This window comes from Eschrichtius robustus, chromosome 9 (genome assembly GCF_028021215.1).
Source record: "Eschrichtius robustus isolate mEscRob2 chromosome 9, mEscRob2.pri, whole genome shotgun sequence".
NCBI lineage: Eukaryota > Metazoa > Chordata > Mammalia > Artiodactyla > Eschrichtiidae > Eschrichtius > Eschrichtius robustus.
Window position 1 is genome coordinate 114,181,629 of NC_090832.1, and position 246,228 is coordinate 114,427,856.

At 39.3% G+C, this 246,228-nt stretch overlaps 1 protein-coding gene across 2 annotated transcripts; it reads right to left on the reverse strand.

The window, feature by feature from the left end:
• Nucleotides 1–49,420: 49,420 nt before the first annotated feature.
• On the reverse strand, nt 49,421–163,809 carry LMBRD1 (LMBR1 domain containing 1). 2 transcript variants are annotated; one of them, XM_068551562.1, is made up of 16 exons: nt 163,546–163,809; nt 155,681–155,857; nt 148,224–148,284; nt 124,292–124,389; nt 122,190–122,257; nt 112,154–112,242; nt 109,650–109,723; nt 100,487–100,612; nt 95,811–95,963; nt 79,402–79,466; nt 78,949–79,051; nt 78,291–78,395; nt 76,483–76,632; nt 75,041–75,119; nt 50,080–50,171; nt 49,421–49,941 (listed from the first exon to the last, which is right to left on the reverse strand). In XM_068551562.1, exons 1-16 carry the CDS (start codon nt 163,615–163,617, stop codon nt 49,825–49,827), a joined length of 1,629 nt encoding a protein of 542 aa, XP_068407663.1. In that variant the 5' UTR covers nt 163,618–163,809; the 3' UTR covers nt 49,421–49,824. The 2 variants fall into 2 exon arrangements, with proteins under 2 accessions (XP_068407663.1, XP_068407664.1); XM_068551563.1 differs by lacking the exon at nt 163,546–163,809 and adding an exon at nt 163,309–163,382.
• Between the last annotated feature and the right edge of the window lie 82,419 nt (nt 163,810–246,228).

The window sequence follows — 246,228 nt, forward strand, 5'->3', positions numbered from 1 at the left end:
CCTAGGTCGTTCATGACCATTTTTTGTTTGTTTTTTAGATTCCAAATATATGTGTTAGCATACCGTATTTGTTTTTCTCTTTCTGACTTACTTCACTCTGCATGACAGACTCTAGGTCCATCCACCTCACTACAAATAACTCAATTTCATTTCTTTTTATGACAGAGTAATATTCCATTGTATATATGTGCCACATCTTCTTTATCCATTCATCTGTCAATGGACACTTAGGTTGCTTCCATGTCCTGGCTATTGTAAATAGAGCTGCAATGAACATTGTGCTACATGACTCTTATTGAATTATGCTTTTCTCAGGGTATGTGCCCAGTAGTGGGATTGCTGGGTCGTATGGTAGTTCTAGTTTTAGTTTTTTAAGGAAACTCTATACTGTTCTCCATAGTGGCTGTATCAATTTACATTCCCACCAACAGTGCAAGAGGGTTCCCTTTTCTCCACACCCTCTCCAGCATTTATTCTTTGTAGATTTTTTGATGATGGCCATTCTGACTGGTGTTAGATGATATTTCACTGTAGTTTTGATTGGCATTTCTCTAATGATTAATGACACTGAGCATTCTTTCATGTGTTTGTTGGCAATCTGTATATCTTCTTTGGAGAAATGTCTATTCAGGTCTTCTGCCCATTTTTGGATGGGGTTGTTTTTTTTTTTGATATTGAGCTGCATGAGCTGCTTCTGATCTGATCTTTATGATTTCTTTTCTTCTGCTAACTTTGGGATTTTTTTGTTCTTCTTTCTCTAATTGCTTTAGATGTAAGGTTAGGTTGTTTATTTGAGATGTTTCTTATTTCTTAAGGTAGGATTGTATTGCTATAAATTTCCCTCTTAGAACTGCTTTTGCTGCATCTCATAGGTTTTGGTTCATCGTGTTTTCATTGTCATTTGTTTCTAGGTAATTTTTGATTTCCTTTTTGATTTCTTCATTGATCTCTTGGTTATTAAGTAGTGTATTGTTTAGCCTCCATGTGTTTGTATTTGTTACAGATTTTTTCCTGTAATTGTTATCTAGTCTCATAGTGTTGTGGTTGGAAAAGATACTTGATACAATTTCAATTTTCTTAAATTTACCAAGGCTTGATTTGTGACCCAAGATATGATCTATCCTGGAGAATGTTCCATGAGCACTTGAGAACAAAGTGTATTCTGTTGTTTTTGGGTGGAATGTCCTATAAATATCAATTAAGTCCATCTTGTTTAATGTATCATTTAAAGCTTGTGTTTCCTTATTTATTTTCATTTTGGATGATCTGTCCATTGGTGAAAGTAGGGTGTTAAAGTCCCCCTACAATGATTGTGTTACTGTCGATTTCCCCTTTTATGGCTGTTAGCATTTGCCTTATGTATTGAGGTGCTCCTGTGTTGGGTGCATAAATATTTACAATTGTTATATCTTCTTCTTGGATTGATCTCTTGATCATCATGCAGTGTCCTTCTTTGTCTCTTGTAATAGTCTTTGTTTTAAAGTCTATTTTGTCTGGTATGAGAATTGCTACTCCAGCTTTCTTTTGATTTCCATTTGCATGGAATATCTTTTTCCAGCCCCTCACTTTCAGTCTGTATGTGTCCCTACGTCTGAAGTGGGTCTCCCGTAGACAGCATATATATGGGTCTTGTTTTTGTATTCATTCAGCCAGTCTATGTCTTTTGGTTGGAGCATTTAATCCATTTACATTTAAGGTAATTATCGATATGTATGTTCCTATTAACATTTTCTTAATTGTTTTTGGTTTGTTATTGTAGGTCCTTTCCTTCTCTTGTGTTTCCTGCCTACAGAAGTTCCTTTAGCATTTGTTGTAAAGCTGGTTTGTTTGTGCTGAATTCTCTTAGCTTTTGCTTCTCTGTAAAAGTTTTAATTTCTCCATCAAATCTGAATGAGATCCTTGCCGGGTAGAGTAATCTTGGTTGTAGGTTTTTCCCCTTCATCACTTTAAGTATGTCCTGCCACTCCTTTCTGGCTTGCAGAGTTTCTGCTGAAAGATCAGCTGTTAACCTTATGGTGATTCCCTTGTATGTTATTTGTTGTTTTTCCCTTGCAGCTTTTAATATTGTTTCTCTGTATTTAATTTTTGATAGCTAGCTTAATATGTGTCTTGGCATGTTTCTCCTTGGATTTATCCTGTATGACACTCTCTGTGCTTCCTGGACTTGATTAACTATTTCCTTTCCCATATTAGGGAAGTTTTCAACTATAATCTCTTCAAATATTTTCTCAAGCCCTTTCTTTTTCTCTTCTTCTTCTGGGACCCCTATAATTTGAATGTTGGTGCACTTAATGTTTTCCCAGAGGTCTCTGAGACTTTCCTCAATTCTTTTCATTCTTTTTTCTTTATTCTGCTCTGTAGTAGTTATTTCCACCATTTTATCTTCCAGGTCACTTATCCGTTCTTCTGTCTCAGTTATTCTGCTATTGATCCCTTCTAGAGAATTTTTAATTTTATTTATTGTATTGTTCCTCACTGTTTGTTTGCTCTTTAGTTCTTCTAGGTCCCTGTTAAACGTTTCTTGTATTTTCTCCATTCTATTTCCAAGATTTTGTATCATCTTTACTGTCATTATTCTGAATTCTTTTTCAGGTAGACTGCCTATTTCCTCTTCATTTGTTAGGTCTGGTGGGTTTTTACCTTGCTCCTTCATCTGCTGTGTGTTTCTTTGTCTTCTCATTTTGCTTAACTTACTGTCTTTGGGGTCTCCTCTTTGCAGGCTGCAGGTTCGTAGTTCCCGTTGTTTTTGGTATCTGTCCCCAGTGGCTAAGGTTGGTTCAGTGGGTTGTGTGGGCTTCCTGGTGGAGGGGACTAGTGCCTGTGTTCTGGTGGATGAGGCTGGATCTTGTCTTTCTGGTAGGCAGGTCCACGTCTTGTGGGTGTTTTGGGGTGTCTGTGGCCTTATTATGATTTTAGGCAGCCTCTCTTCTAATGGGTCGGGTGTGTTCCTGTCTTCCTAGTTGTTTGGCTTAGGGTGTCCAGCACTGTAGCTTGCTGGTCGTTTAGTGGAGCTGGGTCTTGGCATTGAGATGGAGATCTCTGGGAGATTTTCACCATTTGATGTTACATGGAGCTGGGAGGTCTCTTGTGGACCAATGTCATGAACTTGGCTCTCCCACCTCAAAGGCAAAGCCCTGACGCCTGGCTCAAGCACCAAGAACTTTTCATCCACACAGCTCATAATAAAGGAGAGAAAAGAAAGAAAGAAAGAAAGAAAGAAAGAAAGAAAGAAAGAAAGAAAGAAAGAAAGAAAGAAAGAAGATAAAATAAAAAAGTTATTAAAATAAAAAATAAAAAATAATTATTAAAAAAAATTTTTTTAAATAGTTAAAAAAAAAAGAAAGAAGAGAGCAACCAAACCAAAAAACAAATCCACCAGTGATAACAAGCGCTAAAAACTATACTAAAAAAAAAAAAAAAAAAAAAAGACGGACAGACCGAACCCTAGGGCAAATGGTAAAAGCAAAGCTATACAGACAAAAATCACACACAGAAGCATACACATACACACTCACAGAAAGAGAAAAAGGGAAAAATATATATATATCATTGTTCCCAAAGTCCACCTCCTCAATTTGGGATGACTCGTTGTCTATTCAGGTATTCCACAAATGCAGGTACATCAAGTTGATTGTGGAGATTTAATCCACTGCTCCTGAGGCTGCTGGGAGAGATTTCCCTTTCTCTTCTTTGTTCGCACAGCTCCTGGGGTTCAGCTTTGGCTTTGGCACTGCCTCTGCATGTAGGTCGCCTGAGGGCATCTGTTCTTCGCTCAGACAGGACGGGGTTAAAGGAGCAGCTGCTTCAGGGGCTCTGGCTCACTCAGGACGGGGGGAGGGAGGGATACGGATGCGGGGCGAGCCTGCGGCGGCAGAGGCTGGCGTGACGTTGCAGCAGCCTGAGGTGCACAATGTGTTCTCCCGGGGAAGTTGTCCCCAGATCACGGGAGCCTGGCAGTGGCGGGCTGCACAGGCTCCCGGGAGGGGCGGTGTGGAGAGTGACCTGTGCTTGCACACAGGCTTCTTGGTGGCAGCAGCAGCAGCCTTAGCGTCTCATGCCCGTCTCTGGGGTCCGCGCTGATCGCCGCGGCTCGCGCCAGTCTCTGGAGCTCGTTTAGGCGGCGCTCTGAATCCCCTCTCCTCAAGCACCAGGAAACAGAGGCAAGAAAAAGTCTCTTGCCTCTTCAGCAGCTCCAGACCTTTTCCCGGACTCCCCCCACTGGCTAGCTGTGGCGCACTAGCCCCTTCAGGCTGTGTTCACGCCGCCAACCCCAGTCCTCTCCCTGAGATCCGACCGAAGCCCGAGCCTCAGCTCCCAGCCCCGCCCACCCCAGCGGGTGAGCAGACAAGCCTCTCGGGCTGGTGAGTGCTGGTCGGCACCGATCCTCTGTGTGGGAATCTCTCCGCTTTGCCCTCCGCACCCCTGTGGCTGCGCTCTCCTCCGTGGCTCCGAAGCTTCCCCCCTCTGCTACCCACAGTCTCCGCCCATGAAGGGCCTTCCTAGTGTGTGGAAACCTTTCCTCCTTCACGGCTCCCTCCCACTGGTGCAGGTCCCATCCCTATTCTTTTGTCTCTGTTTTTTCTTTTTTCTTTTGCCCTACCCAGGTACGTGGGGAGTTTCTTGCCTTTTGGGAGGTCTGAGGTCTTCTGCCAGCGTTCACTGGGTGTTCTGTAGGAGTTGTTCCACAGGTAGATGTATTTCTGATGTATTTGTGGGGAGGAAGGTGATCTCCATGTCTTACTCTTCCGTCTTCTTGAAGCTCCTCCCATATTTGTGTTTTTCACAGTTATTTTCTTGTAGTTGACTTCTACTCTCATGGCATAATTTTCGTAAAAGATTCTTTGTATGATTTCAGTTTTCCTAAATTTACCAAGGCTCGCTTTGTGGCCCAGCATGTGGTCAGTCCTGGAGAACGTTCCATGTGCACTTGAAAAGAATGTGTATTCTGCTGCTTTTGGATGGAATGCTATATAAATATATAAGTTAAGTCCATTTGGTCTAATGGGTCACTTAAGACCTGTGTTTCCTTATTGATTTTCTGTCTGAATTGTCTGTCCTTTGATGTAAGCGTGGTGTTAAAGCCCTCCACTATTACTGTGTTACTGTTGATTTCTCCTTTTATATAGGTTAATATTTGCCTTATATATCGAGACACTCCTATGCTGGGTGCATATATATTTACAATTGTTATATCTTCTTCTTGGATTGATCCCTTGATCATTATATAGTGTCCTTCTTTGTCCCTTGTAACAGTCTTTATTTTAAAGTCTATTTCATCTGATATAAGTATTGTTACTCCAGCTTTCCTTTGATTTCCATTTGCATGGAATACATTTTTTCATCCCCTCACTTTCAGTCTGTATGTGTCTCTAGATCTGAAGTGGGTTTCTTGTAGGCAGCATGTATACAGGTCTTGTTTTTTTATCCTTTCAGCCACTCTGTGTCTTTTGGCTGGTACATTTAATCCATTTACATTTAAGGTAATTATAGGTGTGTGCTCTTATTGCCATTTTGTTACTTGTTTTGAATTTGTTTTTTGTCTTTTTTCCCCCCTTATTCTTTTGTTCTCTTCTCTGTGATTTGATGACTATCTGTAGTGATATGTTTGGATTCTTTTTTGTGTGTATAACTATTATAGATTTTTTGGTTTGTGGTTATCATGAGGTTTTTGTATAACAGTCTATATATACACATGCCTATTTTAAGTTGCTGATCTCTTAATTTCATGTGCGTTTTAAATACCCTGCATCTGTACCTTCCTCCCCTCATGATTACTGTTTATGATATCATATTTTGCATCTAATTGTTTTGTATATCCCTTAATTGCTTATTGTGGATACGGATGATTTTACTACTTTTGTCTTTTAACCTCCCTCCTATCTTTGTGTGTGGATGATTTCCTACATTTCTGTATGTTTACCTTTGCTGGTGATTTTTCATTTCATAATTTTCTTGTTTCTAGTTGTGGTCTTTTCTATTTCACCTAAATGTGGCCTTTTCTTTTTTGCCTGGAACAGTTCCTTTAACCTGTGTTGTAAAGCTGGTTTGGTGGTGCTCAATTCTTTAAGCTTTTGCTTGTCTGTAAAGCTTTTGATTTCTCTATCAAATCTGAAAGAAAGCCTTGCTGGGTAGAGTATTCTTGGTTGCAGGTTTTCCCTTTGCTTCACTTTAAATATATCATGCCATTCCCTTCTGGCTTTCAGAGTTTCTGCTGAAAAACCAGCTGATAGCCTTATGGGAGTTCCCTTGTATGTTATTTGTTGCTTTTCCCCTGCTGCTTTTAGTGTTCTCTCTTTATCTTTAATTTGTCATTTTGATTATAATGTGTCTTGTTGTGTTCCTCTTTGGGTTAATCCTGTTTGGGACCCTGTGCTTCATGAACTTGGGTGACTGTTTCCTTTCCCAGATTTGAGAAATTTTCAGCTATTATCTGTTTAAGTATTTTCTCAGGCCCTTTCTCTCTCTCTTCTCCTTCCGGGACCCTTATAATGCAATTATCCATGTGTTTGATGTTGTCCCAGAGGTTTCTTAAATTGTCTTCATTTCTTTTTACTCTTTTTTCTTTTTTGTGTTCAGTGGCAGTATGAACTACTCTGTCTTCCAGCTCACTGATCCTTTTTTCTGTATTGTTTAGACTACTTTGATTCCTTATAGTGTATTTTTTGTTTCAGCTATTGTATTCTTCATTTCTGTTTGTTTGTTCTTTATGTTTTCTAACTCTTTGCTAAAAACTTCTAACTTCTCACTCTGTGCATCCATTCTCTTCCCAAGTTCTTTTATCGTCTTTACAAACATTACTCTGAACTCTTTCTCAGATAGATTGCCTCTCTCCACATCACTTAGTTCTTCTTCTGGGGTTTTACCTTGTTCTTTTGTCTGAAACATATTGCTCTGTTGTTTCATTTTGTCTAAGTTGCTATTCGTATTTTTTTTTTTCAATTTATTTTTATTTGTTTATTTTGGCTGCATTGGGTCTTCGTTGCTGCACGTGGGCTTTCTCTAGTTGTGGCGAGTGGGGGCTACTTTTCATTGCAGTGCACGGGCTTCTCACTGCGGTCGTTTCTCTTGTTGTGGAGCATGGGCTCTAGGCATGTGGGCTTCAGTAGTTGTGGCACACGGGCTCAGTAGTTGTGGCTTGCAGGCTCTAGAGCGCAGGCTCAGTAGTTGTGGTGCACGGGCTTAGTTGCTCCGTGGCATGTGGGATCTTCCTGGACCAGGGCTCGAACCCGTGTCCCCTGCATTGGCAGGTGGATTCTTAACCACTGCACCACCAGGGAAGCCCTGTATTTTTACATATGTGGTAGGTTAGTTACATTTCTCGAGCTTGGAGATGTGGCTCTCTGTAGGAGGCATCCTATGCATCCCAGCAGTGTACCCCCCCACCCACCGTCGTCACCCAAGCTATATGCTCTAGGGGTTCCCCCTAAAAGGGCCGTGTGGGTCCTTCTATTTTGGTGGGCTGACTATGTAGAGGGTTTGGTAGGCTTGGTTGGCCCCTAATCTGGTTGGTTGCCAGGCCCTAACTTGTGCAGATGCTGCTGGCTGCTTTTTAGTACGGCCTGATCACAAGGCAGCTGGTTGCAGAATCCTATGTGGTCCTGGGGCTCGTGCTGGCTCACTAGTGGGTGGAGTCAGGGTCCCAAAGACTCCAGAGTTCTTGCCTGCCCACTGGCGGGCAGAAGCCAGATCCTCACAGGCAGAACTCATTCCTGGAGTCTGGCTGCAGGGACCAGGGATCCCAGAGCTCATTTCAGATCATTGGTGGGAGGAGTCGATTCCTGACACAGTTGGATATGAGGTCTGCAGTGTCCCAAGCCTTACATTTGCCTGCTAGTGGTAGGGCCTGGACCTAGCTAGTCCCAGGGTAAGGTCTGGTTGGCTGTTGCTGGACTCTGTCCACAGGATGTGGGATCATAGTTTTCTGGCTTTTGGTTTCTGCCCCCTGGTGGATGAAGCTGAGTCTTGTCCCTCTGGGGGCAGGGCCATGTGTAGGGACGTGTCTAGAGTTGGCTGTGGGCTCATGAAGTCTTTAGGCAGCTTATCTGCTGATGGGTTGGAATGTGTCCCATCCGGTTAGTTGTTTGGCCTGAGGCATCCCAGCAGTGGAGTTTCAGACTTTTGGGTGGAACCAGGTCTTGGCGTTAACGAGCCAAGATGGTAGCCGCCAGCAGCAGCGTTCATGTGTTTGAATGTTCCCAAATATTGCTGCCACCAGTGTCTGTGTCCCAAGGGTGAGCCACAGCTGCCCCCACTTCTCCAGGAGACTCTCCAAGACGAGCAGGTAGGTCTGGTCCAGGCTCCTATCAAATTATTGCTTTTGCCCTGGGTCTTGGTGTGCATGAGATTTTTGTATGTGCCCTTTAAGAGTGAAGTCTCTATTTCCCCCAGTCCTGTAGGGCTCCTGCCATTAAGCTCTGCTGGCCTTCAAAGCCAGCTGTTCTGGGGTCTTGTCTTCCCAGTGCCAGAACCCCAGGCTGGGGAGGCTGATATGGGGATCAGAATTCTCACTCCTATCAGAGAACCTTTGCAATATAATTATTCTCCAGTGTGTGGGTTGCCCACTGGGGGATATGGGATCTGATTATATTGTGAGTCTGCTCCTCCTACCTGTCTCATTTTGGTTCCTTTTTTACGTCTTTAGCTGTAGAAGATCTTTTCTGGTAGGTTCCAGTTTTTTTCATGGATGGTTGTTCTGCAAATAGTTGTGATTTTGGTGTGTTCCTGAGAGGAGGTGAGATCAGGGTCTTTCTACTCCACCATCTTAGCTGCTTTCTCTAAATTACATAAAACACTGTCCCTTGAGATGTGTCTTCTAAAGATGTTTCCTCAAAATGATAATCCCATGGCTGCATAATGAGAAATAAGTGATGCTACAGACTTAGAAAACAAACTTACGGTTACCAGGGGGGAAGGGTGGGGAGAAGGGATAGATTGGGAGTTTAGGATTGACATGTACCCATTGCTGTATTTAAAATGGATAACCAACAAGGACCTACTGTAGAGCACAGGGAACTCTGCTCAGTATTCTGTAACAACCTAAATGGGAAAAGAGTTCGAAAAAGAATAGATACATGTATATGTATACCTGAATCACTTTGCTGTACACCTGAAACAAACACAACATTGTTAATCAACTATACTCCAGTATAAAATAAAAAGTTAAAGAAAAGAAAAAGAAGTGATGCCGTTGTCAACTGCAGTCAAGAAAGGTTGAAAATTTTACATCACTCTATTGAAAGATCACAGTACACATGGGAATACAAAGGGTCCTGAAATTCCTCCCATTGATCAAGCTAACACTGCGTGAGGCCCATGCTGAGCTCCTTAAATGATCTTACATGATCCTCAGAACAATCCAGTGCCACAGGTGATGATTATCTCCAGTTAGAGTTCAGGAAATTGAGGCTTAGAGAAGTCAAGCAAGTTGCCCAGGTCCCAAGGTCATTATATTGATGTGAAATCATCTTTCCCTCTGAACCCCAATTAACTCAAAAGCAAGCACATTTTGGAAAATGTTGCCCAGAAGAGATGGGTTTTCTACGCCCAAAGCCACTCACTTCTCCTTCTCTGTGCTGACTCCTAACTCCAAATAGGGGGAAGTGCTCCTGTTTCGGCGTCTTTGTTTTGGTGGCAGCATGAAGCAGGCATGAACTAACTACCAACTCAAATCTTAAACCCCTAACCCCTCAAAAGGTGATATAAATGTCAACTTGGCTTTTCCCCCTCTCTAGTAACACTTCTAGGCTCAGACTCTTTCTAATTTTATAGAGGCTCACCACTTTGGATGCACCCATGTTTAGCAATTAGAATAAAAGGTACATTAAATTGGTCCACACTTGCATTTTTTTAGCAAACTACACACATAAAAAGAATTGCCGCTTCTGGAAATGACCAGACCCTATGTTCAAAGAGGAAAATTAATGAATTCTCTCTTTATAGGCAAAGTATAGTAAGGCCAAGCAAGACTACCCAAATATACACTTTCATCTGCAGCTGAGTAATTAGATAACAATAAACTCTGTCCTAAGTCACCACTCTAAAGCCCAGCTGAAGCTACCAGCCGGCCAATGAGTCTGTTCTAGAGGAAAGGGTGGATGTGTGTGCATGTACTAATACACAATAGAAAATAAAACCCCGATGGAAAATGAAAAATGCTAATGACTCAGAAAAGCAGATAAGAGCCTTATGATGAAAGAGACATAAGGAAAAATGTAGTTTTCTCTAAACTGTTGTGAAAATCAGACAGCAGCTGCTCGGCAAATGGTAAAACTTGGGTATAGAGGAAACAATGTGATACTAAGCTTTTAATCTCTATCCTCTTTTTTGTTCAGAATACATCAAAATAAGACTTTGTCTTAGATTATAGGAGAGTAGCTTTTTGAAGCTTTTGGAAAAGTATTAAAACTTGACTGTCACACAGCTCATTAAATGGGAGGCTCTTAACTCTAGACAACAGAATAACTTTTCATATTGGAACCTGTTATTTTTATTAAGGAACCATGGTCTTACATTTTAAATCTAAAGTAAAAAAATGTGTCCTATATAATAAAAATGAATTTTGTGTTTTTCTGGAAGTAGTTTTTTCACTGTAATTATACAGAATTAAAAGTACTTACTGTTTGCATAATTGAAAATTTTACAAAGAAAATTGAGTCAAACTGTAGGCTGACATTTTAAAATAAGTGTTATATACAAATTGCAAGTGGAGTAACAGGTACTTTTGTATTTATTGAGCTATTGTACTGGGGGCAGGAAATGTATCTGTGTGTCAAAAAAAAAGTGCCACACACATTTTCATTTCTGTAGATATAATAAATACTGAGCATGTTTACACCAAAGTTTCATTTGTATTTCACATTTTTTGGTTTCCTAAAATTTCTCAATTTACCCACTTTAGATTATATTTGATACCTTGACTAAATCAACATTTGGTCCTAGTTTGGAAGTTCAGGTGTTTTCAATATTGATAGAATTAATTCCATTTGTAGGTCATTCATTTATTTTGGCTTTTCCTTTCATTCTCTGACTTCAAGGCTTGTTTAATCCTCTTTCCTCTCCCACGTGAGCACACATATTTCTTGGCCTTGGTGGTTACAGCCCTCGTTGACCATTTTACCTATTGCCATCAATTTATGCCGGGTGGTTTCTTGGGTTTATCCAGTGAAAGCACAATACTCTAGTCCCTGAATAGATTCCTGAAAAACCCAAACTTAGAGGATAGGGAAGTTTAAGACATTAGAGTTCAGGAGACTGATGCTGGAAGTGAATTCAGGAAAACCCTCTAAACGCTTATGTCAACTAAAAAGGCAAAACAGACATTTTACACAAATTAACAATAGTTCTATACCATTGACATTTCATTTACCATCTATTGTTGGATCCTGATCTTCTATTCTTTCGGTGAGATGTTAAGTCAAAAGGTATTTTAGGCAGCTGCTGCAGTGTGGACGTATATACACACCCACACATATCAGAACCTGTTGGCATGTTTTTTTAGTTGATATGCTTTTATGATTGAGAAAAAAATGGATAAAACCTAGGTCAGTGTGCATCACTGATCTCTGGGAATAACATTCTACAATGGCTCCTAGACTGCTAGAAAGCTAGTGGATTTAGTGCTATGCTTGATGAGTAGCATTTGCAAACGCCTAAGTAAAGGAGACAAAGAAAAGACAGCTTCCATCTCCCTGCGGGGAATATGGAAGAATGCTCCAGAAGGCCCTGCTCCTTCCAGCTGTGGATGGAAAAAGAGACCATGGACATGAGTTTCCTGGGAGTTCTACTTAACTTAGATGACATCATCATCCTCATCAGGATCTTGGAAGAGCCTGAAAATTCTCTCCTCAAGGCACTGGACTTCCTTGGATTTGTCCCATGACAGATGTCCATTCTGTTGGGCCTCAAGCAAAATTTGCAGGGCATTAGAAAGTTAACAACAAGAAATGAGCTTCGATTCTGAAAAGATGGAGCCCAATCCATTAATGATAGATAATTAAAGGTGGTCTTGCAGCCAGTGTTATGCAGGAGGACATTAATAAGAAAAATGACACCTCAAACCAGGACCTCAGAATCAAAGACTTAGGATATGTTCAGCTTAAAGTCCTATAACTGTAGTCACTGACCCAGCCAACCAATATTTTATATCATTTTAGGTTAGTTCTGAGAGCTTAGAGTCTATGTCATGTCAGGACACTGAAATAAAGAGGAAGCTTATCATAAAACCCAACACTTACTGAATGTCAGGCATTCTTCTGAGCATTTTACACATTAGCTTATTTAAGTTATTTAATCCTCATGACAAATCTCTCTGATCCCATTTTACCTGTAAGGCAATTGATACATTCAATTACACAAATAGTAAGTGAAGGAACCAGCATTCAGCCCCAGTTGTCCAGCTCCAGGGCCCAGGCTTTTAATCAGGATACTTTGCTTCTCTAGCTTTTGCCAGATACCGGTCATCTGAGAGTTCCTGGCTTTCACTGGTAACTTGAGTAAGTGGTGCTGTGCTAGACCTTTCTTAGCTCCTCCAGATCCACCTCACCTTGCTTTATGCCTCTGCAGACTCCCCTGCTGCCCTGGTCCAGCCTGGGTTCACCAGGAGAGGTACCAGCAGGTGATCCGAGGGCAGTAGAAGAAGGTAAGGAACTGTCCCACATCCAGCCTCCTTGCCAGGTCACTGCCCACTGACTGCATCTTCCTCTGTGTCTTCATGTCTAAGGGTGGTAATGCTTCACGTGTTTATCAGTCCCCAAGACACTTCTCCATCCCTTGTTTCTTCCCTTCTCTTCTGCCCCCACTTTGTAAAGAGTCCCTTTATTAAACCATTCTCATCAGGTTCCTGCAGAAACCTGGACAGTTACAGGTACCTTTCAATAAGCATGCCAACTGCTGATTTCCCTTTCTACTTATCATTTATGGGGCATGATATGGAGGCATGGCACCAAAGATTCAAACTTGTGTTCACCAAAGGGTCGCTGGGCTGTCAGAGTCATTTGGGTCCCCGGAGGCATAATGCCTTGCCCTGTATAAGGTGTTTCCATTTGTTCACTTATTCATTTATTCATTCAAAAATATTTACTGAGCACTTACTATGTGCTAGGCATTGTGACAGGTGCTGGAGATGCAGCTGTAATAGGATAGATTGGGGCCCTACTCTCATGAAGCTTACAATTTAGTGGGCAGAAACAAAAAATAATCAAGCCAACATAATAACTGTGATAACTGCTCTGAAGACAATAAATCAGTATAGTGGTAGAGAGAGCACCTGCTGGGTGAAGGGATGCTACTTTCAATAGGCTGGTCAGAGAAGCCTCTTTGAATCCTACCTGATGGGAGGGACCTAGTTGTGAGAAGAACTGGAGAGAGAGCATTTCAAGCAAAAGGGATTGCAAGTACAAAGACCAGGAAGGAATGACGTTTTCAAGGAAAGGAAAGAAAGCGATGGTAAGGAATGAAGTGGGAGAAGTGGGGAGGAGCAAAATCACCCAGGGTTTTCTAATTCTATAGTAGCTATCAAGTCTATAAGAAAAGTCTGAGGTTCTCCTGCCACCAGTTTTTTGTTTTGCTTTGTTTCTTTCTGGCTGCGTTGGGTCTTTGTTGCTGCGCGCGGGCTTTCTCTAGTTGTGGTGCGCAGGCTTCTCATTGCGGTGGCTTCTCTTGTTGCAGAGCACAGGGTCTAGGCTCACGGGCTTCAGTAGTTGTGACACATGGGCTCAGTAGTTGTGGCACGCGGGCTCAGTAATTGTCGCTCACGACCTCTAGAGGGCAGGCTCAGTAGTTGTGGTGCACGGGCTTAGTTGCTTTGCGACATGTGGGATCTTCCCAGACCAGGGATTGAGCCTGTGTCCCCTGCATTGGCAGGTGAATTCTTAACTGTTGTGCCACCAGTGAAGTCCTGCCATCAATTTTACACAGGAGGTTAGTGGAAGAAATCCCCCTCGGAAGAACCCAGCTAAGGGGAGTGATCCAAGGGAGATCCTGAGGACTCTGGGCAGGAAGAATCAGTGCTTTTTTCAAAGGCAGCAAAGATATTGTTTCTAGCTTCTTATAGACCAGACTGATGATGCGGATTTGGAGGACAAGAGCAATGGTTTCCCCCAAGAGTATCACTCCATGGTCCTGAGAGTTTAATATAGGGCTTTGGGCATTTTGAAGGCAGAGAAAACCCTACAACTCATATGTTTTTCATCTTTTTAAAAGAATTTTGGATCTAAGATAGGCCAGAATCCAAATTTGAGAGAAGATGCATCCTGAGAGAGATTTTTTTCTGTGTCTAGTCCTATATCCAAATCTGCAGTGCCTTTCTGATTAGATGTCTCAGCTGTGAATTCACTTCTCCTGTCCCCAAACTCAGTATCCAAGATGCAGAGATGCGGAAATGCAGTGACTTCCAACTGACCAGGAAGAGGGGAGATTTCAGGCTATAACTCTGGTCAAGAGAAATAAAGATGTTGCAAAAACTGAAAATGGTTGGCCAAATCTTAATGAGCTCAGAAACTGGAAATGGTGATTTGAAAGCAAAAGCAAGTGGTCAAGGGCTAAAAGGGCCTGTGAGAGTTCTGTTACAGGCACTGATTTTAATTCATTTACTGACATCTTTAGGGGGTGGAGAGGGCTTGTTCTAGTGGTCACATGTATGGTACCTCTGGGCAATGGACAAGCCGCAGATGATTGGGGTAACTTTTTATATGTTTGGGATATTTTGGGAGTTATTTCTCAGGGGTCCTCTCCAAACCACATAGGTATGTATCTTAGCTGTCTCCATTATGATGACCTACCAGTGCTGTTAAATCTCAACTCAGTCCTAATAGGACCTCCAGTTTCCTTTCTTTTGCCAAGACTTTGTTCGAGAAGTCTTTTTTCCTCTCTGCCCTTTGCTTCACTTCCATTTTCTATTCACAAATTTTCATTCCTCCTTTTCAATTCATTCCCAAAGTGTGATGAACAACAGCCAATACTGTTAAAGAAAGGGCATAATTTAAGGAAGCTGCACATACTGGAATTTTGTATAGGAAAACCCACTCCTGTGAGGAAGGTAATTTTTAGCTCCTTATAAATTATAAGGTCAAACTTCCTCTAACAGACCTTCTTCCCCATTAATTCCGTGTTTAAGGATTCCTCAGTTTTGTGTAGTCTTGCCGTCCCATCTAAGCTGCCCTCTTCAGTGTACTTAAGTGCCAGAGGTTTCTTAATAACTTGTTGACACTTGATGTCTGTGATATTGTGCACATCAATTTTGATGGGGCCCATTTGCTTGGGCCTAATGCAGTGACTCGCAAGACAAGCTCCCCTGGGGTTGAGACAGGAGAGCCTCTCTAGACATTGTTATTAATGAACAGGCTATCAATCACTTCCTTCCCATTCAGAGGTTTGTCACTCTTCATTACTCAGCTCTTCAGACATTTCTTGCTATTTTTCCCTTGCTTTTCATCACATCACATGCCTGTCATGCCTGCCCAACTAGGTGATCTGCTTTTTGTTCTTAGCAGGTAGTGGAGCTTAGTAGATTTTGTGAACCTGTATTTCACTGCTTATATAATCTTTCTGGAAGGAAGGAGAGAGGAATCTAAATACCAAAATTGGATCTTGGTTAAAAACTTATTTAAATGAATTATTGGAATGTTGTTTATAAGTACAAACACAACTAAAAAGGGCTTGATAACCTTTGAATTACTTTGTTGAAAATTGCTCACTCTGAAGTTTTGATCCCTTTATTCATCGTTGAAGTATACCTAAGAGATTATAAATGCAAACAGCAAAGATGTCATTTTGAACTATGCTGAACTATTTTTATCAGAATGGTTTGACAGCAGAAGGTAGGGCCTAAGCTACGTTATAAACCAACCATGATTGGGAACAGTAGATAAATATTTTCTTTTCTTTATATATTTAGCCAAAGTGAATTTTCACATGTGGAGTTTATTTCCATAGCAAGAACGAAGACCAGATCATTAATCTCATTTCATATAAGTCACTGGACAGGAACACGCAACCCTGATTAATTAAGTTTCTTTTTAGCTCCAAGCTAAACACTTCAAAACAGCGTAGTTTTAATGAACAAATGGAATATTCCTCAAGTGTTATCAGACAAGCAGGAAATCTAATAAAATAAACCCATATCTGCTTTGAAGAGATGTCAGGTAAGTGGATATTTTGCAGGTTCTGAGCAGTTTTTATTCATGGTAACTTGCGAACATCTACTGAGAACAATCTAGTTTCCAAAATAAGTTAATCCCCATATTTTGAAGAAGAGTTTTAGAATGTAGAATTAAAGTAATAATAATAAAAATAGAACTTGTTGGAAATCACAGGATGCTAATTGTGATGTGGGAAACTGACCCTACCTTATGAGAAGTTGGGCAATTTGAGGGATAGGCAACAAAAAGAATACAGTATTGTTTCTTCAAGTAGCAAATATTCCTTTCAAACACATTGGACTGTTAATATAAGCTCACAGATTTGTCATGTTATGCCGGTGTGTATTTCTCAAAGGCAAATAAGCAAGCAAACAAACAAAAACTATAGATAGCTACATCTCAATTCACATGTATATGTATATATATATAAAAAACAAATAAACTGCCAGATATTTCTCCAGCAAAGATGGGTTTATTTGGGATCAGCAAGAATTGCAATTCAGGGTCTGCAACCATGGTGAGCCACTTGCAAGTCCCCTCATGGCAAGGGAAAAAGAACACCTTTATAGAGGGAAAGGAAGGTGGGAGGGCTGGAATAAACAAAGAGTCCACGGCATTTCATTGGCTGAGTCCTTGCCAGGAAAGAAGAGGAGTCTTTCTCCTTCCTTCTGGGCTCTGTCATCTTCACAGGGTGTGAGAGCAACCCCTGCTGGTCTCCAGACTCTATTTCATGAGGTTTCTGTTTGTTTGTTTGTTTGTTTGTTTATGAAATAGTTCACACATAGATCATTTTCAGCAGAAACACAAAGCCCCACAGGTTAAATTCAAGATAGGGTGAGTAAACAGAAGAAAAATAATCTGGATCACTGAAAAATTTTGTAGCACTAAAATGGAACAAAACTGTGAGAGCTCAGAGATAAACATAACCCCAAATTAGATGTGCTGCAAGAAGATTTTAGAAAAGAGATAAAATCTATTCTCAAAGAGATAAAAAAGGACAGGACATCTATTAAAGAAGGACAGTCCAGAATAAAATAAAAAACAAAATGAAATCTGCAGTAGACCAAATAAAATCACTGCTGGAAGCAGACAAGAGCTCGTTATTATGGGAAGCTGCTGTGTGATGGAAAGAGTGTGAGATTTGGAGTCTGAGGATCTGGGATTAAAACTTCTTTGGTGATTTACTCGCTATGTGATCATGAGAAAATCACTCACCCTCTCTGAGCAAAAGTTTCTTCATATGTAAAAAGAGGTTAATGGTACATTCTAGGCTAGTCAGAAACATCCCATTTACAACCCTGGGGAATATAATGTAAACGGTGCCCCTGGACTTACATATTACAGCATGCTAAATGTCTGCAATAAAATAATGTCACTGCATCTATTCCTAGCACATGGTAGGCAGTTCATACATGTTAATTTTACCTAAAATCATAGCAAAGCAGACCTCATGACAAAATGCTGAATCAGCAAGGTAGACAATGAAAGTGACAACCATATCCTGGTCACCAAAGGTGTAAATGTTAATATTAAAACATCTGCAAAAAGATGACAATCAGGGATAATAGAGCTAACCTACAAATGACAGCATTTTCCAAAGAAGAACACAGGATGAATGCATGTGGACATTGGTATTTAAAAAATGTAAATTAAGAAGAAGTTCCAAACATAAGTAAAATAGTAATTAAGCTTAGGAATAGGCATCACCGTGCCTCAGGTTTTAAAAAATAATTGGCTACATGTAAAATAATTTTTCAGGGACTTCCCTGGCAGTCCAGCAGTTAAGAATCTGTGCTTCCACTGCAGGGGGCACAGGTTCGATCCCTGGTCGGGGAACTAAGATCTCACATGCCACACAGTGCGGCCAAAAAAAAAAGAAAAAAAACTGTAAAAAAAATAATAGTAATTTAGCAAGCATGCAGTTTGAAAAGTGTTATACTAAAGGGATAGAAAATAAAAATTCAGAGAAATATTTTTCCCCTGTGGATGAACCCAGGCCAGGACAAAAGAGTTACATCTGAAGAAATCTCACTTATAAAGAGTCAAAAAGAATGAATCAAGGTGTTGCTTGTGTGGGAAGTCACCAAAATGACATTCCCAGATATGCAAATATATTAACCTTTTTAGAGGAGTCAGATGAAGACATACTCCAGAACACTAGATATGAAAATAAATTTTTGAATAGAGATGACACCATTAAAAAACTTAAAATTAGTGCTGATATATGTTAAATTTAATGGAAAAATGGAACATATGAAGTATATTCCAAAGGATTAAAAAATACCCAGGACCCTGGGATTCCAGGAAGATAACAACCTTCTTTTCCAGCGTCAATTTCAATCATTCAGCCCCATTTGACCCAAATCGCTGTTGGTGCTGACAGGAAACCAAATCCAAGTAAAGCCGTGGGCTCCGTGAAAGACATAAGGTGAGGTTAACCCCCTGGGACTGGGTCAGCACCTGGAGACCAGCACCGGGAAGCCCAGGCTGAGGATCACAGCCAGGCTGTTATGAATCTCCGGGGGAAAGGAGTGAGCATGTGTAGACATCTTGCCCCTGAGGAGACCAAGAAGGAGCTGGAATAATGGTCAGGTGCTCCTTGGCCTGCAGCCTGGGAGAGAAGAAAGAGACCAGAAAGCAGGGAGGCTTCCTCCAGGTGTCTCGGTTAAGAGACTGACAGCCTGTCTGCTTCTGCACAGTTGGACCAGGTGGAGACAGATGTATGCCCCACCACCAGAGGAATTCCCAGAGAGCTAGCAAAGAAAAATAACATCACATAGGGCCCAGCAGCCAGAAGGAGAAATAAATCAGTCAGGACAGAATGCTCAACAGCAAAGGAGGCACATGACAAAATGAATAAAACAATAATAGGCACATGTAAGGATACTCAAGAGTGCAAGGAATAGTTTCTGGAGTTACCAAGAAACCACATTTTTTTCAACTAAATATTTTAGTAGGAGAACTGAAAGAGAGGCTAATAGTTGTGATACTTGAATTACAGGCATGGACAATCAATGCAAGAAATATCTCAAACCACAGTTTAAAATAAAAGAAGATGGTGTATTGATTTCCTATTGCTGCTCGAACAAATTACCTCATACCCAGTGGCTTAAAACAACACAGATTCATTATCCTGTGGTTCCAGACATCACAAGCCTAAACTAGGTCTTTGGCGCTGCTTTTCTTCAGAAGGCTCTGGGGGGTGGGTTTCCTTCCTTTTCCAGATTCTAGAGTCACGTGCACTCCTTGGCTCATGGCCCCTTGCTCTGCCTTCGAAGTCAGCAGCCGAGCTTCCTCTCTCCGCTCTGACATCCTGCTTCCATGTAAAAAGGAAAAGCCCTATAAAAGGACCCTTGTGGTTACCTCGGCCCACCAGGATCATCCAGGATAATCTCCCGATGTTGAGATCCTTAATTATATCTGCAAGGTAACATATCCACAGGTTCCAGGGATTAGGAGGTGGACATCTTTGAGGGGCGGCATTGTCCAGAGTACCCCAAGTAGAATGATGGAAAAAATAAGAGTTGGATGATAGAGCCAGGATACGTCACATGAAAATCACAGTCATTTCCAGTAAGAGAAAAAAGAACACATGGAGCATAAACATTTGCTTAAACATGTACTAGGAAAAGAATTACCTAAAGTGAAGAAATCTTGAACCTGGAGCTTTAAGTGACTTCATGAGTTCAGGCAGGATTAGTGGGAAAAGAGACATCTAGGCATTCTCTGATATAATTTTCAGGCTCTTAGGACAAAGGGAAAAAATCAAACCTTTAAACAAAATAGCAAGTTATTTAGATAAAAGAAGACTCAGGGGCTTCCCTGGTGGCACAGTGGTTGAGAATCCGCCTGCCAATGCAGGGAACATGGGCTCGGGCCCTGGTCTGGGAAGATCCCACATGCCGCGGAGCAACTAAGCCCGTGAGCCACAACTACTGAGCTTGCGCGTCTGGAGCCTGTGCTCTGCAACAAGAGAGGCCGCAACAGTGGGAGGCAAGCGCACCGCAATGAAGAATGGGCCCTGCTCGCCGCAACTACAGAAAGCCCTCGCACAGAAACGAAGACCCAACACAGCCAAAATAAATAAATTAATTAATTTTTTAAAAAAAATAGAAGACTTATGTTAATATTGGACTTCTCATATATAACACTGGTCATAGAAGAACGCAGTGGAATAAATCTAGACTCTGAGAGCCCACACCTTTCCTGTCACCAGTGTTGCTGATGAAAATCTAACGATAAACTGAGACTTATTTTTCCCAGATAAACTATGGGAGACTAATGGGAGAAAAGTATTGCAATCCAAGAATCCTATACCCAGCCAAAAATGATTCACCAGCAAGCCAGAAAGATACTTATATATATGCAAAACTTTAGAGAGCATATCACATACCCCAACTGAGAGAAATACTCTAGAAAGGACTTTATGCAAAGTAAAAAACGGAGCAAAACAGAGCCCTCAAAATGGGTGTCCCTGAGGAAGAAAGAAATAACGGAGAACATGGATAAGTCTGAATGGCTTTATCTCTTAGACCTTCTGAAAAAATGCTTTTATTTTTATTTATTTATTTATTTATTAAAATTTGAACAGCACTTTTTTTTTTTAATTTATTATTTTTGGCTGTGTTGGGTCTTCGTTGTTGTGCATGGGCTTTCTCTAGTTGCGGCGAGCAGGGGCTACTCTTCGTGGCGGTGCGCGGGCTTCTCATTGCGGTGGCTTCCCTTGTTGTGGAGCATGGGCTCTAGGCACGTGGGCTTCAGTAGTTGTAGCACAGGGGCTCAGTAGTTATGGCTTGCAGGCTCTAGAGCGCAGGCACAGTAGTTGTGGCGCGTGGGCTTAGTTGCTCCGCGGCATGTGGGATCTTCCCAGACCAGGGCTCAAATCCGTGTCCCCTGTGTTGACAGGCAGATTCTTAACCACTGCGCCACCAGGGAAGCCCAAAAATGCTTTTAAATATGTCATGTTAGTATATTATATGTTGTACATATGACATTAAATCATATAATATTATTATTAATGTTAAGGTTATTTAAACGTTAAATAAGTACCCTAAAACAAAGTCATTTCTGAAAAGGAAATTCAATGGAAATTTTAATTATGATCTAGAACTAAAATACTAAATTAATTCAGCAAAACCTAAGAATTCATACAGTGGAAAGGACACAGGAAAGTAAAAATTTTCTAGATGTACCATGTAGTTGGGAGTGAGGTAGACAGACAAGAGAGGAAGAAAGTTAAGATGTTGTAAAGGTCTCATCTAATAAGAGTTGGGAGCAGGGAGAGATAGAACAAATGGGTGGGAAAATAGAACATCTTTTTTAAAAATTTTTATTCAAGTATATTTGATTTACAATGTTGCAGGTGTACAGCAAAGTGATTCAGATATATATATATATTATATATATATATATATATATATATACACACACATATATATATTATATATATATACACATATATATATTATATATATATACACATATATATATTATATATATATATACACACACACATATATATATATGTTTTTTCAGATTCTTTTCCATTATAGGTTATTACAAGATATTGAAGATAGTTCTCTGTGCTATACTGTAGGTTCTTGCTGTTTATTTTATATATAGTAGTTTGTATCTGCTAATCCCAAACTTCTAATTTACACCCCCATCCTTTCCCCTTTGGTAACCATAAGGTTATTTTCTATGTCTGTGAGTCTCTTTCTGTTTTGTAAATAAGTTCATTTGTGTCATATTTTAGATTCCACATATAAGCAATGTCATATGGTATTTGTCTTTCTCTTCCTGACTTACTTCACTTAGTCTGATAATCTCTAGGTCCATCCATGTTGCTGCAAATTGCATTATTTCATTCTTTTTATTTTCTTCTTTTATCTTTTCAAAAAACCAAGTTTCTTTTAGTTTCATTGATCTTTTCTTTGTCTCTGTTTCATTTATTTCTGATCTGATCTTTATGATTTCTTTCCTTCTATTAACTTTGGGTTTCATTTATTCTTCTTTCTCCAGTTGCTTTAGGTGTAAGGTTAGGTTGTTTGAGATTTTTCTTATTTCCTGAGGTAAGATTGTATGGCTATAAAATTCCTTCTTAGAACTGCTTTTGCTGCATCCCGTAGGTTTTGGATTGTCCTGTTTTCATTTTCATTGATTGCTAGGTATTTTTTGATTTCCTCTTTGATTATTTCAGAGATCCATTGGTTGCTTAGTAGCATATTGTTTAGCCTCCACATGTTTGTGTTTTTTGCAGTTTTTTTCTTATAGTTGATTTTTAGTCTCATAGTGTTATGGTCAGAAAAGATGCTTGATATGATTTCAGTTTTCTTGAATTTACTGAGGCTCACTTTGTGGCCCAGCATATGATCTATCCTGGAGAATGTTCCATGTGCACTTGAAAAGAATGTGTATTCTGCTGTTTTCAGATGGAATGCTCTCTCTATATGTTAATTAAGTCCATTTGGTCTAATGTGTCACTTAAGACCTGTGTTTCCTTATTTATTTTCTGAATGGATGATCTGTCCATTGATGTAAATGGGGTGTTAAAGTCCCCCACTATAATTGTGTTACTGTTGATGTCTCCTTCTATGGCTGTTAGCATTTGCCTTATGTATTGAGGTGCTCCTATGTTGGGTGAATATATATTTACAATTGTTGTATCTTCTTGGATTGATCCCATGATCATTATGTAGCTTCCTTCTTTGTCTCTTGTAACAGTCTTTATTTTAAAGTCTATTTTTTCTGATATGAGTATTGCTACTCCAGTCTTCTTTTGATTTACATTTGCATGGAATATCTTTTTCCATCCTCTCACATCAGTCTGTATGTGTCTCTAGATCTGAAGTGGGTCTCTTGTAGGCAGCATATATACAGGTCTTGTTTTTTAATCCATTCAACTGGTCTGTGTCTTCTGCTTGGAGAATTTAGTCCATTTACATTTAAGGTAATTATCCACATGTATGTTCTTATTGCTATTTTGTTAATTGTTTTGGATTCATTTTTGTAGGTCTTTTTTTTCCTTTTCTTCTTTTGTTCTCTTCTCTTGTGACTTGATGACTATCTGTAGTGTTATGTTTGGATTCCTTTTTCTTTCTGTGTATATATCTAATATCGATTTTTGGTTTCAGTTGACTGAGTTTTTGTATAGCAGTCTATACATATATGTAATTATTTTAAGAGGCTGATCTATTCATTCTTAATTTTATTTATTTATTTATTTATTTATTTATGGCTGTGCCATGTGGCTTGTGGGATCTTATTTTCCTGACCAGGGATTGAACCCAGGCCCCCAGCAGTGAAAGCGCTGAGTCCTAAGCACTGGACTGCCAGGGAATTACCCTGATCTCTTAATTTTAAATGCATTTTAGATATCCTGCATTTATACTCTCTTCCCCTCATGATATCATTTTTTACATCTTATTGTTTTGTGTATCCCTTAACTGCTTATTGTAGATACAGATGATTTTACTACTTTCATCTTTTATCCGCTCTACTAGTTTTGTGTATGGATGATTTCCTACCTTTATTGTGTATTTGCCTTTACTGGTGAACTTTTCCATTTCGTAATTTTTAAATTTCTAGTTGTGGTCTTTTCTTTTTTGTCCAGAGGTATTCCTTTAGCACTTGTTGTAAAGCTGGTTGGTGGTGCTGAATTCTTTTAGCTTTTGCTTGTCTCTAAAACTTTTGATTTCTCCATTAAATCTGAACAAGAGCCTTGCTGGGTAGAGTATTCTTGGTTGTAGTTTTTTCTCTTTCATCACTTTAAATATATCATGCCACTCCCTTCTGGCCTACAGAGTTTCTGCTGAAAAAATAATTGATAGCCTTATGGCAGGTCCAGAAAATAGCTGACAGCTTTATGGGAGTTCCTTTGTACATTATTTTTTGCTCTTCACTTGCTGCTTTTAGTATTCTCTCTTATTTAAATTTTGTCATTTTGATTACAATGTATCTTGGTGTGTTCTTCTTTGGGCTAATCCTGCATGGGACTCTGCCTTTCCTGGACTTGAGTGATGGTTTTCTTTCCCAGGTTTTGGGAGTTTTCAGCTATTAACTCTGCAAATATTTTCTCAGGCCCTTTCTCTTTCTTTTCTCCTTTTGGGACCCCTATAATGCAAATATTAGTGCAACAGATGTTGTCCCAGAGGTCTCTTAAACTGTCCTCATTTCTTTTTATTTATTTTTTTTCTGTTTAGCAGGAGTGATTTCCACTACTCTGTCTTCCAGCTCACTGATCTGTTCTTCTGCCTCAATTTGTCTACTATTGATTCCTTCTAGTGTATGTTTCTTTTTGGTTATTACATTCTTCATTTCTATTTGTTTGTTCTTTATATTTTCTAACTCTTTGTTTAAAACATCTAACTTCTTGCTCTGTGCATCCATCCTCCACCTTTGAACATCTTTATAAAAATTGCTCTGAACTCTTTTTCAGTTAGATGGCGTATCTCCACATCACTTGGTTTGTTTCTCAGGTTTTATCTGGTTCCTTTTTCTGTAACATATTCCTCTGCTGCCTCAGTTTTTTGGGGTTGGTTTTTTTTTTTTTTTTTTGGTACTTTTATGTATGTGGTAGGTTAGTTGTGTTCCTGACCTTTGGGGAAGTGGCTGTCTGTAGGAGGCATCCTGTTGTCCTGGCAGTGCACTCCCCTCTCATCACCCGAGGTTCTAGGGCTCTAAGGGTTCCCCCTAAGAGGGCTACATGTGTCCTTCTATTGTGGTGGGCTACATGGGCAGTCTTGTCAGCTTGGTTTGTCCCTAGCCCAGTTGGTTGCCAGGCCCTGCCTGGTACAGATGCTGCTGTTTAGTGGGGCCTGGTCACAAGGTAGCTGGTTGCAGAATCCTAGGGGATCCCTGTGGCTACTGCTGGTTCACTAGTGGGCAGCGTCATGGTCCTGAAGACGCTGGAGCTGTTGCCCACCACTGGCATGTGCAGCTAGATCCTGGGGTTAATGCCAGACTGCAGTCAGGCAGAGCTGGTTCCTGAATGCATACATATAACCAAATCGCTTTGCTGTACACCTGAAACTAACACAACATTGTAAATCATCTATACTTCAATTTAAAAAAAATTTTTTTAAAAAGAGATCAGAGACAGAAAAAAAGTGGGTAAAGAAAAATGGTAAACATATGGATAAATCTAAATACCTATTAATATAAAACAGTAAATAGTAAATAACAATAATAAAAAACAATAATATAATGTCCACTTTGTAGAATTTTTTTAAAAAGGATATAGCTAGATTGCCTGTCAACATTTGAATGTAATCTACAAACAGATGGGGCAACTAGAGCTGAAGTATTCTAAGGTACTTGATGTTTATGACAGAGGTTGACAAACTACGTCCTTTGGCTGAAAACTCATTTGCCTCCTATTTTCTTTTATTTTGGAAAATAGAAGTTTATTCTCTCCAATTTGGAGGCTAGAAATCCAAAATCAAGGAGTTGGCAGGGCCCCATTTCCTCTAAAGTTTCTAGGAAAGTATTCTTTCTTGTCTCTTCTTAGATTCTGACGATTGCCAGCAATTCTTGGTGGTCCTTGGTTTATAGCTGCATCAGTCCAATTTCTGCCTCTGTCTTCATGTGGTCATCTTCCCTCTGTGGACCTGCTTGTGTCTTCTTGGCCTGCTTACAGGGACAACAGTCATTAGATTTTTGTGTTAGTTTCAGGTGTACAGCAAAGTGATTTGGTTATATGTATACATTCAGGAACCAGCTCTGCCTGACTGCAGTCTGGCACTAACCCCAGGATCTAGTCCAGTATAACTTCATCTTAACTTGATTACATCTGCAAACACTATTTCCGAATAAAGTCATATTCACAAATACCAGGAGTTAGGACTACATCATACCTTTTTGTGGGACAAAGTTCAACTCACAACAGTCTATGGCTTAATATTCCACCCTCTGAGCCCTTGGCACTGGAGGAGCCCCATCCCCCCACTCTGGACCCTTGGTGACAACTCAGCATCAATTTTTACAAAGTTTTCTTGGAACACTGCTACATCTATTTCTTTATGTATTGTCTATGGCTGTTTTATGCTACAATGACAGAGTTGTATTTGCAAAAACCCCGAAGGTTAGAACATTTATTGTCTGATTCTTTATAAAAAAAGTTTACCAATCCCTGGTTGAAGGGAAGCATAAGGATATTGACTATATTTAGACTTCAGATTCCCAGAATATGAACTAAAATAATTGAAATAGAGATTATAATTCCCAATGCAATAGAGCCTGACTAAGCCAAAAGAAGGAAAGAAAGGAGAGAAAGAGTGAAGGGAGGGATGAAGAAAAAAGAAATAACAACAAAAAATCAGGTTAAATAAAAACCTCTATAAAATATGCAGGAAAAATCCATATTATGAATAATTGGGTATACTTAAATGAACTGAAATTTTAATTAAAAGAGACATATTGTCAGACAATATTAAGAAATAAGCTAAAAATCCAGCCACATGCAGATTATAAAGGATAGAGAAAGTTTGAAGTAAATGAATAAAAAAGACATACTAGAAAATTACCAATCAAAAAAGGTTTATAAATCCAAATTAATTAATATTAGATGAAATAAATTTCAAAAAAAACTTCGTTTTAACAATGTTAACATGTGTTATTTTCATACAAATTAAACTTTATATATCATAAGCCCATCAACTAAAGAGATTCTAGAAAAAATATTCTAGAATTAATAAGAATTTAATTTTAAAAGCTGAATACTAGGTAAACATTAAAAAGATCAATAAGTTTTTAAGATTTCTAGACACAAGTGTCTAGAAATAGAAACAGGAAATTTTTAAATATATCAAGCTATAAATCTACTATAATATTGCAATATGGAATGAGTAGAGGTAATCTAAAATTGATTGGGTTCCAGAAATATATCTTAGTGTATATGATAATTAACATGATAATTTTAGATTATAACTTAGTGGGAAAACAATGAATTAGTTAATAAGCTGCTGCTATTCTGAGTATTCATTTGGAATAAAATAAAAATTTAATCTTTCTCTTATACAAGAATCCAAAACTAAATTTCAAATATATTAAAGATTTCAATGTACAGAAAATTAAGTATCAACAGAAAATATAAGATATGTACAAACTAGTGTTTAGGGAATATATTTTAAAATCAAGGTCTAGAAGTTTTTATGAAATTGTGTATAAGTCAGGATCCAGTTAGGAAAGCAAGAAATGCATTAATTGTTTCAGCAGAGGGAATTTAGTATAAAAATTTTGTACACATTATTGGAGAGCTTAGTGGGCAAGAAGAAGACGCTGAGATTACCCAGAGATAGTAACTGCAGAAGCAGCATGAACATACACACACACACACACACACACACACACACACACACACACACACACCCCTACTCCAAGGCTGGGAGAACAGAGAGAAAAGGTTGGGGTTATAAAGCCTAGGAGCTCAGGGGGCCTACGAGCCTGGGTCACAGACCCTACGTGAAGCTAGCTGCAAGGAGAAAAGAAATTTACAGAGTCTCAGCTCTAGCATTTGGAATGACTTTGGAGCTTAAAAACAAAATGTTTAATAACTGGCACAGATAGATTTCATTGACTACATAAACCTTAAATGCTTTGGATGGCAAAGAGATCATAAACATAGTCAATAGGCAAACAATAGAACTGGAATAAGGACAAAGCCATCATATTCGTGGCTATCTATCAAACTGCAAAAAAAAGAGCCCCTGAACAGAATGGGTTTTTTTACAAGGGTGTATGTGTTTGTACTGGCAGAGGGAAAGAGAGAGAAAAAAATAATTCCCATCAATCTGAGAATAATTGATTAAATGTATTTACACATCATGGAATAGATTTGCTTATAAAACTGGTCCAGGTTCTTATAATAGTGGACTAACAGGTAACTGGAGTAGCCCTCTGTCAAGGGCTGGGGAGAATCTGAGATTTTACTCTGCTTGAAGCTAACAAGTTAGTCTATCACAGTTTCACACATGCTGACACAAGAAACCAGACCCCCAGGACAAAAACAAAGGCCTTTATTTCTCATGGCACAACAGAGCACCTATCTCTATATTCCAAGGTGGTTTTCTATTCAAACATCAGTATAAAGATTGGGACAAAAGCTGCCATACAATGTTTAGAAACATGCCCTTCAACACCCTCCTGCATATAAAAATTATAAATTCTGTACAAAATTGTAAATATTTTTTTAAAAAACTATTTAAAGGCAGTAGAGAGTGACCAAAAACAGGCAAAAATTGGAAGGAAATCAAGCCTTGGAAGAACGGATGTCCATGGGGGACCCACTTTCAGATAGCTTTTGCCCTGAGGCCCTCTTCAGCCCACAAGAAGCAGAGCCACTAAACCTCAGGCAGAAAACATCTTATTGGCTTGAGGTGTCAAAGGACAGAATTTGGGGCTGTCATAGTGGATGGAAATTGAGAGGAAAAGCCCTGAAAAGAGGGAGTCATTCACTGGGAGAAGCCCCAAAATCTGTGGGGGAAAAAAAGAAGCTTCTTTTAAATCACTGGCTGACCTCTAAGTTGCATTTGCATACAGGAAACCCCAAAGGCAATAAAAAGAAAGTAAAGACATTCATATTGGAAGAGAAGAAATAAAACTGTCTTTGCAGATGGAAGCTACAAAAAAATATCTTGGAACAATTAAGTGGGTTAAATAAGGTTGAAGAATTGAAGGCCAATATAAAACATCAGTTGTATAGCAATGAACCATTAGAAACTGCAATTAAACAAAAAAATACCATTTACAATAGCATGAACATATGAAATATTTAGGGATAAACGTGTCAGGAGTTGTATAAGACTTGTACTCTGAAAACTACAAAACATCGTTGAGAAAAATTAAAGACCTAAATAAATGGAGAGAGATTACTGGGTTCATGGTTTAAAAGACCTAGTATTTTTAAGATAGCAATTGACCTCAAATTAATTTGTAGATTCAGTACAAGCTCATCAAAATCCCAGCAGATATTTTTGTAGAAATTGATGTCAATTATAAAATATTTATGGAAAAACAAAGGACCAAAAATGTTTTTAAAAGAGGATCAAAGTGAAGAACTTACAGTACCTTACTTCAAGATTATTATAGAGTAATTAAGACAGGGTAGTTTTGGCAAAAAATGGAGAAATAGTTCAATAGAAAAGAATAGAGAATACAGAAATACATCCAAGCATTCAAAGGACAACTGATCTTTTGCAAAGATGCAAAGGCAAGTTTGTGGCAATAGGATAACCTTTTTAACAAATGGTGCTGGAACAATTGAATATCCATATGCAAAATAAGGGACCTCAATCCATACCTTGTACCATATGTAAAAATTAACTGGAAATGGATCATAAACTTGAATGTAACATCTCAAGTCATAAAACCCTTACAAGAAAACGTAGGAGAAATCTTGTGAAATTTGTTTAGACAAAGATTTCTTAGATATGACACAAAACATAAAAGAACAGTCCTATAAATGAGATTTCACCAAAATGAAGAAGCACTGCTGATTACAAGACACTGATAAGAAAATGAAAAGTCAAGCCACAGCCTGGGGGAAAATATTTGTCAATTACATAAAGGACACATATCTAGAATATGTAAAGAACTCTCAGATGGCAAATAAAGACATAAAAAGTTGCATCATTAGTCATTAGGGAAAAAAAATGAAAATCGCCATCCAAGTATTAAAAATAGCTAAAACTGGAAAAGACTGACCACACCAAGTGCTGGTGAGAAAGCAGAAGCAACTGGAGCTGTCCTGTGCCGCCCGTGAGAATGAAAGTGGTGCAGCCACTTTGGAAAACAGGTTGATTGCTCTTAAAAAGTTAAAGACACTACCGAATGGCCCTGCCATTCCACCACCAGCTGGAACTGAATGAAATGGCCACATACGTCCAAGTCAAATGAATCCGCTTACCCACACAAAGACTTGTACGCAAATGTTCCTAGCAGTCTTATCAATGATAGGCAAAAATCAGACATGAAAGCACCACTAGGAACTTTCCAAGGAGATGGAAATGTTTCATGTCTTAATTGGGGTGTTGGTTACAGGAGTGTGTATATTTATCAAGGCATTAAATTATACGCTTAAGTTTGGTGCATTTCACAGAACGAACCTTTTATTTTAAAAATAATTATAAACTTAAGAATAAACAAAGAAAAAGTTGTTTAAAAAGGAAATAAATCAGAGATATGTCAGATGATTTGTTGAGATCTGTACAACAAATAAGGACATAAGGAAAGCAAGACATAGAAACAGATGTATACTATCTCTTGTGAAGCAAAGGTTTTAAAAAATCCTGTAGATTCATATAATTATTTAAATGTGGTATAAACATATGATTATATAAGCTTGGAAAAATATAGGAGTGTACCGGGTTATCAGGTTTTTAATGTGGTGAGTAATTATATGGTTCACAGATTGCAGAGGTAGGGAAAGGTATAAGAAAGAGATGAAAGAGGAGAGAGAATCCAGAAAGAGAGAGAGCGAGAGGGAGAGAAACTCTGAGAATTCACTAACTTGAGATCAGTACATTCGTATGATCACATGTATGCATTTACTATACATGGACGGGGCTGCTACAGAGCCCACCCCAAGGAGGAACATTTCACATGAGTGGTTATATAAGGCAGCAGAACTTCATATAGTTGTACACATGTAAAAAAAAATTTTAAAGACCTAGAAAAAAAAGAAATGAAATAAAATAAGGAGCCATTACTTCCATAATGATCCAATCCAATAAATTTTTAGTAGGAAGAGACTCCTAGTGGAAAGTATTTGTTTCTTACCTAACAATGAGGTATTTAAAATTTTATTTATGCCTTCTGAATTGGATCTCAATCTCCTAAAATATATCTTAAGCTTTTCTGATTCTTAGGCCTAAATATGATGCCTACCCAGAAATACAATAAAATGTCTCCATTTTCTTCATAGTGAAATGATGAGGTTAAGTTGGATTCAGAGCTTGAGTTTAAGGTAGTTTGTATGGAACCAATAGCCACAGTTGTTTTGTTTATTTTTTTAATTGAAGTAATAGTCGGTTTATTGCAGCAAAGTGATTCAGTTATACATACATATACATTCTTTTTTAAAAATATTCTTTTCCATTATGGTTTATCATAGGATATTGAATATAGTTCTCTATGCTATACAGTAGGAACTTGTTTACCTAGTCTATATATAAAAGCTTACATCCTCTAACCCCAAACTCCCACTCCATCCCTCCCCCAACCCCCTCCCCCTTGGCAACCACCAGTCTGTTCTCTATGTCCGTGATTCTGTTTCTGTTTTTTTTTTTTTTAGTGTTTTTTGTTTGTTTGTTTGTTTCTGTTTTATAGATAGGTTCACTTGCGTCATATTTTAGATTCCGCATATAAAGCCATGGTTGTTTTGGAAAAGTAATGAAATGAAAGACTCAGCCTTTGTTCATAAAAAGGAATAAACATATTACATGTAGAGTATACATCTGCATACATAGGAAATATAAAATAATCTGCTAGAAGAGCTATTAGAATTAGAGAATTCGTCTAACATATAAGGCTCTCCTAGTGATCTGAGCACCTCTCCCTCCCATTTCTTCTCTGGCGGCCTCGATCAGGCAGGGCAGTCAAACTGGTCTAGGTGGAAGGTGCATCCAAGGTGGCATGATCACCAATGGAGCAGGCACAGGGATTGCTATCTTTCTTTAGATTGAAGTCGAGCTGATGTACAAGGTTGTGTTAGTTTCTGCTGTACAGCAGAGTGATTCAGTTACACACATATATACATATCCTTTTTCATGTTCTTTTCCATTATCGTTTATTGCAGGATATTGAGTATAGTTCCCTGTGCTATACAGCAGGGCTTTGTTGTTTATCAGTTTTATATATAGTAGTGTGTATCAGCTAACCCCAAACTCCTAATTTATCCCTCTCCCCAACTACCTCTTTGGTAACCATAAGTTTCTTTTCTACATCTGTGAGTCTATTTCTGGTAAGTTCATTTGTGTCCTGTTTTAGATTCCACATGTAAGGGATATCACATGGTATTTATCTTTCTCTGTCTGACTTACTTCACTTAATATAATCTCTAGGTCCATTCATGTTTTTGCAAATTTCATCTTTTTTATGGCTGAGTAATATTCCATTGTGTATATGCAGCACATCTTCTTTATCCATTCCTCTGTTGATGGACATTTAGGTTGCTTCCATGTCTGGACTATTGTAAATAGTGCTGCAGTGGTGCTGCACCCATTGGGGTGCGTGTATCTTTTCCAATAAGAGTTTTTCTCTTTTCCAGTTATATGCTCAGGAGTGGGATTGCTGGATCATATGACAACTCTATTTTTAGTTTTTTAAGGAACCTCCATACTGTTCTCCATAGTGGCTGCACCAATTTACATTCCCACCAACAGTGCAAGAGGGTTCCCTTTTCTCCACACCCTCTGCAGCATTTGTTATTTCTAGACTTTTTGACGATGGCCACTCTGACTGGAATGAGGTGACACCTCATTGCAGTTTGTTTTTTTTTAATTTTTATTTATTTATTTATTTATGGCTGTGTTGGGTCTTCGTTTCTGTGCGAGGGCTTTCTCCAGTTGCGGCGAGCGGGGGCCACTCTTCATCGCGGTGCACGGGCCTCTCACTATCACGGCCTCTCCTGTTGCGGAGCACAGGCTCCAGACGCGCAGGCTCAGTAATTGTGGCTCACGGGCCTAGTTGCTCCGCAGCATGTGGGATCTTCCCAGACCAGGACTCGAACCCGTGTCCCCTGCATTGGCAGACAGATTCTCAACCACTGCGCCGCCAGGGAAGCCCCCTCATTGCAGCTTTGATTCACATCGCTCTAATAAGGAATTGTTATCTTGATGCTTAAGACAGCTGAGGTACAAGAGGTGGTTTGAGGCCTTGTCTTCCTGTTATGAAACCAAAACTTGGGTCCACTGACCCACGTGCAGTAAAGCCAATCTGCTGACCCCGGGTTGTGGTGAAGGAAAATGCAGCGTTTCTTGTATGGCACCAGACAAGGAGTCCAGCGAAGCTAATGCTCAAAAAGGCTGAACTCCCCGATGGGTTTCAGGGAAGCCTTTTTAAAGGCCAGGCGAGGGAGGGGCGTCCCAGGGTGTGAGATCAGTTTGTGAACAGTCCTCTGGTTGGTTGATGGTGGCAACAGGGTGGTGTCACAGGGGTTAACGTTACCAATCCTCAGGCTCCGGTAGGTCTGGGGGCTACGTGCTCATGGTCATCGAGTAGTTAATTTCTTGTGTTTAGTGGGGGTCTGTAAAACAGCTCAGGAATGCGTATCAGACACTGTTATCTGGGTACTTCAGGGAGGAGTTACAGCAGCAGATATGGGGGGAGGGTCTGTCCCGCGAGGCCTGAAGTGTCCTGTTCCATACCTTCCTCTGGGACTCAGGCAGGTCAGAGTTCCTGTGGTTCTCAGAGCGGGCACAGGATGCAATGCGGGGCTGAATTTTCTTGCTTGCTACCTCTGGTCTTATGAGGGCTTGTTGGATCATAACAGCCTCGGCTGAGGGGGAGCTAAGGGCAGGAACTGCATGGTGGGCTTAACGGCCCCCTTTCCTCCCCTGCTGGTAGAGAGTCTCTCTCTCTCTCTCCCAGAACTGGCAGTGATTGGTCAGCTCATTCACCACTGACCCACAAGGACAGACACTGCTGACAAGTATGGAGAGTCCAAAACAACCTGAACGTCGAGGGGACGTAACATGAGCAGGCAAGCAAAGCAAAATCAGAATACACTTAAGGGGGCATGTCACCCGAAAAAGGAAGGCCGAATGGATCCTGTGGTGCAGAACATTCCCTTTGAGGAAAAAGTGAGGACACAAAAGAATTAAAAATAAATCTTAAAGAGATGACACTAGAGCACAGAAATAGACTTTCTGGAAAAAATACGTGTACATAATTTAATTAAATGATTTTAATATATTTGCCCTATGATCATTTAATTAAAATCATATAATTATTATGTAACACATATGTATAATAAGTAGTTAAAATTTCAATGGACAAACTAAAAAAAGAAGATGGTCACAGCTGAGAACAGGGTTACCAACCTGGAAAATAAAAAATGGTCCAGAATACAGAGGAAAAACCCAGAGAGCCGGAGGGGACAGAGGGACAAAGGGGAAGACGGCTCAGGCGCCATGGGGGTAAACCATCTCCACCCGAGTTCCCTTCTCCGTCACTTCTCCTGTGACGCTGCTTCTCTGGTCTGGGGGCCAAACGTTAAGGAGCATGAATCTGGAGGAGCCAGAGTCCCCAAAAGCTGCTACAAAGCTGCTCTTCTGCCTTGTCCACCTAACTCAGTTCTCATAACAGAAACTTCACAAAAAATCCATATGTAAAAAGTAAACGTTTAAAGATTTTTAAATCGAGTAAAATCATAACTAATTTCACCATACCAACCAGACCTTACACTTTTTCCAAAAGGGAGAACACAGTACAAGAAATCCGACATGAAAGAGTATTATCCAAGTGGGCAAGATTCTATTACTTTTTAAGTCAAACACACAACCTGAGGCTGATATGTCCACCAGGCATATCTCCCTGAACAGCTTAAAACAAACTTTCAAAGACTCGTGTCTATAGTGAATTTCTGAAAACTAAGATATATTTTCCCCAATGACCCTTTTCACTTTGAACTGGAGATGCTTTCCTTTCAAAACTGTTGTTTCCAAGTCTTAATAAGAATGAAAATATAAGATTGAACACTTAAGTAAAAAGTATGTTTTTGAAAAATGGATTTGAGTAATACTTTGGGCATTATTTATAATAAAGCACAAACGACGCTGAACCCAAATCACAAAGACTTGGGGCTTGAGGAACAAGAGAGAGAGAAACACGGAGGTCCCAGCACTGTTTGTAAGTTCTACAGGTAAAGGACAGAGCAGCTTGCTCCCCTCTGGTATGAAACAATCCATTTGTAGTCTGTAAATGTTTATTTTCAAGATCCTAACATCATAAATCAAAGCCCAGCGTTAATATTTCCTAATCCTTTACTTTTGACAGGGTGTTTACCTAAAGCTTTTGTACTTAAAAGGATCCTCACACCTTCAATTTATTTGTAAAAATCCTGATTTCTTCCATGCTTCATTACCAGTTAAGTGGAATAGCTACAGTTGATATTCTGCCCAGGAAAAAAAAAAAAAGATCAGGAGTACCAATTACCAGCTTGTTGGGTACGGCTGGGAGTAAAAAGAGAGATCTACACACGTGGTTCCCAAGGTGGGTTCTAGAATGCCTGTTGATTGCTAGAAAATGCCATCCAGTGACTCACAAGCAGATAAAGAAATTTTTTGGAGCAAAGGTCATAAATTATGTATGGAGAAGTTGCCCAAGGATTTTGGAAACAATGTTTACAGCCACCAACCCAAGGTGGACGGGAGCCTTGGTGATGAGGGCTGTTGATATTTTTGGCCTCACACACTCTGTCAGAGTCGTACAATCTGCTTTTCTGAAAGTTCCTGAGTAAGCCCATTTATGAAATGAGACTTCCTCGAAGGTGTGAGAGGATTCTGTCTTGCAGGCTGTATTTGTCTTTGTAATCTCAGCATCTCCTGGAGTCTGGCACGCGGTAAACGTTCACAACATGTTTCTGATTGAAAGCGCGCTGCGTTTGTTAAGTCACCATGACTCATAATAATTGCTGCTCTCAGGCAAATAATGTCAAAGGAATGCCGCTATAAATGTAAAGAGAGATTTATCTTGAAATGTTAACGTAGCCACAGCTAGATTACCTCCTCAGTATCTCTTAATTGCAGGTTGAGTAAGAGACTGCCTAAGTAAAATGTCCCTACACTCTCAGAAATTATATAACACTTAAAACAATTGCAAAAGTTTCTTTTCACAGAAAACGTCTGCTGTGCCTTAATGCCTAGACATTCCCAACAGTGATGATTTTATCCAGGGAGGTGAGGGAACGTGGCTGGATGCAATCAAGTAGCAAGCCATTATCCCAACTACGAAGACAGAGAGATGGTTGGAAGACTTAGTTCTGTTGGCAGGAACACCAGTGTACAAAGTAGAAGCAACTACCTTTCACTGAATGTCTACTACAAGCCAAGTGTCACCCTAGGTACTTAGTTGAGCTCTTTGGGTTGTTGTGTAAATGGTCACACACACCTGGGAAGTCCTGGAGGGGGAGGTACTGAGGCTACAGCCAGGGCATGCCCCCTTGACGCCACTCTTTCTTTTATGGGGTCTTCTGGAAATTTCTATAGAGTTTAATTTATTTTTCTTTCCTCTAATGATTCTAAAAGTGTTTAATCTTATAAATATACAATACTTATATCTCTATTTCAAAAGGACAGTCAGGACAAAAATGTAACTTTGAAGTTGCTGTGACTTTTATGGAGTGAGAGCAAAGCTTGGCTTTTGTTTGGTTTTTGATTACTTCATTTAAAAAATGTGTGGTAGAGAGACACGTTCACATCTAGGTTTAAAACGTGCTGAATTGTTGAGATGCGTTTTTCAATATTGTTTTAATATATGTTGGAGGAAAGTCTGGCTCTTTTGCATGTGAACAACTTGGATCAGGGAAGAATGTGCAACAGCTATAAAGAAATTCAGGAGAAGGAGAGAATTGACTGGGTCTTAGAAAAAAGTGAGAAATTGCTTTTACTGAGTAGAAAAGTGGAGTCATGCTGGGAAATGTGGAGCCTCCATGGTCAAGATTTCTTCTTTTTCTGTCAAACCAAAGGGAAGAGAAAGATAGCTCTGAAAGAGAGAAATGCACAATTCTCTGAGGAAATTACTTCAACAACTAAATAGGGAGAGGCCGAGGTAACAGACAGCTACCGCGTCCAGAAGGGCTCCTGGGGGTCATTTGTCTTTGAGAGTGTGAAACTGTATTTTACACTAAAAATTGGCACCTGAAGTAGTGTAGATGAAAAATTAGAGGTTCCATTTTTAAAGCTTTAGGAGAAAGACGTAAGGCTGAGAAGAGTTAAAGGTAAAACAGAAAATTAATTCATTAAATTCTGGTAGTTATATGCCTTTAAATTTTGCCATACTAACTTGCCCTGATCATAATATACTATGTAATTTTAATTCCAACTATTTTTAAAAAATCATCGAATGGAAAAGTTCCTTGGATAGGAGTGTCAGGAGGGGGAAATTTCCCCCTCTACCTCTCTTAAATTCTTATGGCTGGACTAAGAATAAAATTGTCACAAGACAGATTAACAGGAGAAAAAACAATTTAATTTTGTGTGCACGGGAGATCATAAAATGACGCTCAGAGACTGACCAAAAGCAGGCAGCTTTTATACTTTTTAGACAAAGAAGCAATAAACTTGGGAGGAATTGACAGGATAAAGAAACTTAGGCTTTGGGTGCTTAATTAGTGAAGAATCTAAACAGAGTGTGGGCTTGGGGTACTAAATTGAAGCACCAAGGTTTCTTTATACAGGCTTCTCAGCCCAAATTCCCGGTCCCTGGTGACGAGTGTCCCTCTACTTCCAGATGCAGGAAGCGTACTTTTCACATGAGAGATTTATTTCCTGTTTTCAGGGAGACAAACGGAGAGTCAGTGTCCTTTTTGCATTGGCCATTTCTTAAGTAAATTTAATTCAAAATAATCAGTATACCATTGAGGCACATTTTAGGGCAGCCTGCCCTGGGCCCCAACAGGGGCTATGCTTTATACATCTTTGTAGGTCTCCACTTCCGCTCAGTCAGCCCACAGGAATAGTTGTGAAATGAATGGGGAGAGAAACCTGTGTTTTCAGTTTACTCCTCTGGGAAGCTTATCCATTTGAACTCTAGGGACAGAATCCACTGCCAAGGGCCAAACTCAGAAGCCTTCTTGGAGCACGTATTTGTAAATGCGTGACGCTATTGGATTGGAAGTGTGGCCACCTGGAGAATATACACCCCACGCAAAGCACTCAAATCCATTTTGGTTTGAAACCATGTGCCTTGCTAAGGCTTGTATGTATGTAGACTGGTCCTTGGTGATAATTGGCTGAGTGCCTACTATGTTCTGAGTGCTTTGATAACAGGGTAGGCAATGCGAGCCCATTTTACAGATGAAGAAGTAGGCTCACAGAAGTAAAATTAACTTGCCTAAATTCACCCAGCTACTAAGCACCTCAGGTCAGATTTTGATCTAGGTCTTTCTTCTCTTTTTACTTTTATCACACTGCTGATGGAAGCAAGCTTGGTGGAGGTGTATGAGGAAACAGAATCTTAGGTAATAAATTGCAAATTCTAGCCTCTAAAGTGACAAATGTTTCACTTAATTTTACTTTGTTTTTGAGTTCCACAATGATGGTACGTGTACAATTTTTATTCACTCTGAAAGAGAAAAAAGCTTTACAAATGTTATTTTTTGAATTCACAATGTTCCCAGGAGGAACTGAAGAGAAATTCTCCACTCTGTACATTTAAGTAAACAGAAACACAAAAACCTAGAAGACAAAGAGTGTACTGTAGTCTTTTCCTAGCCACCCAGCAAGGGAGCCTGTGAGGAAGGAGAAACACAATGGCTGTGCTTCATAATTAGTGCTCTGACTATAACTCACCGCTCCTTTGCTTGAAGTAATTGGGATGTTTCACTCTTGCATTTCATTATTTGGAGTTTTGAAATACAATTTGAGAAAATGAAGTCTCTAAACAGAAAAAACAAAGACATTAATAGCCATGATTTACATTACAAAAGTTTACATCTCAAGGATATTTCCTCTAGGGTTTCTTACACTCTGAGCTCTCATAATACGGTTAAATGTTTGTTTTTGAATTTACTAGGCACCTAAACTAGAGGTGGGATTACAAGAATATTTCTTAAATATAAAGTTTTTGGAGCCCTGATTATTAAAGAGCATTATTAAATAAAGGAAAGCACCTTGGAAATAACAACAAAAATAGCTAATAAATATTGAGAATTTATCACCTAACAGACACTAAACTAAGCATTTTATACTGATTTTGTGTCTCCGGTAATCCCATGGAGGGGATAATATTATTATTCCAATTTTACAAATGAGGAAACTTGTGACACAGAGAGGAATAATCACTAGTAGAGTTGGCCCTCCGTATCCAAGGGTCTCACATCCACAGATTCAACCAACCAGGGGTTAAAAATGTTCAGAAAGAAAATATTCCAGAAAGTTCCAAAGAAGCAAACCTTGAATTTCCAATGCACTAGCAACTGTTTACATAGCATTTACATTGTATTAGGTATTATAAGTAATCCAGAGATGACTTAAAGGAAATGGAAGGGTGTGGGTAGGTTATATGCAAACACTCCACCATTTTACACATGGGACTTGAACATCCACAAATTTTGGTATCCACTGGGGGTGTCCTGGATCCAATCCCCTGCAGATACCAAGGGACAACTGTATTCACAATTTTCAACTCTGGAGTCACATTTATAATTCCCTTTGACCAAAAGAGAGAAATAGGACACAAATATTGGAAGTGGAAGGTAGCGTAGACATAATTTTGTCCATAATTTCTCCCACTGGGCTCCAAATGAGAAGATACAGGACAAACAAATCCTTGATCAAATAAATTCAGAGATCACTGCATATTGTATTTATCATTTCTCTAGGTCAGTTACAACCCCTGAATTGCTTGAATTCTTTTACAAGTTCATACCACCCTTAAACTGAAAATAAAAGTTATGTTTAATCATGAAAAAACTATGAAACAACATGCTAAAAGCATTTGAAGAAAGTTCTTTTTCATATAGTTTACCAGTCCCCCTTCTGTAGTTTTATAAATTTTATGTCATTAGCCAACCTTTCTTTGTTTAGTAAAACTTTTTACCTTTAGCAAAATGATTTTTTTTTTTATTGAAGTATATAGTTGACTTACAATGTTGTGTTAGTTTCAGGTGTACAGCAAAGTAATTCAGTTAAACATATGCATATATTTTTTCGGATTCTTTTCCATTATTGGTTATTACAAGATACTGAATATAGCTCCCTGTGCTATATAGTAGGACCTTGTTGTTTACCTATATTATATATAGTAGTGTGAATCTGTTAATCCCAAACTCCTAATTTATCTCCTCCCCCTCTTGTTATCCTCTTTGGTAACCGTAAGTTTGCTTTCTATGTCTGTGATAAAATTTCTGTTTTATAAATTTGTTCATTTATATCATTTTTTTTAGATTCCACATATGTTATATCATATGATATTTGTCTTTGCCTGATTTCCTTCACTTAATGTGATAATCTCTAAGTCCATCCATGTTGCTGCAAATTGCATTATTTTATTCTTTTTTAGGGCTGAATAATATTCCATTGTATATACGTACCACATCTTCTTAATCCATTCATCTGTCTATGGACACTTGGGTTGCTTCCTTGTCTTGGCTATTGTAAATAATGCTGCTATGAACACTGGGGTGCCTGTATCTTTTCAAATTAGAGTTTTCTCCAGAATATGTCCAGGAGTGGGAGTGCTGGATCATAGGCTAACTCTATTTTTAGTTTTTTTAAGTAACTTACATACCGTTCTCCATAGTGGCTGCACCAATTACATTCCCACCAACAGTGTGGTAGAGTTCCTTTTTCTCCACATCCTCTGCAGCATTTATTATTTCTGTATTTTTTAATGATGGACATTCTGACTGGTGTGAGGTGATGCCTCATGGTAGTTTTGATTTGCATTTCTCTAATAGTAAGTGATATTGAGCATCTTTTCATGTGCCTGTTGGCCATCAGTGTGTATTCTTTGGGCAAATGTATATTTAGGCCTTCTGTCCATTTTTTGATTGGGTTGTTTTTTTGATATTAAGCTGTATGAGATATTTATATATATTGGAAATTAATCCCTTGTTTGTAGCATGATTTGCAAATATTTTCTCCCATTCTGTGGGTTGTCTTTTTGTTTTGTTTATGGTTTCCTTTGCTGTGCAAAAGTTTTTAGGTTTAATTAGGTCCCATTTCCTTATTTTTGCTTTTATTTTCATTACTCTAGGAGATGGATCCAGAAAAATATTGTTGCAGTTTATGTCAAAGGGTGTTCTGCCTCTAGCAGTTTTACAGTATCCAGTCTTACAGACCTAAGTCTTTAATCCATGTTGAGTTTATTTTTCTGTATGGTGTTAGAGAATGTTGTAATTTCATGTTTTTACATGAAGCTGTCCAGTTTTCCCAGCACCATTACTGAAGAGACTGTCTTTTCTCCATTGTATATTCTTGCCTCCTTTGTCATAGATTAATTGACCATAAGTGTGTGGGTTTATTTCTGGGCTTCCTATCCTGTTCCATTATCTATGTGTCTGTTTGTGCCAGTACCATACAGTTTTGATGACTGTAGCTTTATACTGTAGTCTGAAGTCAGCAAGCATGATTCCTCCAGCTCTGTTCTTCTTTCTCAAGATTGTTTTGGTGATTTGGGGTTTTTTGTGTTTCCATACAAATGAAAAAATTTTTTGTTCTAGTTCTGTGAAAAATGCCATTGGTAATTTGATGGGGATTGCATTGAATCTGTAGACTGCCTTGGGTATTATAGTCATCTTAATAATATTGATTCTTCTAATCCAAGAACATGTTACATCAAACCATCTGTTTGTGTCATCTTCAAATTCTTTCATCAGTGTCTTATAGTTTTTGGAGTACAGGTCTTTTGCCTCGTTAGGTAGGTTTATTACTAGCTATTTTATTCTTTTTCATGAGACGGTAAATGGGATTTTTTCCTTAATTTCTCTTTCTGATAACAGAAATTGGCAGTTTATACAAATGCCACAGACTTCTGTATCTTAATTTTGTATCCAGTAACTTTAACAAGTTCATTGATGAGCTCTAGTATTTATCTGGTGGTGTCTTTAGGATTTTCTATGTATTGCATCACGTCATCTGCAAACAGTGACAGTTTTTACTTTTTCTTTTCCAATTTGGATTCCTTTTATTTCTTTTTCTTGTCTGATTGCTGTGGCTAGGACTTCCAAAACCATGTTGAATAAAAGTGGTGAGTGTGGGCTTCCCTGGTGGCGCAGTGGTTGAGAATCTGCCTGCTAATGCAGGGGACACGGGTTCGAGCCCTGGTCTGGGAAGATCCCACATGCCGCGGAGCAACTAGGCCCATGAGCCACAACTACTGAGCCTGCGCGTCTGGAGCCTGTGCTCCGCAACAAGAGAGGCCACGACAGTGAGAGGCCCGCGCACTGCGATGAAGAGTGGCCCCCGCTTGCCGCAACTAGAGAAAGCCCTAGACAGAAACGAAGACCCAACATAGCAATCAATCAATCAATCAATCAATCAATCAATAAATCTTTAAAAAAAAAAAAAAGAGGTGAGTGTGGGCATCCTGTCTTGTTCCGGATTTTAGCAAGAAGGCTTTCAGCTTTTCACCACTGAGTATTATGTTGGCTGTGGGTTTGTCATAAATAGCTTTTATTATGTTGAGATATGTTCCCTCTATGCCTACTTTGGTAAGAGTTTCTATCATGAATGGATGTTGAATTTTATCAAATACTTTTTCTGCATCTATTGAGATGATCATGTGTTTTTTGTCTTTTCTTTTGTTGATGTGGTGTATCACATTGATTGAATTGCATATGTTGAATCATCCTTGTGACCCTGGGATGAATTCAACTTGCTCGTGGTATATGATCTCTTTTATGTGTTGTTGGATTCAGTTTACTAATATTTTGTTGAGAATTTTTGCATCTACATTCATCAAAGATATTGGCCTGTAATTTTCTTTTTTGGTAGTGTTTTTGTCTGGTTTTAGTGTCAGGGTGATGGTGGCTTCATAGAATGTCTTTGGGAGTGTTCCTTCCTCCTCAATCTTTTGGAAGAGTTTGAGAAGGATTGGTATAAGTTCTTCTTTATATTTTTGGTAGGATTGGTCTGTGAAGCCATCTGGTCCTGGACTTTTGTTTGTAGGCATTTGATTTTTTGTTTGTTTGCTTTTGTTTTTTGGGGTTTTTTTTACAGATTCTATTTCACTTCTAGTTATCGGTCTGTTCAAATTACTTTTTTTTTTTTCTTTATTCAGTTTTGGTGGAGCATTTGTTTCTAGAAACTTGTCCATTTCTTGTAGGTTGTCTAAGTTGTTGGCATATAATTGTTCATAGTCTTCTCTTTTGGTTTTTGGTATTTTTGTGGTATCAGTCGTTATTTCTCCTCTTTCATTCTTATTTTGTTTATTTGGGTCTTGTCGCTTTTCTCTTGGTGAGCCTGGCCAGAGGTTGTTGATTTTGTTTACCCTTTCAGAGAACCAGATCTGGATTTTACTGATTTTTTTCTATTAAAAAAAAAATCTGTTTATTTCTTCTCTGATTGTTATTATTTCCTTCCTTCTGATTTTAGGTTTTGTTTGTTCTTCTTTTTCTAATTCTTTTAGGTGGTAGGTTAGTTTGTTTATTTGAGGTTTATCGTGTTGCTTGAAAAAGGCCTGTATGGCTATGAACTTCCCTCTAAGAACTACTTTTGCTGCATCCCATAGATTTTGTATGGTTGTTTTCATTGCCATTAGTCTCAAGGTATTTTTAAATTTCCTCTTTGATTTCATCGTTTACCCATTGGTTTTTTAGTAGCATATTGTTTAGACTCCTTGTAATTGTTTTTTTTCTCATTTCTTTCTCTGTCATTGATTTCTAGTTTCATGCAATTGTGGTCAGAAAAGATGCTTGAAATAATTTCTATCCTCTTAAATTTGTTGAGGCTTGTTTTGTGCTCTGTTATGTGGTCAATCTTAGATAATGTTCTATGTACACTTGAAGAGAATGTGTATTCTGTTTTGGGGGGATGTAATGTGCTGAAAATATCAACTAAGTCTAGCTGTTCTATTAGATAATTTAGGATCTCTGTTGCTTTATTGATTTTGTCTAGAAGATCTGTCAATTGATGTGAGTGGGGTGTTAAAGTCTCCTACTATTATTGTATTCCCGTCAATTTCTTTATGTCTGTTAGCGTTTGTTTTATGTATTTGGGTGCATATTAATAAGTGTAATATCCTCTTCTTCTATTGACCCTGTTATCATTATATATTGTCCTTCTTTATCTTTATGGACTTTGTTTTAAAGTCTATTTTGTCTGATATGAGTATTGTGACCCCCGCTTTCTTGTCATTTCCATTTGCATGAAAGATCTTTTTCTATTCTGATACTTTCAACCTATGTGTGTCCTTTGCCCTAAAGTGGGTCTCATGTAGGCAGCATATTGTAGGCTCTTGTTTTTTTATCTGTCACTCTATGACTTTTGATTGGAACATTCAGTCCACTGACATTTAAAGTAATTATTGTATTTATTGTATATGTATTTATTGCCATTTTAAACCTCGTTTTCCAGTTGACTTTGTATTTCTTCTTCCTTTCTTTTTCTTTTTGTTATTCCTATTGTAGTTTGATGATTTTCTTCTGTATAATGCTTGTTTTTTCTTCTTTTTGATTTTTGTGATTCTATTGTATGCCTTTGATTTCTGATTACTGTTTTTCAAGTATGTTAAGCCCTTCTTGTATCTACTTGCTTTAGACTGGTAGTCATATAGGCTCAAACACATTCTAAAAAAAAATGTACATGTTCTTACTCTCCTCCCCCACATTTTATGATTTAGACGTCCTCTTTTACAACATCTTCATGTTTATCCTGCTGCTGTTCATTGCGGATATCATCACTTTTGCAAAAATGTTTTTATTTTTTATTTTTTAATCTGTGTACTGGCTTATTTGATTTACTTTCCAATTGTGATTTTTCTCTTTGCTATAGATTCTTGCTTCTTTTTTATTTAGAAAAGACTTTTCAAGATTTTTTTTAGGATAGGTTTAGTATTGTTGTATTCTTTTAGTTTTTGCTTGTCTGAGAAATTCTTTGTCTCTTCTTCTATTCTAAATGATACTCTTGCTGGGTAGAGTATCCTAGGTTGCAGATTTTTCCCTTTCAGGACTCTGAATATATCTTGCCACTCCCTTCTGGCCTGCAAAGTTTCTGTAGAGAAATCAGCTGGTAGCCTTCTAGGGGTTTCCTTGCAATTAACTCTGTTTTTCTCTTTCTGCCTTTAGAATCCTCTCTTCATCTTTAAACTTTTGCCATTTTGATTACAGTATGTCTTGGTGTTTGGGACCCTCTGTACGCCTCGTACTTGGACATGTTTCCTTCTTTAGGTTTGGGAAGTTTTCAGCCATAATGTCTTCAAATACATTTTTGAACCCCTTTTCTCTTTCTTCTCCTATTGGGATCCCTATTATGTGTAGATTGGCTCACTTTATATTATCCCATAGGTCTCTTATATTGCTTTCATTTTTTTTTTCCATTTGTCTTTCTGTTATTTTGATTGGATGATTTCCATTATTCTATCTTCCAGATCACTTATTCGTTTTTCTGCATTATTCAATCTGCTATTCATTGCCTTTAGCTCAGCTTTTGTGTTGGAAATGAGTTTTCTAATTTTTCTAGGCTCCTCTTTATAGTTTCTAGTTCCTTTTTACAGTAATTCGCATTTCTATCGATAATTTTTTTTTTTTTTTTTTTTTTTGGCCACACCACATGGCTTGTGGGATCTTAGATCCCTGAATTGAACCTGGGCCCTCAGCAGTGAAAGCATGCAGAGTCCTAACCACTGGACCGCCAGGGAATTCCCTCAATAAACTTTAATTCCTTCTGTATTTTCACTATGGTGGTGTCTGAAGAGGTCTGTTTCATTGTTTGTTCTTTCAGGGGAACTCTCTTGATCTTTTAATTGGGAGTGGTTCCTCTGCTTCTTCATTTTACTTGTATTTCTCTGATTCTATGAGTTTAGGAGAAACAGTTATCTACTGTGTTCTTGGAGGGTTGTTTTTATGAGGGAGCATCCCTTTGTAGCCTGTGTGGTTTTAATATTTTTGGTGTGAGGGCTGTTTTTTGTATGGATGCCTGCCATGTCTTTCTTCAGTGTGTGCTGGCCGTTATCCCCTTGATAGGGGGTGTGACTGGTGTTGTGGTGACCAGAGCCTGCACGGGATGTTGAGCGGGGCCTCCTCTTTGCTCTGTGGCTGTCACTGCCCTATTGTGGGGCAGGGTCTGCTCCCTCGTTGTTGGAGTAGAAGCCCCCAGATCCGTTTCTGAGCTGTGGAGTGAATAGGTGGGACTGGAGCATGCCCACTGGGAGATGAGCCACTGAGTATTCCTCTGCTGGAGTTGTCCACCAGGGAGTGCGCTCTGTGGCGTCACCTGAAACCCATTGTGAGGGCTCCCAACGATGCTATTGTTGGCACTGCCCTCGGCCCTGGCTCAACTGTGGGAATGCTGGCAATCGTCCCTGGTGTCCCTCAGGTGCTCTGTTCACAAAGCCACCAGTGCAGATCCACTGAAGTCAGGTACCAGGACCGCAGCAGTCATGCACTTGGACCCACCATGGGAACTATGGAGGCAGCCCAGACCCTGGCCCTGCCTCTGCGTGCATGTGCCGACAGAGCCCACAGCTGCTAAGGCCAGAACTGACCCAGCTGCGGGAGTACCCATCATCCACTTGGAAGTCCTGTAGGCGCTGAGCTTACAAAGCTGGTGGTGGTGGCTTAAATCTGCAGATCACATGGCTGTGAGGGGAGGGCTCAGATATCATCCCGGCTTCCTAAGTCATGCGGCCCCTGGGGATCAGCTCTCATTTCAACCCCGCCTCTGCATGTGGGCAATCTGCTGGCACTTACGAGCTCCCAGAGCTTGTAGAGGTGGCACCGAGCCAGTTGAGAGCACACCAAGAAAGAGGCTGCTAGGGAGGCCCCGCCCCTCCCTTCCCTCACGCACGTTAACAGTGGGGTTTCAATGGCAGCACCAGGACCACTGTGAGCACACAAAGAGTGAGGTTGCTGTGGAGGCCCAGCCTTTCCCTTCATGCACCACTCAATGAAGGCGTTTCACTTCTATGGCAGACCCAGGCCTCTTCCATGTACACCCCTGGTTGCAGCCATACCACCCTCCAGCCCCTTCAAGCTGTCTCCGCACAGCCAACACCAGCCCTCTCCCTGGGTCTGTCCTCTAAAGTCCGAGTTTAGCACCCGGACTCACACCCAGCAGCGAACACGTCTCAGGCTGGTGTGTGCAGGGCAATGGCGTGGACCATCTATGCAGCTCTCTTTCTGTTCTGCCTGCTGCCAACTTGCTGCTGCACTCTCCTCCAAGCCTCTGAAGCTCCCTTTCTGTCCTGGCTGATCTCTCTGTCAGTGAAGGGGCTTTCCAGGATGTGGGAACTTCTGCTCTTTCACAGCTCCCACCTAGGGGCGCAGGTCCCATCCCAATTTCTTTTTTCTTTCGTCCTACCCAGTTACGTGGAGATCTTTCTTGCAATTTTGGGTGTCTGAGATATTCTGCCACCGTTCAGTAGGTATTCTGTGAGAACTGTCCACATGTATGAGTATCTTTGATGTATTTGTGGTAGGAGGTGAACTCCACGTCCTTCTATTCCAGCATCTTGATTCTTCTCCCATAAAGCTTTGAATTAGCAAATTCGCCTGCCAACTGAGTGCTTTCCAAGTGCAGGGAGCTGCTCTGGCACCAGGGTCGAAGTTGAATGACCAGATATGTGTTCAAGGACTTGCAGCCCAGAGGAAGCAGTTACCCTGAAGGTAACAGTCATAACACACTGTACAGGGAGCCCTGTGAGCAGGGAAAAGACAGCACCTAACTGTGCCTAGGAGACTGGGGGGGGGGGTAACTGACCAGATAACGTCACGGCTGAGATCTGAAGAGTAAGGATTCTCTTAGGAGACAAGAGGAAGGGAAGTGTGTCATAGGCAGAAGGGACAGTTCAGCAGAGTGGGGAGGTGAGAAATCAGAGCCGTTTGGATAATGGTGAGACATCTGTGGGGATGGCAGTGAAAACTGGATAGGTAGGTAGGACACACACCAGAACAGTCTCAGATGTCACATGAAAGCTATGAATTTCATTCTGAAATAACGGAAAGCTTTTCACAGCAAAGAAATGTCATCATCTGATTTGTGTTTTCACTGTCGAGGAAAGATTGAAAGGAGCTGAGACTCGGCAGAAAGCCCAGTGAGGAAATTAAGAAGCAGTGTGTGTTAGAAGGCTTGGGCTGCTATAACAAAATACCACAGGCTGGGGGCGCATAAACAACTGAAGCCTGTTTTCTCACAGTTCTGGAGGCTGGAAGTCCACGATCAAGGTGCCGGCAGGGTCGGGTTCTCCAGAGGCCTCTCTCCTTGGCCTGCAGGTCCTCATGTGGGCTTTTCTCTATGCACACACATCCTCGATGTCTCCTCCTCTTCTTATAAGGGCACCCGTCATACTGGATCAGGGCGCCAGCTAATTACCTCTTTAAAGGCCCAATCTCCAGATACAGTCACAGAGTCTCAGTTACTACGGGTTAGGACTTCAATACGGAAATTTTTCTGTGGTGGCAGGGGGGAACACAACTCAGTCCGTAACATAGTAAGAATGGAGAAAAGGGAAAATGGAAGGACAGCTAAGCAGAGATCAACATGGCCTGATTAGTGATGGGCCAGGTACACATAGGAGATAAGGAGGTCTGCTTGAGTTTTGGTTTTGGCAACCAGGAATGTGCTGGTGCCATCTGTCAAAAAAATGAATAAAGAAGGAGGCTTGGTATGACCAGAAAAACGAGGAGTTCAATTATCAACATGCTGCAATTGAAGTAGTAATTTCTAGTTAACAGGTAAGTAAAAGTTTGGAAACTGAGGGTATATTGTCCAAAAAGAAAATGTGAAGTAAAAACAGAAGGGAATGGAATCTTGGTGAATAACATCAAAGGTGCCAAACATGAAGGGTGTGGAGGTCTATCTAGAGAGACAAAGAATGAGAGCAAAGTGACACAAAAATTAAGAGAGAGACGAACTGAATGGGAGATGGTTGTTAATTCCTAAGTCTTTTTCAGAAACTTAATGGTATTCTACTTCAAGGATCATAATATGTGCTTTTCTTGAGTTCTAATTTCCTTGTGTTAGTAAACTAGGATCTCAGTATCCAGAATGCCTTCGAAATACCCTATCGATAGTATATAGCTTTCCCTATATCTTTTGCAAATTCTAAATCTTTAGAATGAGAAAATATCTTTAAAGCTAAAATATGATGTCATATATCTTAAACTGATCAGTACACTGAGTTTTTTCAGGATTACTTATTCTTGACAATATTCCCATTTATGTTGGAATACAACTTTCGAGGTTATTTACAACAATGTATATGCCTTAAATACTGTAGAGGTGATAAGATATCTAATGGACTAATGTATGAACAATATAATACATCTTGGCACACCAAGCAGCCTGAAATCTGTTCATGAAATCTATTTCAATGGTGCTAGAGATTTAATGTAGAAAATAGAAAACAAGCTGCATAGCGGAATAACATTTATTTATCAGCTATACTGTGAATATTACTTTTCAACAATCAGATATAGACACCTGAAAATTCCACAGTACTCTAGAGACCCAAAGGCACAGATACAAGTGATTTATTATGTTTTTAAAAAGTGACCAAAGGGAATATTAATTCTGGAGGATTTTTAATCAATTCAACACTATTATACACTAGAGGAAAAAAAAATTTCCACAAACATTCCCTCACAAGGCCGGTACTTTTATATTTACATAGTATTATTATAGCAATTTAAAATGTTAATCTATGATACAATAATGTTACTTCAGAAAACATAAAAAATATAGTTTTTTTTTTAATAGCCATGCTCCCATTTTTGATGAAAGCTAGTCAGTTCATCCTAATGTTAGTTTGACACTTTACAAATGCACAAGAGATGCAGAGTCAGCTTAGTGAACCTGTACAACAGAGGCCGTCAGACAGAGTAGACAGAGGGCTCCTCATCACTCAGGTCTGAGTCATCCTCATCTACCCCTTCAATGACCGACTTCTTCCCTTTACAGCAGGAGACAATCAACCCAATCACAAACACCTGCAAATGTAAACAAGCTGTATGTTATTTCTCAAACCTGAAGTCATCCAGAAAGCACCGAATTTAAAACCCAATAGCATTGCTGTGACACAAACAGGCCACTAATGGTCACAGCATCCCTGGGACACCTGTACTTACCCCAAGAAAGGCCCAGTTACCAAAGTAGTAGGCGGCACTAAAGAACCAGAACTTGTGAAGGAACAGGTAGGTCCGGGTGACAGTACACTGATCTATAAAAGCAAATAAAGGACTAGGGTGAGGTAGTTTCTCTTGAAATAGACTATTAATACTTGACCTAAAAGGTTATTAACCAAGACTAATAATCAGTGTTAGAGACAGGATTGAAATCTAGGCCTATCTCCAAAGCCCACTCTTTCAACCACCTTAGTATAGTTTAAATTATCAACTAATATGACATATTTTTAAAAGTGAATGCCACCAATGTAACCCAGCTCTTAGGTATAAAAAATTATATTGGCTAGTTCAGTGTAATTGAAATAGAAAAAGCATTTTAACCTGGCATGCCAGACACATCCTAAAACAAAACAGACAAAGTTTTCCTGATGAAGAATGAAGAAAAGAAATGAAGAAAGTAATCAGATGTGGTTAGCATTCTTTTCTAAGAATCCAACTGAGAGGTTTTTTTGAGCTTTTTTTTCTCTTTAAGAATGCTATTGAAAAAATGGCCACTGCTTATAAAGAAATACAGAAAAATCATTATTTACTGAATTGCTTACTGTCTGAATTTTAGACAGCATTATAGCTTGAATTTAAAAAGAAATCACTTACTTTTCTCCTTCAAAAAAAAAAAAAAGTAACTTTTAAAGAGAAATTGGCAGACTGGTTACTTGATACTTGTGTGAGACTCTGTACTATTTTATCCAAATACATTGTTTCCATTAGTTTACAAAGTCCTTTATACATATATCTAGTAAAGGAAGTCTAAGGAAATACTTGTTTATGAAAACCACTTGTCCCATGGATTTCTGAAAAGTAGCATTAGGTTCTATTTTATCCCAACCCTCCCCTCCCTTCCCCTACAGTTCAGCATGTCCTTCCGGACGGCTCAATGCCCAGCTGGACAGACAGCCTCTGCTTCTGGCAGGAAAACATGCCATTTCACAGAGAAGCACCTTCCCCTCGCAAGCAGGACAGCAATTTAATGCGGATCCTCTGATCCCCACGGGCCCCCTTCGTACTCCCCGTTCTCTTTCTCAGCACCAAAGGCTAAGAGGAATATTCCAAGCTTCCTAAGAAAAACCAGAAAGGTATCGAGCATCAGGGGAGGAACAAATGTTTCTCTCCTGTCCTACAGTCCCCGGCCCCCCAGATCACGCCCCTGCCCCAGATCACGGCCCCCCAACCCCAGATCACGGCCTCACACCAGGCGCCAGAGCTCAGGCAGCAGAGACGCCTCCCTGCAGGAAAGCCACTGGTCAGCCACTCTGCCCCACAGCGAATTCTCCCCTCGATCACAGAAGGTGCTTCACAGTAATATCACGTACTCAATTTGCCACTTTTTCCACTGGATTGGCCTGAATATTCCACAGTACCCATCAGAATACCTGACATTCATATTCAGTATGACTGCTGAAAAACTAAACTTTTAAAAAAGAGGGTATTTTACTGTAAAATCATATTGCTAAATAATACATTTTCTAATTTCTTTTGACTAAAATCTGAGAAGATGCCAAGGATGTCCAAACAAGATGCTCTGAATATGCCTCGAAAATGAAAGTATAACTTAAATGTCCAGCACGACAAAGCAAGTCCTGGCCCTGGTCTTGACGGACTTGGCGTCAGGTATCATTTGGTCACTTCTCTGCCATGTGAACGGGTAAGTCTGAAGCACGAGACTCTGCTTGTCACCACACTTCCTGATAGGGTCATCCTGAAGACCAAGCGAGGGTTGCAAAGTGGCAGTTAACGTCCATTTTCTTCTTCAAGATGTACCAAGACCATGATAAAGAATACAATTTTCAAGAGCTTCTCAAATGGTGCCAATAAAAACTCATCTTAAGATTTTAGAAGATTATGTGCACACTAGTAGTGAGGAAAATACTCGCTTAGGTATTGGTATCACGACTACTCTGTACATGTTCATTATTCTTCTGTCTCTGCAGTCAAAACAGATACAAATGAATTTGGTGAAATTTAAATGTGTATAATTCAGTAGAAGGATACCTGCTGCACAGTAATATACCTTTAAATAAAAATAACCAATCTGAAATGAAGAACGGAACGGGCTGTAAAAAATGCCTGTTCACAGTTATTTTAAAAACGTCAACAGTATCTTTCATGGCTTAAGCATTACATGAGTTCTACTGTACAAGTACAAACCTGTTTTTTTTTAAATAAATTTATTTATTCATTTATTTATTTTTGGCTGTGCTGGGTCTTCGTTGCTGCGCACGGGCTTTCTCTAGTTGTGGTGAGCAGGGGCTGCTCTTCTTTGCGATGTGCAGGCTTCTCATTGCGGTGGCTTCTCTTGTTGCAGAGCATGAGCTCTAGGTGCGCAGGCTTCAGTAGTTGTGGCACGTGGGCTCAGTAGTTGTGGCTCCTGGGCTCTAGAGCGCAGGCTCAGTAGTTGTGACGCACGGGCTTAGCTGCTCCGCGGCATGTGGGATCTTCCCAGACCAGAGCTCAAACCCGCGTCCCCTGCATTGGCAGGCGGATTCTTAACCACTGTGCCACCAGGGAAGCCCACAAACCTGTTTTTAAAAAGCTATTCAACCTTCTCAACATTGCTAATGCTCTAACCTTAAAAAGTAAAAAGTTCAATTAAACTGTTAGGTATGGAAACTCCTTTAAGAAAGAATGCACCTAAAAAAAAGTTCAATTAAACTGTTATTAGTAAACTCTAAATTAATTAGATTTACTATTACTCTTAATTGTCCAAGATAGTAAAATATAAAACAACTGCTTTCTATTACTTTATCTTTTTCATAAAATGATAGTAATTTAAGGGGTACAGCAGAAAATATTAGAGATAGAAAATTGAGATTTGGTTCTTGAGTCTGCCACTTATATTTACTGTGAGATTCTGGAATCATTTAACTTCTAAGTATCAGTTTCTTTCTAAGTGTCACTGAGATAATATCTACTTCTGATGGATAGTGATAAGATAAACTGAACTTCTGAGAATTAAATTAGAGAGAATTCTACATGTGCTTAAAAAAAAAAAAAAAAAAAAAAAGGTTGATGTTTTAGGAGACAGCATGCTTAAGCAAGGATCTGTAAAAAGTGGCTGAGAAGTTTTACAAAATCACCTGGGCTGGCTTCAGAGTGGATTCCAAAGAACTGAGAAACCTTACACCTAGTTAACTTCAGCGTACTGTCCTAGCTGAACTTTTATCAACACAATCAAAATGTCGCCTAGAAAAAGAACTTCGACAGTAAGAGACTTTCTGGATCTCAAGCAAAACCCAAGAAAAATATGCTCTGATCAATATTTAATTTTCTGGTCTGCACGGCAACCTCACTGGACAACGGACACAATACATAAGGCTTTCTCAGCTGGATGATACCAGCCCATGTCAGTGAGGCCCTCTCCTGACTCCAAGCCCATCTAGAAACTATGTGACTATAAACTTGGTTTTCCAGATTCCTTCCTCCATTGAGAATTCACTAGCCCTGAGCCTCTAGTTTCTTTAATGGTTATACTTCCTATGGTAAATTAATAAACTGCCATCTGGCTAAAACTTTAGTTTCCTCTCCACTTATCTGGAGCCAAATACAGATGCTGGAGATCAAGCAGGATTCTTAAATAATAATTCTATCTCATCACTCTAACTTCAATATTGCTCTGCCCATTTGATGGGTAGAATTAAATCGAATGAGACTATCAACACAGTTATTATTTGTCAAGCGAAAGATTATAAGTTTATAGTACTTAACCATGAAGGACTATTTTAACTTGTTGAACACAAAGCCTTCTGGTTCAAGAGGGCAGACTGAGCACAGTCATTTGTTCCCTGTCCTGTCTCCCAGGACCTCATGAAAGTTATGGAGCAGGAATAAAGCCAGGAGCAAACTTTAACAGGGAAGAGAACCGGAGGCAGGTCACCCGGTGATGGGAGACCTCAGCAGTATTCTGGAGGGTGAAGCCACATTCAAAAGGTCTCCAGTAAAGCAGCTGGTTCCCTTCTCATTTACTTTAAAATGTAACTTAAGGATCAAGAAACCCCAGTCATAGAGTCCCCAGTGATGAGGCTTCCCAGGTTCCTGATACTTGAATACAAGCTAGCATAAATATGAATGAATCACCAGATATATACAGAAAACGATCAGCACGAGGGGAAAGAACAAGATAAAGAGAAATGCTCCAAGATGAACTGAACTGTAATTGACTTAAAGGAAACGATTGAGAAAAATGTTTAGTATCTTCACATATTGGCAAAGACATTACATCCATAAAACAAAGATGCTTGAAAAAGAAAAATGGGACACATAAAGTACCTCAAGGAAAGTACAAATTTGTTACATGAAATAAAAAATTCAGGGTATACTTTGAAGATAAAGCTGAACGCATATCCAAGAATCTAGAGCAAAATGGTAGGCTGAAAATACGAAATACGAGAGGAGACAGATGATGAATTGAAGATATCCAGCAACTAATGAACAAGAGCTCCCCAAGGGGAAAATGGAGAAAACAGAAACTATCAAATTAACTTCAAAAGAAGAAATAGACTGGCACTGGATTTCTCACCAGTCAAAAATGAAACACAAGTGGTGCAATGCCTTTAAAGTTCTAAAAGAAATGAAGTCTTCTGTAGAATTCTAAGCACAAACCCATCAATTCTATCAATTGTGAGGATATAATACTTTTCAGATATACATTTTGCACAAAGCATTTCTTTTCTTTAACTCTAGGTAAACTGAGAGCTTTGGGAAGGAAATCAAGAAAGAAGATATGGTTTCTAATGCATCAGAAGTCCAATGAACAGAAATTATAACATTAAAGCTAAACACCACAATTAGAAAGCAATTAATCCAAAGAAAAGGGGTCAGTAGGTACTTAGAAAGAAGTAAATACAATGGGTTTCCTCCAACAGGTAAAGTGAGCAAGAAGCGACAAGACACTAGGTAGATATCAATCTTATGTTACTTTAAGAACTTTTTTAACAAGAGAAAGAAAAAAAGGAACAAATTTTAAAAGTGGTTCAATTCTACAAATGCTGCTTGAACAAGGCAGAAAAATATACTCATATATATCTATATGTTTTCTTATCCTCAAGGAGCTTACATGTTCCTATAAAAGGGTAGGACAGAGATAAGATACATAAATGATGATAGATTAAGACAGAGTGAGGTCATGTCATCAGAAGTATAAATGCTATGGGGATTCAAATGAAAAAAAGAGAAACGGCACACGTGTTTGGAGATTCAAAAAAGAAGGTCAGGTTTGAAAGAAACCTTGTAAGATGGCCAGGATTCTGACTGACAAAGATGGGAGGAGATGGGTAGAAATTGGCTGTGACATTCCAAGAACAAACAGTTGAAAAGCAAAGACGGAAAAGATGGCCACGTTCAGGAAGTGTATGAAAAAAGGCTGGAAACATGCAGGACGGGTTAGAGAGTGGAATCCTTCAGTCCTCGGCTGAATTTATCAGATGGTACAGGGCAGCACTTAAGGTTCCTGGTGGAGGAATGACATTGTCAGAGGATTTTAGAACAGCGGTTTCCACAGTGTGGTTTCCAGACCAAAACCGTCAGAAAATTCTAGGGTCCCTCCTCAGATCCACTGAATCAGAAATTTTGCGATGTATTTCGCAAGCCTCCCAAGTGATCCTGATGCACACGAAACTTCGATAACCACTGTTTCAGAACAATTAGGCTACCAGCACTGTGCAGTGTGGATCAGAGTGGAGCACTAGTTAAAAGGCTCAGCAATTCATCTGACATGTCATTTAGGTGAGATGTGAGGGTCACTATGGCAACAGACTCTGCATCCCTTAGCAACTGATTAGCTGAAGAGAAAGTGAATGAAGAGAACTGTGCATTGAAGAATGATGGTAGTAAAAGAAAGAGTGAAGTCAGGACATACGGTCCAAGACCTTATCTGATAGCTTGTACTTCCCCAATAATTATTCATTTTAAACATTTTTATAAAAGCACATTACCAAAATAAGAAGGCTCTGTATATTATTTTCATATGGTTGATAAGTCTCATTTAGGACTACCCGTAGATTAAGCTAACACACTAACATCTTAATTTCGCTTTCTTCCTTGACCTTGCACACCACACCGCAACTACACACGTGCTTTCAGCCATAAGGGAAACCTAATGAAAAAATGTGCGGTAACCAACGGCAGACTGAGAAGTTATTAGGTTTCTTATTAGTTCTCAGTTTATGATGGAATACCAAGAACAAAACAGAAAGTCAAACAGGTTCAAAGGAAAAAAAAGGACAGCCTTGAAAGTTGCATAGATTTTAAAAGACAATTATTCTAGATATTATCAAATACAGAGTATAAAATATTAAGCAATGTTTTCTAATTAAAACTCTAAAAACACAGACATAACCCCTTTCTCTCTCATATGCTATACTCGACTCCTCAGCAAATCCCACTGCCTCTACCTTCAAAATCTATCCAGAATCTGACCACTTCCTGCCACTTCCACTACCACCATCAGCTCTGCCTTGGATTCCTGCAAAAGTTCTCTCAACTTCCCTTTGCCCTTGGTTTATTATGGTCTATCTCAGGGGCTGGTAAACTTTACCCCAAAAGGATACATTTAGACTGTTCCTTGTTTTTGCAAGTTTTGCTGGAACATGGCCACGGCATCCGTGACGTACCGTGTACTGCAGCTTCTGTGCTGCAGTGGCAGAGCTAAGCAGTGTGGACCCTACTGTAGGTCCCACAGAGCCTAAAAGATTGACTATCCAGTCCTTTAGAGAAAAAGGTTGCCAGGCCCTGGTCTACATATCACATCAAGTCATCTGCTCACAACCTTCTAGGACTTTCCATCTGAGCGTGAAACCTGAAGTCCTTTACCTTGATGATTTGCCCTTCCTCTTACTCTTCCAGGCTCCCCTCCCCCTCCCCACTCTGCACCTGCTGTCACCTTGGTCTGCAGGGCTTCTCCTCAGGAATCTCACTTCCTGAAGGTCGTTTTGCCCAGATGTCAGCTTCTCAGTAAGGATTTCCTTTCCACTCTACTCTACTCAGCATTTCAAACCGTCCCTCCTTCTGTGCACCGCTTACCCTCCTTTGTCACTTTATTTTTCTCCATAATGCTTACTGCCTGACATACTTATTTATCTCCTTCTACTAAGTAAGCTCCATGGGGACAGGAACATTTGAGCTTTGTTCACTGTTGTGTCACTAGTACCTGGAATAGTGCCTGGCACATACTAGATATCAATATAAACATTTGTTACATGAAAAAGCAAGGAAGAATGGATAAGAAAAACTAAATGATCATATGGAATCCTGGAAATTAAGACATTTATAAATTTATTTTAGAATTTCAAGACACACAGGCTTTGATTCTCAGTACTAGAAAAAATATGTCAATATCTTCCAAAGGTGTTCAAATTGCAAAGGCTGTTCTTATTGTTGCATTCCTCAAATAAATAGGATAACTTTCTAAATAGGGCTATCAAAATTATCACAATTCTAGGCGACCTTTCTCCTCATCATTAGACTAAACCTAACTGTCCTTAACTTTCCCATCCCCACCTCCAAATTTGCAGAGTATAAGACAAAAAGACCATATAGTGTTTTGTTTTAAAGGCCCCATGTGCTTGAGTCTGAGGGAAAGGATTACATATATTCTCCTGAAGTGGATCTTCTTGTTACAAAATTCCAGAAAGCTATAATTAATTAGCTTCACTTAACATGGGGTAGGAGGTATTAAATTTAAAGTCCATATTCAAACCTGTCTTTTAAATCCACACAGAAAGAGTCTGGTACCATTTTCATTTCAAATTACATTTATGGACCACCCACTTGGGCACACAGCACCACAGGAGACATTAACAAATACTGTCATCACAAAGCATCAGTGTCCCTTTTTAACCTCAGGCCACACAGCTAAGTTTCTAACGAAATCCCTTGACCAGCTTCATTTTCAGCCTCTTAAAATTGGCTTTCCTTAAAATGAGCTTTTTATTTATAACTGTATACCAAACATCAAGTGTAAACTAGTGGAGTAACTCCTTTAATAAAACTAGTTTTAAACAGAAGTCTCTCCTGCAAAATACATTTTTCAATTTTAAAAAAAATTTTTTATTTTATCTTTTATTTTTTAATTTTGCTTACAGGCGAAAGTATTGGTAGGTAAAAAAAAAACAATCACCTGAATCCACTGTTAGTGATTATGTAAGTACTTGAGCACCACTGCTTAGTTACCTTGACTTATAAAATCTCCTGGAAACTCAGAAGTTCAAGTAGAAAGAAACATTTCATATTCTGGGAAAAAGATGTTACCAAGAATTCGAGAATTACATTTTTTCAGGGAATTCCCTGGCGGTCTAGTGGTTAGGACTCCGCGCTTTCGCTGCTGAGGGTGCGGGTTCACTCCCTGGTTGGGGAACTAAGATCCCACAAAGCCGTGAGGCATGGCCAAAAGAAAAAAAAAGAAATACATTTTTTCAAAGTCTCAGTAACTACCCTCCCCACTGCTACCTTTCAACAAACTGGAAGGAAATAAGTCTTCTCTATAATCCATAGCTACTGGGCAGACGCATGCCACTATCTGGTCTCTCGCTGTTTTCATCCTTTAAAAAGGCTTAACGGTGTTTTTTCTTTAGTTAGAGAATAAAAGCTATTTATCAACAACAACAAAAAACAGTGAATATTTATTTCTTTATTCCACATCTTGTTTCCCGGAGGTACAGCCCGACTTTATATATACATATATATACACATTTTTTTCTTATTGAAGTAGAGTTGATTCACAAAGTTGTGTTAATTACTGCTGTACAGCAAAGTGATTCAGTTATGCATATATATACATTCCTTTCTTACATTCTTTTCTATTATGGTTTATCACAGGTTTTTGAATGTAGTTCCCTGTGCTGTACAGTAGGACCTTGTTGTTTAGCCATCCTCTGTGTAATAGTTTGCATCTGCTCACCCCAAACTCCCACTCCATCCCTCCCACAACCCCCTCCCCTTGGCAACCACAGGTCTGTTCTCTAGTCTGTTTCTGTTTCACAGATAAGTTCATTTGTGTCATAGTTTAGATTCCACATGTAAGTGATATCATATGGTATTTGTCTTGCTATTTCTGACTTATCCTCACACGGTATGATAATCTCTAGGTCCATCCATGTTGCTGCAAATGGCATTATTTCATTCTTTTTTTTATGGCTGAGTAATATCCCATTGTATATATGTACCACATCTTCTTTATCCATTCATCTGTCGATGGACATTTAGATTGTTTCCATGTCTTGGCTATTGTACATAGTGCTGCTATGAACATAGGGGTGCATGTATCTTTCTAAATTATAGTTTTATCTGAATATATGCCCAGGAGTGGGATTGCTGGATCATATGGTAATTCTATTTTTAGTTTTCTGAGGAACCTCCATACTGCTCTCCATAGTGGCTGCACCAGTTTACATTCCCACCAACAGTGTAGGAGGGTTCCCTTTTCTCCACATGCCCTCCAGCATTTGTTATTTGTAGACTTTTTAATGATGGTCATTCTGACCCATGTGAGGTGGAACCTCCTTGTAGTTTTGATTTGCATTTCTCTAGTAATTAGCAACACTGAGCATCTTTTCATGGCCGGTATGTCTTCTTTGGAGAAATGTCTGTTTAGCTCTTCTGCCCATTTTTCAATTGGGCTGTTTTTTGTTGCTGTTGTTGAATTCTATGAGCTGTTTGTATATGTTGGAAATTAATCTCTTGTTGGTCGCATCATTTGCAAATATTTTCTCCCATTCTGTAGGTTGTCTTTTCGTTTTGTCTATGGTTTCCTTTGTTGAGCAAAAGCTTGTAAGTTTGATTAGGTCCCATTTGTTTATTTTTGTTTTTATTTCTACTGCCTTAGGAGACTGACCTAAGAAAACACTGGTACAATTTATGCCAGAGAATGTTTTGCCTATGATCTCTTCTAGGAGTTACATGGTGTCATGTCTTATGTTCAAGTATTTAAGCCATTTTGAGTTTGTGTGTGACGTGAGGGAATGTTCTAACTTCACTGATTTACATGCAGCTGTCCAGCTTTCCCGACACCACTTGCTGAACAGACTGTCTTTTCTCCATTGTATGTTCCTGCTAAAAACTAACTGATTGTAGGCGTGGTGGGTTTATTTCTGGGCTCTCTATTCTGCTCCAATGATCCATATTGTTTTTGTGCCAATACCACGTCATTTTGATTATTGTAGCTTTGTAGTATTGTCTGAAGTCTGGGAGGGTTACACCTCCTGCTTTGTTCTCTCTCTTCAGGATTGCTTTGGCAATTCTGGGTCTTTTATGGCTCCATATAAATTTTAGGATTATTTGTTTTAGTTATGTGAAAAATGTCATGGGTAATTTGATAGGGATTGCATTAAATCTGTAGATTTCTTTGGGTAGTATGTCCATTTTATCATTATTAATTCTGCCAATCCAACAGCATGGGATATCTTTCCATTTCTTTGAATCATCTGCAGTTTCCTTTATTAATGTTTTATGGTTTTCAGCACATAAGTCTTTTACCTCCTTGGTCAGGTCTTCCTAAGTATTTTACTTTTTTGGCTGTGATTTTTAAGGTATTGTTTTTTTACATTCCCTTTCTGATATTTCATTGTTAGTGTAAAGAAATGCAACCTATTTCTGTATGTTAATATTGTATCCTGCTACCTTGCTAAATTCATTTGTCAGTTCTAGTTGTTTTTGTGTGGAGTCTCTAGGGTTTTCTAAATATAGTATCGCGTCATCTGCATACAATGACAACTATTACCTCTTACCTACCAATGTGGAATACTTTTCTTTTTCTTGTATGATTGCTGTGGCTAGGACTTCCAATACTATGTTGAATAGAAGAGGTGAGAGTGGGCATACTGGTCTTGTGCCAATTTTAGTGGGAAGGCTTTCAGCTTTTCACTGTTGAGCATTATTTTGGCTGTGAGTTTGTCATAAATAGTTTTTATTAGGCTGAGATATGTTCCCTCTATACCCACTTTGGTAAAAGTTTTTTTATCATGAATGGATGTTGAATTTCTTTTCCTGCATCTACTGAGATGTTCATGTAGTTTCATCTTTTGTTTATGTGGTGTACCACCATTGATTGATCTAAGTATGCTGAACCATCCTTGTGAACTTTCAGCCTGACTTTTACACTGTTTATGCACAAAAGCATAAAACAGGAGATAATATATACATTCTTCCATCTATCATCAAAAATATGGTGAATATTTTTCTGTCAAAACATATAGAGCTGTATCATTACACTGTATGTAACGTTATTTCAAGTATCCTCATTGATGGGTAAATACCCAAGTTGTTTCTTTTTGTTTGCTATTTCTTATCTAAACTTGGTGGGACGTGGAAACTGGTTAGTATTGGAGGAGCAAGAAAATGCAAATATGATTTCAAGATTTCCCTCTGAGCAAACAGTTTAGGGCACACAAAAGGCAGAGGACAACTCCTGCTACCCTATGAGATGAGGACGACAGATGGAAACTAAGTGGAAGAGGGAAGGAAAGGAGTTCAACCTTGGAATTGAGGTTTGAGGGGTTGGCAGGACATTCATTTTGGTATAGATAAACCAGATAGTGGTTAGAAGATAGGAATGGAAATCTAAGATTCTGAATTTAATGATTAAATTATTAATACCCCTTAAATTATCCAGCATAACTAGGCTTATTTATTGTCAACTGTCAAGTCTCCAAAACATGACTTAGAAAACCTCATTGATCTAGTAAAGCTACATTTATTAGACTAACTGCAGTGAGGGAGATCAAGAAGGGCAAAGGCAAAGGGTATTTATAAGGTTTAAGGGGCTGGGCTGGACCACTTTAATCAAGGTCTTAGACACGGTGGGGAACAGGCTAGAATTGGGCTACGTTTATGACATAGGTTTTGGGTTGGTGGATGCAGTGAAATGAGAAATCCCGAAGCAAGTCTTCTTGGGCAGTTAATCTTGGTAAGTAAGCTATTGGAGTTGTTTCACAGTAGGAGTTGTCAACAACTTGTGTTTGTCCTTGGCGGTACTTAACGCAGGGGCAGGGCAATGCGTCTGCACCCAGAATTGTTGAGCATTAGCAACACAATGTTGGTGTCAGTTCCCCACACCTTATGGGATTAAAAAGCTTTTCAAACTTACAGAGCAGCATTTGGGAATGGTTTAGACTTTAGTCTAGTATGAATTGTTAACAAGAGAGTGCCCTGGAATGGATAAGATGCTAGAGTTGGAGTACATATGGAAAATATCCAGGAAGAAGGCACTAGGTTTCTGACACTATCATAAGAAGTGACTTTGACTAGAAAATCCTCCTGTTTCGCTCACAGCTTTCTGAGCAAATGCTTAACATAAGAAAGTGTAAAAATTGCTCTATCTTTAAAAATAGGTGAGAAATTTATAGAAATATCTTAAATTGTTTAAGTAAGTTGGATTATATAACCAAACATAGAATACCATCTTTGCATTTAAATTGGTGGGTTATTTAAATATATGAAAAAATTCTTCAACAAGTTTTCAAGTATTATGTGCCTTTAGAGGTTTAATTTCTGAAGAGTTTTTATTATGTTCTTTGTGGATGTAAACTGTCCTTTTGCAGAGCCTCAAAAGGAGTAGATTCTGTAAACCTAGTCAAAGAATGACTCATTTTCCACAGCTGAATATTCCTATAGTTAAACCAAGGTTTATTTGATGCTAGAAATTTATACCAGAAATGACAGGAAAATGTGAGAGACAAATTATTTTGTAGCAGATTCAAAACTGAAAGTAAACACAAAAGATCAACTCACTTGCACAAGAAGGTATACTTTTTAATCTAAATTGCTTAGGGAATTACCAGATAGCATACACTGTATTCACTAATTCTTATGTTCAAAATCTGTTCTGTCATTTTGTGGGGCAAAATTCATCTTGTTGAACCACTGGGCCTATCAATTTAAATTTTTTGGAATTTAAGAAAAATAATATATAGAAGTGTAAATTTTTAAAAGGAAATAAGTAATATATAATTATATAAATAATTTAATTATAATACCCCCAAAATGGTAATTAGAAGTGGTTATCTTTAGTAATTCCATATCGTGGCCTGCACTTGGAACTGTCAGTTTTTAAAATAGTAGCCATCTGGTGGTGTACAGTGGTTCTCATGTGTTTTTTTCCCCTCCCTTTTATCATTTTCTCAAAATATATACACTTATGTTTTCTGAACCATATATCATGTGATTTAACCTCTTAACAACAGAGCACTTTTTAATAGCCGGATGTTCTCTTACATAACCAGAGAACAGCTATTAAATTTCGGAATTTTAATTATGATTCTATTTTTTAAAATGTGCTCTACAGTCCATTCTTCGACATGTCATTTATCCCAGTGTATTTTTCACAGTGCATTTACCCTCTAGTGCAAGATCCAATCCAGGACCACGTATTACATTGCGTTCTGGTGTCCCTTTACTACCCTGAATCTGTGAATTCCTCAGACTCTGGTCTCTGACGACACTGACAGTTCTGAAGCACACAGCCAGTTCCTTTATACCATGTTTGTCAGTCGTCAGTCTGGGTTTGTCTCCTGTTTCCTCGGGATCTGATTCTTGTTCCCCGTTCTTCCCAGGGTGTCACATCCTGAGGCACAGGCTGCGCTGCCCCTGGATGATGTTAATTTTGTTCACCCGGGACGGCGTGTGCCCATCTTCCTCTGAGATGTGCTATGACAGCTACTACTTTTCCTCTTACAGCTAACAAACGGTAAGTGGAGACGTCTCATTGTGGTTTTAATCTGCAGTTTTCTAAACTGAGTTTAATTTCAATTACTGTATCTTCATTTTTAAACCTTGTAGTTGGTTCATTTACAAATCTGCTAGGGTTTCATTCATTCTTTAATACTTTGTTGTTCCCTGCCGATATTTTGATCTGGTCTTATTCCTTTCATCACAGTTAGCTGTTCCATAATCTGTGTTGGTAATTCCAATATCAGGGCTTTACAAGTCTCTTTCTGCTGTCTGCTATTTCTTCTAGCTCTCTTACATGGTGTTTTGATTTCTTGCGTGCTTGTATGTTTGACTCTGATGTCTTCACTTGCACTCCTCTGTGGGAATTCCGTGAAGCCAAGAATTATGGTACTTTCCTCTAGGGAGGATTAAATTTACTTGCACCATGTGCCTACCGCACTGCCAGAAATTGCAATGAAACAAATTCACTCTGGTGATGTGCATTTGGCCTGCAAATCTGCAAAGAGCTAGTCTGCGGCTACAATTTCTTAGGAATGTGATTCCTTCCTTCCTGTTCTTGGCACTAAGGCCAACTTTGCTTTCGGTTTTCTGCAAGTAACATGTTTAACTTTCTTTGTGGTTCACCCTCACACGATGATGCCATCCTTGGGAGAGGGAGGAGCTTAGCTTTGTAAGAGGCTGCATTTCCTATGAGATGCCAGCCACTCACGTGGGCCCTAGACCTGCACTGTCGAATATAATAGCCACTGGTAACATGGCTGAGACTGAAACTAGGGAACTGAATTTCTAATTGTATTTAATTTTAATTAATTTAAACTAAAAACTGAAGCAGTGTAAAATATTTTTTCATTAAACAACTTTAGTGCTTTGGTAGAACTATACTTCACTTTAACCAATAAACGTTCTCATTTAGATAATGAAAATTTAGTGTTTGAATTAAGATGTTCCGTAAGTATAAAACACACACCAGGTTTTGAGGACTTAGTATGAAAAAGGATATAATGTATGACACAGAGAAGGCTCTTGGACACCTCCCGTGTTTACCTGGGACGAAGCCAGACAGCAGCCCTCTATGCTCTGTCTCTCCTTCACGAAAGATCTGCTAAGCTGTTTGTTCCCACTGATCAATCAGAACAAGAGGCTTGTTGATTTGACCTAAGTAACCTTTAGTTAGATTTCCCTCCTTCACCAGGCCCCCAGAGGGCCTCCTTCTGCCCTACCCTCAGCCTGAGCCAGCAGACAGCCCCTCCTAAGCAAGCCCTCCTGGCTGACCTCAGGAAAAACATCCCATGGTCATCCCACTCTTCCAGCTGGTTCCTTCTAGCCTTGCTTACTCCTCCCTAGAAAAGAAAAGCCCTCTCCTGCCTGGCGTCTGAAACGCCTGCAAGCATCTCACGGTCAGCTCCTCTTTCTGCAGCATCCCCTCTTCCTACTGTAATAATCTGTTTAAATATGGCTCTCCTTTTGATTGCTTGAAATGGTTGATCACTCTTCCCTTGGCTTACAGGAAACTACCGTCACCTAATCTTCCTTCTTCTTAGTTCTCTGTTGCTGGTTGCTCTTCTTTCAACGGGACGGCCACAGAGCTCCACCCTCGCACCTCTTCTCTGTTTGAGTTCACCCTCTAGGTGATCTCACATCCAACCTCACAGCTTTCCTTCCCACCTGCCCCAGCCAACCCGGCATAAACTTCTCCAGATCTCCAGGCCCGACTCAACTGCCAACTCAAGATCTGTACTTGGATGTTCAACAAAGGACTCAACCCAAAATACTCAAACCAGAACCCCATGTTCTCCCTCACTGCATGAATGAGGGAAACAGATCTGTGGAATTAAGAATATACTCACTTTGCAAAAAGAGTCAAGAGGCATCAGCCCAACAGCAAGCTCCTGAATGTACTTCCGTATGGTATCATATTAAAACTTAGATTCATATACAACTTTCAGCAATACCCTCATGCTTTCAGTCCGCGTGCCACTTATATGTGGGACTGTTAAGGCTATTTAGAAAGCATGGTAAAAATCCCAAACAAAAAACAAATTCAGAAAGGAATTTTCTTCACAGTTAAATCTTTTCACTTAATTTCTCTAATACTTCAGCCCACACTACCCTAACTGAAACTGCATTCTCAAAGGTTTAAGATTGGCTAGTTGGTGAATATCTCTCTGAAGCATCCACACGAATGATCTCTGCACACAGCAGTACCTTGGATCCTGTAATGCTTTTAGTATTCTGTTCATCTCTCATTGTCCAGACTCATGTTTCCTTCTCAAATAACCTAGGTTTAAGCTCTTTGACCTCTGATTTTCTTTTATATTGTCTGTGACTTTGATTTCCTCATGACTTCAAATGACTGTCTCCATTATACTAAAAAAGCAGTAACACCCTTTTGTTTTTAAAATTAAAGGACAGATGATGCAAACAAAACACAAAAATGTGAAATGTAGAAAAAAGAGACTTGGAATCCAGACACTTGCATTATAGTCCCAAGTCTCATACTATCAACTTTTAACTTATCTCTTAGGGCCTTAGTATCTGTATCTGCAGAAAAGGGGTATTAAACCAGTTAGATGGCTTCACTAAAGTTCCCTTTTTTTGCTTTAACATTCTAGTTTATATTTTTAAAATTGTTTACAACTTAAGTGTCTCTTTGTAGCCTGTATTTCCATTTCTATACTTCTAACACAGAAAATGAGGGGGAAAAGATTCTCTTATCTCTAACTGACATAATATCTTAGATAAAAGTTTGCAGAAGGACAGGTACTTGAGGTTCTGAGAAAACAAGTCAACCCACTTTTATCATTGGCAAAAGCAAAACAGCTTGGTAAACACGTTTTATTTATAGAGAATGTATTTTGAGTCACTCCTTGATAATGGGCTTGTTTACTCCAGAACTTAGTGTTCAACTACTTTCTAAAGTAAGATATCAATGCACATTTTACTTTATTAATTTTACTCTAACATTATCTTTAGTTATTCAAAATAATTCTTACTTTTCCCTTTGTACTTAGTATAATTTTAACCCTGCTTTAGCCCTTTAATTTTAAATCAGTTTTTTGTAATTCACGCAGTTTAAAGTTTAACACATCAGTTTCTATTTTAGCATCATCAGCTAACTTGAGTCATCTTAACCATTTGTCCTAGTAAAATTATATCCTAAAGCTAAAATCTAAAGCCATAGATCGTTCAATGATTTTTTAAGGCTGGCTATGTATATTAACAAATATACTTAACCAGAATAATCCACAAAACTCCAGTTTGATTTATACAGATCATCCCATTTCCAGTTGCTTTAATGTCCAAATAAGACAACACAAGTTTACTCCAAGGAATGATAAAGTAATAAATAGGATGGCAGAAATAAGACTTTGGGTTCATAGATTTTTAAAAATGATCATTTGGAAATATATTATCTTGCTTCATCCCTCACTGTACTCCCCAAATACTCAATGCTCCTGCCACAATTTATTTTTTCTGTAAGATGCCAAGTAGATTTGTTTTTATGCCTTGTTAATGCAGGTTCCTTCTCTGCTTGGAATAGCCTCCAGTTTTTTTTTTGTTTGTTCATTTGGATTTAACTTATGCTTTGGGGCCCAGTTAAAAAGTTACACTGCAGAGAAAACCATTAGCCCCTTTTGCCTTCCCATAGCATTTTGTCTGTAATTTCATTATAGCTTGCCATTTACTTTTCTATTACAATTATTTATTTTCATATCCAAATCCATTAGGTCGTTTGCTTTCCAAAGGCAGGGGCTGTGGTATATGTGTCTCCTCTGATGCCTTCTCTCCTTCCCAGAATCTACCCCAGTACTCTCTTCTGTTTGTCCACAAAGGGACACGGATCATTCATCTTCCTATTTGGGCTCAAATATTTCTGTATATTTATATTGCTCTTCATAATTCTGTGTCTGTTTTAACTATTTTATTCACACCAACATATAAGTTGTCTGTGTACTAATGCTTATTAGATTAAGCAGCAATTAAAGAACGTGAAACTAAGAATGTAAATAAAAGTCCTTTTGTCATATTAGCATATAAAATTTAAAACTTGATTTCTAATTTGCTCAGCTGACTCACTTTGGACTTATAAACAATGCATTACCTGTAAGGATAAGTTAAGTAATATTGTTGTTTTAAGGTAACTTTGTGAACATAGTATGATAGGCATTCTTTATAAATCTGCTAAATCATCCTATTGTTTAAGGGATCATTTTAAACACAAAAAACCTTAACAAATAGTTAAGTATTAGATGACTTAACCTTAACAAATAGTTAAGCATTAGATGACTCTCAAACATTGTAACATTTAATAAATGCCAGACCACCACATATATGAATGCAAGATTACTTAAGAAAAACAAGTCTATAAAATGCACTTAATAATGGTAAGAGATCAATATATGTATTTTTAGAAATCACTGCTTTAACATCTTTTAAGGAGATTACCTTTCCTCAAAAATAATTTTAAGTATAACACTCTAAATTATAATTTTTGTTTCATAATCTAAAAATCATTCTCCAAAATTCTGTTACTTGCAAAAGGTACATAATGAAGGTGACATCAAGTACCTTATGGGGTATTTATATTACAGTATTATCTACTCTAGTCAATGTGCCCACTAAAAGGTCACAAGTAATAGTGTTGCGTTTCTTCTCTGCATGCTGACATTTCCTAGCGTGCAGTAAATGGATTCTGCACCATCGCTCTGTCACCACACTTACCACCCCATCCCCATCCCTATGCGTCAAATCTCACGTTCTAACCTGCTCCTTCATCTTTCTCCATCATTTCAGAAAACTTTTAACATTTAAAACTCAATAATTTTCATCTCCTTATATATGAATTAGTAGGATTAATATTTTCTTTATGAGCAGCAAGTCCCCAAAGCCATCTTAATTTTGAATCTGGGGGAGGAGAGTTCTCTTAGAGCCCCTCATCACTTTTATTTAAAGTATTCTCTTAAAAAATCTACCCTGCCACCCCAAATTCAATGGTCATATTTCTACCATCCTCTTCCAAGTATGCACAGGCAAATTTGACTTTAGAGATTAGCTGGAGAACCAAAAAAATACCGGGAAAAATAAAGCCATTAAACTTAAAGGGTATGTTTTTGTACTGCAAAGTAACATTTCAAAGAATAAGTCAACTAAAATGTTTTACAAAAATATTCGACAGTTCAAAGAAGGTCATTTTAGCCAGTGGTTCCCAACCTTTTTGGCACCAAGGACCGGTTTCGTGGAAGACAATTTTTCCATGGACAGGGGGTGGGGGGGATGGTTTGGGGCTGATTCAAGCGCATTACATTTATTGTGCACTTTATTTCTATTACTACATTATAATATATAATGAAATACTTATACAACGCACCATAACGCAGAATCAGCGGGAGCCCTGAGCTTGTTTTCCTGCAACTAGATGGTCCCATCTGGGGGGGATGGGAGACAGTGACCCCCGACGTGTGTTGCTTTTGTCCAGTCTACTCCGTAATCTCGTTTTGGTTGCTGTCATTGCAGAAAACTCTGCTTCACAAAGATGGGATGTTGGAAACGGAAGCAAGCTTTTCAGTGCTTTTGTGGCCATCTCAGGACATTCTGCCTTGACTTTAATCCAGAACGCATGGAGATTTGAAGTTGTCTCACACATCCTTTTTTTTTTTTTTTTTCCACACATACTTTTAAGGCCACCGTCATTTGCCATCTCAAGCAGTGGATCCTCTTCTAATACAGACAAAGTCGATTCACCTGGCTTATTCACAAATGGGTAATGGATCCATTCCTTCCCAGTTCAGGGGTCCTTTGTGGTTGGGAAGTGATGCTCAAACTCTTTTGAAAGCTGAGATAGGTGATCATGCATCAGCTGGGAGAAAGAAGGCCCTGGCTCCGTCTCTTTCAAAATCTCTGCTAATGTTGGAAACATGTCAAAAATCCCAATGTTCGCTTGTCGCCCCCCCACAATTCCAGTTTGGCTTTGAATGAAGCCACTTTATCTGCCAACTTGAACACAGTGGTTGTTCTACCCTGAAGTGACAGATTGAGTTCGTTGAGCAGGTTGAATATATGCCACACAAGTAAGCAAGTTTTGCAACCCATTCTGTGTCACTGAAACGTGCTGCCAGTGGTGACTGTTTTTCTAAAAGAAATCTCTGGAGCAGCTCTCATAACTCAGAAACTCTGGCCAGTGATCTACGTTTAGAAAGCCATCTCACTTCTGCGTATCAGAGAAGACGTGAGTGCTCTGCGTCCATCTCCTCACAGAGAGCTGTGCAAAGAGACGTGAGTTCAGGGCATGTACTTTAACGTGGTTGATAATTCTAATCACATCCTGCAAAACGTTAAGTTCAGGTGACATTTTTCGGCTAGCCAGCATTTCTCTCTGGATGACACAGTGCGTGGACCCGCATTCAGAAGCGACCTCTTTGACCCAAGTAGTGAAACCAGAAAGCCGTCCAGTCACGGCAGCCGCTCCGTCCGTGCATATACGGACACAAAATGACCAGTTCAGTTTTCCTGATATGTAATCATTCAAAGACTTGACTAGTTCTGCAGCTGTGGTGTTGGTTGGCAACAAAAGTGCACATAACACACCCTCATGCACATCCTCCTGAAAAATATATGGCACAAAAACAAGCATTGTTGCCTTGTCGTCAACATCGGTGGACTCGTCAACCTGGACTGTGTACCACGGTGACTCATTAATCCTCTTAACAATTGTGCCTCACTATCCTCTGCTATTTCATCAATTTGTCCAGTTATGGTGCTAGCCGAAAGAGAAACACGTGCCACCTTTTAAACTGCAGCCTCTCCAGAAGTTCACGACAAATGTCCTCAGCAGCAGGCAGGATCGACTCCGCACCAACAGTAAAGGGCTTCTTAGCTTTAGCAATGTGGTTAGCCACTAAGAATGATGCTCTCAGTGCAGACACATTTGAGGAAGTGGTGGCCTTCAATAATGGCTTTTCTTCGTGTTCATGTTTTTTTCTTTTGAAAAACTCCAAAGGCTTGTCTTTTAATGCAGCGTGCTTGGTCTCCATGTGGCAAAGCAGTTTTGAAGGTTTCATGGCTTTGTTGGATAGCTGGTCACCACATATTATACAAAGCAGGCTTGGAGAATGTGAATCACCTGTTGCAATGAACCCGTAACTTAAGTAGGACTCTTGGTATTTTCTTTTAAATGCAGCTTTCTTTTTGTTGGCAGTCTTAAGAGTCTTCTGTCTCATCACTGGGTCTTTCCCCCTTTTCAAAGAAGCTCTCCAGCAACGTTTGTTTTTTACTCATTTTGCCTAGGGTTATCTTGTGGGCTTACCAAAAACTGTGACTGAGACAAGGGCGCAGTGCAGGAAAGAGGCATGGATGGAAGTGGTAAATAAAATAATGGGCAGGCCAGGCACAGACTAAAATAAGTGTCGGATTCTGACTTAAAGCCTGCCACCAGACGCAGCTTAGTTGTCACTTGCCACTCACTGGTAGGGTTTTGATATGAGTCTGCAAGCAATTGATTTATTATGGTCTCTGTGCAGTCAAACCTCTCTGCTAATGATAATCTGTATTTGCAGCCACTCCTCAGTGCCTGCATCACCGCCTCAGCTCCACCTCAGATCATCAGGCATTAGATTCTCATAAGGAACACGCAACCTAGATCCCTCGCATGCACGGTTCACAGTAGGGTTTTCGCTCCTATGAGAATCTAATGCCGCCGCTGGTCTGACAGGAGGTGGAGCTCAGGTGGTAATGCGAGCCATGGGGAGTGGCTGTAAATACAGATGAAGCTTTGCTCCGCTTGCCTGCCCCTCACCTTCTGCTGTGCGGCCTGGTTACTAACAGGCCACGAACCGATACCAGTCCGTGGCCTGGGGGCTAGGGACCCCTGATTTAAGCCACTATAAATTAGATTAGACTGAAAAAGAAAAATACTGAATGTGATTCATAAAAAAGTTATGGCCAAGGGTATGATTTAACTAAACTTACTGATCTATAACATAAAAATTCACTCAGTTCAGCAATATAAGGGCATTTTAAAGCCCTTTACCAGTGCAACTTAATTTTGAAATTTTGATGTTTTTCTGCTAAGGTTTCAATACTACTATAAGAATTTAAGAAACAGAACCTATTTTAGATCTTCAAGATCAGTGCCCTCTTAAAAAAAAATTACATATCAACTCAACAGTAATTTTTCATTCTACTTTCACTGAGCTAAATATGACAACGCAAAGCATTTCAACTATCAACCCTACTGTGACGTGTGTATGTATCTTTCAAAGTAAAAAATCTGGGACTAAACTCATTACAAAAGTAGAGCTGGAAAATCAAGTCATATTTATTTATAATAGAAACCTATAACAGAATCTAAAGAAAAAATGGTGCTGATGAACCTAGGGGCAGGACAGGAATAAAGATGCAGACGTGGAGAATGGACTTGAGGACACAGGGAGGGGGAAGGGTAAGCTGGGACGAAGTGAGAGAGTGGCATGGACTTATATATACTACCAAACGTAAAATAGGTAGCTCATGATAAGCAGCCTCATAGCACAGGGTGTTCAGCTCGGTGCTTTGTGACCACCTGGAGGGGTGGGATAGGGAGGGTGGGAGGGAGACACCAGAGGGAGGAGATATGGGGATGTATGTATATGTACAGCTGATTCACTTTGTTGTAGAGCGGAAACTAACACACCATTGTAAAGCAATTATACTCCAATAAAGATGTTAAAAAAAATAGAAACCTTTTACTACTATTTCTTCTTCATGTCTGTTTTCCCATCTCATCTCTTGATTTATTCTTTTCTCCCAGGTTTAGTCTCTTCCCTTCTTTCCCTTACACCCTGGACTCTGAGGTAGGTCTCCTCATTCTCTCGCTCTCAGCTTGTCCTTGGCTTTCCATTCTACTTCAGTCCTTCCACCCACCTTCCCAGACAGCCTAGGCAATGATGGAGAATGGTACCAGCTGTACAGATTTGTTCAACAAAAATACAGACAGATAATTTCGTCTCTGGCCCTTGACATATTTATCTATCACGAACTTATCTTCAGTCAGATCCTTCTTCTGTTCACCGATCAAAACTTTTGCCACTTTCTTCAGTTCGGTGCCCAATGGCCCACACAATTCTCAGCAGATGACTGAACTTAAACTTCACAGCAAAATGAGACGATCATATAGAACTTCCTGTTCACCCTAAGAAATTACTATCTGAGTCCATACTGTTGCCTCCTTCCTTGCTCTAGAGAAAGAGGTATCCCTCCTTCTATCTAAAGCATTCAGTCTTTGATGTTCTAAATACCATCTCCTCCAGAACTGGACGGTACTGGCCCATCATTCATCCCTTCTGATATTTCTCTTCAACTTTTCCTGCTCCATTAATTCCATTCCATCATCCCTGAAGTCTCTCCTCATTTAAAAAGAAAAAAAAAAAAATTCTCCCCTGACCCTGCACACGCCTTCTCTAGTTTCCATCCAATCCCTCTCAATCTCCACAAATAATTTCTGTGAAGAATATAAACTCAGTCACGGCTTTATATCTCTTTTTATTCACTGCACTTAGCTTTCGCCGCCACCGCCTCTGTGCAGTCCCCTTCCCCACACCTCCTTCACCCGCCGGCCCCTGGATAGCCATCCTCCTCCGAGCCCCGGTCTCCACGCTCCTCACTCTCTACCTTCTGAGTTCATTACATAAATATCCAAGTGCCCACGAAATCTCCACCTCAAGGTCTGTGAGACATCTCAAGTTAACTAATCATTTCTTACATTTCTTCTCTAATCTTAGTATCCATTTTTAACTCAGCTTGGTGATACCAAAATTTACCCCATTACTCAGTAACTGGAGGGCCATTCTAGAATATTCTGTTGCCTTGCCACTGCTTCAGACCCAAGCAAGCAGAAATCCTCTTGCTTCTCTCTTCATCTCACACCCTCCAGACCACTGTTTACTCCAGGCTCTCACCATCTCTCCCGCATGACTGCACACAGCCCCTGCCGGCAGCCTCTCCCAGCCGATTTCTACGCTCTGCTCTCAACTTCTCCAACCCGTTCTCTCTGTTATAATAAAGTTACTGAAAACAAACCAGACCACAGTTTCAACTTCCTTGCTTAGAACTCTTCCAAGGCCTTCCGGGGCCTGAGTCCTAACTCTGCAATCCCATTTTCTCCCTCCCTCTAACCCACACCCCTCCAGAATTAGAACAACAAAACAATAACAGTGCTTTACATTCGCTGGAACACAAAACTTTACAGTTTAAGCGAACTTCGTTTGAGCATTTTGTTCCTCTGCCTAGAACAGCCACCCCTTGATGCACAGACCAGGTAAATTCTTCATTCACACCTTGAGAGGCAGCTCTTCTCTCCCTTTTCTGAAGCCCTGCTTTCTGAAGACCACCACCCCCCAGTGATCTCCACGGAGAGCTCCTTACTTCTTCCGCTGGGCTACCCTGGACTCTGTACCTATTCCTGTTACTCTACCACATTCCAGAGTTGACCCTGGTAAAAAACTCCAAATTTATCTTCTCCATAACGGTACCCCTGAATGATTTATCAAGAAATATACTATATTTGACATATGACTTTACCCTGAAATAAAAGCATTTTGAAGACAAAAGTAGAAAAAATTTTTGCGAATCCTGAAAGAATCGACTTAGAATCCTTAATCAGGACAGCATACTATAATATTCAAAGGGAAAAAACCCCTCATCTTAGCACACAGAAAACAGAAAAAAAAGACTGTCTCAAAATTCACAGAGGTTAAGAGCACAGGATCTCAGAGCTTTTGTCAGAATACACACGAAATACTTAGCACAGTGTCTGAAACACAATTACATGTTCTTAATAGTTCATCACTGTCATAATTAACATTATTATTATTAACTAAAGTAACGAGAGTTGGACGGATCAAAAGTCGTTCTAGGTCATAGGTACTTTTGGTCTCAGTCCTAAAAATTGCAGATACCACCAAAACTCTCCTGAAATTTTTAAGAACAATGAAAAAAGACATTTAGAATGTTTCTCATTATACTAGTACACGTGATAAATAATAACTACGTTTTGTTCTTCAAAAGTAACTACACTTTGTAATGATACTTTCCCTAATGGCAATCATTAAATTACCAAGATATTCTACTGAAGAGACCAAGGTCTTCTTGCTGGAAGTTCCTTTGTCACCACATATTAAAACAAATGCATCAAATGATTAGGACACCAAGATGCAAGACACATCTTTTCTCACGGAGCTATAAATTCTAAGATGGGTGATAAAAGCTACTTTACCTTCAGGGGCATCTGCACCACATCTCTTTGGCACAGAAAGGGTTGAATTGCCTTTATGGGCATCATAAGTTATATTGCTCTGAAAGATGAAAATATAGTTAAAATATAAATAGTATATTAATAAATATATTTTGATTAAAAAGTAATCACTTTATGAACTTTATACTGTTTTCTATTAAACTACATCTAGCTAATATTCTAAAAGGTAAATTACATAAAATTGCAACTAGAAGAAAAAGATTTAGGGTAAATTTAACATTAGGGCTTTCCTACAACAATCTTTAGGCCCTGTGTGGAACAACAGAGCTTCTGCCCAGAGAAAGAGCCTACTTATTTTTCCACTGTGGAACAAGAAAAGAATATCATTCATCCATGCAAAAGCATGACGTTATTTCATTCATTCATAGAAGAATGTTTTATAAGCATGACCTAGTGAACCAGGTGCAGGAGATAAGGCAAGAAGAGAATAAAAGGTATAAGAAATGAAAAAAATGACTAAGGTGACCTTCTAGCATTGTTTCCCAAACTTGTGTCATTCGTTACCTCCATTATGATCGTGCCTTATCTTTGATCCACTGGCATTGTTACTTAATATTTTTCAATGGACTAACTTCTCAATCCTTAGCAATATTATGGATGGTATTAAAGGTCTGATGTGCTTACTAGATTTTGTTTGTTTGTTCCTAATTACATATTAAAGAAAGAATGGAGGAAGTACAGGATAAAGGAGTGACCTGGGCAGACTGGATTAATAATGAAAAACTCCATTAAAGTAAGGCTTGAACTGGGCCCTGAAACATGGATTTGATTTGACTTGTTAGAAGGTAGAGCAAGAGATATTTTAGGAAAAGGAAATTAAACAAAGGCTGAATTAGATATGGTCAAAATATTTTAAGCTGTCAAGATATTCAAACTAGCTCTCCAGGTACAACTAGGAATCACAGCCGGCTTTTGAAAGATCAACACCAAGGAATCATTGTAACAGGTACGAGGATCCCTGTCATGTTAAGAGAAAGCATAGTTACGTACAAATAAAATAGTTATAAAGCCTCTCCTATGGGATTCATGGTACCAATGAGCAGACATAATTTTCTGCACACCAAAACTTTTTGGGGAGCCATATTAATAAACTTACTTAAAATATTATTTTAGAGTAAATATTATGAGTTTTAGCAAAGTGCTGAGATACAGCTCAGTAGCTTGGCACCATGGGATCCATTTAAGGAACTACGGTAATGAAATTCAGTGTTATTTTTAAAAAGAACTTGTATGAAACAAATATACACATGCTGACAAATGGAATGAAAAACTAGTTTTAGCAGTATTCAGTTTAACCTGATGAGCTAATATTTTATGTTAGCTTTCACAAATTAGAATTTGATTTTAGATTTCACTATGCTTAAAATATCAAAATAATGACTTTTTTTAAAGTGTGCACTTACCTCTATTAGGTAGTTTTGGCTTCCGTACATAACGTACTGGGGAGCGAGGCTGTAAATCATGTAGCTAGTGTGAAGGACGATAAGCAGAAGTATCATGCAGAGAAACAGGAGCGCCTGGGGCCTGGTTCTACCCCTTCTGATCTTATACAGCTGCAACGAAAGAGCACAGCGACAATACTTCAGCAACACGTTTCATGTGAAGGGCCTGAGTCCCACTCCTTTGTTAGGGCGTAATGAACACAGTTCAATCCACCATGTCTTTTTCCCAAAATAAATGCTAAGCATTCTTAATCTTTCCAGATAATTATAAGAATAACAAAGAATAACAAAGCTTTCCCTGTAAAGCTTTTAGGTTCAGATCCATGTTTATTTTAAAAACTCAAATCCTAGAGAATATATTTGTATTCACACGGTCTGTTTCAGAAAAATCTTCTAAACTTATTATGTAAGAGCATCTGTTAGAAGTTCCTAGAGCTAAGAAGAACTGAGAACTACTTCTAATTCTATCTAAAGATTAGAGGAGTTTCAACTGTAAGTATTAGTAATATATTTGAGCTTTATATAATATTACTTCCCAAGGACAGACATGTCACATGTTTTAAATACTCATTTCTATGAAATACGATATCCTCATATTATACTCTACTATAAAACTATAATATAGTTTATGGTAATTTATGTTCATCTGACTACAGCTACCTTCACATGTATCCATACAGGAGGGAAACTAAAACATGTGGTAACAGACAGAAGGAGCCTGGTGACGGGCTTCATTTCAACGGCAGAGCCCACTTTTATTCTAGCAACTAAAATAGCACCTCCCTGTTTTATTACTAGATTGTAGTACAGTATAGAGTAATAGGACTCCAATACTGGATGGGATATGATCACCTAAAAATGTACATTTCCCAGCTTCCCTACGCCTAGTAGTGGCTGGTAGTGATAAAACATTAAACGTCAAAAGGAAAGCAGTCTGCTGGGGATTTCTGGGAAAGCCTTGCTTTTTGATATAGGTGTCACCACTTCTCCTAGCTACCTGTTCCTTACGGAACATGGACAGAATAAATGGGGCTGAAGCAGCCACATCACAATCATGAGGGAGAAGCCAAGAGGAATCCAGAGATATTAGACTTGATTTTTGAGCTACTGAAGCAATGCTAGATTTTAAAAATTTTCCACAGCAAGAAGTCTTTCATTAGTTCAAGCCACTATTTAACTGGATTTTACCCACAGCTGGAAGTATGAAGATGATGTATCTCGTTCTAAAATTCTTAATTTATATCAAGGTGACTCTAAGAAGAAAATAACCCTTTCTCCAAACATACAGTAATCTTTCACTCCCAGGAGTAAGGGCCATCTTTTGAGCTACCATGCATCCAGGTGTGCTTCAGTGTGTTTCCATGCAGCCTAACACTAAGGAAAACAATAGAACTTCTAAGCCCAGGGCTTCTCAACCTCGCCACTACTGATGTTTTCGGCTGGATAAGTCTTTGCTGTGGGAGGCTGCCCTGTGCAATGCGAGATGTTTAACTGAATCCCTGTACTCTAACCAACAGATGCCAGTAGCGCCTCCTAGCTGTAACAACTGAAAACATCTCCAGACTTTGCCAAATGTATCCGGGAGAGCAAAATCGTCCCTGTAGACGAAGAGCACTTTTATGTTAACATGAAGTGAAAAAGCCAGTATTTCCATTTTTGGTATCAAGATATTTACAACTTCTATATTATAAATCTAACATAATTTGCAATAATGGAGATTATGCACAAAATGATGAAAAAATCAAAATGATATTGTAACATATACTCACTCTAATCCAAAAGAACCATATGCCAATATTTCGAATCCCCGCCATTGAAGTAAAAATAAAATACATAATAATAATTGTTATAAGAACATAATCAAGAGGAAACACCTGAAAAAAGATAAAATTAAACTTAATACACAAACAATAAGGGCTTTAGAAGTCATGTAAAATTAACTGAAAATTCATTGTTCATATTTGGCAATGTTTAAAATATCAACCCAGATCAGGTTACTTTGATAATGCAAAAAAAAAAAAAAAAAACCCTCCAAGAAACAATTACCAAACTACCAAACTATTACCAAATTGTTCAGTATCATTATCCTAAGAAAAATCCTATAACAAATTAAACTAAAAATTACATTTATATATGGAATAAAGGACATCGTTAAAAAGTAAAAACGGTAAGTGCTTGGAAAAGTTCACCCCAAGTCTTATAATGTATCCCCAAATCAAGTTATGTATAACATAAGAGTTCAGTAATACATCAATGCAATAATTTTTAAAGCAACATATCAACATAGAAGTTATATGTAAATAAAAAGCCAAATCAGCAGAGGGCACAGGCATATACTTCCAAGTACTAATAGGTTTGTCAACACAATAATTTGACAGAGTGTGACAATGTTTGCTAGAGTATAAAATGGATGATTTTTTTACTTACTGTTTGTAGTACAGGCAAAAGCATATTCAGTGGATTACTCAGGTTAGCTCCAAAAATTATGAAACCAGAATCTATTCCAGCTGAATGAAGAGCTTTATCCAAACTGTAACAAAAAAATGTATAAAGAGTGAATTTATATATTGCACCACGTTTTCAGTTACTTTAGAAAGAATATCATCATAACTTAAGCATGCAGACTCAATGGAGTCAAAGAAAACCATAGATAACAAATTAAACCTCACTTAAATATCTTACAGATATTGTTCAATTGAATAAAGAAATACTGTCTATTATTGGGGCTTTTTAGTCATTCTTTGAGTTAATGCTATAGAACACTTCAAGTAAAATAGCTACTTAAGATGAATAGGCTACACTAATGGAATTCAGTGTGGAAAATGTATAATATCATAGGATGTGTGTAAGTGCTTTAGAAAATGTGTCTACTGTACTTACTTGGACAGGAAGAGAGAAATTATAAACAGCAATGCAACTAAGATGAAAAATATTCCCCAAATGATCTAAAAGCAAAAAAAAAAAAAAAAATCATTAAAATATACTTCTGAAGTTGATATTAAAAGCACAAAACCATTATGCTCAATATGAGTTACTAGTATATGACAATGATCTTAAAAAAATGACCTAAGATACATTTTAATTTAATATGTAATCATTTAGTATATAATCCTAGGCACACGTCATCTAAATTTTCATTATGAGACTATTTGAGAACAAAAACACAAAAGAGACAATGCATTTGAAAGTTTTCATTGGCAAATAAACAAATGAGGCTCTTTGCTAGGTTCCATAAAAGGTTTATATTCAGTTATACTCAAATATAAAAAGTTAGCTGAAAACTACATTAAGACTAATACACATACACAAAAAACCAAAACCAAGAAACTCATCAGGTTATGTTAACCTGTTGTTAAAACAGAGAACTTGGAACATTTTCTCACAGAAGTAATGAGATACTATATAGCTGACCCTTGGACAACGCAGGGGTTAGAGGCACTGACCCTCTGCCCAGTCAAAAATCTGCATAGAACTTACAGTCGGCCCACTGCGATATCCACAGATTCAACCTACTGTGGATGGCATGGTGCTGTAATATGTACTACTGAAAATTATCCATGTGTAAGTGGATCTGAGCAGTTCAAACCATGCTGGGTCAGCTGTGTATATCTTATAAATAAATTATACCACAGGGCTTCCCTGGTGGCGCAGTGGTTGAGAATCTGCCTGCCAATGCAGGGGACACGGGTTCGAGCCCTGGTCTGGGAGGATCCCACAGGCCGCGGAGCAACTGGGCCCGTGAGCCACAACTACTGTGCCTGCGCGTCTGGAGCCTGTGCTCCGCAACAAGAGAGGCCGCGATAGTGAGAGGCCCGCGCACCGCGATGAAGAGTGGCCCCCGCTCGCCGCAACTAGAGAAAGCCCTCGCACAGAAACGAAGACCCAACACACCCAAAAAAATAAATAAATAAATAAATAAATAAATAAAGTTACATCTGTTTAAAAAAAAAAATTATACCACAGCCTAGAAAAGTCTATATAACTGATAATATTCTTGAAATAAAGTACTCACGGCACTGAAGGAACTGTCATGTAGAACTCTCTCTGTGGAAGAATGTGGTAATAAGCACTGTACACTCCCTTGTACTCAAGTATGAACTTTCTAGTATGAAAGGATATGTATGAAGTATGAAAGGATAGCATATGAACTTTATAGTAGGACCACAGAAAACAAGGAAAACAATGATTGGAACTGGGTCTCTAAGGAATAAAATTTCAGAATAAAAAAGGGATGAAGTCTATGTTTGGCGAGAGCCAAAAGGAAGATTCCTATTAAGTACAGTTAAGTGTTTTTGGTTTCTCCTTTGCCTGCCTGGAATTGATAGGAATAGATGGAAAACATCATGAATGTTAAGGAGATTTTTCATCTTATTTCACATGATCGTTGAGTACATTTTAGAATGCTGACAGGATAAAAAAAGTAGCATAACAACCCATTATCCTACCCAGCATATAAAGATGAATCTGGAAATAAATTTTAGGACTTGTTCTAGGGAACTCTTCAGTTCTGAAAGAGTGCCTTTAGAGCTCACTGGAAGGGGCAGCTTGGCAAGAGAGGACCAAAAACACTAGGCTTCCTGGTGGCGCAGTGGTTAAGAATCCGCCTGCCAATGCAGGGGACACGGGTTAGAGCCCTGGTCCGGGAAGACCCCACATGCTGCGGAGCAACTGGGCCCGTGAGCCACAATTACTGAGCCTGTTTTCTAGAGCCCGCGAGCCACAACTACTGAGCCCACGTGCCACAACTACTGAAGCCCATGTGCCTAGAGCCCACGCACCGCAACAAAGAGTAGCCCCTGCTCGCTGCAACTAGAGAAAGCCTGCGCGCAGCAACGAAGACCCAATGCAGCCAAAAATAAACAAATAAATAAATAAATTTATTTAAAAAAACACAAGAAACGACTATAGGCATCATTTGAAATAAAAACCCCTGCATGTATCCATTTTACATACTGGGTTTCACATGAGCATTCATTTATTTTAAAAAAGTTTCATTGCTAAATAAGTTTGAAGTGACTCCTTTATAGTAACAGAAGTTTATTAGTAGCATACACAATCTTTTTCTACTAGGTTTGAGCACAGCACTTGATGCCTAAGTGAACTGGAGACAATATCCTTACACTGAGGAAACATACTACTTCCCAGTAGCCTGTTGATAAGAAATAGCTTGTAGCATGAGGTAGTACAGCTGCCAACTACCAATGAGCAGTAGAGGAACATGACCCAGAGATAGCAGGAGAAACTAACATTCCCCTCCCCTGATCCCCATTTTGGGGGAGGAAAAGAAAAGAAAATCCTTAACTACTTTCCCAGTCTGTTAAGATGAATGACCCAGAGTTAGACTGTTTAATCACAGCTACTTACAAAACAAAGAAAAAATATTAAAAAGATAAATGTTTTACAAAGACCAAGGAAACTGCATATATTTATATATAAGAACTTAAGTTAGTACTTCCAGAATCATGTCAGTGGTGACCACCCTGGGCTGACCTAAATGCTACATATTCCATACTAGCTATAGTGTCAAGTTTTAAAATAAAAATTAAGCCAAAGAGATGACATCAGCAAAGGTAACAGAATAAGAACCTCTGAAAATCCTTTCCCCCCCCGAAAGCAATGAGAAAACTGGCATAAATGGTCAGAATCAACTTTTTCAACGCTCTGGAAATTAACCAGAGGCATGCAACAATCTAGGAGCATTTATTCAAGAAAAACGGCTGAATCTCAGTAAGAGCACAGAGCACTGTGGCAGTCTGACTTGCTCTAGTACCAATCCCTCCTCTCTCGTGCACGGTAGATGGCCTGTAAAAGTCATAGGCCTGGTAGCCACCTGCGAAAGCAGAAAGGGGCTGCAGCTCTTTCAGAGTCTCCTTCCCAGAGAACTGCCATTACTCGACCCGCCTGGTAATTCCGTGGAAGATCCCATTTGCAAGACTGTCTATGTTTGGCCTGAACTGGAGGAGTTCACAGTGCAAAAATTCCTTTTCCGCAGGAGTGCCTGTCAAAAAATTACAGGCAACCAATGAACTTCATGGCCACAAGAGCTAGTCAATGTCAGGCAAAAAATAAACTAACTAAAGAGATTAAAATGGAAACCCAGGGAATGAGATGTCCACAGGTGCTCTGAAATGTTTCCACATATTCCTGGGAATGAAGAAGGCCCTGTGCATGCTCAGGAGAGACAGGAGAGGCCTAAATGTCCACTTGTGGTTGACCCTGAAGCTCTGTCTGCAGGAGCAGGAAGTGCAGGTGAAGGCAGCACTGTAAGTGTCAGCCTGGGTGCTGAAGTCACGTCTCCACTCACACTCAGCCCCTCAGCGAAGACTGGGAGACTTACTGGTTCTAGGTGTTTAAATCTTCGTCCAGTTATTAACTAAAGTAACCAAGCAGAAACTTCGGTGACTACACACGACAAAGAATACAGGGGCTTCCCTGGTGGCGTAGTGGTTGAGAACCTGCCAATGCAGGGGACACAGGTTCGAGCCCTGGTCCGGGAAGATCCCACATGCCGCGGAGCAACTGGGCCCGTGAGCCACAACTACTGAGCCTGTGCATCTGGAGCCTGTGCTCCGCAGCAAGAGAGGCCGCGATAGTGAGAGGCCCGCGCACCGCGATGAAGAGTGGCCCCCACTCGCCGCAACTAGAGAAAGCCCTTGCACAGAAACGAAGATCTAACACAGCCAAAAATAAATATAAATAAATAAATAAAAATTAAAAAAAAAAAGAATACAGACTTTACAGAATTAATTCACAAAAGTCACTAAACAAACAACAACAAAGAGTAATAACAGCAAATCCAGGGGAGGCTCTGATCTCCAGAGTTACCACATTATATTATTTAAAATTTCCCAGGTTTTAACCAAAAAAAAAAAAAAAAAAATTAAAGAGACATGCAAAGCAGCAAGAAAGTATGACTAATAGAGAGAAGAAAAAAATCAATAGGCACTGTCCTTGAGGAAGTCCTTGAGGATGCTGAACTTACTTGACAAAAACTTTAAAGCCACTATTTTAAATATGTTCAAGGAACTAAAGAAAAGCATGTCTTAAGAACTAAAACAAATTATGAGAAAAATTTCTCACCAAATACAGAATATCAACAAAGAAATAGAAATTATAAAAAAAGAAGTGAATTGAAATTCTCAAGATGAAAAATATAAAAACTGAAACAAAAAGCTCACTAGAAAACAAAGTGAAAAGTTCAGCAGATTTGATTAGTCAGGAGAAAAGAATCATTAAACCTGAAGATAAATCGATTGAGATGATCAAGTCTGAGGAACACAATACAGCTCCTTGAGGTCATAGGACTGAGGTCTTCATCTGTTTGCTGGCTTTCAGCTGGGAGCCTCTCAGTTCCTTGAGGGCATTCAGTTCCTGCATTCCTTTTCACATCCCCTCCATCCTCAAATCAATAATGGCAGCTCAAGTCTTACATTCTGAATGTCTCTTTCTTACACTTTACTTTAGCACATCTGACTCTAGCCATGGAAGTTCTCTGCTTTTAAGGACTTGTGCTACTAGATTGGGTCCATCAAGATAATCCAGGGTCAGCTCCATATTTTAAAGTCTATAACATTAACTGCATCTGCAAAGTCCCTTTTGACGTTTCGTGTATATTATACTCACAGGTTTCAGGGATTAGGGCGTGGACATCACTGGGGGAAGACAGAGGCATTCTGTCTATCACAAAAAGTGATAGTGATTCTTTGTTGGATTTAACGTTTTTTGGCATGAATCCTACTTTGTCTAATAGCACAATCATTACCTGCTTTCTTATTGCTTCCATTTGCTCAGTATATCTTTCAATACACATTTTTAGCCTTTGTGAATTATTGTTTTAGGATATAGTTATATCCTGCTTTCTGAGGAAAATTAAAAATATTTCTTTTAATAGTGAGTTAGGTCCATTCACATTTACTGATATGATTAACACATTGCGTCTCAAAAATATCTTGTTGTTTGATAACTGTGTGTATACTTCCCGTGTTTCTTTCTCCAGTTAATGTGAATTCCTTGCTCTTTGATTTTTAGTTCTTTTGTTAAGAGGGTTTATATTTTTGTTCTAGTGTACTTAAACTTTCAAGCGCCCTTAGTCCCCATTTCCTTATTCATTCCTTTACTAAACAATTTATTAGTTTTTACGTGTCCAACTCCTACCTATTGCCTACACAATAATTATGAGAAATTCTACTTTTCTTTCTCCCCCTTCTTAATTACATTATTTCTATTCATCAGCACGTATGTTTGTGCCTTATTCTCTGCCCTAGCCCACACCTTCTCTCCACAGACCTACAATATTACATGTTCACCATTTTTCCCTTCGCTGATGCTTATGTTCTCACCTCTTAATTGGTCAAAGCTTGGCAACGAGTGGATTTCTCAAAAGAGCTCATGGGTTCAGAATTCCGTAACTTTTTCTAAAGGCTATTCTGGCTAAATATCAATTCCTTGGTTCTGCCAACTAAAAACTGGCACTTGCCATCTGCCTCTACAAGGACTAAGTCACAAACCGCTGCAGCCGCTGACCTTCAACACCCCCTGAAAGGAGTTCAGGGTGGAGATGAGGAATGAGGCCCTCCGTGCTCTGGGAAAAACGGGCAGAACAGGTCTTCAGATGGTTAGACATTTTCTGGAGAAGATTTTATGAGCCCGATTCTTGCATCTCCTCGTATCTAGAAAAGCACTAAAATCATCAATGGTGACGTCTGCTCCTCACGACTAGCAGCGAGCCTCTGCCTAAATGTGTGCTTGACTACACGTACCCCCTTCACTAAAACCGTATAGAATACCGCCCTTCCCCCCACCTCTTGGGAGCAGTTTCTAAGAGCCACCTGAGATGCTGTCTCCCGGGCTATAGTCCGCATTTTGCCCCAAATAAAACTTAACTCACAACTCTCACGTTGTGTGTCTTTTTTTTCAGTTGACAGTTCATACATTTTCATTGAGTTTTTTTGTTTGTTTTTAATGTTCCTCCATTCCTGCCTTGCTTTGCATGTTTTTTTAAAAAGTCTAACAGTGTTGCCCTTGTGAGTTGATTTTTTTTTCTTAGAAATCTTGAGGATTTTTCTTTAATTTTGAAGTCAGTTTTACTAGGAAATTGCACACAAACTTTCCCAGGTACAAAGTGTCTATTTCATGTCTATTCATGAAATAGAATATGTGGTGCTACGAGGACAATGGTGCCTCAAGGACAAAGGATGACCCTGCCTGAAAAAGTGTCAGCGTTACACCCCCTACTGGACGCTTACTCGCCCTCTGCCCCATGTTGCCATGGTTATGAAATTCCTGAGCCCACCTGGGTGACGCCCACCTGGGCAATGGGACCTGTCCCAAATAAGGAAAGGCATCTGCCCTGCCCCACTCTCACCCTATAGAAGGAAGGTGTATGTGCCTCAACCAATCAGTAAACGAAATTTTTACCTCGGACCATTCCTTTGTTTTCTGGCTATAAAAACTGATCAACAGCACATGTTTGGGCTCTACTCTCCGGGACTACTAGGAATTCGGCCTGCTGTTCTGGCAGTGACCCTTCCCTCTAATAAATCCTGTCTTCTTTACATTCTGCCTTGAGTCTGGAAATTCTTTTCCAACCCGCGTTCGGACCACGACAGAATATTCATGACACGTGGATTCAGGTCTATTTATTTTTAGGTGTTTTGCGGGAGATTATGCATTTCAATATTCTGCTAATTTGTTTTGTTTTGCTACTGCATGGAAACCACTACACACAGGTAGTTTTTCTTTCTCTTTCAACACTCTTTTTCTGATCCTTTTTACTTCAACTTGTTTTCCTTCTCTTGGTTATCTTTCTGGCTTTCTTCAAAGCCTCCCCTTACTAAATTTTATTTGATTCTATTCTCCTTTGGACACCTTGTAATTTTGTTTTCATTTCTGAAATTAAGCGTATTTTCCTCCCATTTTCCCCTCTGAGTTCAACTCTCTTCATTTCTACCTGCTTTTTGGCCATTTCTGTTTTTGGTTTTTTAAATAGTGGTAAAATACAAATAACATAAAATTACCATCTTAACCATTTTTACGTGTACAGTTTAGTTGTGTTAAATACATTCACGCTGTTGTGCAACCAAGCTCCAGAATTATCTTCATCTTGCAAAACTGAAACTCTATACCCATTAAGCAACTCCCCACACCTCCTGCCCCCAACCCCTGGAGACCACCATTCTACTTTCTGTCTCTACGAATCTGACTGCTCTAGGTACCTCATACACAGTATTTGTCTTTTTGTGACTGGCTTATTTCACCTAATTTTGGGCGGTTTAAGATCAATCTTAGGCCCACCTCCAAATCTTCTCTTCTCTCTACCATGCAATTTTTCCCAGATTGTCTTTGCTTAACACAAAGTTTTGCAGTAAGAGCTGGAGAGAAAACTTCCTGGACTTGGGGATTTTTGTTGTTGTTTTTACTTATAAGGACGGTTGATTCTCGTTTGCAGATCTGGCATTTGCAAGCTCTCTGCTCACTAAAATTTATTTATGACCTTAAAATCAATACATGTGGCCCTTGGCAGTCTTTTGCAGATACATGCAGAGAGGTAAAAATTCCAAGTCACCGGATGCGCAAGTTCCCAGCTGAGGCTGAACCAGGCCACGCTCTGCTTTCTTGTTTCAGCTCTCACACTGCAAACAAGTACCCTGTAAGTGGTCTACTTAGTGCTACATTCTTTGCATTTTTTGTGCTTTTTGTTGGTAACTTTGTTTAAAATGGCCCCCAAGCACAGTGCGGAAGTGCTGTTTGGTTCCTAAGACTAAGAAGGCTATGATTACTGAGAAAACACAAGTGTTAGTTTTGTTCAGGCATGAGTTACACTGCTGTTGGTTCAATGTTGATGAATCGACACTATGTCAGTGGTTCTTAAACACAAACACATAACAAACAAGGTTATGTATTGATCAGTCACTGATATCCAAGACCCAGTCCAAGCTTTTCTACGCACTTGAGGCTTACTGCTATGCCAGTGTAAAGATGGGTTAGGTCATTTACAAGTGGGTTTACCCTTACATGAACTTCAATATCCATACCATAATGTTACTGGTAAAGAGAAGCAGAATTCTCCACCCTAAAATATGCCTCTTTGGCATAAGAATTATTTTAAGCTATTTTTAAGAAACAGCAGAAACAGAAGCTCTGAAAACTGACAGTTACCCTTTTTTAAGAGATATTTACGTTTATAAGGGAAAGCTCCATTTGTAAAGGTGGAAGAGGGTGATGACCAAATCTTTAGAAACTCTTATCAATGCAGAAGGCAACTACTTAAATCTCATCCTGTAAACAAGTATCTAGAAGAATAAAACACTTAGGGAGAAATTTAAACAAGGAGGCAAATGACTGATATACTCTACTTATATACAGTACTGGGGGGGAAATCTTGCCACCAGAAAATGTGTCCCTCTGGCATGAGAATTAATCTCAGCTGATTATTTTTAGGAAACAGAAGACTCAAAGCCTTTCTTATTACCACCATGCCCACCCCACCCCCCCAGCTGCCTAAAGAATTTAGATAAAGGGCCTGTTCCCAGAATAGAGTTGTCACCAGAGATGTCTGCAAGGAATAAGGGCCAGGTGTGGGGGCAAACTTGGTAGGGCCTAGAGCTCAGGGTCCACTCTGTGTTCCTTTGTCTCTGCTGGTCTAGCAAACACTTGTCTACCGAACATTTGCTTTTCCATCTCCATGTGAGTTGCCTTCCTCCCCTTTGAAGTCTCAAACCACTACCCCCAACATCCTCCTTTGTCTTTAGCTGAAGGTGGTATTTAAGGAGCCGGTTTCGGCTGTTTGGGCAAGTTATTCAGTTCTCCTGGGTCTCTCCCATATGTACATGTTATCAAACTTTTGTTTGAATTTCTCCTGTTAATCTGTCTCATGTCAATTTAATTCTTAGACCAGAAAGAAGAACCCAGAAGGGTAGAAGAAAATTTTTTCCTCCCCTACAACTGAAAACTACAAAACACTGCTGACAGAAATTAAAGGAGACATAAATAAATGGAAAGACATCCCACATTTATGGTTTGAAAGACTTAATACGTTAAAAATGACAATACTACTGAAAATGATCTACAGATTCAATGCAATCCCAACGAAAATCACAATGGTGTTCTTTGCAGAAACAAGAAAATCCATCATGAAATTCATGTGGAATTTCAAGGAACCCTGAATAGCCAAAACAATCTTGAAAAAGAAGAACAAAGTTACAGGACTCACACTTCCTTATTTCAAAATTTACTACAAAGCCACAGCGATCAAAACAGTATGGTGGGCTTCCCTGGTGGTGCAGTGGTTAAGAATCCGCCTGCCAATGCAGGGGACACAGGTTCGAGCCCTGGTCCGGGAAGATCCCACATGCCACAGAGCAACTAAGCCTGTGCGCCACAACTACTGAAGCCCACGCACCTAGAGCCCATGCTCTGCAACAAGAGAAGCCACCGCAACGAGAAGCCCTCACACCACAATGAAGAGTAGTCCCCGCTCGCTGCAACTAGAGAAAGCCCATGCGCAGCAACGAAGATTCAACGCAGCCAAAAATTAATAAATAAAAGAAATATATTTATATATATATATAAAAAAAAAATCAGTATGGTACTGGCCTAAAGACAGACATAAAGAATGAAATCAGACCCTTGTCCTTCACTATATATAAAAATTAACTCAAAACAGATCAAAGATCTAAATGTAAGAGCTAAAACTATTAAACTCTTAGGCAAAAAATCTTCATGGCATTGGATTTGGCAATTATTTTTTGTATATGACACAAAAAACACCGGTAACAAAAGAAAAAATGAACTGGACATCATCAAAATTAAAAAAACTTCGTGTAACAAAGGACATTATCAACAGAATGAAAAGACAAGCCAAGAATAGGAGAATATTTACAAATCATGTATCTGATAAGGAGTTAACATTAAGAATGATACTGAGCAAGGCCCTGTGGGTCTCCAGGGAACAAAGCCTTTCTGTGTCCCCCATTTCTCTGATTACAGGAAATAGGCTTCATTCAGCCTCCATGACCTTCCCCGACTTCCAATGGGCAGATTCAAGCAGTTGGTAATTAGGGAAGGGAGGGGATGGGAGACAAGGGAGAAACAAACAGTCAAGAGAAAAGAAACAATAGTGCAGCCTTGGGGCAAGGTCCTGGTGCCCCAATCAATGGATACACACAAAGGTGTCTTTGAGCTGTTCTGCAGATACTGAAACCCCCTCCAGGTGGGAGAAGTTAATGATTAATGATGGTATGCTGCCCACAAGCATGCAGACCCCAGACCAGCTGGAACCTGAAGGCTGATGATGCTGACTCCTGCTTCCCTCACCACCAACCCATCAGAAGAATGCAAGCCCATCACTGCCTTGATCCTTATCACCTACCCCCAAGCAGGAGCCCTGACTGTAAGACCTCTCCCTATTCCCCAGGGAGGGGGGCACTAGCGCTAGCCTGCTGTGTTCCCACTTTGCCTGTCAAAGAGATAAAGCTACTCTTTCTCTTTCGTCCAAAACTCTGTCTCTGAATTTCTAGTCAGCACCAGAGCACAGAGGGCCAATATTTTGGCAACAAGAATATTAAAAACAAACAAACAAAAAAACCCCGAATAAACATTTCTCCAAAGTAAAGATACAAAGCCAACAATCAAGTGAAAAGATGCTCAATGTCACTAATCATTAAGGAAATGAAAATGAAAACCACAATGAGATATCACTTCACAACAATAAGGTTGGCTATTATCAAAACAAAGGAAAATAAGCATTGACAATGATATGGATAAACTGGAACCCTGTGCCTTATTGGTGGGCATGTAAAATGGTGCACCCACTGTGGAAAACAATTTGTAGGTTCTTCAAAAAGTTATACCAGAACTGACACAAGATCTTGCAATTCCATTTCTAGGTATATACTCAAAAGAACTGAAAGCAGGGACTCAAACAGATACTTGTATACCAATTACCTTGGAAGCATTATTCACAATAACCGAAAGTTGGAAATAACCCAAATGTCCACCAACAGATGGATGGATAAACAAAAAGATGAATGGAAAAACAAAATTGATATTATTCAGCCTTAAAAAGGAATGAAATTTTGATACATCAAAAATATGGATGAACTTTGAAGGCATTATGTGAAGTCAAATAAGCCAGACACAAAAGTACATATAAATTCACTTATATGAGGTAACTAGAATAGGAAAATTCAGAGATGGAAAAGAGAATAGAGGTCATTAGGGGATGTGAGCTGGGCAGTGGTGAAACAGGAGGGAACGGGGCAGGGCACAACCTTTAAAAGAATGACAGAGCTGTTGGATATGACATAACCTGGTTAGAACCAACTAGGTTCAAGATGGAGGAAGATTCAAGCTCCAGTGGACATTAAGCCTCATTATATGCTCAACGTAATACATTAGCTAAGTGACATATCCACAGGTGCCATGACAGTTCTGGGGCTGACCAAAAAATGGTCAACAAGTGGGCGGGGGCCCAATTCCTGGAAATCTCTGCCCCTTCTCCAAGATAGTTGGAATAATCCTCCCACTCCTTTCCTGATGAAATCACCCAGTCCATAAAAACTAACCATGCCGTATTTCAGGGCCTCTCGCCTTCTGAGATGGCCCACACTCTGTCTGTGGAGGGTGCTTCTCCCAGGGCCATGCTCGCCTTTTAAGATGGACCGCATTCTGTCTATAGACTGTATCTCTCTAAATAAATGCACTTCTTACCTATCACTTTGTCTCTCACTGAATTCTTTCTGCGACGAGACATCAAGAACCTGAGCTTCATTAAGTCCTGAGACCAGGTGTGTGATCTCAACTAAAAGACAGTGAGTTCAAGTCCCAGTCTGAGTTGTGTGGTTGCAGGGGTATGGGGGGTGGAGGTGCAGAATGGAGAGTTACTGTTGAATGTTCTGTTTGGGACGATGAAAGGTTCTGGAAATGGAGAGTGGTGACAGTTGCACAACACTGTGAATGTAAGTAATGCCACACCAACAAATAGTTTAAATGGTAAACTGTATGTTATGTATGTTTTACCACAATAAAAAAAAAGTCTGAAAAAATACGTGATATAATTATGGACATGAATTTATATCTCTCTTTATAAATATAAGAGGTATAAATATATATACAATAACAGGTGTATATATAGTAAAATCTCAAGTTTTATTTAAAACCTAATGGATCTGTAGGTTACCCAGGCCAATTAGTTGTACACACTCAAAGAATGCCCATCTGTCAGAGGCAAGTTTAATCAAGTGTCTAACGAAGATTAGACTGTATGCTTAGAAATGTGCTCGGTATTATATATAAACGCTGTTTTAAGAACCCATTAACTTATTCTAATTAGATGCTTATTTTTATAAGTGCCTTCAACTCAAAACTAATTTTCTTCCTTGAGTTCCATGGCAGTATTCAAGAAGTTGAAAAATCCTATATATAGAACTGTAACAATAGCAGTGGCAATTTTCTGAGCTGCTTACATCAAAAGGCACATCACAGATTATTTCATTTAATTCCCGTAACAAAAAAAAGTACATAACCCCATTAACATGAATGAGAAAAATGAGGTGTAGCAAGGTGAAGCAACAAGAATCTATACGGCTGGTGAGGAGGAGAGCAAGGACTCAACACTAGATGTATGTGACAGAAAAGCCATGCTCGGAACCCCCGTGCCTCTGACATGAGATACACATATGCCAGGCAATCATGGACGTGTGAAATCACAAGACCAATCGCATCTCGGGGGGGCAAGGGGGGGAGCTACTCTTATGAAAAATAATTATAAAATTTTCTTATAAAAAATGGCAAATTCAGTGTAATTTAATACACTTTATAATAAAGCAAACATGGATTATATACAGCACTGAACACTACCACAAAATTTTGAGACAGACATTAACTTTAAAGAAATTCTGCACCAGGAGCTTCTCAGAGGTGTTAAACGACCTCCAGCACGGCTGAGCAGTGCAGAGCGGGGAGCGGCCCTGCCTGCCTGCTCCCACTAGGACCACCGGCATGCTGAAGTATGAGAAGCACGAACAGCGCGGCTTCCCATTTTCTGAGCTGTATCTGTGTAACAAATCATTTTCATACTTCACGTGAGAAAAATTCATCTTAAAGCCTCAATTACATAACAATAAGTTTGCATCCTCAGATTTTTCCATCAGGCATGACTACTACTAACTAATCCTAAGTGTTTCCTATTATTCCTAACTTAAAACCAGCTAACAGAAAGATAGGTAAGAATTCCAATCAGTATTCGAGAATACTGATTTATTTATATAACAAAAGGAATAAATGGTAAACTGACGGTACTGGAAGTTTTAGCCCGTGCAATAAGGAGAAAAAAAATCGGAAATCTCATATTTGAAAGGAAGAAGTAGAACTGTCTTCTAGCACTGACATAATCATGTATATAAAAATTCCTTGGGAATCTATAATAAAGCTACTAGAACTAATAATTTAGCCAGGCTGCATGATACAAGGCCAATGTACAGAAATGAATTTCTACATACTAGCAACAAATAATTGAGAATTGAAATTAAACAAAATAATGCATAATATTATAAACGAAGATATACTTATAGATAAATTTATCAAAATACCTGCAAGACCTCTATACTGAGAACTACAAAACACTGCTGAGAGAAATTTAAGATAACATAAATAAATGGAAAGATATCACGTTCATGGATTAGAAGATTCAATATTAAGATAACAATTCTCCCCAAATTTACCTACTGATTCAAAGTAATCCCAATAGAAATTCCACTGGGCGTTTTGTGGAGTTACGAGTCAATTCTAAATTTATATGGAAATGCAAAGGATCTAGCAGAGCCGAAACAATATTGAAAAAGGAAAACAAAATTGAAGAACTGACACTGCTTGATTTCATGACTGATTATAAAGCTCTAGTAATCAAGTTTCAGCATAAGAACATACAGATCAACGGAACAGAAGAGAGTCCAGAAACAGACCCCACACATATATACAATCGATTTGACGAAAGTACCAAGGAAATTCAATGAGCAAAGGATAGTCTTGTCAAAAAAAAAAAAAAAAGGTGCTGAAACAACCAGCTATCCATATGGAAAATAAAATAAACTTTGACCCCTAAGTCACATCATTCCACAAAATTAACTTAAAATGGACCACAAACCTAAAATATAAGAACTAACACTATCATCTAGAAGACACTCAGGAGAAAATGCTCTCTATAAAAACTTAAGAAACGTCTCTTTGAAGGACAGTGTTGAGACAACATAAAAGCAAGGCATAAACTAGGGGGCAACATTAAGAATACACAAATTTGACGAAGTACTTGATTCAGAATACACAAAGAAGCCTCATAACTCACTCATAAAACAAAAACCTAACTTTAAAAGTGGCCAAAGATTTAAACAGGCCTTTGAGAAAAGATAAACAAATGGCCAATAAGAATACAAAAAGAGGGGCTTCCCTGGTGGCGCAGTGGTTGAGAGTCTGCCTGCCAATGCAGGGGACACGGGTTCGAGCCCTGGTCTGGGAGGATCCCACATGCCGCGGAGCAACTGGGCCCGTGTGCCACAATTACTGAGCCTGCGCGTCTGGAGCCTGTGCTCCACAACAAGAGAGGCCACGATAGTGAGAGGCCCGCGCACCGCGATGAGGAGTGGGCCCCACTTGCCGCAACAAGAGAAAGCCCTCGCACAGAAACGAAGACCCAACACAGCCATAAATAAATAAATAAATAAAATTAAAAAAAAAAAAAAAGAATACAAAAAGATGCTTAATATCATTAGTCACCAGGGAAATGCAAATCAAAACCATGAGATAAGATTATACACCCATTAGAACAACTATCACAAACAGTTACAATATGAGTTGACAAGGATGTGAAGCAACCGGAAATCTCATGCTGCTGTGGGAATGCAGAATGGTGCAACCACTTTGAAAAATACTTCACTTATTATAAAGTGAAATGTATATTAAACATTAGACCCAGCAATTCTACTCCTAGGCATTTACTCAAGAAAAATGAATGAATGTGTAGATGTCTACACAAAGATTTGTACACCATGTTCACATCAGCATTAATCATAATAGCCTCAAACTGGAAACAACTCGAATCCCCACTAACAGGTGAGTGGATAAACAAATTGTGAAACAGACACAATGGAATGTTACTCAGCAAGAAAACAGATTGAACCACTGAAAAGAAATGCAGTAACATGGACGAAATCTCAAAAGCACCATGCTGAGCCAAAAAAGCCAGACCAAAGCCTATATATGCCGTGACTCCACAGAACACACAAAAGTAAACCTCAATGACAGAAGGACATCAGTGGGTGGTTGGGGTCTGAGCCCAGTGGCGCAGGGGAAGACATAAAGTAGCTTTCTGTAGTGATGTAGATCTTCTATACCTACATACCTACATTTGGCGAAATCAATCTGCACACTTAATAAAGTTGATTTGAAAGTCCCTCTAAACACAGGTACAGTGAAACGGCACAAAGCACTTTTAAAACAAGGCAGCTAATGTTAGCGACCAAGTTATAAATATTTATAAGGAAGCTATAGAAACAATTTAGGATTAAGTTAAGGGTGAGCAGGGTTTCTTCATACCTTTGGTGCTATGAAGACAATCACCTTGGGAAAAGGGACTGAGGTAAGTCTTAAGAAAGGTTTAAAAGTGATACACAGTAGATCTAACTGATTATGGTATGTTTTTGGAGAAGTCTTTCAAAAGAGAAGCTTTTTAGGGTAAGCAGTCAGTGCATTTCCTCATTTCCTTTTGAATTATAAGAGGAAGACCACAGTCTGAAGAATTCAAGGCTAGCCAATGATGGCTTCAAAAAAACAAAAAAGACATTAATGGTTTTCCATCTTAAATAATACCTTTTTACATACTTTCAGAAACATGCCACCTCACAATGAAGCAAATTCTATTGAAATTTTCAATCTGAATATTGAAATCTGTCTATCTGAGAAAGGTCTAATATGGGTCCCAGATCTCCTACAGAAAAGTACAACCTTGTAAAACCAGGAGAATACCACATTACTTACCTACATTTTAATTTAAATTCCCCAAAACCTCTGTTATAATACTTACATTACACATGAGTAAATGAAGCTCAGAGAGGTTACGTACCTTGCCCCAACTACCAAATATCAGGGCTGTGATTTAAAACCAGATTATTTTAACTGCGAAACCCATGCTCTTAAAGTTCCACGCTGCAATGCCTCACAAGGAGAACTCAACCTCTCTGAGAGGTACTACAGAAACTTGGAAGAGTGACAGCATGATTTTGTAAAACTCCATTTACCTTCAGGGGACGCAGAGCACCACAGAATTTAGTCCACCAGCTATTTTCAATGAATTCTAAGTGCCTCTCTCTTTTCCTAAGTGTTCGTAACCTTTCTTCAAATTGTTTTAAGGCGCGTTTATCCCTTGCTGGCAAAGGTCGACCATCTTTGCTCTGCAAATAAGAGAACAAAATAAAACAGTTTTTTTACCATTAAGGTCTTTATAAAGTACCCATCAGATTTAGCAGATCAGGCAACAAAAACTTTTTTAGGTTCGATTTGACTCCTTTGGCAAATTTACAAATCGGAAAAAAAAAAAAAAAAAAAGAACGAACCCAACAACTTCTATGTGACAATACACATCTCTGAACCAAGATCAGTGTCAAAATGTGACGTGAATGTGTGTACATTTAATGCTGAACTTCCTCTTGATCCCTATTTTCCAAATACCGTACATGGTAAAGTTATGTGGAGACAAATAAATATTTTTTAAAACACCCTTTTTATGAGGCACTTTATGTTCTTTGCTCAATTATTCTCCTTCATCTCCAAATTCCTCATCCTATCCCTTATCTTAACATATTCGGTCCTACGCTCTCTCTCCTTCTGGTCAAGTGATTGTGTTACAGCGTGTCCGAGCTGATGCTTTTCAGTCCCTGATTCAAACACCAGCAGCGTGATGCAGTACTAGTATGTGGTGTGCACACGTTTTTATAACAATTGCTAAGAACCAGCACTTCCTTATTCTCCATTTACATCTGCAAATGAGTCATGTTTTCTTTGGCTGACCTATCTGACAGGTAATTCTCATCTATTTTCATATGATATTTACCGTAACCATGAGCAGTACCTTTCTGTGGTGTCTGAGTGACACTTTCCCACTTGAACTCCCCTCTGCCCATAAGTGTCTTCAACTCGGTACAATAATAACCCACAATGACAAGACAACTGCTAAATACTTAAAAGGTGAAATATAAATTTGTTTGCTTTTATTGGAAGGACCAAGAAAATATTTACCTGGGACAACGCTTTTCTTTTTTTTTTTTTTTAGTTTTTGGCCACGCCACGCGGCTTGTGGGATCTTAGTTCCCCGACCAGGGATTGAACCCCCACGCCCTCAGCAGTGAAAGCACAGAGTCCTAACTGCTGGACTGCCAGGGAATTCCCGGGACATTTTTGAACTGTAAAAGCGTTAGGTAATTAGAGTGTTAAAACCCCTATCAGGGTTAAATAGGACGCTGGGGGGCGCAGCGGCCAGCGCTCTGCAGCACGGCCCAGAGCAGCATCAACGTGAAATGACGGGCACACACAAACAGCCCGCATGGCCTCTCATAAGGGGAGGTACAGGGTCACAACGATCTCTTCACACGGTGGCGCTGCCATGCTCTTCTCGCAGCAGCCATCCTCTTCCTGATCGTGTTGCTTCCCAAGCTTCACATGCGTCTAACAGTCAACAGGACAGTCCGTTCAACACAGGTTTCTAGACCCCGCCCCAAGAGAACATGACTTAGGCAGGCCTCGGGTGGGGCCCGGAATTTGCATTTCTGCCAAATCCCCAGAAGATGCTGCTGTCGCTGGTGCAGAGACCACACTTCGCATACGTGGGACTGCTACTATTATTTAACTATCTTCACTGCTTTAAGTACACTGGTTATTATCAAATTGTATCCCCCAAAAGGAACCTTACAGAAGGGTATTTTCTGAAGACCAGAGGAATAAGACACCTCCCTCCAGAAGACAGATCCAGGCCACGATGCTTCAAGCGTGTGGTACTTTGTATCTTAACTACACAATTTTTCTCAAAACTGCCATTCTAATATCAAAAGGATACCAACGAGGTAGATTTATTTCACTGCTGACGTTCCCTATTTCAGGAAAGAAATTTTTTCGTAAGCTGATTTAAGGGACCACTGAAAACACGCTCAAATTATCTGCCCATTTGCTGAAGCATCAGTGGGGTGAATGGAGGCCCACTCTGCTGTAGCAACTGTCTAAACCAACGTAAGAAGAACTGTGGCCAGACAGACACCAGGAGAGACACCCAGCAGTCACCCAATTATTTCATTTGGAAAAAAAAAAATGAAGTTACATAGCACATAAACAATATCTTGTGTTGGAAAAACAGTAACACGTGAAAGCTGCCCTTCCCATGGTCCCCAGTGACCACCCCCTCTTCTGTGGTTATCGCTGTCACAGAGACCATGTATGTCTGTGTGTCTGCATGTGTCCCTCTGTGTAAACATACTTACGGTTTTTGTTTTACATAATAGCTAACATTTCCTGTGCCTAATTCTCCTTAAATCTTCAGAATAAAACTTTGAGGTTGATAACAGCATTTTATTCATTTATTAAGATGAGGAAACTAAGGCCCACAGATATTACCTGCATGATCAGGAGAGCCAGAATTTAAACTGAGAAAGTCTAACTTAATTTCATAAGATACGTTCTCTAAGCTATATAAATCTACCTCATTCCTTTTCATCATTGCACAGCACATTATACCATGATATTTTAATTTAACAAATACCTTATTTTTGAACATTTAGATTATTTTCTTTTTGGAGGGGGCAGGGACATGAATATCCTTATTCACCTGGGCACAAGCACATACATACAATCCAGTAAGATAAGTTCCTAGGCATCTGTTGGATTAAAATTTAATTATTAAAAGGTACGTCGTTTGTGCGTTTCTGTGTGCAGACGCATGTGACAACATTTAGTTTTCTTTAAAAAGCTATATATTTTATATTCCCTCAAACAGTATTCCTATCCCCAAATTCTTATCAACCCCTGACGAAGGTAAAAATTTTAAAGACTTCTAAAGGATAAAAAAATACTGAGTTGCTCTAATTACCAGCCATCCTGGTTTTAGCAGTAAAAGTCCCAGCATGTTCTGGAAAACTCCTCAGGTCCCACACACACTGGGATCTTAGTCAACCTACTCATTACTAATGAGCTGAAGCATCATTTCATATTTTCACTGAAGAGTTTAATTTCTCCTTCAGTAAACTGTCTATTTAGGTCTTTTGTTCATTATTTCTACATATTTCTTGTCTTTTTTTCTTCTTGACTTAAAGATGCTCAGTATATATCAGCTATATTGCAGATTATTTCCTCTCATATTATTGTTGGTTCTTTAAATTCCTTTTTGCTGCCACTTTTTTTGGTACATAAATTTAAAAACATAAAAATGTAAAGCTCACCAATTTCTCAATTTGCACTCGAGTTCTGAGTCTTATTTAGAAAGGTCTTCCACATACCAAAATAAAATTTTATTTTCACTTTCTCCTAACGTTTTGTAAATGTTATATTGGATTTAAATTCTGAATTTGTTTAGTATATGGTAGGAGGTTTATGAAGATTTCATTTTTTATCTTTTATAGACTGTATTGAATTTCCACCTAAACGTATGAAAACTGTCGTCTCTACAATAGTGAATCTTCCCAAGTAGGAACGGATGAAGTTCTCCATTTACTTCAGTCTTCTATTATGTATTTCAATAAAGTTTGTAATTTCCACCAGGAAGATGCTGACATTTCTTATTATTTTATAGTTCACAGTTATTGGAAATGAGGTAATTTTCTATTACATCCTCCACCTGGTGAACGATCCTGTACATTTGTATCTGGACACCTTGATGAACTCTTCTTAGGTCTATTAATTTGCCAGTTGGTTCTTTTAGATTTTCTTGGTAGAGGCTATCTGCAAATAACAGAAGTTACTTCCCCTTTTCTCTCCTCTCCCTTCCACAGTTACCCCTACGTTCTTTTCTATCTGACTAGGAATAGGATACGAACATCCCTGTCGTCTACGTGCCTTTAGTGAGAATGTTTCTTTCATTAGGTACGATGCTCACGGTAGGCTTCCTTTGCTAAACAACTTCTTTTCTTCCAATTCGGTAAGACTTTTCTCTAAACGTTGTTAACTACAAATTGACTCTTACCAAATACTCTTTGGCATCTATTAAGATGTTTATGTTTCTCATTTATTCTCAATATATTAAACTACTTTATTTTCTAACATATCATCCTCGCATTCCTGGGATAAACCTGATCTTATAATTATGAAATATTCTCTTATTATAGCATAGTTTTTGAATTGCTAACATTTTTATTTATATTAAATTATTTGCCTGTACTTTCATAAGAGAGCCCAGTAAACAGTTTTCTTTTTGGTGTGCTATTACCATCTGGTTTCTGTCTCAGGATTATGACAGTTTAATAGAATAATTCAGAAAACTTTCCATTTTTTCCTATGTTCTATAAATAAGATTTATCTGTTACTTGAAGGTGACAAAGGAAGAAAAACTTTATTGTGTTTTTAGAAGTTTAATTGGCAAGTGGTTACACGTAATCTTATCTTATTCAACTAGTACATAAATCTTTAACATAAGTGATACAGTGAAATCTGATACTACACATGGAATCAGCATACCTGGGAAATTGCAAGGTCTTCATCATACGTAAGTAGAACTTTTGTGTTTTAGTTGTTAGAACACTGATAAAAATTCTCATACTGTCAGTGTCCTACATTTCACAGAAGACAATTTTTTAAAAATATGGTTCTTTAAGGACACGTTGAACAAGAACTCAAACAATGTCAAAATATGGGCTTACCAATGTCTAAGTCACAACACGGAGCAGCTCAAAGACAAAGTACTTTTACGCTCCCCGATCTCAATAAAGTATCAAGTCACCTTTGATTTAATCGCTTGGATGTGCTGCTCCACTTCTTCAATGTCTTCAGTGTTTTCTAGACGTTCGTAAGCAGCGCTTCTAGTGCCTTTTATCAGATTTAAAGGTAATGCCGACATGCCATAGGCCTGAAAGAAACAAAAGTGAAACACGTTGTAGTAATACTATTTTATTTTATTTCTTTATTTTTTGGCTGCGCCATGCGGCGTGCGGGACCTTCGTTCCCCAACCAGGGGAACTGGCAGTGCCCCTGGCAGTGAGAGCGCCAAGTCCTATCCACTGAACCACCACGGAATTCCCTAGTAATACTATTTTAAACATATTATACAGAATTTTCAGGTAAAAAATGTCCTTTTAAGTAATAACAAAATGAGTAAGCAGTTGTGAAGGGGACAGTCACTGAAGAACAGGGTATATGGGAGTGAATCATGATTATATTGCTTCATAATTCTGTTTGTTTCATGTTTAGTTACATAGAGTTACGTCTGTAATACTATTCCTAGAATAGATAATACCTATTTTTCAAAAGACAAGTTACAAAATTAATGTAAATATAATACTTTATCAAAGTAATAAGTCATAATTTCAGGCTAATCAGGGGTTAAGACAGTATGAATCAGTAGAAACAATTTATAAAATTATTTTCTATGGAAAAAACCAGTTTTATCCAAGTGTATATAGTAAACCCTTAATAAAATGTATTTTAATATACATGCTATTTGATTAGCATACCAATGATCTGTATGTAGTTTATTTGTAAGTTCTAAATATTTATAGTCTTTTCGCTAAGTATTTTAAATATAATTCTTATAAGAAATTTTAAAATATTAATCGGCATTAAAGATAAACATATTATTTTATATTACCCAATTCTATATTAGCCAGTCCCAAATGTGAAATTTTATTGTAACTATTAAAAACACTTAATGGCAACTGCCATGTGACCATTATTCAAAATCGTTACTGACCTTAAATCCTTAGAAGCAAAACTGACAACTATCACCTCTTGGCTGCAGCAATGGGCTCTAAAGTAGATACAACATCACGTATTTAAATCTTTCCATTTTCTTCCTGAGAACACGGCCAAACTACTTCAGCCAGCCTCCCTGAAGTTAGGTAGGGCCATGAGATTGAGTTCAAGCAATGAATGTGGGCAGAAGTGACAAACGCTCCCTCTTAGGCTTAACCCCGAACTCTAAAATATCCTGAGTAATCCTGCATATTTTCTCTCATGCTCTCGGCTACCAGGCTGTCAACTCCCAGGATGACCTCAAATGTGTTTAGTGTCGATTTTAATCACTTCAGTATTCTCACTGAGCCTCCTTTAGACATTGATTAAATATTGATTAAACCACAATTCATATACGGAAGCATAAATTCTGACACATCAGGGTTGTTTTTTAATTAAGGGAGAATAGAAACAAAGAACATGATTAAAAGGAAATCCCAGAACTCAACCAGTTCTATCAGGTAGTATCAACTCTATATAGCATGCTGTATTTAGATAATTAACTAGCTGAAATTATTACCCAATATGCAAACCCTTGCATTTTCTAAAGGCAAGATACTTAAAATGTTGCATTTTAAATATTGTTAAAACATAAGTTAATGTTCTCATGATTTCCCCATCATCCGAAAACAAAAACAACAAGGAGAGGTTGGGGAAAGGTTCTATTTGTATTAGAAGAAAATATAATTTGGACAGAGCAGAATAATTTTCTTCTAACTAACTAAATTCTTATCCAATTTATACTCCTAATGACCTTGGTAAAATATAAAAAGGAAAAACATAATCAGGTTTATTTTTTTAACAGTAAATTTTATATCCTCAAAATACTGAAAATGTAAAGAAAAAAGCGTATGGAAGCCAAGGTGTCCCAGAGATGGTTACCCTTCCCTTGTAGGAGTGTCCTATCCCTATTATCACTCTGACCTATCTGTTGTTCTAGTAGTTCCACACCTTTTAAACGGTAATGAAAAAAAGTAACACAGCACTTTAAGACTCTGATGAGTATACAGTATTACATGATGATTATTCACCGATTCTCCACGCTCACATGTCATTTTACCACAAGTCCACGTTGCTTTTTACAACCAAGTCCCGAGGCAAAATTATTTTGCTAAACCGCGTTTACGCCCAAGTATATTTTCCTGTCTTTCCAACCACCTCCGAACTAGGCTTATTTTATCCCAAATCTTGCTATTCTGCTTGATGGATCTGGGTCTCTAAATATACTAACCTCAGAACTCAATACTATTGGGTTGGCCGAAGAGTTCGTTCGGGTTTTTCCATACGATGTTATGGAAAAACCCGAACGAACTCTTCGGCCAACCCAATTATTTCCCAAGGAATCTGTACTCCAGTCAGTACTAAAAAAGTGGCCGCTACTTAGAGTTTACTGTCAAAGACAAGGCCATCTAAATTCTCCTCACTGGTCTGCTGGTCTCACTTTCTACAAGTCCATCCTTTACACTGTTTCCAAAGTGATCTTGCTCTAACCCTCAGGTCAGATTATGCCATTCCTCTGATTCGCATCCACTGAGATTCCTCAGGACCAAGTGCTCTGGCGGGAGTTCCCAGGACTCTGCGTCGGGGCCGTCAGGACCACACAGGAGGCAAGAAGGCAGGGGGCCAGGGAGGGTCGGTCTGCTGCCGCTGCTTTGGCCAGAGCCACACTACTCTGTCCACCTCTTTTTGTATGTATCAGAATTTCACGAACGACTGTTTGAAAATGTCGCTTTACAATTTTTTTTTTCCAACGAGAGGTACAATTACTGGTCTTGTGAATAGACGCCACTATCTAATCCTGGCCTACGAAGCCCTTCGTGACCTGATCCCTGCCACCCAACCTCATGCCTCCAAGCGGTTCACTGCTCCTCAGTCACTGCAGTTTCCGCATCCACACCTGCGTATATGCAGTGCCTCACCTGGAACGCCCACCTCTCACCCGACCTCAGTAGCCCAGCCCAGTGCCCTTCAGGGCTCAGCTTAACTACACCGCATCTGAGAAACCTTCCTTGATTTGTAAACGTGTCTTGCTTATAACTCAATTATAGTACAGAACACTGGACATTAACATTATTTGTCTGCATGTCTGTTTTATCACTAGATCTGCCAAACTTAGCTAATCAGAATCACGTGGAAAGTTCGTAACAATATAGATTTCTCAGTCAGACTAGTAATAACTGCAGTTGACTGTTTGGTATGTGAGGACTAGGTCTCAATTCTTCTTTTACCTACCTTTATTCCAAGAACAAACATGTGTTCAATTAATAAAACAACTTCTCTAAGAAAATAATATTCACACAAAAAAAATTTTTTCACTGCCCTTTATTCACATGAACTTATTTCCTTACATGGAATTTACACATTTATTTGAAGAGTTAAACTGAATTCCTATAGCTTAAATAAATAACTTAAAGTAAAAATTTTAGAAAATAAAAATATGTCCTTGGTAACACCTTGTGGTAACATGGGACCAGAATACAACATCTTTTTGTGAATTATTAATTGTCTGAAGAGAACAAGTAAAAGAAAGTAATCATTGTTTTGGTTACCTAGCTTTTAGCTTATTTTTGGATTGCATGCTTAAATTTCAATGATTATCAGGAAATTTAAGTATAATATTTAGATTAAGATAAACTTGACATAACACAGTATACAAAATATTTAACCACTACAACTTTAAGATCTTTAAACAACAATCTTTTGAATTTAACCTCAGATTTCTTTGAAAAACATGTATGAAGGCTATCATTTTTCAGAAACACAAAACTTTTATTGCTTACTACTGCCCTCTAGTGAATTACCAGAAAATCAACAAGACTAAAGAGATCGTATCATTTAAAATGCTTCCAGGTCAGCCATAATTGCTTCCAATTTTATTTGTTTCAACTTCCAAGAATAAATCACCACCTGTATTTTAAAAGCCAAATGTTTTGAAAGAATATATACAAACTACAGACACTTCTAATACCTTCTTGCCCCTATAAGAACACCACTTTTCCCTGCACCTCTCTCTTCTGTGAAGGATGAGTTTCCAACCTATTAGCCTTGGATTAGAAAGGTCAACGCCAAGCACTGCCTGTAAACTGAATATATGTCCTGCATATACTTATAACACCTATTATTCAAGGACACGGATGCTGTCATGACTAATGAAACAACTCACTTAACATGTATTCAATGAAGATTTCCCTTTTAAATGTTCGTTGATTCTAAAATATACATACATTTTTTCACATTTAACATCAGTGAAATTCGGATGCATCTTACAAACACTGGCTAGGCAGAAGTCATGACGTAGTTGTCATTACCTGCACATTCACAAACTTGGTCACAGCTGGTTACATTATAGTTACTTCTCCAGTGGAGTGACCTGCGTTCTTGGTACAACTCTTGAGTTTAACTGCCACTTACCACGTCTTATAAGACAGTACTACGATTTGACATCGAAGCAAAAAGTTAATGTGTAAGGAAAGGCAGAAGAAAGGAGCAAGCAGTGAAGCAAAAGTTAACCGGAACAATGAGCAGGATTCTGTATTTTCTTGCAAAGCAACAGTCAAAGGCTTTGTAAGCTTAAGAAAGGAAGATGCCCAAAGTAGAAGACATTTTGTACGTTGCTACTTAGGTAGCAAAAGAAGAAACAACAACAAAACAACAACAAAAACAGCTTAAATTTACACAACAGGTGTGTTAGCAGCTTCAAAGAAAATCCCGGAGACAAGAATGGAGCACCCAAGAAGAGCCGTTAGCCTCAGTTCTCTTGATCGCATAACACAACCCTGTAGAGTGAAACACGGACATGAACAGCCTATTCAAAAAAGTGATTCAGAAGACTCACATTCCAAATGTGAAGTTTTAGGAATACCTTTACAACTTATTGCACTTATATTTTCCTTATCTTGTATGCAGAAGAGTGATATGACTTTTTTTTTAATGTAGGTAAGGCTAAAACACTTCTCTCATTAATATAAAACAAAAACTATGAATGATTAGAGAGCATGGGCAGGGCCTTTTCCTTACAGTGGTACATAAGGAGCATCTTGCAAATCAGGTCACAGACTCAATGAAGCATACTATCACATAGAAGGCCGAGAAATTTAATTTTTAAAGTGGAGTTCTATCTTCAAAGATTACTGAGAACCAATGCTCTATTTATTTCTATTTTCAAATCCTTAATTTAGCACTCTAGTTTTCTTTAATACATTGGTCTAAATTTATAGTAAATTTATATTGATTAGCATAAATATATATATAATTCATAAACTCCTGGAAGACGTGTTCGATTTTTTTACTGATAAGTGTACATAATAAGAAGTTCAGTAGTCGCTGTCTTTATAGGCACTTCAGTGGTCCGTAAGATACATTTTGTATGAAAATAGCACTATTCAACATTTCCCCACTTGGTGGCACCAAAAAATTAAAATGTCTGCATAAATATTTGTGTCTAGAGGTTTTTTTGTTTGTTTGCTTGTTTTTAATTTAAAAAGTAGCAGATTCCCTTTCAAGTTAAGCTGAAAACAACAGGAAAGATAACATGTCATTTGACATTCTTCTCCTAAAATCGAGTGCCCAATTATTTGGCTATTCCTTGAGATGTGGTACAGTGGATATAATCTTGGTAAAATTTAAATAATCAACTAGTTTCTAAACTAAACAACAGTGCATACCTAAGAAATTCACATTCAACTGACACATACGTTACAAAAACTTCTGTAGTCTCAATACTAATAGCTACAGATTCAATAACAGACATAATCTTACCTTTAATAATTAATTCCTTGTACTCAGGGTCAAAGTACTCTAAGCATTAACTCCCCACTTTTGGTACATATTAAAATTAAACCTCTTCTATTCCCCATGCATATCTATTATACCCTCATTCATGTTCTGCTCCAATTCTTGAGTTTTCCCTAACTACTTAGGAGAAAACTTTGCTTTCACAAGCAAATATGATAATTAGTACCATTAGCCACCTACCAATAATAAAACCACTTATCAGTAAACAGTTGATTTTCAACTAGTTTTTAATAAAGTCTGAATAGGTATTATTGGCCCATTTTTCAGATGGGGAAGCTAGGATTCAGAAATTACATTTTACATAAAGACTCACACTCATGGCTAGTCTTCAGCTATGCATACCACGCTCCCCCTTAACCGGGGTCTTCTCTATCCCACCTAGGTAGTAAAACTGGCGCGACTACGGTTTGGTAGCAAAACATTCTTCCGCCCAGTTCTGAGCACATTTTGTAGTGCTATTTAGATGATGTTTACCTGTCTATCCACACCCCCAAGAGTAACCACCATCCGACTGTGGATGTCTCTTGGACTTACTTACCTTTCCATAATCCACATTCTCACTGACCATGACACAACTGTTGTTAACACCTGATTTACTTTCACTGTGAGAGGAAAGCGGTGGAATCTATAGCTTGAACCACATGAAACTGAATATTCAACAGTTTGAGCTCCTAGTGACTACTGATTGAGTGGCCAACAGATTCCAAGACTTGATGAATTGTTTAATTAAATCCTCACAACCTTATTAAATATTACTCCCACTTTAGATGGGAAAGTAGTTCAAGAGACCCATGGACTTAAAAGGGACCCACATTTAAGCCTCTCCCCCAAGGATCATAACGGTACTGCTTATGCTACCTTAAAGAAAATGTACACGGTAACTCCTAGGTAGGTAACCCCTAGGCAGTCTCACCTGGTGCCCATGACACTGGACCCTCGCCCTTGGGCTCAGGCCTCTGGTGGCCCCTCCTACCTACTCAGCATCGTGTCTTTCTGGTTCCCGCCATCAGGTCCTCTGATTGTTTTATCAATGGCCTTCAGCCCAGCCCTCTGCATTCTAGAAAAAGTAAAGCTTTTCTAAGGCTATCTTAACTAAGTCAGTATGATTATTATATTTGGTTTCATTGCATAAATGATAATTTTCAGTTTCCATTTGAATATACACTATATTAGTTTGAAATATTTCTTTACAATATCGCTCCTACAGGGAAGCTCTCTTTCAAAGAGTTTTAACAACTTCACACATTTTTCCCACTCCCACTCAACAGCCCCAGAGCTTACTGAATTCAGACCCACCAGAGTAATACTGTTAAAATGTCAGTCAGATCCTATTACTTTCCATTTAGAACCTTCCAGTAGCTTCTAATCTCAGTCTGAATGAAATCCAAACCCTAACGAGGGCCCATGAGGCGCTTCAGAACACGCCCCGTGGCTGCCTCCCACCCAGGCTCGCCAGGCTCCCCAGTTGCCTGAGCTCCCACACGCCAGCTTGCCTCCTGCTGACCATCTGAGCACAGCGCCGGGTGCCCACCCCAGGCCTTCTGCCCTCACCTGCCCTCGCGGCCGGCTGTCCTTCCCCCTCACTCAGGTCTCTGCTCCAAGGTCAGAGAAGCTACTCCCGACCTGCCACTACTGTCTGTCCCTACACGGCGCTGTGCGAGCGCCACTCGGCCGTCAGAAGACAACTCTCCGTGGGTCTCTCATTTCTGCACATCTTGCAAGCCAGGCACTAACTGCCCTTTTTTTCTGTACTATCTTTTCAAGAATGTTTGTGCAGCAAATAGCCTGGGAAGACAAAGACAGTATTCCTCTGGAGCGAGAGCAGGCACGTTTCCTGTCCGTTAATAAAGACTCAGCTTCCCTACACTCAAGGGTCCTCAGCTTTGTGACAGTCTCGATGGGTGCTCTTCATGTCGCCCCATGGGAGTCGGGACTCAGGAAACGGGCGCAAGACAACGCGCTCCTGTGGCTGCTGCCATTGCTGCGCAAGAGAAAGTTCTTCTCTGACCAGAAGTCTTGCACCTTTGACCAACATCCATGGAACTGTAGCAGACTACAAGCTACAAGCAGGGTAAAATCGCAGACCCTTCCTGGTTCCTGAGGATGACCTTACATGTTGGTTTCCCCTTTTTCTGTTCCTTTCTCCTGACTCACCTTTCATTGACTGTTATATCCTCATCTCCCTATACTTCTCGAAGCACTTTTACAAAAAGTATCGTTTGACCTTCAAAAATCCCTAAGAGGCACTTTTTTATTCCCATCTAATGGCGAAAACACTGACCCAGGAAGGGTAAAAAGACAAACCCAAGATCAGCGTAACAAATTAGCCACAGAATAGCAATTAGAGTCCAGGTCTAACTCCTAATGTGTTATTAACTTGTGAATGTTTCCTGAAAGACAATTCACATGTAGTATACATATTCTCTGAGATGGGAAGATAGTTACCCACCGATACATTCCTTGTGTAGTAATACATGAAAAAAGCAAAAATGGCAATGAATAATAAAACTGAATACTCAAGCACCTGAAAGATACTAAAATGCATGACTTTAGACTTCTTTTATTATACATTATGACACTCGAATGATTATGCAAGAAAACAAAACCAGATTCTGCTATCACACTAATAGCCCATTTCTTTTATGTTTAAAGGGAGACACTGGAACAATACCCAAAATGTTTTCTTTATAACCAGCATTTTTCATCTTTGCATCAATCAAGAATGCTCTAAACATAAACTCCATTAATCTGAAAAAGGTTCCATATAATTTAAAGCTTCCTGCACAACTCTCTTTTGGGAGGCAAGTAAGAAGCATTTTTACTGGCTTTTCCTCTAAAATTTGAGCAAAAAACTCAAAAAGCACTCTGCACGCAAGTTTGTCAGGCTATTGTAAGTCATATCGTACCATTCCCAGAGAGACCAGAAAAAAAAAAAAAATCAAAGTCTCTGAGAGTATAAGATTAGATTCTTTATACTAGAGAAATATCAAGTGATGTAAAATACCTGATTTTAAAAGCCCTATATCCCCATATAGCATAAATCTACTGAATCCGTAACAGGTAATGATCTATGGTTCAGAGTTCTAATATGCTTATAAATCACTAAATCTATTATTGCATAGTATATAACCACTTCAAGGTTCACAAGTTATAAAGTTTGTTTCTGAATATTAAATTTCACAAATACAGATAAAATGATTTTGACCAAGTAGTTAAAAATCTACCCTCCTCTCAAGAAAAATGAAGAAAGTACTAGATATTAAAGAGGAACACAGAGCTAAATTGAATATACCAATAAGGTAACAAAATTGCATCATAAAGTGATTCTTTAATCTTAACTCAATTATTACCGTTATACTTACTGTGTAGATTATAGCTGCCAACATTCCAATCAAGGTCAGAGAACTAATGGAAAACGACAAGGCAGCTAAACCATCTGCAAAAGAAGAAAAACACTGTTAAAAATGTACAGCTATTCAAATGTTTATATTCATCAACAGAAATATAAAAATTGGGTTTCTTACACATTCCAAAGGAATAAACCCAATATGCGTTACCCCATTCTTGAAGTGCTAACTCCAAGTGGAAAGGAGTTTTTAAATAGCTCTTCATAAATGGATTTGTTAAAGATCTTTCAGGCTAAGACTTTCTTTCTTTCACCTCTTAAAATTAAAGAGGGAAATTATTGCCAAATTATTGAGCCTAAAAGGAAATCAGCAAAATACCAGATGCTCAAAAGTTGGCCAAAAAAATGCCCTGGCCTTGCTCAAAGGCAGCCCTCGAGAAATAACATGATAGGAATGCCACTGACCTTGACCCTGTCTTCCCCCTCCACTCAAACTCCTAGTTCCTCTGTTCTTAAATTTCAAGTAAGTTCTTAAAGCACAGCCTAGAACTAAAATCGTAAAGAGTTGACTTCCCTCTTTAACCTGAAAGGAGCTAGCATGCTCCCTTAGTCAGAAGCAAACAAACAGAAAATAGATTCAAACATAATACCAAAACAGGAATACTATGCTAACAAGTTAGATTTAGGAAACTTTTTAAAGGAAGGCCAATGAGTGAGTAGTGAGAGTGACGCTTTCAAATAAACATACCAGATAATACAATGAAATACGCAAATTTGACTATTCTTAAATTGGAGTAATACTAATTGTTCTAGTTTTAATACAGGTTCTATTGGACCTGTATTGATCTAGTTTAAATGCAGGTACTGTGGAACCAAATATAATTTTTAAATTAATTTAATGTATCAATCTTAAATAATAATAGAATGACCCATCTTATTAAAACTCACATCTCAGTTTTAAAATAACACTTAGAGAGAGCATATTATTAACAAGTTCAGAAACTATTAAAGACAAATTTTTAAGCCTTAATATTTTTAACTGTAATACTACATTTTATTAAATCAAAGACCATTGGTGCTGTTACTTTCTTGATCTTACTAGAAGTATCAACAGAAAGTATTCATACAACTAGGAGAGGTCTGGCATTTGGCTGATAGCAATTTTAAGGTACCTCCACTTATAAAATACATCACAAAATCAGAGATATGAAAATGTATAAAAATATGCATCTTAGAATTGATAAAGTGGAGTGTTCTGCTAAGATATCTGGCTAATCAAAAAGTTGATATTACTAATAGTGATAAGCAAAATGTACTCTAAAATATGGTGTTTAAGATGTGAGGTTTTTTAAATGTTAAGACTAAGGAGATTACAGCAAGTACAGTAATGTTACCTATTATAATCACTGATTCAAGTTATGCTAACACTCAAAGACTAGCAAAACTGATAGAATAATGTTTAGGGCAGAAGAGTAGTTACTAAAGAGACCTGAAGGAGTTAACTGCAGGAAAAGAAGCAACTTATTTCTCAGCAACAGGCTCAGGCACATAAATCCTGACATGCAGTATCAGTATATGCCAGACCCGCTATCCGTATTCTTGCTGGTATCAGCAAGATATTAACGGACCACAATTTACAAGATGAAATCTTAAGTGGAAAGCAAGAAAATTAAGAAGTTGTACAGCAAAGACTCCAAGACCTAATTTAACCATCATTTAATATTGTAACTGGGTAAAGAGAAAGTGCTGTTCAAAGAATGTACAGTACCTAATAAAAAGAATAAATACAAAAGCAATACGAATTTTCAGCATAATGTTTATAAAATAAGTTCTCTAGCTTTCTTTGAAAATAGTTCAAAGGCACATGAAATTCTAAGTAATAAAATACACATTCTTATTTGATATCAGCTTCTAACACCAACTATATTTTTCAATGATTAGGCAACTTTCTTAAGCTAACTTCCTAAACCTGCTTTTTAGTTCCTCTCTAAAAACCAAGGTCATGTTGATTAAGAGGAGGAAAACTTAGATCTTCTGGTGAGGTAAATTTATAATAAACTATTATTTCATCCACATAAAACCTCTGTAATTTATATTCCACAAAAAGATTACTTAATCATGATCAAATAGCAATATACGGTTCTCTCATTTAAAAATTAAAAATAAACACCAATATATCTAGCACATTTCTTTAACATATTATTCTATATTATCCTAAGTGAATTAAAGACCACATAGAAATTATAAGACCTTTACCGCTAAAATACTTTGAAGATTACACTGTCTTTTCAACATGGTAATTTTATGAAGAAGTCAAGAGACTGGGCTGTAGAACAGCTAGACGGCTAGAAGTCTCAGTAACACAAAGTTCCTAATTTGTCTAACATCCTTTTAACCACAGGTTAGAAGAATTATGAAGTTAAATTTTTAACAGTGTAAAAATAGACTACTTATGAAAAAAGTTGCAAGAGTCATGAAATATGAATTATTACGGACTTTATTTTTTAAAAGAATACTTACGACTACTTCCAAGTTCTTCAAACAGGAACTTCACCTTTTCCCACTCTGTAGAATTTTTGTTATCGGGAAGATTCAATGGAACAAAAGCACTATGAAGGAGAAAATAACTCTTTAATGGTTTTAAGGACAAAAGGTCAAATAAAAGGAAATGACCTGAAACTCAATTTTTAGTAATTTTTTAAACCAAGATCAACTTTCCCCCCAAAAGAATGAGCAAATCAAATCTGCACCAAGTACAGAGAGGTGTGAGAAGTTGCTTATCTATGTGTTTACCATATCACAAATTTGTTTTAATGGTTTAATTACTGTATTCAGTATAATTACTTTCCTTTGTAATCCTGTGTATTTTATTTTTTGCATTTAAAACTATTTTGAGAAGGAGCCATAGGCTCAAGATGGTCAAAAAGGTCCACAGCACAAAACAGGTTAAGAATTCCTTCGTTAAATCAGGAGAACAGAATATAAATATTAAGTAATGATTTCAGTATATTTATATGCATAAAAAAGAACAGAAAGGAAATACACCAGAATTAGCAGTAAATATCTCATTGTAGAATCAGGGGTGCTTTTTACTTTCTTCTTAGTATTTTTCTGTATCCTTCAAGATTCTACCTAATATACATAATGAAAGTAAGTAGTTTCTATTTATTTTTCAATCGACAGCTGAGAGAAAGAGAGAGACAGACAGACAGAAAGGCGCTTTATTATCTAGCTCAGAAGCAAGAAGAGATTAAAGGAGAGGGCTCAGTATCCCTTAGATTGTGTATACGGAGAATCAAATAGGAATGTAAGAAGTAACTCTAATATTACCTCCTTTCCAACCTAATTTTAATTGTAAGCAAAGCAGTAACATCTATCCTTTTTTGTGATGAAGAAATACTGCATGAGTTCACCTATTATATATTAAAGTACCTGCTCGGATAATGTAAGTAAAACAAAGTAATTATTCTAATTTTTAAAAATTTCAAAAACCTTTACTCCTTGGTACTACCGATACTTTTTATTCTTATAAAAAGATGAATCATCAGACATGTCATGAGGTTACTTAAATTTCTAACTATTTGCACTGACATCAGTTTACTACACTCTTCTCAATCGTGGAGATTTACTTCTCACTACTTTTAGAAAGAAAAGTGATTACTCACAGGGATAGAGCAATAAATGTAAAGAGCTCATTATCTGCTGCCCTGGTTATAAAATCAAAAACAATTAAATAAAAGCAGAGGGTGGAATCAAAAAACAAACTCTTGCATATTATACTTCTATAATGATATTAACTTATATATTAGCATTGAAACAAAAATATAAATCAAGCAAGAAAAAACTACCTATGTAATAGCCCTCTATTTTATTTGAACAGTTTTTTCCAGATATATATATATATATATACATTTTTTGAAAAGTATATTTTGCACTTGTTAGTTGGAATAACCACTTCTGTGAATATGGGGAAAAACTTCTATGTTGTATAAAATATCATCTAAAGTCTATTAAAATAGACATACGTGTCACAAATAACTAAAACTAGAATTCCTACTTAGAACATTCAGTATCTATGTCAGTTTTAGGTAATCAGACGTTCTGTCCAGTGGTAGAAGAAAAGCAATTAGCTCTCTCGATCTTGACACTTTCATGTTCTAGCGGCTGAGCAGGGCTCTTGAGCAGTTCAAATATTTAATGAAGAATAACACCAGAGGAAACTTGACTTGACCAAAAAATTAAAATAATAATAATAATAATAATAATAATAATAATAATAATAAAAGGTTAAATGGCCCAAACTACGGCCAGAACGACTTCGGGAAAATACTTATTCTGAAGCAATCAGCAGAGTGCTGACATCTCAGCACTGTTAATTTAGGTACAGCTAGAGCGGCAAAAGCACAAACCCAAAGCAGCTTCCTCAGCCCCCTGGCCACCAGCGCTGTAGAATCCAAGGAACAGACATAAAATGCCTTCTCATAAACTAAGAGTAACATCCATAAGCAGAATTCAAACGAGTTACAACTAAAGATGTCTATATGTCCTGGGCAATAATACTCAAAACATTTAACAACCAATATGGCAAAGGCATTAACCAATCAACGGACGCTGGCCTTGGTCCTGAAGACCCTGCTAACCCGGGCTTTACCCTTTGACCGGGCTGAGGGTGAGGTAAGAGACTCAGGAAGGTGGAGCATTTCAACCTTTTAACAACCAGAAGGGCCCAAGCAATGTTCAGGGCCAAATACCAGCCCCGAAGACAAAGACCTGCCGGGAGCACCTGCTAACAGATGAAGAGGCTGCTTCAGCCAGACGAGCCTAGACCACAGCCAGAGTCATTTTGAAGGGGAGGCAGCAGTTTATAAGATTCTCAGGCCTTTACCAAATGGTGACGGTCCTCAAGTAACCGAGAGTGTAATGGGATTTGTGTGGTAGAAAGGTACAGATACTTTCTTCATCTCAGTCCCTCTCAAAAAACTGGATACAGAGAACCTCAGCTTTCAAAGACACACAATGCTAGATCAAGATAAGAACCGGAATCTCGTGAGATTATAAATTTCCCTTAGGCTCTTAATAATAAAACTGCTTAGAATAAATATTTTACATCCCATCTGACTGAGTGCATTAGCTTAATACAGATTATCTCTTCAGGAAGAGACAAAGGAAAGGCTAATGAATTTCAGTGGGTATGGAATTGAAATGATGAATTCAGCAGAACTGAAAATAAGATTTTCACCTCCTACACTCAAATGCCAAGTCCTATTTATCTTCCAAATAGCCTGTGTCTTCCCCTCTGCTCTCCGTAACTACTCTAGTTCAGGCCCTCACCTTTCACCTGAACTACAACAGTGGCCACTAAGTGGCCTTCCCAGCTACCATTTATATCTCGCTCCCTGACCAACTCCCAAATGCCCCTTCTGACGCGTCCTTCAGTGCTACGACCAATTCACAAGTATTTGCTTTCCCGCATTCACACACCAACACATACACATCTGCCCTGCCTTTCAGTTGCTCAGCAGGATAAAACACAACGTCTTAAACACTCTAAGTAAGACCCAGAGTCCACCTTTGTGGCTAAGGTCATGGTCTGTCACTTGCCACCGCAAACACTTGCAATGTCACATCTCACTTTTTTTTTTTTTTGTACCGAGGGAGGGAGGATTAAATTTACATTGTACTTTTTATATCATTCTTTAACTATTCCATGCTAACTTCAGTCTCTCAGTTACCATGTTATAGACTCAACCGTGTCCCCTCCCCCCAAAACTACTATGTTGAAGCGCTAACCCCCAATGGGAACGGTACTTGGATACAGGGCCTTCGTAAGGTAATTAAGGTTAAATAAGGCCCTAAGGGTGAGGCTCTGATCCGATGGGATTGGTGTCCTTGTAAGAAGAGGAAGAGACACCAGGGCTCTCTCTCCCCGCCGCCAGCAGAGGACAGGCCGTGTGAGGACACCGTGAGAAGGTGACCGTCCACAAGCCAAGGAGAGAGCTCCCACCAGAAACCAAACTCACTGGCACCTTGACTGTAGACTTCTAGCCTCCAGAACTGTGAGAAAACAAGTGTCCACCATTTAAGCTAGCCAGCCTGAGGTATTTTGTTAAGGTAGCACAAGTAGACTAATACAGATTTTGGTACCATGAAGCAGGTTGCTACTTTGTAACAAATACCTAAAAAATGTGCATGTGACTTTGGTACCCAGTGATGGGGAGAGGCCTGAAGAGTTTTGAGGTTGCATGCCAGAAAAAGCCTAAGCTGCCTTGAAGGGGCTATTGATAAAAATGTGAATGTTAAAGGCAATTCTGTTGAGGACTCAGAAAGAAAAGAGGAGCGCCATAGAGAACACCTCTATCACCTTGGAGAAGACATACATCACCATGAATGGAATGCTGGTAGAAATATGGACACTAAAGGTCATTCTGGGGAGCTCTCAGCTGGAAATGCGGAACATGTTAATGGAAACTGAAAGAAAGGAGATCCTTATTAGAAAGCGACAGAGAGCTTGGTTGAATTGTTTTGTAGTGTTTTATGGAAGGCAGAACCTGTAAGAGATAAAATGGGATATTTAGCTGAAGAGAATTCCAAGCAAAGTGCTGGAAGAAGCTGGGTGGTTTCTCCTTACCATTTATAGTAAAGGGAGAGAGCAGAGAGGTAGGTTAAGCAGAAAGGAAGAAGCCTATCCATACTGCAAAAAATGGGAAAGGATGTTCCAAGAGTGTGGCTGAGCCACCATCTGGCAAGGAGATCAGTGTGGGTGGAAACCATGGATTTCATCAGCTATCTCAGCAGAAGACAGGAAGAGAGACAGAGTGACACTAGCAGAGGCACGGCCAGCTGGAACTAAGGGAACAGAGATGAGACAGAATAAAGGGAGGCTATGAGACTCTGGGGATTCTACAGGACAGGGTGATACTTATTTCGCTGAGAACATGCTTTATCCTTCAAGAAAACCCAAGAATGACCCCAAAGGCAATTCAGTTATCACCAGGGCTGCCACTTCTACTGCCCCAAGGGGGCAAGGCTGTTTCCTCCTCAATTTCAGAGGACAGGGTACCCCCCGCCCTCCGCTCAGCTTTAGCTGCCAGGGAGCTGCTGCAGAGTCAAGGGGGCAGGACCCACACCCAGGATCAAGGGGGTGGGGCCGCTGCCTAGGGCCATGGCAGTGACCTGCCCCTCGGGGGCCTGCAGGGCAGAGCATCCATCCAAGATGCTTACTCTTGAGCCTTAAGGTCTGAGGGAATTTGCCTTGCTAGGTTTTGAACCTGCTTGGCTCCCATCACTTTTTCTTTCCGATTTCTCCCTTTTAGAATGGAAATGCCTATCCTATGCCTTTCCCACCTTGTATCTTGGAAGCACATAACTTGTCCAGTCGCACAGGTTCACTGCTGGGGAAGAATTCTGACTCAGGAGGAATCAGTCTCACCCACACCTGATCTAGATGATGTTTAGATGAGACTTAGGACTCAGACTGGATGCTGGGTTAAGACTTTGGGCGCTTGTTGGGATGAAGTAAATGCATTTTGTGTGTGAGAAGAACATGAATTTTGGGGGGCCAGAGAACAGAGTATAGACTGAACTTGTCCTCACAAAATTCATGCTGACGCCCTACCCCCCAACGGGATGGTATTTGGATACAGGGCCTTCAGGGAGGTAATTAAAGTTGAATGAGGTCGTAACGGTGGGACCCTAGCCCAACGGGATTGGCGTCCCTACAAGAAGAAGAGGAGACCCTGGAGATACTCTCTCCCCCGTGAAGCACAGAGGAAAGACCAGGTGAGGACACGGTGAGAACGACACCGTCCCTGAGCCAGGAGGAGAGTCCTCACCAGAAACCAGACTTGCCCACACCCTAACCAGGACGTCAAGCCTCTACAACTGTGAGAAGATAAACGCCTGCTGTTCACGGCAGCGTGAGGAGACTAATACAGGTGACCCTTGAACAATATGGGGCTTAGTGGCACCAACCCTCCACGCAGTCAAAAGTCTGAGCGTCGACTTACACTCGGCCCCCCCAGGCCTGGTCCCACCACGTCCACAGTTCCTCAGCACCCACAGCTCCACCAATCACGCAGTACTGTAGTGTTTACTACTGAGAAACACCCACGTGTAAGTGGACCTGCACAGGTCAAACCCATGTGTTCAGGGGTGAAGCATACATTACACCTGCTGTTCATCCTTTTCCTAGTCTGCTGCCCAACTTCCACTCCATCAAATTTTGATTCCGAGATTACTTCCTCTTATGTCTTACCTGATTCCGCAAGGCAGAACCTGCTACTCCACCATCAACACCTGGCATCCATCTCTTATTAGAGCCCTCAAGTATTGTAACTCAGGTTATCTATTTGCATCTCTCCCCATGTGAACCTTGAGGACAAACATCACGACCCTCCAACCTTATTCCCAAGACTACCCAACCCACAGGAGTTCCAAGTGTTAGCGGCGTGAATTGGTTAAACCTAGACCACGTTTTTGCCATAAAATTATCTACCGTTTTATCAGAAAAAAAATACATCACTTAACAAAAACTAGAAATGTGTCACCTTCAAGAAAGTTTCAGGAAATGCAGTCAATCACTTAAGCTAAATGTACCTCATTCAAATGCTCACACACGGTAATGAGAACAACACTGCCCTAGATAACCAAACACTGCTTGTCTTTTAGTCACAAACTTCTGGCTTGTGAAACAGAGGAGTCCACACACCCTCCCCTACATCAGTGTCCTGGGCAGATGCCTTCACCTCAAATACGGAGGAGAAAATAAAGGCGATCAGAGAGGAACTCCTTCACTTGCCCACCAAACCTATGCACCTTCCTGGAACTCTTTTCATTCTTATCCCTCTCAGAACCACGGAGGAAACGTCCTTCCCCCCTGACCGGAGCCTCCCACTGCCTGAGTGCTTTGGACGCCCTTCCTGCTCTCCTGTTACCCCCCCGACAGCCAACGCCATCAACTCCACCAAAACAGGGTCCCGGTTCTAAGAAAGGCAGGAGTACCGCACAGCAGTCATTCAGCTTACTGCCCCCACTTTACACAGGATGAAGCTCATTTTCCTCACTGGGTGTTGCTACTGGAAAAGAGCAGAGACTAAAACTCGAGTGTCCTAACGCCTGATCTGGCGGCTTACCCCGAACCTTCTCCTGAGCGTTCCTAAGACTTAACCGTGAAGCAAGCTGAGCTTGACGCTCCCTCTCCAAAGCGGCTCCTCCTTCAGATGTGCCCGTGGACGACAACTTCACCCTTCCTGCGTGGTAAAGAATTCGGCCTTGCCCCCAAACGAGGTCTGACTTTTGCCCGTGATTCTGGGATGTCGTCCGTGTCAGACCTGATAGGAGTGTCTGTGTTTAGGACAGGGGATGGCCACACCCAACCTTAGGTGGTGGCCAGAAAGACCAACATGTGGTTAGGGTGGGGCTTTGGGCCAGTGGCATCAGCGGGGGCTGACAGAACCAGGCGGGCGGTCAGTCACTCAGACACACCTGCGTGAGAGGGTCTCAATAAAAACGCCAGGCACCAAGGCTCACGCGAGCCTCCCTGGCTGGCAATACAAGTATTCCCCCAGCTTTTTGAACGTTTACTTTATACCACTTCACTTTTACTAAAGACCTACATTAGCACCTATTTTCAGTAACCAAAAGAAATCTGAAGGATCGTCACTTTTATGAAAAAGGCAAAAAGCAGAGACGACGTCAGTGCTGGTTCCGGAGTGAGCTGCTGCAGAGGCGGCGAGCAGTGCGCCCAGAGCAGAGCGCGCGGCCCCACCAGGCTCCTTCCCGGGGACCACGCTCTGCATCTCAGCCATCAGCCACCACAGCTCTGACCTTTGTCTGTGGGCATCTGTGCTTCACCCCATTTATCTTGCGCGTCCGTGAGCAAGATGTGTCCTAAGGTCACTGCTTCTTCCCTTTACGCCTTCTCAGTTCAGGAAAGGTTTCATAGGAACCGTCTACTTTTGGATGGCAGGGGAAACCTGTACTCCACGCACGTTGTCAGACATGCAAGCCAGAAGGGGAATGCGTCCCGAGGACAACACACGCTTCACATCTGCAATCTTCCCAGCCTCTGTCCTATGCATCTCTTAAAAGGTTGATTTTAGTCTGTATTCTTTACCTGTAATAGATGGTAACCATGAATATAACTGCTTTTGGTGAGTTCTGTGAATCCTTCTAGAGAATTATCAAAGCTGAGGGTGGTTTTAGGAACCCCCCAAAGCTTGCGGTTGGTTTCAGAAGTGAGAGAAGTGCCCCTCAGACTCCGCAGCTGGGCTAACTCCAGGTGTGTCCTCCATGCCTTTCTCTCTCGTACCCCCCGTACCTGACCTACCAGAAGATCCTGCCGGCTCTCTCCCCAAAAGACAGGCAGGATCCAATCACTGCCGCTGCCATCCTGTCTTGCCTGGGTTACTGAACAGACCTCATGTCTCCTGCCTTACCCTCCCCAAAGTCAACCCTCGAAACACCACCCGGAGATCTCTGCAAAATGTCGATCATGTCACTCCACGACCAGACCCCCGGCACAGCTTCCCACTCCTCGAGAATAAAGGCCAGAGTCCTGGCAACGGCCCCTGATGCCCCGCTCGGTTCGGCAGCTCCGGCCCCTCTAACCGCACCTTCAGCTACTCCCGCCTCCGCCCCTCCACTCCAGCCGCCCTGCTTTCCTCACTTTGTCTCGAACGTGCCAGACGCTCTCCTGCTTCGGGGCTGTCTACCTGCTTTTGCTCTGACTGCAACGCTCTTCCCTCCACATGTGTTCACGGCTCCTGCACCTCCTTCAAGTGTCTTCTCACCCTACCTTCTCAGCAGTGCCTTCCCCGAAAATGTCACGCCCCCCAACACAAACTATTTTCTTCGTCCGCTCCCCTAACCCCTATTGAACGTACGCTCCGTGAGAAGAAGGAACTGTCTCTTCTATTAATCGCTGTTTCCCCAGCGCCTTGTACAGTATCTGGAACACATCAGGAACACAGTAAGTATTTGGAAAATAAGTGACTATTTTATTGTTCAAAATATCTGGTCAAACCGTCACTTCTCGTTATTAGTGGATTTGCAAGGAGCTGTTTGCTTCACTTTTAATACACTGCTTCTAAATAAATAAATATTATGTAGACGATCAGTTAAAGCTTATTAAAATCATACAAAATGTAAACTCTCTAGGACTGAAGATGATTTTCCATGCAAAGAACCAACAAATTTCAGAAGAAACTTCAGGAACCCTTTTGTCTGGGAAAGATATCCTGGCTGTTGTAAAGATTTGTGGTTTTACTGACGGTTCTCAGTCATGTTCTAAATCAGGAGCTGGCCAACTACTGACTGCCCATGTTTGTAAAGTTTTACTGGCACTCAGTCACGTCCTTTGGTTTATGTATTGTCTGTGATTAGAGCTACAGGATGAGAGTTGAGCAGTGCCACATGGACCCCTAACCTGAAATATTTACTATCTACCCTTTAAGAAAAGTTTGCTGATCTCTATTTAGATTTACAGATAAGGGACCTGAACACTGACAAAGCAAATTCACCTAACTATATCTGGCTTAATTTAAAAAGCCAAAAAAGACTTTAAAACATATATTTAAGAGCTAAAATAAATAGCAAAACCACTAAAATGTGTCCTTTCAGCAAGTACTCTTTTTCATGACATATCAAGGCAAGAAAGGAACCTAAAAATGTACTTTGACTATAGAACATATGCATTCTAAGAACTCCTAGAACTACAAAAAGTTACTGCCCAATTTTATTCCCACCACAAATTGTATTTGATAATTTTTTTTTATTTATTGAAAATTCTGAGACCAAATTACAAGCAGAAACTTTAAAAAACTTATTAGCACCTCATATATTTCCCAACATAAAAAACAGAATTATCAAGATCTATTTTAACAAAGATAAATGTCTTCCATTAACATGGACAAATGTTTTCCAAAAAGAAAACTTTAAATGTATAAAAAGTGTGCAAAATTTTATTGCCATTAGTTTATAAAAACTTAAGGAAGAAGAATTAATAACGAGCTCATTGACAAAGTTTAATTCAAAGATTTAAAGACTGATGCATCAAATCTGAAAAGATATCCAGACAAGGATTTTTCATCAAAGTGTTGTTTATAAAAATGGAAAAACTGCTACCATCGTAAGAATCAAAGTAGTCATCACTAGAAGATCAAATAAACTGTTGTATCCTAAGAAGGAAATGCAATACAGACAAAATTGATGGATATACATTCACTATACTGAAGAGATGTCAACCAGTGGATTACCAAGAATCCCATAAAACATAATCACATTTGTGTAAAATTACAACATGGAAGGTTATATGGGAGAAGGGGCTTTCCGCATGTATTTGAGCACATAAAAAATGTCTAGACAGAGCATTGTAGAAAAAAAGGTTAATTATGGTTATTGTTTGTTGGTGATATAAAAGGTAGTAGTTTGTACTTCTTTTTTAGATTTTCTTAATTTTCTTTCCATGAGTCTTTATTATTATTATTATTATTATTATTATTATTATTGTTAAAATAATGCTATTTCCATTTTCAGGAAAACAAAAATCAAGACTTACCCAACTAAAAGAAGTAGTGCACAAATCACAACAAATCCGAAAGTATACTTGAATGCCGTTTTAATTTGCTAGATGTCAAGGGAGAAAAAATATTCCATTTAGTAAGACTTTTAAAATATAAAATATTCTCAGCTATAGTGTAACGGCACTTTCATATCCTATGCACATTTATATTCAACTGTGTAAAGCTCCCCTTGTTGAAAAGCAAATCTTAAAATTTAAAGAAAACAACGTATATACCACATCTTAAGTATCTATCAAACTACACTAGATTTTTTAAATCTTTTCAATGGTTAGACCTTGTGAAAAGCAGACACCTAAAGCACAATTAACTCTCCAATGGGAGAATTAATAGTAATTAATTTACTTTAGTAAAATTACCACAATATTTAATAAAATATTTCTCAAAACAGGGAGCATTCAGAATCCACAATGCCCCTACCCCAATTCACCAAAATGGGTTAAGTAATAATTAATAATTACAATAAATATTTAATTTACATATGTTTGTATATCTCATATATAAAACATATATTTATATATACTTATTATATAAGATCCCACGAGGCATGGCCAAAAAATAATAAATAAATAAATAAACAAATAAGTGTCATGAGACGGATGATGGTATCATTAAAAAAAAAAAAGAAATTAACTTTATGCTTTATATGATGAATTCTTATTCACAAATACCTGAAGTAAAGGTAAGGAGGGTCAACCAAAAGGGATGGGGAAGATGTGCTTTAGAAGAAGTAAAGAGAAGAGAAGAGAAAGCGTTTATCTCATTCAGTTTTCAACAGTAAACTGGTGACCAGCCACTCTACCTTACATACCGTGGGTTTTCAAATGTAGAGTTACATAGTATCTGCAAACAATAATTTGACTTTCTTTATAAATATTTCAGCATACTATTTTTTTTTCTCTAACAAATTGCACTGATTACCACTCTGGGAATCATTTAAAATACTGTTGAAGTACTTTGCTCATGATCTTAATGCAAATGCTTTAAGGTTTTAATAAACACGGCTATGCATAATGCTGGCTTTTGAGTGAATATATTTCTGTATTTAAATACAAAACAAAAACAAGGTATAAAACAAATTCCTATAACTCAATAAAAAGACAAAAAAAATTTATTCCTTTTCTGCTGCTTTTTTCCCCTGAAATCAGAAACAAAGTGTTCGATTTTCGCAAATACCCTTCAACATACAATTTCTTCGAGGACCTATTAAATTACTATTTATTAACAGATGTGCTGATTCTAAACCACCAATGCAATCTAGAGATAGGCCCAACTCAGTTATACTGCATTAATGTACTTTTAAGATGCTCCTGAATTCTATCTGCTAATGTTTTAGTGAAGATTTTTATACCAAGACTTAAGTGACCTTGATCTGCAGTTTTGGGCGTGCACGTGTGCTCTACTAATCAGGTTTCTGTATCAGTGTTACCACGGACTAGTAAGACCGGTCTGCAAATGTTCCTCCTTTATGCCCTAGAACAGGGGTCAGCAAACTACATCCTGTGGGCCACACGCAGCCCCCTTCCTACTCCACATCACACTCGCTGAGTCCTGTCTCTGGCTACTTTCACACTACGACCACAGAGCTAAGTGGCCGAGACAGAGTCTGTAAGGCCTACGAAGCCTAAGATATTTACAACCTGACCTTTTACAGAAACAAGCCTGCAGACCCCTGCTCTAGAACTGCTCTGAAACAACAGTCTCAAGTCCCATGTGGTTCCTGAGCACCTGGGATATGGCTGGTTGGAACTGGCGTGTGCTGTAAGTGTAAAATGCACTCTAAATTTCAGAGTGTGACAAAATGTAATGTCTCATTACTAACATGTTTTTGACTATTTGAAATAATAATACTTGCAACATATTACATTAAATACAATGTGTCATGAAAAATAATTTCAACTGCTCTTTCTACTTATTTTAATGTGGCTACTAGAAAATTTAAAATTTCACATGTGGATTACACTATATTTCTATTAGACAACACCGCTCTAGAATAAATTCAAAGTCACATCACTCTCTGAAAAAGAAGGAAATAATCTTTTTCCCCCTAAACTGAGACCTGTGAATTAAAGCTACTCACAGTGCATTTCCCAGTGTCATCGTCATCCTTTTCTTCATAGTAGAAGTAGACAAAAGGGATCCATAAGAACACACAGAATAATATAACAGAATATAAGGCTGCGGAAAGAAATAATAAGCTGAGTTAAAATAAAACACATGAACTGAATAGCTGTTTCATACATATATGTACACACACACACACACACACACTCCCCATCCGATCCCTAGAACCGTAACTCTATACGTATATGTAACATCCAAAATCAGCCTTTTCTGACCCCCCTTCCAAGAAATCAACACCACTATTACATAACAAATCATAATTCAAGTTAACTATGGGGCAATTTTTAGCAATAATCATGATAGTAACTGTGCCAATAAATTGTGGCAGCTAACATCTCAGGTCTCACTATGTACTCACCAGTGCTAAGAACTTTCTGTGAACCATCTCATTTAAATAAACTTTAACTTTTGTCTTCCTTCCACCTTAATACTGAGTACAGCTGACACATCTGCCAGTCACTCAAGTTAAAGAAACAATTATAATTGATACTGCATTTTTGATACAAATCATTTCCCTAATCTAAGTTTAAAACATGCAGTGTTATGAAACTGATCTTATAACAAATCAAGATAGAGAAAAAGTAAGAACAGTAAAACCAGATTCAAAGTTAACTAACATGAATTTCTATTTATCTGCTTTAAAATAACGTTAGATTTGAGATACTTTCAACCAGTAGTCAGTCAATCAAAATATTTCTTTTAATTCAATACAGAACTTAAAATTTGAACAGCAAAAGATATAGTATTTAAAATAAAAACAACATAAACAGCTTTTTGAGACTTAACAAATCCACCTAAGAAACCTGGCCTTAAAACCTTCTGTGTATTTACATTTATTTGCATATACATAAGTTCATGGAAAATAGTGATGACATAATTATATAAAGCAACCACAGGATGATAATCATTATATGCCTTTATTTAAAAAAAAGTATTTGTTAGTAATGTATAATAAACCCCAAATTACTTATTCTCTTGGAAGGAACGACTGTATGAGTTACAGAGGTTTTAAACATGATCTAAATACCTGCTAGCACCATCTCATTTATCTGGAGGCCACTTACGAAACAGCCCCCACTAACTGCAACACAGTTAAAAAAAAACCTCAGAACAGGGCCCTAAATAACTGACAGAAAAATCAGTTAATTTATACTGGCCAATCACAAAATGACTGTCAGCATACTGAATTTTGGCACTAGAGATATTCAGTGAAATTTATGCAATCTTTTAATATTATGAGAAACTAATAATGACAGTAAATCTTTAAGGGTAATGAATATTGGTATTTCTACTACAAACCAGAGAGTAGTCAGTATTAACATTTCTATTACAAATCTAAGAGCCAGTGGAAATAAACAAGTACTCAAAAAAGTAACCAAGGGCTTCCCTGGTGGCACAGTGGTTGAGAATCTGCCTGCCAATGCAGGGGACACGGGTTCGAGCCCTGGTCTGGGAAGATCCCACATGCCGCGGAGCAACTAGGCCCATGAGCCACAACTACTGAGCCTGCGCGTCTGGAGCCTGTGCTCCGCCACAAGAGAGGCCGCGATAGTGAGGCCCGCGCACCGCGATGAAGAGTGGCCCCCACTTGCCACAACTAGAGAAAGCCCTCGCACAGAAACGAAGACCCAACACAGCCATAAATAAATAAATTAATTAAAAAAAAAAAAAGTAACCAAAATAAGTATTCTAAAAGCTTCAAAAAATTAAACATAAGGGGAAAGTACTATAAATCACCCTAAACACCATACCAATATTATGATTGAAATAATCAAATAATCTGTACAGAGCAGGAAAAACCCTAAATTAGGACAACAGAGTACAGTGGGCTGACAGCCACATGCCAAAAACTCTGATAAACTGACAGACACAGTAAGGTTTGGCTTCAGCCTCAGTACACCATTTGTGTCTACTACTTGGTGGCCTAGGCCTTCACACAGCCAAAGAGCCTAATGACTATTTCATAAGCATTCCTGGTATTCCTGAACTTGTGTGATCAATGACCTTGTAAATGCCTAAGTTACCATTATACTCATTTAGCATAACAAGGTATAAAATTAACTCCTATAAATAAAATACAAATAACCCACTTTTAAAAATAGACAAAAGACAAACAGATACTTCATCACAGAAGATATACAAAATGGCCAATAAGCACTTTTAACAGGTGCTCACCATCATTGATCATCAGGAAGATGCAAACTAAACCTGTAATGAGATACTACAGACCCACTAGGATGGCTAAAATTAAACTGACAATACCAAGTGTGGCCAAGAATGCAGAACAACAGACATTCCCATACTTTGCTAGAGGGAGTGTAAAACAGCACAACACTGTAGAAGACTGTTCAGTAGTTTCTTACCAAGTTAAACATATACCTACCATATGACTGAACAATTCTATTCCCCCAGCAATGAAGTGCAGCGACATATGCAAAGTCTTTCTGACCAGAGAAGCCTGCCTGAGTTGCCGAGTCCAGGGCTCCTACTGGGGACTTAGGATATAGGCACATTTGCCTGAGTGACCAGCTATGATGACCAAATACAGACCCCGAGAAGGAAAGCAAGTAGTCACCATAAATCACACCACAAACAGGCTAAACAGGTTGGACTGTGTGGTTCCAGGCCGTACGCAGCTGTACAGAACCGTTCAGCAATGACTAACATTAGGGAACATCCAAGGGCCAGATTCCCAGTATTGGTCCAGTGTCAGCCACACCAGCAGGTCCTCCTACAGATACGTGAGAATTAAACAATATCGGGTCTGACTCACAACAAGAAAGTTGACAGCAACATTACTAACAGTGATCAAAAACTGGAATCGATCCAAATGTCCATCAACAGGTGAACGGATACGCTGAGTGGTACAGCCATACAAATGACTACTGTACAGCAATAAGAAAGAATAAACTATGAACACATGTGATGAGGATGAACCTCACAGACCTTAAACTGAATAAAAGCAGCACAGACACAAGAATACATCTTCTAGGGTTGAACTTAAGGAAGTTCGAGAACTAGCAAAACCGGTTTATTACAACCCAAACCAAAAAAGTAGTTGGGGCAGCTACTGACTATAAAGAGACATGAGGATGTACAGCAACCAAAAATCTCATATGTTGCTGGTAGGAATATCCAGAAAAGACAATTTCTAGGAACCAACTCCTGGAGGAAGGAAATGGGGAAGACACAATTCTGAAGAGACTCTTAACATCCCCTCAGTCTGGCACTGCTCTAAGTCTTTGTTTCCCTGACACCACATTCTAAGCTACCTTCTGGTTATCGGACTGTTCTCTCTCAGCGTCCTTCAAAAAGATTTCTTCCTTTAGCCTGTAAATGTTAAACTGTAAAGAAGGAATTAAATTAACATTTTTATGTGTTTCGGATCAGTTCTAATGCCAAGTTGGACTTACATCAATATATCTGTAAATGGAAAAAAAAAAAATGCTGCTACCACTATCATCAAACAGAGAAACTGCTTCGTTTAAAGCTCTACTTCAGCCTCATGGGCTTCCTCCCTGCAGAGCCTGGGAGCGACAGCCCTCCCCTCGCACCTGACTGGGCCTCTGGGGTGAGGAGGTGCTACACGAAAGGAAATCTGAGCCACAGAGAGGTACACTGCCTGGTCCAAGATCACAGAACTACCATGTGGCTGACAGGGTCTCGGTGCTCCGGCTAGGTGTCAGGTCTGAGCCTCCGAGGTGGGAAAGCTGAGTCCACGACATTGGACCACTAGAGACCTCCTGGCCCCACGTGATATCCATCGGCGAGAGCTCTCCCAGAGATCTCCATCTCAACGCTAAGACCCAGCTCCACTCAACGACCAGCAAACTCCAGTACTGCACACCCCTTGCCAAACAGCTAGCAAGACAGGAACACAACCCCACCCATTAGCAGAGAGGCCACCTAAAATCATACTAAGTTCACAGACACCCCAAAACAAACCACCGGGCGTGGTCCTGCCCACCAGAAAGACAAGATCCAGCCTCATCCATGAGAACACAGGCACCACTCCCCTCCACCAAGAAGCCTACACAACCCACTGAACCAACCTTACCCACTGGGGACAGACACCAAAAACAGCAGAAACTACGAACCTGCAGCCTGTGAAAAGGAGACACCAAACACAGTAAGATAAGCAAAATGAGAAGACAGAAAAACACACAGCAGATGAAGGAGCAGGGTAAAAACACACCAGACCTAACAAATGAAGAGGAAATAGGTAGCCTACCTGAAAAAGAATTCAGAGTAATGATAATAAAGATGATCCAAAATCTTGGAAAGAGAATGGAGAAAATACAAGAAACGTTGAACAAGGACCTAGAAAACCTAAAGAGCAAACAAACAATGATGAACAGCACAATAGATGAAATTTAAAATTCTCTAGAAGGAATCAATAGCAGAATAACTGAGGCAAAACAATGGATAAGTGACCTGGAAGAAAAAATAGTGGAAATAACTACCGCAGAGAAGAATAAAGAATGAAAAGAATTAAGTAGAGTCTCAGAGACCTCTGGGACAACATTAAACGCACCAACTTTTGAATTAGAGGGGTCCCAGAAGAAGAAGAGAAAAAAAAAAGGGACTGAGAAAATATTTTAAGAGATTATATTGAAAGACTTCCCTAATATGGGAAAGGAAACAGTCAATCAAGTCCAGGAAGCACAGAGAGTCCCACACAGGATAAATCCAAGGAGAAACATGCCAAGACATATATTAATCAAACTATCAAGCATAAAATACAAAGAAAAAATATTAAAAGCAGCAAGGGAAAAAAAACAAATAACATAACCCATAAGGTTAACAGCTGATCTTTCAGCAGAAACTCTGCAAGCCAAAAGGGACTGGCAGGACATATTTAAAGTGATGAAAGGGAAAAACCTACAACCAAGATTACGAGACCCAGCAAGGATCTCATTCAGATTTGACAGAGAAATTAAAACCTTTACGGACAAGCAAAAGCTAAGAGAATTCAGCACCACCAAACCAGCTTTACAACAAATGCTAAAGGAACTTCTCTAGGCAAGAAACACAAGAGAAGGAAAACACCTACAATAACAAACCCAAAACATTTAAGAAAATGGGAATAGGAACATACATATCGATAATTACCTTGAATGTAAATGGATTAAATGCTCCCACCAAAAGACACAGGCTGGCTGAATGGATACAAAAACAAGACCCATATATATGCTGTCTACAAGAGACCCACTTCAGACCTAGAGACACATACAGACTGAAAGTGAGGGGATGGAAAAAGATATTCCATGCAAATGGAAATCAAAAGAAAGCTGGAGTAGCAATTCTCATATCAGACAAAATAGACTTTAAAACAAAGACCATTACAAGAGACAAAGAAGGACACTACATAATGATCAAGGGATCAATCCAAGAAGATATAACAATTGTAAATACTTATGAACCCAACATAGGAGCACCTCAATACATAAGGCAAATGCTAACAGCCATAAAAGGGGAAAGCGACAGTAACACAATCATAGTAGGGGACTTTAACACCCCACTTTCACCAATGGACAGATCAACCAAAATGAAAATAAATAAGGAAACACAAGCTTTAAATGACACATTAAATAAGATGGACCTAGTTGATATTTATAGGACATTCCATCCAAAAACAACACAATACACTTTCTGCTCAAGTGCTCATGGAACATTTCTCCAGGACAGATCATATCTTGGGTCACAAATCAAGCCTTGGAAAATTTAACACAATTGAAATCATACCAAGTATCTTTTCCAACCACAACGCTTTGAGACTAGATATCAATTACAGGAAAAAATCTGTAAAAAATACAAACACATGGAGGCTAAACAATACTAAATAACCAAGAGATCACGGAAGAAATCAAAGAGGAAATTAAAAAATACCTAGAAACAAATGACAATGAAAACACGACAACCTAAAACCTATGGGATGTAGCAAAAAAGCAGTTCTAAGAGGGAAGTTTATAACAATACAATCCTACCTCAAGAAACAAGAAACATCTCAAATAAACAACCTAAACTTAGACCTAAAGCAATTAGAGAAAGAAGAACAAAAAAACTCCAAAGTTAGCAGAAGGAAAGAAATCATAAAGATCAGATCAGAAATAAATGAAAAATAAATGAAGGAAACTATAGCAAAGATCAATAAAACTAAAAGCCAGTTGTCTGAGAAGATAAACAAAACTGATAAACCATTAGCCAGACTCATCAAGAAAAAAAGGGAGAAGACGCAAATCAATAGAATTAGAAATGAAAAAGGAGAAGTAACAACTGACACTGCAGAAATACAAAGGATCATGAGAGATTACTACAAGCAACTCTATGCCAATAAAATGGACAACCTGGAAGAAATGGACAGATTCTTAGAAATGCACAACCTTCTGAGACTGAACCAGGAAGAAACAGAAAATATGAACAGACCAATCACAAGCACTGAAATTGAAGCTGTGATTAAAAATCTTCCAACAAACAAAAGCCCAGGACCAGATGGCTTCACAGGCGAATTCTATCAAACATTTAGAGAAGAGCTAACACCTATCCTTCTCAAACTCTTCCAAAATATTGCAGAGGGAGGAACACTACCAAACTCATTCTACGAGGCCACCATCACCCTGATACTAAAACCATACAAAGATGTCACAAAAAAAGAAAACTCCAGGCCAATATCACTGATGAACGTAGATGCCAAAAATCCTGAACAAAATACTAGCAAACAGAATCCAGCAGCACATTAAAAGGATCATACACTGTGATCAAGTGGGGTTTATCCCAGGAATGCAAGGATTCTTCAATATACGCAAATCAATCAATGTGATACACCATATTAACAAAATGAGGTATAAAAACCATATGATAATCTCAATAGATGCAGAAAAAGCTTTTGACAAAATTCAACACCCATTGATGATAAAAACTCTCCAGAAAGTAGGCATAGAGGGAACTTACCTCAACATAATGAAGGCCACATATGACAAACCCACAGCCAACATCGTTCTCAATGGTGAAACACTGAAGCCATTTCCACTAAGATCAGGAACAAGACAAGGTTGCCCAGTCTCATCATTATTACTGAACATAGTTTTGGAAGTTTTAGCCACAGCAATCAGAGAAGAAAAAGAAATAAAAGGAATCCAAATCAGAAAAGAAGAAGTAAAGCTGTCACTGTTTGCAGATGACATGATAGTATTCGGAGAAAATCCTAAAGATGCTACCAGAGAACTACTAGGACTAATCAATGAATTAGGTAAAGTAGCAGGATACAAGATTAATGCACAGAAATCTCTTGCATTCCTATACACTAATGATGAAAAATCTGAAAGAGAAATTAAGGAAACAGTCCCAGTTACCACTGCAACAAAAAGAATAAAATACCTAGGAATAAACCTACCTAAGGAGACAAAAGACCTGTATGCAAAAAACTATAAGACACTGATGAAAGAAATTAAACATGATACCAACAGATGGAGAGATATACCATGTCCTTGAATTGGAAGAATCAACATTGTGAAAATGACTATACTACCCAAAGCAGTCTACAGATTCAATGCAGTCCCTATCAAACTACCAATGGCATTTTTCACAGAACTACAACAAAAAATTTCACAATTTGTATGGAAACACAAAAGACCCTGAATAGCCAAAGCAATCTTGAGAAAGAAAAACAGAGCAGGAGGAATCAGGCTCCCTGACTTCAGACTATACTACAAAGCTACAGTAAGCAAGAGAGTATGGTAGTGGCACAAAAACAGAAATATAGATCAGTGGAACAGGATAGAAAGCCCAGAGATAAACCCACGCACAAATGGTCACCTTATCTTTGATAAAGGAGGCAAGCATATACAATGGAGAAAAGACAGTCGCTTCAATAAGTGGTGCTAGGAAAACTGGACAGCTACATGTAAAAGAATGAAATTAGAACACTCCCTAACACCATACACAAAAATAAACACAAAATGGATTAAAGACCTAAATGTAAGGCCAGACACCATCAAACTCTTAGAGGAAAACACAGGCAGAACACTCTATGACATAAATCACAGCAAGATCCTTTTTGACCCACCTCCTAGAGAAATGAAAATAAAAACAAAAATAAACAAGTGGGACCTAAGGAAACTTAAAAGCTTTTGCACAGCAAAGGGAACCATAAACTAGACGAAAAGACAACCCTCAGAATGGGAGAGAATATTTGCAAATGAAGCAACGGACAAAGGATTAATCTCCAAAATATACAAAGAGCTCACAGAGCTCAATATCAAAAACACAAACAACCCAATTAAACAATGGGTGGAAGACCTAAATAGACATTTCACCAAAGACATACAGATGGCCAAGACGCACATGGAAAGATGCTCAACATCACTAACTATTAGAGAAATGCAAATCAAAACTACGAGGTATCACCTCACACCGGTCAGAATGGTCATTATCAAAAAAACTACAAACAATAAATACTGGAGAGGGTGTGGAGAAAAGGGAACCCTCTTGCACTGTTGGTGGGAATGTAAATTGATACAGCCACTATGGAGAACAGTATGGAGGTTCCTTAAAAAACTGAAAATAGAACTACCATATGACCCAGCAATCCCATTACTGGGCATATACCCTGAGAAAACCATAATTCACAGAGAGACATGTACCACAATGTTCACTGCAGCATTATTCACAATAGCCAGGACATGGAAGCAACCTAAATGTCCATCGACAGATGAATGGATAAAGAAGATGTGGCACATATATACGATGGAATATTACTCATCCATAAAAAGAAATGAAATTGAGTTATTTGTAGTGAGGTGGATGGACCTAGAGTCCGTCATACAGAGTGAAGTAAGTCAGAAAGAGAAAAACAAATACCATATGCTAACACCTACATATGGAATCTAACAAAAGGAAAATGGCTCTGAAGAACCTAGGGGCAGGACAGGAATGAAGACACAGACGTGGAGAGTGGACTTGAGGACACGGGGAGGGGGAAGGGTAAGCTGGGACAAAGCGAGAGAGTGGCATGGACATATATACACTACCACATGTAAAATAGATAGCTAGTGGGAAGCAGCTGCATAGCACAGGGACATCAGCTCGGTGCTCTGTGACCACCCAGAGGGGTGGGATAGGGATGGTGGGAGGGAGACACAAGAGGGAGGGGATATGGAGATATATGTATACTTGTAGCTGATTCACTTTGTTATACAGCAGAAACTAACACAACAATGTAAAGCAATTATAGTCCAATAAAGATGTTAAAAAAAGAAAAACACTGTTCCATGCCAAAAAAATAAATAAAAATAATAAAATTCTACTTCAAACTGATAGCTATTTTCAAAGTAAAATTATTCTTAACTCCAACAGGGATGACACTCTTATATCCTGACGTCTTTATATTTACTTGTAAATGTTTTTGTTAAAAGACTGCTACCAGCAAGTAAAAGTTAAACAGACTACTTGGTTTAATAGTCCCACTAACATCAAAGAAAACAGACTAAGAAAAAAATTTTAAACCTGATGTCCAAAAGAAAGGGAAAAAAAAAGAAAAAAGAAACAAAGAAACACAAAAAAACCCAAAGAAAAATAAATAAGTTTAAAAAACCTCATGCCCAGAGAAATTGGCAAAAATTAAACTCATAAAACGAGTTCTTTGTTTAAAACGAAACTAACAAAAACAAGTGAACAGAAAGCCATCAACTCTCAAAAGGCCACAGACAAAAACTATAGCAAAGAATACATGGTAATTCTTATGATTTTTTAAATATATGCAAAGCAAACCATCTACCTTTTCAAAACTGCATCATTAATTAGTCCTCACATAAGAATTAACTTGGATAAATTAGACTTCTGAATTTTTAGACATTCTTTATCCCTCCCAACTACCAGTGAAAACACTAAAACAAAGAATAACTTAGTCAATATTGTAATAGTATAGTTAATCATTACAAAGCATTTTGCTTTAGAGGGTCAAAGTATAAAGATATTCTGGGAACCTAAAAGCCGTCTAAAATTATCCCATTGTCCCAGCTGAAACAATCTGGAGTCAAGGCTGCTAGCTGCATACAAAATATTCATTTTCCTTTCAGCTCCCACTCCCTTTTTTGTCTTTCTCCCTTCCTTCGGCTTTCTGCCTGAAATGGACACATGATAGCTTAAACTCCAGCTACTCTCTTGGACTTTGTGGTGACCTTCAAGTAGAAATCAGGTACTAAGGATGGAGAGCAGAGAGCAAAGGAGCTTAGGCCCCTCCTGATGCTGCCTTACCAGCCTTGGATAGCCTCTCTCCAGACTTACTTTAAGTAAGACTGAAAAACCACTATACTATTTAAGCCATGCGTTTCCAATCTGTTCACAGCAGCCAGGTGTAATTCCTGAGATAGAATTTTGTAGGAGAAATGGGGGACCCCAAACATTCACTCCTGAGCCATCCAGAGTCCCTGGTGGTGCTGTGAGGGGTGAGTGGAACAGATCTCAATTTGTTTTTGCCACTGCACATGACAGCATCATGAGGTGCCACAGAGTCCCCTGGGTTCAAGACATACTTCTCCTTCCCTCCTTCCCCTAATAATCAGCACCAGTCCCTCCAGCTGATACAGTAACTATTACGGCCTGTTCACTCAGTGGAATAAGGAGACCAAAATGGTCAGGTAGAAATCACACCTCCTAATTCAATGAAATCATTGTTTCATCCCTGCTGGATGTACTCCCATATGGCTGGTAAGAATTCTAAAACAGAGGAACTCAGCTGCAAGGTGAAAAGCAACAATTTTGTGAATGGTTCATTAGGAATACTAGTACAAACTGCCATGCTCACTTCTACCCCTTAGTCACCGGTCACACCGGTCACAAACAGATTATGCGAGAAAAGAACCATATGGTAGCGCTCAGTGGTTCACAGCATTCTCTAACACACAGAAAGAGCACTTCTCAATTCATTTTGGGAAGCTAGCAGAGTCTTGATACTCAAACCTGATGAGAATAAGATCAAGGAAAATTACAGACCAGTTTCACCTCTGAATCAATTTTTAAAAGAATCCGAAACAAGACAGCAGCAATCAAGTCCAGCAGAAGATTTAAAAAGAAACCCAAAAAGCCACCGTTATGACCAATCTGGGTTTATCCTAGGAATGCAAAGTTGGTTTAAGAGCAATTTATCCATGTAACACATCACTTGGAGGAACTAAAACCAAAAAACTTCATATGATTGTCTCCCCTGACAAATGTATTCAATCCAACAAACATCTACTGAGTACTTTCCAGGCATCATTCTAGGGGTCACAGACATGGTTAAATCAAAACGCAGAAGTTCCCTACTCTCACATCACTTAATTCTAGTGGGAAAAAGAGAGAATATTTAGAATCACTGTAGGAACCACTCAGAGTACATTAAAAAATTTCTTATATCAGTAAGAAAAACACAACCCAACTGCAAAAAGGCACTTGAAGCAGAAAACTGAAAAAGCCAATAAATCTTAAAAGGCATGCAACTTCATTTCCAAATAAGTGAAATGCTGATTAGTGAATGATCATTTCACACTCGCCAGACTGGCAAGAACTAAAACTACATGGCGATGTCAAAGTTTAGGGTATAGAGCAACTAGAAGGCTATGACCTCCTAACAAGACTTAAACTGGTACATTTAGAAAAATGATCTGTCATTATTTAGAATGTTGAGGATGAACATAACTTACGACCCATCGACGCCATTATATGTATGTATCTTGCACACATGCAACAAGAAACGTGTACAAACATGTTCATTGCACAATTTTTAATAGCAAAAAATCCAAATGTCCAGACTGACCAACAAGCAGTATATAGTCATACACGATGAAAATAAACTACCCTTTACGCAATAACATGTTTGAATCCCCCGAACATGTGGTTGAATGAAAACAAGCAAGTCATTTCATATAAAGTTCAGAAAATGTAAAACTAAGGACACAGGATGGTAACACTATAAGGCAAGCAAGGAATTAACACAGACAATTTAAGTAGTGGTTATTTCTAAGGGGGTTGGGGAGGAGATGGCGTCAGGGAAAGGCGCACAGGGAACTTCAAAATGCTGACTTCAAACCTCAAACTTTGCATGCTTAATAAATACTTTGCAAGTATAAAAGTACTTTGTGTTGAGTAAATATCAAAATTGTCAACACTTGCAAGACAGCTGTGGTGGGCAGCCTCTAAAACGCTCCTGATGAGCCCAGCACTTCCAATGTTCACGCCCTGCCTTTCAGTGTGGGCTGGACCAGTACATCACTGCTGACAGGACAGTACGACAAAAGTGGGGGAACAAGTTACTGCAAGACTGGTTTCCAGCTTGCTCGCAGGCCTGTTGTGAACTGCTCTCTATGGAAGGTGCATGTGGCCAGGAACTGACACTGCTGAGGACACACAGACGAGACCTGAGGCCGCCCATGCCCACGAGGGGGAGCTCGGGAGCCAGGTCCCCCCTAGCGGAGCCTTGAGACACTGCTTCTGGACTCCTGACCCACAGAAACGGTGACACAATGTTTGTTGTTTTAAACTGCTAAATTTGGGGGTAATTTGTTACGTGACGATAGAAAACTAGTACCATTGCTGACGGTAGAGCAAAGTGATTAAAACATTCTGGTGCATGATCTGACAGTATAGAATTTGGAGAATAAAATCGTTTACAGGTTTTAATTTAGAATATGTCATCTGAAGAACAGTCGTTTACCTTAAGGACTATTTTCGTTGGTTGTTTCCTCTCTCTATGGTATTCATTTCAAGGTTTATTTTTATAACAAGAAATTGTTAAACTACATGGTCAGAGAAAAGGCTGAGCAATTTATAGTGTAACTCACAGTTGTGTGGCAATTAATGATAACTAGACTGTTATCATTAACTGTTGACTCCAAAGCTATACATAGAAATATTAGCTGAAGTAACAGTACATAAAAAAGACATAATGCAAATTAGCATTACTACCTGACTATTCTTGGAAGCCATGTTGTGTGATATACAAAGAATCACATTCCAATTTGTAAACCTTAGCACTTCATAACTTTTCAGCCTCATTTTTTTTCCATCTGTAAATTAGGATAAGATTCCAACTCTAGAAAATAAAAAGAAATCATAATAATGCAAGTCCCCTCAAGTTTTAAGTCATAATACTAGCACCTATCCTGTGCTGACAGCCTGTCATATATCCAGCTCTGTGCTACACTCTTGACTTATGTTTGCCCATTAAATATTTTTCCCAACAACTTTGTAATACAATTTACATATCACAAGATGCACGAATTGTAGGTCTACAATTCAATGATTTGTAATAAATGTGTACAGTTGGGTAACTGTCACCATGATTCATTTTTAGAACATTTCCATTACCCCAGACAAGCTGCTCTGTGCCAATTTGCAATTAATCCCACTCCAACCCCCAGTTTGAGGCAACCACTGATCTGCTTTCTGTCTCTAGATCTAGATTTGCCTTTTCTGGACATTTCATATAGATGTAATTATACAAGATGCAGTCTTTCGTCTCCGGCTTCTTTCACTAAGCACAGGGGTTGGGAGATTTTTTTCTGTAAAGGGTCAGATCATATTTTCAGCTTTGCAGCCTATACATCTCTGTCACAAGCACTCAACTCTGATGTTAGAGCATGAAAGTAGCCACAGACAACAGGTAAACAAATAGGTATCTAGATTTAGGGGCCCATGGGCCAAGCCACAATTTGCTGATCTCTGACTCAGACTGCTGAACACGCATCCCATTGTATGGACAGAACACATTTCACTTAAATATTCATCAGTTGTCGAACATGTGGATTCTTTCCAGTTCTGTGCTATTACGAAAAAAGCTGCTGTGGAATTTGCATACATCTTCATGTGGACATTATGTTCAGCTGGATCATACACTAAGTTTAACTTTTTAGCAAAGTTGAAAACTGCTTTCCAACGCAATGCACCATCTTACAATCCCAATGGCAGCGTTTGAATTTTCCAGTTTCTCCGGATCTGTCAATACTTGGATAGTGTCTGGTTTTTATTACAGCCATTATGGACTGAATGTTTGTTCACCCCAAAGTGTACAGGTTAGAGCCCTAACCTCCAGTGCGATGGTATTTGGAGGTGGGACCTTTGGTAGGTAATTAGGTTTAGATGAAGTCATGAGTGGGACCCCCATGACGTGACTTCGGGTCCTCAGGATAAAGGGAAGAGAGGCCAGATCTCTCTCTCTCCCCCTCCCTCTGCCACGTGAGGACACAGCAAGAAGGCAGCCCTCTGCAAGCCAAGAGAGGAACTGAATCTGCTGGCACCTTGATCTTACACTTCCCAGTCTCTACAACCACGAGAAGTACGTGTGTCTGCTGTTTAAGTCACCCAGTCTGCGGCATTCTGTTAGAGCCGCCTAAGCTGACACAGCCATTCTGGTGGCTGTGTAGTAGCATCTCACTGGGGATTTAATCTGCATTTCCCTAATTAACAATGTTGTACACCTTTTTACGTGCTTACAAGCAATTTAGAGATCGTTATTCTTTTAAAATAAATTTATTTACTTATTTATGTTTGGCTGCACTGGGTCTTTGTTGCTGCGCATGGGCTTTCTCTAGTTGTGGCGCGCGTGCTTCTCATTGCGGTGGCTTCTCTTGCTGCGGAGCACAGGCTCTAGGCTCGCAGGCTTCAGTAGTTGTGGCTGGCGGGCTCTAGAGCGCAGGCTCAGTAGTTGCAGCGCACGGGCTTAGTTGCTCCGTGGCATGTGGGATCTTCCCGGACCACGGCTCGAACCCGTGTCCCCTGCATTGGCAGGCAGATTCTTAACCACCGTGCCACCAGGGAAGTCCCTAGAGATCGTTATTGATGAAGTTATGCTCAAATATTTTGCTCATTTTTTAACTGTTTGTATACTTAGTGACTGGTAAGAACTGTTTATACATTCTGAATACAAGCCCTTTATGAGATACATGATTTGTAAATATTTTCTCCTTGTCTGTGGCTTACCTTCATTTTTTAAAGTATGTCTTTTGAAGGACAAAGCTTTTAATTTTGATAAAGTAGAATTTATCAAGGTTTCTCTTATGAATAAAGCTTTTGTGTCGTATCTAAGAACTCTCTGTCTAACCCATCATGAACGTATGTCCTTGAATTTCTTCTAGAAGTTTTCAACTTTTACAGTTTAAACAAAAAAAAAAAGAAAAACTTTTATAGTTTAGGTCTCCGACTTCCGATTTAATTTTTGTATCTGTCAGGTCAGGCTCAATGTTGCTGTTGTTATTGTGGCGTGTGGTGATCCAATTCACCCGACAATTACTGAAACTGAAAAGAATTAAACTGAATTGCCACAGCTGTTTAGAATCAATTGATCATGCATGTAAGGGTTTTTCTCTGGTCTCTGAATTCTATGACTCTATGTACCTATCCCTCTTCAATATCACACTGTCTTGTTTATTGTGTTGTATGGTAAGTTTTGAAATCTCATAGTATAATTCTCTAACATTATTCTTTTTCAAAATTGTTTCTGGCTGCTCTAGATCCTTTGCATTTCCACGTAAATTTCAGGAACCATTTCTCAATTTCTAAAAAAAAAAGAAAAAGAAAAAAGAAACACACTGTCAATTTGAGGGAAAATTGCTATAACTGCCATCCTTACAATATTATGTTTTCAAATCCATTAATAACAAATGTCTATTTTTTTAGATCTTTAATTTCTATCAACAATTTTTTGTAGTTTTCAGTGTGTAAGTCTTACACTTCTTTTGTTAAATGTGTTCTCAGGTTTTTTTTTTTCCTTCTGATGTTTTGTGAATGGAATTGTTTCCTTCATTTCATTTGAATTGTAGATTTCTAGTTTTCATATTAATCTTGCATCCTGTAGCCCTGCTAAACTTGTTTATTGGTTCTATTTGACTTTATATAATTCCTTGAGATTTTGCACCTATCGGATCTCATGTCAGCTGAGAAAATAAGAGTCTTAATTCTTCCTCTCCAGTGTGGATGCCTTTTTTTATCTATTTATATATGGACTTATTACACTGGCTAGAATCCCCAGGAGCAGCACTGGTGAGAGCACACATTCTTGCCTTGTCCCTAATCTTAGAGGAAAAGCATTCAGTCTTTCACCTGTCAGGAGTGGTTATCCATAGATGATGCCCTTTACCAGGTTGAGGAAGCTCCCTTCTGTAACCAGACAGCTGAGAGTTGCTATCAGCAATGGATAGTGGATTTTGTAAAATTCATGCTTTTTTCCTATCGATTGAGATTTTGTATCTATTGTGGGCTTTGTCCTTTATTCCATTAATATGGTATGTTACATGACTTGACTTTGGGATATTAAACCAACCTTGCTTGCATTCTTGGGATGAATCCCACTTTGTCACGGTGTGTAATATGTGATTTCTATTTCACTGATTTCCCTCTAACCTTTATTTTCTTTCTTGTGCTCACTTAGAGTTCAGTTGGCTTTTCTTTTTCTAGTTCATAAGGCAGCAGTTTAGGCAACTGAGACGACTTTTTTTTGTTGTTGTTTTTTATTTGGTTGCGCCAGGTCTTAGCTGCGGCAGGCAGGATCCTGAGTTGCGGCACGCGAACTCTTAGCTGCTCCGCGGCATGTAGGATCTAGTTCCCTGACCAGGGATCGAACCCGGGCCCCCTGCATTGGGAGCGTTAAGTCTTATCCACTGAGCCACCAGGGAAGTCCCAACTGAGACTTCTTTTCTCAAGAGAAATTTAAAGCTGCAAGTCATCCCCTGAGCACTTCTTTAGCCACACTTCATAAATTTTGATATGTTGTATTTTTATCTTCATTCAGTTCAGAACATAACCAGGCTGAGGAGGGGAGAGCTGGTTAGAGGGGAGGCAACAGACCCAGTCTAAAACACTACACACTACCACTGTCCTTATCAGTTTGCAAGTACAAAGAGTCTTGTATTTGGTTCATTTCCAAAGCACTGAAGTTGTTCTTCTGTCAGTTCTGTATTGCTTTTTGGGGAGAGGCTCTGCCAACCTTCTTACTTGGTCATGTGTGAAGTCACACCCCAGATCATGCAACCTTAACAACATGGAAGTACCATTATCCCTTCGCATTTACACAGCGTTATGGACTAACTGTGTCTCCCCAAAATTCATACACTGAAGTCTAATCTCCAGTGCGCTGGGGTTTCAAGGTGGGAGGTAATTAGGTCACGAGAGTGGAGCCCTCATGAACGGGAGTAGTGCTTGTAAGAAGGGACATGAGAGCTTGCTCTCCCTCTCTCTCTGCCATGTCAGGATGCAACAAGATGACGGCCATCTGCAAACCAGGAAGCAGGTCCTCACCAGACACCAGATCGTCAGCACCTTGATCTTGGACTTCTCAGCCTCCAGAACTCAGAGAAATAAATGTTTGCTGCTTAAACCACCTAGTCTACGATGCTTTTGTTACAGCAGCCCCAACTGACTAAGACAGCAGTGAGGAGTGGTCAGATTCTGGATGAATTTTGTTTTTGTTTTTGTTTTGCCGTGCTGCATGGCTTGCAGGATCCCAGTTCTCCAACCAGGGATCGAACCCGGGGCCACAGCAGTGAAAGCCCAAAATCCTAACCACTAGGCCACCAGGGAACTCCCAGATTATGGATATATTCTGAAAGTCAAACACAAGAGAATGTACTGCCATATGTGATACAGTGTGAAAAAACAGAGTCAAGGATGACTCCAAGGTTTCTGGCCTGAGCAACTCTATTCTTCCAGTTGCCCTTCACTGAAACCAGGAAATTTACAGAGTATAACAGATTGAGCATCAGCTTTTCTAGAAATGTTAAGTTTGAGATGTTAACTTCTTGGTAGAAATTGACAAATGGACCACTGGACACAGGGACATGAAGTTCGAGAGAGGTCTGCCCGGCAGTAACACCTACTCAGCACTAACACTTCTCACACTCCTGCTACGACGAAGAAGCACTACTCCAGTATCATCTCACAGGTGGAGAAGTCAGAGGGAAGTTAAGCTGACCTCAAGGTCCCACGGCACTCTTCACAAATTAGATACTAACTTCAAAATGACTGTACAATTTTTCAGCAATTAACCAATAGGGAGTGAGGAGAAACTTCCTAAAAACTCTCTTAGGTGCTCTAAAATGCCTGGCATAGAAAGAGGAGCTTGAAACCTTCTTGGTCCATCTTATTCTTCCTCAGTTCCATAACGTAACTCATCTAAATATGCACACACTTTGGCAAAGTCTCCTATTTTACCTATAGAATTGCTTAACAGCAAAAAGTTAACAACGTACTAAATATCTAATTATCTGGGATTATTTGAAAAAGAGTATCCATACGATGGAAAACAGTGCAGTGTATATATTATATATATATATGTGTATGTGTCTATCTATATGCATACGTAGACACATACACACACCACACACATATATACAAGAGCCTCACAGCAGCAGTATTTGAAATAGCCAAAAGCTGAACAACCCAACTGATCATCAATACGAGGACGGATAAACGATGGTATGCTGTTACAATGGAATATTACACAGTAATGAGAATCGACAAAGTACTGTTACCCACACCACCGATAAGTCTCAAATGTAATGCTGAGCACTAAAGAGGCCAAACAGAAAACAATACATAGTATATGACTCAATTTATATGTAGACGAAAAATGACAGCCCGAAAAATCAGCATCAAGAGGAGAAAGGGTCTCTGGAAGAAAGTGACAGGACAACTACAGACAAGCCAGCACAATAGCCTTGAACAATCCCTGCTCTTGGTTTGGGCTCTCCCCATCTCTACAACCCCTGCACTCACTACAAAATCAAAACAAGGGTTAGGAAAAATGATTAAATAAAAGGAAAATTCACTTAAAAGAAATTAAAGTAGATGGTGAAAGAATTAAAACTAAAAATTTCAAGAATAGTCAGAGAAAACAGAATAAACATTTACAGTAGATTACAATAAATAAAAGGAAAGAATTTAAAGATAAAAATAAATTCGAAATCAAAAATAAAGCTCGGGGGCTTCCCTGGTGGCGCAGTGGTTGAGAATCTGCCTGCCAATGCGGGGGACACGGGTTCGGGCCCTGGTCTGGGAAGATCCCACATGCCGCGAAGCGACTATGCCGTGAGCCACAACTGCTGAGCCTGCGCGTCTGGAGCCTGTGCTCCGCAACAAGAGAGGCCGCGATAGTGAAAGGCCCGCGCACCGTGATGAAGAGTGGCCCCCACTTGCCACAACTGGAGAAAGCCCTCGCACAGAAACGAAGACCCAGCACAGCCATGAATAAATAAATAAATAAACAAATAAATAAAATTAAAAAAAAAAATAGAGCTCAGATAAAAGGCTAAGCATATACAGAAGAGATAAAAGATTTCATAAGAGGTCCAAATATGAGATTAAAACAGAACTAAGAGCCAGAACATCAGACAAGAGATGCTTTTTCAAAGAAAATATCAAAGAAATTTGAAGACACAGATGAAGAAACAAAGAAAAACTTTCAGAACGAGAAAAAAGAACAAGTCCTTAGTGTTTCTGGGGTGGGCACAACATCCTCAGATAAGGAAGTCTCCTCCTGCGTGCAGGGTCCCCATGAGTACCGGGCAAAGGGGCAGAAACAAACTCTACCCTCTCAGCCTTCCACGAGCTCCAGGAAACTGTACCTTTGTAGGCAGCTTCAGTTAATGAAGACTGGTAACAACCGATCAACAGCTGGGGATATCCAGTGGGTAGAAGCAGCAGGCCTCACTTCCACAAACTTTCCAGAAGAAACACCCAAAGTTCCATTAACGTAACAGAAGTTTCTTAAAAATGTCGTTTTGAGACCTTAGGATCAGCAAGGTCCTTGCAGGGTATCCGCAATGTGAAATTATTTTCATGACAATGTTAAGATGCTGTTTCCCTTTCCACTAGCAGTTACTATACTCTTCACCCTCCAAGCACACACCAGCGGGGGGCACTTTTATTCAGCAAAGTCCCTCTAAGAAGAAATAATTCTGAGATGTCCACCCTTGAGTGCACGTCTTTTTAGTGTTCTGTGTTTGGGGACGTACACATACAGTGTACTTGTGAGAAGCACCTGCGCTATTTCAGTTGTGAGCTATACTAGGCACTTTTTTGCAAAGAATATCATTTTTACTTGAAAGAACAACGGACAGAAAAACTATAGCTATCCAGACTGGAGTATTAGGCAGATTCTCTCAAAAATGAATAAAGTGAGTCTGTCAGTCACTTTAAAGAAAATAAGTAACAGTATTCGTTACTAATGATAAAAACTGAGGTCTCAAGAGAAAACCGGAATTTTTGGAAAACTTGAATCCAGCACCCTGAGTCTTACATCCTTCCAATGCATAAACACTTCTCTGATAAGAATAGTGGTGATATTAACTGAATGCCAAAGTAAATCAGAATCTCTGCGGATGTAATCTACATTCCGTACTATTTAAAAGGTCTCGAGATGATGTCTGAAGCGGCCCCAGGGGTTCAGGGCTGGCTAAGCATTCCCAGAGGTAACAAACATTCCCAGAACAATTTATTAAAAGGCAGCTGACTTCACGGTAAGCAGCTCCAGCTTAGGAAATAATATCCACTCTGGGCTACATCACTCACTAACAAGGTGATCTTTAACATCTCTAGGTCCAATTTCGTCACCTGTAAAATGTAGAAGATACCTCCACAAAACGACGTTCGTGAAGATCAAAGAAAGTGTTGAATATGAAAGCCCTGCACAGTGCCTGGGAAGGTCAGACAACGAAAATGTGTTGATATGTTAGGAGAGACTAGATGAACTACAGAACCTCACAGAAGGGAACGGATAAAAATCGTGCTCCGGATTCTCTGGAGTCTGCTTAGTCCTCAGCATGCAGAATCGGAGATGTAATATGTAATCAGATAACACCCAGCATTTCTGGGAAACGGCTGGGCTGGAGGACAATGACCATCTCAGAGGCTACGGCTCCTAGCTGTAGGGCATGATCTGAGTTAAACCCAAAGGCCCACCCGCCGTAGCTAAAACGGATGTAACTAACTTTATGACAACAACCACTAATATTATTGAATTAAATCTTCTTGCTTCAATTCCGTGGTCATCAAGAAATCTTCTATTCATAATTTGGCTTCTCATGCAGATTTCTTCCCTAGATCAGTGACTCAACTATCCTATCCCAAAGCAGTTATTATTTCTCACTACAACCCAAGTTATACAGAGGACCAAACCCTAAATCCCTAAGTCATCTTGTTTATAATGATTAATTTTCTCCCATGCATTTAAAATGATACTAGAAACACACTATCCTTGGGAGGATTAAGAAAAATAATCACAGATCACTTCCTGTAAGCTTAATTCTCTCTATGAAACCAACTGGAAAGACTGCTGAATTAACATTCCAGTGTAGAAGTCTCTGTAACCTTGGTTACAATGGATCAATCCACTAGCCTCTAGGTTCACTGATAAGATACGGTTCATAAACCTGGATTGCACTAAGATAAAAGCTGGCTTATCTTGTCACATGTTCTACAGCATAAATACACTGTAGTGTTACATAGGAGACAGGCCCCACCTCACAAAACTGTTTTTGAAGAAGTGATTTATATCCTGCCAATAAGTTTGTATTCTGCTTAATATACCACCATTTCAAAAGTTTTAACTTAACAGGTCAAATCTAGATTTTATGATATATATTAAATTTATTCATTAGAAATAATAAATTCTATATTAAAATACCATAAAAATATTTCTGAAATCTATACCAAAGAAATGGAATTTCATAGGTCCTATAGATTTCAGATCAGGAGAAGAGACAAAAGTTAGAGCCAAAGCAGCTAAGTTAAAATCCAATGAAACCCCTGAAAAACTTACCCCATCAACAGAAACTTCTATAGATTTTTTTTTCAGTGTCCTACTGAAATTTTATTCAACCTCTTGATTCATTGCTGGAAAAAAAAAAAAAAGACATCCCTTTCCTAACTCAGCACTTACACATTTTTATAAAAGCACGAGTCATATGTATTCAAAGAGACAATTTCGAAAACATTTAGGTGGCTATTATAAATAGCTTCTCTAATCCAACACTAGGGAAGGAAGAGAGAGGAAAGGAGGGAAGGAGGGGCCAATCCACCACCACCCCTGGATTAATCGGTTCTGTAAAGTACAAAACACACCAATCCACCATGACCCCCAGGTTAAACTGGCTGATGCTGCAAACTCCCAGACAGTACACTGTACTAGTGCCAATACTTAGAAGAAATTTCTAGAAAACTGAGATTTTCAAAATCAAGAGTGCAAGTGGGAAAGTGGTAACAAAAGTTACCAAACAATGGTATCAGAGGAAGAGAGTGGAGATTTAAGGGAACTTGACTGAACCTCTACCAAGAAGGGCTGAAAGTGAACCTAAGTGAAACAAAGTATGTAACGGAAGTTTCAGGTGACCAGATGAGTTCTACACTACTTATTCATGGTGCTGAAACAGTCATCTCAAATGTGATATCAGAATTAAAAGGAAGCCATAAACAAGACAAAAAGACAACCCTCAGAATGGGAGAAAATATTTGCAAACGAAGCAACTGACAAGGGATTAACCTCCCAAATATACAAACAGCTCATGCAGCTCAATATCAAAAAAACAAACAACCCAATCCAAAAATGGGTGGAAGACCTAAACAGACATTTCTCCAAAGAAGACATACAAATGACCAAGAGGCACATGAAGAGATGCTCAGCTTCACTAATTATTAGAGAAATGCAAATCAAAACTACAACGACATATCACTGGCACACCAGTCAGAATGACCATCATCAAAAATTCTACAAACAATAAATGCTGGAGGGCTTCCCTGGTGGCGCAGTGGTTGAGAATCTGCCTGCCAATGCAGGGGACACGGGTTCGAGCCCTGGTCTGGGAAGATCCCACGTGCCGCGGAGCAACTGGGCCCGTGAGCCACAACTACTGAGCCTGCGCGTCTGGAGCCTGTGTTCTGCAACAAGAGAGGCCATGACAGTGAGAGGCCCGTGCACCGCGATGAAGAGTGGCCCCACACTTCATCGCCGCACTAGAGAAAGCCCTCGCACAGAAACGAAGACCCAACACAGCCATAAATAAATAAATAAATAAATAAATAAAAATTTAAAAAAAAAATGTTGGAGAGGGTGTGGAGAAAAGGGAACCCTCCTACACTGTGGGAACATAAACTGGTACAGCCACTACAGAGAACAGTATGGAGGTTCCTTAAAAAACTAAAAATAGAACTACATTATGACCCAGCAATCTCACTATTGGGCATATACCCAGAGAAAACCATAATTCCGAAGGATACATGCACCCCAATGTTCACTGCGGCACTATTTACAATAGCCATGGTAGCAACCTAAACGCCCATCGACAGATGAATGGATAAAGAAGATGTGGTACGTATATATAATGGAATATTACTCAGCCATAAAAAGGAACAAAATAGGGTCATTTGTAGAGATGTGGATGGACCTAGAGACTGTCATACAGAGTGAAGTAAGACAGAAAGAGAAAAACAAATATCGTATATTAACACATATATGTGGAATCTAGAAAAATGGTACAGATGAACCTATTTGCAAAGCAGAAATAGAGACACAGAAGTAGAGAACAAACGTATGGATTCCAAGGCGGGAAAGGGGGCTTGGGATGAACTGGGAGAATGGGATTGACACATACACAATAAAATGTATAAAACAGATAACTAATGAGAACCTACTGTATAGCACAAGGAACTCTACTCAGTGCCCTGTGGTGACCTAAATGGGAAGGAAATCCAAAAAAGAGGGGACATATGTATACATATAGCTGATTCACTTTGCTGTACAGCAGAAACTAACACAACATTGTAAAGCAACTATACTCCAGTTAAAAAAAAAAAAGTCTATATGTAGCTTTATTCTACATTTTGGCGAGCAGCCCAGACAGGCAATGAAACGGAAATATACTTACTGTAGTAACCGTACAATACGGTGTCCTCGATCCGTCTGCTGACATTAGCGTTGGCCCAGTCCTAGGATCCAAAGGAAACAATAGAAATATTAATGAAACAGCCATTTGCTTAACAATTATACTTAAATTTTAATATGATTGGATATCACTTATAAATGTATCATCGACTCTGACAGGTATGGTCTGTGCCCTCAAGAAGTGACAGACAGACAAGTAAACAGGCAATTTCAGCAGGTGAATGCTGAGCTGACGTGACGACATGGTCCTGGGGAAGCACGTGAAGGAGAGGCAGCTACGGGCCAGGGCCACTAAACTGGGGCCGGGATAACACAGTGGGAAGGAGGGAAGAGAATAAAGGAACATATGTGGATACTTTGAAAAACCTGCAGGAAGCAAACTATAGATTCACTAGAGCTTTTGGAAAGGGGAGAGAAAGCAGGTGGAGTGAGGGAGGGAAAGGCATTAGGTTTGAGGGACCGTGAGTCACGCTAGGTATTCTGGCCTCTGTCCTAAAGGCAACGGAAAACAGTGATGCAGCTTTGTGCAGAGCGACAGGTATGATTTGTATTTTAGAAACAAGATATTTTAAAATACCTAAAAGAACAGTCAATATAAACTTCTTTGCATTCAACCCACATTTTCTTTAAATTAGTCATTTAAATTTAGTACTTTAACTTAGAAAATTAATTCTAATTAATCTTTTCAAATAAAAACATCTACACATTAACAAAATAGAACTGGGGTATAATAGCAAGTCTTTTTGACTATCCTAATTGTATGCATATGAAAATTAAGCCTGGAGCGCCAATGTGACTGGTCATTGCGATTAAGCACCAAGGCTCAAATTAGTGGCCAGGACAATTTTGTTCTATCAATACTTTAAGAGCTCAAGTTAGTATCAACATCCCACTTACAAGGTCTCTTAACAAAGAGTGGAAACATTTAACTCTCCTAAGATAATTTAGGTTTTTCTTTTTTTTCCTTTTTCACCTACAAACACCTCTAGCAATGAATATCTATGAATTTCTAATTGACAAATGCTTAACAGAACAAAAATGTGGAAACCCCAAATTTAGCACTACAAATGCAAACCTTGACACACGGCGCACAATAAAAATAGCATTTTTCCAATAGCAATTAAGACTATGAAAAACTTAAGAGGACTTCCCTGGTGGTGCAGTGGTTAAGAGTCCGCCTGCCAATGCAGGGGACGAGGGTTTGATCTCTGGTCCAGGAAGACCCCACATGCCGCGGAGCACCAGAATTACTGAGCCTGCACTCTACAGCCCGTGAGCCACAACTGCTGAGCCCATGCGCAACAAATACTGAAGCCCGCGCGCCTAGAGCCCGTGCTCCGCAACAAGAGAAGCCACCACAATGAGAGGCCCGTGCACTGCAACGAAGAGTGGCCCCCGCTCGCTACAACTAGAGAAAGCCTGCACACAGGAACGAAGACCCAACGCAGCCAAAAATAAATAAAAAACAAATAAATTTTTTTAAAAAAGAAAAACTTAATGGCCTCAGTTTTAAAATTATGTTAACTATACAGAATATAAAAAAGATCCAAATAAATGAAAAGTCACACGTTCCCACATGAAAAGACTGTAAATACCAAATCCCTCCAAATTAATCTATAAAAACTATATATTGCCTATCAAAATCCCAATAGTGGGTAGAGTGTTTTGCCATGCTGATTCTAAAAGTCATCTGCAAAACATACAGGCGTATATGGATATCCATAAAGTACTTTTGAGTGCGGGTAAACAGAACAAGTTGCAACCAATAGTTTTAACAACATACACAATCTTTGTCTAAAAAATGTAATGAAAGAAACACTGTACATATACTACAGAAAAATGGAAAGAACGTTAAGCAGTGCTTACCACACAGGACTGGAAAAGCACTGGGGAGAATTCTCGCCAATGACTGGAAATTTCTTCATCAACGACTCAAGTATCCAAATGAATATACACACAACCAAAGCTTCTACTCCCAAAAGCTGCGCTTCTTTAGTGATTGTTTAAACATCAAAACAGACATTTTAAAAGATTTTTCAAACTTGAAGATTTTTTGAAACAGAGGATAATTACATCTATCCTTACGCAAGCTCCTTACCAATTTCCAAGACAACCCCACGAGGTATTAACGTACCCATTGAGAATCACATAAAAGTTAAACTTCAAAATTGAAGAAGACCCCAACCTCAGAAAAAGATTAAATGTAGAAAGTCTGAAGGTAATTAAAGCCAAAGGTTCATTGAAATTTAGTATCTTTTACCCTCCAACGTTCTTTACTTTAACCAAATCTTGTGGCAGTTAGAGAGCATTACTGTTACTATTTTAAAGCAAAAATATGTGTAAAATATACAACATCACTCAAGTACTATTTGTGTATTTGGCTTTTATATACAGTCTTGCCTCCAAGGTATCTGATGTACTGTCAAAAGAGCTTAGTTTATGAAACTTCCTTCTTCTACATTTTGAGAAATGCTGTACCCTTGATACATTCCACAAGCTACTGCCTCCCAAAGTAGAGACCAAAAGGAACTTCAGAAGACCCAAAGGAATGTGGGACAAACAAGAACTAATACTAAGTAAAGAATACGAAAGAAGAACATTTTAGAAGAAAGGAAAAGGATATAAAGTCCACAGAACAAAGAGGGAGCGGTTCGTGTATGTAAAACTCCCTCTCCCATTCTTCAAGATGACTTTCCGAAATGCTCGGTCCAACCCCAAACCACACTTGACTCTCCTTAATTTTACCAGATAACCTCACCTTAGACCAATGGTTCTCACGCAGGGGTGACTCCGCCCCCCATGGACACCTGGCAATGTCCTGGAGACGCTGGAGGGTGGCGGCGGGCTCTGTACGCTAGCGGCATCGAGTGGCGGAGGCCAGGACCTGCTAAACACCTGCAATGCACAGGGCAGCCCTCACAAGGGTCACCCAGCACAGAAGCCAATGGTTGACAAGCACTGACTTACAGGTCTCTCAAATAACCTGAGGACAAAAAACAGCTACTCAATTCACTCCCAAATCTAGAACCGACCCCCATCTGTACTCGAATGCCAGCCCTACCTTCTGCCGAGCGCCCGCGCTATTTACAGCCAACCCTTTCCCTTTGGGTCTCCACCCCTCTGCCTTCGCAAGGACACTGCACCTGCGGCGATACCCTTTCTCTCCTCCCAGACACCTCTCCCACTCTACTGAACCCTAAAGCGCACACGCTCTAGTAGCTTCCATGAAAGGACACGCCACCACCACAGATAAGCACACCCCGCCCAACCTCCTACTCCCCTGGAGGACAGAGCTTCCTGAAACGCTGTGGGCATCCCCTGCCCCTGCTCCCTCACCTTCCGGCGCACACTCAGCCACTCCCACCTAGCTGCCCCGCTGCTCCACGGAAACGGCTCCTCACCAAAGCCACGGTCACTCCCCTCCCTCTCGCCCTCCATCTCTCAGCATCACGCTTCCTGAAACACGTTCTTCTCCTGAGAAGGCCCCTCTGTCGTTTTCCTTCCCACCTCCCAGGCTGCAGCCCCTCCCCCTGGGCCGGCCTCCACGTAACTAACGCAGCTCTCGAATCCATGGCCCATGCCAAGCCCTCTCTGACCACTCGGTCTCCCCAGCTGCTGGACAGTGCATAGCTCTAAATACCATCCACGTGCTGATGACTTCCAGATACCCCTCTCCAACCCTAAGGTTTCCCTGGAGCTTCAACTCCCTGCTCGACGCCGCACTTGAATACGTATGATAGGCACCTTGAAGGTAACTTGTCCAAAATAAAAGCTCTTTTTTCTACATCCCTCACTTGCCCGTGTGCACACACAGGTCTAATTATTCCCCTAGGCTGCCCTATTTCTCGAAGGTGTACCAGGCTTTAGTGCTTCGTTAATCTCTAGTTTTCTTTTTCCTTCCACCCCCATATCTAATCCATCAGCCGATCCAAGCAGTTCTAGCTCCAAAATCCATACTGCTTTTAATCACTTTTCTCCACTAGTACCCCTCTAATCCACACCACCTTTATTTTTTACCTTCTCTAACTTCCCACTGCCCTTGGAAGAAAATCTAAACCCATTAACATGGCCTAAAAGTCACAAACAATCTGTCCCCACCTTCCTCTTCATCTCAGCTCGTACCAAAGCACGGCCCCCAGTGCCACACCTCAGCCAAACGGGCCAAAAGCACGTCTGCCTGAGGGCCCCTGTACCTGCCGCTGCTTCTCCCTAGGCGGCCCTTGCTCGGTTCTCACCTGCAGGACCGCCGGCAGCCCGGTCCTCCTCAGCCGTTCTCCTGCCTCAACGCCCACCACCGGGCAGACCCTCCCGTCCCTCTGTTCCGCATCCTCACAGCAGGGAGTACTAGGAAGCTAGCTTGTTTTGTCTGCTGGCTGCTGGTCTGCTCTCACAGAACGTGAGCTCCCTGAGAGCAGCGGCCTCATGGCTGTAATCGTTAACCTCTAGCATCCACGTCTCTGTCAGGTACACATTACATACTCAGTAAATATGAAGTGCATGAATATACTTAAGGTGTAGTGACGAGTACAGAGCTCTAAGGTAAAATTACCAGCATCTGAGAGTAGGAATGAGGCAGTAGCAGAGTTCAACCCAGACATCTCATAATTATGGGCCATAGAGAGACTAATCATTGATGGAGGGAAGGAGGAGATGAACATTTTAGCTACCAAAACAAATGCTGCGATGCTATACCTTAACTACTGATTTTATTTTAATTTTACACACTGTATAAAATAAAGAATATTTGTTCACGTTAGTGGCCATTTCTGATTTCTCTGATTGGCATACTTTGTGTATATCACTAGCTAAAATTATTGGTCAACTAGACACTATAATAGAACACTTCGGCTATACTTTAAGGTTTTTTTTTTTTCTTTAATCTATAAAGTTAATTATTTCACAAAAACTAGAAACAAAGAAATGATCTGGTTGAAATTATTCATAGTGCCATGTGTTTAAAAAAAGGTGAATGGAAACAGTTCAGACATTATTACAATATATCCTTGGCCAAAAGAAGGCAGAAACAGCTAGGAAGGCAAATAAGACAAAACAGAGAAAGTGTGTTGACCGCCTGTCCGGCACCCTCAGTTCCTAAGCCAAATGTTAGCAGTCCTTGACATCTCGAGTTTCCAAACAATTACACCTTATAAGCAGGTCCCTAATCGGTTTAGAGGCTTCAATATTTGAGGTGCAAATGGAGAAGATTAGACGATACTCATATTCATTTAGGAATAAGAAATGCACATTGTAAAACTTAGGATACAACATAATGCATCATGGAAAACAACGTCAACTTGCACATTCATCCTGACTAATAAGGACGGAAGAGATTAAAGACAGTGTGGACACTTCTACCCGAAGACAGCTAAATTTACAGCTGCGGCATGAAGTCTGAAAACTAATTCTTAAATACTCACTCTTGTGTTTCACTAAGCACCTCAAGAGAATTCATTAATAACAGTTTGGAGAAAATACTCTCTACGGTTTACTGGGAAAGTGTCCTTTGAAAGTCTTTTCAGTTCTCCTTTGAGTGTTAGCACATGCCAGCTTCAAATGACAACTCTTTATGAATTTCACTAGTCTCCCATCCAGCCCTCCCAGAAAAAGGCAGAAAGGGAAACAAAGGATGTTTAAAATACCAAGAAAGCCATCAAAGTGTTGGGGAAAAAAACTGGTACATTAAGCTGAGTTAGCTAAAAACAAACAGAACTAAACAGAGGCAACTAAGTAAATGAACAGTAGAAAAAAAAAAGAACATACAATTGCTGAATAAATAATCCCTCAATAATGAAAGAAAACATTTTTTTTTTAATTGGGGGAAAAAAAACACTTACATGGAATTTTTCCCTTCTAATTATTGGTGCGCGTTCAGATTTAACAACCATAAAATAAGCACATTAACTACAGTTATACATTTTCTTCTCTTTTGGGGCATCTTATTAATAAAATAAATGCCCTAAGTTTTTATGGGTAATACTTTTGCTTCTTTAGGTGGGTGAATTCCTGAAGTCTTGTTTAAACAAGTATAAATGCAATCTCACGGATTAAAAAAAAGTAAAACAAAAAACTAGTACCCAGAAAGTGACTACTAAAGTAAGCATGGTTCCAGAACAACTACATAATCTAAGGGGAAGTTCATAATTCATGAAAATATTTACTTTAGGAATTTCAAGATGAAAACATAATCCCACAAAATCTAAACAAATCAAATATTCTAAATTTAAAACTTAAAAAATCTCCTACTCAAACAACAGTTATACAAGGGATAACACTACTTCCGCTGTATCAGATGGATAGATACAGACAGAGGTACAGATCCAGATGCCAGTGAGCAAAGAGCTTCGGAGCTGGACTGCAGAGCTTCAAATCCCAGCAAACAGCACTTACAAACCCCAAGACCTCAGATGGGTCACGTCACCTCTCTGAACCCTGGCTTCCTGCCCATAAAAACATGGATAACACTATCTACCTCATAGGGTGGTTGGGACATTAATGGCGTGAAGACATGTAAACCATTTAGGAAAGGGTCTGACACATAGTAAATACTCAACAAACGTTAGTTACTATCTCTGTACAGTGTTCGGCACATACTAAGTGGTCAATTGATACTCGCTAAATGAATGACTGACCTACAGACAATAACTGTAGTTTTCACAGCAATCAGAATCTACCCAAACCTAACTATAAAAAATTATCAAATTATTTCAGCCCAGTTGGCCCAATTCAGGAACTTACTTTGGAACCATGCATTATTGAGATAACTGAAATAATATTTCATTCAAATATTTAAGTACCTACTGCTTGTCAGACACTGGGCATACAGAAACAAACAAGACACAGTTCCTGCCTCATAGAAGGTTACACTAATAAGAAATGTAAAAGTAACTTGCATAATTGAAAAGGAACTCAGAAATTTTCCAGTCCAACACCATGCATTTTAAAAATGAGGAACTTGAAGTGCAGAAAAGTTCAATTTGGCCAAAGACACAAGTCAGACAGTGAGAATCAAGATTAGAACTCAGGTCTGATAATCCGCAGCCTACATCACAGTGACCCAGAGTACTCAATATGACATAGAGATGAAGACCCTAATCTGCCACTAACAAAATCCCTTCTAAATTATCTATGTACTGCATTGATGCAGATCAAGTTAAACAGACTTCAAGGGAGCTGCAAGAGGCACAAAAATAACCCTATTATGATTACTTGGCACATTTTCCGATTAACAAAATGCATTCTTCACACTTGGATGGTTGTAAGTCAGCGAACAGTCTGTTCCATGTAGTTGTCACATATTCGGCCTCTATGTGCATTTCCATTCTCGCTTATTCCCAGAGACGACAATAAAACACAACATACACCGCACTGCTAAACATTTCAGTAAATACTTAATTGCCAAGAATATGAAAGGAAAAATTCCCATAGTATGATGATAATTACCTTAAATGTACCATTTTGGTTTTTCATGTAGGAAACCAAAAATATATCCACTGGTAGAAGTGCTGATGTGATAAGAGCAATCGCCAGAGAAAAGATCGCTGTTATGGTGGAGACAACTTCACTTTCCCGCTGACTTTGATATTTACGAACATATACCCAGCAGAATGCCAAAATAGCCTGAAATAGAACAGAAAGAAATGTTTTGTTACTGCCCTATGTATTCTCTAAAACTGATTTTAGTCTGTGTTTGGAAGTTCCCAATGGGAAACATTATGTCAAGTAGTGATTCTTCCGGATGTGCAAGCAACATCCACTACCCCTTATAAACTTATTCAAGATTTATAACTTTCAAAGCCGAGTTCATGAAAGCAGTACAACTTCACTTGGGTGCCAAGACACCAAAAAAAACAAGCAAAAGTTATCAATAACAGTGCTCAGTTACATATTTCCTCACTGAACACAGTATAACCATTCATGGTTTCACACAACATTACAGTTCTAACTAGCTCTGAATACTTTTCCCTATAGATCGAAGACATAACTAGAAGCTGTTCTATCCTATTCTTACTGCTGAAGCATCACAGAATACCACTTGAATTGAAATTAACTTCTGTCCCATTATTACAGTTCAAGAGTACCATTCAACTAAAGATTAACTGCCAATAATCACCACGCAATTGACACATGATACTATAATTCACATTTCAAAGGGCATTAAACGAAGAAAAGTGAACACTGAAAATGGATGCCCGTGCATTGCAAGGAACTTTTCAGGGAAAAAGCACACTCAGAGGTACTGAGGTTGACATCTCCACCAGGTACTCTTAATAGTCGTCAACATCTTCCTAGAAACTAACAGAGGGAGGGTATAGGACTGTACTCTCGCAACCCTCTAACTTCAGATTCCAGCATCAGAATCCCCTGGAGGGCTGCTAAAGCACAGAGTTCCCCATCCAACAGGTCTGGAGAAGGTCCAGAAAACCTGCGTTTGTCACAAGTTCCCAGGTGAGGTTGATGCTGGTCCAAGGACTACACTTCGAGAACCTCCGCCCTAATCCTAGGGGAAGCAGACAGATCCTGCATCAGGGATTCTCCACCCTGGCTGTGTTAGAATCCCCTGGGTAAAAACTTACATACCTGCACACCCACCCCGCAAACCACTTCAATCAGCGAGTGAGGCTCCTCCAGGCATCGGCACTTCCAGTGCCTGAGGATTCCAATCTGAGGCGAACCTGAAAACCAGGGTTTTAACTAAGCTCTGTCAAAGCCCTGGGACACAAGCTTGGTTTCGGCATTTCATGCTTTTCAACAGATTTAACTTTCACTATAAGCAGATAGGGCAGGGATTCCCTAGAGAAAGAGAACCAGGCATGGCCTTCCTGACATAAGAGAAGCCACTCTTGGCCCAAGCCATTTAGTGATCTAAGCCTGGCCACAGCGCACATCCTTGAATGGGTCTCAGTAATTAAAGACCTTAAAGGAACAAAAGACTTATCAGGCAAGAGAAGTACCAACAGTAAAGATAATAAATCAGTTGTAAACTCCCAATTCTGTTTCAATGGTGGTAAAGATTAGCCTGAAGCACTTTCTCGAGCTGTTTTGCAGAATTTAACCCCGCCTCTGGCGCTCAACCACTAGACCAACTAGAACCTAAGGGGTGATGATGTTGACCTTTTCTGACCCTAGTGACTTCAATCAATTAAAGCTAGCTCTGTGGACCTGTGCCCCAATTCTATTCCTCCGCTCAAGCCCCTTCAGGAACATGCACACACCCTTAGCTTAAAGCTTCCCCAGTCTTGCTGCTGAGGAGACACTGCTTTGGGAAAGATCCCCGGTGTTCTCCCTACTCCTGCTCTGTGGCGTGGTTGTGTCATTTGGTTCAACACCCATCAACAGGCGAACCCAGTTTTTCATGTAACTTCCCTTTTAGTTCAGGAGCCAGAACTGAACTAAGCACCACCTAACTAACCTAAGCACCACCTAACTAGTTTCAGTTTCCAAATTCTCCAACCACAGTCAAGATCTAAGAACAGTTCCATCACCGCAGAAAAATCCCCTATGCCCCTCCAGAGTTAACCCGTCTCTCTACTCCCCAGCCCTCGACAACCACTATCTATTATCTGTCCCCATACCTTCTGCTTTTTCTAGAATGTCATCATGTCCTTATATAGTATGTCTTTTGAGTCTGGCTTCTTTCACTTAGCATAATGAATCTGAAATCCATCCAAATTGTTGCATGTAATTCCTTTACATTATTAACATTTCAGTTGGTATCAGAATAGCAGGAAAAAATAAGGTGAAAAAGAAAATGTGCTCCTGGGAACCTGGTTGTTGGAGAGAAAGAAACAAAGGAGGAAAGGAAGGAAGGAAGGGAGAAAGAAAGACAGAGAGAGAGGGAGGGAGGGAGGGAGAGGGAGGGAGAGGGAGGGAGGGAGGGAGAGAGGGAGAGAGGGAGGGAGGGAGGAAGGAAGGAAAGAAGGAGGGAAGGAAGGGAGGGAAGGAGGGAGGGAGAGAGGGAGAAAGATAAAGAAAGGAAGGAAGGAAGGAAGGAAGGGAGAAAGGAAGGAAGGAAGAGAGAGAAAGAAAGAAAGAAAGCAAGCTTCGAAGGGAGAAAGAACAAAAGAAGGAGAGAGAGAGGGAGGGAGGGAGGAAGGAAGGGGGGAAGAGAGAGAGAGAGAGAAAGAAAGGAAGGAAGGAAGGAAGGGAGAGAAAGAAAGACAGTGAGAGGGAGGGAGGGAGGGAGGAAGGGAGAGAGGGAGAGAGAGAGAAAGAAAGGAACGAAGGAAGGGAGAGAGAGAAAAAGAAAGCAAGCAAGCTTCGAAGGGAGAAAGAAAGAAAGAAGGAGAGAGAGAGGGAGAGAGGGAGGAAGGAAGAGGGGGAGAGAGAGAGAAAGAGAAAGAAAGGAAGGAAGGGGGGGGGGAGAGAGAGAGAAAGAAAGAAAGGAAGAAAGAAAGGGAGAGAGAAAGAAGAGCTTCATTCAAATTCCGGCTTAACAACTTACTAATTTCTTTTTGTTCTGGAAAATACTCTTTCATAAAATGTTACTCATATTAATATTTAATGGGTTTGTTTCTAAATTAATTGACAGATATTTAAAACATTTCCCAATTATTTTGGAAGTCACTGAAAGATGAGCCTTTTCTTTCTATCTTTAGCAGTACCTGACACAAAGTGCTCAATAAACTTTTTGTTGGACTTCAAGGAGATCTGCACTTTTACAAAGTTCAGCGTGACAGGTATTACTGCAAAGAAAGGATTTTGCCAATAACAGGCAGGGAAAGGGCAACGCAGGCAAAATAGTTAAGCCAGAGGTTCCCAAACTTTTTGGTCTCAAGATCCCTTTACAGTTTTAAAACAGAACCCCAAACAGTCGTTTACAGGTTAAATCGGTAACAGGCAAGAGCTAAATCGGACTCCAAGTTGGATCTGTTTCTTTGACTTTAACCTTTGCTTTTCGTTGCTTTTGTTATTATAACCATACCTAATGGCCTGCCTCAGGGAACCCGCCCACCTGTGAATGGCTACAAGAAATAAGAAACTAACACATCCCCTCTCCAAGGCTGGTCATTCCAGGAAGTGTTTTGCAAGACTGATGGCCCTTTTACTTTACTTCCTCAAGGCCTCTCCCTCTCTGATTCTGCAAGAGAAACTGGCATCCAGACCCCGATAAGATGGTTTTTCAGAGACACTAGGTGCCACCTTCTCGGTCTGCCGGCTTTCCGAGTAAAGTCGTATTCCTCGCCCCGACACCTTGTCTCGGGTTCACTGGCCTGTCGTGCGGCGAGCAGAGCAAGCTTGGACTCGGTAACAAATCTATCAATAGTTACTACATTATAAAGTAAACCAAATGTCCTCAACTGTAAGACAGAAATAAGAATACTTCTTTCATAGCAGGTTATAAAAACTGAATGAAGAGTTCAGCACAGTGCCACAAACAGCACCAATTATTATTAAATGTCATATGAAATAACATCTTAGAGGATTTCATAAAAGAAACCAATACATAATTTTGCTAACAATTATAAGGAAAGGTTTAGAGCAGTCCCCAACCCCTCCCAAGAGATTGTGATTTAACCTGTCTGGGCATTAGGGCTTTTAATACTCCCCAGGTGGCTTTAAAGAGCAGTCAAGGTGGAGAAGCACCTGGGCAGAGGCAGGCATGAGAACAGATAAACGTTTGTTAAATGAACGCACACATATACTGCCTGGGATCTTGTCGAACTGCAGATTCTGATTCGGTGGGGCTGGGGGTCTTATGTTTTGTACTTCTAACAAGTTCCCAGATGATCCCCTCACTTTGAGTAACCAGAGTAAACTTACTTTACAGAAACGGAGACTCAATCTTGTACAGTAACGGGAACTGCAACTTGAGAGATGGTGTAAACCAAATTACTGAGCATCTTGCAGGGGGAGGGGTTAGGTAGAGGAGCTCAGATTGATCCAGTAAACGTAGACAGTTAGATTATAGGCTTTGGAGGAGCCAAGTCTCACCTTTCCTTATGTGGCAGAAGAAAATGAAGTCCATCCTGTTTGCCCAAGGTTACAAAAGTAGTCAATCTCAGTGTTCTGGTTCTTTAGAAGATGACCGGCAGCAGTTCTCAAAGTGTTAAGTCCCCAGACCCCTGGCAGCCCCACAACCCTTTCTGGGGATTTGCAAATAGAAACTAACCCCATAATAATACTAAGACGTCATCCGCCTTTGTCACTATGTTGATATATGCACTGATGGTGCAAAAGCCATGGTGGGGAAAACTGCTGGCGATTTAAGCATGAATCAAGACAATGGCACCAAACGTGCCAGTAGTAATCTTATTCTTTACCACCACACCACACCACACTCACAGAAGGGGGAAAAAAAATTTTTTTTAAAGACTATTTAACTTAAAACTATAATTGACAAAGCAGTAAATGTTAACTTTATTAAACTTCAACACTTGACTCTTTTAACACTCCTTGGGGAAACGCATACTGGAAGTATGTACTCAACCTGCGATGGCTGGCTGTCCCCAGGAAAAGCACCTCAGTATTTAAGAGTCAAAAGCCAAACTAGGCACTATTTCCAAGAAACATCGTTTTCACTTGAAAGCACAAGTGACTAACTATGGTTATTCAGACTTGGATATTTGGCAGATTTTGTCTAAATGAACAAAGGAAGCCGATCAGTTCAAGAAAAACAACTGAGAGTATTTGTTACCAGTGATAAAATTCAAGCTTTCAAATGAAAACCAGAATTTTGGAAAACCTGTATCCACGACTGTGAGCTTGACAATTCTCAATACTTATTTCTGAGACATTTCTTCTGACAAGATCAGTCGTGATACTGATGAATGGGATATTTTGATTTATATAATGAAAGGTATCCACATTTGGAAGATCTGCATAACTCAGTGAACCAGTATTTTCTAAATGATCAAATGCATCACATTATAAAACCACGCATGGGGAAAGATCCATTCAAAGTACAACGTGGACTTTAATACAACTGAACAAAAGTTCATTGATAGGGTTTCAGAATCCATATTTCACATTAAGAAGCTTCTACTTAACTGAGTTTGGGTGTAGTATTACAGAACAAGGTCCACAATGACCTAAAAGATACTCTGCTTCCAACTACATATCACTAAAACTTCATATACTTCAACCAAAATAATCTCTGAAAAGGCTGAATGCAGAAGCAGACATGAGAATTCAGCTCTCTTCTAATAATCCAGGAACTAAAGAGACTTGCAGAAAATTAAACAATGGCCCTCATTACTAATTTCTTTCTATTCCAACATCTAATTTCAGACCTTTAATTCCCTTCTCATTTTATCTTGTTCCCACTGTAGTATCACCAACTTAAATGCCTTCCCTTCATTATCTATCCAAAGTTTGCCTCAATTCCACTTTCTCCCAATATTGTTCTCTATTCTCTGAAGTCCTATTTAATTCATAAAACCATACTTTGGTTTTCAGTACTTAAAATAACCTGTTACAAGGATTTTTGTTTTCCCACCTATCTTCAGGCCCTCCTAAAGGCCACACTATGTTTCGTTTGCATCCTCCTACAAGTTACAGCACAACTGCTGTACCTTACATGTTTTTCACTGATAACTGCCAAGAGATTCCCCCCTGGACTTTGATACAGGTTACATGCTCCTTTGTTTTCCTCTAACTGTCAGGGAGGAAGAAATGTACCTTTCGTTCTTCAGTTCTTCTGACTGGTCTAACAATTAAATTGACATGAGATAGAGCAACAGGAGAATATCAAACAAACGCTTGAGAACATGTATACAGGGGAGATACCCAAGAAAACTCGCCAAAATGGCCAAAGCCCTCACCTTAAATACCATTTTCAGCTATAGACAGAGGAACCTGGCCAGGGGTGGTTTGGGACTTCAACAGGGAGGAAGGCAATTCACATGCAGACAGAAAGCAAAAGGTTGGCAAATACACTTTTGTTGGGCCAGGCAGAGACAACAGGACAGAGGGACTCGGATCTCTAGGCCCAGCGGAGTACCACCACCACCATCACGCCTAGCCCACATCCTCTGCAGACATCTCAGGTGATGACTCTATTTGGGGAACAAGTCCCTTACCTAAATTCTCCCAGCAGCTAAGACAGAGGTAAAAAAGAAAGATTTCCCGAGTCTTCTGTTTCTTACATATAATCAGCCTGAACTAACCATCAAGCCAGAGAGCCACTTTGGGGCGCCAAATTTTGCTCCCCTACAAAGTCAAGTGAATACGAGGGTATGGAAAAGCCAGTGAACTCTCCAAGTACAGGCGTTGGAAACCACAGCCAACCTTCACGGTTTCCACTTTTCTCCAAGCAGAATAAAGTGTGTTCCAGGGTAAAGGCATTATTACTTTACGGGCGAGGAGTAAAGGCAACAAGAGAAGCCTTTTCAAGTTTTCGCACTTTGGAGGGGAGGGTAGTTTCCGCTGCAACACCTACTGGAAAAACAGACTATAACACAGAGGTTGCAGACACGGTAGTGGAATCAAGAAAGTAAAGTAAAATGAAACAAGTCTGATCTCAACAAGTGAAGTAAACAGTTTTTTGGTTTGATTTTGTTGTTTTCCTAATGCAAAGTGGCAAAATACTTTGGGGCGGATAGTTGTCCTGTTGAAGCAACAACAGGATGGGCTGGAGACCACGAGGGAAGAGTGACACTGGGGAAGGGTACGAAGAGAAATAAACTGAATTCCCACATAAAAGCGTTTTAATATGGGTTAGGGAAGTACAACCTAGGCCATTTGGCCCATTAAGGCCCACGTTCTGCTCACCGGGAAAGCAGGAACCAGGAAGCTGGGAAGGAGGCACCTGAAGTCAGACAGGTGGGTACACAGACCCTGACACTGGCAGTGACCGGGGCCCAGCTCCGCCCTGCACAGGTTTTCGCCCATCAGAGACCGGGAAGGAACGCGACACCCGGCGTCAGAACGAACACCGCACGTCACCAAGGCAGGGTCGCACAATGGGGAGAGAAGGCTGCAGACCCCCCGTCCTAAGAGAAGGGGCAAGGTGGACCACTCAGAGGGGCAGAGAACACCCCCCCCCCGGGGCGACGACGTGGCGCCCACGGGACTCGCGCAGGCGGGCGCTCCCGGCTCCCAGGGCCCCTCCTCTCCCCAGGCCCCCATACCCAGGTGCGCCCGCGCGGCTTCCGGGTCAGGACGCAGCCAGCAGCCGGGGGGACCACCCCGCGCGGGCAACGAGGGGCCGGCACGCCCCTCCCCGCGGCCCCGCCCCCGCCCAGGGCCCCCGCAGCCCCCGCAGGAGCGGGCGGGGCGGGGCGAGGAGGGTCCAGGCCCCGGAGGCCAACGGCGGGGCTGCCCCCTCCCCCGTCCAGGCCCTGGGGAACTCCAAGCGTCTCCCCTACCAGGAGCAGGAGGCCGAAGATGCACCAGCCGATCACCAGCTCGGCTGACGCCGCGCCCGCCGCCGCCGCCATCTTCGCTTCCGGCCGGGACAGCCCCGGCGAAGGGGGGGAGGGGAAGGGAGAAGGGAGCGAGCGCAGGACGCGGCCCCGCGCACCCTAAAGGTTAAAGGGGCGGAGGGGCGGAGCGCCTGGTTGCCTAGGAGACCGGGCCCGCGAGCGGCCCCTGGCGACGAGCGGCCGGGGGCGGGGCGCGTCCGGGACGCCGTGACGTCACGCGCTGCCGGCGGCGGGGCGGGGCTCTGAAGGGGCGTGGTCTCCCGGCCACGTCACCTCTGTGGAATACTTAATTAGGTCCTGGCTGCTGAACCGGAAAAGCTAGGAGTCCACGCGCGCTGCAGCTGTTGTTTCTGCAGAGCTCGGCCGCCTTGGGGGCTTCCACTGCCGCTGTAAAGGAAGAGGCTCCCTAATGTCCAAGGCAGAAGTCCTCCCCAGGTTGCAGGCATGGCGGACTATGAAGGGAACGTTTCCCAGCTGCCCAAATGACCTTCTGATTTGCTGGCACCGGGGCCCAGCCTGAGTAGCTGCTGGGCTGGACGCTGCCTTATCATGTGATGTTATGGCCTTTATATTTAGATCTCTACATGCCTGTAAATTTCCATGATGACTTTATACCCTAAAGGTACTTGACTTTGTGAACATATCAGAATGAAATCGCAGCTTCTCGTGATGTTCATAAATAAGTGAGCAAGGTACCGCCATAGGCCCATAGTGAAGCCCACGGAATGGTTCCGAGATGGCTTGCCCGGGTCCATGGAGCGTGGGTACATTGTTAACCACTGAACTGAACAAACGTATTTGTAGTCACAACACAACTTTATGGATGAATCCCACATCTCTTGACAATGCATTATGTGGTTATGTTACCCCCGACCTGTTTCGGGCTAGAATCCTGCTGAAGGGAAGGGCAAAATGAGGAGGGAAGAAGAAAATCGAGAAGAGAGTTTTACTGTGAATTGTACCATCCAAGGTGGTTTCCTGCTCCCTGAACTTGTGAGTGTTTGAATGTGACTTTTTCTCCTGTGGGCCATTCACCTCTGGGGAGGCCTCTCTCCTATAGTTTCCTCAAAGTGAATAGAGACATCTCTCCTCCAGCTAGCCACTTAGAATTCCCTCACCTTCTGCAGGGCATACTGTGGTCACTTAAACTTCTGCCTCTTCCTGCTAAGGTCTCCTAATCCTCTCCTGAAGGCCCGCTGGCTTGGAGGAGAGATTTAAGACAACGGCAGGCCAGTTTTCCCCCTTCTCCAACACCACCCAAATCCCCTGTACACCACATGATCCGTATGGCTTGCGCCAATAACCTTTGAGGGCGCAGGCCATTCCCAATGTAGCTACCTTGTCCTAGTTCTAATACTAATGCTATCAGCCCTTCTTGGATATCCCAGAGGGAGTCAGCCGAAATCCAGAGTCGGCTGAAGTTCTCCCATGCCTGAGTTGGGTACCAGCCCTCTCTCAGATGCAAGGACCATATGTCAGATTTCCCAAGTAGCTCCCTTGAGGCCTCCCTTACTAGGCTAGGGATTAGATGGCAACATGTCACCTCTGCCTTCCACACACACATCACTTCTTGGAGTTAGAGGTGGGAATTCATAGACCAGCACCAATTCTCAGAGAAGAAATCTCTTCAATTTCTCTTCTCCCCCTCCAGTCCATTTACTACTATTTTATTTGGCTGAAGGGCCAAGAATTTAAACTCCTCTTACATCCCTTTTTAACTCTGTATGTGAAGGAGAATTTATGGTTAGGAGGGGAGTTAAAGAATTAAAGATCATAATCTCCCTACCACTTTAAATTTTATGTGAAGTTGGTGATTTTTTTTCAAGACTAGAATGAACCATTTTTAATAGCTGATGTACTAGGTTGGCCAAAAGATTTGTTCAGTTTTTTCCAGAAGATGGCTCTAGTAGCACTTAGTTGTCTTTAACTTCATTCGAAACAATTTTGTTAGGTTGTATGTGACAGCTGTCACATCAGCGTGCATTTAAAAAAAAGACATCAAAATTGGTGAATTTTTGTGTAGCCATTTTAATATTGAATATGGAAGAAAAAAGCAACGTTTTCGGCATATTATGCTTTATTATTTCAAGAAAGGTAAAAACGCAACCGAAACGCAAAAAACGATTTGTGCAGTGTACGGAGAAGGTGCTGTGACTGATCGAACATGTCAAAAGTGGTTTGCAAAGTTTCATGCTGGAGATTTCTCGCTGGACGATGCTTCACGGCCGGGTAGACCAGTTGAAGTTGACAGCGATCAAATCGAGACATTAATTGAGAACAATCAACATTATACCACGCGGGAGATAGCCGACATACTCAAAATATACAAATCAATTGTTGAAAACCATTTGCACCAGCGTGGTTATGTTAATCGCTTTGACGTTTGGGTTCCATATAAGTTAAGCGAAAAAAACCTTCTTGACCACATTTCCGCATGCGATTCTCTACTGAAACGTAATGAAAAGTTTCCGTTTTTAAAACAAATTGTGATGGGAGATGAAAAGTGGATATTGTACAATAGTGGGGAACGGAAGAGATCATGGGGCAAGTGAAATGAACCACCACAAACCACACCAAAGGCCGGCCTTCATCCAAAGAAGGTGATGTTGTGTATAGGGTGGGATTGGAAGGGAGTCCTCTATTATGAGCTCCTCCTGGAAAACCAAACGATTCATTCCAACAAGTACTGCTCCCAATTAGACCAACTGAAAGCAGCACTCGACGAAAAGCGTCCAGATTTAGTCAACAGAAAACGTGTAATCTTCCATCAGGAAAGCACAAGACCACATGTTTCTTTGATGACCAGGCAAAAACTGTTATAGCTTGGCTGGGAAGTTCTGATTCATCCACCATATTCACCGGACATTGCACCTTCAGATTTCCATTTATCTCAGTCTTTACAAAATTCTCTTAATGGAAAAAATTTCAATTCCCTGGAAGACTGTAAAAGGCACCTGGAACAGTTCTTTGCTCAAAAAGATAAAAAGTTTTTGGAAGATGGAATTATGAAGTTGCATGAAAAATGGCAGAAGGTAGTGGAACAAAAGGGTGACTATATTGTTCAATAAAGTTCTTGGTGAAAATGAAAAATGTGTCTTTTATTTTTACTTAAAAACTGAAGGCACTTTTTGGCCAACCCAATACCTTCCATTGAATTAAGCTTATTTAATAAACTGGGTTCACTCTTTTGCTGACTCTGAACACCTAAGTATTGGGGTAGCATTGGGCAGTAGCTTGACTTTCAAGTTGGTAAAGCCTTGTAAACCTGTGTTGCTGATGAGAGAGTGACTAGTTACAAGGATAGTAGTGGTTTGAATCAGGAAGATTGCGAGAAAGGGAAAAGAGAAAGGGACACACCTGAACAGGTAGAAAAGGGCACGTCAGCCCATCTCTCCATTCTTCCACCCGGTCGGGATGTACTATTCATTCACCGTATGACCAGACCAGCGAGGACTGAACTCACTCTCCTAAATGATGTTCTTAAACCTAGGAAGCCTTCCATTACAGACCAGAGTTCTTTAAAAATAATAACCATCTTTATTGGTTGTTGATGATTACAAAAGGAATACATGCTCATTAATAAAATTTCCAAACATGAATAATTTAGAAAGTGAAAAGCTCCTAATAAATGAACACAATCTTCCTCACCCCAAGATACTTGCCTTTAAGAGTTTCAAGGCTTTTTGTGTGCACATTGTAATATACTCCATGAGGATGTAAAAAACCCAATAGACAGTCCTTTCCTGCTCCCCTGATACTATAGATTGAATATTTGAATATGTGCTCCCCTGCCCCACATCCATATATTAAATCCTAAGACTCAAGGTGATGCTATTTGGAGGTAGAGCCTGTAGGAGGTGCTTATGTCAGGAGGGTGAAGCCCTCAGGAATGGTCAGTGCCCAACGCCAGAGAGGCCTTTAGCCCCTTCTGCTATGTGAAGTTAAATGAGAACATAGTCCCAGCCAAACACTGAATCTGTCACCACTTTGATCTTTCCAGCCTCCAGCACTGTAGGAAAAAATATCTGCTGTCTCTAAGCCACCCAGTTTATGGTATTTTTGTTAAAGCAGCCCAAATGGACTAAGACACTTGGAATGACTGTAGAAGCCCTTGCCGTACCCCACACCCAACAAGTCATGGGAAGGTACCAGGATTTCTGTGGATGCTATTCCATTTGAAGGTCAAAGAAATGGCCATGTGTAGCTCCTCACTCCCAAGGGGTTTAGTAAGAGGAGATGTTGCAGGAAAACATAGACCTATCAAAACCTAGAGCCCCTTGACCATATGAAGAGGGCTAGAGGCCTTTGGAGGAAGGCAACGTGTGCAAGGGAGCAATTCTCCTCCCCCTCATTCCTCTGTCTCTCAGATTTTGAATAGTCTTTTCCTAAAGCCAGTGGGACGAGGTTACACAAGAGAATCACCCATCAGGTTGAAGGGTGTGACCTGAATTTTGGGAGAGGGCCGGCATCACTGCAGGTGCGGAGGGTGGCTGGCTCAGAGGTGCCTGGTGCTGAGCTGGCATAAAGAGCTTGCTGAGGGGCATCTTGGTGCAGGAAGGGTGTGGGTGAGCTCCTTCCCATCCACCACCCCCCCACCAGACTAGCTCGTTCAACTCACCCTGAAGGCTTTGGTGGACGCCCCTGAGAACTACCCTTTCCCATGTGCTTATTTGTGTGGAAGGCTAAGGAGGGCTGCAACGACCTCCCCTGGTGGAGGCCTTCCAGAGAATTCTCTTGGCAAGACAGGAACCCGTGGACAGCAGGAAGTTGGTGGAGTGGCCCAAGTGAGAAACCAGACCAGGCCGTGACAGCCTATAGAAAGGTTATCTTGACACCAAAACCAGACAAAGACAGAAGGAAAGAAGAAAACTACAGTGAACATAGATGCCAAAACTCTCAACAAAAGAGCTCATGAAGCACAAACCATCACTCCTCTCAGCCCAATCCCAACGGCACTCAAGAGGCTCCCCTCCTCCAGCTGGGGGGTGGGGGGCGGGTGTGGGAAACAGGAGGCACAAGAATGGTTTCTCATTCATTCCCTTTACAAGGTCCTTTTGGAAAACGAAAGATAGGATTACGATCAAGTGACAAGTACTGTGATCAACAAGGTCCTACTGTATAGCACAGGGAACTATAGTCAATATCCTGTGACAAACCATAGCAGAAAAGAATCTGAAAAAGGATATATATATATATGGATATATATGGATATATATATATATATGTATTACTGCATCACTTTACTGTACACCAGAAACTAACACAACATTGTAAATTAACTATACCTCAATTTAAAAAATAAATGTAATGGTAAAAACAAAACAAAACAAAAAAACATGTACTGTGAGGTAGAATTTATAAAAATAATCTTACATAGGAATTGGTAGAAAGAAGAAAAGAAAATTGAAAGTTTTCATTAAAAGGAAAGAAGAACAGGCTAGAAGGAAAATTTATGCCAATGGGACAGAAAGAAAAAAAGTAGGACATAGAGGCTTAACTTGGCCTAGAACTGGAGAGTAGAAGGGTGAATGAGTCAGAAACACATGAGGGTCAGGGGCCGTGGAGGGGTCAGCAATCTAAAAGAGCCCCATTGCAATGACTGCAGACCTTAGGCCCAGCAAACAGAGTCAACCTAACCACATAATGGTAACTGTACAGGTTGCTATGGCTTTGCACCCTGAAATTACATTTAGACCATAGCGAAATCTAGTTCTGTATCCAGATTAACTGTGTGTATTACACCACTGGATTTTAACATGTTGTGTTTCAAAAATAGCTGCTTTTTACACATCCCTGAAAAAATTTTTATTACCTTGTTGGGAATTTAAAATATCAGACTGTCCTTCCAAATAAGGCTCTTGAAAACCCTCAAAATTTGTCTTCTTGTCATATTTTCTGTCCCTCTCGCTAACAGATAATCCTCTTTCTGACTGACAAGTACTTTTCTAGCTATTTTAATATCTACAGTCAGGTTACAGTTAAGCCTTTCTGGCCTCAGATCCCAGTGACTTTGCACATGTCTGTCCTGCTGCATTGCGTGCTGATTTAGAATTTATCTCTCTGCTGTGCTCCGTGTTGTGCCTACACGTAATCTTCCGTCCAAAGGATTTAACAATGATCCAGGGGGACCGTTTCCGTGGACCTGAGGAAGTTTGATCACGCCTTTTCCTCCCAATGCTAGTAATCCCCTTCTACTGTCATCCAGCTGAATTGGTCATCAAGACCCTGAGAAGTTCTCTTTGTGGAAGTGCTTACAATATGTTTATAAGGTAATTGGCATCTATGGTTGAGAGCCCATTTGGTTCTGCTAGAACATTTGCTCATTTGTATGTAAACCAGTGGGGGGCCAGAGGTTTTTGCACAAGAGCCAATCCACGAAAAATTAAATGTCTATGCTCTCCGTTTCTTCATTTAAAATCAAAAGAGCTTTTTTTTTGACTCCCAAAGTATATGTTATACTCAAAAACGTGGTTCACCTATTTCACGTGTAGAAAACTGCCAAAAACGAAAATGACACTGAAATGTTAATATCTGAGTGTTTTTGATTTGTGGACACAGAGGCAATTTTCCAATTTCTCATTCTAAAATTAGACTGCACACAGTATCATAATGTGAATTGTGAAATTCGCATTTCCATATTTCTGCAATTATAAACTCTTAATGGATACCATTTGTGTACTTCTCCTAATGGAACAAACATTCTCACGTGAACAGGTGACCCAAGTTAGTTTTCTTCTTAAGATTTTTCTTCTGGCGATGCAAGAAATGATTTATTCATAGTCTAGACATGTTAAAATATCATGTAATATCAATACCTTCAAGTGTTTTTCATTGTGTCAATTCCCAAGCCTGGTGTTTATGTACTTTAAGGTATAAAAAATAAATTTAGTTATACAACTTAAACATAAAGTCATGTCAAAGTCAGTTTATGAGTGGAAATTACAATAAAAACTGATTTTAAATTTATGATATTTAAAAATGATCCATAGCACTGTCAATAATTTTAACAAAGGAAGCATGTATTTTTTCATTTGTAGCATACGTTTCTCCTTTTTCTAATAATAGGGTTCCTCTCCCGACTCCAGCATCTATTCTTTTTCATCGTGGGATTCCATTTGCCTCATTTCTGGGCTTCTCAGATTATATTTGAAATCAAACTGCTGTGTGCTTTTCGCCAAGGAGAGATTTAATTTTACTAAGTAACCTTAACGTTGGATTTAACAGTACATTTTAGAGATTGTTAAACAGAAACCAATCTAAAAAAATTAATATTCTGTAGTTCAATCCTGTGAATAAAGCCATTTTTTTCTGAATGAAAAGCACCTCCTGCTTCATGACAGCATGGTCTCTTCACTGACGCCTAACTATTTTCATTGAAATATTGATGACAAAACAATATTATGTTAGTTCAGGTGTGCTACATAATGATTTGGCATTTGCATACGTTATGAAATGATCACCACCATAAGTCTAGTATCCATCTGTCCCCATACAAAGTTATTACAATATAATTGACCATATTCCTTATGCTGTGTATTACATCCCCATGGCTTATTTATTTTAATCCCCTTAACCTATTTCACGCAATGCCCACACCCTTCCCCTCTGGCAACTACCCATTTGTTCTCTGTATTTATGAGTCTGTTTTCATTTTGTTTTGTTTGTTTTTTTGTTTGTTTGTTTTTTAGATTCCACATATAAGTGAGATATTTGTCTTTCTCTGACGGACCTATTTCACTTAGAATAATACCTTCTAGATTCATCCATGTTGTTGCTAATGACAAGATTTCATCCTTTTTATAGTTCCATTGTCTATATACACCACATCTTCTTTATCCATTCATCTGATGATGGACACAGGATGTTTACATATCTTGGCTATTGTAAGCAATGCTGCTATGAACATTGGGGTGCATATATCCTCTCAAACTGGTGTTTTTCTTTTCTTCAGGTAAATACCCAGAAGTGGAATTGCTGGATCATATGGCAGTTTTATTTTTCATATTTTGAGGAACCTCCATACTGTTCTCCATAGTGGCTGCACCAACTTACAATCTTCCCAACAGTGCATGTGTGTTCCCTTTTCTCCACATAATTGCCAACACCTACTTTTCTTACTTTTTTAGACAATAGTCATTATGACAGGTGTGAGGTAGTATATCATTGTGGTTTTGATTTGCATTTCCCTGATGATTAGGGATGTTGAGCATCTTTTCATGTGTCTGTTGACCATCTGTATGTCTTCTTTAGAAAAATGTCTATTCCGGTCCTCTGACCTTTTTTTTAAGTGGGTTGTTTGCTTTTTTGATGTTGAGTTGTATGAGCTCTTTGTATGTTTTGGGTATTAACCCCTTATTGGATATATCATTTGCAAATATCTTCTCCCATTCATTAGGCTGCCTTTTCATTTTGTAGATAGTTTCATTCACTGTGCAAAAGCTTTTTAGTTTGATGTAGTCCCATTTGTTTATTTTTACTTTTGTTGCCCTTGCCTGAGGAGACATGACCAAAAAATATTGCTAAGACCCATGTCAAAGAGTATACTGCCTGTTTTCTTTTAGGAGTTTTATGGTTTCAGGTCTTGCATTTAAGTTTTTAATCCATTTTGAGTTTATTTTTGTATATGGTGTGAGAAAGTAGTCCACTTTGATTCTTTTGCATGTAACTGTCCAGTTTTCCCAGCACTATTTATTGAAGAGCCTATCTTTTTCCACATTGTACATTCTTGCCTCCTTTGTCATAGATTAATTGACCATGATAGGGTGGGTTTACCTCTGGGTTCTCTATTTTGTTCCATTGATATATGTGTCTGTTTTTGTGCCAATACCATACTGTTTTGTTTACTGTAGATTTGTAGTATAGTTTGAAATCAGTGGCCATGATACCTTCAGCTTCCTTCTTCTCTCTCAAGAGTGTTTTGACTATTCAGGGCTTTTGTGTTTCCATACAAATTTTAGAATAATTTGTTCTAGTTCTGTGAAAAATGTCATAGGTATTTTTTTTAATTATTATTTATTTATTTATTTTTGGCTACGTTGGATCTTCGTTGCTGCACACGGCCTTTCTCTAGTTGCAGTGAGCAGGGGCTACTCTTTGTTGCAGTGTGCGGGCTTCTCATTGCAGTGGCTACTCTTGTTGCAGAGCACAGGCTCTAGGTTCACAGGCTCAGTAGTTGTGGTGCACAGGCTTAGCTGCTCTGCGGCATATGGGATCTTCCCGGACCATGGCTCGAACTCGTGTCCCCTGCATTGGCAGACGGATTCTTAACCACTGCGCTACCAGGGAAGTCCTGTCATAGGTATTTTGGTAGGAATTGTGTTGAATGTACATTGCCTTGGGTAGTATAAGCAATTTAACAATATTAATTCTTCCAATCCATGAGCACAGTATATCTTTCCATGTATTTGGGTCATCTTCAATTTCTTTTTTTTTAAAATTTTTTAATTTAATTTTATTTATTTTTTATACAGCAGGTTCTTATTAGTCATCAATTTTATACACATCAGTGTATACATGTCAATCCCAATCGCCCAATTCATCACACCACCACCCCCACCCCCCGTGGCTTTCCCCCCTTGGTGTCCATATGTTTGTTCTCTACATCTGTGTCTCAATTTCTGCCCTGCAAACCAGTTCATCTGTACCATTTTTCTAGGTTCCACATATATGCGTTAATATATGATGTTTTTCTCTTTCTGACTTACCTCACTCTGTACGACAGTCTCTAGATCCATCCACGTCTCAACAAATGACCCAATTTCGTTCCTTTATATGGCTGAGTAATATTCCATTGTATATATGTACCACATCTTCTTTATCCATTCATCTGTTGATGGGCATTTAGGTTGCTTGCATGACCTGGCTATTGTAAATAGTGCTGCAATGAACGTTGGGGTGCATGTGTCTTTTTGAATTATGGTTTTCTCTGGGTATATGCCCAGTAGTGGGATTTCTGGGTCATATGGTAATTCTATTCTTAGTTTTTTAAGGAACCTCCATACTGTTCTCCATAGTGGCTGTATCAATTTACATTCCCACCTACAGTGCAAGAGGGTTCCCTTTTCTCCACACCCTCTCCAGCATTTGTTGTTTGTAGATTTTCTGATGATGGGCATTCTAACTGGTGTGAGGTGATACCTCACTGTAGTTTTGATTTGCATTTCTCTAATAATTAGTGATGTTGAGCAGCTTTTCATGTGCTTCTTGGCTATCTGTATGTCTTCTTTGGAGAAATGTCTATTTAGGTCTTCTGTCCATTTTTGGATTGGGTTCTTTGCTTTTTTAATATTAATAAAAAATATTAATATTTTTAAAATTTTTTAATATTGAGCTGCATGAGCTGTTTATATATTTTGGAGATTAATCCTTTGTCCGTTGATTTGTTTGCAAATATTTTCTCCCATTCTGAGGGTTACCTTTTCATCTTGTTTATGGTTTCCTTTGCTGTGCAAAAGCTTTGAAGTTTCATTAGGTCCCATTTGTTTATTTTTGTTTTTATTTCCATTACTTTAAGAGGTGGATCAAAAAAGATCTTGCTGTGATTTATGTCAAAGAGGGTTCTTCCTATGTTTTCCTCTAAGAATTGTATAGTGTCCAGTCTTACATTTAGATCTCTAATCCATTTTGAGTTTATTTTTGTGTATGGTGTTAGGGAGTGTTCTAATTTCATTCTTTTACATGTAGCTGTCCAGTTTTCCCAGCACCACTTATTGAAGAGACTGTCTTTTCTCCATTGTATATCCTTGCCTCCTTTGTCATAGATTAGTTGACCATAGGTGCGTGGGTTTATCTCTGGGCTTTCTATCCTGTTCCATTGATCTATATTTCTGTTTTTGTACCAGTACCATATTGTCCTGATTACTGTAGCTTTGTAGTATAGTCTGAAGTCAGGGAGTCTGATTCCTCCAGCTCCGTTTTTTTCCCTCAAGACTGCTTTGGCCTTTCGGGGACTTTTGTGTCTCCATACAAATTTTAAAATTTTTTGTTCTAGTTCAGTAAAAAATGCCATTGGTAATTTGATAAGGATTGCATTGAATCTGTAGATTGCTTTGGGTCGTATAGGCATTTTCACAATATTGATTCTTCCAATCCAAGAACATGGTATATCTCTCCATCTGTTGGTATCATCTTTAATTTCTTTCATCAGTGTCTTATAGTTTTCAGAGTACAAGTTTTTTGCCCCCTTGGTTGGATTTATTCCTAGGTATTTTTAGTCTTTTTGATGAAATTGTAAATGGGATTGTTTTCTTAATTTCTCTTTCAGATAGTTTTTTTTTTTTAGTGTATAGAAACGTCACAGATTTCTGTATACTAATTTTGTATCCTGCAACTTAACTGAATTCATTTATTAGTTCTAATAGTTTTGGTAGCATCTTTAGGATTTTATATGTATATTATCATGTCATTTGCAAACAGTGACAGTACTAGGTCTTCTTTTCCAGTGTGGATTCCTTTTATTTCTTTTTCTTCTCTGATTGCTGTGGCTGGGACTTCCAAAACTATGTTGAATAAAAGTGGCAGGAATGGGCATCCTTGTCTTGTTCCTGATCTTAGTGGAAATGCTTTCAGCTTTTCACCATTGAATATGATGTGACTATGGGCTTGTCATATATAGCCTCTATTGTGTTGAGCTATGTTCTCTCTACACCCACTTTTTTGAGAGTTTTTATTATAAATGAATATTGAATTTTGTCAAATGCTTTTTCTGCATCTATTGAGATGATCGTATGATTTTCATTCTTCAGTATGTTAACATGATGTATTATATTGATTTGCAGATACTGAACCATCCATACATCCCTGGGATAAATGCCACTTGATCATGGAGTATGATTCTTTTAATGTACTGTTGAATTTGGTTTGCTAATATTTTGCAGAGGATTTTTGCATCTATGTTCATCAGTGATATTGACCTGTAATTTTTTTGTTGTTGTTCCTTTCTTGTTTTGCATTCTTCCCTTTTTTATTTGGTGACTATATTTAGTGGTAAGTTTGTATTCCTTTCTCTTTTTTTGTGTGTATCTTTTATAGGTTTTTGGTTTGAAATTATCATGATGTTCTTATATAACAACCTTTGAACAGTTGACCCTTGAACAACATGGGTTTGAACTACACAGGTCCACTTACACTTGGATTTTTCTCAATAAACATACAGTCGACCATCTGTATCTGCTGGTGCAGAACCTGCAGATACAGAGGATCAACTGTAAGGGACTGGAGTATCTGTGGATCTCGGTAATGCAGTGGGTCCTGGAACCAATACCCGCATGTTTCCTAGGGACAGCTGTATGCATGTGATAATTTTAAGTTGATGACCTCTTAAGTTTGAATGCATTCTAACAATTCTACATTTTACTCCCTCTCCAATGTTTAATGTTGTTGATATCATATCTTACATCTTTTTGTTTTGTGTATCCCTTAACTACTTACTGTGGTTGTAGATGATTTTACTACTTTTGTCTTTTAACCTTTCTATTAGCTTTATACATATTTGATCTACCTTAACTTTATGTTTGCCTTTACCAGCGAGATTTTTTTCTCTCATAATTTTCATGTTTCTAATTGTGGTCTTTTCTTTTCTGCTTAGAGAAGTCCCTTAACATTTTGCGTAAAACTGGTTTAGTGGTGCTGAATTCTTCTAGCTTTTGCTTTTCTGTGTAACTCTTTCTTTCCTTCACATATGAATGATAACCTTGATGAGTATAATATTCTTAGTTGTAGCTGTTTTCCTTTTATTCCTTTGAATATATCATGCCATCCCTTCTGTACTGAAAAATTTCTGCTGAGAATCATCTGACAGTCTTTATTTATTTATTTATTTATTTATTTTGCACTGGATCTTAGTTGCGGCATGCATGCTCCTTAGTTGTGGCTTGCAGGCTCCTTAGTTGTGGCATGCATGTGGAATCTAGTTCCCTGACCAGGGATCGAACCCACGTCCCCTGCATTTTGAGGTGGATTCTTAACCACTGCACCACCAGGGAAGTCCTGTCATATTATAGTCTTGTGGGAGTTCCCTTGTATATAACTCGTTGCTTTTCTCTTCCTACTTTTAAGAATCTCTCTTTAATTTTTGCCATTAGTTATAATGTGTTTTGTTGTGGACCTCTTTGAGTTCATCTTTTTTGAGACTCTCTGTGCTTCCTGGACGTGAATTTTTTTTTTCCTTTCCCAGGTTAGGGAAGTTTTCAGCTATTATTTCTTCAAATAAATTCTCTGACCCATTCTCTCTCTCTTCTCCTTCTGGGACGCCTATATGGGAATGTTAGTATTGTTGATGTTGTCCCAGTGATTTCTTAAATTATTTTCAGTTCTTTTTTTTCTATTTTCTTTTTTTCTGTTCAGCTTGGGTACTTTCTGCTACTCTGTCTTCTGGTTCACTGATCTGTTACTCTGCTATTATCTAATCTACTCTCAATTCCTCCTCATGTAGCTTTTATTTTAGTCATTGTATTTTTCAGCTCTGTTTGACTCTTCTTTATATTTTCTAACTCTTTGTTGAAATTCTCACTGTGTTCATTCATTCTTCTCACGTGTTTGTTGATCGTCTTTATGGTCATTACCTTTTTTTTTTGGCTGTGCTTCGAGGCTTTGGGATCTTAGTTCCCTGACCAGGGATTGAACCCGGCCCACAGCAGTGAAAGTGCCGAGTCCTAACCACTGGACCACCAAGGAACTCGCAGTGGTCCTTACCTTGAACTCTTCATGAGGTAGATTGCTTATGTCCACTTGTTTATTTTTTCAGAGGTTTTGTCTTGTTCCTTCATTTGGAACATTTTCCTCTATCTCCTCATTTTTGCTTAACTTTCTGTGTTTATTTCTATGCATTAGGTAGGTTGGTTCCATTTCCCAATCTTGAAGAAGTGGCCTTATGTAGGAGATTTCCCATGGGGCCCAGCAGCACACTCCCCTCTGGTTACCAGATCAATAGGTTCTCAGGGTGCCCCCTATGTGGGCTGTGTGCCCCCTTCTGTTGTGGCAGGGCTGACTACTGTAGGTAGTAGGTGATAGGTGGGGCTGGCCTCTGGCTTGGTTGCCTATAAGGCCGTGCCTCCTTCTGTGACTTTGGGTCTGCTAGAGGGTTGGACTCAATCCTGGCATGGCTGGCTGCACGGGCTGGGGGTCTGTGGGGCTGGTGCCTGACTGCTGGTGGATGGACCCCGGTCTCCACACAGCCTCCTGAATTGGCTGGTGCTGTCCCAGTAGTGGGTGGGTAAGCCCTGGTGTTATTAGGTTAGAGTGAGAATTCCAAAATAGTGCTTGCCAGCACTGGTGTTATTGTGGTAAAGCTCCCCAAAATGAATGCTGCCAGGTCTCTGTCCCCAGAGGAAGTCCCAGTTGCCTTCTGCCTCACCAGGAGGGTCTCTAAGATCAGCAAGTGGGTCTGACCCAAGGTCCTTTCAAATTACTGCCTCTGCACTGGGACCTGGAGCTCGTGAGATTTTCCATGTGCCCTTCAAGAGTAGCATCTCTGTTTCCTAGAGCTCTTTGGCTCTCCTGAAAGCAAGCCCTGCTGTTTTTCAAAGCCTGACATTCTAGGGGGTCATCTCCCAGTGCAGGACCCTTGGGTTGAGGAGCTTGATGTGGCACTCACACCCCTCCCTGGCTTGGGGAGAACCTCTGCATTTGTGATGTTCCTCCTCTTTGTGGTTCCCCAACCCCAGGGGTGTGGGTCCTGACTACACCATGTCTCTGCCCCTCTTACCTGTCTCCTTCTTTATGTCTTGAATTGTGAAAAATCTTTTCTGCTAATCTTCAGGTCATTCTCACTGAGAGCTGCTCTGTAATTAGCTGTAAATTTGGTATGCCTGAGGGAGGAGTGAAAATAAATAAAATAAAATAAGTGTTTCACATCATGAAGGTAATGCTAAGTTTAATGGTTTATCCAGCGTTTAAAGTCATCCCAGGTCCAGGTAGAGGGTCTTCCTACTCTGCCATCTGGGCCACACCCCTCAACTCCTAATTATTGATGTCAGTTATAACGCATACTTAAAATGCCTATTTCATTCATTTTGGAGGGAGCAAGTTTCCTATTACCACTATACTCTGGACTGGCTGCATAATTTGCAGGACCCAGAGAAAAATAAAAATGAGGGGCTCTTTATTCTAAAAGCAGGAAAAAGTGCCTTTAAAGGCACTAAAATAGAAAGGTTTTTGTTTCCTCCACCTCTCTCCTCTCCTAAAGCATACGCTCCACTTCCCCATTGGATATCACTTTAAAAATACAAAAGTACAGTTTTTGAATCGAGCTTCAAACAAATTAAAAATATAAGTATTAATAATTACAGAATACTGACAATAGGTCATTAGACCAAGCATGGCGTCGTCCATATGATTACATTCCCATGAAGCTGACCCTGACTATACCTTTTAGCAGCATTTTGCTTGTCCATTCATCCACCTGGCAGAAGTTACAAGTCTCTCTCTATCAAAGCAGATTAACAGATAAAATATGTTGTTGTCCTCTGGGAATCCTGTCCATCCAAACACAAGTCCAAGGACAAGTTGGTAGCTCCATGAATGGCCTCCCTTTGCCAGTAGTGTTTGGGGATCATTCCACTTTCTGCCTGCTATGGTCTGAAGGGCTGGTCCCCCCACAATGCACATATTGGAAACTCAATGCCCAATGCGGTAGTGTTAGGAGGTGGTTGCCTTTGGGAGGTGGTTAGGTCATGACGGTGGAGCCTTCAAGAATGGAATAAGTGACCTTATGAAAGAGATCCCACAGAAAGAACCCTTGTGCACTATTGGTGGGATTATAAATTGGTGCAGCCTCTATGGAAAACAGTACAGAGGATGCCTCCCCCAAAAAATAAATATCGAAGTCCCATATGATCCAGCAATTCCACTCTGGGAATATATCCAAAGGAAACAAAAACAGTAACTCAGAAAGGTATCTGCACCCCCATGTTCATAGCAGCACTATTTACAATAGCCAAGACATGGAAGCAATCTAAATTTCCATCAGTGGATGAAGGGGTAAAGAAGTTGTGAGATTTTACAAACACACACACACACACACACACACACACACACACACACAATGGAATAAGGGACTGTTATTCAGCCATAAAAAATGAGGAATTCCTACAATTTGTGACTACATGGATGGAACTTGAAGGCACTATGTTAAGACAGAAAAAGACAAATATGGTATAATCTCACTTATATGTGGAATCTTAAAAACAAATAGAAAAAGAAATCAGACATCTTATTACCAGAGGCAAAGGGTGGGGGGAGGGAGAACTGAAGGGAGTTGTTAAAAGATACAAATTTCCAAGTATAAGATAAATAAGTACTAAGGTTGTAATGTACAACCCGATGACTGTAGTTAAGAGTACTGTATGATATATAGGAAAGCTGTGAAGGGAGTAGACCCTAAGAGTTCTCATCACAAGGAGAACATCTGTATTCTTTTTTCTTTTCCTCTTTCTTTTCTTTTTGTTGTGTCTATATGAGATGATGGATGTCAGCTAAACCTATCGCAATAATTATTTCACAACACATGTAAGTCAAACCATCATACTGTATGCCTTAAACTTATACAGTGATGTATGTGAAATATTGCTCAGTAAAAGTGGGGAAAAAAATCAAAAGACTTTACACACAGAAGAGATCCCACAGAGCCCCCTAGCCCCTTCCACCCTGTGAGGGTACAACAAGAAGTCTTCCACCCAGAAGGGGACACTCACCTGACCATGCTAGCACCCTGATCTAGGACGTCCAGCCTCCAGAGCTTCAAGAAATAAATGCTTATTGTTTATAAGCCACTCAGTCGGTGGTATTTGTTATAGCAGCCTGGGCACCCTCGCATCTCAGTGGTGGCTCCAGGAACAAAGAGCAGAGAGGGCTCAGGTATCTCTCCCGTGAGAGCAGCAGCTGGTTCTCCAGCATCTTCCTTGGCAGCATTTCCAATCACATCTCATCTATTTTGCTACGTATCTACCCACACAAGCAAGGTATGCATTCCACTATGTGTAGGCATGATTATACACAAGGAAAGGGCCTCCACGTACAGGTCCTTTTCCCCCCACCTGTGTATAGCCAGCCCTGGGTAAAAATTTGAGTATAACATACCAGAAAGAACACCAGCTATAGAATCGAATAACATACAGCCCACTTGCAGCGGGCTCTTGCATACAAAACTAAAACCTTCAGAGGCTCAGTTTACCATTTGTGGTCTTGTACTGTGTTGCCTTTGTTAGACTGGAATTACATCTCCTAGAATCCCCTAACCTTCAGAGTTCCAGCTAGTGTCGGCCACAGAAGACAGTTTGCATAAGATTTGGAGGCCAGAAGTGAAATAGCGGGTGTATTTCTTACACTCTCAAGTTCAGTGCAAGGCACCAAGCACTGTGGCAGCTGGTGCCGGTCTCCTCAAAAGTTTCCATGATGTTCTAGACGTAATCTGTGGAGGGACCTCCCCCGCGGTCCAGTGGTTAAGACTCTGCCTTCCAATGCAGGGGGCACGGGTTTGATCCCTGGTCGGGGAACTAAGATCGCACACGCTGCAAAGTGTGGCCAAAAATAAAAATAAGAAAAGATATATACTGCGGATATTCTGTTTGGATCATCTCCATCTCAAGATTACATATTTGAATTTGAATCTGAACTCATCATCTTCTCTCAGAAATCTGCTCCTTATGCTCAATGAGTTAATGGCATTACTATTCATTCATTCACAAATAATGCTATGATGAATAACCTTGTACATATGTTGTTATATATTTGTAGGAGTTAATTAATCTTCACAGTAAATTCCAAAAGTGGAACTTTTGGGGTCAAAAAATATATTTATTTTTTGAAAAACTTTAATGTTTAAAGTTTCTCATATTTCTTGTTGAGTTTACGTCTCATCCATATGCAGTTTTCCTTAAATAATAACAAATTTCTCTCCCCAGGGAATTTACCATTTTGCACACCCACAAGCAATGAGAGTGCTTTATCAACAGAATGAGTAGTCAAGCTTCTTTGAATGCTTACAGATCTAAGTAAGAAATATATCAATACAATTTTCATTAGCATTTCCCTTAGTACGACTGAGATTGAGCCTTCTTTTTATATGTTTAGAGCCATTATAATTTCTCTGAGATCTATTCGGGTTTGGTTTTGTTTTGATTGGTACCCATTTTCTATTGATTTTGGTCTTTTTTCCCGTTGATTTTTATTTTATTTTATTTTATTTATTTATTTATATTTTTTGGCTACACCATGTGGCATGCAGGATCTTAGATCCTGACCAGGGATCGAACCTTCACCCTATGCTGTGGGAGCATGGAGTCTTAACCACTGGACCGCCAGGGAAGTCCCTAAATTTTTATTTTATATTGGAGTATAATTGATTAACAATGTTGTGTTAGTTTCAGGTGTATAGCAAAAGATTCAGTTATACATATACATGTATCTATTCTTTTTCAAATTCTTTTCCCATTTAGGTTATTACAGAATATTGAGCAGAGTTCCCTGTGCTATACAGTAAGTTCCTGTTGGTTATTTATTTTTTTTATAGTAGTGTGTACATGTCAACCCCAAACTCCCAATCTATCCCTCCCTTCCCTTCCCCCCTACTGGGGGAGGCCCAGTAACCATAAGTTCATTCTCTAAGTCAGTGAGTCTGTTTCTGTTTTGTAAATAAGTTCATTTGTATATTTGTTTTTTTTTTTTGATTCCACATATAAGCGATATCATATGATATTTGCCTTTCTCTGTCTGGCTTACTTCACTTAGGATGATAATCTCCAGGCCCATCCACCTTGCTGCAAATGGCATTATTTCATTCTTTCTAATGGCTGAGTAATATTCCATTGTATCCCCATTGATTTTTTAAATTGATATATAATTGACATATAAAATTGTATTAATTTTAGGAGTACAACATAATGATTTGATATTTAGAATATTGGCCAAACTGTAATATATGTAATACTTTTCTCTTCTCCAAGTCTGTTGGGTTTTTTTTCTTTTTGACCTTGCTTATTGTGCTTTTTTGCCAAGTAAATTTTACAAAACATTATAGAGTTGCATTATCAGTCTTTGTTTTTTTTTTGAAGAAAGTCAGAATTAAAAGGGTTTTGGCACACTCTGGTTATAAAAGAATTCCCCCATGTTTTTCCCTATTATTGGTACAGTTTTGGCTTTTACACTTACATCTCAGATCCCTTTGTAGTTTATTCTGGTAAATGTTGTGAGATATAAGTTTAGTTTTACATTTTTCCATGGCCATCAGCTGTCCAATATCAATTATTGAAAAGACCATTGTTTCCTCTGTGACTTGAGATGCCACCTTTTATCATATACTAAATTTTCTTGCAAACCTGGGTCTATTTCTGTATTTACTATTCTGTTGTACAGGTCAGTCTATGTAATGTGTGTAACATGTAATGAAAGCAGCAATGGTAGTTCCCACTTGTTATGGGTTGAACTGTGTCTTCCCAAGATTCTTATGTTGAAGTCCTAATCCCCAGGGCCTCAGAGTATGACCTTATAGGGATATAGGGACTTTACAGAGATATCAAGTTAAAATGAAGTCATTAGCATCAGTCCTAATCCAATATAACTAGTGTCTTTATAGAAATGAGAAATTTGGCCACAGAGGCATGCACAGGGGGAAGATGATGAGGAGAAGACAGCCATCTACAAGCCAAGGAAACAGCCTGCGACAGATCCTTCCTTGCAGTTGTCAGAAGGAACTCATCCTGCTGACACCTTGATTTCGGACTTCTAGCCTCCAGACCTGAGACAATACATTTCTATTTTGTAAGCCATCCAGTTTGTGGTACTTTGTTACAGTAGTCCTAGCAAATAAAAACAGCCCTCATTGACCTCCTTCTGCAGGATTATTCTAGATATTCTTGCATATTTAATTTTCTATATAAATTTTAAAATTGAGAACTTAAAGTTGACTTCAGAAAATAAAACTTGTTGGTAATTATATAGATATACAACGTTTCTGTGTGTTCAACTTTCAAGTCTACTCAATATTCTAGGAATGTTTAAAGTTTCTCATATTTCTTGCTGAGTTTACATCTCAGTATTTTTATCTTTTTTGTCTTGATTATAATTTGGATTTTCTCTTACATTATATATTCTAACTGGTTATTGTGCGTGCATTTTAAGGCTATTTCTTAATTTTATAGCTGCTTCATTAAAAATAATTTGAAAGTTTTCTCTATTTTTTCTAAGTTCTAAAATAAATATCCCTCAATTATTAACTTCAAAGATTTTGTAGAATTGCCTTATGAAAAGAACACTATATTTTTTGTGGTAGTTTTTTTTTTTTTAACAAGAACTTGATCTCATGGTACATTATGTCTACCTTTAGTAGAGACAGCTAAAACAACTTCTCTATGCCATGGAAAATAACATGTTAAAGCTTTCTATATAATCTGTTGTCAATGCTGGTCATTTGCATTTTCCTTGAAAATTATCCACTTAATCCATATTTTAAAAATTATTTGCAAAATTATGTGCAAAGTAGTCTCATTTTAAAAAAAATACCTCTCTTTCAGTGGTTATTTTCTCCTAGCTATTTTTATTTTGTGTTCTTGATATTTGTCTATTTTGCTGATTTTTTTTTTTTTTTTTTTTGGCCTTGCTGCTCAGCTTGCAGGATCTTTGTAACCTGGGCCCCCAGCAGTGAAAGCACCGAGTCCAAACCACTGGACTGCCATGGAATTCCCTATTTTGTTGATTTTTAAAGAACCAATATTCTTTTTTTTTAAACATCTTTATTGGAGTATGATTGCTTTACAATGTTGTGTTAGTTTCTGCTGTATAATAAAGTGAATCAGCTATACGTATACATATATCCCCATACCCCCTCTCTCTTGCGTCTCCCTCCCATCCTCCCTCTCCCACCCCTCTAGGTGGTCACAAAACACCGAGCTGATCTCCCTGTGCTATGTGGCTGCTTCCCACTAGCTATCTATTTTACATTTGGTAGTGTATATATGTCCATGCCACACTCTCCGTCCCAGCTTATGCTTCCCCTTCCCCGTGTCCTCAGGTCCATTCTCTATGTCTGCGTCTTTATTCATGTCCTGAACCTAGTTTCATCAGAACCACTTTTTTTTTAGATTCCATATATATGTGTTAGCATACGGTATTTGTTTTTCTCTTTCTGACTTACTTCACTCTGTATGACAGACTCTAGGTCCATCTACCTCACTACAAATAACTCAATTTCGTTTCTTTTTATGGATGAGTAATATTCCATTGTATATATGTGCCACATCTTCTTTATCCATTCATCTGTCGATGGGCACTTAGGTTGCTTCCATGTCCTGGCTATTGTAAATAGAGCTGCAATGAACATTGTGGTACATGACTCTTTTTGAATTATGGTTTTCTCAGGGTATATGTCCAGGAGTGGGATTGCTGGGTCATATGGTAGTTCTATTTTTAGTTTTTTAAGGAACCTCCATACTGTTCTCCATAGTGGCTGTATCAATTTACATTCCCACCAACAGTGCAAGAGGGTTCCCTTTTCTCCACACGCTCTCCAGCATTTACTGTTTGCAGACTTTTTGATGATGGCCATTCTGACTGGTGTGAGGTGATATCTCACTGTAGTTTTGATTTGCATTTCTCTAATGATTAGTGATGTTGAGCATCCTTTCATGTGTTTGTTGGCAATCTGTATATCTTCTTTGGAGAAATGTCTATTTAGGTCTTCTGCCCATTTTTGGGTTGGGTTGTTTGTTTTTTTGATATTGAGCTGCATGAGCTGCTGGTATATTTTGGAGATTAATCCTTTGTCAGTTGCTTTGTTTGCAAATATTTTCTCCCATTCTGAGGGTTGTCTTTTCATCTTGTTTATGGTTTCCTTTGCTGTGCAAAAGCTTTTAAGTTTCATGAGGTCCCATTTGTTTATTTTTGTTTTTCTTTCCATTTCTCTAGGAGGTGGGTCAAAATGGATCTTGCTGTGATTTATGTCATAGAGTGTTCTGCCTATGTAAAGAACCAATATTTTGATTGATTTATTAGTTTCATTGTTCTGCCATTTCATTAATTTCTGCTTTTATCTTTATTGTTTATTTTTCTATGATATGCTTTAAGGTTATAATTTTTGCCTCAAACTGCTATTTTAATTGTACCTTAAAGATTCTTTTATGTAATACTTTTATTATTGTTTTAGAAATTCAGTAATTACATGTACATTTCCCCTTTCATCGGAGATGTTTTCATTTTTATTGCTATATAACATCCATAGTACAGTGCACAAATTTTAAGTTTATATGTTGATGATTTTTTACTTAAGAAGACCCCTTGTAACCACCACCCAGATTATGCTGTAGAATGTATATGGTGCCTCAAAAAGCTTCCATGAATGTAAATTGATACAGCCACTATGGAGAACAGTATGGAGGTTCCTTAAAAAATTAAAAATAGAGCTACCATACGATGCAGCAATCCCACTACTGGGCATATACCCTGAGAAAACCATAGTTCAAAAAGAGTCATGTACCAAAATGTTCATTGCAGCTCTATTTACAATAGCCAGGACATGGAAGCAACCTAACTGTCCATCATCGGATGAATGGATACAGAAGATGTGGCACATATATACAATGGAATATTACTCAGCCATAAAAAGAAATGAAATGGAGGTATTTGTAATGAGGTGGATGGAGTTAGAGTCTGTCATACAGAGTGAAGTAAGTCAGAAAGAGAAGAACAAATACAGTATGCTAACACATATATATGGAATCTAAGGAAAAAAAAAAAAAAGGCCATGAAGAACCTAGTGGTAAGACGGGAATAAAGACACAGACCTACTAGAGAATGGACTTGAGGATATGGGGAGGGGGAAGGGTAACCTGTGACAAAGTGAGAGAGTGGCATGGACATATATACACTACCAAACGTAAAATAGATAGCTAGTGGGAAGCAGCCGCATAGCACAGGGTGATCAGCTCGGTGCTTTGTGACCACCTAGAGGGGTGGGATGGGGAGGGTGGGAGGGAGGGAGACGCAAGAGGGAAGAGATATGGGAACATATGTATATGTATAACTGATTCACTTTGTCATACAGCAGAAACTAACACACCATTGTAAAGCAATTATACTCCAATAAAGATGTTTAAAAAAAAAAAAAAAAGAAAGCTTCCATGGTCTCTACCAATCAGCAACCACCCATCTCCTCATCACTATGGTCATTATTAATCTAACCTCTGTCACCACAGATTAATCTTGCCTATTTTTGACCTTATTATATGAAGTCCCACAGAGTAAATACGGCCAGTAACATAGGAAAGGATGCTCAGATTCTTTAGTAATCAGGGAAATACAAATTAAACCCACAATTGAGAAACTATTCACATCACCCAATGGGAAGCATCTTAAAGGCTGAAGAGTGAAGTGGTGGCAGGGACCTGAAGCAGTGAAAGCTGCTTTAGAGGTATCTTGGGAAATATGACCATCTTGGAAAATAAAACGTCATTATTATGTAAAGGTAAACATGCACATATGATACAACCCAGCACTGTAACTTTGAGATTTATATCTGAGAGACATTCCTGCATGTGTTCACGGAAGGCACATTCCAGAATGTTTTAGCAGCATTTTAAAAATAATAACAACATTAATAAATAATAACATTTGATGGAAACAACCCAATCTTTCTCCCCTCACATAGATACGTTGTAGAGCATTTACACAATGAAATAATACCTGTGGTAATGAAAGTAAACTACGGTCATGTGTCACTTTGAAAGATCTCAATTTATGTTAGGCAAAAAAGCAAGTTATCAGAGAATACATACAGTATAATTCTGTCATTATAATACTTTAAAATGGGTAAAATTATGCAATATATTCTTTAGGGTTACAAATGTGGTAAAGCTGCCAAGAAAGCCAAGGCATGGTAAATATAAAAACAGTGGTTTCCTTTGTTGTGGAAAAAGAAAACTGTAGTGCGGGGTGGCACACAGGAAGCTTCAACAGAGTTTCAAAGCTTTATTACATAGGTTCAGGGATGTTGGAGTGCTCATTTTATTATCATTCTTTAAAATGTACTAGACAATACACATACTCACCTATGTCTGATATATTTCATAATTATAAAAAATATTAATAGTTTAAAAAAGACATAGTGTCTACTGAAGTAATACTTACAAACAACTATGTGAACACATAAGTAACATTACCAGTTATGTTAGAAAAAGTGTCAAATATCAGATAAATATAAAGTGTTGTAAATCTTGGTATTACCTGTATTATTTGTGAAGAGAATAAAAATATTCATGAGCACTTTGAGAAGTAATACATAATTGTAATTTCTAGGATAATCTTGAAAAGGAAAAAACAGAGTATATAATTTTCAAACTAGTAGTAAGAAAAAATGAAATGCTAAAGAAACTTGTTCAAACTTGTTCAAAAGAACAAGAGGAAAGAAACATGGACCAGGCTACAAAAAAAGCAGAAAATAAGATGGAGGATTAAAGTCCAACTATTCTTTTTTGTACATAGGCCAAATGCTTCAGTAAAAGACAAATGTTGTCAGATTGGATTTTGCGTGTGTGTGTGTGTGTGTGTGCTGTGCAGTTTGTGGGATCTTGGTTCTCCCACCAGAGATTGAACCCCGGACCACAATTGTGAAAGCGCCAAGTCCTAACCACTGGACCACCATGGAATTCCCGGATTGTGTTTTTAAAATTCTAATTATATGCTCTTTACATCAGACATATATAAAAACTAAAGGTGCAGATAGGTTTAAAGTGAAAAATGAAGGAAAAAAATCCATCAACAGGCACAATCTAAATGAAAGAGAGATAGTAATACTGTAAATTTAATATGTAAAATATATGCTTATATATAATATATTTAATATAATTAATATTGTATATTAATATAAAAGATAGACATTAATTCTAAAATATTTACTGAGGATAAGGAGAGTAACTTCATATGCTAAATGTTTAATATCTAAACAAGATATCAAATATTAAATTTGTATACACTTCATAGAGCTTAAAATTTATAAGTCAAAATTGGCAGAATCGCAAGAAGCTATAAATAGTATCTAAATAAATCATCAAATCTCTCTAAGAAATTCTTATAAAATGCAGGCAGAAAATCAATAAGGATACAGAAGTTTAAAGAATGTAGGAAACACACTTGAGCAAATGGACACATACAGAACATGATGACCAACAAACACAAATATGTTTCTTTCTAAACACATAGGGAACATTCACAACACTGTGTCTTCGGAGAACTTATAGATTTCCATTCATCTCAAGAGGTGTTCAGCTTTACCTCAGAGGGTTCTAACTGCTGCTGTAAGGTTTTGCCTGATGATTCCAACATTTAGATCATCTTGGAGTTTCCATCTGTTGATTGTCTTTTGCCTTGAAAATGCATCATATTTTTGGTATGTCAAGTAATTTTTTACTTTATCCTGGACATTTTTAACATTAAGTTTGAAATTCTAGATTCTCTTAAAATTCTCTGAAGAATGTTGATTTTGTTTGTTTGTTGTTTTCACAGGTGATCAAAGTTCCAGCTCATCTTCTGTATTGTTGGAGGAGGTCACTGAGAGGGCGTGATCAGTGGTTGACCCTTGAGTTGGACCCAGTTGATCAGAGGCTCCTCACCCCTCCCCCACCCTTAGGATGTGCATTCCACACACCATTCCCGTATTAGGAGCCGTTTCAAGGATGCAGCCTTGGGACAGAAATGTGGTGTTGAGACTCCCTGGATGATATACGTGGCTGACCCCGCTAAGGCCTCTATATAAACTTCTGTGATTCAGGCGGGTGAGTGCAGAGGTCTACTGGTCCTACAGCCGCCCAAGACACGCCTTGGAAGTAAGTTCCCTTGCTCAGTAAACCTGCCACCTACCCATCCGGGGTGGTCGGCCTCTTTCTTTGGTCTCTCCTTGCCTTCTGTGTACAGGGACCAGTTTCAGATTTCACCAGGAGGCTCCTGAGGTTGTGAAGCAACACGGATGCAATGTAGGTTCAGTTGCAAAGCTCTGCCCCGCATCTGAGCCACTCAGAGGCTAGTCTGGGACGTGAATGTTGGCTTAGCTCGTAATTTAGTTCTTAAAGCTCTTGTTACACTTCCTTGGCTGTGTTCTGTACAAGCTCAGTTTGGGGGAACCTGCAAATGACAATAGTTAGCTCTCTCCTCTCTGGAATTTGTCCCTTGCTCTCTGGCTCCCAGACATCCCTGGTTTTTCTGGCCAAAAAATTTGGATTCTCTCAGGGGTTTAGTCCCCCATGCTGTTGTGAGATCTGTGTGTACCCTTGGCGTGAGGTTTCAAGGGAACAGAGAAAGGAAAATAAGCAGGATGTTCACCCTCTATTCTTTGTACAGCAGGTGGCTTTCCTGCCCTTCACCCAGCTCCTCTATCCAGATTCTCAGGGTGCGTGGGACCCGCCATGAGCACAGGCGTGTCACTTCACAGTGACAGGAAGTTCTTCACTGTCATGGGTTCCTTAGTAATGGCAATTCAGTTCTGCAACTAGCGCTGGTCTCAGGAGACTTTGCTGGTCCTTAGGGTAGAAGGACGGTTTCTCTTGAAGTTTTTAGTTTTGCTTTCACTTGATTCTGCCCGTCCCAGGATCAACACCAGGAGATAAAGGAGGAAAGAAAGAGAGAGAGAAAGAGAGGAAGGGAGGGAGGGAGGAAGAAGAAAACCAGAACACTTACCTTCACTATCCCAGCCATTCTTCAGATTTTGTCTTTCTTCCCCAATCTGCTTGCCGTTCACTATTGGGGTAGTTTCTGTAATGTTTTGTCCAGTGCTTGGTTCTAATTCATGAGAGATGCGAGCAGTGGCTGCTCCATCTGGCCGGCACTGGTGTCTGGCACAGGGTCCGAAAGGGTGCCTCCCTCCAGCCTGTGACACAGAACCCACGCTCCCAAGGCCACTGTGCAAGCACCACACCCAGAGCCTTCGGGAGCTGAGGGAAGTGTGCAGGGTTAATGGCCCCCGAGAGCCAGGGCGTTGGCTGAAGAGGAGCAGCAATGACTGGTCCTGGAGGCTGACCACCTCCCCCTTCAGCGGCGCATCAGACAGCAGGTTCTGCAGGGAGAGCGGGTGCAGCCCATACCAACCCCCGGGCTCCAAGGTCACCCCGTTCTACCAAGGCCGCTTGTTCAAACAGGAGCCTCCACGGTTACGTGATCACGGAGAGGTCCCCTGACCCCTACCTTATTCAATGTGCACAAAGCCACGCAGGAGAGTCTCATCTGGACCGTTAGGCCTGGTGCCTGCAACCTGCGCCCAGCCCAGGCCTCGGAATAAGCAGGGCTCAGTGGTGTGCGCTCTCTGCTACTTCTTTATCGGTACGTTTCCCCCTAATAAGCCCTATTTTATGTCTGTACACATGGCTTGGGTGGTGTGTGTTTGTGACCGCTTTGCATAAACCAGATTGAAAAGATAGTGATCTTTTCATCTTCTAGGGAGAGCCTCCATGTTTCCTTTTTCTAATACTATTGCTAGGACTTTATAGACTTCAGCATGCTCCCAAGTTCTGCCTGATATCTAACCATCAGTCTTCCTGCTGAAGCTTACTTAATTCTTTCTTGAATTACTCCAGTGGAAATCTTTACTCATTATCAGAGGATGTATCTGCATACATCTGCATATTTCCAGAAATTGTCAAATCCCTTGACAGCCTCCTATCTGCAGGCTAAACTTCAGACACAGTTCTTAAAATACTTTGATGTAAAACATGATCTCTTTTGGCATTTTCGCACTGCAGAACTCAATGTAATTAACTTATATGTGTTAACTTCTTTCAAATCAAGCCTTTTCTTTGCTGACATTGCATTGCCCTTTATTTATTATGCATATTAAGGAACCACTAGAATCATAAACACATGGAACTACCAAAACGCTTCTGAAGGGAACTTAAAAAATGTCACTTCTTCTAATGGAATATTGATTTCCATGTCTCACAGTTCATAGTCTTTTATGTTAATACAACAGTAAATGCCATTAACACTGCAGTGTTTAATAAATACTAAATAATTTAATTTTTTGAAGGAATTCAGATTCATTCTTGCTATAAATCAAGTATATATGCCTTAATTATTATAGTCAAGGCAGGAAAACCCAGGATACAAAAGCATAGCAAAAGTTTAAATATCTATTTACCTCCTTGAAATGCAATGCAATGAATCTGTTATTTTTTGAATGTCACCTGTGTGGCAAGAATATTGCAAAGCAGTGCAGGGCATGGATAAGAACAAATGGAGTTTGTATTCTTAAGACCTTTATAGTATAAAGGTGAAAAAACAAGTAAAAAAATAACATTAGACAGATTATGATAAGCATCAAAAGAAATGTAAAAATAGGAACGATAATTTAGAGGGTTACCATTACTTTAGGGGTCATTTTGTTAAACACATTCTTCTTGACACTGAAGCAATTGTGACTTAGAGAAGTTGAGGAACTTGCCAAGAAGGAAAGTCACGTATTTGTTGACCTATAGTAAATATATCTGTTGACCTACTCCCCTACCCTGAGCCTGGCATGTGGTATGTGTACTTCTCAAAGAATGGGTAAGATTTAATAGGTAGAGTTTGGAAGGAAGAGGGCATTCGGAAAGAGGGAGGAGCATGAACAAGAGAAAGAGGCACAAATGTACAGTCAATGCAAAGAGTCAATTTAGTCTGAATTTTGGACAATGGTTCTAAAACTTTAGAATATGTAACAAATTTTTAAACCTGAAAACTCCAGGCCTGTACCCCTAGAGATTTAGCTTCCGTAAGTAGACTGGGCCCCAGAAATACAAATTTTGACAAAACATCCAGGGATTCGAATGCAAGTGCTACAGAGACATCGTCACTCATCTCTGGGATGAATGGTGGAAGATGAAGTCAAAAGTCAGGATGAGGGGACCCGAAAAAAGCAAAACACTAGTTTGAAAAGATACACGTACCCCAATGTTCATTGCAGCACTATTTACAATAGCCAAGACATGGAAACAACCTAAGTGTCTTTTGACAGCTAAATGGATAAAGAAGATGTGGTATATTATTTAAGTATATTAAGGGAAGGGAATATTACTCAGCCATAAAAAAGAATGAAATTTTGCCATTTGCAGCAACACGATGGACCTGTAGAGTATTATGCTAAGTGAAATAAGTCAGACAGAGAAAGACAAATACTGTATGATATCACTTATATGTGGATTCCAAAAAATACAACAAACCAGTGAATATAGCAAAAATGGAGCAGACTTACAGATATAGAGAACAAACTAGTGGTTACCAGTGGGAATGGGGGGAAGGGGTCAAATAGGGGTAAGGGAGCAAGAGGTACAAACCATTAGGTGTAAAATAAGCTACAAGGATATATTGTACATGGGAAATATAGCTAATATTTTCTAATAACTGTAAATGGAAAGTAACCTTTAAAACTTGTATAAAAAGTTTAAAAGAATTTTTTTAAACGGTAGGATTAGGGGGGCTGTCAAGATGTCAGATGACTTTATGTTGAATTTGTAAACTATGAGGAGACATTCAGAGTTATAAGTAGGAAAGTGGCATGATTATCCCTATGCTTTTTTTAAATTTATTTTTTTATGTTTTTTATTTTTTGGTTTGGTGTGTCAGATGAAGGCACCAGAGGTAACTATAATAGGTGAAGAAGAGTACATTTGTTCAGCTTCCTTATCTTTTTTTTTAAAGGTTATTTCTTTAATTAATTAATTTATTTATTTATTTTTGGTTGGGTTGGGTGTTCGTTGCCGTGCGCAGGCTTTCTCTAGTTGCGGTGAGCAGGGGCTACTCTTTGTTGTGGTGCACAGGCTTCTTATCGTGGTGGCTTCTCTTGTTGCACAGCACAGGCTCTAGGCATGCGGGCTTCAGTAGTTGTGGCATGTGGGCTCAGTACTTGTGGTGCACGGGCTTAGTTGCTCTGCGGCATGTGGGATCTTCCCAGACCAGGGCTCGACCCGTGTTCCCTGCATTGGCAGGCAGGTTCACTGCACCACCAGGGAAGCCCCTTATCTTTAATATTGTGATTTTTTAAAATTAATTTTTATTGGAGTATAGTTGCTTTACAATGTTGTGTTAGTTTCTGCTGTACATCAAAGTGAATCAGCTATACTTACACATATATCCCTTTTTTTTTGGATTTCCTTCCCATTTAGGTCACCACAGAGCACTGAGTAGAGTTCCCTGTGCTATACAGTAGGTTCTCATTAGTTATCTATTTTATACATAGAATCAATAGTGTATATATGTCAATCCCAATCTCCCAATTCATTCTAACCCCCGTTTCCTGCCTTGGTGTCCATACATTTGTTCTCTACGTCTATGTCTCTATTTCTGCTTTGCAAATAGGTTCATCTGTACCATTTTTCTAGATTCCACATATATGTGTTAATATATGATATTTGTTTTTCTCTTTCTGACTTACTTTATTCTGTATGACAGTCTCTAGGTCCATCTGTGTCTCTGCAAATGACCCAGTTTCATTCCTTTTTATGGCTGGGTAATATTCCATTGTATATATGTACCACATCTTCTTTATCCATTCATCTGTCGATGGACACTTAGGTTGCTTCCATGTCCTGGCTATTGTAAACAGTGCTGCAATGAACATTGGGGTGCATGTGTCTTTTTGAATTATGGTTTTCTCTGGGTATATGCCCAGTAGTTGGATTGCTGGGTTATATGGTAGTTCTATTTTTAGTTTTTTAAAGAACTTCCATACTGTTCTCCATTGTGGCTGCACCAATTTACATCCCCACCAACAGTGTAGGAGCGTTCCCTTTTCTCCACACCCTCTCCAGCGCTTTTTGTTTATAGATATTTTGATGATGGCCATTCTGACTAGTATGAGGTGATACCTCATTGTAGTTTTGATTTGCATATCCCTACGCTTTAAGAATCCATGTTGCAACAATATATAGCATGCCTTCTAGGTGGGAATCCAGCGGAAAACTATTGCAATAGTCTAAGCAAAATGAGCATGAACTACAGAGTAGCTTTAGGATAAACATGAGGAGGCAGATATATATATATATATATACAAAATTATTGAAGTAAAATGTATTATTGTAGGCAACATAGTCTACAACAAAGAAGTTAAAAAAAAGACCTGAGCTTTCATGATTAATGCATGGGAATATAGTATTAGTGATGGCACTTCTAACATTTTTTTCATTGTAAAAGCAAAATTTTTTTTTTCTGAGAAATGAAAGTATGGGAGTAAAGAATAATTATTGGAAATGTTAAGTTGGATATTCTGTAAAGCTACTCAGGCATTCACACTGTAAATTTGGAGATTAGGAGAGGTCAGGGCTAGAAAAGGGAGGTGAGATTCATTCTCACAGAGGAGATGGTAGGAAACAGGAGATTAGACAAGACCATCAAAGCAGAGGGTTGGCCAGTAGGAATAATGAGACCAAAGGACAGTTCCTGGGGGCAGGCCCACCTTTTAGGAGATTGGAAAGCAAGAGTAACAAAAGTTTCAGAAAGCCCCACGCACCAAAGATTCTGTATTCCAGATTCACTTCTCAAGATGAATGTCCGCACATCAAAGCAAGAGGAGCAACTGGGTCACAAACCATCTACACAAATAGAGAAGGTGCCGTCAAGGTTCATTCTTATCAGAACCTGTAAAAAGAGAAAGCAGATATCCCCAGGTGGTCCTGTTTTCAGAGGAGGAATTTCATGATGTTGGAAAAACTGTTATCCATTACATCGCACCTAACAAGGAGAAAACAGGGTGCCATGAAATGCAGGTCAAGGCAAGATAAAAACCTCAATTCCATCTGATTCTCCCCCATCAAAGCCTACTTGACAGAACTAACTGTGATGAAGATGTGAAAATTGTGAAAAAATGGGAAAATATGGCGTTATTTGATGATTATATATACTTTTAAATTCATTGCATTAACTCCATCTTAGGCCTTCTGACCTAAGTTATATTTCCATAAAAAATTTAAAAATTAATATCCTTAATATTTGAGGACACTTTATAGTCAGAAAAAATGTTTCAACTTCATAGCCAATGTGTAGCATCTTTCCAAACAAGTTACACTGTAAATATTTACACTATTACCCAGTTGACATGTCATTATCTTTTCTATGGGCCTATCAAGAAAGGTTTAAATCAAATACTTCGGCTCAGTTCAAGGTACACTGTACATTTGGTTCTTTATTTACCACCAGTCTAGAAACCCTATTTTTTTTTTAAAGGAAATGATATTCTCTTGGTATATCTTATCTAAGTGACTCATTAATTCATTTCGTATTTACTACACAACTTTCCCAAAGTTCATAATTCCTCTATTTAATGAACCAAATGAACTTTTTTCCCCCAGGCAGCAAGGTCTACCTCTATTTTTTTTTTCAAGATTTACTTTAAACATCTTTCTTATTACAACTTTTTTTTTTTTTTTTTGGAGTTTTAGGTTCACAGCAAAATTGAGGGGAAAGTACAGAGATTTCCCATAAACTTCCTGTCCCCATGTGTATAGCATCCCCCATTATCAACATCTTCCAGCAGATGTTACAATTTCACAATTTTACAATGAGGAACCTATACTGATACACCATTATCACTCAAAGTCCATAGTTTACATTAGAGTTCACTTTTTTTAAAATTCATTCATTCATTCATTCATTCATTTATTTTATTTATGGCTGTGTTGGGTCTTCGTTTCTGTGCGAGGGCTTTCTCTAGTTGTGGCAAGCGGGGGCCACTCTTCATCGCGGTGCGCGGGCCTCTCACTATCGCGGCCTCTCTTGTTGCGGAGCACAGGCTCCAGACGCTCAGGGTCAGTAGTTATGGCTCACGGGCCCAGTTGCTCCGCAGCATGTGGGATCTTCCCAGACCAGGGCTCGAACCCGTGTCCCCTGCATTGGCAGGCAGACTCTCAACCACTGCGCCACCAGGGAAGCCCAAGAGTTCACTTTTGATGTTGTACATCTTATAGATTTGGACAAAGCTATAATGACATGTACCCATTATTATGGTACCATACAGAGAATTTTCACTGCCCTAAAAATCCTCTGTGCTCTACCTATTCATCCTTCCCCCAACCCCCAAATCCTGATATTTTTACTGTCTCTATACTTTTGCCTTTTCCAAAATGTCAGATAGTTGGAATCATACAGTATGTAGCCTTTTCAGATTGGTTTCTTTCACTTAGTCATATATATATTTAAGGTTCTTCCATGTTTTTCATGGCTTGAGAGCTCATTTCCTTCTATCTGGATACTATTCCATTGTCTAGATGGACCATAGTTTATCCATTCACCTTCTGAAGGACATCTTGTTTTGACAATTATGAATAAAGTTTTGACAATTATGAATAAAGCAGGTTTTTGGGTGGACAAAATTTTCAGCTCCTTTGGGTAAATTCCAAAGGGGCACAATTCCTGGATTGCACATTGTAAGAGTATATTTAGTTTCGTAAGACTCTGCCAAACTGTCTTTCAAAGTGGCTGCACCATTTTGCATTCCTACCAGCAATGAATGAGAGTTCCTGTTGCCCCACATCCTTGTCAGCACTTGGTGTTGTCAGTATTCTGAATTTTAGTCATTCTAATAGGTGTGTAGTGGTATCCACGGTTGTTTTAATTTGCATTTCCCTGGTGATGTATGATGTGAAGCACATTTCCATATGCTCACTGGCCTTCTGTATATCTTTTGTGGTGAGGTGTCTGTTGAGGACTTTGACCATTTTTTAATTAGGCTGTTTGTCTTCTTATTGTCAAACTTTAAGAGTTGTGTATTTTGAATTACAGTTCTTTATGAGATGTGTCTTTTACAAATATTTTCTCCCAATATGTGGCTTGTCTTTTCATTCTCTTGATGCCTCTATTTTAAAATCTACTTTAAAAAACTTTAAGTGATTTATCTATTTTTCTTTTCTGGAAATTGAGGCTGTGCTTACTCACCTCTGTTCTTCTGCAGCACTCCCGTTTCCTGTGATCTCTAAAACACGATGACAAAATCTCCAAGCTTTATCTCTCAGGTAGTTTTTCAAACCTTGTCTTGTTTTGTTTTCTTCAGTCATCTTGATGCCACACAATTTTAAAAATCAGTATCAATCTACCTCCTGAAGAGTCCATTTTTACAGCCAAGGCAGGGAATTTTGTCATTTGGGGCTTTGAAAATAGCCTTGCTTTCTGTATCAGGAATCTGATTGCACTGCCATAACTCCTGTGCTGTTCTGAAACTGTGTTATCAGTTACCTGTGGTAATATTAAATCTTTATATTCCCCGCTCAGCTTCTGTACAGGTCTGGATTACCAGGCTGGGTTCCCACCTTCATATCTTGTATATTAACCCTTAGTTATTTTAGTTCTCTTGTTTTCTTAACGAAAACAGCCTCTTGAGACATCAGCTTGAACACAGCTAATTACTGTAAGCCCTCCTTCCCTAGGGAATGTCAAGGGGTGGGGATTCTGCTTACTTCTGAATTGGACAACTAACCAGATTCCCCTGCTACTTTACCCTGCCTCTGAAATTAAATCTTCTGTGTCAACGCTGGCTGGAGCCTTGCCGGGGCCAACTTTGAGCACTTATTCCTCTCCCTGGGGCTAATCTTTGTGGTCAGGTTGGCTTCCTCCAGTGTTCAAATCTTGAATACTCAAATTCAGCTTCCTACTCACTCCTTCCTCCTAACTGCTCTGTCCCACCCTGCATTTTCAGGGACTGAAACCTGCCTTACACCTTAACCCGCCTAATAAATGACTTACTTCACTTATCTGGACCTGGATATTTGAACACAGGTAAAGGTTACATGTGTTCGTACTTCCTCACCTATGTTTGATTTAATTATCATTTAATGGTATCAGTTAACTTTCCAATATAGGGAAACATAATGCAAAATTCATGTTAAAGATCTTGTGAAAGGAGTTGCCTTTAGTCAATATTAGTGCTTTATCAGGTACCCATCCCACTGTGAATTTCCCTGAAGGAAATACACGTCCAGGGAGCAAAGTCAGGCCAATGCGTAAATTTGCTCCCTAAATAAGGAGCAGAATTATCCTTGGCTATCTGCTTTGACCTTGTCATTCTCTTTATGTAAAAACTTTATGGTGCTGTTAGAAATAACTGTCCCTTCCGTAGCCCTTTAATTCTTTACGCTCTTCATTCTGCTCCAGAAGACTGGCCACTTAATTTCCCCAAAGCCTTGTCTTCGGTGGGTATTTCATCTCAATAACCTAGTGAATAATTTGATGTTCTGAGTTCCTGAGGCTCCATCAATTAATATAAGCTAGGTTTTCACTGCTCTCAATTCCAGCCAGGCCCTCCTATTCCCATGATGGATCGTGGTCTGCAACTGCGTCTCCTCATTCACTCTGTCGTTCAGCAAATGAAACTAACTCGGCTTGATGGAAGCAGAAAATGGTCTTGTTAAACAGATACAGGGGGGTAACTCACCCAACCTCTTCATGGCTATACAACAAGGAAAGATGACTAAATCGCAGCACAGAAATAGTCTGGTGAAAACACCACTGCTTCCTTCATTGCGCACTTAGCTGGGAGAGAGACTATCTCATATTTTCAGCTTTTACAGTGGGAGGAGTTCAGCCTTGTGTGGTGGGAATTCCCCAAACATGGAAAAGGAATTCACGTGTTGGACGGCCAAAGAGAATAAAAATGTCCACAACATTATCTTCAGCTTATACTGTGGCAGACAAAAGAAACTGTAATAGGTCTACAGTCTTTAAGAGTATACGTTAGTATGTATATTAATTTTGAATTATTTATATCTTATAATTAATGGAAAACTCCATTTGTTGTATAAATTTATAACAGAACAAAATGAGAAAATGTGGTCTCTAACTAGCTTTAAAACGACAGAGGAATGGATCAAAAATATCGTAGAGATGATGTGGCAATTTCATCAATCTTTTCATCATTGTTAGGTCAGCCTAAATTCTGGAACCACTGAACATTCCAATCGTTACAAGAGGAATATAAATCAAGGAAGGATTAAATTTCACTTGATAGATTTGACTTTTTCCATTAATGTTAATGTTTTGGAACTATTTTTTATGTTTGATTGAACTTATTTTCATGACAAATATAAATATAATAGGGAAAATGTTTGATCAAATACTACAGCTCTATTCTAGATAAGTTCATTTGTATCTTTGATACAAATTCCGCATATAAGTGATATCATATGATATTTGGTTTTCTCTGTCTGACTTACTTCACTTAGTATGGTAATCTCTAGGTCCATCCATGTTGCCGCAAATGGCATTATTTCATTCCTTTTAATGTCTGAGCAATATTCCATTGTATATATGCACCACATCTTCTTTATCCATTCCTCTGTTTATGGACATTTAGGTCACTTCCATGTCTTGGTTATTGTAAAGAATGCTGCTATGAACATTGGGGTGCATGTATACTTTTGAACCAAGTTTTTCTCCAGATATATGCCCAAGAGTGGGATTGCTGAATCATATGGTAGCTCTATTTTTAGTTTTTTTAAGGGACCTCCATACTGTTCTCCATAGTGGCTGTATCAATTTACATTCCCACCAACAGTGTAGGAGGGTTTCCTTTTCTCCACACCGTCTCCAGCATTTATTGTTTGTAGATTTTTTGAGGATGGCCATTCCGACTGGTGTGAGGTGATATCTCATTGTAGTTTTGATTTGCATTTCTCTAATAACTAGCAATGTTGAACATATTTTCACGTGCCTCTTAACCATCTCTATTCTAGGTGAAGGGAAAAAATAGAGCCAATGGGAAACTGATACTACAACTATGAGGCTGTTGTATTTCTCAAGAGATGTGAGAGGCGTGTCACCTCCTGCCAAGCCAGCACTCTACCCATTCTGTCAGCCCTGCCCTGCCACTCAGGTTGGCCACTGTGCCGCATACAACTCTAACTATTACTTCCCTCCCGATTTCACCTCTTCCTCTTTCCACTGTCTGGTCGCTTTCTGATAGCAAGTCAACACTAAATGACAAGATTCCATATAACTGAAGACTTGACTGGTGATATTGTTATAAAATTCACACATTTATCACGGAACCCGCTTAGTTTCAAGATACCATTGGCAATTAATTGACATTTTTATTAATAGAATCTTGCTATCCCCAGGGAAATTTTGGATTAGAGAAAAGCTCCTTACAGCAATAACCAGGGACGTGATCCAACTTACAAATACAAAGCAAGAGGAAGAAGTTCCTAAAATAAAATACTTGTTTTAGGATTCTTTCTGGTCAGATGACATAAGCTTACTCGTCAAGATCCCAAGAGAATCAATCTTAGATAACTGATCAAAGGCCACGCCTTTGTGCATTTGGTTCTAACGATGGATCTTTATTGTCTTATTGCCAGCTGCTGCAGTCCTTCCAGAAAGATGAGAATTTTTTCCCAAATTTCTTAGAGAAGACTTAAAAAGTTTTGTATTTCTACTGATTCTGAGAAATACACTCTTTCGGAGCACTTATTACATGGGTGGACTCTAGTATAGATCCAAGTATCATTTTTGAATTTTCTATCTATATGAATAAAAATTTTAAATAATAATTTTTAGGTAGTTATGTGTTCAAAGATAGTTCCTGAATTGCAGGAAAGCATAAGAATAGAGCAATTCTATTTTGGAAAGAAGAATATTTACAAATTAAGTTATATTTTCAAAAATTGGACAATTCTTTGCAAAAGTAAGATATATGTTCATGCTTGTAAATTGGTTACAAATACTTTTAGTCCTTGACATTTCAAATATTTGCTTTGAGTAACAAAAACTAACTTGAAAATAAAAATGTAACTATATCTGCAAATTTCATTCAGAGGTCCAAAACATTCTGATTTTATTTTGACAAACTTGATCACTCCACAGTTTGTCGCTTACTAAAACTAGAGTTTTGTCCTATTTGGAAAGCCAGCGATTTGACCATTTTTCCTCTTACCTGTCCCCCTGAATTTACTTCCTGATCATTGTTATGTATAATTTTTTTTACCCGAAACTGACTCAGTAATACTTGCTTTGGGTTAGAAACCTAAGCAATATTTGGGAGAAGATGGGAAATATGATTTCCATGGAAACTAAAAATATGGTACTATCTTGAAGGGCTGGCCTTAAATAAAGGTGATTATTTAAGAAAAACTGACCGAAGTGTTGAATCCTCTTTAGTGCACTGCGTGTTTGGATCAGGAGGTGGGGAACCAATTCATGGGGACGGTAGAAGCTACTACACTGAGGGGGATTCATTTTGCCTCTCATCAGGATCAGTTTTACCTGATTGTTTCAGCTTCTGAGAAGCTTCAAAGCTGCATAACTTGAACACTGGGACCTCACTTCTCCCAACATCCACTGAACCCCAGCACCAGGTCGTTAAATATTTTCCTGGAGTAAAAAACACATTTTTAACTCCAATAACAAAAAAATGCCATCCAGAAGTTTCATTAATTGTATATAGAATAACTGAAGAATAGAAAATATAAAGGTTAAAGTGGTCTCTCACATAAAGCATATTGTTCTGTCAGAGAAACAATCCTTCCTCTTTGATGAGTTATTTATTAAATATTGTTTTTTTAATTAATTGATTAATTTATTTCTAAATTTATTTTATTTTTGGCTGCATTGGGTCTTCGTTGCTGTGCACGGGCTTTCTCTAATTGCAGCGAGCGGGGGCTACTCTTCATTGTGTTGCGCGGGATTCTCACTGCCGTGGCTTCTCTTGTTGAGGAGCATGGGCTCTAGGCACATGGGCTTCAGTAGTTGTGGTGCACTGGCTCAGTAGTTGTGGCTCGTGGGCTCTAGAGTGCAGGTTCAGTAGTTGTGGGGCACGGGCTTAGTTGCTCTGCGGCATGTGGCATCTTCCTGGACCAGAGATCAAACCCATGTCCCCTGCATTGGCAGGCAGATTCTTAATCACTGGTGCCACCAGGGAAGCTCCTAAATATTGTTTTAAGATACCACAATGCTATATAAATTCCAACTATTATGGTTTTGAAGCACTGATTGTCATATTTTTTCCTATAGTAATCTTTCTTTTTGAAAGATTTTTGTCAGACTATAGATGATTAACCTCATTGTAGCTAATGGATATTTTTAAAGCTTACATAGAAATATAACATGAATGCCATGGTGAGTTGCCAATACAAAGGGCATTTTTTATAAATGGAATTCATCTTAGTTAAATCGACCTGTATTCTGATTCTTTAAAAAAAATTCCTTCTTTTAAAAGGATTTCTTCTTTTAAAAATCCTTCTTTTAAAATGGCATTTTTAAAATGTCATTCCATTTCTTTAAATTATTTCCAACTAGTTACATATGCACAATAAACCCAAATGAGGGAGGCGCAAGAGGGAGGGGATATGGGGATATATGTATACGTATAGCTGATTCACTTTGTTATACAGCAGAAACTAACACAACATTGTAAAGCAATTATACTCCAATAAAGATGTTAAAAAAATACAATAAATATAATACTTCACTTTCACATTTTTCAATAAAAATAATTGTTTCCTCAAAAATAAAACCAACTGAGGAGTGTTTAAGTTGATCTTAAAGGGTAATATATATTATTAGCCAAAATGAAAAATGTAATCTCTAAGCCAAGGAAAAATGAAGACAGCAAGAGCATTCTCTGTTTTAAAATATTTTCAGAGAACCATAACTTAACTTTTCATTCAAGATTAAAATATACTTTTGAAACCAAAACTGCTGTGTTAAGTGAAATCTTGTTCTTTTTATAAAATAATGATTTTATTAAAAATTTGACTGTTTCTAAAATATGCTTGAGTTCATTATACACTAGATTACACTCACTGTAAATTTATGCAGCTGATCCATAAGCTGTGGGGGAAAAAAAGTTCATATTGGAAGCACTGACATTGTCTAAAATATACATAAATCTTTGATATTATGATCTGTTGGTATATTTACCTATGGATCATTTTTTTTCCTTGGAAACTCTAGTATGTCAACAAACAGCTGTTGCAAAGCATGCTTATTTTTCTGAGCTGATAGGGAATCAATGGATATAATTTAGAATTTTAATAATTAAAAAATTCAAGACACGAAAATGTTTCTCTGTCCCCACCCCCCAGAAAATTTATTTCACATGCTTTAGGGAATCAGAAGACTCAGTTGCAGTTCTAGTAGCCAAAACTAGATGGCGCTCTACAATTATCAGTGCTTCAAGTCAATTTCCAGAGGTTTACTGTCATTGGAATCAAAGGTTTTAATTAAGGATGTATTTTATGACTTAATTAAGGATAAGTTTCAGGTTTGACCATCTCCTATTCTTCTTCTATAGACTTTTTAAACTTTGTTTTTAATTTTTTATTGAAGTGTAGTTGATTTACGATGTGGTGTTAGTTTCAGGTGTACAGCAAAGTGATTCAGTTACACATACATATACATCAAATTTTTTTCAGATTATTTTCCCTTATAGGTTATTACAAAATATTGAGTATAGTTCCCTCTATAGACTTTTTTTAGGGAGTATGAGACATGCCTTCCCTCTGTTTATTGCCTTAGTGATTCTGTGCCCCACTTCTTAGTCCTTACTCAACACCTGTAAAATCATCAGACATACTGATAAAGAAATTAAGTCCTACAGTAATATTTAACGGAAAAATTTGCGTTGCACGGCTAGCCAAACTCTTGGCTAGAATTAATGTTCTTGCCTTTGCAGTATCAAGACTAGCCACCTCCCTAACCAGAAGAGAAAATATGGGCAGGAAGACTGAATTCATTTATGGGAAGGAGTTAGAAAAGCCAGGATGAGACCTGGTTGCTGTTGTTTCTTCCATCATCACAGTAGTGGTTTTTTGTTTTTTTTTTAATAAATTTATTTATTTATTTATTTTTGGCTGCGTTGGGTCTTCGTTGCTGTGCGCGGGCTTCTCATTGCAGTGGCTTCTCTTGTTGCGGAGCACGGGCTCTAGGCACATGGGCTTCAGTAGTTGTGGCACGTGGTCTCAGTCGTTGTGGCTTGCGGGCTCTAGAGCGCAGGCTCAGTAGTTGTGGAGCATGGGCTTAGTTGCTCTGCGGCATGTGGGATCTTCCCGGACCAGGGCTCGAACCTGTGTCCCCTGCATTGGCAGGCGGATTCTTAACCACTGCGCCACCAGGGAATTCCCCATCACAGTAGTTTTGACTCCCGTCCTGAATAACCTCAGTGTCCCCTGTCCTCCACCCTGAGGATCTGCTGTAGAAGCGGCAGAAGGAAGAGGAAGAGAGAAGGACTATGAAAAGCTCACAGAGAAGCGTATTCTGTGTGCCAGGCAATGAGCTAAGCTCTTGACACGTGTTTCCGTACTTATTTTTTGAAGCAATCAGAGGAAGTGTGAATGAATGATCTCTCCCTTACGTATGAGGAATCTGGCACTTGGGTGAACAACTCCCCAAGGTCAATAAATGGCAGATCAAGGATTATCAATGGGATTTTCTACAACTGTAATTAAGGCATCCAAGAAAACTGGTAATTGTCTCTTTTCTAGACTCTGTCTACAGTGAGTGTGCCACACTTCCAGGTCAATACCGTGCAATGTACAATCCTATCTATTATCTCATTTAATATAATAGCCAACTCTGTTGCACTATGAATAGAAAGTGAAATTTCCAAGTTCAGACGCCAGTCAGTGGCAATGCCAGATAAGAATATAAGTCCTCTGATAATTAATTTCTGTTTTAAGATAAAACTTAAGTACATGAAAATGGTCAAGTCATATATTTTTGCTGTTTGCTTTATTTCATATAATTGCCATAAACTATCTTGTTTCACAGTTTTGCTAGTCAATGAGCAATCAATAACGTTTTTTATGACCATAAAGTAATTCCCGAAGAATACAAATAGGACTCTTCATTAAATTGTTTTTCTTTGTTTTAACTGAAGTATAGTTGATTTATAATGTTGTGTTAGTTTCCACTTCAGGTGTACAGAAGAGTGATTCAGTTACACACACACACACATATATATATTCTTTTTAAGATTCTTTTCCTTTTTAGTTTATTACAAAATATTGAGTATAGTTCCTTGTGCTCTACAGTAGGTCCTTGCTGGTCTTCAATTAAATTTTAACAATTGCCTACAATTATATTTAATTATGCCAAATACACTATAAAGAATATAAATAGAAGACACGATTTCTTCCCTTACGTTCTTCATAAATTACTGGGTAAAACACATATATAAAGATTTATTCATTACACGTTTATTTACTGACAGCTACATCCAAAATAAGTATTGCAGGCGGTCAGAGCCCCTGACAAAGAGGACTGCGGGACAGGACCCACCAGGTAGCCCCACACCCAGTCATGGATGCATTTGTCTGGACACTATTCTGGGGAAATCACCATGTGGAAGAAATGTCATTGGCCTTGGGATGAGACTTTCATTTCCTGCCTGGTTTAGAGGAAACCCATATCCGTATAGGGACCCTTAAAATGGCCCCTTCACCAGATGGCAAGCTGTGTTCCTTCCCTCCTCAATCTTTCACCCACTTCTGCTTGGCTTGTCACGATTGCCTTGTATTTGGAGACTTGAAGAAAGCGTTTATCCTCAAAGTGTAAACCTTTAGTGTTTATATTGCATAGCTGAAAGTCTTTAATTTCTCCACTGATTTCTGATTACTATTCACTTTCTGATTCATGATAATTCAGAAGCTTAGCAGCTAACCTCAATGTGACCTCAGTCATGCTCAGTGAGACTTTTTCTGTTGGCTAATTATCAGGATGACCTTACTCCCAACCAACTTCCCTTTTCTAATTCTCAAATTTGACCCACTAAAATTAATTTTACAGTTGACATTTTGTAGTATTTCATTAGTTTTTCTCAACATTTGATTACACAAATTGTTTGATTACACATTTGTCTTGTAAGTGGGAATGGTGCTCACACTGAAATGAAAAGCTATGGTCATTGTGTAAGAGGTGAAATTTTTACTATTTTCATTTCCTATGGTAGGTGCGGCTTTGATAGCCTGATGGATTGGGATCAGTTTTACATTCGTGTATTACCAGCCCCGTCTGGACTGCATTCCCGAAGTGAGAGTCTGCAAACAGGCTGTCTAGTTTGGTCAGCATCACGTGTGGACATTTGATTTCTGACACCAAAACTCCTCAACCGTCCTGGTCAGTTTTTAGTCTTACGGATTACAAAGAGCTGTGACACATTTTATCCCCTTAAATCTTCACAACACCTCTGTGAGATTTTACTTTAGTTTGTAACCTCCAAACTACCCACGAGGAAATCAAGGATCAGATGAATAAAGGGACTTTTCCCAGGGTACACAGCCAGTGGGTCCCATGAAACTGGGATTCACAATTAGGCCTGACTCTAAATCGAGTACAAATAGCTCATGTGTGTTTAGCACCTATTGCGTGCCAGGTGGGACTCTAAGCACTTTACATGTAAATATTAACTAATTTTAACCTCACAACAACCCTTTGAGGGAGGTACTATTTTTGTCCCCATTTCACAGATGAATAAACTGAGGCACAGAGAGGGTAAGTGACTTCTCAAATTCCCACAGCTACTAAGGGACAGAACCTGGCTGCAAACTCGGGCTGAACTCTGCTGACTCTCTTTGTAGAGCACAACGGGTTTGATGACCTCTTTGGCATCTCACAGAGGTTTTAGGATTTAATAGGATAAAATATATCATGGCTCTTTGTAAGGAATCAAAGCTATCTTCTCCTCAGGAGAGCTGAGAAATTCAGGGTCAGAAAGGAAGTGTGCATATAATGTATTGGTGAGGCGTGTCCCAGCCAGGTAAAAGTGTGAGTATAAGGCTATGTATTCAACAGAGAATATGTGCCGTCAGTAGCTCTCCCTGCATTTACCACCTTCCTATTTGGAACTTCCTCTAGGTGGTTAAGAAATCAAGATCAGAAAGTTAAGGGCAGGTAACATAAATAATCGTAGGTCATAGGTCCATTCCATATCATTTTTATTCTACTCTACTTCTGTCTTTGTTTTTAAATTATCACCTTCTCATCAAGATTGGCTTTACAAGTTGCCTACTTGGAAATTCAAGAGGCTTATAGTGAAACTTAAAGAAAAAACTTTTTTTCCACTCAATTCCGTAAATCTTAAAGTTTCACCAAGAGATTCATTTTTCTCTTTATGTTAGATGTTTTTCGCATCATCTCCAAAAACACTCGTGTGTCACTGCAACTTTTGACAATACTTTTGCATCAAGTTTTTTAGGATATTTAGTTCTGATCAACTCCATGATGAATTATTAGGTGGGTCCCACAGCGGAAAACTCATTTATTTTTGCCCTGGGTAAACAGCTTCTGTCCATTTATAACTCAAAGCTGTCCGGGGAATTGGGTGATTACCTGGTGAATCTGATCAATATAAACAAACAAAGTAGATAATAAAGGATAAAATAACTTCAAAAAATTAAACTGTTATTGCTCGGTCTATCCAGATCCTTGTCTTTATTCAGCACTGAGTTTCTCTGTGAGTGGAGCTTCACGGCTCTTAATAAACAGTCTCAGAGAAAGTGTCCCTTTTTCTCACTGTATTCTTGGAATACCTATGCTGTGCTTTGTCTGTACATAAGCCGAGGACACAGAGGTTGCTTGGCTATTGTGTTTAGGAACTCCCAGCTGAGCCCACCAAGTCTCACCAGGCTGGTGAAACCCTTCAGTCCAAATTCACAGCTGACTGCATTTTCTTCCATTTCCTGACGCTATTTGCTCTGAAATACTTAGAATTTGGACTCAAAACTTTTTCGACAAGACACTGTATCTTGACAATAGGCATTAATAAGATGTCGTTGTTACTGAGACACTGACCACAGATCATGCTTATACAGTGTATTTGCACTATAGAAAGTATCCTCCAAATGCCGTAGAAGGTTGGGCAAAGCAGATATAAGGAGTAAAAAGAAAAGACCCTTAGAAATCTCAGAACTATTAAAAGTATAAATCATAAGTAGATTTTCTTCCTAATCCCAGCAGTATACCCTAAAGGATAAAGATTTACAGTCCTTGTAATTTTATCTAGGGTACTGTAACTGCTATTTCTATTCTTAGCTAAATAAATGTGTTACCGTTTTTTCACTCTCATGAAACTATTTGCATCAGTATCTTCTAGCTGGTAAATTCCACTTGCGTTTTAAGATTTAAAAGGCAAGAGAGATTTTTAAAGTTGCTTGCTTTTGCTGACTTTTAGAGTTTTTTTCCATCATGGTCGTTTAATATTTCGTTTATTTATCCTCTTCATGGATTTATTTTGCATTAACATTTTCTCATCCCCAGCACAAATCTCAAGTTCTCTTTGGCACTCTAAGGAACTTAGCTGAGAACTTAAAAAGAACATACATGATTAAAAGTATATTCACATTTGAAAAATTGCCCTGTCTCCTAGGGAAGATGATATGCAAATATACGTGACATAACTACCAGATTGGCATGGTGTCTCCTCCCTGGGACAAAAGGTGGGTTCTCAAATCAGCAAGTTCTGCCTACTCCAGTTACTTAGGGTTGCATAAACTTTTGCAGTGAAGGGGAAAGGATTCCTCTCCCTGAGTACCCCTAGAAGCTCCTTACAAGTTAGAGCAAAACCTTAGCTCCTAGCGGTTTTCAAATGCCAGTGTGTACCAGGATCACCCAGAGAGCTTGTTAAACCACCTAGTACTGGACCCACACCCCAGAGCTTCTGATTCAGTAAGTCTGAGGTGAGGCAAGAGAATTTACATCTCTAACAAGGCCCAGGTGATTTTATTGCTGCTGCTTTGGGGACCACGTGTCAAGAATCACTGCTTTCATACATGCAAAAAGGGCTATTTATTTACTTGTTTGCTCTTGATCAAAAATATATATATATATCTGAATAATATATATTTAAATTCTTGATTTTTTGCTTTTCTTGACGAGAAATCAAGATGCTAAAAGCGATAGAAAAACAATTAATGATGATATCTCATTGTGGTTTTGAGTCACACTTCCCCAGTGATTAGTGACAGTGACCATCTTTTCATGTGCCTGTGGGCCATTTGGACCTGTGGATCTTTTTCTTTGGAAAAATGTCTATACAGTTCCTCTGTCCATTTTAAATGTTTGTTTGCTTGTTTGTTTTTGCTATTGAGTTGTATGAGTTTTTTATATATTTCGAACATTAACCACTTGTTGGATATACAATTTGTAAATATTTTCTCCCATTCTGTACACTGTCTTTTCATTTTATGGATTATTTCTTTTGCTGTAGCTTTTCAGTTTGATGTAGTCCTATTTATAGATTTTTTGCTTTTGTTGCTTGTGCTTTTGGTGTCATATCCAAAAAAATCATTGCCGAGACCAATGTCAAGCAGCTGCTTCTTTATATTTTCGTCTAGAAGTTTTACAGTAACAGGGCTTACGTTTAAGCCTTTAATCCATTTCAAGTTAATTTTTCTGAGTGGTGTAAGAAAGGGGTCCAATTTCATTTTTCTGCATATGGTTATCCAGTTTTTCCAACGCCATTTGTTAGAATATCCTTTCCCCATTGAGTGTCCTTGGCTCTCTTGTCAAGTTTTAGTTCACCATATATGTAGGAGTTTATTTCTGGGCCTTTTATTCTGTTCCATTGGTCTACGTGTCTGTTTTTCTGCCAGTATCATACTGTTTTAATTACTAGAGATTTGTACTTTGAAATCAGCAAGTGTGGTGCCTCTGACTTTATTCATCTTTCTCAGAATTGCTTTGGCTATTCAAAGTCTTTTGTGGTTCCATATAAATTTTAGGATTTTTTTTCTATTTCTGTGAAAAATATAATTTCAATTTTGATAGGGTTTGCATTGAATCTAGAGATGGCTTTGGGTAGACCAAATTTTAACAATATTACTTTTTCCAATTCATGAACACAGGATATCTTTACATTTGTTCATGTCTTCTTCAATTTCTTTCACTAAAGTCCTCTAGTTTTCATTGTACAAATCTTTCATTTCCTTTGTTAAACTTGTCCCTAAGTATTTTATTATTTTTGAAGCTGTTGTGAATGAGATTTTTAAAAATTTCTTCTCAGATATTTCATTGTTAGTGTATAGAAGCACAACTTATTTCTATATGTTGATTTTTATATCCTGCAAGGTTACAGAATTCATTGATTAATCCCAGTGGGTTTTTTCACTTGCACATGACCTTCATTATTCCTTCTCTCTTTCACATCATTGTGATGGTCATTGTCTTTCCTTTCATACAGCCTACGGTTGTGGAATGATTGCTATACGCCATGCACATGTATCTTATAGGTGAAGAAACTGAGACACAGAGGGATTAAGTAACACACCCAATTCGTACAGCTAATAAGTGGCAGATGTGAGATGCGAACCCAAGTGTCTAACTCTGGAGTTTGTCCTTAAACAATGTGCTATATTAACTTTCAATTTGCAAATGGCCACACAGTTATTTAAATGGCCTTTGAAATAGCTAGTGACACACATTTAGCTGTTGAAATAGCCAATTTTGAAAAATATTTTTGAGATTAATGGTTAGATCAGATTATACATGTTGAAAAAAATTTGTAGTTGCAGTCAGTTGCCAAAAGATCAAAACATGACATTTCTTGCAAGGCCCAATCTCTAACAACTTTCCAGATTCATCTGCACTACAACCCACACTCCAGTTGACGTCAGTCTGCTCATGAGCCCTGAAATGATGTTCAGCCTTTGCTTATGCTGTATTTTAAGCCAGTTTTAAACATTTCTCTTCTGCTCCCCAAAGGGAGAATTAATTGTTTCTTTTCTCAAGACTCACAGTGTGTTAGTTAACACTCTATCTTTCTCTTCTGAACCAGAAAGCCCTTATCATGTTTGTCTACTCCTCTAGAATTTAAGCTCCCTGAGGGCAAAGTCAGACCTCACTCACAGCCGTGCCCCTCCCACTCCTGGCTGTGCCTGGCTCAGAACTGAGTCAATGCAAGCTGAAGTGTATACCACTGAATGATCCTAGATAAGAAATACCTTGCCTGTGGTCACTCTGCTATTTTGGTTTGGGGCTGAGACTTCTAAACCAGGCCCTCTGAATTCCCATGAGAGCTAAGATCTTTCCACAAGGTCATTTTGGTGATACTGTGCTTGTAAACTCTCTATTACATTGCCACCTATTTTTACTAGGATGAATTCTTCCTTGTTTCTTCTGTGTGTTTGTTCTATTTCCATAATGTAAGCAGGCTGCCACATCCAATCTGTCATTCTCTCTCTTTCTCTCTCTCTCTTGCATCAGCCAGGCTCTGAATTACTTATATTTCAACCTGCTATTCACAGAACTACCTCCTCTCCAATCTCAGTTTTCTAAATATGTCCAAAGCATTCTTATCCTTCCACATCCTTGACTTTGAGGTCATGTACTTTGAACTTCTCCATATACCCTGAAAGCTCCTAGTCTTAGTCTTCTAGCTCACTTTTTTTCTCAATTAGTCAGTAGTTCCATTAACAGGACGTCCTAGTACGTTTTTTCCATTCTAATTAAGAACCTGTGTTTAGGGCTTCCCTAGTGGAGCAGTGGTTGAGAATCTGCCTGCCAATGCAGGGGACACGGGTTCGAGCCCTGATCTGGGAAGATCCCACATGCCGCAGAGCAACTGAGCCCGTAAGCCACAACTACTGAGCTTGCACGTCTGGAGCCTGTGCTCCGCAACAAGAGAGGCCACGATAGTGAGAGGACCGCGCACTGCGATGAAGAGTGGCCCCCGCTTGCCGCAACTAGAGAAAGCTCTCGCACAGAAACAAAGACCCAACACAGCCAAAAATAAAATTAAAAAAAAAATAAATAAATAATTTATAAAAAAAGAACCTGTGTTTAGAGGCATTTCAAAATCATTGGCTACTAATTAATCCAAAACATTTTCACATCCTCTGATTGCTTTGATACATGAAAAGAAATGTAGAAAAAATTGGACTAAGGCAAGTATTTCCAATAGAAATATCTACCTAGATTTCTAGGGTTGGACCTGAGAAACATTTTTATCATATCCTTTCTCACAGAGTCAATTTTTTTCTGTAGTGTCTTTCTCTCTTTACTCTATGTGTCTTTTTATGCTTTTCAATCTTAAAAGAAAACTGCCAAAGTTGTCTTAATTCTTTTGCTTGAATTTCTTCTCAGATTGTTTTTTCTTGATTTCCTCACTCTTATTTTTAATCATTTTCTATATTTTCATCTGTGAGTAGCAGATGTGGGTAGGCTCAGTTATGCTAAAGCAAGAATTAGGTACCAAAATATAATTACTCACCCTATGTTGGTATACTTGATTTAGGAAAGTAGATAATGATTATTTACAAGGCTCATGAGTCAATATTTATCTGGATTAAAATTTTTAAATTTTATATTACTGATAAAGATATAGATTCAGCATGCAGGACCCTTGTATAGTTGGAATCAGTGGAAAAGGGAAAATGGAAAAAGATTAAAACATTAAAAAATAAGTAAGAAAAAAGGTTAAAGATCACATTCTTTAACAACTTACTCAATAAACAGGTGTTGAATCCATATTATTTGCAATCACTAAGGAGGATATAAAAACCTGAATGAAATCTGCTTTTCCAGAGCTCACAATGATATTAAATTTATTTATTACTGGCATCACATAGATGTGAAAAAAAGATATAGAGGATATTGATAGATTTTAAACAGGACAGAAAAGATATTAAGTTCAGGGAGTTTTATCTTCTTATAGTTATAAGACATTAGAATAGGGTATACATTTAGGAATGTTTGTCCCAAAGGTGTCTAGACAGTAGCCCTCTCAGAGGTTCAGAGAACTTTTAGGTCAGGAAAATCTCAGATATTATCTAGTCCAACTCTATCACTTTACCATTTAGGAAACTGAGACCCAGAGAGCTGAAATGCTTTATCCAATGTTGGTGACATGTAAATGACAGAGGGAAGAGTGTAAACCTGGACTCTACATTTTTGTTCCCCTTTCTATTTCTATTTCTAACCTTTGTTACCTATTCATTCCTTTTACAAATATTAAAATAGACATTGGAATACAAAATATTGGGAATGCAAAGTAAATAAACTATTTTTTGTTCTCAAATTGGTTCTTGTGCAACAAACTAAAAAGGATGGGATAGAGGCGAGGGTGGAGGTGGCCAACTGGGAAAGAGGCAGGAGAAGCCTGCTCAGAAGTGGTTGGTGAGACTGGACATGTTGCCTCTGGGGTTGACAGTTCCAGACATTTACAGGACACTTCTGTCCTTAGTCTGTGCCATGCATGTCTGCCCAGTCAGTTCAACTTGAAAATTAATATTGAATTGTGAAATTAAAACAAATCTGGAGAGGGAGATGATGGTGGAATAGAAGGACTTGAGCTCACCTCTTCCAATGAAAACACTAAAATCACAGCTAACTGCTGAACAACCAAAAAAGACTAGAAGCTGCTAAAAAAGATATTCTACATACATACTAAGATGCCACAGTGAAATGGTAAGAGAGGCACATTCGTGATACAATAAAATTGCATGCCCTCTGGGTGGGTGACCCACAAACTGGAAACTAATTATATCACAGAGTTTCTCCCACAGGATTGAGAGTTCTGAGCCCCACGTCAGGCTCCCCAACCTGGGGGTCTGGCATCGGGATGAGGAGTCCCTAGAGCATTTGGTTTTGAAAGCCAGTGGAGCTTGAGTGCAGGAGCTCAGCAGGACTGGAGGAAACAGAGACTCCACTCTTGGAGGGTGCACACAAGGTTTCACAAATACTGGGACCAGGGAAAAGCAGTGACTCCATAGGACACTGGGACAGACCTACCTGCAGATAGTGGAGGGTCTCCTGCAGAAGCAGGGGTTAGCTGTGGCTCACTGTGCGGGCAAGGACACCGGTGGTGGAGGACCCAGGGAATATTCATTGATGTGAGCTCTCCTGGAGGTCACCACTTTGGCATCAAGACCTGGCCCCACCCAGCACCCTGCAGCCTCCAGTGCTGGGACGCCTCAGCCCCAACGAACAGGGTGAGAACACAGCCCCATTCATCAGCAGACAGGCTGCCTAAAGTCATCCTGAGTGCATAGCTGCCTCTAAACACACCCCTTAACATGGCCCTGCCCACCAGAGGGACAAGACCCAGCCCCACCCACCAGTGGGCAGGCACCAGTCCCTCCCACCAGGAAGCCTGTACAGCCCCTGGGCCAACCTCACTCACCAGGGGCCAGACACCAGAAGCAAGGGAAACTAAAAACCTACAGCCTGAGAAATGACAACCACAAACACAGAAATTTAGACAAAATGAGATGACAGAGAAATATCTTCCAGATGAAGGAACAAGAAACAATCCTAAAGGAACAACTAAGTGAAGTGGACATAGGCAATCTGCATGAAAGAGAATTCATAGTAATGGTAGTAAAGGTGATCCAAGATCTTGAAAAAAGAATGGAGGCACAGACTGAGAAGATACAAGAATTGTTTAATAAAGAGCTAGAAGATTTAAAGAATAAACAAACAGAGATGAACAATGCCATAACTGAAATGAAAAATACACTAGAAGGAATCAATATCAGAGTAAATGAGGTGGAAGAATGAATAAGTGAGCTGGAAGACAGATTGATAGAAATCACTGCTGCAGAACATAATAAAGAAAAACGACTGAAAAAAAAATGAGGACCATCTTAGAGACTTTGGGGACAACACTAAAACACAAACATTTGCATTATAGTGGTCCCAAAAAGAGAAGAGAGAGAGAAAGAGACTGAGAAAATATTTGAGGAGATTATAGCTGAAAACTTCCCTAACATGGGAAAGGAAACAGTTACCCAAGTGCAGGAAGCAAAGAGAGTCCCATACAGGATAAACCCAAGGAGTAACATGCAAAGACACATAGTAATCAAACTGACAAAAATTAAAGACAGAGAGAAAATATCAAAAGCAACAAAGGAAAAGCAATAAGTAACATACAAGGGAATCCCCATAAGGTTATCAGCTGATTTTTCAGCAGAAATTCTGCAGGCTAGAAAGGAATGACACAATATACTTAAACTCATGAAAGGGAAAAACCTACAACCAAGAATACTGTACCAAGCAAGGTTCTTGTTCAGATTCAATGGAGAAATCAAAAGATTTAGAGAAAAGCAAAAGCTAAGAGAATTCAACACCACCAAACCAGCTTTACAATGAATGCTAAAGGAACTTCTCTAGGCAGAAAAGAAAAGGCCACAACTAGAAACAAGAAACTTACAAATGGGAGAGCTCACCAGTAAAGGCACATACAGTAAAGGTAGGAAATCATCCACTCACAAATATGATATCAAAACCAGCAATCATGAGAAGAGGAGAGTACAAATGCAGGATATTGGAAATGCATTTGAAATTAAAAGACCAGCAACTTAAAACAATCATATATATATTATATATATATAGACTGCTATGTTAAAACCTCATGGTAACTGCAAACCAAAAATCTACAATAGATACACACACACAAAAAGAAAAAGCAATTCAAACACAGCTCTACAGATAGTCATCAAATCACAAGAGAAGAGAACAAAAGAGGAAGGGAAGAAAAAAGACCTACAAAAACAAATCCTAAACAATTAACAAACTATCAATAAGAACATACATATCAATAATTATCTTAAATGTAAATAGATTAAATACTCTAACCAAAAGACATAGACTGGCTGAATGGATACAAAAACAAGACCCATATATATGTTGTCTACAAGAGACCCACTTCAGATCTAGGTACACATACAGACTGAAAGTGAGGGGATGAAAAAAGGTATTCCATGCAAATGGAAATCAAAAGAAAGCTGGAGTAGCAATACTTACATTAGACAAAATAGACTTTAAAATAAAGACTGTTACAAGAGACAAATAAGGACACTACATAATGATCAAGGGATCAATCTAAGAAAAGATATAACAAGTGTAAATATATGTGCACCCAACATAAGAACACCTCAATATATAACAAATGCTAAGAGCCATAAAAAGAGAAATCGACAGTAACACAATAATAGTGAGGGACTTTAACACCCCACTTACATCAATGGACAGATCATCCAGACAGAAAATCAATAAGGAAATACAGGCCTTAGATGACACACTAGACCAGATGAACTTAATTGATATTTATAGAACATTCTATCTGAAAGCAGCAGAATACACATTCTTCTCAAGTGCATATGGAGCATTCTTCAGAATAGATCACATGCTGTGCCACAAAGCAAACCTCTGTAAATTTAAGAAAACTGAAATCATATCAAGCATCTTTTTCAACCAAAACACTATGAGATTAGAAATCAAGAGAAACTGGAAATAAAAGGAAAAAACTGTAAAAAACACAAACAAGTGATGGCTAAACAATATGCTACCAATCAACAAATGGATCATTGAGGAAATCAAAGAGGAAATTAAAAAATACCTAGAGACAAATGAAAATGAAAACATGATGGTCCAAAACCTTTGGGATGCAGTAAAAGCTGCTCTAAGAGGGAAGTTTATAGCACTACAATCTTACACAGGAAACAAGAAAAATCTCAAATAAAAAACCTAATCTTACACTGAAAGCAACTAGAGATAGAAGAACAAACAAAACCCAAAGTTAGTAGAATGAAAGAGATCATAAAGATCAGAGCAGAAATCAATGAAATAGAGATGAAGAAAACAATAGAAATGATCAATGAAATTAAAAGCTGGTTTTTCAAAAAGATAAACAAAATTGATAAACTTTTTTCAGGCTCATCAAGAAAAAAAGCAAAAGAGCTCAAATCTATAAAATTAGAAATGAAAAAGGAGAAGTTACAACTGACACCACAGAAATACAAAGAATCATAAGAGACTACTAAAAGGAACTATATGCAAATAAGATTGACAACCTGGAAGAAATGGACAAATTCTTAGATAGTTACAATCTTCCAAGACAGAACCAGGAAAAAATAGCAAATATGAACAGACCAATCACAAGTACTGAAATTAAAACTGTGATTAAAAAACTTCCAGCAAACAAAATCCGGGACCAAACGGCTTCACAGGTAAATTCTATCAAATATTTATAGAAGAGTTAACACCCATCCTTCTGAAACTATTCCAAAAAACTGTAGAGGAAGGGACACTCCCAAACTCATTCTATGAGGCCACCATTACCCTGATACCTAAGCCAGACAAAGATACCACAAAAAGAGAAAACTACAGGCCAATATCACAGATGAACATAGATGCAAAAATCCTCAAGGAAATATTAACAAATGAAAACCAACAATACATTAAAAGGATCATACACCATGATCAAGTGGGATTTATCCCAGGGATGCAAGGATTTTTCAATATCTGCAAATCAATCAGTGTGATTCACCACATTAACAAACTGAAGTTAAAAACCATATGATCACCTCAATAGATGCATTCAACACTCATTTATCATAAAAACTCTCCAGAGAGTGGGCATGGAGGAAACCTACCTCAACATAATGAAGGTCATATATGACAAACCCACAACAAACATCATACTCAACTGTTAAAAGCTGAAAACATTTCCTCTAAGATCAGGAACAAGACAAGGATGTCCACTCTCACCACTTTTATTCAACATAGTTTTGGAAGTCCTAGCTACAGCAATCAGAGAAGAAAACGAAATAAAAGGAATCCACATTGGTTAAAAAAAGAAGTAAAATTGTCACTGTTTGCAGATGACATAATACTACACATAGAAAATCCTAAAGATGCTACCTGAAAACTACTAGAGCTCATTAAAGAATTTGGTAAGGTTGCAGGATAAAAAATAAATACTCTGAAATCTATTTCCATACACTAACAATGAAAGATCAGAAAGAGAAATTAAGAAAACACTCCCATTCACCATCGCAATAAAAAAATAACATACTTAGGGTTAAACCTACCTAAAGATGCAAAATACCTGTACTCTGAAAACTATAAGATGCAGATGAAAGAAATCAAAGATGACACAAACAGATGGAAAGATAAACCATGTTCTTATATTGGAAGAATCAATACTGTCAAAATGACTATACTACCCAAGGCAATCTACAGATTCAATGCAATCCCTATCAAATTACCAATGGCATTTTTCACAGAACAAGAGCAAAAAATTTTTAACTTTGTATGGAGACACAAAAGACCCTGAAGAGCCAAAACAATCCTGAGAAAGAAAAACAGAGTTGGAGGAAACAGGCTCCTTGACTTCAAACTAAACTAAAAAGCTGCAGTAATCAAGACAATATGGTACTGGCACAAAAACAGAAATATAGATCAATGGAACAGTATAGAAACCCAGAAATAAAACCACACACCTATGGTCAATTAATCTACAACAAAGGAGGCAAGAATATACAATGGAGAAAAGACAGTCTCTTCAATAAACAGTTCTGGGAAACCTGGACAGCTACATGTAAAAGAATGAAATTAGAACATTCTCTAACACCATACACAAAAATAAACTCAAAATGGATTAAAAACCTAAATGTAAGCCCGGATACTATAAAACTCTTAGAGGAAAACATAGGCAGAAAACTCTGTGACATAAACTGCAGCAATATCTTTTTGGATCCACCTCCTTGATTAATGAAAATAAAAACAAAAGTAAACAAATCATACCTAATTAAACTTAAAAGCTTTTGCACAGCAAAGTAAACCATAAAGAAAATGAAAAGACAACCCACAGAATGGGAGAAAATATTTGCAAACTAAGCAACTGACAAAAGATGAATCTCCAACATATACAAACAGCTCATGCAGCTCAATATCAAATAAACAAGCAACCCATTCAAAAAATGGGCAGAAGACCTAAATTGACATTTCTCCGAAGAAGATATACAGATGGCCAACAGGCACATGAAAAGATGCTCAACATTACTAATTATTAGCAAAATGTGAATCAAAACTATAATGAGGAATCACCTCACACTAGTCAGAATGGCCATCATCAAAAAATCTACAAACAATAAATGCTGGAGAGGGTGTGAAGAAAAGGGAACCCTCCTACACTGTTGGTGGGAATGTAAATTGGTACAACCACTATGAAGAACAGTATGAAGGTTCCTTAAAAAACTAAGAATAGAGCTAGCATATGATCCAGCAATCCCAGTCCTGGGCATATTCCAGAGGAAAACATGGTTTGATAGGATATATGCACCCCAATGTTTATTGCAGCACTATTTGCAATAGCCAAGACATGGAACATCCTAAATGTCCATCAACAGAGGAATGGTTAAAGAAGATGTGATACATATATACAATGGAATACTACTCAACCATAAAAAAGAATGAAATAATGCTATTTGCAGCAATATTGATGGATCTAGAGATTATCATACTAATTGAAGTGAGTCAGAGAAAGCCAAATATCATATGATATCACTTATATGTGGAATCTAAAAAGATGATATAAATGAACTTATTTACAAAACAGAAACAGACTCACAGACTTGGAAAATAAACTTATGGTTATTAAAGGGGAAACATGGGAAGGAGGGATAAATTAGTAGTTTGGGATTGACATGTACACACTACTGTATATAAAATAGATAATCAACAAGTTCCTACTGTATAGCACAGGGAACTCTACTCAATATTCTGTAATAACTTATAAGGGAAAAGAATCTGAAAAAGAGTGAATATGTGTACATGTATAACTGAATCACTTTGCTGTACACCTGAAACTAGGACAACATTGTAAATGAACTATACCCCAATATAAAATAAAAATTAATTTAAAAAAATAAATAAAAAGGATGCTATAACATTACAAAAGAAAGTAAACATAATACCAAGAGGGTACATAGGGAAGAGAGCAGTCTTGTCAGTGAGGGGGTATCCCCAGATCCCTGCTCTTTATGCATTGATAGAGAGCTTCCTGTAAGTCAAAGAGGTTTGGGTGACATCAGGAAAATTTCTGTAGACTAAAAAAAAAAAAAAATGCTGTCAACAACATCTTAGACAAATAGATAAAGATCCTCACTTTACACTTTTGCTAAAAGTGAAGCCAAAGAAACAAGTTTTGTTTGAAATGTTTTGTTTCATTTAACATTTTGACTTGGATATAAACCAATCGGGTAGATTTATTTTTATTAAAAGTTTCAGCATAGTGTTTAAAACACACACACACATGGGCTTCCCTGGTGGCGCAGTGGTTGAGAATCTGCCTGCTAATGCAGGGGACGCGTGTTCGAGCCCTGGTCTGGGAAGATCCCACATGCCGCGGAGCGGCTGGGCCCGTGAGCCACAACTACTGAGCCTGCGCGACTGGAGCCTGTGCCCCGCAACGGGAGGGGCCGCGATAGTGAAAGGCCCGCGCACCGCGATGAAGAGCGGTCCCCGCACCGCGATGAAGAGTGGCCCCCACTTGCCGCAACTAGAGAAAGCCCTCGCACGAACCGAAGACCCAGCACAGCCAAAAATAAAATAAATAAATAAAAATAAAAAAAAGTAGCTATAAAAAAAAAAAAAATTAAAAAAAAACACACACACACACAAAAACCCATACAAATAAAAATGCTATATTTTATTGTGTCTTCTAAATGTTTTCCTTTTAAAGAAAGCTTAAAATTTGAGGTAGTATTAATTGTGCTGCATCAATAGAATATAACTTGTAAGTCACAAAGTGGTTTATGTCAATTATTCATGAAAAGAAAGTTCCAACTCTGACAGTTAATTTTTATTAAAGAAAGATACAAGGCTATTGTTGATCATAAATTGCCAACTGAATTACATGGAGTAAAAAGAAAGCAGTGTGTTTCTTTCTTAATGAATTCAGACATTCAGTGTTTAGTCCAAGTTTATATATATAGTTCTTGAAATAATAAAAGACTGAGTTTCAAACTTGGTTTATTTTTATAAAGCTACTAGCTTTCTCATATTAAAATTTTGATGATAGCATACTCAGTCTCCATTTTATTAAAACTTTGATTTCTTTGGTTAATTTCAATAATATAAGTAGCAATAAGGAGCTATGAAAATTTCTCTTTTTTGTTCCTAATGAGACTACTCAGAATTGTTTTGCACAAAGCAGACTTTGAAAAGGTCAAGCATATCTAATTTTCAAAGCAGAGTGTACGTGGTTCAATACATAATGTACATGTTACAATTACATGGTGAATGTGAAAAAATTTTTGGTAATGATACACTATCTCCCCAACCCACTCTGACAAAAAACAAACCCCAAAGGTAGAAAGCATGGTCTATTTTTAAGATAAATATAATTATTTCTGAGATACTCCAGAACCCTAACATTTTGCTCGTAGTTATGTCTATGATCTGGAGGACCCACATGTCTTTATGATGGTATTATTGAAAATGAAAATCTTGACTTTTGCAGAATCTGTAGAAACTCTAATATAGACAAAGGCCATTTTTATAAGAGTTAAAAGTTGTTTCTGCTGTTAAAAGTTGATAAGTTTGATCCATAGTCTTCTAGGAATATACAAAAATGCCCTAGAATAATATTTAAAATAATTTGTCAGCAAAATATTACTAAAGGCTTTCAAGTCATCCATCAGTCTGCTATCACATATTTTAGATATAATTTACATTTTACCATCATATTTAAAATATTGTAGTTAATTATTCCTGGTAATGTTGGAATTTCTCTCCCTAGACTTTCATTTACATTTGAAGTAGCAAAAGAATTGCCTTTTGGCACTTGAAATGACATGGCTGGAAGAGGTTAATATGTAATTTCTGATCAAATTTTACTGCTTGCTTTTTTCTTTGTTTGTTTTTAATTGTTATACATGCACAGTTTGCAAGGCACTATTCTTTACCAAATTACAATGATATCTCTTGAGAGACAGTAAACAGAAACTCTATTTCTCTTACATGGAGCAACGGCATATAAAATATTTCCTTATAAATCTAAATTTAGTCCTCTGGAAAGAACTTAAACTATAAGAGAGGCAGATAAATTCTTGGAAAATGGTGTGGTATAAAGTAGAAGCATTGCAGTTCTACATTATTCAGCAGGTTTTTTTGTTTGTTTGTTTATGAGTAATATAAATTTAAATTCAAATCGACTAAAACAGAAAAGGGAATTCATTGACTAACATCATGGAAAACTTGCGGGTTAGGTTCTGCTTTGGGGACTGCTAAATTCAGATGCTCAAGAGATCTCCCACTCATTTCCCAGCTATCATTTGCGTTGTGTTGGTTATAATCTTCAAGCAAGTCATCGACATAAGCTGGCCTCCAGAAGCTCTAGGTTCACTGTTAGAACTAGAGTTCTCTCCTCAATAGTTCCAATAAAAGTTGAGCTCTAGGTATCCTGGGGTGACTTGGACCATGCACACATCCTTGAAGCAAGGGAGGAGAAATACTCTCATTGTGTCCAGGGAGGTCACAAAGCTGTCAGTTCCAGCCAAGCCACATAGACTGTCCATGAGCAAGAGGTGGCTCCTAGGAGGAAAACCATACAATATTACCGAAGAAAGATGCTAAATGGGAAAAAAACAATAAATGTCTATCTTACTCTCAAATGTAGGGCATTTTGGTCCACTTACTGCTTGATGACTTCTGCTGACTCATTGTCTTTTCCTAATATGATACTTGATTTGAGTTTGAAATGACTAGCAGTAAGAATGTGGGTTCATCTTGATTTTTATGGTATCAGAATGAAGGACAGATAGAGCATCTGGAAGCAAGCTTACAAGGAATTATCTTTCGCTTTGGGTCAACGTGAAGGAAGCAAGGATTTGAAGTACCTTAATCCATTTTTTTAAAGCATACCTTAAGCTCTATTATTGTAGTATTTCTATAAAATCCTTTTCTTATTTTGTCATTGCATATGATACAAGTATAACCTATTTTTAAAACAAATTCCTGAGATTTTTCCTTATTGGTAAGCTGGTTTTCTCTCCCAACATGAAGGTCACCTTTATAGTTCCAGGCAAAGAGATCGAGGGAGGGAGAGGCCTTCTCTGGAAGGAAGAGGTTAGGATGTAGTGGAAGCCTGCCCCTTTGTCCAGGGCTGTGCGGGGAACTGGGGAGTCAAAGGCAGGACAGCGATCTCTAGTACCAGACTGGAGAGACCTAGTCAGCTGGAAGAAGCCAAAGGATCCTGACTGAGCTGAGAGGGGATAGACAGGGGTTTATTAGCATCAGACACAGCAGGTGCAGAGCTGTGATTCATCCAGCATGCGTAGTATGACTGTACTTGTTGTTTATAGCCAGCGTCTGTTTTCTTAGGTGTCCTTGTCGTGCCGGTTTTAAAAAAGTTTTTAGTATCACAATCAATAAATGACAATCAAATGTTCGTGGTTGGCCAGTTAGTGCATATCACAGGACCAGCATGAGGCTGGCCCTCCCCCTCCCCCAATGCCATGCAGTGATTTACACTTCCCTCCTACACATCCAAATGCCACCTTGAAGAGAAGGGGATGGAGAATGAGGCATTGTTGCAGGGTTACTTTAGGATTATGCTAATAATCTGTCCAGATCATTGGATGCCCTAATATTTGAGTCAGATGGGGATAAATTTGGTATTTCAATCCTTCTTCCTAGTGAGTGAGTAGGTAGGGTCATGAAGATTAGATCAGTTACAGAGAAATGGAGTTACATTTATATGCACATTCAAATTGTGGAATATATAAATTGGCAATCCTGATGCACAAAAAAAAGAATTAGCTTTAGGACCAGTTAATTTCCCCATGAACATTTGCCTGGGAACTCTGTGTGATGTTAAAGCCATAGAAGGCTAAACTTGAGCCTCATAAACCCTACTATGACCCAGTTGAAGAATGATACCTTCATAATGAAAAGGAGCACTCAAAAACACCTTCAGATCATTGTCTAAAATAAGAAAAAGAAGGAAAATCTACTAGCCATACGAGTGATTAGTTACCCTTTCTTCTCGGTAGATTTAGGAAAGCTTATAATTTTTTAAATAACTCGATTATTTTGTAATGGAAATAGTAGTAGAGGTTAAAAAAGAAAGTAGAACAAATTTTTAGCAAATATAACAGATACAGAATTAATATCCTATTTATAGAAGATAGATTGATCGATTGATCAATTGATCAATAGGTAGGTAATACATGGGACACAAAGAACACTAAAGTACATATTTACAAAGGAAAATGATAGGGACAGAAAATTTACAAAAAAGGAAAAACAAAAAGAAATATGTGGAAAATGTTTATTTTCAGTGAAGACAAATCATATAAATGATTTGTATAAATAAAAAAAGGACCCTTTCTCACTATTGAAACAGCATGTTATATATTGCTGGTGATTTTGTAAGCTTTTTTGTAATTTTGCAGTATATATCAAGAGTCATAAGAAGGTTGAAATTTGGGAACCAATAACCTAAGAAAATACATAACCTCAAATGTAGAAAACTCTAGATTCATAAACATGTTCATCATGGTTTTTAGCCCTAAAAAAGATGAAACCACCTAAACATTCCAAAGTGGGAGAATGATTAACTACATCTAATCATAATCATCTGAATATTATGCAGGCATTGTGAATACAGGTTATTAGAACCAAAACAAAATATTTGTCTTCATGCTTAAAGAATAAAATCCACTTAAAGATTTTAGGTATGTTATTATTATATCTAATAACAAGTATATATCTAAAATATGCTTACGTCAGAATAGTAGGAGTCTCAGGCATTATTTTTCTGTTTTCCAAATACCCACTATGTAGTTAGGAATTTTTATTAATGGCTAAAATGTATAAAGAAAGAAAGCGTCATTCTGGGTGAGAAAAACCCTGCCTACTCTCTTGGCTGTGACAGTAATTGTGTTGCTGATGGATTTGAACATCTCTGGACTCTAGTTTTCTTCACTGCAGACATTATCCAATGCAATCCCTTTATTCCAGTCTTTCAAACTCTAAAATTCTGTGATCTACAGTTTATAGATAATGAGCGTAAAAAGATAGTTAGTTTCAGATTTCTTTCAAAATATTGTTGCCATTATGATATGGAAATGGAGCATTACTATCCAGCAGGGGAGCTTATAAAAAAGAATATAAATAATGCATTTTAAAAGTTTTTACATGCTTAAAATATTTCATGAGTTATGGAAAAGTTATAGAAAAAAGAGTCACTAAACAAAAGCATAAGATTAAATAATCAACACTCAACAAGATTTTCAACAATATATATTTTGTGCAAAGCACTGTGTAGTAAAAAATATAGAGAAACTAATTTGAGAGAAAAAATTTTTAATGAGAAGGTACATTAAATATAAAGCAAATTCACTCATTTTATGATTAGCATATTTTTTGGGTTCTATTTTAAAATGTTTTTTTATCATCAGTTAGTGAGTATACTTTGCTATATTATATTGTAAAGTTGTGCTTTTATGTTTACTTTTACATCAGTAATCCAGTTGGAATTGAGTTTTTTTAAAAATATGGTGTCATGTAGGACATGCACCTTTGCATTATTTATTGAAAATAAATTGAAAAATTTTGGAATCTACTTGTTGATTGATACATACTTTAAAAATAACTTCTGAGGGCTTCCCTGGTGGCACAGTGGTTGAGAATCCGCCTGCCAATGCAGGGAACACGGGTTCGAGCCCTGGTCTGGGAAGATCCCACATGCCACGGAGCAACTAGGCCCGTGAGCCACAATTACTGAGCCTGCGCATCTGGAGCCTGTGCTCCGCAACAAGAGAGGCCACGATAGTGAGAGGCCCGCGCACCGCGATGAAGAGTGGCCCCTGCTTGCCACAACTAGAGAAAGCCCTCGCACAGAAACGAAAACCCAACACAGCCATAAATAAATAAATAAATAAATAAATAAATAAATAAATAAATAAATATTAAAAAAAAAATAACTTCTGACATTTTGATTGGTATAGCATTGAAATGGATTAATCTGTGGGAAACTGGTAACTTTACAATAGCAAATTTACCAAATCACAAACATAGTAAATGCATCCACTTATTTAGTTATTTAAAATGACCTCTGTAACATTTTATACTTTTCTGTGTAGAAGTCACACAACCTTATTAAAATTATTCCTTTTACTTTGTTTTTATTGCTGTTGTAAATGTTTTTTTAAAAAAGAAAATTTCATTTTCTAATTAAACATTGCTAGTAAAGAAATATAGATAATATTTATATACTGATCTATAACATTGCTGAATTCTCTTACTAATTCTAGTAGTATTAAAATTCTTTTTTTTTATATATATAATGAAACTCTCTAGGAGTTAAGCCAGCATTTTATTTATTTATTTATTTTTGGCTGTGTTGGGTCTTCGTTTCTGTGCGAGGGCTTTCTCCAGTTGCGGCGAGCGGGGGCCACTCTTCATCGCGGTGCGCAGGCCTCTTACCGTCGCGGCCTCTCCTGTTGTGGGGCACAGGCTCCAGACGCGCAGGCTCAGTAGTTGTGGCTCACGGGCCCAGTTGCTCCACGGCATATGGGATCCTCCCAGACCAGGGTGCGAACCCGCGTCCCCTGCATTGGCAGGCAGACTCTCAACCACTGAGCCACCAGGGAAGCCCCTTTTTAATTTTCTATTATTCAACACATTATCTATGAAAAATGAGAGTTCTACTTTTTCTTTCTAAACCTTATGTCCTTTATTCTTGCCTTCTTCAGATTAATCAAGCATTTATTTCCATGATAAATATATATATAATTGTACATATAATTTAAATTCAAAAATTCATTACATTTGGTTTTGTCAGTCAAAATCTGTTTAGCTTTATCCATTTGTTTATCCTTCCCTTTGATTTCCCTTTTTTCTTGAAATTTTGTGCTGACATTTAGAATTATTTTACTTTTGTCTGAAAAAATACATTTAGTGTTTTTTTTTTAGGATGTGTTGGTGATGAAATAGCTTAATTTTGTTATCTGGATATGCTTTTATTTTCTCTTTGCTTTAAAGATAATTTTGGGGTCTGAAATTTTAGATTGGCAGTTATTTCTTTTTAATACTTTAAAGGCTTCATTTCATTGCCTCTGTCTTGCATTATTTCTTTTGAGAATTAAGCTGTAAATCTTATGTTGCTCCTTTGAAAATGTCTCTTTTTTTCTCCAAATGCTACTAATTTTCTGCAGCTTTAGTATTATGTTCATAGATGTTGTTTTCTTTGCATTTATTCCATTTAGATTTATAGCACTTCTTGAATTTGTAGCTTCATGTCTTTCATCAATCTTGGGGAAAATATTGACCATTATCTCTTCAAATGTACTGTCAACCTATTGTCTACATCCTCTCCTTCAGGGACTCTAATTACACACATGTAGATATTTCACTTTGTCCAGATGATCTTCTGGCTATTTTCTACTCATTGGTCTTCATACTTCCAGCTAGTTATTTCTACTGACTTTTGTTCCAGTTTCACCAACCTTTTCTTCTACTGTGTCCAATTTACTGTTAAACCCATTTATTTACTTAAATTATTGTGTGTTCTTTTTAACAGCTAGAATTTCCACTTGATTCTTTTTCATTAAATTAAGTTTTTGTTAAAAATTCTCCATCTTTTCATTTAATTTCTTGGCCATGTTATTCATAGTTAATTTAAAGTTCATGTGTTTAACAGTGTCTGCCAGTCCCACCTCTGATTCTAACAACGTTTCTAGCATTGAAAATATGAAGTCCTAATGTCACTGTTTCTCATCTACTAAATAAAGAGGTCTGTTAATGTGATAAACAAAACTACTTTGTTCATACTCCTTGAAGCGTCACCTTACAATATTAAGCTGTGCTTAGCCACAAACTTTTATTTAAAAGTAAGGTGTTTATACAAGATTATCTCTAGGTACTTCTCTAATTCTGCAAGACTAAGTCTAGGGTTATTTTGGAATGCTCTCATGTTTGGCACTGTGCTAGATACTGAGGGGATATTTGATCTGAATTTAGTACTCAAGGCAGTACTATTTAGACTGAAAGTCTTATGACAATTCTCTGTCTTTTTCAATGCTCTCTTTGTTTCCCAGTACAGTGCCTGGATCACTCAATAAGTACTGGTTGGATGATTAAATGAGTGATTGAGTTAATTGTATTAGAAATACAGACAAAAGACTTACATGTGGAATCTAAAGTATGACACAAGTGAACCTATCTATGAAACAGAAACAGACTCACAGACATAGAGAACAGACTTGTGGTTGCCAAGGGGGAGGGGGGTGGGGGAGGGATGGATTGGGAGGTTGGGATTAGCAGATGCAAACTCTTACATATAGGATGGATAAACAACAAGGTCCTACTGTATAGCACAGGGAACTATATTCAGTATCCTGTGATAAACCATAATGGAAAAGAATATGAAAAAGAATATATATATGTTCACTGAGTCACTTTGCTGTACAGCAGAAATTAACACAACATTGTAAGTCAACTATACTTCAATAAATTTTTTTTTAATTAAAACAAAAAAGAAATACAGATAAAGTGATAAAACCCAGCCTTTCTCTTGAAGGCTGAAAAATGGTGATTGACTGAACATAGGAACCGAAAGAAGAGGGAGGAGTTAAGAAGTGAGAATCCCTACACTCAACTGAGCAATTCCTGCATGTTAGATACTGTTCTGAATGTTCCATACATATTATGTCAGATAACACGTACAGTTTCTCTGTGAGGCAGGCATGTAGAGTGAGATTATGTTCCCTACCTGAACGTGGCAAAGATGGAATCCAGACTCAGGTATGTCTGACTCCAAAGCCTTTAATCATTACACTATGATGCCCAAGCATCATAAGGACATAAAAAGCATAAGGACAGAAAAAATGTCTTTTCATAGACAATTAAAACTATATGAACCTAGTTATATACACATAGATAGATAGATGAAGATATATATTAACATACCTAAAAGAGAGAAGTATTCCTTGCTTCTGGAGGTTTTATTTTTTCCTCTTCTTTGGTATTGATACTTTTCCTAAACTTGCAAGAAAGTATCCAATATCTTCCCCACCAATCCATAACCCACCTGCCAATGAGAGTGTTTAAAGATTTTATACAATTTGAGTTAGGGCTAGGTTCTTCATGTACTAGAAATAGATTTTTAAAAATACAAATATACATACACACAGCTACACATACAGAAGATGGGCCAGAAAATCTTTCATTTGTCTAGTAACTTAACAGACCATTGATTTCCAGAATTGGGAATAAATGTTCTTGCTTTATTTTTCATAAATTATTTTTTGAATGACACTTCAGTGAGTGGATGCTGTATTGTTTGCCAAAAAAATGCCCTCAGGAGAGCAAAGTTATTTCAGAAATCTCATTTTATGCCCGTAGCCCTGAAGCTGACATATTTTTTATCACAAGGATGAGAAAGGAAAAGCCTAGAAGGAATTTAATAGGATAAACAGACTAAAGGAGAGTTGAGCAGTTGCTTCTAACGTGTCCACTGTTCTCCCAATGAGCACCTTTCTATTGCCAGCGTCTCCTGTCTAGGTTGGCTACACGCAGCAATTAGAGGCAGCCCAGCTCTCAGACCCCAGCCCCCATCTCCCTCCTCGTCCTCAGCATCTCTGGCAATTGTGGTTTTCTTGAATACATTAAGCACATTCCTAACTCAGGACTCTTGCACGAACTTTTCCTTCTGCCTGAATGTCTCCAGTCTACCTGCTGTATCTCCATAATTCACTCCCTTCCTTCTTTCAGGTTTCTGTTCAAATGTTACCGTTCCAGTGAGGCCTCTGACCTCTCTTTATGAAAGAGTAACACAGGCCCTGCCTTAGCCTCAGCACCCACCCTGGCAATATCTCCTTCCTAGCTTTATTTTCTTCCATCCCATGTGTCACCATCTGACATATATTAGTCACTAATTTCTGAAGTAACTATCCATCACTTCCCTTGGGATATAAATCCTATGAGAGAAGAGAATTCATTTTGTTCACTTGTATCTCGACAGTGCCTCAGACGTGGTAGCACTCTATAAGTATTTGTTGAATCAATGAATATTGAATACACAATATTTTGTGAAGAATTTTCAGAAGGCTTTCAATCCAGCTAAGCCATTAGGAGATAATTATTCACAGAAATTAAATCTAATCTTGCAGTTAGAACATAGCATTGGCACATGAAAAATTGCTATGCATTCATCTCATCTCATCTAGAAGAATCCTTAAACATATCTGCAACTGGTTAAACCAGAAGTATTGATGGAAATATTTGGAGCTATCTCCATCTCAATTAACTTTTCCATCACAATTCATGTAAGGAACATGGAATCTTATCTGTCTTGTTAATGGTTGTTTCCCAAGAAGTAAAAACAGTGTGAGGGGCTCAATAAATATTTTTTGTATTAAAAAATATATTTATTAGAATATATATATGTGTGTGTTTTTATATATATATATATTATGTATTATCCTACAGTGTATAAAGCTCTAGGTCTTCAGAATCTCTTGATTATTTGATGAAGAAAGATTCTATTTTCTCTTGCATCTTCAAAGAAAACACAAAGCCAAATGCTCCAACCTTGTAAATTACCAAGGTATTAACGGAAGCCAGCTGCAACTTACAAATGTCCCTTTTTATAAGGAGTCAGTTTGGGCATGTGTTCTCCTTAGTGTTATATAGCACTTGATCTCTCTAGGTCATGCATCCATTTTTTAATCTATCTTTACGAGGACTCCTAAGGCCCAACAATGCTTTCAACATTCTCTGAAGCTCACACACACGTGCACACACACACACACACACACACACACACACGTATTCATTTTAAAATTCCATTTTGTTTACACAGCATGAGGCTACATATTATAGGATTGAAGTTTTCTATTTTATTTATAAAAAGATACCTGTGATACTAATTAATTCACTTATATGGGGACCAATATAAAACCACGAAGAAATTGGACAACAGTACTAGGAGCTATAACCTTACCTTAAATATGTAACAAACAGATGTTGAAACAGGAGACTCAGTTTTGCTTAGAACACAGCACAAGTCACGCTCTGGTTAAAGGTGCTTAGAGAAGCACATTAACGCCTACAAGCATCCTGAGAGTTATTTTAGAACGAGAAGATACACAGCTCAGGCACTGAGGGCGCCTCAGGCCCTGAAGATAAGGTGGCCAATTAACACTGCTCTTAGGAAAGCTTACAGTGTTGCAGCAGTGATCGGGGCTTTCACTGGGCCATAGTTACATCGGTCCCAGTCCGATTCCTAGAAATCAATCCCAAATATAAAGGATCTATATGTAAAGTCCTGTCCTTCTATCGACACTTTGCTTGCTTACTGTATGCGCTAAATAGGGGGCTGTCTCACAGGCATTTATACCCATTGTCCTGTTATAATAGCCATAGAGCCTCCTTTCACTCTTGAAAATGTGCCTGCTTGGAAAGAAATGATCTGGTCATCCTCTTCAAACCCATCTGTGTAAAGTGAAAAGATTCCTTGTCATAGGCAGTATCTATCCAGAGTCTTCTTTGCAGACCATACCCTTGAAGAGATTCATTAAGATGAACAGAAAAGCCTAAGAACTGATTTACTTTTGATCATTTAAAGAATACATCTTGCTGTTTGTCAATCATTTCAAAATTATGTTTTCATGTGCATAGATAAATTATATTAAAATATGAATAATTTTTACTTTAAATTCGATCTTGCTCATATGAAACTAATGGGACTCTAATATTAAAAAAAAATTACATGAATACCAGTTTTTCATAACAGGGTTATTATTTCCTTCTTTTTTCCCAAAATAAATCCTCCAAAATATTGAAGGATCATTAAATAAAGGAGGAAATGTGAGGAAATCGCATCCTACTATTTTTTCCCACTGACCACAACATGACATGGTAGGGGTTCCTGTCCTTCTAAGATGACCAAGGGTGCTGTGTTGAGCAGTAGCCTGCCCTCAGCCACTCACATACTTTACTTCCCCGCTTTATTAGGGAATTATGTGAGTGCACGTGGCCATTTACATAGCTAAAAAACCAGAGTCAAGATTTAAATCACTGGATTATTAAAATAGTGTTCTGCCAAGTCTTATGCAAGGAAACCTAAACACTAGCTCAACACAGAATTTTTAAGTTTGATTTATTTCACCAAGTCCATAAAATACAGTGTTTAATTTTCCCTTTCACTTCTGCATGTCTGCAAGTGTCTCTGCTGCACAATGATAATCAGGGTTCATGAAAAGCAAGCAGTCTGTTTCTGGGCTCTCTCTCTCTCCGGCACCCCCTCTTCTTCCCCACTGCCTCTTTCTCTCCTTTTTCCCTCAATTTCTCCAAGGTGGTTGGACAGGAGTCATCCAGGTCTAGAGCAACTCCCGTCCAGGTTCAAGGACCAAAACAGCTGCTAATGTGTTACCTTCTGTGGGGAAAATCTGGCTTCATGTGCAGAACTTGCTGCTTCAATCTGTTGAATCTTGGAGAAGCTCACATGATTCTCGGTCACCTCCTCCAGCCCCTGGCCCCCTTCTCCCCAGCAATGTGACAGGGGATCGCTTAGGAGGGCTTATGCCCCTCCTCCGCACTCAAACACAAACTGCGACACACAGGGCTTGTCTGTCATTTATTATGTAGTTCTCCCTTTCCCCCTTTTGCCTAAAGGATGAGCTTTTGAAAACAAAGCAACTTTGCATTTAATTGTATTGATTAAAATGAATATAGAAACATGATTGGTCCAAGCAATGTTTAAGGTCTCTTGTGTTCCTGAAATACAGGCTTGTTCTCTGTTTCTCTGTTTACCTCAGTCCCTACATCCAACCCTTCAGCAAGTCTTGTCAAGTTCACCTCTAAAACGTGCCTTGAATTTGTTTACTTCTTTCCTTTTACAACCACCACCCTCATCATAGCCACTGTCATCCTTTGCCTGGATACCACAGCCTCGGAACTGGTGTCTTCATTTCTACTCTCCCATTCTCCACGGGGAAGCCAGAGTGGTCTTTGCAAAACAAAAATCAGTTCATATCATTCCCATGCTCAAACCCTTTTTACTGGGGCCTAAGAGGTCCTGCAGGACTTGGCCCTGGACCCCAGCATCTCTGACCACACCCTCTTTTGCCACCCATTTCAGGCAAGAAGGTCTTTTTAAGTTCATGAACAGGCCCAGCTCTGCCCACCCAGAGCCTCTGCACTGGCTTCTCCTGTCTCTGATCTTTGCGGAGCTGGCATTCACGTCTCAGCTCTAATATCACCCCTTAGAGATGCTTTCTAGGGCTATCCCACCTATAGTTGTCTTTTGCACTCTCGCCTAGTAATTTTTTTTATCACATCACCTCCACATTATTATAGAGAGAGCAAACAGTTAAAAAAAAAAAAAAGATGCCAAATTCCCAAGGCCAGGTGCAAAAGGAGAAAGGCCCTTGTCCCTTAGCTTCCCAGGTCCTTCTTAGTTTGAAGAAGGCTCACCTGGCTTGACAGTGTGTCACCAGCAAAGCCATGGGAGCTACAGAAGAAAGAAGGTTTCCTCTGCAAGAAAGAGAGCAAAGAGATATCAAATTGTTCCCCCTCACCTTTTTGGGGTGCTGGGTCGATCTCCCTGGAGGTGTGGTGAGACTTTCTGAAGAAGATCCCAAGTGAGAGGGGCTGAGTTGGCTGAGTGAGGGACAGGGTCTGCAGAGCTGCACGGGTAGCTGGTTAGCGGCAGTTCTAGAGGCAACAAAGATCCAGGGGAGGATGTGGGATGTTGCCCTGGTGGGGCTGAGTGAGTGAAGATGCCCTTTGTGCATCCTCCTAACCGTGGAAAACTACCGGTGACTCACGTGCTTCACCCTCTTATGTCGGTGCTCTTGGAAATGTGACTTGGAAGCTTCTCGCATCAAGGGATGGAACCTTGACTCTCATCTGGCTTTGTGACTTGCTTTGGCCAATAGAATATGGTAGAAGTGATGGAGGCCAGTTCTGGGTTTAAGCTCAAGAGGCCTTGCAGCTTCCACTGGGTCCCGAACCCCTGTGACCTCCTGGATCAGGCCAGCCTGTTGGAGGGTGCACATAGAGGAGAGATGACCTGTCCCAGCTGAAACACCTACCACCAGCCAATCTTCCTCTGACCCACCAGCTGACGACAGACACAGGGGAGAGCCCAGCTGAGAGCAGTCACACCGAGCCCAGACAAATGAACTTCAATCAGCAGACCCATGAGCAATAAAAATTGGTTATGCTTCCAGCTACTGAGTTTTGGGATCCGTTATGATAGTTAAAGATACGTGGAGTAAAGAAGCTGAATGCCACCCGTGACCATTTGTGTCACCTACCGTGAGATTGTCATTCTGACAGAAACCACTGACATGAGACTGACCTTGATGGAGAAAACAGACCCTTCCTTGGCTTCAGATAGTCCCTGTCTCCTGACGGAACGAGCATCCCCAGGCTGGGGCCAATACTGGGCAGTAGCACCACAGCAGAACCAGCTGAGCAGTGACCTCGGTTAGGGAGAGGATCAGCACAAAGCATCTGTCTGGCAGCCCATGCAAGCAAGTCTTTAGATACAAGAGAGTGGGTTTTAATATGACTATCAAAACATTAAACATTATTGTGAGGTTTGTATAAAAATAAAGAACTGTTCTGTATAGGAAAAGAAAAAAAAATGTTCTGTAGAGTTTGGTTAACACCTGACGTGCTTAAAAATAAGTGTAGATTTATGAACTATCATTATTTCCTTCACTAGCTATGTTTTATGACTTCTCATAATTACTTGAAAGGGGCTTTATAAACGTAAGAGTTTACATTTAAGATGGATAAAAGTTATACTCCAGCAAAGATGTTAAAAAAAAAAGATGGATAAAAATGGGTTTATGGTAAAATAATTTGACAGCAAGAATGTCCTTGAGTATCAGAAAAGCAGGTAAATCTGTCACCTTTGATAGGAAACAGAATCTAGTCAAATTCATCTTACCTTGTCTTCGTTGACTATTACTTTGCCTAGTTCACTATCCTGGAATTTCTTTTTAAGTCAGCATAGACTAAAGCGTGTTGCAACACAGCATCTGAATAAATAAATTAGTTTTAAGACCAACCAATTTAGTTCATGGTTTTCTCTTAATTAAAATTGATTCCGGTCTTACAGCAGAGACTTGTAGGTTTATTTCACATTGTCTTATAAGGGGATTATGTTGTCACCATGTACCTTTGAGGACCCTGCTTTGTCTTGAGTTCCCCTTTATCCTGTCTATTGGGTGATGTAGGGCTGCAAACAGGTGTTTGCAGAAGAAAAGTTGCCAGAGCAGAGTGGCTGAGAGCCTGGGCTGTGGAATCAGACAGTATTTGGGTGCAAATACTGGCTCTGTCAGGGATTGGTTCAGAGCCTTAGTCCTAAGCTGTAAAAATAGGGCAATAGGGTTGTTGAATGATTTTAAAAAGATAAAACATGTAAAGTACTTAGTACCGTTCCTAGCACATGATGATTTTTTAAATTAATTAATTAATTAATTATCGCTGTTCTGGGTCTTAATTGTGGCTGACAGGATTTTCACTGAGGTATGCGGGATTCTTAGTTGCAGCATGTGGACTTCTTAGTTGCGGCATGCGAACTCTTAGTTGCGTCATGCATGCGGGATCTAGTTCCCTGATCAGGGATTGAACCCGGGCCCCCTGCATTGGGAGCGTGGAGTCTTACCCACTAGACCACCAGGGAAGTCCCACACATGGTGATTTTTTTTTTTAATTTATTTTATTTTTGGCTGCATTGGGTCTTTGTTGCTGTGCGCAGGCTTTCTCTAGCTGTGGTGAGCGGGGGCTACTCTTCGTTGTGGTGCGCGGGCTTCTCAGTGCGGTGGCTTCTCTTGTTTCGGAGCATGGGCTCTAGGCGCGCGGGCTCAGTAGTTTTGGCGCACGGGCTCAGTAGTTGTGGCTCGCGGGCTCTAGAGTGTAGGCTCAGTAGTTGTGGTGCACGGGCTTAGCTGCTCCGCGGCATGTGGGATCTTCCGGGACCAGGGATCGAACCCGTGACCCCTGTATTGGGAGGCAGATTCTTAACCACTGCGCCACCAGGGAAGCCCACATGGTGATTTTTTTAAGTGATTCCATGAGAATCATAAGTTAAATAAATTCTAAATTGAAAATAAACATTCTAGAAAGAGGTTACAATGAAAAGAATCACAATTTTATAGACATAAATCTGACATAATGTTCTAGGCAACCTATCATTTATGATGTTCCAGCACTGAATTTTTATTTTTTTAGATGTATATAAGATTGGTTCTTTAAAAACAATCAGGAGTTAGTACGAAGTTTAATTAGAGAATAATTAGAGATTCTTGTTCTACGAATAATAAGAGATTAAACAGAGTTGTGTTCTCATTTTCAATAATGAAAATTTCCCTTAGGTTTGGAAAAAGAATGAAGAGGACATAGGATGAGGACATTTTCAACTAATAAGAATCTGTTGTCTTGATGTGTTGCTGTCCTCAGAGCCTCTGCGCTGGGGTCTTTTACAGATGAGAACAAGTTATCCTGTGATTATTTTGGCAATATGGTAATTTAATTCCCTTAGACATAAATACCAAACGGACCTACCGTTATCTGTACCAGCTCTGAGATTCAGTCTATATGATGTCATTAGAAAATTGTATGTCCTTAGTTACTTAACCCCCCATGGCCTCATTTCAACAAATACTTGAAGATTATACTAAGGAAAAATAATTTGTCTTAGATGCTCTGGGTATTCTTAAAAAAGGAAAAGACACAGTTCCAGCCCTCAAGGAGTTTACAATCAAGTCAGGGCCAAATACAGAAATGTGTGTGAAACAAGGTGTCAAGTAGACTGTCATTAAAAAGTGCAAATTGAGCTCCACTGTACAGAGGCAGGGAGGGTCTGTTAGGTGGGAAGAGGCCAGGGAAGGAACTGTGTGATAGAAAACACCTCAAATAAGCAGGATTTCAAGAGCCACCTGGCATTTCAGTTGGCGGCTACAACAAGAGAGTGTGAGAAAGCATTGGCTGTTCATTCCGTGGTCACAGGTCATTAACCTGGTTATGGCATCATGTGCATTTAAGGGAACTGAGGTGAGGAGGTGGAGGTTACATGGTTTAGGGCCTCGAATTCCAGGGAAAGGATTTAGTCCAGTAGGAAACAAGAAAATTCACTTTCCTTGTCTGAATAAGGGGAGAAGTGAGCTTGTTCCCTGTTGATTCTTTCAAAAAATCTTTATTACAGAAATAGTAAACTCATCATTTCACGTGTAATTATTTAGTGAAAGTGCCCACTAGGATGCTCTGATGATTTGTAAATATATTTATTGAGATGACAAAAAATGGACTCTTGAACCATGTGTGTGTTGGGGTGTGAGGGACTTAGGGGCGCTGAACCTCTAAGCTGTGGAAAGTCAGAGTATAACTTTATAGTCAGCTCTCTGTGGTTCTGCAACCATGGATTCACCAACTATGGGATTTTGTAGTACTGTAGTACGTATTTAGTGGAAAAAAATCCACGTATAATTGGACCTACACAGTTCCAAGCCGTGCTGTTCAAGGGTCAACTGAAGTTTGTTCACTGAAATCTTTTGATCCTGACGCTTTCACGTAGGAATACAGTTTCCCCCTCTTTTGAACTCCCCCAGCATTTTATATCTACTTTGCTTATTACATTCTCTATTTTTATTTCAGATCGTCATTACACACATATACATCTCTTTCTTACCAAATGTTAAACCGCAGGAGGTGGGGCCCATGTCTAACCTATCTTTGTATACCCTACAGTGTTTAGTTTAAGAAGCATTAAAAAATTCATATTAAATGAATGAATGGTTTAATTAGTATTTGCTTCCTAGTGAAATCGCTAGGCTAAGTTCAAATGTTTTCAGTTGCATCCTAATTTTTATCTGGAAGATTCCTGCTGGTAATCATTGAAAGGGGTACCTGAAAGGCCAATTTCTCAGTTCTCTTAAACCCACTGCTTTGTTAATTTGTTGGCGATACATAAAACACCACACTTGCTCACGTTTGTTGTACTTTTTATTACAACAGCAGTACATGTTCACTGTAGAAAATTTATATATTACAGACAAGCAAAAGGAAGAAATCAGAATCTCCCATATCCTAACTCAGAAGTAACCACAGCTACTGTTTCAGAGGAGTTTATGAAGCGGACTCAACATGCATTTTTTTGTTTTGTTTTGTTTTTTTGGGGTTTTTTGTTTGTTTGTTTTTTTTAACATCTTTATTGGAGTATAATTGCTTTACAATGGTGTGTTAGTTTCTGCTTTATAACAAAGTGAATCAGTTATACATATACATATATCCCCACATCCCCTCCCTCTTGCATCTCCGTCCCACCCTCCCTATCCCACCCCTCTAGGTGGACACAAAGCACCGAGCTGATCTCCCCGTGCTATGCGGCTGCTTCCCACTAGCTGTCTATTTTACATTTGGTAGTATATATAAGTCCATGCCACTCTCTCACTTCGTCCCAGCTTACCCTTCCCCCTGCCTGTGTCCTCAAGTCCATTCTCTACGTCTGTGTCTTTATTCCTGTCCTGCCCCTAGGTTCTTCAGAACCTTTTTTTTTTTTTTTTTAGATTCCATATATACATGTTAGCATATAGTATTTATTTTTCTCTTTCTGACTTACTTCACTCTGTATGACAGTCTCTAGGTCCATCCACCTCACTACAAATAACTCAATTTCGTTTCTTTTTATGGCTGAGTAATATTCCATTGTATGTATGTGTCACATCTTCTTTATCCATTCATCTGTCGATGGACACTTAGGTTGCTTCCATGTCCTGGCTATTGTAAATAGAGCTGCAATGAACATTGTGGTACACGACTCTTTTTGAATTATGGTTTTCTCAGGGTATATGCCCAGTAGTGGGATTGCTGGGTCTTATAGTAGTTCTATCTTTAGTTTTTTAAGGAACCTCCATACTGTTCTCCATAGTGGCTGTATCAATTTACATTCCCACCAACAGTGCAAGAGGCTTCCCTTTTCTCCACACCCTCTCTAGCATTTATTGTTTGTAGATTTTTTAATGATGGCCATTCTGACTGGTTTGAGGTGATACCTCGTGATTTTAATTTGCATTTCTCTAATGATTAGTGATTCAACATGCATTTTTTTTTATAGTGTTTAATACACTTGGCCAATTTGCCCTTTAGAAAGGGCAACTATTTGGTGCCCCTTCTTTTGATGTCGAGAATATTAATCCTGTCAAAATGGGTGGAGGAAAAATCACCCCTTTATCAATCTGCATTTCTTTGCATAGTAATTTAGTTGAATATTTTTTCATGTGTTCACTGACCATTTGTATTTCCTTTGTGAATTGCCTCTTTACATTTTTGCCTATTTTTTTTAAAATTGGGATACATATCTCTCTCCTTTTTTAGAAAATTATTTTTGAGAGCTGGGTGTGTAGTAATAAACATTTTCTCCCGTCAGGCGTTTGTCTTTTAACATATTTCCTTTCAGCGTCACCGATCCCTAGGAAAAGGGTCTAATAACCTAAGTGAAAGTCAGATCCATGATCACCTCTTCCTCTCATTTCTAAGCTGAGTCAATGTCAGGAGCTAGACGTCTTCCAGGAACGGAAGCAAACATAGCAACCACCAGTGGAATATTATTTTCTCTATGAGGACAATTATTTTTTGAAACAATGGTAAAAATAGCATTTAAAAATTTAAAGTGCCCTAACTTACTTTCGCCGATTACGAAACATTTTGAACTAATAGGACTACTTTCTTTTTACCCTTACTTGCATGATACGAATACGAGACACAGGACCAGCCTAAAAACGAATAGAAAGGGAAGTACGTGCTCTCGATGACAAGTCAGAGTTGGTAATTACAGCTGACAGTGACGTCTGTTCCTCCTCTATGGATGCATTGAAGAATTTCCATGGGGTCTGTATAGGAGTCATGTATGCCTGTACCCCTCCATTCAATAAAGAATGAGCACTCTTATGGCTTGTTAACTAAGAAGTTAGCTGGGGGCAATGCTGAAATTCTTTCTTCTTGGAAAATGGAAACTATGAAGGGCGGGGGGAAAAGTGAAAGAAATTACAAAAGGGAAAAAGTAAAGCAACATGGCTGGGAGTACAGAAGTACACAAAAACGAAGAAAAGGAAAAAGAAATTGCCATGTTAAAACAGAAGCGATTGAGAAGTGAGGCTTAGAAAACACGCATTCTTTAAATTTATTACGGGGCAATTATCAAAATATGGTTCAGTGTTAATTTAAACGTTTAAATTATGTAGGTGGGGCATTAAAAATATGGAACAGTTTTTTAAAAATGCATTTCAAATGGAATTTAGCCCTCTTAAGGCATAAAAAATACTAGTTAAGCATGTCTCCCATGGGCCATAAATGTTGAAAACTGTTTGTTTTTGAAATCTTAAAATTTTTTTTTTTGTCACACATGCGTACAGCTAAACTGGGCGTTAGAAGCCCTCCGAGCTGTTTGCCAGAATTCAAAGTCCTGTCACATTCCCCTGTAATTTTCAGACGTTCCTTCACCAGCAGTAGCTTCAGAAGCAAGTGGGAAAATGCATAGTTTATAACAGTACTGGGGTTAGATAAATAAAATGTGCTTGGTTAGGAGATCTCTCTACTTGAAGTCACTTTAAAATTCAGTGAAAGGAATTGGATAAAGGACCAAATCGCAGGGATCTGATAGTTCGTGATCATGAAGCCAGCCCACATTCAAACGCTCTCCTGAAAGCAAAACACAGGAGGATTTACTGATCTGGAGATACTGGCGTATCTAGGGACAAAGGAAGCAGTAGATAATAATTTTTAATTGTATTTCTTTATTTTTCACTTTCTTCCAAACTCTTATCTAGTTCAATACTTTGAGTAGGAAAATGAGCAATTCAGGAGAAACAAAAATATTACAGTGTTTGGCTGGTTCCAAAACCTCTTAAAGATTATGAAATTATTAAAATATTTATGAAAATAATGCTAACATGAAGATGATTTACTTGTATTAAAGCACAAATTAGAAGCAAAATTTCAGGCTTCCTGTTAGGTAGTTTTAAAGGCTTATTTTAAATAGTACTAATTAAATGTCAATGTAAAGTTAATTGTCTATGGGAGAAATAAAACCTGGATGCTTTCACTTCATTTAAAAGGTAAAGTACAATTGCTTTGAGAGGAAAAAATATTCAAAGAGGGGTAATACTATTTTAAAAAGTAGGGAAAGGTCACCACAAGTCTGATGCAGGTATGGGAACCCTGGTTTTCAATGGCCATCTGAGCAGCGTGACTCATGTAACATCCTCCCTCCTTGGCCTCTTTCCACAGTCAACCAAAAACCTGTGATGAAAATCACAGAAGAAAACACATCAGGAGGTTTTAAGTCCTGACCTGTAAACACGGTTTGCATCACTATGGATGCAAGACTCTAAAACTACAGGGATTTTGATCAGGATGAAAGACAGGTTTAAAAACTACCAGTCGACTCTTTCACAGTTTCACTTCAGTGAAGTGGAAATGAGCTGTCTTCTAACAATTTGTTTTAACATTTAAAATTTTTTGCCAGCCTGATTTTATTTCCTGATCTGTGAGCCCAGACGTTTGTGAAGCCTATTGCTATGGTTTAAGATAACTTTTAAGCTTAATGATTTCCACCAGTATGGATCAATATTATAATTTACCCAATTTCGCCAACTGTGGCAATACTGAACGTTAAACCAAGTTATCTGTTTTCTAATGCCTGACTTACTTTTCTGAATTCTATAATGGTTCTACTTTTCTTTCAAATATATATATATATATATATATATATATATATATATATATATATATATATACATATATATATACCTACAAGTATACATACATACCGTCTATATATACTTTCTCTACACACACGTCCCCACACACTGATCTGCAGAAAAATGTCACCTTCACAGGTTCTAAGGGATCCCAAAGCGTTCAAAACCCAGGATCTGCAGTACCAATCCACAGAAAGATATAATATTTAAAATCACAAAATAGTTTTGTGTACTCTGAGACAAAACCGTGTCACGCAAGCCTGTGCACATGAGCCTGATTAAAGGCTGGCGGGCTCTGCTGACCAAATTCATCTAAACTGACGGAAAAGCACAAACTGAAACGTAAGCGATGCCCTTCTGTAGCTCAACTGTTAAAAAGCCAATTCTCTACCTGTGCGTGCTCGCCGCATGCAATACTTTGATGACACTTCGTAATCAGGAGTGAGAAACTCTGAAGCCTTTGCATCCACCCGTCCTTCTATCTGGGAACCAGCGAATAAAACAGAAACCCGAAAGGCATAACTCCCGGGTGTAGGGCGACGTGGCTGTAATGCAGGAAAACCTGGGCCTGAGTTGGCGGAGTCCTCGGTCCTCGCCGAGGGGGAGGGTCACACGGGGAGAGACTAATAAGGGCAGCGAGGCGTCCCCCGTCCCCACTCGCAGGGCGCTCAGTGCTCGCGGTGCTGCAGCCGCGCGCGGTCTCCGCTGCGCCTCCGAGGGCCCCGCGCGCGGTCAAGGTAAGTGCGCGGCGCCGCGACCCTGCCCGTCGCCCGCTCCCTCGCACGCGCGCGGCTCCGGGTCGCCGCTCGCGTTCGGGCTCCTTCGCGTGCATCCGCTTTTCCAGAAAATCTGAAAACGGCGCTACCCTCGTAGGTGGGTTTGGGCGGATAAATAACGCACACCTGCAATTACGCATTCCCATAGGTAGCTTAACCCTGGGACCGGCAACGTTTGGCACGATCTGGCCACTGGAGCACGCTGCGTAGACCGTAGGTCGTGTTCCTGTGCTCCCATAATGCAGGCTGCGGGCTGTATACTTTAGTTCTAGGTGGTTCTGCCGGCTCTGTGTGTCTGTAGCGCAGAACCAGGACCCCTGCTGATGCGGTGAGAACAGGCACCGAACACAGAGGAAACAAAGATCTCTGGGGTGGAATGCGCAAAAGAAACCCACTCAGGCCGTTAGAGCTTATTTTTTGGTCTCTGTCTAGAAGCGAGGAGACGGTTACGGGACATAAATTGGGAGACGCGGGGTTGCGGCGCCTCCTCCCCTACCCGTTCTGACCCGAGGCTGCTTCTCCAAGCGCGGCTCCCGGGGGTGCGGCGCCGGCGGGGGTCCCGGGACTCGGCCTCCCCGGCCCCGCAAGTCCCGGCGCGCCCGGCCCTGCGCCCTGATCGCCCCGCAGCCGGCGCCGCGAGGCCGGGCCGAGGGCCGGGGTCCCCGCCGTGCCCTGCAGCCGCCAGATCCGCCGCGGCCGCGGGGAGGAGGCGGGCACTGCAGGGTCCCGGAGAAGTTTGTTGGCCCGGAATCAAGCCTGCCGCGGCCGCGGGCTCTCCAGCTCCTCCGGGGCGCGCGGCGTGGCAGCGAAAGCTGCCTCAAGTCGGTTACGGAGGGAGGGGGAGAAAAGCGAGGCGAGTCGGTGGGCAGGCGAGCCGGTGGGCAGGCAGGGCTGCAGCAGCCTCAGAGGCGCAGAGACGCGGATTGGCAGAGGGTGGGGAGGAGCGGAGTTCCAGAACGCACGTCAGCCAGCCTCAGGGGCCAGCAGGCTGGGGGTAAGAAGATGAGGGCCCAGATTCCCGCGAATGCATAGTTTTAATCGAACAATCCCGGAACTGTAGCAGCTGGGTGACCTGAGCCACAGCTGGACGCTGGGAAATGGGAGCCTAAAGGGAATCATTGAGCTGCCTTCCCCTTCCCCGGGTTCCAAGACTACTTGGTTCCATCTTCTGCTTGGAGGAGGAGGCCGAGGAGAAAGCAGATGGGAGGATGGCGGACGCGCAAAAGGGTTTTATATCTGCCTGATAATGGAGCGGAGGAGATAAAACCTCTCCAACAGCCCCCTTCCCACCCATCCCGACAAAAAAAAAAAGAGAGGGAGAGAGCAATGGTGCTTCTTCTGCCCCAAAACAAGTGCCACTGTCATTCTTTAAGGGGTTTAATAAACCTCTTCAACTGAGTGACAGTCTTTCAGCATCTCCTTCTGGTCCGTGGGGAAAAAACGGTGGGACCCTCTCTAAGTAGAGATCTTTGACGTGTGCCTGCAGAAGGGGAGCAGAGATGTTTAGGTCTCCAGATGGTGCAACACGTCCCTAAAACCCCTTCCTGAGGAATAGCTCTTGAGGATGGAAAAGAGGACGGTGATGCCCAGGGTGGCAAGTTCATTTTCTCCCTGGGGGATAGAAAATGGAGAAAGTTACAGGCAGGTGCTTCTATGAGGTGTTGTCCAGCCTGCTCTCTAGAACTGGTCAGGAACCTAAGTGGGGTTTCCTGAGAAAGGAGGGAGAAGGTGGGCGATAGAGCAGGGGAGAGAGCCTGAACCTGATAAGAAAAGGTCAGAGAAAGAGCAAAATGATGACAGAAAACCAAGTGTGATTATTCATTCTCACAGTTGGGACGTTATCTCTGTGCCTGAATCATCATCATCCAAGGAAACCACCTAAAACAGATGGAAACCCGTGGTATTCTCCTGAAATAGAAAGTTCCCATCTACTTTCTGGTCCTTCAGTTTAATCTCTCCTGCTGCAATTTTAGTTCATTTTTTCCCCCCAGCAGACAGCAATGCCCGGTGGGTACACAGCATGGATGGTTTAAAGGCAGGAGAAGATACGCAGATAGAGACCATGGTTGTCTGGCCAATTGGCATCATAAATACAAATTCAAGTGAAGAATGAAAAATTAGCAGGAATATGAACTAGCAGAGCTAGAGAGATGCAATATATAACCTGGAGAGGATGCTGGAAAAAATATTTGAGGTGGGCCACGTTGAGGAGTAGATCTTAAAGAGGCAGAGAATAAGGAGGCTTAGCAGAACAGAGCAGGAGAGAGGACCTTCCAGCCAGAAGGAAAGGCACGTGTGGAGGCTTAGAGGCGGGCGTGAGCCGTCATGTGCCTGGTAAGTTGGAGAATCCTAGCTGGGGTGAAACCAGAGATGAGGAGATCAGATAGCACCTGCTCAGGAAAGATTGGAGAGGAGAGCTGAAGGGCCAGGGGCTCGATAGGGTGTGACTCTGCAGGCCACGAGTGAGATAACCAGGTGAGGAAGTTGCACATCGAATTTGGAAATGATAGAAAGATGGGAAATGCAAGCGTGGTATCAAAAAAAAAAAAAAAAAAAAAAAGAGTGGAACAATAGGCCTCTCTTATCCATGCAGAGGTTGTGAGGCCCAAAGCGCCTCTGATCCCTCTTGGAGAGAAAGCAAAGATAATACTGAGATTGCAAGGTTATTCGATCAGAACATTAGCAGAGGCTTCCGAATGGGAACATCAGGAAAAGTTGATAGATTAGGCAAAAAGATACAATATTTATTTAAAATTTGAAGCGGCATTGGGTCATTGATATAGAAATACCTGTGGAGGCAGAGCTAGAGAATTAAAATCTGACAAAATATAGGTCGGTCATGATGGTTGAAACTGAGGATAGTATCCAGAAAGTTGATGGTGACAGCTGTCTTTTAGAGAAGTGAGTCAATGAAAGAAACAGGTTGTTGAGGGTGGAGAGAGTTGGTTAAACCTGCTAAAAGGGAACCTAAGCCTGGTGACCCCCTGGGAAGTCAGCACTAGTTTTGAAGTGACAGGAGAAATAACAGAACTTTGAGGAAACGTGATAGAGTTGATCAGTTTTAGAGAACTAGAAACATTAAGAACCAGGAAGTATGTTTTCGGTAAAAGAAGAAAAGTTCAATAGTATTTTTTTGGTCTCACTAAATAACTGAAATGATGTTCCCTGAACCTTCTTTCAGTAGTTTTTCCTCTATTTCTCTATAACTCTTCACTTCATCCATATTTTTTTGTAATTGTTAAGTCCCTACCAGAATATATTACTTGGTTTCAACCATTCATTTGCTTAATTTTAGTCCAAATAGGATTGCCTTAGACTATATTCATCCTACAAACTGATCAAATGAGGATCTATTAAATGCCAAGTTGAAACAAAATGCAAATATCAGATACAACCTGTTTTCACCAAGATATTCAGTATAGAGA

Coding starts and splice junctions, on each gene's coding strand:
- LMBRD1 (XM_068551562.1), bottom strand. CDS start 163,617: ATGGCGGCGGCGGCGGGCGCGGCGTCAGCCGAGCTGGTGATCGGCTGG. Junction 112,243..122,189: donor GCACTACTTCTTTTAGTTGG/GTAAGTCTTGAT, acceptor TCTCCTTCATAG/TGCTTTTGTTCCATTGAATC. Junction 50,172..75,040: donor TGGTGCAGATGCCCCTGAAG/GTAAAGTAGCTT, acceptor TTGCTTTTATAG/ATCAGTGTACTGTCACCCGG.